Genomic DNA, 283767 nt, shown 5'->3' on the forward strand with positions numbered 1-283767 from the left:
CGTTGGCCTCTCTTCGCCTCATTTTCCTCATCCAGAAAACGGGGATAAGCACAGGACCACCCCGACGGTAGTCCGTGTAAGAGCTCAGGGCGCCGTCAGACTTGGGGGCCACTGCCGTCACCACCATCATCACCGTCATGGTCATCATCAGTCTTTCTGTTTGCATCTGTGGACCAGGCCAGGGGCTTACAGGACCAAGGTCACGCGAGGTGCCGTCTCAGGGTGACTCAGGTTCCCGGCTGCGTCGTGGAGGGTCCACAGGAAGGGTCATGGTGAAATGGCAAGGACATTTGTTCTGGGAGCGGGAGGGGAAGTGAGTGAATGCCGGTGACCATGCTGGAAAATGCACACTCACCTGAGTTGCTCAATCCGTGACGGCAAGGCCCTCTGTCACCCCGGGGGAGCCACGTACGGGTCCCGGTGCGAGGAGGCGCTCGGGGCACAGTGTGGAGGTGCTGGGGAGTCTGGCTGGGTAAGGAAGGAAGCCCAAGCCTGAACGCTGGAGGCTCTGGAGGGTGTCAGGGGAAGGTCCCCAAGCTGTCGTGACACTGCGGGGTCTGTGGAAGAAGGAGTGAGCGCCGTCTCCGCTGTTCATAGCTTAATGCCACGGTGTTTCTCAGCCTCCCCTCCCCCTGGAGCCCCTCTCCTCTCACTTTCATGGAGAAAGGCACTTTCCTGTCCACATGGGGACCATGGCGTCTCCCACACCTCAGGAGCGGAAGTGGCTGGTGTTTTCCCTTGCAGCTCCCTAGGTTGAACCTTTTATTTCCACCTCAGTCTCCCCCCCGAGGCTGCCAGTCTTGTCCTGCTCCTCCCACCCACACCGGGGCAGCCAGAGTCCCTCCGTCCTTTCCCCAAGTAATAATAGCACACGTTTCTTGAGCACTTACCATGCACCTGCCAGGGTGTCTGTTACTTTACAGGAAATAATTCATTTGACCGTCCTAACACCCTGTGAAAGAGGTGGTCCCATGACTGCGCCCCCAGTTCACAGATGGGGAAACTGAGGCCCAGAGAGGCAACGTTTGAGGGTTATGGAGGAACTGGCAGGTGGTCTCCTGGGAGTTCTCCTGCCTGAACACTGAGTACATTGCCGGGCCACAGAATATGTCTGACAGATGGATGAGGACCTGTGTATCCGACCTGCCTGGCAGTGAAGGTGAGTCCCTCTGCATTATTCAGGAAGCAGGTGGGAAATGTCAAGGGCAATTTGGAAGCAACAACTTATCTGTAGGATCTGGGACGTTGTTGCAGTGCTCTCGGCCGTAAGGAATAAAAACCCAACCTAAAGAGGCTTCAAGAATAAGAAAACTTATTATCTCAAACACCCTTGGAAGTGATGGGGAGCAGGGGATTGGTTAATTCAGCAGCTTAGCGATATCAGCAAAGACCCAGGTCCTGGGACTTAGGCCTTGCCCCCCAACCGGATTTCTTCATTCACTCAAGATGGCTGCCACTGCTCCAAACATCATACCATCTCTCCACCCCGCCCCAACACTAGAGAGGGAAGAGCCTGTTTCTATTTTCCCCTTTTATCTAAGAACTTTCATATGTAAACGATTGTTTAAATGTTGGTATCATTGGAAACTCCACGTAATGTTTTATAAATCTTCTTTCTTTTTATTGTTGTGGTGAGAGCGTTTAAGACCTATCTTTTCCACAGATTTTTAAGTGTACAATACAATATTGTTAACTATAGACATGATGTACAGCAGATGTCTAGAACTTAATTCACCCTGCATAACCAAAACTTTCTACTTGATAAATAGCAACTCCTGTTAGCCTCCCTCCCCGCCAGCGCCTGTGAACCAGCATTCCACTCTCTGCTTCTGGGAGTTTCGCTATTTTAGATACTTCATACAAGTGGAATCTACGGTGTCTGTCCTTCTGCGACTGGCTTATCTCCCTTAGCAAAGGATCCAGCAATCCCACTCCTGGGTATTTATCCAAAGGAACTGAAATCAGGATCTGGAAGAGGTGTTGGCACCCCCATGGTCACGGCAGTCAGGCACAACGGCCAAGATGTGGAAACAACCTGTCCGCCGGCAGAGGAATGGATAGAGAACATGCGGTCTCTGCATACACTGGAATATTTTCCAACCTTAAAACGGAAGGGAGGTTCGAGAGCGCAAGGAAACCTTTCCCAGAATCCCCCAGCAGATTTCCCAGCTGGCATCACTGGCCAGAATTTCCTTCTCTGTGCAGCCTATTCTCTGAGTCTATGGGCTGGTGCGCGGGGAGGGCCTGAGCAAGGTGGGTCCGTCAGAAGGAGGAGGTGAGAGGAACTGCGGGAAGGAGGACAGCCCAGTCCCGTATCAGCACATCCACCTCGCACTACCTGGGCCTCTACCCTGCCTTTGCTTCTGTGCTTGTTTTCTTACCCCGTTCTCCCCCTCCCGCATAAATTCTGTAAGCTCCCCTGTTCCTCCAATAAATTCCCCTCCCCGTTAACTTGGCCAGATCCGATTCTCACCGATCAGCTGCGATGACCTCAGCCCGTTATCACCGTCTTCCGATTGCCGGTATTTATGGAGCGCTTGCCACGTGCTAGGCCTGTTGCAGAGTGCTTTCCTTAAGCCAGAGGGATCTCCACCAGCGGTGACTTTGCTCCACAGGGGACATTTGTCCGAAGCCTTGTGTGCTTGTCACAGCCTGGGGCAGGGAGGGGTACTCGCATCCAGTAGGAAAAGAGACGAGGATTCTGCTCAACTCTCCCGCACTGCACAGGATGGTCCCACAGCCAAGAGTGACCCGGCCCCGAATGCCAGTAGTGCGGAGGTTGAGAAACCCGCTCCTAACGAATTCTGGAGGAGAGACTTCTGATTAAGGTACTTCACAGAGATGGTCTGGTCCAGAATGCCCTTTGTGTCCAGGTTGAAAAAACCTTGCCTTATGTTATCAAGCAAAGAATGGTCGAGAAGCATCCTCTGTGCGCCAAGGCCCATGCTGAGCAGCCACAGGGCTGAAGGCCCAGCCTTAGCCCTCAGGAGCTTAAGCCCATTTTACTTCTTTAGGTTATTCTGCTTGCCCCTCCCCCTGCCTTGTTTCAAAAGTTGCTCAAGGCAGCTATAGAACCGGTGATCATTACTCATATCATCCAAGAGCGAGGAAAGAAACAAGCACATCAGCTCCACGGATCGATATTCAAAGCAGTTCCTTGAGAGGGAACTTCACGCGGGGCCACGCATGGACGGACGAGCAGCGAGATGGCAAGAGGTATATCCACGAGGAAGCTCACGTACCGTTCAGGAATTCTGCAAGTTAAGCAGTGGAAACCCAACCCAAAGTGGGTTTTAAAGGAAAGAATGGCGAGAGAAAAATATATTGGCTTATGTAACTGAGAAGTTCAGGGTGAGGCCTGCTTCAGATACAGCTGGATCCAGGAGCACCAATGATGTTTTTGGGGCTTGGGCTGTCTCCATCTCTCAGCTCTGGTTTGTCTTATGTTGACTGTATTTTCAGACACTCTTTGCTGTCATGGTGGCACCGTGGCCACAGCAGCTCCAGGCTGATAACGCACTAGCTCAGCCACTTGGAGGCAACAACCTCTTCTATCCCAGAGATCTTTTGTTCTGTTGGCTTTGATTGGATCATGTGTCCATTCCTGAACCAATCACTGTGGCCCAGGGGCCTAAGAAGTTCTGACTGGCCAGGCCTGGGCCACCAGTCTATGCCTGGGGATGGGGTCAGCTCACCTGAGGCAAGCCAAGAGGGTGGTGATGCCCCAGGGAAACTCACAGCATATTCTCCAGCAGAGGGGAAATGGGTGCTGGGTGGGCCCAGAGCACTGCAAATGCAGCCTCTAACAGCTCACTCCCCGAATCTAACAAGGATCTGCTCCGAGCCTGGCGACAAGCCCAGAAATGAATCTGGCACCTCTCTGCCCTCTGGGAGGAGGGGAAGCTATAAATAAGTGTAATTCAAAGCGTTGTGCGACATGTCCTCGGAGAAAGAAACAAACAAAAGGCTATAGACATCGGAGGCACGGCCTTTAAACTCATCCCGGAGGTGGGGTGAGAAAGGCACCAGCTGGCAGGACTGGCTTTGGCAAGGCTGAGGAGGTGGGAAGGGACAGGGCTCGTTAGAAGAAACAAGGGTCGTCTGCTTGGTTGGCCATGTGGGGGGTGAGGCTGCAGAGGTCAGGGTGGATCGTTCAGGGCCAGGCTAACCCAGCCAAGGGGTTTGGACTTTATCCAGGTGGCAGCAGGGAGCCATGGACGGTTCTAGAGCCGAGCAGAGACAGGAGCTAGAGTTGTGCCTTCTGAAAATGAACTTGACGGATGTGGAAGAGGAAGGGCTGGACTGGGGAGAGACTGGGAGGACAAGTGAGCAGCGGCTGCAGTTTTCCTGGGACAGGTGCTGGGCATCTGGACCAGGACAAAAACGGGGGAGGGCCGTGCAGGCAGTAGCTTTCCTCTTCCCCCTTCAAAACACGTCCACACCCTGCACTGAGTACAGCATCTGCTCCCCAGGTCTGCACCTTCCTCCACATCCCCGTTACAGAAAATGGTCCCACAGGCCTCCCGGTCACTCAATGAAAAACCCTGGAGTTGTCGTAGGCTCCTCTCTTTCCCCTGTGACCCCACAGTCCCCTCCCCCCCCCCCCCCCCCCGCCGGATGTCACTGTGGCTCCAATTTTCAAAATACACCCAGGATGCCATTTCTCAGCACTTCTGTGCCACCGCTGTCGCTCCTCCCTGGTCCCCATTCCCCCCCTCACCGTCCCCCCCCACCACTGTATTCTCCCCAGAGCAGCCAGAAGGAGCTTCCAAACGAACAATGCTTCTTTTGTGACATGCATTGAAAAGGCAGTTCCTGCACATCCTGCTCAGAGCCCCCAGGTGGGTCTTCATTGCATTTAAAAGGAAGTCCAAGATTCCCTGGCCTGGAGGTCCTGCACAATCTGGACCCGTGGCCCCTTGGACCTCACCCTTCCCCTCCCCTACTCACCCTGCTCCAGCCACACAGGCCTCCACACCCTCTGCCAATGGGCCAAGCCATTCCCTACCGAGAGGCCTTTTCATTTTCACCCCCGGGGCAGGGCACACAGTAGGTGCTCCATAAATGTGGGGAGAACGGAGGACCCGGAGACAGAGGCCTGAACCCTGGCCGCGGCGTGAGGACAGAGTGGGGGTCTGTGGACGGCTGCCAAGGTTGCCCAGTTGTGCTAAACAAGGCCCCAGAGCCCCGCGGGTCCCTGAGGGAGGAATCACAGCCACCCCAGCCCCGCCTCCCGCATTCACAGAGCAGTCCTAGCCATGCTGTTCATCCCCAGCGAGGGCAGGGACTCAGGGACACAGGGAGCAGGGGCGAGCCCAGAGCGATGACCAGGTGGCAGGAAGCTGGATGCGAGGAGCTTTGGCGGGGGGGGGGGGGGGGGGGGGTGAGGGGGGGGGGGCGGGGGGGGGCACCACCCCACCCCATTGGTCTCTAAGCCTCTGCTTTCATTCTTTCTTAGAAAGATGGGAAGATCACAGAGCTGCCTCCTAGAACAAAAATGCTGGGGTTGACAGATACCTGCCCAAATGGCCCCTGGTGCCATCGGCAGCACATTTTAGCTAAACTTGTCGGCTGGATTTGCCCCCCTGCCCAGAGCGTTTGCTATTGGTGACAGGCGGGCCGGGCTCCTGGGCCGTGGGAGTGGTCAGGCCCCAACGCTGGGGAATGCCCTGAGAGAGCAGAGACCATTAAAGCCTCTGGATAAGCCACGGCCAGTCGGGGAAAATGAGTCACGGATGCCTTAGAGAGGCATGACACCCCCAGCTCGCTGCACCAGCCAGAGCCAACCTATCTTCCAGCCATGGAGACTAGAGACAGGAGACATCTGGCCCAGGGAGGGCTCAGCAGATCCAGAGGGGAAGGAGGCTCTCGTGCTTCCAAATTCCCCACTCCTGGACCATTCCCCAGCGAACAATAATTATACTCAGGTTCCACTTATTATGCCTCAGGCTCTGTTCCAGTATTTCACATGTATTGCCTGGTTTCATTCAGTCAATAAAAGTTCACTGAGCACCCACCATGTGCAGAACACCAGTCTAGACATTAGTTGTGAGCAAAACACCCAAACTTCCTGCTTTCATGGAAATGACACTTGAGTGCCCCAGCCAATGAAGAGAACACGTAGTGCGTTAGCAGGTGTAAGTGTTTTGGAGAAAGAGGGAGCACATACGGATAGGTTATCAGTGGCACACTTTGGAGGTCAGTGTGAACACTATCCCCATTTTGCAGGATGAGGAAACTGGGGCACAGAGGGACTATGCGACTTGCCCAAGATCACACAGCATTTAAATTTGGACCCGAGCCCTCTTCGCGACAGGAAGGGACTTGGCGGTGGGGGGGGGGGGGGGGGGGGGGGGCAGGGAGGCCAGGTGGGGGAGAACGAGAGCTGGCTCTGGCCTTGGACGGGCTCCCAAACTTTCAGCCTTGGAAGGCATTTCTCCTCCCTGGGTCTCAGTGTCCCACCTCTGCAAAATGGGGAGCTGCCACTCCTGCCGGGGTGGGGCCACCTGAGGTCACAGCCGTGGAACTGCTTCGTGAAACGCGACACAGTGACCACCCCCCCCTCCTGCCCACCTCACACACGGCTTTGGGACTTGTTGGGCGACCCGCTCTCCACCCACAGCCAGAGGCACCTCCACAAACCCCACAAGTCCATCTCACTGAGAATGACCGGTGGCCCTGAGGCGTCCTCCTCCCCTCACTCCTCCTCAGCGGCTGCCCCGGTGCCCTGGCAGCTCCCGATCACCCCCCCCACCCCCAGCCCGCTCCTGCCTCCTGGCTTTTGTGTAGGGGCGGGGGGGGGGGGGGCGTCCCCTCTGCCCACAAGCCCGTCCTCGCTTGGCCCCCACCCGAAGCCAAAGTTCTGCCGTCCCCTCGGTGTCCAGACCCTCCAGACCCAGGTGGAGACGGAGACCCAGACGGGCCCCTCAACACACGGATGCGCGCAACTAAAGGTCCATGGAGACCCGGAGAGCCCGGAGGCCGATATGCACACAGCCAGGTACGCCCGGGGAGACCTATCCTGGCACGCACCACAGACGCCGAAAGCCACAGCCCTGCTCGGACGCACCACCAGCGTGCAAGACTTGTGTGGGCACATTCGGAGACAGTGTGAGACACCCCCCCCCCCCCGGTAATGCACACACACACACACACACACACACACACACACCTCCCTCGGGCGCCCGGAACAGCACCATGCCAAATGTCCTGGGACAGGGACAGCCTGCAGCCAGCCATGGCGGGAAGGTGTCCTAGGGAACAATGCTTCCCTCCCCCCCACCTGCGCAGACACAAGGAGCCATTGTGAGCCTGGTGCACACCACTCGGCCGCCTCTCCGTAGGCCCTCCCGGCAGCTGTGCCTCCGTGCGGGGCCGAAGGCTGGAGGCTCCCCAGGCCCACCTGCTACCCTGTGCCCACCCGGGCACCCCACCTCCTCCAGAGCCTCCTGCCTGGTCCTGCAGACCTCGAGGAGCCTAACCAGCCCCCTGGCCCTCCTCCCTTCCCTTGGGGATGGATTAACTCTCCTCAAGGTGCAGGACTGCAAGGGGCAAGGTCCGGAATGTAGACCCAAACACACGCGCTGCATGACCTTGGGCAAGTTACTTTGCCTCTCTCAGCCTCAGTTTCCTCGACTGTAAGATGAGACAGTGCCACCAGCTCCTTCACAGGGTTGGTGGGTTGAGAAACTGCCCGAGCATACAAAATGCCAAGGCAGCGGGTCCAGCCGGGGTCTGGGAGGCCTGGGCTCCCGTGACACCCCTGCTGCCTTCTGGCCACAAGGCCTTGAGCAGGTGACATCCCTTCCCTGAACTGTGGTCTTCTCGTCGTGGAAGGGGGGATGATCACTGTCCCTCCCTCCGAGGACGTCCCGTCTGTGAAAGCCTCGCACATGTGGCTCACGATGGGTCTGGCACTCAGACAGCACTGGCCGTGGTAATTATCTTACAGGGACTTCCTTGTTTGCTCATTTATGCCTTCTTTTCACTACGATGTACCTACTATGTGCGCGGCTGGTGCTAAGTATCTTAGCCAGAAGTTGCTCGGTTCCACTAGGCCACACTGGGCCCCCACACGTGTTCGTCGGCCGAATGAATGAGACAAGGCAATTCAGTAGCCATAAACACCTCCACGCACCCCACCCGAGGACAACGGCTAAGAGCGGCAGGTCAGGTGGGCTGGGTCCGGCTCTCAGGGGCTGGGGACCTCCGCCCACAGCTCTTCATCTGTAAAATGGGAACAGGACCGCTGATCCCTGCTCCACACGCAAGGCTGTGCCGAGGTCAGAGCCAGGCAGAAAGAGGGAAAGCGCCACTCAGTGAGCACTGATGATGCCGGAGCCACCCCGCTGAACCTCCCCGATCTTTTCGATCTTTTCGGTACCTTCCTCCTCGCCCTCGGGTCGCTGCTCGGACGGAACCTCCCCGGGCAGCTGCCGCACCTCCCCATTCAGTTTCATCAGGACACTCTCAGCACCACCCGGCTTCGGATGATGCGTTTACTGGCGTGTCCGCTTTACTCTCTCCCCCTAAACCGGGGCTTCCTGACCCCAGATGTTGGGGCGCAATCGTTCCTTGTTGCGAACGGCTGTCCCTTGCTCCTCAGGGTTAGTCTAGCAGCACCCCGGGCCTCTGCCACCTAGACGCCCTCCCCGACCCACCTATGACACAGCAGGTGCCTCCAAATGCGGCCAATGCCCCCCGGGAACGAAAGAGTGCCCAGCTAACAACGGCTGGCTGGGATGAAGGTCTCCAGGAGGTCAGGGATTTTTATCCGTTCGGTGTCCTGCTGTATGCTCCAACGCATACAGTAGGCGTTCAACACACACTCGTCAAGTGAGCCTTGAACAGATGAATCCCATGGATCGGTGCTGTTTCCCTTTCCTAGAAATGTTTTTCCACTCACTCCTTTGTCTGGTGAACTCCTATTCATGCTTCAAGGTCCTAGTAGGCAGCATACACGAGGAAAGTGGGCTGGCAGAGGCGGGGGGGTGAGGAGGACAGCACCCACCCTGCACCACCCTGCACCACCCCGCCAGGGGCGCCCATGACCCACCCCAGCCTTCCTACGCCCTGCAGGAATGTGGCCCCAGTCTAGCTACCTCTGCCCACTTTTCAAGAGAAGCCAGAGAAATGGATTTTACGTGAAATTTCCTACTCTTTCAAAGGCTGGCAACTGATTCCCATTTTTAATACTACTTCAATGGCCAAAACAAACACATCCTTGGACTGGATCTGGCCTGCGGGCCGCCGGTCAGCAAGGTCTGCTCTAGGTGGTTTAAGGGGTACGGTCGCCTTCGAGTATGATAAAGACTGCTCTTCCTAAGGTCTCCCTCACGTCCCCTTTGCCGCAGCAGTTATGGGAGGGGGGCCTTGAACAGCTGAGGCGACTCTGACGGGCAGAAAGGCAACACCACCAGCTCCAGGTAAGCCCCGCAGGCACGTGCCCAGCCCTGCCCCAGACCAGGTTTTGTGGCCCCCAAAGACCTCCCTGGCAGGCCCAGGGGAGACCACACCCGTGTCGGCCTGTTCATCCCCAGACTACTTGGACTCTCTCAGAAGTAGAAACAGGGAAACCAAGGCAGGGCTGGGTTTCATGGGGACCCTGGCTGATAGTCTCTTGGGCAGGCTCAGAGGCAGCCAGTAGACAGACTTCTCTGGAAAGTCCCTCTTCTTCAGGAACTGGCTGAGTGCCGGGGAGAGAGGACACCCGAGGCTCCCGGTCTCTGAGGCTCCAGCCCCATCCAACAGCTCCTTAAGTGTCTGTCCTTCCTGGGACAGAACTTTCCAGAAACAGAAAATTGAAAAAGCCCCTCTCTGGGAACCCTGGGCCCCCTTGGACAGAAAGCGTGAGACTGCAGAGCAGGGGCATGAACCCGGTCCCGAGGATCGATGTTGCCTGGAGACCCTCGAAGCCAGAGCCTGCTCCCCACCACCCACAGCCCTCTCGAGGGTCTAAAGGGCACTAGCGGCCATCTCCCTCAGCCAGACTCCAAACCGGCCGGGCCCAGGTCACATCAGACACCGCAACCATCATTCAGGAGGCCAAGAGCCCCACACACAAGACTTCAAAGCCTCACCCTGCTGTGTGAGCTGAGGCAGGTCACTTGGGCTCTCTGACCTCGGTTCTGTATCTGTGGAAGGCATCCCTCTATGGCAGGAAGTCAATGGCAGGAAGCACATGGCATATGGGTGGCGCCAGGAGGGAGAGAAGGAAGTGACGTTTAATGAGCAAATACTCTGTGCTGGGACTGAACCATCTACACACATCTCTCTTCATCCTCCCCATATAACCCTGTGCTTGTTCAGCCGACAAGCTGAACCTAGCACCTGCTGTGTGTCAGGCTCCGAAGATTAAACGGAGAACAACACAGCGCTGAACTCTGCCCCTTTGGAGCTTAGAGTCTGGAGGGTCGGGAGTAACAAACTTCCAAAATTATAATGTTAAGCAGTGGGGGGAAATTGTTGCAGAGTAAAAGGATAAAGGGTAATGGGGAGAAGTTTAAAAGGGGAGGTCAGAGCAGGCCTCCTGGGGGCATTTAAACAGAGACCTGAATAGGGTAAAGGAGGGGCATCTGGAGGCGAGGGTGTTACAGAAAGAGGAAACAGCAAGTGCAAAGGCCCTGAGGCAGGGTTGTATTTAGCGTATTTGGTGGGACAACAGCCTCAGCGTGGCTGGAGGGGTGGGAAAGAAACAAGGAATAGAAGGAGATGAGGTTGTAAGGGGGAGCAGAAAGCAGATCACGTAGGGCCCGTCGAGGCCACAGGGAAGACCGGCTTTCTGCCAAGTGAGGTGAGACAATGTGAGGATTCTGAGTAAAGGAGTCGTGACCTGACTTCCCACTATTATCCCCATCCTAGAGATGAGGAAACCGAGGCTCAGAGAGGTGAAATTACTCGCCCAAGGTCACATAGCCAGGGAATGGCGAAGGTGGAATTTAAGCCCATATCTGTGTGGCACCCAGTCTTTCCATTTCCTTGACTGGTTCTGGCTCTGGCATGAAATCAGGAGGCCAGATCAGGTGAGGAAGGAGAGGCCCTCTTAGAGCCACTCTTTGGAGCCTCCTGCTTCTGCCTGACCCACCACATGGCTTCCCCACTTGTCCCTCTGCCCTCACCCACAGCCATCCGATAGCCGTCCAGGGCCTGGGTGAGCTCCTGACTTTTAGGACCATCCCCTCCCATGTGCACGTTGGATCTTCAGTGTGGGACAAAAGGGCTATTCAAAGGATCCCAGGGTTGACTGACGGGTGGCGGGCAAGGGCCTGGGGACTTTGGGGCAGTTGTGGCCCCGCCTCTGATTTGCAGAGTGGCCAGGGCAAGTCCCTGGCCCCCAGAGTCACACTTGCTTAAAGGACAATCACTTTCTTTTTCTTGTAAAAGGAAGAGAAATTGTCAGCTCTTGGGTTTCACTCTGAGCTTTGCTGATGTCTTTCCAGTAACTGAGGAGCAAGGGGCTGGGCCACCGCCTAGAGGCTGCCTGTGGAGGCCTTGGGGGCTGTGGTCGATGCCACCTGGCTCCCCGCTGCCTGCCCCCCCGCCCCCCGCCCTCTGCACCCCTCCTGCCTCCTCCAATAATTGTGGTATTTGGTTTCCCTTCAACACCAAATGCGAAACTCTCCTGGAGGTAACACAGAAGGGAATCTGTGTGAATCTCTGAACTGTGGTTGAACGAAGGTATTCTTAGGCGCCTGCCTGTGAGGGTGATGAACTTCTGGTGCTAAAAGCAGAATTGCTTTTCAGTAAATGTTATTACTCAAAAGGAAGTTGTTACCGCCACGGCCGCCTCGAGCTGCTTCCAACTGCCACGGTGGCTGTCACTGTGAGGGGTCTCTAGTGGCTCTCGCTGACCCCACCCAGCCCCCAGCCACGCTCTGGCTGCGTCTGCTGACTCCGGGCAGCTGCAGATGAAGTTCAAGTGCCCACAGGCTGTCTAGGCATCATAGCTAGGGGCCAACTGTTTTTTGACTCAGCATTTAAGTTTCCAGGCTCGTGTGGTCTCGACCGGGCTGAACAGAAACTGAGGGTGGGGCTGGGGGCCCAAGGAAGAGCTGCCAGTTGACTGTTTTTTTCTTTTCTTTTCTTTTCTTTCTTTTGTCTTTAGATCTTTTGTCCATCATGGCAACTCACCTCTCTTAGTCCCTGTTTCCTCTTCTCCAGAATGGGTGGGGGGTGATGCCACCCTATGTAAAGAGTCAAACATAGTAACTGACCCTAGCAGAGGTAAGGTTGTCATTAATGGCGAAAGTGACTCTGGATTCAAATCAGACACGCCAGGGCTCAGATCTCAGCTCTGCCACCTGCGAGTTGCATGACCTTGGACAGGTCCATCCGCCTCTGAGTCTCGGCTTCCTCCTGTAAAAGCAGGGATAACAGGAACGCCTACTGCACGAGATTGTAAACCATTAGGCACCGCGTGGGCATGCAGCAAACATGGGTCCCATTCCTTCTCTTGATCGCCTTAAAGAGGCTGGCCGCTGGGCTATTTGAGCAGCCGGGCCCACAGAAACCAGCTGCGTCCTTCCTTCATGGAGAACGGTCCGTGAAAGCAGGCCCCCGAGTCCGGAGGGCACACGAGGACCAACCAGGCCAACCTCAGTGCAGCCTGCTCAGTACCTGCTCTGCAGGACGGTGGGCCACCGTCCCAACCGAGAGCTCTCAGAGGATGCCTTGAGATCTGTCCCTCCACCCATCGCAGCCCTGAGAGGTAGCAATTACATTTGCTGAGCAGTCCCTGTGAGTGAGCACCGCGCTCCGCGTGCCCCATGTCCCCGAGCCCCCGCGGCAAACCCCCAAGGTAGGGCCTCTCACTGCTCAGCCCCTTGCAGGTGTGGAACCAGAGGCTCGGGGAGGTGAGAGGTCTACCGGGCTGAGATTTGAACCCGGGCTGCCCCCCCCTGCAAAGCCACACACTTAACCACCGCACCGCGTCCGATGTTTGAGACTCTGATGGTGCCTCCAAGTCACCACAGATATGGTTATATTCAGAAGTGCATGGATATAAAAATATCACATTTGTGTTCTGTATTAAATTTCTTATTTTGAGATTATCGTCGACTCACAGGAAGTTGTAAGAAATAAACAGAGAGCCCATGACCTCTCCTGGTTTCCTCCAATGGTAACATTCTTTCGAAACCACAGCCCAGTGTCATCAGGGTGAGGGCACTGATACAGCCGAGATGCAGAACATTCCCATCACACAAGGATCCACCGTGCCGCACTTTTTTTTAACGTTTACTTGTTTATTTTTAAAGTGTATTTATTTATTTAGAGAGGGAGCGAGACAGTGAATGAGCAGGAGAGGGGCAGAGAGAGGGAGAGAGAGAATCCCAAGCAGCCACCACGCTGTCCGCACAGAGCCTGACGCAGGGCTCGAACCCACGAACCGTGAGATCGTGACCTGAGCCGAAGTCGGACGCTCAGCCGACCGAGCCCCCCAGGCGCCCCCATCAGGGGCACTTTCACAGCCAAACCCAGATCCCACCTCCACCTCTGCCCCGACCACTGGCAGGCAACCACTCGTCTGTTCTCCGTTTCTAGGACGGTGTGAGTTCAAGAATGCCATATGAGTGGAACCATGCCGTGTGTCACCCTTTGGGATTGACTTTTTGTACCCAGTATAATTCTCTAGAGATTGACCCAAACTGTCGTGTGATCAATATTTCGCTTTCGTGTTGCTGTGTAGAATTCCGCGGTACGGGAGCACCGCCGTTTCCTTAACTAACCGCTAGCGACAGGTGTCTGGGCGGCTTCCAGTGTTTGTCCATTAGGAACCAAACTGCTACGAACATTCGTGCACGTACCTTCGCATTTCTTGTTTCTTTTTCTTTTTCTTTTTTACATGAGACAGAGAGAGAGCACGGGCAGGGGAGGAGCAGAGGGAGAAAGAGAACCTTAAGCAGCCTCCACACTCAGTGCAGGGTACGACCGAGGCTCAATCCCATGACTCTGGGATCGTGACCTGAGCCGAAATCGAGAGTCAGATGCTCAACGGACTGAGCCGCACGGGCGCCCGCCTAAGTTTTCGTTTCTGTGTCCAGGACTGCACTTGCTGAGTCGCACAGTAGTTTTGAAGAAACTGCCTGTTCTCCAGGACACTGTGCCATTTGACATTCCCACTAGTGACACAGACATGACCCAGTTTCTCCAACCCTCAACAGCATTTCGTGTTGCCATCATTTTTGTTTTCATCATTTGAATAGGTATGTAGTAATATCTTGTTGTGGCCTTAAGCTGCATTCCCCTTATGGCGAATGACGTTGGACACCTTTGCGTGTGCTCATATGCACCTGTGTGCTCGTCAGGGAAACGCTGCTCCTGCCTTGTGCTCATTTTCTTTCTTTCTTTCTTTTTAATGTTTATATCTTTATTTTGAGACGGAGAGCGATAGCACATGTGAGTGGGGGAGGGGAAGAGAGGGGTGGGAGGAGAGAGGGAGGGAGAGAGAGAGAGAGAGAGAGAGAGAGAACCCCAAGCAGTCTCCACACCCCTCACAGAGCCCGACCATGACCTGAGCTCAAATCCAGAGTCGGATGCTTCACTGACTGAGCCACCCAGGTGCCCCGCCTTTTGCTCCTTTCCCAACTGGAGTTTTTTAATTGCTGAGTTTCGAGAGTTCTTGATATATTCTAGATACCAGTCCTCGGTCAGGTATGTGGCTTGAAAGTATTGTCCCCCCCGGGCTGCAGCCTGTCTTTTCATCCTCTTAACAGGGTCTTTGGGGGAGCAGAAGGTTTTGATTTTGATGAGGTACAATGTATCAGTTTCTTCCTTTTATGAATCGCGCTTTTGGCATTCAAATCTGGTAATTCTTTGCCTAGTCTTAGGTCCCAAAGATTGATTTTCTCCTACTTAACAAAAAATAGTTAACGTTCTATAGTTTTATGGGGTTTTATTCTAACAGTTTTATGTTTTACATTTAAGTCCATGATGCGCTTTGTGGATTTTTGTATAAGGCGTGAGGTTTGGGCCAAGGTTCTTGTTTCTTTGCCGACGGAAGGCCAGTTCGCCCCAGCACTGCTTACTGAAAACGTGCTCCTTCCTCCAGTGAATGGCTGTCGCACCTCTGTCGAAAATCATCCCGGCATATTTGTGTGGGTCTATCTGCATTCTCTACTGATTCCATTGATCGTATATCCACCCTCCTGCCAGTGCTACACTGTCTTGATTGCTGTAGCTGTGTGGTAAACCTTGATATTGGGTAAAAGGAGTCCTCCCACGTTGTAGAAAATCGGAAGTCATACTTTAATTCACTGATAAGTGGTGTGGCGAAGCTTTGTTTCCTCAACGTAGGCATTTAAAAAGGGAATATTGGGGCGCCTGGGTGGCTCAGTCGGTTAAGCGGCCGACTTCGGCTCAGGTCACGATCTCACGGTCTGTGAGTTCGAGCCCCGCGTCGGTCTCTGTGCTGACAGCTCAGAGCCTGGAGCCTGTTTCAGATTCTGTGTCTCCCTCTCTCTCTGCCCCTCCCCTGTTCATGCTCTGTCTCTCTCTGTCTCAAAAATAAATAAACGTTAAAAAATAAATAAATAAAAAGGGAATATTGAAGCAGAGATGGCCAAGGTTCGCCAAAGATTCATGCTACTTCTCTAAAGTGTAGAAAGCACTGGGTGTTGTATGGAAACCAATTTGACAATAAATTTCATATATTAAAAAAAAATAAATAAAATAAATAAAGTGTAGAAGTGTAGGAAGGGAGCTACCCAGCCAGGGGACTACATTTCCCAGTTGTCTTTGCACCTGGGTAGAACCATGTGACTAGTTCTGGCCAATGGAATGTGAAGGGAAAGGTTAGGTAGGTGCCTTCTCTCTCCTCTCTCCGGCTGGATGTTGATCCCCGAGGTGACCTTGGGAGCTACCAGATGAAGAACGAGGCATAGCCCTACACCCCCACCCCCCCCCCCCACATCAGTCAAGATACCTGAGTAACTATTCGAATCAGGGCCCCTCCTCCCTGTGGCCATCCTGATGAACAAAAATGTCTGCATTTATAAATGAAATGTTATAACACTATTAAATTTTAAAAGTTAAACAGTACAACTTATAAAATGTCCATCCCTATACAACTGAAAACCATTTCCTGTATTGGGAAACATGTATTCTAACACTGTGTTAGATTTTAGTTCACAATCCTTCTACAACTAAAAAAAAAAGAGGCCCAGACAGGGAAGGGATGCACCCAAGGTCACACAGCAAATCCAGGGCTGAGTCCTAGTGATTTTCCACTAGTAAGGTATAACTGATTTCCATGAAACTTCGATTCCTTCTTTTGAAGGACAGACAAGTCTGAGCATGTGTCAACCCAGACTCCAAGTGGACGGTTATAAAAACAAATATAATTAATAATTCCTTATGAGGCAGGTCAGAGAGCTCCCGGGGCAGGCTGGCGCCTCCAAGCACTCTTTCTGGGCAGAAATAATTTTAAGACTTCCCGCCTTTCAGAGAGGTGGGGGAACAATTTAAAATAAGCCTAATAAACGTGGCTCAGGCAGCTATGATCCATGAAACGAGGCTCTCACATTCAGAAGCCGCTCAGGCTTTATGATGTGTGGTTTGTCTGTGTGCTGAGGTTACAGGGGGGAAAAGACCACGAGGGATTTACGGGGAGAGACAACATCAACAACAATAATTCCTTGAGGAGCTGAGTGGGTCAATTCTTGGCAGTTGTTGGACTGAGTGGGTCAAAAGGCATCAGAAGGAGTAATTTTGGAGAAGGCAGGAGCGGGGGTAGCCAAGGGCTCTGGTGTCAGACTCACAGACCCCGCTATAAGCCTGTTCTGCCGTTGAACAGCTGTGAGTCTTCAGACATTGACTTTGCCACTCTGTGCCTCAATTTTCCCATCTGTGAAATGGAGATTATAAAAGTACCTACCACCTAGGGGCTATCTGAAACTAAAGTGAGGTAACGCATGTAAAGCTCTTAGCACAGCATCTGGCACACAGTAGGCCCTCAATACATGCTTGCCCTTGTAACATCATTACTGGAAAAATAACCCTTTGAGGATAAAGAACTGAGATAATCATACTCCTGTGTTCTGTGGTCGGCAGCCCCCGCTTCATGTTTTAAAAAATACTGGTTTCCGGGGTGCCTGGGTGGCTCAGTGGGTTAAGGGTCCAACTCTTTTTTTTTTTTTTTTTTTTTTTTTTTTTTTAACGTTTATTTATTTTTGAGACAGAGAGAGACAGAGCATGAATGGGGGAGGGTCAGAGAGAGAGAGGGAGACACAGAATCCGAAACAGGCTCCAGGCTCTGAGCAGTCAGCACAGAGCCCGACGCGGGGCTCGAACTCACGGACCTTGAGATCATGACCTGAGCCGAAGTCGGACGCTCAGCCGACTGAGCCACCCAGGCGCCCCAAGGGTCCAACTCTTAATCTCAGATCAGGACTTGATCTCAGGCCTCAAGTTGGTCTCTGCACTGGGAGTGAAGCCTACTTTAAAAAATAAAATAAAAAGTAAAAAATACTGGTTCCCAGGTATCCACCCCAGCAACCCTGCCGCAGTGGCCTTGGGGGGCGCGGGTGGGCACGAGGGTAACAGGTGATGCTGGCTGGCAGGTGTGGGAACCCCCGCCCTAGGCACAGCGCAGTCTCATGGTGGGGCTCAACACATTTACATCACAGGGTGACAAAACATGTGTCTGCTTTTTACCATTTGTTCTTAAGCTCTCACTTTGGGTGATGGCTAGTTCATTGCCTCCCGTTTCTACATTTTTTGCATCCTCCACGTCTCCCTCAGCCCCTCCCCCAGCGCAGACCCTAGGCCGCCCTCCAACCCCCACCTTCCACAGACGACACGACCCGTGACACATTCTCTCCTTGAATGCCCTGCCTGACCCGGAGGGAATTTCTCTGAGACCTGATACTATCAGTAAGGTTTCACCCGGCTCCAGTGACTGAAGCTGAATCTCAGGGGTGGGGCCCCAGCCTCTGAAGCTTTCAAAACGCTCTGCAAGTGATTCTGAGGAGGAGTCATAAGGATTGAGACCCACTGGCTTAACCAAAATCTCCATGACGGAGATAGCAAGAAGCTTCAGGAGACAGAAGAAATGCCAGGGAGCTGAAAATGTAACCCTGGGCCTGTAGGCTCACCGAGGGCCTGAGAGCAGCCTGGCCCAGAGGCCAAGAGAACGGAACTCAGGACTCTGTGACCCCAACCTGTAATGTTCTTAACCCCCACGATGTAGCCTCTGCCTTCAAGGTGTTCCGTTCCCAGCGGGGCAGGCAGGGGTGTTAAAGGGTCATGACAATCCCCTGTGATAAAGGCAAATATGGAGTGAAGTGCTTGGCTGAGTTAGGAGGGTCAAAGGAGTCTTCCCAGGCTGGGGGGCGGGGTGGAGGGTGAAGGACAGGTTTTGAAGGCTGAATAGGAGTTTGCTAGGAAAAGATCAGTTGCTAGTAAACATGGGTAGCAGATGCTGTCCGTGCCTGCCCACATTCCCTCGATGCTCACTCCAGCTTGCTGCAAACGTCTATGACTCTGCTTGGGAGATGTGATCTGGCTGTGGGCATGTGCATGGCCAGAAGTTCCAGAAAATTGATGCCCTTGGAACTGGCCGTTAGTTGATGATTAATGGGGAGTTGGAGGACACATAGCCAGTGTTCTCATCGCTTGTTTGAAATAACTGTGGAGTGAATGTTCTACACCGGCTCCCAGGGTTCCCCAGTGGGTTTGAGGTCCGGTTGCCCACGATGGTGCCTGGTTCGATAACATATGTTCTATTTGCTTCTTCCCTGTCTTGCTTACCCATGTCACTAGGGGTGCTTCCCGGGATCACTTCCCAAACACGCTCCTTGCCCTTGAATCCTGTCTCTGGGTCTGTTTGGGGGAGAACTCAGACGCAGACATCATCCCTGGTGGAAAAGACAGCATGTGCAAAGGCAGAGGCAGGAAACCACATGATATGTGCAGAAAATTACCAATAGCTCAGTGCAGGGGGTGAAATTAGGAGAAGAGGCTGAAGAAGCCAGAGACCCAGGCAGGAAGCAGCCGCGTGGGCCTCAGCTGCCACACCCAGGTCCCAGACTTCTTCCACGTTCTCTGCCCAGGCCGCAGGAACTGGGCTCCAGGGCAGGCGGGAGAGACAAGCTGATGGCTGAGACTTCTCAAGGATGTTCTGGTGAGGTTGGCAGGCTTGAGTACCAAATTCTTCAATCGGTGCTTCGGCAAGCCACCGGCCTTTGAGTTATTTGAATAAGGCCCAATTCTGACCTGGACAAAGGCAGCAGGGAAACTGACAAAAGGCCACTGTCTTTGACTGGCAGAGACAGTCCAGCTGGATAATAGCTGCCCATCCAGTTTGGTTTCCAACTGTGAGTGCTAAATAGTCTGTTTCCTCCTCTGCGCAAGGGGGGTTGTGATGGCACCACCCTCACGGACCGCTGCAGCGCTAAGCGAGGGCCCCTCCTCTCGCCTCCTGCCCCGTGGGGACAATCTGGGGGACAAGAAGAAACACTGTCCCTGGTCGTCTGTAGAAAACCCAGAGCCAACTCCATCTTGTAGCTACCCACCACCTCCAAAACCGCCATCTTTCCAGGAGACTGGGGTTTGCCCAGGGAGGAATCATCTCTGTGCCTTGGCCATAATGCTCCCACCACACCCCCATCGTGCCCAGCTCCACTGTGGACCCCAGGAGCCCCAGGGCCCAACTTGACAGCTTAAGCCTCAAAGTTAAGTTGCAGTGACTCCCTTGCCAGCTGACTTGCCAGCAACTTCCTGCCCTGGGCTGTAGAGGAACTAGGCAGGAGAGGAAGAACAAAGGCTTTTGTTTACCCAGCCTCAGAGGAAGGCAAGAAACTGAGACTCCTGCCCGATCCTGTGGGAGCCCCCAGAGCTGCCTTCTTAGGATAAGAGCCAGAGGAGGGCAAGTCACAACAGCCAAGTGGGAGACCCAGAGCCCAAGGGTGAGAACTAATGCTGGAAGAAATGGCCACCCATCCATCCATCCATCCATCCATCCATCCATTATCCATCTATCCATCCATCACCTATCTATCCACCTGTCACCCATCCATCCATCCACCCATCCATCCATCCATCCATCCATCCATTATCCATCCATCCATTATCCATCTATCCATCCATCACCTATCTATCCACCTGTCACCCATCCATCCATCCATCCATCCATCTATTATCCATCTATCCATCCATCACCTATCTATCCACCTGTCACCCATCCATCCACCCATCCATCCATCCATCCATCCATCTATCCATCCATCACCTATCTATCCACCTGTCACCCATCCATCCATCCATCCATCCATCCATCCATCACCCATCCATCCATATTGAGCATTATGGGGGGACCAGGCCATGGGTTTGGCACTGGGGAAACAGCTGCAAATAAAGTTCCTGCCCTCGAGGGGCTGATATTCTAGGCAGGGAGATGGACAACAAACATTGTATATTTAATATGATGACAGAGAAGGTGAGAAGCACTAGGCAGAAAATAAATCAAGATAGGAAGAGTTAATGCAGGGCTACTGTCAATGGAGTTGTCAAGGAAGGCAAGAAAGATGTGATGAGCCAGATCTGGTGGGGGAAGAGCAAGTGCAAAGGCCCTGAGGCAGGAATTGGGATTGACACAGTGGCGCAACAGCCTAGAAGCCAGTTAAGGCTTCATGAAGGAGGGAAGTGGATGGAGGGAAATAGAGGGATAAATCTGGAAAGGTACTGGGAGCAGGGAGACCTAGCTTCCACTCTGGCTCTGTATAGTCAGGGAATGGTTCCTTTCCCTCTCTAGACCTTAGAGTTCCCATCAATATAATGAAGGCTTAGGTAGGATCATCTTTTCCCATCTGGGGCTCTGTCATTTAAAAAAGATGGCTTTGCTCTTGCCTTGAGAGCTAGAGGAGCAGGATGTAGACTCCTCACCAAGGGTGAAGAATGCAGGCTCTGGAGTCAGGTATTTAATCTCTTGGAGCCTCCGTGTTCCCAGGCATAAAATGGGAATAATAATCTCTTACAGGCTCTTACCAGGAACTGATAGGAGGGTGCAGGAAAAGTGTCGATTCTGGGCACCTTCCCTAGCTGTTATTATAATTTGGTAAGACAGTTGTGGTACGTTTTGCTGACCCTCCAACTCAGAGATACAGAGTATGAGGCCCTCAGATGGCCCTCTGCAGTGCCGCTGGCCTTACTCACAGGGCGAGGCTGACACAAGCTTAGGGGCTGGGTCTCCAATGCTGAGTTCAAATCACAGGGAGACTTCTGGAGAGGAGGATAGAGAAAGCCCTTTGAGCAGTTCAGAGACTTCCATCCTAGACAGGTAGCTCAGCAGTACAAAGCTCTTCTTGCGGCAGGAGCAGACGTTTCCAGCTGGCTCCACCATGTCTGTGCTGAGGCCTTGGGCTGTCTTTTTCCCTCTCTAGGCCTCAGTTGCCACGTCAGAAGCATTGCTCAGGTTCTCATCCTACCTCATTTGATCTGCTCCAACCCCAGGGCCTTTGCACTTGCTGAGTTTCCAAAGCCAGCTCCTTTTCCTCCTTCCTGACTCAGCTCAAATGTCACCTCAGAGAGGGCTTCTCTGACCACTCGATCCAACATAAACCCACCTCCCCATTCATTCTTGGTTTACTTATTTTCAGAATACTCCTTAAAACTCTGCCATTTTTTGCTCATTTCTTTATTTCTTTTTTGCCTGACTCCTCCCACTATAATGTCAGCTCCACAAGGATAGAGACTGGCCACCTTATCCACTGAATCTCCAGCAACTAGCACATGGCCAGTGCCCAGGAAATATGTGGGGAATGAATAATGGAGATCTAATGATTCCTTTGTTTTTCTTTAAAAGTTTTCCCCACTTAAAATTTAATTTTTTAATTATGTGATTAACACATTAATTACACTCTTTAAATTTTTCTTGACTGTTATAACTCCTGGTTAAAGTTCCCTTTGGCTTCCATGCTGGACACTCCCTGGACCAGCCATGTAAAAGGTTTGGTCTGCATCCTTCCACACTTATTTCTGTGCATTTACACACCTAGAAATACATCACACTGTTATTGACATTGGCTGTGTGTATGTGCGTGTGTGTGTGCGTGCATGTGGATAAATGGCGGATCAGACAGGGCTCAGAGTAGGACTCAAAATAAACAACTCTGAGTAACTGGGATGGTTAAATTTTATGTGTCAACTTAGCGAGGCTATGGTTGTTTGGTCATAGTTTAGGCTCGTGTTCAAACGCTAGCCTGAACGTTGTTGTGAAGGTGTTCTGTAGACGTAATTAACATCTGCACTCAGCTAACTTTAAGTAAATTATCAACAATAATGTGGGCGAGCCTCATGCAATCATTTGACAGCCTTGAAAGCAAAAACTGAGGCTTCCGGGAGAAGGAATTCTGCCTCTCGAATCCAGCCTAGAAATCCTGTCCGAGTTTGCAGCCCGCTGGCCTGACCTACAAATTTCAGACCTGCCAGTTTCCACAACTGCATCAGCCACTTCCTTAATTCCTTCCTTGATTTTGTCTCCCTAGAGAACCCTGGCTGATAGAGTCATTTAAACAGGAAGAGAATCTATTAAAAGCAGTTTGGGGGGAAAAGGACGATGGACACAATAGACAAAAAGGGCAGAGATTTTAACATTCCACAAAAAAAATACAACAAACGACCAATAAACAGGCGAAGGTGCTTGACATCATTAACCAGCAAAGAAATGCAAATCACAGCCACAGTGGGATACACTACGCACTCACTGGGATGGTTAAAATGAAAAAGGTGCAAAATACCAAGAGCTGATGAGGAGCTGGGGCATCCAGAAGGACCTCGCATACCTGAGGGGTAGGAATGCAAGATTGTACAGGCATTTCGGAAAACAGGCAGCTGCTAATAAAGTGAGGCATGCATTTACCACGTGACCCAGCAATAGGTCTATACACTGAACAGTGATGCAGACACATGTTTACCAAAAGGCATTCACAAGAATGTTCATAGCGGCCACATTCATAAATAGCTCCTCGCTAGAAAATACCCGCTTGCCCCTCAGTAGGAGCACGAACAGATGAACTGAGTCACATTCGGACGATGGAATACTTCCCGGCAATGGGAATAAATGGCCCACCGCTGTATACAACAACATGAATGGATCTCCAAGACATTAACGTTAAGAGATAGGGGCCAGACACAAACCCATACCCCTGGATTCCATTTATGTTAAGTACTAGAATTAGACTCACTACCCTCGGCTACCCTCGGGGAAGTCACGACTGGAAGAAGGCACAAGGGGACTAGAACGTTCTGTTTCTTGATGTGGGGTTGGTTACACAAGTGTGCTCACTCACGAAGATTCGTCAAGTTATGACCTGTGACCTGTGCCCCTTTCTGTTATGTATGCTATACTTGAATGAAAGTTCACATTAAAATAGATTTGCAGAGGCCAGGAGGGTTGGAGGACCAGGTTTCAAGGTCAGTAGGAACAGCCCCCCAAATCACACCACCGGGTGTGTCAGGTCAGGGTCGGGTAAGACATCTCTGCTCCCGCTGGACCGTCCCTGCTTCCGCGTCGGGGTAGGCGTGCCTGGTGGGTGGAGCCGAGGTCACGTGACCACCCCCTAGCTACAAGGGAGGCTGGGAAGAGTGAACATCCAGCAGGTTTAGCATCAAGAGTGGGGGGGGGGGGGCAGGCTCTGCCTCAGAAGACAGGGAGTCCTGAGACCACCGCAAGGTGCTTAACCCTTCCCCAATCAGTGGATATTTAGGTTGTTTCCAGCAACCATCTTGGCACATACTCCTTGTGCCTGATGTTTCTCTAAGGGAGATGCCAAACAGGGCAATTGGTGAGTTCTAGAAAATATGACTTTACGATTTTACTGGACGTTGTAGAATCATCTTCTTGAGAGGCAATTCCACTTTATACCAGTCCCACCAGCAGCATATGAGCATGGCCATTTCCCCCAAGTCCCCTGAACACTTTACATCACCAATCTTTTATGTTTGTCAGCACGACGAGTGGAAAAATGTTATCTAATAATTCTTTTTCATTGCATTTGTCTGACTACCAGCAAGGTTGAACATCTTGCATGTTTATTTGCCATGTGCATTTCATTTTCTGTAAATTGCCTGTTCCCATCCACTACCCCATTATTCCAGTAGGTTGGGTGGTTTCTTTTTCTTATTGTTCTGCAGAGATTCTGTATATATTATGGAAATAAACCACGTATCTACATTTACGTTGCAAATATTTTTACCCAGGTTGTCATCTGTCTTTTAACTTTGGAGTCACCATGCTGTTCCCCCAGGCTGACGACTTTTCTGAAGCTGGGAAACAGACGTTGAGGGGAAGGAGGCGGGGATAAAGAGGAAAGGGGATGTTTCTGACCTTACCCCATTTTGTTCCTACTAGCCCTGAGTACATTTTGTAATATCTTCGCCAGTCACCCTTTCATTTCCTTGTTCTTGTCACCAATAGGAAATGGTAGTGGAGCCCCAGCCATCAGACTTCCTAACTTTCACTTTATGATTTTTTTTTTCAAGCAAGAAGTTTACAGAACTTGGTCTAAAGAAGATCCAGTCCCAGGGCTCTTAGCATTCTTAGGGTCCCTGGTGGGAAGTCAGCTAGGCTGAGCACCACTCGCAGGTGTCATTCATTTATTGACCTTACGAACAAAGGAATTAGATTAATCTCAGGAATTTGCAAACTCCAGAAGCTGCCAATAGTGGGCAAATGGGTAAATGGTGTAGAGGGCATGTGGTGAGCAAACGGCCTGGAGGTAAAACTTGGCAATGATTGAAATTATCCTTGAAAATCCTTTATGTTGCTCATATAAGGGCAAGAGAACATGGTTTGGTGAATGGAAATACATGTCTAATGCACAAAGTCAGGGGTCGGTAAACTACAGCCCTCGGGCCAAATCTCGCCCTCCCTCCACCTGTTTTTGTATATAAAGTTTTATTGGCACACGGCCACACCATTAGTTTCATATTATCTGTGGCTGCTTTCCAGCTACCACAGCCGAGTTGAACAGTTGCAACAGAGACCACATGGCCCACAAAGCCTAAAACATGTATTATCTGGTCCTTAACAGAAAAAGTTTACCAACTCCTCAACTAAGTAACAAAACAGACATAATCAAGTTAAAATTTTATAGTATGTTTAGACCCATAGATTTAAAAAGACGATTAAAATAATATTTGGCCGGGGCGCCTGGGTGGCTCAGTTGGTTAAGCGGCCAACTTCGGCTCAGGTCACGATCTCACGGTCCGTGAGTTCGAGCCCCGCGTCGGGCTCTGTGCTGACCGCTCAGAGCCTGGAGCCTGTTTCAGATTCTGTGTCTCCCTCTCTCTGCCCCTCCCCTGTTCATGCTCTGTCTCTGTCTCAAAAATAAATAAACGTTAAAAAATTTAAAAAAATAAAATAAAATAAAATAAAATAAAATAAAAAAATATTTGGCCGACCATGTATGGCTGAGTCTTCCTAAGTTAAATGCTGCTGCCTGGCTCAGTGATCTTAGCAGGTTACTTTATGCCTATCGACCTCAATGTTCTCATCTGTAAAATGGGGGTAACGACAGTGCCAACCTCACAGGGTTGTACGGGTATTAAATGAGTCAAGATGCTTACAACAGTGCCTGGCACATCGTGAGTGCCACATAATTATTTGCTATTATTATCATCATTGTGGTACACAGGCAATCTAGATCGGCATGGTGACACTGGTACCTCCCAGCTGTGTGACCAAGGGCACATGGCTTCCTCTCCCTGAGCCTTAGTCTCCCCATCCATAATGGGGTCGTAATGGTTCCCATCGCCCGGAATCACCGTAAGGGCTTAGCAGAGCATCTGACACACAGTAGGCATTCAACGCATATTAGCTGTTATTGCCACTGTTCCCATTATTCTGACTTCCTCTCTGACCCCAGAGTCTCTACACTGTCTGGAACTCAGCCCTCTTCCCACTGTGAAAGGCAGGTCATGACTCCAGACCCACTTTGTACCAACACTGACTGTTCCACCCAGAGGTTGTTTATTTAACTGTCCTCTTAAGTAACTCCCCAGCCATCAAAGGGCTGTTTACAAGCCCCACAATTAGCCTTCCTGGAACAACAAATAAATAGAAACCTAATTAGGCGTGTTTCTCCTGGCTCGAGAGACAGTGATCTGAAGGCTCGGGCACAGCAGCCATCAGTTAAATAAACTTTTGTGGGATGTATGGATGAACGGATGTGTGGAGGGATAGACGGATGTGTGGACGAATGTATGGGTGGATGGGTGAGTAGTAGATGGATGGGTGGATGGATGGATGAACAGGTAAAAGGATCGAAGGTGGAGGGATAGGAAAATGGGTAGGCAGAGGAATAGAAGGATGGGTGGATGGGAGTGGGGTAGATGGATGGAGGGGTGAATGAAAGAGCTGGACAGAATGACAGAAGGAAGGGTGGATAGATGTCTGGATGGTGGATGAGTGGGTGGACGGATGCAAGAGCAGACAGATGGATACATGAATGGAAGGGTGGGTGGCGGGTGGACGGATAGATACATGAATGGGTGGATGGGTGGAGGTTAGTGGGATGCTGGAGAGAGGAGGCAATGAGAACTGAAGTTCCAGGCTGTTTCTGACATCTGGGTCCTGTCCTGTTCGTCAGTGAGAGGTGGTGTCACCTCCCAGTAGAAGGGACTCTGGCCTTGTGGTGGCAGAACAATCCTGGGTTTGAACTCAGCCTCTGCCACAGCCTGGCTCTGCGAACTTGACCAACTCCTGCTACCCTCTGGGCCATAGTCTCCTCCATCTGTAAAACGGGTGTCAGTAACTGTCCTTACTGCGCAGGGTTGCTCCGCGGGTTCGTGGCTTCAGTGCCCAGACCACGGCCCCTGCTCCGTATGTGTAAATTCCCTTTCAGAGGCTGTTGGTGGCTTGCCCGGAACCTGTGTTCTGAGGGTTCACCTCGACAGAGGGACCGAGGACCAGTCTGCACGGGTGGCAGGAGGGGCCCCTGACACAGAACCTCCATCCCTAGCTCCTTGGGTGCCAGCCTCAGGGCCACCCCCCACTCTGTTCTTCGGCTCTGCTGTGTGTCTGATATCCGGGCTGCCTAGATTCAAATCCTCCTTCTGCTCACCAGCCGGGGACCTTGGGCTGGTTACCTACCACTCTGTGCCTTGGGAAAACGAAAGTCTCTACCGTGTAAGATTATTGTGATGGTCGATTGAGTTAACACAATAAAGCGTGTGGGACTATGCCTGATGCATGGTGCGCATGGCTAGTTACCACTATTGCCGCGTAATAGCTACTATTAGTAGGGTAAGAGTATTATTAGCGTATTAGTATCAGCTCTCCCACCACCCCTCTACCCTTCGGGCCAGAGGCGTCTCTAACGTTGCCCGGCGGGAGATGGCCCCCAGGCTGGGCTTGAAGGAACAGAAGGGCTCCAGGCAGAAGAAGAGCACTGCCGGCCAAGGCACAGTCTGGGCAAAGGCGCAGAGTGGGAACTCTCCCCTGGGAGCAAAGGGCTGGAGCGTCTCTGGCCAGAGGGAGGTGTGATTTCCAGTGGCAGAGGCTGGGCGGGGTGAGGTGAGTCAGTGTTTGGCCCAGCCGGGCCCTGGCAGCGCTGTTTCCCATCAAGGGGGCGGGTGGGGCAGCTGCGGCTCCCTCTGGCCAGGGGTGAGGGTCTGAGTCAGCCCCAGCCAGGTAAGTGGAGGAGGACGTGGGGCTTTCCCATCTGTACCCTGGAAGCCCGTGTGAGCAGGCCAGGGCCCCTCCCATGGCAAGTGAGCAGAGGCCTCTGCGCCAGATCGAGCCTGGGTGCCACCGGCCTCCACAGCCGACCCCAGGCCCCAAGTCCAGAAAGAGGCCCGGGAGCCTCCCCTCTGCCCGAAATGGGGACGGGGCCCAGGACCCCGGCCACGGTCCTTTCCTGAGGGAAGAAGTGAGTTCTGGAGCCCAGTAAGATCTGGAAAGCCAGGGAAAGCTTTCCCTGAAAGCCCCTGAACAGGGGACGTTAGAGCCAAGGATGAAAGGAGGTAAGGAAGTGAGCAGTGAATGACATCTGGGGAAGAGAGTCCCCAGCAAAGGGAATATCAGGCACAAAGGCCTGGAGTTTTAGAGCCGCAGCAAGGAGACTGTCACGGCCAGAGCCAAGAAGAGGGAGACTTGGGGGGGGGGGGGTGAGGAGTTAAGGGGGGGTGGGCTACAAGGGATGTGGGCAGGCAAAACAGAGCCTTATGGGCCACGGGGAGAACTTCAGTTTTTCCTCTGCACAAGGTGGGGCCGTGGCAACGTTCTGAGCAGGGGAGACACAGGATCTGACTTCAGCTCTAATGAGATCCCTCTGGCTGTACATGGAGAATGGATTGGGGGTGGAGGGTGCAGGACAGAAGCCAGGAGACCAGGAAGGAGGTGACTGCAATAGTCCAGGCAAGCAATGAAGGGGGTAGACCAGGGTAAGGGCAGTGGAACTGGGGAGAACAGACGGGATTCTAGGAATTCCTCTGGGCATCAGTCAACATGCCTTTCTTGGGCACCTACTGTTTGTGAGCCCTGTGTGGGAACTATGCATACAGAGATGCTGAAGGTTGAGCCCTTGCTCACAGTTCAGGAAACAGGAGGCAAAGAAACTCAATTACGGTGTGATTAGCACTTGACCTACTCAGCCCCAGGCCCTGCCCACAGGATTTCTTTCTTTCTTTTTTTTCCCAAGGTTATTTATTTATTTTGACAAAGAGAGAGAGAGCGCGCGCGTGCAAGAACGGGGAGGGGCAGAGAGAGAGAGAGAGAGAGAGAATCCCAAGCAGGTTCCACACGGTTAGTGCAGAGCTCAACGTGGGGCTCGCACTCACGAGCTGCGAGATCATGACCTGAGCCAAAATCGAGAGTCACCGCTTAACCTACTGAGCCACCCAGCCGTGCCCTGTCCACAGACTTTCTATGTAGTAACTCAGTCTTATGAAACAAGAATTATCATGAACCTCATTTTATTTCTTTACATGTTCTTTAGTTTATTTTTTTATTTGAGAGAGAGAGAGCATGAGTGGGGGAGGCAGGTGGAGGAGGAGGAGGAGGAGGAGGAGAGAGAGAGAGAGAGAGAGAGAAAGAATATCTTAAGAAGGTTCCATGCCCAGCACAGATCCTGGGATCCATGACCCTGGGATCATGACCTGAGCTGAAATCAAGAGTCGGACACTCAACCAACTGAGCCACCCAAGTGCCCCATGAGACCCATTTTAAAGATGAGGAAACTGAGGCCCTCTTGGGGATGTTAAGCAATGTGCAAAGTTAAGAGACTCCACCTTGCTAGTAAGCAGCTGGTTTGGGTTTCACACCTGGGTCTAAAGGGCTGTAGGACTGGGCCCACCTGACCGCTCCAGTCACCGATGGGCCTACGTAATCAGGAGGGCTTCCCGCAGAGGTGAGGCTTGGCCTGAACTCCCAGGGATGGGCAGGATTCTGTCAGTGAGCAGAGAGGGCATTCCAGGCCTGGGCACGGCATGGGCCGAGGCCAGGAGCTGAGACCAATCGTCTTAGCCAGTGACTCCTACACCGCACTTAAAAGACATCTTTAAAGACATTAGGACTTTCTGTGAAGTAAACTGCTTTTTTTTTCCTTTTGGCTTGGTTGGTTTTTAAAAAATAATTCACTTAGGTAAAATTCACGTAACATCAAATCAACCATTTCAAAGTGAACAATTCAGTGGCATTCGGTACATTCACAACGTTGTGCAACCACCACCTCTAGCTAATTGCAAAACATTTTCGTCACCCGAGAAGGAGACCCCGCACCCATCACGCACTTGCTCCCAGTTCTCCAGTCCCCCCACAACCCCCATCTGCTTCCTGTCTCCATAGATTCTTCTACTGTGGATATTTCACAGAAATGGCATCATATAACAGGAGACCTTCTCTGGGGCGCCTGGGTAGCTCTGTCGGTTGACGGTCCAACTTCAGCTCAGGTCATGATCTTGCAGCTCGTGAGTTCGAGCCCCGCGTCGGGCTCTGTGCTGACAGCTCGGAGCCTGGAGCCTGCTTCGGACTCTGTGTCTCCCCCTCTCTCTGCCCCAACCCACTCGCGTTCTGTCTCTGTCTCTCTCAGAAAATAAAAATTAATAAAAATTAAAAAATAAAATAAAAAAATAGGAGACCTTCTAAGTCTGAATTCTTTCACTTAGCATCACGTTTTGGAGGTTCATCCTTCTGTAGCATGTGTCAGTGAAATGATTTTTTTTTAATGTTTATTTATTTTTGAGAGAGAGAGAGAGAGAGAGAGAGCACAAGCAGGGCAGGGGCAGAGAGAGGGAAATGGAGCAGGCTCCGCACTGACAGCAGAGAACCCAATGTGGGGCTTGAACCCACAAACCATGAAATCATGACCCCAGCCAAGATCGGACACTCAACTGACTGAGCCACCCAGGCGCCACAGTGAAATGATTTTTTTTTAATATTTATTTACTTTTGAGAGAGAGAGAGACAGAGAGACAGAGAGAGAGTGCGTGCTAGCAGGGGAGGGGCAGGCAGAGAGGGAGACACAGAATCCGAAGCAGGATCCAGGCTCTGAGCTATCGGCACAGAGCCCGACCTGAGCCAAAGTTGACTGCTTAACCGACTGAGCTGCCCAGGAGCCCCTGAAATGATTTTGAGAGGGAAATTTGCATTGTAACTAGAAAGGGAAAGCAACCTTAAAAGCAATGATGGAAAACTGCACGACTAAGTTCTAGCTGGATTCTGCGGCCTGCCTAGGGCTCTGGGTCCAGGCCTGCTTGCCTCGTAAAGGGAGCTGAGCGAGACCTGCAGAGGTGTTAAGGTTCCACCAGCAGCCACATGAGGCTCTCTCCACGGGTTAATCGGAAGAACCAAAGAGAACTCCAAAGGGAGGAATCCTCCTCGGGGCCACCTGTTATTTAAGTCATCTTGAACTGGGGGCCTCTGACATTTCCCGGGGAGACACGGGATCTCTGGGGCCCATGAGGGTGACTCTCCCCAGTACCCCTGCAGGTGGATCCGAGAGCAGGGCCAAGGACGGGGAGCCTATTGGGAAGCCACTGCCCCAGCCCAGACGTAATCCACAGCATTCCATGCTAATTGATGGCTTCCCTTTTCCAAAGCCTTTTGCATCCATTAGGAGCTAATTTCCAGTCTATTCCCTTGATGTGCTTGCATGCTGCTGTGCCTGTGCCTCCGTCATATATTCTAATGTCTGGATGAACAAGTCCTTCTCTTAGCTTTTCTTCTTCAGAAGTGTCTTGCCCATTTTTGCAAATTCACTCTCTCCTGGGACTTTAGAACACACCCTTTGAACAGACAGGCCCAGAGATGACAGACCTGTGCCACAAAGGGCTTCAAACCTCCTACCCCATTTCCAAGACTCCCAGGAGCACCGGGCAATGCCGTAGGGTGTGGAGCAGCTACACTGGGGGGAGCTGGGGGGGGGGGTCTCTTCACCACCCCGCACACACCCATTTTGGTGGGTCACAAAGGAGACGGAGCCCTCGAAAATAGCGCTTGCCAAATCCAGCGTTTCCCCTGTGCACTACATACATACTTTTTCTAAAAAGTGCTTTTATGTTTCTTCATTTATTTTGAGAGAGAGAGAGAGAGAGAGAGAGAGAGAGAGAGAGAACAAGCAGGGGAGGGCCGGAGAGGGAAGGAGAGAGAGAGGATCCCAAGCAGGCTCCGCGTTGGCAATGCAGAGCCCGATGTGGGGCCCGAACCCACAAACCGTGAGATCGTGACCTGAGCGGAAACCAAGAGTCGGATGCTTAACCGGCTGAGCCCCCAGGCACCCCACATGCTTTTTTCCTTTAAGTCAATGTGCTTTAAAAATTTTTTAAATCTAGTTTTAAAGGACACTTTTAAATCTCTGCTTTAAATGAGAAACCGGTATTAAGGGTGAGGTGTTTGCTGTCGGTGCTCTGCCCACCTCCCCTCCCACGGACCAAATTCCAGCAGCCAGCACCTGCCCTTTACCTGCGGGCTCTGCCCACCTGGGCAGGCGGGAGGTGCTGGGAACGGGCGCTCCAGGGAGGCGCCCTCGACCATGAACTGGCAGGAGAGGACGTTGACATTCCTCACCAACATCTCCACCCTGACCCCAACCCCCCCCGCCCCCCCGGTGGGATAACTCAGAGGCACACGGTCTACACCAGGCCCCGCAGCAGGTGCCCGAAGAGGTCACCTGCTCGATTACACGCTGCACCGGCTGCCCTTCCTCACGTCCCCCCACTTCCCTGCCAGTGTTTCTGGGAGTCCCCTCCCAAATAAACTATTTGCCTTCAAAGTATTTTCTTAGGGATCCACTTCTAGAGGAGCCCAGCCTAAGTCACTTGCCGTGAATCAAAGGTATTTAGCAGATTACACAAAGTGAAACAAAGCCAGACACCGTAGCTGCTCCCCGCGTGACGCTGGGGTCTGCTGTGTTTCTTAAAAAGAAAGAGCAGGTGGTAGAAAAAGGCAGTAGAGACACACGGGCCCCAAGTGGAGCCTCTCCTTCCCGTGGCAGAATCAGGAGGACAGAAAGGAGGTGAGACGACTCTCAGAGTGAGATCGCTCAGGGTGCCCGCCTGACACACAGCTATCTCCAGGCCCTTCGGTGGCCCACAGCTCGTGAGGTCCTGGGAACAACAGGCCAGCTCCGGGGATGCTGGGACAGCCACCTAGGCTGGGCAGCTGGCAGAACACAAGCCTGGGTGGGTCCAGTGAGCAGCACCCAGTGTTGGGCTGGGCACGGGGGCCGGATGGGGACCAGGAGGAGGACACGTGGTCCCAGTCTGAAAGCGCCCAGGGGGCCCTTCGCCAGACACATGAGCTGATGAGCTCAACTTTGCTTGGAGTGCATCTTGAGGAGGGCGAGCTCACGCACTCATTCACTCACTGTGCCAAGTACTGGGGACGCAAATGGCCGGCCAAAATCCTTTATGATACTGACACTCCAGTGGGGGACACAGACAAAAATACAAGTGAACACAGAACCAAACTCCAACGTGAGAGTCTTCGGTGCTACAAAGAAAATAGAGGGGAGAAAGGGGGGAAGGCTTTGGATGGTATGGCCTGGGAGGGTCTCTACCCTAGGACCCAGCAGTAGCACTGCTAGGAATTTACCCAAGGGATACAGGAGTGCTGATGCACAGGGGCACTTGTACCCCAATGTTTATAGCAGCACTCTCAACAATCGCCAAACTATGGAAAGAGCCTAAATGCCCATCGACTGATGAATGGATAAAGAAAGTGTGGTTTATATACACAGTGCAATACTACTTGGCAATGAGAAAGTATGGAACCCTGCCATTTGCCGCAACGTGGATGGAACTGGAAGGTGTTAGGCTAAATGAAATAAGTCGGTCAGAGAAGGATAGATATCCTATGTTTTCCCTCATATGTGGAACTTGAGAAACTTAATAGAAGACCACGGGGGAAGGGAAGGGGAAAAAACCAGTTACACACAGAGAGGGAGAGAGGCAACCCATCAGAGACTCTTAAATACAGAGGACAAACTGAGGGTGGATGGGGGGTGGGGTGGGGGAGAGGGGAGAGTGGGTGAGGGGCATTGAGGAGGGCGCTTGTTGGGATGAGCACTGGGTGTTGTATGTAAGCAATGAACCACGGGAATCTTCCGCCAAAACCAAGAGCACACTGGATACACTATATGTTAGCCAACTTGATAATACATTGTATTTTAAAAAAGGAAGTCGGGGGGGCGCCCGGTTGGCTCAGTCGGTTGGGCGACTGACTTCGGCTCAGGTCATGATCTCACAGTTCATGAGTTCGAGCCCCGTGTCGGGCTCTGCGCTGACAGCTGAGAGCCTGGAGCCTGCCTCCCCTGCTCACGCTCTGTGTCTCTCTGTCTCTCAATAATAAATAAACGTTAAAAAAAAAAAAAGAAAAGAAAAGAAAAGAAGAGAGTTCCTGAGAGAGGGAACAGCAAGTGCAAAGGCCCGGAGGTGGGAACGAGTCTGCTGTGTTGGAGGAACAGAAGCAGGCTGAGGTGCTAGAGTGGAGGAAAAGGAGGAAGGGTAGCAGGAGGCCAGGTGAAGTGGTCACCGGGGCCAGGTCAGAGCGAAGAGTTGCCTGGCAAGTATTTGTGGGATCAATGAGTCACTCAAAGATGGCATCCATGGACCCTGGATGGGAAGCAAAGAGAGGAGATGACGACATTGGGCTTGTGAAGTATTTTCTCTTGATGTCTTTGTCAGTGGGAGACACGGCCAAGGAGGATGACCTTGATGTGCATGGGGCCAGCCCAGAATGCAGCAGAGAGGGGCTTCAGGCTAGCTCACCAGGGCGGACTTGGCTGATCTCAACCAATGAAAGCAGCAAACTCCTCTCTGGCATCTCATAATAGCGTCTACTTTACGAGGCACTATTTATTGGGAATCTGTGCACCGGGCTCTATGCAACCCAATCAGAAGCTGTCAGACATACTCTTTCCCAGGAAGACACCCACACAAACGGAAAGTTTCAATACAGTGTGGTAAGTATTCCAGGGAAGGGCCGGACAGAGGAAGGGCTATCCAAGTTGGGTCTTGAAGGATAAAGAGGAGGCTCGCTGGAGAGCAATCATCACCAAAGGGCAGGAACCATTCTTCTTGCTTTCTCTTCGCTGTGTCCCAGTCCCTAAGATACAGCCTGGCACACGGTGGGTGCTCAACCGATATTTGCTGATGGAATTAAATGGAGCTGCCCACACTTGGTTATTCAAGTAACTGCCTTCATGATTTTTGTGCAGTCTGCTTTCTAATTCTATTACTTAATATTTTTCTTAACATTGACTTACCTTAAAAAACATTTTTTTAAATGTTTATTTATTTTTGAGAGAGACAGAGTGCGAGCAAAAGAGGGGCAGAGAGAGAGAGGGAGACACAGAATCCGAAGCAGGCTGCAGGCTCTGAGCTGTCAGCACAAAGCCTAACACCAGGCTCGAGCCCACAAACAGTGAGATCATGACCTGAGCCAAAGTCGGATGCTTAACGGATTGAGACACCCTGGTGCCCCACACTGACTTACTTTTTAATTTAAATACACTTATTTTAAAAGGAAACACCTGGGGTGCCTGGGTGGCTCAGTCAGTTAGGCACCCAACTTCAGCTCCGGTCACGATCTGACAGTTTGTGAGTTCGAGCCGTGCGTGGGGCTCTGGGCTGACAGCTCGGAGCCTGGAGCCTGCTTTGGATTCTGTGTCTCCCTCTCTCTCTGCCCCTCCCTCGCTCAGGCTCTCTCTCTCTCTCTCTCTCTCTCTCTCTCTCTCTCAAAAAAAATAAATAAACATTTAAAAAAATTTTTAAAGGAAACACTTTATATTATCCCTACATTTGAAAAACAAAACAAAACAAAGAACACTTGGCACAAATCAAAGATAACCAGAAAAATCATCACAACGAAAACAAGACAATGTTATTCCTCTATCTGTTAAGAGAACAAAAGGACAAGCCCACAGACTGGGAGGAAATATTTGCAAATCACATATCTGACAAAGGACTGACTTGCATCCAGAATGTATAAAGAACTCTCCAAATTCATTAATAGGAAAACAATCCAATTTTTCAAATGGACAAAAAAGTTTGAACAGACACAACACCAAAGAAAATAAACAGACGACAAATAGGCACATAAAAGACGCTTGCCATCATTCATCGTTAGGGAAATTCAAGTTAATGCCATAATGACATATACCATTGTACTCCTACTAGGAATGGCTAAAATTGTTAAAAAAAGAAAAAGAAAAAGAAAAAAAAACCCAAACCTGACCGCACCAGGTGCTGGTGAAGTTGGGAAAGCAGCTGAGGCTTTCATACAATTGCCGGTGGGAATGTGATCTGTCGCTCCGTGCGCGCACACAATGTCGCGTGGGCAGACGGTGCCCCTCGCCAGTTAGTGGAACACCCGACTGTCGGAGGCAGCGTGCCAGCAGGGCACAGCAGAGACAAGAGCGAGGGCGTGTGGAGGCTCAGCTCCGAAAGCACAAGGGCCCACGTTCAGCTGGAGCAGTCGGGGCATAGCTGGGTGCAATTTCGCCTTCTTCATCCCTGTGTCCCTTGGCCCCCAACACAAACCCGGCACATCGTTAGCCCCCACTAATGAGTCACCCCTCTGGGATTCTGCACCGGTGGTTCCCTCTGCTGGGGATACACCCTTCTCCCACCCTGACCACCGGCCAACTCCTAAACTCATGTCAGGGGTGCCTCCTCCTTCTCCTCCCTGTCTCTTGAATGATACCTAGAATCTTTTCCCCACCTGCCCCCCACCCGTCCTTTGGGTCAGTCAGGACCTTTTGTGTGCAAGTGACAGAAAACAAGCTCTACTGTTTTCAGCCAAAAATGGGAAATGTATAAAGCCCAAGGGTGTCTGCTTTCAGGTACAGCTGGCTCCAGGCGTTCAAACCCTATCCAGCTCCATGTTCTCTCTCGGGCAGCCTCTTCCTTGTAATGTCTTCTGACGCCTCAGGCTCTCTCTCCCTGACCCTCAATCCAATGGGACAATTGCACCTTCACAAATAATTGCCAGCAACCAAAGTCCCAGGATTGAGCTTCACAGGCCAGGCTCAGGTACATGCCCACCCCTGGGCTAATCACTGGAGCCAGACCTGGTCGTGCACCCCTTCCTAGAAACAGGGTTGTGGGGCATCCCACCCAAACCTCAGGGACTGTCATGGGGGAAGAGGAGTTTCTCCAGCAGGAAACTGGGATGCTACTACCTGAAAATGAGAAAGGGCTACTCACCTGTTCATAAACTTCCCACCTTCTCCTGGCAAACCCTCGCTCATCCCAGCATGCTGTGTGACCTCAGGCCAACCCCTTCCCCTCTCTGGCCCTCACGTTCCTCCTCTGGAAAATGGGCAGGAGGCCGTATGAATTCCAACATTCCAGAATTCTGGGACAGCTTCCAGAACCGGCGGCTGCTCCCTAAATCCCAGGAACCTTCCGGTACTTCTGAGGACGGAAGTGGAGCGTCAGCCAGAGCCGCCCCTGGCCCCCTAGCCTGGGAACATGCTTAGAAGATGACAATTGGGCTCCCTTCGGCCGAAATTCCACTCCTGTGGGGGTTCTGCCAAGGAAAACAAGCCCAAGAACCAGGCATTAAAGGTGAGCATATTTGATGAGTTTTAAGATGACAAATTATTTACACAGGTGTGGGAACCATCCCCTTGCACCCTTGGTTTCTTTTCTCTCTCTTCCTCCCCTTTCCAAATTCTTTCCCCCAAGGGTGCTAACAGACATGCCAAGGGAGGGGTGGCTGGTCGTGGGGATCTGCCCAAAGAGAGCCCAGCAACCCGAGGCAACAGGGGAGGGGGCAGAGAGGCAGCCGAGAGAGCTCTGTTCTCCCTCGCCCTCCTTGCTCTCAAACCCCATCACCTGGGGAGATGCGAAGTGAGGTCCTGGGAATGTCAAAGCTACCTGAGTCCTTCTAGAGAATGATGCCTAGTCTATCCTTAGTTAACAAGGGGGGTGGGGGGAGAAGTTCACAGGGTCACACAGCCAATAGCTGCCCTTGCAGTTAGCAAGGAGGGAGGTGGAGGAAGTGATTGTTTTGTAAGCACCTACTGTGTGCCTGACAGTGAGCTGAGCGCTGGGAATACCTGGTTAATGAAGCAGACAGAATCCCTGCCCTGGTGGAGCTGAGAAGGAAACAAACAAGGTAAATAATGAGTTGCATTCATAGATGCTTTAAGAAAATAACACAGGGTGGGGTGCCTGGGTGGCTCAATCAGTTAAGCAGCCGACTTCGGCTCAGGTCATGATCTTGCAGTCTGTGAGTTCAAGCCCCATGCCGGGCTCCGTGCTGGCAGCTCGGAGCCTGGAGCCTGCTTCTGATTCTGCGTCTCCCTCTCTCTCTGCCCCTCCTCTCCTCTCTCTCTCTCTCTCTCTCTCTCTCTCTCTCTCTCTGTGTGTCTCTCTCAAAAATAAACATTAAAAGAAAAACAGGGTGAGGGGTTGGGGGGAATCTCTAGGTTGAGGAGATGACATTTGACCAGAGAAAGATGAGAAGGAGTCAGTCATTAAGGAAGGACATTCCAGGCAGATGGCATTGCACATGCAAAGGCCCTGAGGTTGGAAGTGCCTTGAGTGCTCAAGGAACAGTGAGGCCAGTGTGGCCAGTGCAAGGAGAGGGAGGGGAGATGGCTTAGAGGTGGGCTCCATGCTTTTTGCCTCAGAAAAACCCTCAAAGTGGCTTTGATCACTCTCTTTTTACCGAGGAGGTAACTGGGATCCAGAGGAAGGCAGTAACTTGCCCAGGGTCACAGAGCAGAGCCAGATCTCTCAGCTCCTTCCATCTGGCCCCAAGCCCATGCTCCTGTGCTTCTGAGAGGTGAGAGGGCAGGAATAAGGAGCGTCCAGGACTTACAAGCTTCTCACCTACAGCCTGGCCCTTGGGGGCCTGGGGGTAGGCCCTGTGCTTCCTGGGAAGAAAAGTGGAGGCTGATTAGGGCTGCTGAGTAATGAGGGTACAACAGGCTCCCAGGCCACAATGAGTTCTGCCTCAGTTTACCCACCTGTAAAGAAAATGGGTTTAATAACATGTCTGCCTCCAGTGCCAACTTCAGAGAGGTGCTCTGAGGGTTAATTACTGCCTGGCAACCCCGGAGCCTTGATGAAAGGCGGCAGGAAGTGGGCACTATTAACCTGGGCAGGTAATTACTCCCAGCCTGGGGGAGGACGGAGAGGGGTCGCACCTGGTGCTGATTCAACCCCAGGCTCCTTTCCAGATGTGTAGGGCCCAACATGCCATCCCCTGCACCGGAGGTGGGGCATTAGGGGGCTGTTGGGGCTGAGCGGTCACAAGCCACACGGGCTGGGGTTCAATCACATCTCTGCCGATCCCCTGGAGGGGAGACGTGGGCAATGCTCCTCCCCACTCGGGGCCTCAGTCTCTTCATCTGTACGATGGGGATAAGAACCTGGCCTATCCCACAGGGACTGTGTTATTTCTCACACGCACACAGACGCTATGAAATCTGCCCATTTCATCCCCCCACCCCCACCCCCGCTGCCTCAGTTGGAGAGAAAAAGTGACAAATCAGGCCACGGCTACCCATGCATGCTGTCAGTCATCCTGGCCTCCATGACCTGAGCGAAATGGTGAAGGACTTTTCTAGGGAGAAATGATTTTTAAAACACGCTCGGCTCATGTTGCCCCACCCCCACGTGGGCCCCATTATCAGGCTCCGACCGCCCCCTGCCCTGGAAGCCCACCCCTTCTCTCCTCCCTCTCTTGTGGCTCCCGGTCTTGATCTAGCCCCCACCCCCACCCCACCACCAACACACACATACACACACGCACGTCCTTCTCTTGGTCCAGCTGTAAACACAGAGCCTAGTCCCTGGGGACCCCTAGAAGTTTCTTTCCGTACAGGGCTCAGCCCTGGGCTAGGGAGGGCGAGCGAGGACAGATACTGAAGCTGGAGCCCCTCCTCCTTCTTTTAATCCCTCCAGGAGGCAGCATCATGCCCATCTCACAGGTGGGGACACTGAGGCCCTGAGATGCAAATGCCAAAGCCCTGAGCTAGCAGGAGGCAGGGAGGCTCACACTCAGGTCTGACCCAGGTCCTCGGCTTCCCCGTGGCCACCTGACCCAAGCCCTCTGGGCTTCGCCCCCACCTAAGGGAGGGAGTCAGAGTCCCAGCGGCCCTGGCCCTCCATGGCGATCCTGGGATGGAAAGAGGCCAGGTCCTTGTTAGAGGCTGGGACTGTCGCTGCCCCCGCGGGTATGGGTCGGGGCCCAGGCGGCACCACGCTTAGGAAGAGCTGTGGGTTCCGAGAGCTGCTCCAGGGCTCAGGGCGCGTGGCCACCTTACCAAGCTCCCTTTGTACCCCTCCCCCCACCCCCCTCCTCCAGCCACACCGGCCTAGCTGATCCCCAAACACGTCCTGATTCCCATCGCCTAGCCTTCGGGCCTGGAACGCTGTCCCCTCAGACCTTCCCACACTGGCTTCTTCCCTTTGTTCCGGTCTCTGGTCCAATGTCCCCTCCTCAGAGGGGACTTCCCAGTCTCTGTCCTTCACACCCTGCGTTATTTCCTCCAGAGCCCTGACCACTCTGAGAGAATTTCAAACTCCTGATTCCCTCAATGACAATACAGGCTCCGTGAGAACAGAGGGGTTTTTGTCCGTTTGGCTCACTGTCGGATCTCCAGGACCCGGCAGGGCACCCGGAACACGGTGGTGTTCAGCAAACGAAGAAGTGTTTAAAAGAGAAGTGTAATTCACTTCACGGGGCGGGGGGAGGGGGGAGTTCCGGGGGAGATGTCACCCGAAGGACTGGATCATCATCCCTCCAGGGTCTTGAAGACTGTCACCAAGAACAGCATCATAAAAACGATCCTGTTTTTATCAGGCGCTGTGCACAGACCTCACCCAGCCCTCTCGGCCACCCCATGAGGCCAGTCCTGTGATCATCCCGTTCTCCAGAATGCAGCTCAGGGAGGTAAGGGACTCGCTCCAGGCCACCATGACCACCCCCCCCCCCCCCGGCCCTCCCCACCCCACGATTCCTGGCATAGCCCAGAGAGGTTGAGTGTCCTGTCTGACGCCCCCCAGCTGGGCAGCAGCCTGGAGGGGTGGCCCCTGGCCCCCTCGCAGCCACTGGCCCTGCCCGCAGGGAGAGGGAGCCGGCAGGTTGGCGGCTGTCCTGTCCCAGGGACGCTGGGCAGCCAGGAGTTTCTCTCTCCGGACTTACTGTACATGATTCAGCGCCAGCCCCAGTTGTGAAATCTGGGAATCTTGTGGGCAAGGCCAGGCCCGGGGGATGGCTGTCTGGGAAAAAGAGGCCGGGAAGGGGTTAAGGGGGGCGGCGGGCCCTTCCCCGGGGAGGCACTAGGCCAGGCCAGCAGAGAGCCATTAGCACTGGGCTGGCCACCTCCTGCGGCCAGTCTCTGACATCACAGCTGCGTCAGCACAGCCTGCCCCAGCCCCCCACTTCCTTCCCTCCCTCAGCCCGCATCCCCAGCCTCCCCGGCCTCACTGTTCTCTCTGGAAAAAAGGGCAGCACCCAACCCTGCCTCCTGGGAGGGAAGGCTGGACCGGGAGAGGGAGGTGACGAATCTGGCTTTGCATGCAGGAGGCGCTTAATAAATGATAGGTGGGATGAGCTAGACCTGAGCTAGACAGAGCAGGCGGGAAGCTGTGACACCCACTGTAAAGAAGAGAGGGAGGGTTCAAGAAGGGCGGGGGCTGCCCAAGTTCACCCAGCCCCACGGTCACAGTCACTTGCCATGTTAACATGACTGTGTGAATCTCCCTCCGCTTCCCCCCCCACTGCTTCTCATTGAAAGCACGCGTACCCCTCGTCACCCCACTGGGTAGCAGCGAATGTCCGGAGGCTGGGATTCTCTTCCTCCTCTCATTTATTTTGTTAAGTTTGATTACACCAAATGGATATTTGTTTGACTAGAGGGACAACACAAAGATTTCCGAGGGACTATTCATAGATCAGTGGTGACTTACGGTACTGAATTAAATAAATCCTGCATTTGAAATCTTTGAAAAAGTCACCGAGCGCATTCCCTGCCCCAGGCACCGTTTACACACATTAGACTCACTTAACCCTCAAGAAAAGTCTGTGAGGGCAGCTGTGCTATTTAGTCCACCTCACAGAGGGGGAAACTGAGGCACAGGGAGGCAAGTGACAGGCTTGAGGCCAAGAGCTGGCAAATAGCAGTGATAATAATAATTAAAACAAACAAAATAATAATAATAATAATAATAGCTGGCACTGATAAGGTGCTTAATCCACATGCTAGGTATATTATTTACATCATCTCCCTGGCTTCTCTTACCACCCGAGGAGGTGAATACTCTTATTCTCCCCTTTCATAGAAGAGGAAACCGAGGGGTCGACTTGCCCAGATAGCACAGCTACCCAGAGCCAGGATTTGAACCCAAGCCCTCTGGCCTCTGTCCCTACCCAGGCACAGAGCTGGACACACGGTGAGTGCTCAGGTAACTCAAGGACATCCAGGTTGGAGATGCCCAGGGCTGCCTAAGGCATCCCTCCCCCAAGATATCCCTGGCATCAGCTCAGACCCATCCTGCGTGGGCCTGCGTAGCTGGGAAGAAATGTGACCTTACACCTTTTCCAGGATGCCACGACTCCCACTGCAACAGCCCCCGAATTCACAGACACCATCGTTTGAACCACCTCTGAGAAGGTTCATTATCCTCCCCATTTTATAGGGCAGGAATACCAAGGCCCAGAGAGGGCATGTGACTTGCCCCGAGTCACGCAGCAGACATATGGAACACAGCCTGGCTTTCACCTCCCGCACCTGCCCTTATCTGGCAGAGGCCCTGGAGGGTGCTGAGGAGGAACGAGATGAAAGCTGGCCCTCTCCTGCCCGTCTTTGGGAACCTCTCTCATTTTCCTAATGAGGCTCAGCTGCACACGAGCTAGGTCGCCAAGAGGGGCAGGAAGGGAACTGCGTCTTGTGCTTCAAGTGGGAACAGCAAGGGAAAGGAGAGACAGCTCCGGGAGCAGCGGAGGAAGAATACATACCTAGTTAGGTTGGGGTGGAAAGGTTGGGGGGCTAGGGAAGGGGAGCGTTGAGGTCCGGGTCAAGTAATAGGGGCCTTGAATGTCATGCTAAGGAGCTTTGGGCTTTATCCAGGGGCAATGGGAAGCCATGAAGGCATTGGGAGGAACATGATCACTAAACAGAGGGCCGACCACTACAGTCACTTCCCCTCTGTTTTTCCTGCGTCCACCCTGGCCTCTGCTGGCCATTCTCTACTTGCAGCCAGAAGAATCCTGTGAAAACCCAAGTCAGGCATGTCCCCCCTCTGCTCAGAACCCTCTATGGCTCCCACCTCATGCAGAGAAAAAGCCAAAGTCCTTACAATGACCCACAAGGCCCTACGCGTTCTGCCCCCATCCCCTCACTGCCCTCACCTCCTCCCACTCTCCCTCCCTCCCTGTGCTCCAGCCATACCAGCCTCCTCCTTGCTGCACCCCACCTCAGAGCCTTTGCACTGGCTGTCCCCTCTGCCTGGAAAACCCTTTCCCTAGCGGCACCCTCCCTCACCTCCTACAGATTGTTGCCCCGATGTCACCTGCTCAGCGAGGCTGTCCCTGACCCACCTATTTAAATCCCCAGAATGCCCCGCCTCCTTTTCTGGCTTTATTTCTTTCTGTAGCACTGCTTATTTCAAATATAACACAGTTTATTTATCTCGTGTACTGTTTGCTAACCCCACAGAAGTGCGAACTCCATGGGGACAGCGACATTGACGGTCTTGTGTCTTGCTGTGTCCCAGTGCCTGACATCAGGAAGTGCTCAGTGAATAGTCATGGACTGAATGAATTCTTTTTGTCCCTCAGAATAATTTGGTGAGGACAACCTTCACTGCGGGGTCCGGCTAGAGAAGTGACTTACCCAAGGCCATCCAACTCATAAGTGGCAGGTTGATATGACCCCAAAGTCTTTGATTTTTCCCCTCTATTCTCGGCCGCCCCTCTGGCATTGAGGCCCCGCATCAGCCACATTACCGCTACTGGGCGTGTCCTTGGCTCCCCCTTAATCGGGAGGCTCAGAGAGGTAAAGTGACTTGCCCAAGGTCACACAGCAACTAAGGGTGTGAATTCAGGTTTTTCCACGTCTGTGTTTTAGGTACTTTCTGCTACAGCAGCTCTGTGTCTCTCCCCTCCTCCTTGCCTCTTTTCGGCCAATGCAGTCGCAGCTGAAATATGAGGCCGCGTGCAGCCTTCACATCCCCAGGCTTGGCCCCCGCCGCCACCCTGGCTGGGTCGAAAGCACAGCGCCTGGTCCCACATGCCTCAGGGATGAGCTACGGGGAGTGTGACCAGGCCCAGCTGACACATCTCAGAGCAGATGTGGGTCGGCCTCCCACGGGTCCAGCTGGCCCCAGCCAAGTCTCAGCCCATCCCCCACCCCCTACCCCCAGGGCGTGGTGCCGGGCCTTGTGGGGCAAAGGGGGGAAGAGAACAGTGGCTCCGAGAAGTCCACGTGAGGCACAGAATAGGCAGCTCAGAGCTGGAACCAGGCCAGGGTCCTGGTGGTATGGGAGAACACGAGACTGGCTCGCGTTGAGAATGCACTGCCACCAGGGGCCAGCGGGGATTTTAAATCAAGAAGGCAGGTCAGGGTCCGACAACCAATAGTTACGCTTCCTTGACCTCAGTTTTGGAGAGACGAGAAGGAGCGGTGGGGACTGGGGCACACGCCCTAAGCTGAGTTTGGCCCCTTGGGAATGAGGACCCCAGGCAATCAGATCTTTAGACCCTCTGATTTTCCAAGGGGAGCTGGAAACAGATTCTTAGAACACATCTACACATTTTTTAATGACTCCGTTCATTAAAAAATTCTCTGTGGGCCAAACAAAGCCCACCCGAGGGCCAGGTTCAGCCCCCTGGGCCTGCAGTCTGCACCCCGGGCCCAGCTTAATAGGGCGGCCGGGGAAGCTCCTAATCACAGCCCAATCGTGAGTCAGGATCTGGGGCCCGGACCGAGGCCAGGACCTCGAGCCAGCTGCTCTGAGGTACTTCGGAGAAGGTTCCTGTCATCTGGCCCCCTCCTCCACCCCGTGGGGGGATGAGCCTCCCCCTCCCGCCCACCCCGCTCCAGCTGGCTGTGGGGGGAAGGAGCCTGGGCGGGACTAAGGTCTCCTTTCCCACGTGGGACACAGCTGTGGATGTGTCTGCCAGGCAGATCCTAATTTCCCTCTCCCGTCCCCCATGTCCCTGCAGCACCAGGAAGGAGGCGACTCCTTCTTGTGCACTGAACCGTCCCCCACAGCCCTGCCTTCACAGCAGTTCGTGTCCCTGCCCCACCCCTTGTGCTCCAAAAGTTACAGGCCTCCACAGGCATCACTGAGTCTTTACCACGTCCCTTCGTGACCAATTTCCAGATGAGGAAACTGAGACTCGGCGGGAGAATGTCTGGACCAGGGCCCTCCAGCAAGCACACAGAGGACCTGCTCTCAAACACAGGCCTCACACACTTGACCATGGGAACCTCACCCCGTCTCTTGCTGCTAGAACCCAGCCCAGGCTCGTGGCTCGGCCCCAGTGCATTTTTCTGGTTTATCTGACAAGCACCCAGGCCCTAGGCCCGGTGCCGGATATTTAGAAATGAACAAGTATCGGGGTGCCTGGGTGGCTCAGTCGGTTAAGCACCAGACTCCATTTCGGCTCAGGTCACGATCTCACGATTTGTGAGTTTGAGCCCTGCATCGGGCTCTGTGCCGACAGTGCAGAGCCTGCTTGGGATTCTCTCTCTCCTCTCTCTCTGCCCCTCTCCTGATGATGCTCGCTCTCTCTCGCTCTCTCTCTCTCTCTCTCTCAAAATAAATAAATAAACCTAAAAACAAAAAAGAAATGAACAAATAGGATTTGTCTCAGGATCCCCCCACCATGTTTGTTGAATGAATATTTCATTCACTCCCTGGGAATCTCGTTTTCCCAAAAGCCATGGCCCCTGTCTACATCGCATGTCTCTGACCCAGGCCTGCATGTTTCCCAGATGCCTGCTCCTGGATGGCCTCCAGGCAACCTCCAAATCACCCAGAGTGAACTCAGCAGCTTCCCCCAACAGCTCCTCTGCCCCCGTTTCCCTTCTCATAGGAGCCCCCCACCATCTGCCCGAGGGCCAAAGCCAGAAGCCCAAGCATCACCCAAAATGCCTCCCCTCCACGCTCCCAGCTCCATTGGTCACCAAGGCCAGGGAGTCTCACCCTCAACGTCCTTCAACACTTGCCTCCTCACTGGCTGCCCCGTGTTGGCACTCTCTCATCCCCAAATCCGGCTTCCCACAGAGGGCACATTCTCCATTTCCTGCAGCTGTCAGATGTAGCTCCCATCACCTTCAGGAGGAAGCCCAAACACCATGGCCGGCCTTACAACCCCTGCTTGGTCCGGCGACCTCTCCCCTGTGGCCCCTCCATTCCAGCCGGCCTCAACTGCTCTCACTTCTGCAGCACGCTGTGTATGCTCTCGTGGAGCCTTTGCACAGCTGGCCCGTCTGCTTGGGGTGTTCTTCCCTCCCCCACCCCCATCTCTTGTCTGACAATCCCACAAACGCCCTTCAGGATTCCGCTGAGGTGTCGTGGCCTTCCTAAGCCTCCCTGATCCCCTAAGTCCGGTTTAGGTACCCGCTGGGGTCTGACAGCGCCCTGTGTGCGAGCCAGACCCTGTGTGCTGGAACCAGAAACCCCTCCAGGTATTTTGCACAGTAAGGATCGGGCGCCCACCAAATCCGCAGTAGGGCTGGAGGGGCTCCAGAACAACACAGCAGAACTGGCTCCTCAGGGGAGCTCCACCTCAGCCGCTCAGGGTGGTGGGGAATCAGGAGGCAAAGAAGGGAACCGCTGGTCTTGAGAATATACCTCCGAGCAGCGATTCAGAGATCAGGAGGCCACCAATACCATTTGTAGACACCCCTCCCCCAAACTGGTAACCAGGAATGTTATGTTGCTGCAAGAAAATGCAGCCCATGACTGTGCTTGCTAGCAGAAAGAGAGAGAGGGAGCACCAAGGCAAAACAGGGATGGCCTCCATTTCCTGAATCTCATAGGAGAGCATCTGGCTGGGGGGACCCAAGGAGCCTACAGAACTGAGCTACAAAGGAGGCTGCGAGATGAAGCCTGTAGCCTTCCAGCCTCCACAGACTCTAGCCAGAAGGCCAGGCTAATGTAAATGGAGGCTAAGAGCCAACGGACCCTAAGCATGATGTCTCAGGATTTCTCCACGGCCTGTGTTGAATCCCCTGTTCACTCGTCTACCTTTCCTACCAAACTGTGAGCACTTTGAGGGACAGGATGGTGCCCCAGATACCGCTGGCTCACCAGCAAGTTTTGAGCATTGAGTAGACACCGAACACTGTGCTTGTTTACGTTTTACAACCCAGTAGGGTTGGGATTATTGCCGTCCCTATTTTATACAAGAAAAGGAGGCCCAAAGACGTGAAATGATTTTCCTAAGATCACTCAGTAGCTATTAGAGATGAAATTAAAAATGAAACCCGTCTGACTTGAAGGGGCTCCAAACACTTGCCAAAGGAGAGGCAGCTTTGGCTTCTCACGGGCACCCAGAAAAGTCACCAAAATGCTGTGCAATGAACAAATGAATACACAAGAGCCCCGTCTACTGGGACACCTGCTGTCCCCATCCCAGCCGGCCTCATCCCTCTGGGCCTGGGTTCCTCTCCAAGGTCAGAGCTCAAGAAATGGAAAGAAACTAATTACACTGCACTGAGACACCTCACCTAGGGTCTATAGGTGGCTGCTAGGCTGAATGACTGCTGCCCTCTTCAAATTGCCAACAACATTTTGTGTCCGGGTGCAATTTTCTGGAGATAGGGTTTGTTGCTTTCGTTAAACTTTCAAACTCCAAAATCTTGATAAATTGTTGTATCAGGGAGGGATGCGGGGATCTTTCTGTCATTCTGACCTCAGTTCAGACCTTATGACGTGGCATACATTTGCTCATGCGTGCATCCACTCTCTCGTCCACCCATTCACCCCTTTTTCCATCCACTCACTCATCTACCCATCCATCCATCCATCCATCCATCCCATCCATCCATCCATCCATCCCATCCATCCATCCATCCATCCCATCCATCCATCCATCCATCCATTCCATCCATCCATCCATCCATCCATCCATTCCATCCATCCATCCATCCATTCCATCCATCCATCCATCCCATCCATCCATCCATCCATCCATCCATCCATTCCATCCATCCATCCCATCCATCCATCCATCCTTCGACCCACTAATCTATCCAACCATCCATCAATCTGCCCATCCATTCACTCATGGAATCACCAGTCTGTCTATTCATTTATCCCTTTATGTGTTTACTCACCTAGCCATCTGTTAACTATTTATTAATTTATTTACTCATTTAATTATATGTTTATTCATTCACCATCAGTAATGCACAGTATTCAACCATAAAATCTTCCACACCATCCATCTCATAATTTATCGTCCATCAACCATTCATCCATCATCCATCTATCCATTTATCCACTAATTTCTTTATTCATCTATCCCTCCATCCATCCACCCCTCCATTACTTCGACTGTTCATCGTTTCATTCATTGATTCATCTTTCATTGATTACCTATCTCTTCATCCATTTCACCCACCAATAAATAGCTCCCTGACCCATCCACCCATCTACCCATCCATCAAATCATCACCCATTCTTCCACCCATTAAATTCCCCATCCACTCATTCCATTTCCTGTCCCAGAACCAAGAGATGAATCACAGCTGGTCTCTCCCTTGAAAAGCTCCCAGTCTACTGATGGGAACAGACTCAAGGTGGAAAATCTTAAGAGGTCAAAGGGAGCCCTAGGTAGGTGCCCTCATGAGGAGGAACTCAGGTCCATTTGGGATTCAAAAGTCTCCTTGGAGGAGGTGGCATCCAAACAAAGATTCATAAAGACAGGAAAACAGTGGACAGGAAAACAGTGAGATATGTCTTAGATATCTCAAAGGGTGACTCAGAACACCTATCTACGTAGATGTTCACTGAGCTTAACACATTACATTAAAGACTCTGATAAGTCCTGTAGCAAACATTAACATTGTTAAACTCCATAATTCTTAAACTCATTGGACCGTGGAACCCTTTCCCCACATCACTCCAATTAATTTCTCAGAGAATCTGTGTCGTTCAGAACCCCAGGTGAGAACTCCTTGTTTTCACAAACAAGAAAACAAAATTCCACAGAACAGTCTCTGCCTTCAAAAATTGTTTCATCTGTGTGTAAGATGCAACACACAATATGTGCCCAGGACTCTTTTTTAAATTTGATTTTATTTATTTTTTTAAGTTTATTTATTTATTTTTGAGAGAGAGAGAGCGAGAGAGAGAGAGAGAGCGAGTGAGTGTGGAGGAAAGGGGCAGAGAGAAAGGAAGAGAGAGAGAATCCCAAGCAGGCTCTGTGTGTCAGTGCAGAGCCCAACATGGGTCTTGATATCACGACCCTGGGATCTTGACCTGAGCTGGAATCAGGAGTCGGACACTTAACCAACTAAGCCACCCAGGCACCCCCTCAGGACTCCTTTTTTAATCCCCAGAGCTGAGCACGGCGTCTGGCACACAGTAGGTGTTCAATAAGCATTTGTCAAAAGAATGTTGTTGTTGAAGCAGTCGCTCCAAAATGACCGCTGGTTAAAATAAATAAACTAATTTAATTTAAAAATTTTTGAAAATAATTTAAACATAAAATTAATTAAATTAATCAATTTTTAACCAAAACATAAATTAAATTTAAAAATTTTTTAAATGACCCCTGGTTCTTAAGCTCTTCCTATTCCCCAGTGAGCCCCCTGTAACCTCAGCCAACTCCACAGCCCCCAGCCTCAGTTTTTCAGTCCCAGAATGGGCACTAAGGTCACGCTGGCAGGCCTGATGCGGGAAGCACATGCATACACTGGGCTTGTGCCGCAGGCTCTGTCCCTGGTGTAGCTCTGTCCAGCCTGCCACTCTCTCGCCCCGGCTGGTTGAGTTTCCACCCAACGATGGAGGAGACTGGGGGCCTCTGGGTCTCGAGGAGCCTTTGCGGCCCAGGCTGGTACCTGGAAACCGCCTGAGTAATTCCATGGCGTCCCTGCCCAGCCTGATGGGGCATGAACTGGAAATTCCCTATAATATTCGCTAATTAAATGATTCCTCCCTCCTCCTCCTCCTTTGGCCACGGCCTCCCGCTCTCCCTTACTCAGCTCTCCAAGCACCTCCAGAAACCTCTGCAAAGGAGTCCAACTGGTTTGGGGAGGACTGGGTGGCACTTCCCCCTTCCCGTCACCCACTTGCCCGCCCACTGCCACTGCCCCAGCCCAAGACGTGCGGCCTGCTGGGAGGTGTGGGCTGTGCAGTTCTAGAACACCGGGCCGGATGCCCGCACCAGATAAAGGGGCCACTAAGTGCCTCCTCAGCCCAAGCCCAGCCCTTGTGCAATCCACATCTTTGTTCCACAGAGACAGCCACAGGGATGAGCGGATGTGCTTATCTGATGGGGCCACGAAGCCTCCAGCTCATTCCAGGGGCTGTTTTGATAGTCTCCGGGCTCCTCTCTGCCGTGCAACCACGCATGCCCTTTCCTCACGTGGGCACATCCTCACCCTCCTTCCAGCTCGTCATCAGCATTTAGTAGGCATTTCCTCTGTGCCCAGCCCTGTGCTAGGTGCTGGGGACGTAGACATAAGCTAGAGCGAGTCCTCGCCCAGTGGATCTCACAGCCTGATGGAGAGTGGGGCAGACACCTAAAAAAATGATGGTCGCAACAACATGGATGAATCTCATCATCATTACGCTGAGGGAAAGAAGCCCAACAAAGGTTAAATATGCTACCTGATTCCATTTACAGAAAATTCTAGAGAACACAGCAACAGAAAAAAACCCACTGCAGTTGCCTGGCGATGGGAGAGGGGAGGTGGGGGGGGGGGGGGGCGGGAGGAATGAATGACAAAAGGACACAAGGAAGCCTGTGGAGGTGATGCGTCTGCTCACCAGTGGCTTCATGAGTACAAATGTGTGTCCAAACACGTCAAAGTGCACACTAAGATATGTGCCAATTACTGTATGTCTGTTATACCTCAGTAACGCTGTGAAGAAAAAAGAAAGATAATTCTGAGGCGGAGTGATCAGTGAAGCAATGGGGAAACTCAGGAAAGGCATGGGAGAAGGACTAGGAAGGGAATCAGGGAAGACTTCCCGGAGAAGGAGACTATTGAGCAAAATTCTGAAGATGAAAATGAGTTACAGGGAAAGAAGAAAAGAGAACGGTGTTAACTTCCAGATGGCCTGAGTTCAAGTCCTGACTCCTCTGCTTTCAGGCTGTGTGGCTTTGGGCAAGACCCTGCACCTCTCTGAGACTCAGCTTCCTCATCTGTAAAATGGACCCCACAATGGTATTTATCTCATAGCGCTGATGGGGGCCCTAAATGATCGAAAGCACTCGGCCTGGTATCCAATTGTCACAGCATCTACACTTCAAGAAGGGGCAGTGATCTGAACAACATTCAGGGAGTCAGAGTGGCTTCATCAGAGAGAGGGAGAGAGAGGCTTCAGGGGCCAGGGTTGCAGGATGTCTGGGCCATGGTGAGGGCTGGAGCGGTCTCCAGAGGTCTGGGATGTCAAGGAAGAACTGGAAGCAGGGGAGTTTCGTCATCAAGGCTGTTCTTTTATCAAGGTCCCTGTAATTATTTGTATGAATGAATGAATGAAACCGAGACTTCAATGAATGGGGAACCGAGACTTCAACAGAGAAGGATTGGGCCAAGATCCTGTGGAATCACAGAGCTTGAGTGGAAGTGATCTCTCATTCATCCAAACCTGTCTTCAACCCCGTAAGCAGATCAAGGACTGCTCTCTGGGTTTGCTTGCATGCCTCCAGTGACAGGAGACTCACTATCTAAACTGTCGGGCACTTCTGTCTGTAAGGCCCAATTAAGAGGCCTCTTGAATTGGCCCCAGCTCTTCCCTGTGGCCCTGCCCAGACACCCTGGCCAGCGTCACACTGAGAGGAGCCCAGTGGACAGGGGAGGAAGTGGAGGGAGATAGGAGCTAGGACAGAGGCGTCCTGGGTGCCTTCAGCAGCTCCCTGCCACGAGACCCTGGGCCATACCCTCTCCTTCTCTGGGCTTCAGTTTCCCCATCTGGAGATTCTCACTGCTCCACAGTCTCCTTCCAGCTCTTAGAAGTAGATTTGGCCCTGCCGAAGCACCTGGTGGGGGCTGGGGCGGGCACAGGGGTTCGTGAGTCCTGCCCATCCACTCCCATCTGGGGGCCGGGGTCGACCTCAGGGCAGGCGGGCCAGGCTCTGTCTGGGGATAAAGGCAGGCGCCTCAGGGCACAGCCAGCTTAATAACAGGCTGCTGGAGCCAGGGGGTTTGAACCCGGGAGAAGAGGTTCAAACACAAATTGAACAGCCCACGTTCCCGTCTGTGGGTCTGAAAGCTGATAGTTCCCACACCGAGCAGGCCTGGCTCCTACTCTCTTCAAACCCATTCGCCCCGGGGGTGCCCCATTTGTGTGTTTGCCATGTGCCAGGCTTCTCGTACCCAGAATAAGATCGACACTCCTGACACTGGTCCATGAGTTCTGGCTCTGCCCACACTTGACCCTGCCTCCTGCCCCCTCTCTCATTCACTCCTCTCCCTAGGGCCCCCCTAATGCTCTGCAGACATGCCAAGCTGGTGCTGCCTCAGGGCCTTTGCACTTGCTGTTCCTCCTGCCCAGAACTCTCTTCCTCCAGATCTTGCCATGGCTGCTCATCCTTTAGGCCTCAGCTCTAAGGTTACCTTCTCAGAGGGGTCCTTCCTGCGCCCGCCCCCCCCCCCCCCATCCCGCTGCTCTCTCTAGCCTCATCCTGCCTTATTTTCCTCCACAAAAGGCTTCACTGGGATGTCTCGCCCTCTGGTCTGGCATCTGTCTCTCTCTGGATTTGGAGCTTTACGTGGCAGAGCCTACGACTGGCCCAGCACTGGGTCTGATGTCACCCGGAACAGCTTGGCGTTCGCCTACCTGTGTCAGCGTTGGAGATTTTGACCCACTCTGGGGCCGTTAATGCTTCATCTACACAGACCCTCTCACCTCCACGTAGAAGGGCTGGAGGGACGCCTAGACCAATTCACTGTGCCCCTGTTCGCACCTGCGTGCACACACACACACACACACACACACACACACACACACACACACACCATTACCCAGCACCCTCTACCCCGTCCTCCACATCAGCCCTTGGCACCCAAAGTTCTCAACTCTCCCTCCTTTCACCGGGCGCCAGCTGGCCCTATGCCAGCTCCTCTCCCCCAACCCGCCTGCCTGCCCTGGGCACCAGACTCATAAAGGATGAGGAAGGGCCTGGGGTGGGCTGGCTGGCTGCCATGTGAACGCAGCCCCTGGGGCCCTCGCCTCCCCCTGTGCAGACCAGCCACACACCTGTGTAATGAGTGTCACGACTGGGGACCTGCCAGGCAGGCCCCGGCTGGCCCAGCCACCCAGGCTGCGAACGTGGCTGAGGATGGGGTGCAGGGAGCACGGGGGGCAGAGGGGTGGCGGGGACGTCTCTGCCCTTCCTGGCCCCAAGGCTCAGCCCTGGCTTTCTGGACCCGCACAGGTGGCCTCCCGCCTTCTCCACGGACTCCCACGCCTCAGGTCCCTGTCATAGTCCAAGCCGGCTCACAAGGGGACGAGGGAGGAGGAACGCTTCAGCACCTCCTATGTGCCCACTCGGCACTGACAGCTGGCACTGTCCCTTCCCACATCAGACACCGTGTCGTCCACTCGCCTGCCGCCTGAGTATCGTCTGTCTCCCCCATTTGGGTACAAACACAGAGGACACTTACCGACTGGCCACCGTGCACCAGACTCCACGCTAAACACAACACAGGGATCGACTCTGACGTCCTTGCGGCAACCCGACCGGGCGGGTACCATAATGATTCCCTTTGACAGGTTAGGCTCAGAGAGGTAAAGCAACTCGCCCCAAGTCACACAGCGGGTAAGTGGTGGGCCAGGAGGCCCCTAGGCCCTCTGGCTCCAGGGTCACGCTCTTGACTGCTTGTTCCTCCACACCACTTCTTCCCTCAGAGCCAGCAAGGGCTTTCGTCACTGCTTGTCCCCAGGACCGAGTCCACGGCCTGGCACATAGCCGGTGCTCCAAAAAGAGCGAGTGAACGAACGAGTGAGTGAAAGCACGAGCTCCCGGAGTTCTGACAATGCCTGTCCAGGAGTATTTACCCACGAGGAAACCAAGGCTCGGAGAGGTGAGGTGGCTTGCCCTGGGTCACAGTGAAGACGTCACAGGACTGAGATTTGAAGCTCGGGTGTCTTTTGTAAAACGCAAAGTGGGAGCTCGGTCGCCTCTGCCCTCCTGCCCCCTCCTGCCCCCTCGTGGCCCTGACCCCTCTCTAGGCTGCCCCCACCTCTGGACCACGGGGCCCAGGAGGGTGAACACGTGCCTGCCCGTCTCGGTGTCCGTAGGGTCCAGCCCGGGCCTGGCACACAGTAGGCCTTCGGAACGAAATTCCGGCTCCTCCCTCCTGGCTCCGACACCTCCCAGGATCGAGATCCTCAGAACATCACCCCCATCGCCTTTCTCCTCTCCTTACATGCTGTTCCCTCTACCAGGAACACTCTTCCAGCACTTCCGCCCCACCCGCAGCTTAGAGGCCACCTCCTCTGCCAGGAAGCTCGAGGCACTTGGGGCTGCGGGGCCCCACTCTGCTGGCCCGCGGGCCCTCCACTCCAGCCCGCGTCCTTACTTCCCTCTCCTTAGGGGCAGTTGGCCTGCACTGGCTGTCCAGCCACCCCAGTTTCATCCCCACCCTGCCGCTGACCTCCCGGGTGAACTCGGCCTGGGCCATCGCTAGCTCATCTGTCAGATGGGTAGAAAATTTGACTGTCACAGTCAGTGAAGGCTTGCTGTCCATCAACCGGGTCACATCAGTTCCCTTCCTACTCAGATCCTGCCAGTGGCATTCGGCCCACAAATCCCTACATGATCTCAGCCCTGCTGACCTCTCCAGCATCATCTCCTGTCACCTGCCCCTCCCTCTGTCCTGTCCAGCCACCTGGCCTCCTGCGTTTCCTGGAGCATTCCAAGCCCACCCCAGGGCCCTTGCCCTCGCTGTTTCCCCTGCTGAAAATCCCTTCCCTTGGGATTCATTCCCCCCACTCCTTCAGATGTCTCTCCATGCTCCCTCCTCAGAGAAGCCCTCTCTGCCAGCGAGCAGACAGCAAAAGCCTTCACAGCTCACGGCTTCACAGCTTCACGCAGCTCCAAGGCAACCCCTGTTTATCTCCGTCTTGGCCTTCTCCCCGGTGCAAACTGTCTTATCTATTTGTGGGTTTGCTTGCTGATCTCCTGTGTCCTCCACCAGAATTGAGGCAGAGACCCCTTGTTCGCTGCGGTGTTCCCTGGAGTCTTGTATACAGTAGGTGCTCAAGCAACGGTTGTGACACGAAGGGAAGATCATCAAAGCGCTTCCCCTTCCCTGCCCACCCCACCCCTAGCCGGAAGTTCAGGGCTGGGAACCAGGTGGCTCCCTCCGAGCCCCAGATCCCGTCTGGTTCCCAGCCTCATAAAAACCATCACTCTCACTTTGCCCCTGGGCAGCAGAGGGTGAAGGAGGCAGGCGTGGGGCCCAGAGGCTGACCCCAACGTGGCTTCAGAGACCGGGGCCAGGAGAAGGGGCAGACCGTGGCAGTGAGTGTTCATGGAGCGCTTCGTGTGGGTCTGGCAGCTGTTTGCACCCCGCACGCAGCGCTCACGGCCAACTGTACGAGGTCAGGATCACCACCCCGATGCTCTGCCAGCGAGGAAACTGAGGCATCACGGGGCGCAGCAGCATGCCCCAGAGCCGGCAGCCAGAGAAAGCCACAGTCAGGATCCGAACCCAGCTCTGCCGGCCACCAAAGCCCGCGCGTGCCCACCCACCCTGGTCAGCCCACGGATTCCGTGTGAGCTCCAACTATGTGCCAGGCGCTGGTTCTGAGCACTGGGCCTCGAGGCCGACCAGCACTGAGGCCGCAGGCAGGGTACTCAGCCCCTCTGGGCCTCGGTTTCCCCACCCGGCATTTGCGGTTTCATAGGGTTACCCTAAGACCAGGATAAGATATGTGCCCAGTGCCTTGAACGCAGTAAGTGCTTAATAAGCGCTCACAGTTATTTACTCCAGTCGTCTGGGCCTTGCTTTCCCCATCTGTAACCGGGAGGGCAGCCCTAATCACCCAGGACCTCTTCTAGGTCACTGGAGCAAAACCCGGGGGTCCTGGGGTGGCCCTGCCAGGCTGAGAAGGTCTGGGGGATGGGAGAGGGCGGCAGAGTGGCTGGGATCAGGAAGCTGCAGGAGGCTGGGCTGACTCACCAGTCAGCCGGGCTTGGGGGCTGGGCTGCGGGCCCCCCACGCGCCCCTCTGGGCCCTGCCTTGCGCCCAAAAATGCTGTGTCATGCTCTGTCATGTGGCTCCGGGTCATTAATACCCGAGTTCTGGGAAGCTTGGGCCGAGTTCCCGGAAGGGGTCAGTCAGTTCAGTAAACAGATTGGCTGGTTGGTCGTCACAGCTGAGCCGGGCGGGCCTGCAGCTCAGGAGGCAGGAGGTGGGGTCCGGTGGCCACAGGGGACACAGGAACTGCCCCCATCCCTATGCAGGGCTAGCACCTCCCAGGGCAGCCTGGCCCAGGCTCCGCAGATGAGAGGGGAAACTGAGGCTCAGAGAGGGCAAGGCACTTGCCAGAGGCCACACAGCGAGTCCAGGGTTCAAACCCAGAATTCTGGACTCATCATCCAGTGCTCTCAGCATCTGTCTGACTGAAGGGTGGGAGGCTCTGTATCCTCCCTACCCCCCCAAATCCTGACCTAGACCCCAAAGCCAGTTTGTTGGATGAAGGGAAAAACACACGGAAGGCAATTTGGGCAGGAAGTGGGTTTGGAAGGATATCAGGCTGTCCCCAGTGGTAGGTCCTAGAATAATAAGACTTCACCTTTCTTGAGCGCCTACTATGCGTCCTTAGGCACATGAGGGCCACTTAGGCTCTGCTCTAAGTATCTTACATTAAGTCACGCATTTAATACGCAGCCACCTTCACACAGATAACCACAGCCCTCATTTTTTAAGCATCTACTAAGTGCCAAGCACTGAGCTGGGTGATTGATAGGCACCACCTCTGATCTTCACATGGACCCTGTTGGGTGCCCACTGTCCTCACCCCCATTTATCAGATGAGGAAGTAGAGGCCCAGGAAGGCGAGCGGCTGTGTCATTTGGTGGCAGGAGAGTAGGCCCCGGAGTCACCTGGACCTGGGGATTCAAACCTTGGCTTCACCCCTTCCATCGGTATAATGTCACGAAAGCGACCCCACCGCTCGGAGCCTGGGTTCACCCCTCGGGTAAGTAGGGATGTTTATGGTACTCGGGACCCAGGGAGCTAGACCTGGGGTGAGCACATACGGGTCGCTACAGAGCAGCGGTTGGAACGCAGACTTCGGGCTCCAGTCCTACTGGGTGACCTCAGGTACACAGCTTGACTTCTCTGGGCCTCTGTGTCCTCTGTAAGACGGGCATCATACACCTCCCTCATGCCGCCAGCGGGAGGAAGAGCTGGGCACTGCACAGGCAGTCAGCACGGTGACCTCTTCTTCTGTCCCACATATGATGACTCCGCTGGGGTGAGGGGAAGGGGCCCTAGGCCGTGGACGAAGGACAAGGCATCCATGCTCTCTGCCACCCTTCTGGTCCCACAAGCAATTTAAACAGAGGACCTCACCCCTCATTCTTCTCCACATTCTCGGCCCCCCGGGCCCGGCTGTGCTCCTGACAGGCCTCATCTCTGCTCTTTGGTTTTTGCAGCGCCTCTGACCATCGGTAGCTCCAGCCCCGACCCCCTTGGTCCAGACCCTCACCTCGCTATCCCCACCTTCATACTTGCACTCACGGGGTCCTCCACCTCGCATGCTCTCACCTACCCTAGCCCATCTGCCTGCTCTATATTTCACCCATCCTTTGCCACTCGGATCCAAAACCGCCTCCTCCAGGGAGCCTGCCCGGATCCTCCCCCTAAAAGCAAACTCTCCTGGATTCTCTCTAAACCTCACTTACCCCTTCCTATCATTACACATCAGCTATTTTTGCACACGTCACCTCAAATTTTGGCTGCCGTGGGGTGGAAAGTTTGCAAGGGAGCTTTGGAAAAGAAATTTTATTGCCTCTAAAATACTTAAAGAAACCTGCTAAATCGAAATTAATCAATCTTTCATTAAGCCACTCAAACTTCACAATTCAGCATTCAATTCCTAATTTAGTATTTACGAAAATTTTTGTGCTGTTTGAAAACAATCTGCAGGCGAGAATGTTCCTTGTTGGGCAAACACTCCCTGGTGTACGTGGGGATTGCCAAGAACCCAAAGTCAGTGGTAAAATAAATGAGCAGCCTGTTGCCAAACAATTTCGGAAGTGAAATTATTAATATTATTAAAGTTCTTTTGTGATTTTCCCAGCCCTGCTTTTGGTCTGGCCTCTTCATTTATTTCCTGGCACCTCTTACCCCCTCCACCCCCCCCCCCCCCCCGCCAGCCCCCCATTATCTCCTTCTCTTCCCTCCTGGTTCCATCTCTTATCTCCGTCCTCCTCCAAAACAGTCTCCACGTCTCCCATATTCCCACCTCCACACCCTCGCTCACACTCCCCCACCTCCTGGAATGCCCTCGCCTCTTTTTTTTTTTTTTTTTTTTTGCCGCATCTGACCCTTCTTCGAGCAGAGTCCAAGCCCCACCTCCCTGATAACGCCCAGCCCCGCCCCCAGCCCCGCCCCGCCCCAGGATAAGCTGCCCTCCCTCTGCAACAGCTGTCCCTCCCCACTCCTCTGGCTGGAGTGGGACAGGGGTGTCAAACTCATGGCCTTCGGGACAAATGTGGCCTGTATATTAGTAGCTTTGCCCCAGCATTTAAAACTCCAGAAAAATCAATCCAGATTTACAGCTTCTCAGGAAAAACTGGAAGTCCTGGCCTTCCCCCTAGGCGACATTGGACCCACACTTGAGACAGGCCTGCCCTCCTGCCAGCCACTTCAGCATCTAGGCTGTTTGCCTGGCCCTGGAGGCACCTGCATTTGCAATCCTTGGACTCCAGCGGGGGTCCCAAGGCTTCCTTTAGTCTCAGGATCCCTTCCTGAAACATCCTAGGTTGATTGATCTCTCTCAATCTCCCTCTCTCTCTCTCTCCCCGCCCCCCCCCCCATCTCTCCAAGTGCAATCCAACAAATCTTGCTAACTTTTCCTTCAAAATGGGCCCAGAATCCACGGGCTTTCTCCTCCCTCCACTCCCTCACCCTCCCTGGAATGTCTACAACCCAGCTCTCCTCCCTCCGCAGCCAGAGGTATCCTGTTAGACCAGTAGTTCCCAACTGGGGGCGATTTCGTATCCCAGGACACATCTGACAATGTCTGGAGGTATTTTCAGTTGTCACAACTGGGTGGGGGGAGGAGTGCTATTGGCATCCGGTGGGGACAGGCCAGGGATGTTGTTCAGCCTCCTGCAGTGCAGAGGCCGGCCCCCCACAACAAAGCACCAGCAGGCCCGAAAGCCTAGAGCACCCAGGTTGAGAAAATCCACGTCGGAACCTGAGTCAGACCCTGTCCTTCCTGCGTCAGAACCCTCCAGGGGCTCCCACTTGCAATAAAATCCAAACCCCTCCTCCTGGGGCCCAACAGCCCTGAGTGATCTGAGCTCTGCTGGCCTCCCCCCTGCTCACTCATCCAGATTGCTCTCCTTATCTTTCCCCAACAACGCAAGATTTTTCCCACCTCAGGGCGTTTGCATCTGAGGTTCCCACCATCTGGAACACTCTGCCCCAGATGTCTGCAGGGCCGGTCCCCTCACCTTCCTCCAGCCTCCCGTTCCTTCTGCAATGGCCCATGTTACACTGCAGCCCCAAAATTCCTCAGTCCCCTTTGCCATTTATTTCACTATCTGACATACTCCATCTTTTACTTTTATTTCTTCATGGTCTCTCCTGCTAAAACATAAGTGCCATGAAGACAGGGACTTGGCCCATTTTGTTCACTGCTGTGCTTGGCACATAATAGATGCTCAATAAAATATCTACTGAGTAAGTGCATGGCTTGGTCTACCAGACCTCCCATGCATTCGAATTTTAGAATGACAGGGGCTTGGTCCACTGAAAGCCAGGATTTCTTTGTCCTGGAGGGAAGAATTCTGTTTCCAGGAGTCAATGATCTTGAGTATCGACTGAGCTCCCATTCCAGGCTGGAGCACTACTAAGGATTACTCAGATCCTGGCTTGGAGAGAGAAAGGGCAGAGGGCAAGAGAGAAGGGGAGGCAGGGGCTGGACCAGAAGGTCAGTAGGCTGAGGTCACAGCCAGGGGTGATGGATGACAGGTCCCTGCTTGGGAGGCATCCCAGGGCCGCCCACCATTGGAGACCTTGGGACCCCTCACAGAACAAGAACTGTGCCTGGCAGTGCAGGGGAGGGAATTTCTGGAGAACTCACATGGAAGCTCAGAAAATAAAGGTAGACAATTTGGCCCAGGAAAAAGCCACATAAAGTGAATTTATTGAGAATCGGGGCCAACATATCCAAATAAAGATCCACCTTAAAGAAATCTGACTAGGCCCCTGTTTTGCAATGTTTAAAAAAAAAAAACAAAAACTGAAAATAAATTGATTTTCCCATCTCTTCATATAATTATGCAAATTCTTAGGAGGAACAAAGCGAATCGGGTGCTGCTATATTTAAATATATTTAAACAAAATTGCATGACAGCGCGGTGAAATGTCCTTTCCATTGCATCTGATCACCCCTAAATAATCACGGAGAGAGTTGTTTCTGCAAAATTATTCAGTCGACACTGTGGCTACCACTGGACCCTGGTCACTGCCCCTAGAACTCGCCTGCCTACTGCAGCCTGTGGGGAAATAGGGGAGGCTGTGGCCCCACCCACCGCAGAAAGGGCTCCGTGAGCGCCACCCCCATTATTGCCAACTTCTGATTCATAAACCGGCAAGGATGCACCTGATTGGTGCACACTGGTCACATGGCCTTGCTGGAGCAGTCCTCAACCCCTCCTTCCCCGGGCTGGGGTCCTGCCTTCCCCCTGAGCCCCCACACCGCAGCCCCTTGCCACAGCCCTTTCCGTGCCCCAGGAGGGGCCAGCCCAGCACCTCCCGTTTTTAAAGGGCTGAAGACTTACTATTTCCCATTTTAGAAACAAACCAGAAAACATATTTTTTATGTTTTTAAAAATTAAGGGGGAATTCTCCCATTATGAAGGTGGTCTCAAACAAGACAAACTCTCCTTGGGAAAATGACGTACAAACAGAAATAGATTAGGTACCTCCTAGGCGCCAGAAACTGGGAATACAAAAGTGGACAAAGCTAACGTCATCCTCCTGACCTCATTGTCAATGGGAGAAATGACTGAAAGGGTGATCCCCTGCCCATGGTGACCGGGGGCACCCAGCGGACTGTGGGAGAAAGGGACACAGTCACCATCAAGAACGATGAGGTGAGGAAGAGGAGAGAGTGTTCCAGGCAGAGGGAACTGCTTGGCAAAGGTGTGGAGCGAGAAAGAACTCCAGCCACAGCTGGAGTGTGGGCAGGGCTGACGCTTCTAGAACCTTCTAAACCAGACGTGTCCACAGAGTTGGGTTGTTTGTTGTTTTTAATTTGATTCGTTGGCCAGCATTTAAAAATCAGGACTTTTCACATGCGACCTCAGATTTCTGGCTTCTCTTAATAAATGGAAAGATCTGGGCTGCATGCCGACTAAGAGGCAGCTGTCCCCTGAGAAGGGCCTATTCTCTCCAGTTTACGGCAGTCACCACCCAGCCCACCTCACTCACCATATCACCTCCTGACCCCGAGATGTCTGAGTTTTTGACTCCCTGTTCTTTTTTATTTATTTATTTATTTATTTATTTATTTATTTATTTATTTTTAATGTTTATTTATTTTTGAGAGAGAGAGAGAGAGAGACAGAATGCGAGCAGGGGAGGGGCAGAGAGAGGGGGAGACACAGAATCTGAAGCAGGCTCCAGGCTCTGAGCTGTCCTCATACAGCCCGACGCAGGGCTTGAACTCACGAACCGCGAGATCATGACCTGAGTTGAAGTGGGACACTTAACCGGCCGAGCCACCCAGGCGCCCCTGACTCCCTGTTCTAAAGCCAGCCAAAGAGGATGCTGGGGAACTGGGCCCAGAGAGCTTAAACAACCCTTCCAGGGTCCCACAGCACACAGAAGAGGGCTACCACCTGGGACTCGGGACACCCAGTTCTGCTTAGCACACTAAGCACCTACCCCCAGAAGGCCCACGGGCCCCACCTCCGTTCTCCAGGAGCTGCTGACCCTGCCCCCCCCCCTCCCCGGAGCCCCAGAGGACTAGGAGGCCATGCCGGGGCGGGGGGGGGGGGGGGGTGCTGGGCAGTGAGCTGGGGAAGGCCCCGTCCTGTTTAGGTTTTGTGGTCTCGTGAGTAACTGAGTGGAAAAAAACAAGCTTGAAAAGATAACAATTACAACGAAATTAAATCAAATCAGGCTCGTGACTCATTTATGGAGCCGTAAAAACAGAAAACAAAAACAAGCTGGTTCTGGAGAAAGGAGGCCAGGATGAGGAGGGGAGAAGTCAGGGAAGGGAAAAAAATAAAGCAGCAGCAGCAGCAGCCTCTGGGACTGTCGCTACCCCAACAGTGAGGCACAGGGCCAGGCCCCAGAGCGGCCACGGCCCAGGGGGCTCGAGAGCCAGGACACCTGAGGCCCAGGGGAGGGGCCAAAGACCCTAGATGCCGGCCAGATGGCTGGTCCTGTCCTCCCAAACACCCCCGACACCCCCGTGAGCTGGGAATCATTAGCGTGCCATTCTCCAGACAAGGAAACTGTCACTCAGAGGGACCGAGGGACAAGCCTCAGATCACACGGCCAGGAAGTGGGAGGATGCGATTCAAACCTGGTCCCGGAGCCTGTATGAGAATCGAGAACCGCTCTTGCCATCTGGAGAACAGGCGCCTGAGCCCCAGCCCTGCTCTGGGAGCGACAGAGAAGCCGGCCTCGCAGAGCTGCTCTGACCGCCTCAGGAGCCCCCGAAGGCCAGACACCCACACAGCCGCCCCTCGCTAGTCTCACTGTCCCATTTGCTAACAACAGGGTCACGTCAGGCAACGTTGAAGGAAGGCCCAGGAGCTCGGTGGGTCTGACCCAGGGGAGCTTCAAAGCCTCGCTCTGCCCATTTCCCAGAAGCCTCTGCCCCCCCGGGGATGTAAGAGGAGGCCAGAGGCAGAGCCTGAGGGAGCCCGCCCCGCAGCCCTGCGACTCCCCAGAGGTCGCTCTGACCCAGGGACGAGACTGTGCCGGCAGCGGGGAGCTGGGCCGGGCAGACAAAGCAGGAGCGCAGGGCTGGTGAGAGCGGGATTCAGGGGGGCTGGGAGGGAAACCACTGCCAAGAATAACACCGTTCACCATGTTGGGCACTGAGGGCTTGGTATGGGCAGGGCATGGTGCTGAGTGCTTTCCATTTGTTCGTTCATTCATTGATTCGTTCAGCCATTCTGCAAGTCTTTCTTGAGCAGCTTCTTGTGTCAGGTGCCAGGCCGGGGGATGGGGACATAACAATGATCATGAGCTGCTGTCTCTGAGGGGTAGACAAATAAGCAAGGTCACGACGCATCAGGTAGAAGAACTACAGAGGGGAAGGGCGTGCAGGGGCCAGAGAAAGACTCACTGCACTGTGATGTGGGAGCAGAGACTTGCAGAAGGAGTGAGAGCAAGCCGTCTTTGGGAAAGGTGTAACAGGCCGTGAGCTGCAAAGGCCCTGAGGCGCGAGCGTGCCTGGCCCGTCTGAGGAACAGCAAGCGGGTCAGTCCCAACGGCCAGCAGGGCTGGTACTGCCGTTACCTCCCGTTACAGAAGAGGAAATTGAGGCTCAGAGGGGGGAAGTGACTTGCCCAGAGTCACACAGTCAGGAAACGGCAGCCCAGGGAACAGAGTACAGGTCAGACTGTGCGTGGAGGGGAAGTGTATGTGACAAGCTGCATGGCCCAGGGGCGACTCCCAGACAGCATGTGTCACTTGCCTGTGTCACAGCCACAGATGTGTGACTGTATCCCAGCCCCCTCAGATCCTATCGTCACCATCGTGGCACTCCTGCTTTCTCCGCCCAGCCCAGGGAGTCTCAGCCCTGCGCCCCCACCCCCTCCCACCTCCTAGGCCCCCTGAGGTCTAGAGGTCACTGGATAGCCAAGAACCCAGAGAACTCATTCAAGCTAAATTGTGAGTGACTGCTAGCAATCCTTGGCTTATCCCGATCCCTGGGGTGACCTTTCAGCAGGTCACAGAAGAAGTTCTGCGGCCTCAGTTTCCCCACCTGTCAAATAACAGATTCACTTAGGTGGTCTCCAATGGGAGCTGAGGATTCTTGGGTCCAGAGAGAGGCATGGCTTCTCGAAGTCACACAGCCAGGGAGTAACAGAGCCAGAGAAACCCTGGCCTGCTGACTGTTGGCCCAGCCCTCTTCCTCCTGCCTGGACGCTGCTTTATCCTGGAGCTCAGCCTGCCCTACTGTCTTCACCAATCGCCCCTCGGCCACCACCCCGCACTCCCCCACCGCTCACAGTCCCATGCCTGTGTGCACGCTGTCCCCTTCGCGGGAGTGCCTTTCCCCTGTGCAATCTCCTCCACTCATAAAGGACAAATAAAGCCAGATCAGGATACAGACAGGGCAGTATAAAGGAGGTGGAATATCTGTCTTTTTTAATGTTTATTCACTTTTAAGGGGGGGGGGGGCGGGGCGGGGGACAGAGGATCTGAAGCAGGCTCTGTGCTAACAGCAGTGAGCCCTATGCGAGACTCAAACTCACCCATGAGATCATGACCTGAGCCGAAGTTGGATGCTCAACCAACTGAGCCACCCAGGCACCCCAAGGAGGTGGATAATACTTACGCTGGCAAGGGAGGGGGGCTCAGAGAAGGCTGCTCTGAGGGGTGGCGTCCAAACTAAGACCTGAAGGGGGTGAAGGAGTGAGTCATGTGAATACACAGTGGGCGAGGTTTCCAAGCACAGGGACTGGCACGTGCAAAGGCCCTCAGGTAGAAAGGTCTGAGGCTTATTAGAGGAACAGCAAGGAGCCCGTTGGGTTGGGAAGGAGTGGCAAGGGGGAAAGTGAGAGGATGTGAAGTCATCAGAGAGGCATAGGGTTTCCTGGGGGTGGGTGTTACACAGGGCCTTGAGGGCCATGGGGACGACTCTGGCTTTTACTCTGAGCAGGGTGGGAGCCCTGGGAGACCCCGGAGCACAGGAGGGACAGGATCTAACTTAGGTCTAAGGGGATCCCTCTGGCTGTGTGCAGAGAACAAACTGTAGGTGCGAGTCCCCCGGGTGGGTGAGGCTGGTGGCACGGGCCAGCGTGGGGCAGTGGAGGTGGGGGGCCAGTAGGATATGGTGAGAAATCAGATGTGGGGGCGAGTGAGAACAAAGGGTTGAAGGGGACTCCCAGCTTTGGGGGCACCCTGGAGGAGGTGCCAGGAACTGAGACAGGGATAGTTTGGGGGCAGGATCACGGGTTGGATAACGGCTAGGCTGAATGTTTGGCTGTCAGTCACCCCAGCAGCAATGGGGCAGGTGAGACTCGAGTCGGGAGGCAGCGGAGGTGTCCAAGTTGCAGAGATGCATGTGAAAGTCCCCAGCATTTAGATGAGGGCAAGGACTATGTCTTTGGCACCTGTGTCCCCCACTGCCCCTCACCCCAGCCCCAGGCATGTCTTGGGGAGGCCTCAGGGAGCGACCAGGGGGCCCTCAAACGAACCCATGAGCATGTGTATTGAGTACTTGCCATGCTCAGGGCCAAGCCAAGCGCCTCCTCTCACTGACCTCTTCCTCACAACATCCCGAAGGAGTAGGTACCACCAGAGCCCCGGGTACAGAGCTGAGAGTGAAGGAATTGTCCCAAGGTCTCACCAGCACTGGGGAAATAAACTACCAAGTTAATGAATTTGGGAAGGCCACCCTCAAAGAAGTACAGCACGCAGTGGGCGAGGCTGTTAGGGGAGAACCCCCTCCATTCTTACAGCCCCTGATGCTGGGGCTGGGGCTGGACGAAGCCAGAGGTTCCCGAGTCACCGACATCGCCTCCTCCAGGCAGCAGGAAGGATTGCCTGTTGGGGGTTCTGGGACCCTGGAAAAGGGCTGGATGCAAAACCGGAGCTCCCCAGGATCAGCAGGAGAGAGGCTGGGAGGGATCTTGGGAGACAAGCAGAGGAGGAGGGGGGACTGTGGTTAAGGACAAGGCTGAGGCCTGAAGCCAAGGGACAGAGACTAAGACTCTGGGGTGGGCCGGGGACTGTGAGATCCCCCCACCACGCATATGGAGCTCTGGAAAGCCCTTTGGTCACCCAAAGTGCTCTCCCACCGATGCCTCCCACTCGCCCAGCCAGCCAATGGCTGTGACTTGTAAAATGGACTCCCCGAAATGGACCATAACCTGGATGGAGCCTGAGAGAAAGCTAAGGCTCACAGCCTGGGTGTGCATTGATTAAGCACCTACTGTGTGTCAGACCTCTCACCCAAGGTCACCAGCAAGAGAGGGGCCGAGGCGAGATTCAAGCTCAGATCAACCTGATCCTCAAACCGGATTCCTTCCACTGTAGGGATCCCCTCGCCCACTTGGCAGCCATGCAGGATGAGGACAAGAGTTGGGAGGGACCCTCAGGGGCAGGGGAGGAGGAACGAGACCGGAATCTGTTTGCTGAGGCCTAACCCTGCAAGACTCACTGAGCGAAGACTTTAGTTTCTCGTCCGTAAAATCCATCAAATGAGCCCCTCCGTGGCTGTGATGGATTTCTTGGGGCATTAGCAACCTTTTTCTGTAAAAAGCCAGATGGGAAATAAATATCTTCACCTTGGGGGAGGCTTTTCACTTTTTTAATGTTTATTTATCTGTGAAACAGAGGGACACAGAGCATGAGCAGGGGACGGGGAGAGAGACAGAGAGAAAGAATGAGCAGGGGAGAGGCGGAGAGAGAGGGAGACACAGAATCCAAAGTGGGCTCCAGGCTCCGAGCTGTCAGCACAGAGCCCGATGCAGGGCTCGAACCCACAAACCGTGAGATCTTGACCTGAGCCAAAGTCGGAGGCTTAACCGACTGAGCCACCCGGGCACCCCACACCTTAGGGGAGTCTTACGGTCTCTTTCACAACTACCCAACATGGCAGTTGTAGGATGAAGACAATTATAGGTAAATAAATGAACGGGCATGCTGAGTGCCAATAAAACTTTATTTACAAAAGCAGGCTATGGGGCCAGATTGGGTCTGAGGGCCACAGCTTACCAACCCCTAGGTTAATGAATGCAAAACAGAGCACCTAGCACATGTCCGATAAGGTTTGATGCACGAGTAAAATGGGTCTCAGTCTTACTTTCCCCACCTGTTACAAAGAAATCATTACATGTAGCTACTTATCAAATGCTTTCCTTATTACTTAGAGATTCAGGGAGCCAAGCGTGGCCCTCACATCATTCCTCCTTATAAAAGCCTATGAGACAGAGCTATTGATGGTCCCATTTTACAGAAACTGGAGGTTAAGTGCCCCAGGTCATGGAGCTGGAATATGACAGATTGGGGATTTGAACCCAGGTCTTCTGGGTCTGGGGCTCTCAAGTGCCTGGGGTTCCAAGTTACCCCTGAAGTGTGGAGGCAGGCAGACCGGGTCCCTAGGGCCCCTTCTGGGCCTTGTGCAGGGTCTGGCTCCAGACCCTCTGCTCAATCCCAAATGTCAATCCTCCCCCAGCTCAGCCCCAGCTCCAACCCCCAAGCCAGGGGTCTGCTGCCTGTACCCCCTCCTGGGCAGTGGGTCAAATACATAAGAGGGAGAGAGAGATCCAAAGTCAAGGAGAGACAGAGCAAAGACAGGGACAGAGGGATCCAGGGAGACATAAAGAGAGAGAGAACTTGGAAGGGGCTGCCTCATCTCCCGTCCCTCCCTCCTCCAGGACCTCCTCACTGGCCCCGCCCTGCTCTCCATCATCACCAACTCCCTCCAGGGAAAGAATGAGCCATCCGTCCCCCCAACCCCCACCCCAAGTCCTGTGCTAGAATCCTGGCTCAGGTGCCGACCACCGTATGACATTAGACAGGTGACTCCCTCTCGCCTCATCCTCCCCATCTGTGAAACAAGGAGGATGCTACCCGGACAGCGTCGCTGGCTGACAGATGAGCGGAGCAGGGGGTCTGGTGCCCACTACCAACAAGCACCCCTAAGAACGCTAGGCGCCACCCCACCAGGCTACGGAAGGGAGTGAGGACACATCTTCTGAGGTCAGGGCCTGTGTGGCCCAAGGGCTCATTATTCATCTCTCGGTGCTTTTGCCAAATATTTACTGAGCACCTACTGTGTGCCAGGTGCTATGATGGGCCCAGGGGACACAGCAGTGAAAAAGGCAGACAAAAGTCCCTCGCCTGGTAGAACTGACATTTTAGAGGGGGAGACAGACAAGCCACCAACAATGAATGCAAATGCACCCGGTGGCGGGAAGGGCGGTGGGGGGACAAACTCAGGGCACAAGGGGAAGAAACGCCCCCCGGAAGGGGGCTCATTGTCACGTACTCCCTGAGTGCTGGGTGCTTTCACCAGTTGTATTTCACGGAGTCTCCTCCTCAATCCAGGAGACAGGTGCTCTTACTGTCCCTGCTTCCCAGTTGAGGAGATAGGCTCAGACAGGCGAAGTGACTTGCCCAAGGTCACTTCTGGAAAGGGGCAGAGCCAGAATTCGAGGGGGTCCCAAAGTCCTGGGGACAAACCGGGGTGTGTAATCCAGGGTGGAATGAGTCAATATCAGTCCTGCAAGATACCAGGCCTTGAATGCGGGACAGTGAGGCAGAGAACAAGGCTTGTGCCAGGGGCACAGAGGTTAAGGACTGGGGGATCTGGGTCCTTGGGCTCCCTGGCAGGGCCCCAGCTCCAGCACTCTCCCTCCCCTCCCACCAGGCCCCGATTAGGGTGACAGCCACACCCAGGCTCAGCCTCTGGCCCACGCCGCCTGCTGGGAACACACAGTCCTCGGGACTAGAAGGCTCAAAATAGAAAGCTCGGAACCTGGGTCAGAGCCTGGAATGCCTGGGCAGGCAGGCCGGGACTCCTGGATCAGCCCGAGTACTGCGCGGCCTGGGACTGGCAGGGCCACAGAATCACCAGCATCTACTGCTGGGGCCTCCGTCCCATCTGTATTCTCCCGAAACGGTTTCCAAGATGCCAGCTCCAGGATCTCATGAAACTGGGCTCATCTCCTCTCCTGGCTCAGTCTCAGACTAGCTGTGTGGCCTTGGGCTGGTCACCTACCCCCAGGAAGCTCAGGGTCCTTATTTGTCAAGAACTCATAGAATTGTTTGTTCAACAAATGTCATTCAATTTGTTGTTCAACAAATTGTCATTCAACAAATGTTTGTTGAGCGCCTATTATGTTCTGGGCCCCGTGCTGGGCACTGGAGACACAACAGAGAAGAGAGCAGACAAAAATCTTGTGCCCTTGTGGATAAGTAAAATCTACAGTGTGTCAGATGGTGATGAGCACCCCAGGGGGACATAAAGCAGAAAAGGGAATGGAGAATAGTGGGCGGGGCATGGAAGCGGGGGCTCAGAAGAGGCGTCACATGCAGATGACACGTGAGCAGAAACCTGAAGAAAGGGAGGGAGGAGGCTCTGTGGACACTGGAGTGAAGAGTATTCTAGACAGAAGGAACAGCCAGTGCAAAGGCCCTGAGGCGGCACGAGTTTGTGCTGGTTTCTTTTTAAATATTTATTTTTGAGAGAGACAAAGACAGAGCACAAATAAGAGGGGGACAAAGAGAGGGGGAGACACTGAATCCGAAGCAGGCTCCAGGTTCTGAGCTGTCAGCACAGAGCCCGACGTGGGCATCGAACCCACAAACCGTGAGATCATGACCTGAGCTGAAGTCGGCCACTTAACCGACCGAGCCACCCAGGCACCCCGAGCTTGTGCTGTTTCAGAGACACAGAGGAGGTCAGATGATGCGCGGCCTTGTGTGCCGAGGGAAGAGCTTGAAGGCCGATTCTCGAAGCAATTGGACTACAACTCAGCAGGGGAGTAACATGGGCTGAGCCACAGCTTTAAAGGACCCCTCTGGCTGGATGTGAAGAGGGAGTTTCTGGGGTCTGGATGGAAGCTTCTGTGCCCGTGTGGATGAGCAGCGATGGTGGCAGTGGAGGCAGAAGGAAAGACTTGGAGGCCCCCCTGGGCCTCCAGAGGCCCAGCAGGAAGTTGGTGGTCAGGCAGCCCAGCCCGGGAGGCTGACTGGTTTGTCCAGCCTGAAGCCTACGACCCCCACCCCCACCCTGTGTGGCCTGTGGCAGCCCCAGGGCTGGGAAACGTGCCTGGAATGTCAGCCATGAGGCCCAGGGTCAGAGAGTGCCCATGGGACCCGCCAGTGGCTGGGCGAGCACCCCAGCCACAGCCCTGCCCACACATGGAATCTCTCGGGCCCACTGGCCAGGGTAAGCGGTAATTATAGGCCCCGGAGCAGAGGGGGAGGGGACCACAAGCCAGAGCCTCCCCCACGGCCACTCCCATTTACTGAGCACCTATTTCGTGCTGAACCCTCACCACACACCGGCCCCTCCCAACCCCGTGCCGCCGGGACCCCCATGTGACCCATCTTGCAGATGAGGAAGCTGACAGTCCCCCTGGCACACCTTCGTGTCTGCACGGGCGATGCACGGCTCCAGAGACCAGGGTGAGTCAGGAGAAAGTTCTGGAACGTGAGTCCCCTGGGGCTTCCTCTGAGCCTCAGCCCCCTCATCCGTCAAAGCATTCATTCATTCATTCGCTCATCACTCACTCTTTCATTCACGAGTGTTTGGGAGCTGGGACGACAGCAGTGAACACAGACAAAGCTTCCCACCTGAGTGAGGCTGACATTCCAGTGGAAGAAACAGTCAAGAAGTCAGACAAACAGGGGCACCTGGGTGCCTCAGTCCCTTAAGTGTCTGACTCTTGATCTTGGCTCAGGTCATGATCGCACGGTTCACGAGTTCAAGCCCCGCGATGGGCTCCAGCTGACAGCGTGAAGCTTGTTGGGATCCCCTCCCCCCCTCTCTGCCCCTCCCCCCCCCAAATAAAAATAAACTTAAAAAAATGTCAGATGAATAAGCAGAGTAATTTTCTACAGAAAGCTATAAGTCCTAGAAAGAAAATGAAATCGCACGGGCTGATAAAAATGCAGGAGGGCTGATAAAAATAGCCAGGGAGGGCCTCTCTGAGGGGTGACTTTGGAGCTGAGGCCTGACTCACCTCATGGCGAGAGCTGAGCAGAGAGAATTCTCCAGTCCAGTGGGGAAAGCAAGTGCAAAGGCCCTGAGACAGCAGCATAACTGGCGTGTTTGGGCCACGAGCAGGAGGCCAGTGTGGCTGCGGCCGAGCAGAATAGGGGAGAGAATGGGTGGGTGGGAGGGAGGGAGCCAAATTACAAAGGGCTTCCGGGAAGAGAAGGCTGCCATAAGGACTCTGGCTTCCCATCTGAGTGCAGTGGGAACCATGGAGGGTTCTGAGCAGAGGAGGGACAGGATCTGTCTTGGGTTCTGGGTTCTGAGGGAATGCCTCTGGCTTAGGAAGGCAGGACTGGAGGCAGGGAGATGAAGAACGGCTGTGGCTGCAGAGGTCGCAGTGGGAGAAGTCAGTGCTGGACCAGGGCAGGGCAGTGGACGTGAACCCCCGGACGCCTGAATGAGCTCACGGACGACTGGTCATGGGGAAGCGGAGGGAAACCCCGGGTTTGGAGCCTGGACAGCCAAGAGGTTAAAGCTCCCATCACTGCAATGGGGAAAACCCCAGGCTTGTTTGGGGCTGGGGGGAGCAGGGGGCCCCTTCTGGGCATGAGGCCCCACTCAGGGTAAACGTGGGGCACCGAGTCCCCCACGCACCTGCCTCAAGCACAGCATCGGTGAAGGGGTCCCATGGCCAGACGGCCCCGGAATCTGTGACCCCAGAAATGAGGTGTATTCCACCTGATGAGAGCCCTGCAGACACAGCTCCCTTGACCAGCCCAACCTCACCCCACGGTGAACAAACTCACTGTTCTTTGCTCTGCCCTGAGCATGCCTCCAGGCTCCCTGGAATCCTAGAGGCTGGGGCCGGGGGTGGGTGGACGGCTCAAGGTTGTATGTGCTTCTCACCCACCTGCCTCCCCTGCCGGCCAAACAGGGCCGAGGAAGCTTCATGGCCGGTTCTTCCTCCACACCTTTGTCCGGCCCGTTCCCTTTTGGCCTCTTCCCCTGCCTAGCCCACCACCTGACTCTTGCTCCCCCCACGACCCCCCGCCGACCTGGCAGAAGCCTTCAGAGAAAGCACCCAGCATCCCTCGTGGGACTCACAGCTGGGAACTCTGCTCCGGTCACTGTGATGCCAAACTCCCCGTCAATCTCATCATCACTTGGTTCTCTGAGTCTAAGTTCCCGTTTCATAGATGGAGGAACTGAGGTTCAGAGAGAGGCAGCAGGTTCCCAAGGTCACAGGCAAGGTCAGTGGCAGCACCAGGATTCAAACTCAGGTCTGACACCAAGGCTCTCAGCCTCCACACGGTACGGCGGCTGGCTCAGGTGGGCATAGGCAAGGCTTTGAGAGCAAGCGATTTATTTGGGAGGTGATGCCAGAAACACCAGGAGGGAGTGAGGAAGTGAGACAAGGGAGGGAGGTGAACAGGCCACCTCTGTGGGCTCAGCGCCCAGGAACCTCTGGGGGAAGAAGGAGAATATGGCCCAGCACTGCCCCCCACAAGGCGAGGAAGTCAAGGTATTCCCGTGCCCTTCCCCACCTCTGCTGACAAGGGTCTCTCACTTCTGCCCCACATCCTGCAGCCAGAGTACCTCCCGGGTGGACCCTGAGAGCACCTGGCACCCCGGCCATCCCAGAGGTGGCTTCCGTCCCTGTCGCTTCCCCCCACGCCGCCTGCCCTGCACTGGCCCAGACCTTCAGACCCCAAAACAGAAGCCTGAGACAGCAGAGCTGGTACAGATGGGAAAACTGAGGACCACACGCCAGGAGCAGCTCAGCGGGAGGGTGGCTGAACGAACTTCCCTTCCGGGCCACCGGGCTTCCAGAACAGTGCTGGCCCTGGGTCACAGACAACGACCAGCAGGAAGCGGCTGAGCTGTGTGACTATGTGCTGGTCCCTCCGCGTCTCAGGGCCTCAGTTTCCTCATCTGAAGAAAGGGATCATTAAAAAAACAAAAAACAAAAAAGCACGACATCGTGAGATTTTTGTGGGATTCAATGGGACACTAGATATAAAGGCCTTAGAACAGCACATGGCAAATAGTAGGTGCTTAGGTAAATATGTGTGTTTAAAGGAGATCATGCCTGGCGCATAGGGGCCATGCAGCAAATGGGAGAATTATCATGACAGCCGTCACTGCTGTTTAGGGCCCTGTCCATAATGGCCCGAGCCCAGGCCCACTCCGCTGGGACAAGATGTTGGCTGAGCGGCCTCCCCAGCTTCCTGGGTCCCCCGGCCTCTTGCTTGAGGCTGCCTGAAGTTTGGAGAAGCGGAGGGGGAGGAGGAAGAGGAGGAGGAGGAGGAGGAAGGGGCCGGGGCCTAGGCCAGGCCTGCTCGTGGTAACTGCGGGCAGTGACCCCACCTGACAGGCCCCTACTCACCCGTCCACCCATCCGCCAAAGCCGCCTGCCCATTCCACGCAGGGGACGCCTCGTCTTGCACAAGACAGGAAGGGGGAGGCCCCGGCGGTGGTGGGTGACGCCAGGACCCCGTGTCCACCCGCTGCAGACAGGATGGGCAAGGGAGGCCCCAGCCAGCTTCCTGTGTGCTGACTACACTGGGCAGAAAGGAGAAGTGGAGCCCGGGGTCACAGGGCGATCCAGGCAGCACCTTCCGCACCCCGGCCCAACTCTTCCACCCCCTGTCCCTGATTCAGGGGCCCTGCGTTCAAATCCCACCTCTGCGCGACTTGGGACGACGCATCTCAGGACCTCCGTTTCCAGTTTCTGCTGGAGAACAGGGAACCCTCTCCTCCAAGCCTCCCTGCCCCCACATGTCACCATCACGCCCATGTCGCTGATGAAGAAACCAAAGCCATAGGGTGTTTTCAAACAGCATCTATTACACTTAAAGGCTTAGGGACACGATGAGGGAGCACAGCCCTGAGGACCTACTGCACGTTGGAGACCACGGAGGTGAGGCCAGTGGGACTCTGGGCCGATCACTTACGATTCTCCCTCGGAGGAGCCAGGGCGGCCTCTGCTCAGCACAGCTCTCCAGCCGCCGTCGAAGCGAGCACCTGAGACCCCAGGAAGTAAGCAGGGAATGTCCCCCAGCTCCATCCCAGCAAGAGGCTGGATGGGAGGAACACCGCCCCAAGAAAGAGGCCGCCCTCCAGCAAGCTACCCCTGGATAGTTCCCTATAATCAGGGACCCCGAAATAAATCTGCCCCTGCTGGCCCAGACTCTCAGGGCCCCCTCCTTGGGGACACGCCTGATCCGAAGAAGGCATCTGCAGAATAAGCATCTCCCCAGAGGGGTTGCCGAGTGGTTTATGGACGGCCCGCAGGGCAGGAGCAGCATACTGGGGGGACCACAGGCAAAGCCTGGGCTTGGTTGGGGGGTGAGGGGGACAGTCACAGAGTAACTAAGAAGGTGCCGGGTCCAGGGCCGGGAGGAGGAAAGGCCAGATACAGGCCTTTCTCCAGGAGACAGGCCGCGGTCTCCGTCCGCAGTGCCAGGGAAACTCCAGTGACCCAGAGCCCCACGGGTGGACCGTGTAAAAGGAAAAATGAAACCAAATGCAGAGCCCTGGGCCCCCCGCCAGCCCTGGCCATCCATCTCTGTATTCACTGCCCCCACCCTGGTCCAAGCCACCATCGCCGCTCGCCTGGACACCCACAGCTCTTTCCAGCCTGGTCCTCCTGCTTCACCCTTGTCCCCTACACAACCTTTCCACGCAGCAGTTGGAGGGGCCGAAAATGTAACCCCAACCAAGTCACTGATTCAACGCCCCAGTGACTGCCCATCACATTCAGGATAAAATCCGCACGCCTGTCCCTGACCTCCAGCCCTGGCCGTCTGGCACCTGTCCCCTCCAATGCCCTCTCTTTCTTCGCTGTCACTCACCTCCCCAGAAACACAAGCATCTTCCTGCTCCTAAAGTAAGTCAACCTGATGCCCACCTCCAGACCTCTGCTGTTGCAAAGGTTCCCCCATATTTTCCCTTGGTCGCCGGGTCTCGTTAGTCTCAACAGATGCCCCCTCCTCCCAGAGCCGCCCCCCCCCCCAGCCCCTGCCAGGGGGTTTCTCCCATCACGCCCCACTGCCCCCCTCTGCCGATGTCTTCATAGCCTATATCCGTGTCTGGAATGTGTATGTGTACGTTTGTCTGTCTCTCTCTCGCCAGAATGGCAGCTTTACAAGGGCAGGCATCCTATCCACCCTGGTCACTGCCATGCCCCTGGCACTCGGCACACAGCAGGCGCTCAATAGATATTTGTTGAAAAATCGGGGCACCTGGGTGGCTCAGTCGGCTGAGCGTCTGACTTCGGCTCAGGTCGTGGTCTCGCCGTTCATGGGTTCGAGCCCCGTGTCGGGCTCTGTGCTGACAGCACATGGAGCCTGCTTTGGAACTTCTGTCCCCCTCTTGTTCTGTCCCTGCCCTGCTTGTGCTCTCTTTTTTTTTTTTATAATTTTTTTTTTAACATTTATTTATTTTTGACACAGGGAGAGACAGAGCATGAACAGGGAAGGGTCAGAGAGAGAGGGAGACACAGAATCTGAAACAGGCTCCAGGCTCTGAGCTGTCAGCACAGAGCCCGACGCGGGGCTCGAACTCACGGACCTCGAGATCGTGACCCCAGCCGAAGTCGGCCGCTTAACCGACTGAGCCACCCAGGCGCCCCTCTCTCTCTCTCTCTTAAAAATAAACAAACATTAAAAAAATTTTTAAAACAATAGATATTTGTTGAAAGAGACTGAGGGGAGGCAGTTTAATCGCCTAGGGGCTCTCACTGGAATCTTCTGGGTCCACACTCGCAGCCTCACCCTGGGAAGACAGGTGGGGCCCTCCTGAGACAGGCCAGACCCCAGCTGGTGCCCAGTGCTGAGGAGAATTCCGGTTTCAGTGGGAAAGAGGATCGGTTTGCGATGTCTGCCACAGAGCGGGCAGGGTGGTGGGCACCTGCAGGCATCCATGTCTGGTTTGTTCATTGCCGTCTCCACAACACCCAGGACAACGCCTGGAACACACTGGATGCTCAATAAACATTTGTCCAATGTCAAATACATGAGTTCTTTATCCAACTGCCTGCTCCTTTCAGGAAAAGAAACACCTTTAGCTCATTCATCCAACAACCAGCGGCCAGCCGTTCAGTGAGGCCCACTGTGGGCTAATCCTGAGAACAGCCAAGCTAGAGGTTCTGACCCTCTACTTAGAGGAGGAAGCCAAGATAATGAGGCTCCATCACAAGGTCACCCAGCTGGGTTCAGCTGACCCCAGAGTTCAAGATCCAAGTCTGCCCTGCCCTGCACTAGGGCATCCCTAGCCCCCTCCCTGGGGTACAGGGCATGAGGACAGGCGGCCTCTGCTTCCCTTTTGGGGCATGTCACAGGGATGTGGTTAAACGGAAGCAGGACCCTGCCCATCCCGGGTGCGGGCCTCTGAGGGCCCCACCCTCCCCATTCCCAGCCCAGGCTCTTCCCAGCTGACCGTGGGGCGTCAGTTCTCCGTTCCTCTTTTCTCTGGGCAGGAGGAAGCGGGTGGGGCCATGGGAAGATCCAGAGACTCAGTTTCCTCATCTGACAAGTGGGTTCAACTCCTGGCACCTTCAGAAGCTGGTCTTCAGAAGTGGTAGAGATTCAAAGAGAACATTCATGAAAGATGCTGAGCCAGGGCATGCCAAGTAGTCAGGTGGGAAGGCAGAGGCGGGCAGAGGTGCCTCGTGACTTTCCTCCCTGCTCAGCCTTCCCCGAGGTCCTCCACTGCTCTCAGCATAAGACCAGGCTGCTCTCGCTGTGGAGCCTCAGCCTTCCCTACTCCCCACTCACCCCTCACCTCTCAGCTCCAGGTACAAGGTCTTTTAGATTCACCAACTCCCTCTGTTCTGTTCTGTCCCACCACAGGACCTTTGCACGTGCTGTGGCCACTTGCTGGAACATTTGTTCCTCCATCTCTCATCCACTTGGCCTCTACTCATCCTTCAGTTCTCAGCTCAGCATCTTCTAGAAAGTCTTTCTGACCTCCCCAACCACATGCACCCTCCTGCCCATCAAAGATCCTCATCACTTCATACTTGTCCGTCACAAATTGACGTTTCTGGGAGTGAGTTGGCTAATGTCCATCGCCCACACTGGGCTATGAGCTCCTTGTAGGCAGGGATCATTGTCTCCTCAGCACCTGGCACAGAGTACATGCTTCATTAACATTTGTTGAACGAACGAACGCTAAGCACGGAATGAATAGAGCAACAGGCAAGCCATGCCCCCAGACGCCCTCCCTCAGATTCTGGTCTGGCCTTGGACCCTGCACCACCCCTGCCCTGCCCGGGCTGCAGCCACTCTGCTCCTTGTCCCCAAAGCTCTACCTCCCTCACCTGTCACATCCTTATTTTCCTGCATGGAAACCAGACGGATGGACCTTGATCGTGGGCTTTCAGACTGGGATCCCCTGAGCCTAGTATTCAAAGGATGGGCCTTGGGGTCACTCCGGAGAAGAGGTCAAGGCCAGGAGGCCCCCAAGATGAACCGGAAGAGCACACACACACACACACACACACTCTTGTCTCTGTCACACTCAGGACAGTCACAGTTTAGGTACTTTGACAGGAATTCAACTGCATGTGCTCAGCAAAAAATAAAAAGTCTCAGAGAAAAGAGCCACCGGATGGTGGATACGCCAGGAGGGGGAGATATGGGTTAGCGCTTCCCCCAGTCTGGGTCTGCTCAGACGCAGCCACACCGTGGCCCCCAAACATAAGCCAAGCCTCCCCTGGGCAGGGTCCCCACGCTGGGGTGGGGGTGGGGGGCTGGTGGGCTGAATTTATGGAAACCGTACATCCGCCTCGGGTGGGGAGGGCCGTGTCCTTCCTGTGGAATCCCCAAGGGGAACTTGGCCGCGGTTGATTTCCACCTTACAAACCAGCTTTAGAGCTGGCACTTGGGACACGTGGGCCACCGCACTGGGATCTTCTGTTGAACAGTGGGCAACACCTCTCCATAAAAAAGAAAACAAATTAAGCCATCAGACAGGATGAAGGACAGCACGAGGGTGGACTGAAAATTCCTACAGTCCGTTCCCGTCCAGCGTTACCTCCGGACCCCCGAAGGCTCTGTGACACCATGAAAGTCCTGGCTCCATTCAGAGATCCTCCCCCCACTGCCTGGGACCCTCCCCTGCCCTGAGTCCCAGGCAGCACCCCTGGGGCGGGAGGGGGCCCACTAGACCTCAGCCGGGAGCCACCTCCGGCCAAACGGTGTCTCCACGGCCACATCCGCGGGAGGTCATCTTGCCCAGACCGCTGCCAGGCACGGGGGTTTAGGGCACCACCCGTGTGCCAGGCCCTGTGCCAAATGAGACACAGTTCCCGCTTGCTAGAGCTCACCTTCGGGGCGGGCACGAGACACTGAGCAGACAGACACGTAAATACAGAAAGAGGATGACGAGTGTGTGGCAGAAAAATGAATCAGGGTCGGATCCGAGAAAGAGGGAGGGCTGCAGTAGGGGGTGGGCTGGGAGGTCTCACTGAGGAGCACGGGCCCAAGTGAGGGGAGGGGGCAGGACGCGGGAAAAATCCAGAAGAACGGTAGAGGGACCGATAAGGGCAAAAGTGGGGGAAAGGGCGGGGAAACGCTTGGGGTGTTGTTTAAGAAGGAGCCAAAGGCAGCATGGCCAGAAGGGAGGGTGGAGGCGTGGGGAGGGGAGGGGCCCATCCTTCAGGATCTCCGGGGCTGGGGAGGACTCAGCATTCCTGGAAGCAGGTGGGAGCCACGGGAGGGGTCTGGGCAGGGCAGCGGTGTGAACGACCGAGGCTCCAACAGGACCTCTGGGAGGCGGCCACCGGTGAAGAAGACGTGCCAGGTGGTGGCAGCGGAGGGGAGGCCGGTCGGCTCTGGCCGCAGGTGGAAGGTCAGGCCAGTGGGATTTGCCGACGGACGGACTGGACGTGGGGTAGGAGAGAGTGGGGCGGAAAGCAACTCCAGGGTCTGAGACCTGATCGCTGGGGGCGGCAGTGCCTTCCTCCGAGCCGGGGAGTGTGTGCTGGGGGAGGGGAGGTGGATGTGGCAGGTTAAGTGACACCCACACCTCTGATTAGAAACCCGAGCAAGACAGAGACGTAGGAGGAGGAAGAGGCTGGGCTCAGGCAGTCCGTGTGTCCAGTGGGGCACCGAGGCCGACACTGACAGGGACTGGGAATGCGGGACCAACTCCATGCTGCCCGGCTCGCCGGGCATGGGCATGTGAAGGCAGGAGAGGGCTCCGCCTCAGCCCAAGGGCCATTTGTGAGGCCTGAGGAGGACCGGGCAGGGAGGAAGAGGAGAACCAGAGCATCTTCCCCAGCATCTGGAGGCCTGGGAAGACGCTGCTCACCACCAAGAGAACCAGCCAGAGAAAGGCCAGCACCCCCAGGCCCACCGGTGCAGTCTAGAGGGGGAATGAACGTCAGCGAAGCTGGCACCAGATGGCTGGCCTGGCTGTGGCCCCGTTGCCCTCAGAGCCACATTTCTTTGGGACAGCCTGAGAGGCGGAATCCTCAGATTCATCTAAGTCAGCCCCGGGAATTCTTTCCTGGTTTAAAGGTGGACACGTGACTCCATCCATGGTTACATAGTCACAGGGGGAAGTCTACTGGGACATTTAGGAAATATTTTCCTGCTTGATGAAAGAGTGAGATTCTGGATGAAAAAAAAAAACCTCCTTTTTGGCCCACCCCTTTCCCTTCCTAGTTAAGATGTGGTTATATGGGATGTGATGTCTGGTGCCACAGCAGCCACTGGAACCCATGAAGACAGGAGACGTGAAGAACCCAGATAACCGATCCAGGAACAGCCCCACATCCAGACTTCCTGTTCTAAGATTTAATTAAATGCCTTCACCGTTCCAGGTACGGAAGATGGCCTAATTGGGACAAGAGGCAAATGGGAATGAACCCCGAGGCAGGGGAGGAAATAGAGAGGTGGTGGGATGCAGAGGCTGAAAAGGAGTCTTTTAGAGAGGATTTCACTTGGGGCAGCAAGGTCCTGGGGGGAAGACAGTGTAGCCTCGCAGACACTCAAATCTTCACCTAGAAGTCTAGGATGCCATGGATAGCCCAACCTAATGTACAGATAGGGAAACTGAGGCCCAAGGAAGTTAGTAGCTGCCCGAGGCCACACAGCAGAGGCAGACTGGTTCACGCATCCAGCCATGCCGATTACCTCCCCTGCATGTCCCTGGGCCTCTCTGAGCCTCGGCTCCCTCATCTGCCGGTGTGAATGAGGGATGTGAATGAGGTGGCTCTCCTGAGGTATCACGAGTCTCAAGGATCCCCGAAGCACTCAGCGAGCCGACTGAGAAACAGTGAGCACTCAAAACCATCGAGGCACAGGGCCTGGGTGCATGGCAGCCTCCAGAAGTGTGAGCCACTGTTTCTGCAAACAGTGGACGCCCCACGAAGGGCGTGCCTACTCCATGGCAGCCACATTTCTAACCCTGGGCATCCAGTCACTCTTTTAATCCCTCCACAGCCCAAGAGGCCTCATCCGCTCCCCAACTCCCGGCTGCCCAGGCCCCGAGTTCAGTGAGCCACCACTGGTGAGCACTAATGCCTCACTGCGACCCCGGTGAGGTCCCTCGTCCTCTGCTTGCATGCCTCTTGGGACAGGCAGCTCACTCTCTGAGGGCCCCACTTTCCAAAGCTCTTTGTCCCTCTGTGGCCCTGGGCAAGTGCCAAGGGCCTCTCTGGGCCTCCCTTTCCACATCCGTAAAAGGGCATTCCTAACAGTCCCCCCTCCTACGCTGCTTGTGAGGATCCAGGAGGGCCCCTGATGCAGTGCCTGGCCTACAGGTAGTTCTAGATTAGCATGAGGTATGGTGACTTAGCCATTATCGTTGCCAGGGGCTGCTGGCCCAGCCCCCCGCCTCTTGCACGAGCCCTGGACCTGTTGGGTTTGGGAGCTGAGGTGCCAGGGGGGTGTCCCCAGGTCCCGACTCAGGAGCTGGAGGGGAGGGAAGCTGTGCTGAGCCTGCCGGCCCACAGCCCAGCCCTGCGGCCCCTGGCCACGGCTCACGCCCCGCCCGGGGCCACCACCATCTCTGAGGACCCATTGTTGCTGTCTGGCTCCACTCCAGGGTCCCGGCCCAGCCCAGGCTCCCACTTCCCTCCCGTGCCCCCCACCCTGCCGTCAACGGGGCTCAGGCCTCCCTACAAGAAGGCACCAGGTGTGGCAGCAACAGAACCATAGGAACACAAGTTCAAATCTCCGCCCTGGCACTTTCCGTCACTATGACCTTGGGCACTTCATTTCTCTGTGCCTCAGTTTTCTCATCTGTTAAATGGGGTGACAGGACCTCACAGAGCTGTGCTGAGGATCCTATGAATTTGGGGATGGTAGAGTGCCCCGCATGTAATAAGCCTCAGGGAACATTGGCCCCACTTCCTCTGCTCCCCCCACCCCCCAGGCCTAGAGGACAGAGCCAAGAGGAGCAAATGCAGGGGTGGGGAGGGCACAACCGGCCTTGAAGCCGGGGGTGCCATGAGCAGAGCACTGGATGAGGAGTCCAAGGCCAACCCTGCTGTGTGACCTTGGGCTGGCTGCAGACATCTCTGGGCCCCAGAATGAGGGAAAAAAGAGGCTAGGATCTTCCTTTCTCTCTAGGAAGTGGGGGAAGGGACAGGGGGGCCTAGAGCCAAGTTTTCTTTTCATTTTTTTCTTTTTAGCACAAAGGGCTTGAATGAAAATCAGCCGCAGGGACAGAGAATCCTATTGTGAAGGCACCTGAGATTCCTGGGCAGGCGGAAGGAGCGGCATTCTAGGTGTTGGGCTTGGTAAACAGAGGCCAGGGTATCGGCCAGAGACGCTAACAGGCAGGGGACAGCTTGCTTGGGGCCTCCGACCCCTCCCTCGGGGCGCTAGCCTGGGTATCCAGGGCCCTCCCTCGGGCATCTCCTGCTCAACCACAGTTTCTGTGTGCAGACACGCGCAGGCCATCTGGCCTCTGTTTCCGCATCTGCACAATGGGTACGGTAAGAGTGCTTTCCCCCTAGGTGGGAGTAGGTATGCTGTTACAGTCTCAGGGCAAGCACCTCACTCAGCAGGCTTGGGTATGATACTGGCTCTGCCACTCACTCGTTGTGTGACGTGGGGTCAGCTATGTTGACCTCTCTGTGCCTCGGTTTCCCCAACTGGGAGGTGGAAACAATAACAGCGCTAGCCTGCCGGGCAGATGAACTGAGATGACTCAGCACGGAGCCTGGAGCACAGTCCCATGATCTCGGCCCGCTGAGGCCCCCAGTCTCAGACACCTCCTTCCCTCCGAGGACACGTTTATCTCAACAATCCCGTCATGTATTTCTTGGGCACCTACTATGCATCAGTCTTGGGGAAGCCGACATCCCAGGAGGAGAAAGCCGTTAAACTCAAGACTTGTGTGTGAAGGGCTCGACCCAGGACGTAGGTGCTCAGTGATGCCGTTCACCCAACACCTGGCCTCCCGCGGCTGTTCCATGCTGGGTTCTTGCTGGGCTCTGGGATGCAGCCCTCGTGGCGGTCCCGTCTGAGCATCTGGGTGGGGGCGGGAGACTGGCATGTGGGAGAGGCAACATCCCATGAGGGAGGGTGCCCAGGCGGCCTCCGGAGCCAGAGGAAGTCAGGGTGGGCTTCCTGCGGGAAGCGGTTACGAATAACAACACACATTGAGTATTATTATGTGCCAGGCAGTGTTCTCTTCACAACAGCGCTTTGCAGAAGGTTTTCCACACTCGTTCTGTGGGTAATAGTCTGAGACCAGAGAGCTCGAGTAGCCTGCCTGAAGTCACACGGCAAAGACACGATGGGGCTGAGATTCAAACCCCGTGGTCTAACTGAAGCATTGCACTGCTCCGCAGACAGTGCTCTCCAGCGCCTATAGCCACTGAACCCACTTGTCCCCTCTGCCCAGACTACACTCCCCACATCAGAAATCATCTGAAGCCTCCCCCACCTACACGCCAGCACCCCTGAAGGCCTGAGCCCCTCACTCACGGAGGAAGAGGTGGGGGCAGACATGTGGCCGGCACAAAGTCCTCAGGGGCCGAGCCTGGTGGAAGGAAGGAGGGGACAGACATTTTCTGAGGCCTCACTGTACACCCACTCAGTCGTCACTCACAGCTCAGCAAGGCCAGCCCCGGGGCTAGCCTCATTTTCCAGAGGAGAAGACCGAGGCAGGGGGGCTCAGAGGCCCGTGTGAGTCCAGACCCTGCACCACCTCCCCCCACCCCTGCTGAAGAAATGAAGGAAACCGCCTCCAAAGCGACTCTGAGCCTCTGTTTGCCCCTTTATGAAATGGGGATCTGACCCAGGATCCTCCGCTTCGGGCAGGAGCCAGGTGGTGCAGGGGACCCGTTCGCCTGGGGCCTGGGGCCTGGCCCAGGGGAGACCCTCCCGAGACCCTCCCGCAGCCTCTGGCTGTTATTACCGCTGCCATTATTACCGTGCTGGTGACACGTCAGGCCCCGTCAGCCCTCTGAACCCCCGTACGTGCAATTCTTCCTGTAACGAAACCCGCCTGCGAGGCCTTAGCGAGGGGCCCTGATCGCTCACTTAATTATAATCTTTGGGGAAAGAAAAACACTCCCCCCCCCCGAGCTGCCAGGGAAGCCGCCAGTGTGGCTGCAGCCTGTGGGGGGTAACCTGACGCCCCTCAGCCAACCTGGCCCCCCGGCCTTTGTGTCAGTCCTGCCCAGATTACTCTATTTTTCCAACCCCAAACCAGGGCTGGCATGAACTCAATGCTCGGCATTGTCCTGGGACCGGGCCTCCCCCAGGGCCCCCAGGGCCAGGCCTCATCCTTCCTCCAGCTGGGGATCCGGCCCCCAGGAGGCGTCTCAGAAATCAGAAACCCAGCAGGGCCAGCTGGGGTGGCCTCCCGTGTGCGGGGGTCCTCAGGGGTCCTAGGCTTCTTGCTTTGTCACCTCACCAAAGCTTCAAACTTCACTGCCGGAAGGGGCTCATATGTGCCCATTTTCCAGATGGACAGACTGAGGCCTAGATAGAACTGGCAGAGCCCGGGTCAGACTGAATCAGGATGCTTTCCCAAGAGGGGGCCTGGGTACCCTGGACCTGCCACCAAGCGTGAGAGGGAATTTGGGAGGCAGTCCTCCTGGGGACTTCACAGAGCACAAACGGAGGACACCTGGGCCGCGGGGCAGAGGGCATCACGGCCAAGGGCTCCGATTTCCACAACAGCAGCTCCGGGTTCGGGTCCAGCTCTGGGCCCTGCTTGCACAAAGCTTGCTCCTCTCTGCACCTTGCTTCCCTAAGCTATGAAACTAGGGAGGGAGGCGATCAGGCTACCAGCTGGGGTGCAACACTGAGCTGGTAGTAAGTGCTTCATTAGCAGAGCTTCAAAACCCTGACAATGGCAAAGGTTCCAAGTCAGCACGAGAGCCCCCCACGTCACCCACACCGGGGGCCAGAGCTAAAGACTGAGCCACATCGGGGGCGAACGTGGATTCTCACCTGCCACTCCAGGGGGACAAACTGGTGAGCGCCCTCCTTTGCTCCCTCCAGATCACCACCTTCCCCACCCTAATCTGTGCCTAGGAGGCTGACCTGAAGGGGCGCCATCACCCCTGCTCCGGCTTCCTATGGGGCTCCCTGAATGGAGGAGATGGGAGGGCTGGACGGGCATAACAGCCCCCTCCCTGCTGCGTCCTGTCCCCCAGGCCAGAGCCGTCCTTCCCGAGGTTCCCAGCTCCCGCCAGGTGGCCTCTCCATGCACCCCTCCCTGCAGACATCTGTTCTCCACCGATGCCGGCCCCACTCTGCACCTTTCTATGGTTGGTTCCCTTACCCCTGCCCACACCTGTGAAGAGTCACTTCATTCCGTTTTCCCCAAAGTATCAGGTTTGAGCCGTCTGTTTCCCGCCACACCCTGACTACTGCAGATCTGAAATCAATATGCTAAAACGTTAAGATTTGACAAAGTCAGGTCATGGGGAGCTGGGGCTCCTTATGACCATCTCCTGCGATGTTCCAGGTGGTTGCAAGATTTCCCAAAGGAAGAAAGAGACAGCAGAGACAAAGCAGGTTCAGCAGTCGGGAGGCCAGGCCTCCTGGGTGAGGGCCCTGAGGTCAGTGGAGGCCAATGGGTCCATCCCCCAGTCTGGCCACACTCACCCACTTCTCCCTCCTCCTGCGTCCCTTCCTACCTTTCCCCTTGACTCGGAACCTCCCTACAGGAAATGGGAACCACATGCAGGGGATCACTGCAGAGGGGCCCCAAGCAGGACCACTGCACCCCCACAAGGAAGGTTCTGGCTCCTATTCACAGGTCCCAGCCAGAAATCAGCAACGCTTGGGCAATTTGGTTCCAGGGGACCTCACAATCCGCGGGGGCGGGGGGTGGGTGGGGGGACACCCTGGAGAATATGCACTCCCCACATCCCTTCTATCCCGACCTCATTTTCCCCATCGGATCAGCCTCCTGCCCAGCCCTTCTTGCAGAGAATAGTTTGGGGGGTTTTGTTGTTTTTCGGGTTTTTTTTTTTTTTAGATCGACGTACACAATTTCTCAATCTGTAACTTGTCACACATGCCTAAATGGAATCATTTTGTGTGCACTGTTTTCATTTGGCATCTGGCCTCCTTTTTTCTCTTTTCCTTTTCTGCAAAAGCCTTCTCTCTCCCCCGTGTTGACAGTTGAGAATGGGTTTTTACATATTTTTCTGTAAGCATGAAAATCCTATACAGACCATGCCTGGACAAGGGATTTCTTTATCTGTCATTTCTTTTACAAATCAGGATCACATTGTTCACCCTTTCTAGCATCTCGCTTTTTCGCATTTAAGAAATCTCTACGCAAACAAGAATTCTACTCGACTGGTCACAACACCACTATTCACAATGGCCACACGGTGAAAACAACCTAAAGGCCCATCAACAGGTGAGTGGATAAACATAATGTGGTCTGTCCACACAATAGAACGTTATTTGCCCATAAAAAGGAATGAATTACTGGCACACACTACTCACTACTCGAAAAAATCATGATGCTAATTGAAAGAAGCCAGACGCAATAGGTCATCTGTTACAGGATTCCATTTATAAGAAATACCCAAAATAGATAAACCCAATAGACACAGGAAGCAAATTAGCGATCGCCAGGCGCTGGGGGTGGGCAGGGTGAGGAGTGACGTGTCTGATGGGTACAGGGTCTATTTAGGGGGTGATGAAATGTTTTGGAACTAAATAGAGGTCATGGTTGCACAACGTTGCAAATGGACTAAATGCCGCCGAACTGCAGGCTTTAAAATGGTTAATTATGTAACGATTAATTAAAATGGCTACTTTGTTATGTGAATTCCACTTCATTTTTAAAACTAAAAATATATATATATAAACGTATATATCCCTCCTCCTTTTTAAAACAAAGGTAGACTGCTACGCACATTGTATTCCACTTGGAACTTATTTCGGTTAAAAATAAGTCCTAGAGAAAAAAATACCTATGCGCTAGAGAACAAACAAACAAACAAACAAGAGTGGCCACACAAGTCACCTGGGAACACTGGGAACCATTCTTTTTAATAGCTGCATACTAGTTCATGGTGTGGACAGACCAGAATGGTGTCACCCGTTTCCCCAAAATGATGAATGATGAGTTTTGATTTTGGCCGGTTTGGGGGAGGGGGTGGTCTCTTGACACATGTAGGCACCAGGCACTTTATAAACAGGGTTTTATTTTGCCCTTACTCCAATCCCACATCTTCTCCCATTTTTCAGGTGGGAAAACTGAGGTCCAGAAAGGAAAAGGCCAGGAAGTGACTGAGCCAGAACTTCAAGCCAGGCCGGTCTGATCCCTGGGCTCACTCCTTGCTGGGGATACAGCAGGGAACAGCACTGACCCAGGCACCTGCCCTGGAGGAGCTGACATTTTAGTGGGAGAGACACACAGGAAACAAGATGAATCAGTAACCTATGTGGACTATTCCCAGCTGTCAAGATTATAGGGAGAAATAAAGGAGGGAAAGGGGAGAAGGGACGGCAGGGAGATTACATTTTTAAATAGGGCAGTCAAGGAGGGCCTCACCGGGAAAGGGATGTTTGGGCAAAGACCCAAAGGAGGTGAGGGAGAGAGTCCTGTGGCTTTTCATCCATTCGGGGGAACAGTGTTTAGCTCAGAGGGAACAGCGAGTGCAAAGGGCCGCAGGCAGGGAGCTGCAAGGAGCCAGGTGCTGCTGGGGCTAAGGGAGAGAGGTAGGATCAGAACAGAGGGCTTGTGGCCCAGCTATCTCTGAGTAACAGGGAGCCAGGGAAGGGTTCGGAGCGAGGCAGATTGGGGATTAGGTTGGGATTTGAAAAGCCCACTCTGCCTCTCCAGGAAGGGTGGGGGAAAGAGGAGAGCAGTGTTGGTGGCTCAGGCAGGGAGGCCACCGTCATGGAGGTGGGAGAAGCTGTCTGAGAGTAGATGGCTGGTCTGCGGGATGGGAAGAGGCCCTGCCCACCTCCCCTCCATCGATGCACCCCTTGAATCTAGTCCCCCTTGGAGTAAGCCAACTCTCAGCCTCCACAGAGAAAGTGCCAAGAGGGGAAGGAGAACTTTGCTGATTCATAGGCCCGGGCCTCCCAACTTCCCTCCAGGGGAAGCCTGAGCTCAGATAATGGGGTAGGGAGCCCTATGGGGGCTGAGAGCAAGTAAATAAAGTGATAAATGATAAAACGTGGTTAACAGAGTGACCTGACTCGTGGGGTGTCATCAGGGAGGGCTTCCTGAAAGAGGTGGTGTTGGGGCCAGAATCAGAATCAGAGCTAGGAATTTAACCAGGCCAAGGATAGAAGGAAGAACATCTCCAGCAGAAGGAAAAGCAGCTGCCAAACCCCTGAGACTAAAGGCAGAGCCTAGTGAGTTCCAGTCTCTGAAAGGAGGCAGAAGGAGCCCTGTGTGCCAAGCCCAGGGCAGACGGTGGCCTGAGCCGGGAACACGCCCATTCCAGGCCCACACATGGTCAGCTCCTGGCAAGAAGCGCTTCTGTTGCCAGGGCGGTTGCGGTGGTGAAGGTCCCCCACCCGTGAACTTCTCAGAGAGCTTCCCCATAAGCCAACAAGATACTAAGCATATTTGGAAGAGAAATAAAGGAAGTCGCAGAAATTGTTAATTTTCTTTGTAAAGACGAGGACATCGGGTCACGGAGGGCAGAGAGCTTATCGACTTCAAGGAGTCATGCCGCGAGAAGGTTGCGAGAGCTCCTACCCTCCTCGGCTCGCTCCCTGCTCCTCGCGGGACCGCTTTGTCACATCTGGAGGGGCCCTCGTGGGGCACATGGCAGCTCGAGTGGCAGAAACGTGTCCAGCAGCAGGCGCTGGCCCAGGGCCCACGGAGGAGGCCAGGGCAGGGGATGACAGAGAGACACAAAGAAAGACAAACAGCGGGAGCTGGTGGGGCCACAGCCCCTGAGTCTTGAACGGCCCTTGGCTAGAATTTCAAGAACTGTGCCAAGACTCCAAGGCCTGACTCTAAAACACGAGTGCTCACCCATTCACCAAGCATGCATTGAGCACCCACTGCATACCGCATGCCCGACACTGTTCCCAGGCCCTGGGGCAAGGTCCCCAGACCCAGCGCGCCCTCCTGAGGCTGGCACCCTGTGGGGACAGGGGTGGCTGCCCAGTGAGCAGACCCAGGGACGTGTTTCTTCACGCGGTGATAAAGGGCTTGGCTGGTGGAGACAGGGAGCTATAAGCAGGTGTGGCTAGAGGCCCTACTCCCCCGGGGGGTGGGGGGCAGGCAGGTTGCTGGGGGCCAGGCTGACCCCATGATGGTAGGGGAGAAACTGCCTGCATAGGGGGAGGTACAGCAATCAAAGAGCAGGAGCCCCTCATGGGGCAGCAAGGAGGCCAGTGCGCTGGGGACAAGGCAAGGGGCAGGTGAGCTCAGAGAGGTGATGGGGTCGGACATGCCGGGCCTCCAGGGCCTGGTAGGGCGTCTGAGTAGGGGGCACGGTCTGACTTCGTCCTAAGGGCTCCTCTGGCTGTGTGTGGCGAACCAACAGAGGGGCCTTGGGAGGAAGCAGGGAGCCCAGGGAGGAGGTGAGCCAGCGGGGAGGGCAGGAGACAGTGAGGCTGGCCCAGGGGCGGTGGGGGATGGGAAGGAGCCCGGAAGCTCTGCTCTGGAGACAGTGAGGGGCCTTCAGGTAGGACCAGAGCCCCTTTGAAGACCTTCATTTTCTCAAGCACATCCTCCTTCTGACACGATGATCTGTGCCCCAGCCCCTGGCCCCGCATGGCACGGACTCCAGAGACCCCACACATTCTCAGTGGTTCTGAAACAAGACTTCCCAAATCTGGGTGCTTCCTTCCGCTGAAGAGTTTGCAGGTAGGAAAAAAGAGGGGGGAAAAAAAGAGGAGGGGAGGGCAGGGGAGGGGAAAGAAGGAGGGGGAAGAGGTACCTTCCCCAGCCACAGACCCTTGTGCCCACCCCGCACTCACCTGCCCCAAACCACAGAATGATGGGGCAGAAGAAAGAAGAAAGGCACTCTGCTGGGGGTGGTAGCTAACACCAGGGTGATGCCGCTGCGATATGAAGTGTATCAACTCGGACCCAAGGGCTTCCCAGATGTTATTGCTATTTTTATAAATTGTCATTGTGCGTTCGCATTACAAACTTAAGAGACCCGTTGTAAGAAAGAGATTGAGAGAGACAGGAGGGGAGATGGATGTAGAAAAGGGAAAGAGGAATTCCAACATTACGGAAACATGTAACTCAGCCCCCATCAGTCACACTGGCCTTTCCTTAAGCCTCAAACACTCCACACCACGCCTGCCTCAGGGCCTTTGCACTTGCTGTTCCCTCTGCCGGGAATGCTCTTACCTCCGACAGCCAGCCACATGGCTCCCTCCCTCTCGCCCTCTGCTCGCAGAGACCCCTTCTCTGACCAAGCAGCAGCCCCTCTATCACGCCCATGATTCTTCTTCACAGAACTTCGTGCTACCCGACACTATGTTGGTTTACTGTCTAACAGGCACCACTAGATTGTCAGCCCCGTGATGGCAGGGATTTTTGTCCGTCTTGTTCACTGCTGGATCCTCAGTGTTCCGAACGACTCCTGGCACACAGCGGGTAATCGGTAGTGAACGGACAAGTGCAAGCATGGATAAAATGCCTCCTCAGCTGGACCAGCAAGGCAGCAACCGAGGTCTTACATGCGTCTGGCACACAGCAGGCATCTGGGGCACGAGCGGATGGATAGTGACGCCACCAGGAACTGAGAGAGACCAAAGCAAAGCAAACAAGAAAGAGAAGAAACTATGTATCCGGGTTCCCTGAGTGCCTGTCCCATCCTAAGCCCACCCCTGACATTAGCTCACATCATCCTCATGACAACACCATGAGCTAGGTCTTAAGCCCATTTTCCAAACGAGGAAACTGAGGCTGAGTGAAGAGAAGAGTTTTTTCCCCGGGCCCCATAGCCAGGGAGGGGCAGGGCATTGAAAATCAGTCCTGTCCGCCTCCAAAGGCAGGCCCCCAAGCTGAGTGCACCGGCCCGTTCACGCTGTCCACGGTGGCAGAGCCCCTACTATGCGCAGGGCTGAGCCAGCCGATGGGAATGTGAGCTCAGGGCGGCCAGGCTTTCAACGCTTGTAAGCTGGGCCGAGTGTCCACATTTTTGCAGGAAACCGCTCGCTTTTCAATGCTAGAACCAAATCAAAATGCTAGAAAACACTGTGCATGTTAAAGGAAGAATTTCCGAGGGCTCCTACTTCGAGACCCTTGGTCTACGCCTGGGATTTCAGAGAACATGGACGTCATTGAGGGTGGGGCAGGCAAAGAAGGCTTCCTGGAGGAGGTGGAACCAGGCTGCTAATGGGCCTGAGGAGGGTGGGGCCAGCCTGAGAAGAGGGGGCCTTGGGCTGCCTCTGGCCATGCTGGGGGTCAAGTAGGCTCCGTCCAGGATTCCCGGAAGAGGCCCAGCAGGTCAGACCAGCCTGACGTGAACACCTGGGAGTCAGCTCCGAGGCTGCCTGCCCCCTCCCTTCACCCATGCTTCCTTTCCATCCTCCTCTGGGATCTGAGCTGCCTAGGATTTGTTTCCCAGAAGACTCTGTCCCTGAGAATTTCCCATGGGGCCGGCTGGAGGGAGGTCCTGAGGATGGCCCAGCACGGTGGCAAACTGGCAATGCCTGAATTCTTTCGTCTGTCGTCATTAGAGACAATAGACGCTGAAGCAGAAAGCGTCTGAGAGCCAAAACATAAATGTATGTTATGGGTTACATATGGGAAATCGTGACATTTAAGTGAGATGTCCTGAAATGTAAGACTGTATCAGCCAGTCAGCTGCAAGGTAACATTTGGGTTTCTTTCTTTCTTCCCTCCCTCCCTCCCTCCCTTCCTTTTCTTTCTTTCTTTCTTTCTTTCTTTCTTTCTTTCTTTCTTTCTTTCTTTCTTTCTTTCTTTCTTTCTTTCTTCTTCTTCTTGTTTCCCATCGTATATAAGTTCTATTAATGCAAGATGTGGGTGTATTTCAATGATTGATGATAGGCTCTATGATTGATATGATAGGTTGAGATGATTGAGGCTGACGTTGAAACCTACTTCACCACTTACCGGCTGGGAGACTTCGGGAAAGATACTTGCCTTCCCTGTGTCCTCACTTCCTCATTGGTAAAACGGGGTTGAGGGGAGTCACCAGAACCCGGGACCATCATGCAGTGTAAAGATGATGCACATTAAACACCTAGAAAGAACTTTAACCCTTGTGAACATTCAGTAAGCACCAGCTATGATTATGGTCATCGACAGGGCAACACATCGCTATTTCAAACCACGTTATAAAATATCATGGATTCTGGAGACATTGGCATAAACTCAGATTTGCCTAATACAGATACAGATGGTCACATATAAAAATATCTGCAGAGGTGTGCGTATACATGGGTTGAATACACAACAACCCGTTTCTTTGCTCCGTCAGCCAGGAAGGCCTACAAGAAATGCTACCCCCCCAGCCACGGGTACACCCGGTATCCAGAGCTTGGGTTCTAATGCCATTGTCTGATAGGAGGAACCACGGCTCCACACCGAGAAACGGCTGATGCTAAGACTGGGGCAGGAAATGTTCGCGATGAGCCTGAAGCAGCTTGTGGTACCAGAGGTAAGAAAGGGCTCAAGATGAAAACCAACCAACCAAACAAAAAACCCCCGATGTTGATGGGGCCACGCCAAAGGGCAAAGAAGCCACCTTCAAGAGCTCCCCGAGGTCCAGGTTGGGACAACCTGAGCAACGAAATGCAGTAGTGTTGAATTGTAACCCAAAGTATAAATAAAATCAGTATCCTTGAGTCCGTACCGATACGAGCGAAGCTGAATACGTACGTAGGGGAGAAGACAATCATCCCCGCTGTGGAGTACAGTCCCTGCTCCATAGGTGGGGCCACGCAGAATGACTGCCTTCCAAAGAGGATGCTATGGAAAGGGGAAAAGAGAGCGACTTCACAGTGGAGAAAACTGACGAAAACTACCTGAGCCAGGTGGTCAAGGTCAACACCCACAGTGATAAATCACGTTCATAGGATCTACCCTTGACGTGATATGATAAAAATGTCACTTTCCGGGGCGCCCGGGTGGCTCAGTTAGTTACACATCCACCTTCGGCTCAGGTCACGATCTCACGGTTCGGGGGTTCGAGCCCCACATAGGGCTCTATGCCAACAGCTCAGAGCCTGGAGCCTGTTTCAGATTCTGTGTCTCCCCCTCTCTGTCCCTCCCCCGCTCATTCTCTCTCTCTCTCTCTCTCTCTCTCTCTCTCTCTCTCTGTCAAAAATAAATAAAAAACATTAAAACAAATTTATAATGTCACTTTCCTTCTGAGAAGTTCCTTCCCCTGACCATAAGAAAGACATCAAATTATCCCAAGAGAGGATACCTATTATCCCAATAGAGCCTGCCAAAAACCTGACCAGCACTCCACAAAACTGTCAAGGTCACCAAAAACTAGGAAAGTCTGAGAAACCGTCACAGCCAAGAGGAGAAAAGAGACCTGACAACTAAATGTGATATGGAATCTTGAGTGGGATTCTGAACCAGAAAGAGGACGTTAGCGAAAACTGAGGAAATCCCAATAAACTATGGACTTGGTTCCCAGCAATGCACCAACACGGTGGGTGGAGGGTTAACAAGCACACCTGTGAACTAACATTGAGGCGTGAATTGGAGGAGAGACCTGTTTCATTTTTCTGCAAATCTAACACCGTTCTAAAACATAAAGTCTACTCTTAAAAACTCGTTTCCATTTCCAGTTGGCTTTTTTTCCGTTCTCTTATAGTCCGTGGAACGACCCTTTCTGAACCTCGCTGGTTCATGCCCCTTCGGCCTCAGAGTCGACACTGGCCTGCCGTCTGTTCCGCGAGTTCCCCGCCTCAGGTTTCCGCGTCGCCTGCTCATCTCTGGGTCGATGGCAAGTGGCACTTTGTGCAAATCTTTCTGTGTGGAAATCGCGTCTTGAGCCAGAGGACCTAGTCTCCTGGCATGGGAGCACTCCTTCGGTTATTCTGCCGTGTAGATGCCTGCTGTTTACATCAGCAATCAGCAATGCCATTGGCGGGTGCGGGGTGTGGGTTCAAACCCTCAGGGTTCCTCGGGGTCATTACGAGTTCTAGGTGAACTTCTTCCCTCCCTTCGATTTTATGATCTCGAGAGACACCCCTGTGCCCGTTTCTAGGCAGGGGTCCGTCTGAGAGAGGGGGGGGGTAAGGCTCTGCCAGACAGCCTCCATCCACAGCAGAGAGTTATCTGGGTCAAAATGCCAACAGGGCCGTGAAGAAATTCTTCAGTAGAGCAAGGGTGGGCCCCAAATCTCGGGACCCGTGCCCCAGACCTCCTCCCCGGCCCTGAGGGCAGCTGACTCTGTCTGGGAGGAAAGAACAAAGGGAAAGCACGTGGCAAGACACCCATTTCTCAGAAAGTCTGGGTTGGAGGTCGGGGGCCTGGGTTCAAGTCCTGAATCTGCCTCTGACTCATAGTGTCACCTTTCACCACTCACTTCCCCACGTCTGGACCTCAGGTTCCTCATCTGGGAGTCAGGGGGTTGGACCAGCTGAGCTCAAGCCTTCCCCAGTTGACACGGTGCTGATGAAATCAGGGCTGGTGATATTATGCCCCCCTCCCCGCGCCCCCTGTCCCCCTCACTCTCCCAGACACTGTGGCCACATTCACCAAGGGCCAAACTCACATTCACATCCAACACGCTGCGTCTGCATCTAACAAGTTGCAATGACCTGTTCCCTTTGTATTTCTTTGTAAAAGAAAGGCCGCAGGGGAGGGGCGTGCAGGTGCTTTTCTTTAAGGTGCCTGATGCAAAGTGCCGGACCTCTGGGCTGGAAGTGAATCACCATGAGTTTGCACTTTGTATATTGTAGTCCTTCACAGCTTTGGTCTTTGTTTATAATAATCAACCGTTGGAATGAAATTCAAATTCCTCATGCCTGCCTCCCTCTCTTTCCAACCCTCTCCCTCTCCCTCACTCTGTGCCCCCCACACTGGCGACACTGTGGTTCTGTGAACCCACCTAACTTGTTCCCACCACAGGGCCTTTGCATCTGCTATTCCCTGCACCTTCAACACCCTTCCTTCAGGCCACAACTTCTTCTCAGCAAGGCCCTCTCCAATCACCCTACTTAAAGAAGCCCCTGGTCACTTCCCATCACACCTCCCTGCTTTATTTTCTTCTAAGCCTTTACCACCATCTGAAATGATGCCGTTTGCTTACTTATTCACTTGACCGCTGTCTGCCTATCCAAAGGCAGGGATTTTGTCTGCTTTGTTCTGTCATGTCACCCTAACACTCTACCCAGGGCCTGACACATAATAGGGTCTCAGGAAATACGGTGACATGAATGAGTGAAAAAAGACTCAGAAATCCCCAGCAATGGCCCTAAGCTACATACAACAGCTAGCGTTTATTGAGCATCTACTCTGTGCCAGTCACTGTGCTAATGTCTCATCTCAGGGGTGAACAGTTTCATGGTCTCCATTTTGCAGATAAGACCAAGTTTTCAGGCCTCAGAGCCTCAAAGGATAGAGCAGCTCTGAACCCCATCTTAGAACTTCAGTGTTTGGGCTCCTTCCACCCTGCCAGGTTCCTCAGTGACAGAGACGTGGTGAGAGGGCCCTGCCCGCATGTACATGCACCCCTCATCTAAGGTAGAGCCTTCTGAACACCTCCCTGTCCCCACCGCCTGGTGGAGCCCCTGGGGCCAGGATGGGAGCTGGGTGTGCCGGCAGCCGGACCTCGTGCCGATCAGTGCCAGGAACTGGCTTGGGGAGCAGAGTCTGGACCAGTCCCATGTGGGGGTGATGTGGGCCACTTGTCCCAAGTGGGCTCTTAATGTTCACTAGGGCATAGAGGGTGGCAGCGGGCACAGGGTCCCTAGATGCCCAGGGGCTCAGATCCCCACCAGCCTTCCCCCTGGCGGTAAAGCCGATCCCCAAGGCCCTGGCCTTGCTAGCCCTTGCTCAGTTTCATGCTCCCAGCCTGGCAAAGGTCAAATCATTCTGCAGCCCTCTCCGAGCAGCCCAGACCCAGAGCGAGGGGATGCCAGGCACAGAGCTAACTCTGGCTCCCAGCACCTGCCTTCCAGCAGCCCCCAGCCAGGGTAGGCAGGGAGGTGGCAAGTAAATAATAACCCAAAGGCGGGCTGTAAGCCTTGAGTGCAGACCCCTCCTTAAATACTTGCTAGCTGTGTGTCCTTGGGCAAGTCTCTTAACTTCTCTGGACCTTCACTTCCTTCCTAGGAGAAAATCCTGCCTCCCACTCCAGGAGAGACCCCAGAATAGTGGCTGGCATTGCTGCTATGGAGGCCCCCCACACTCAGGGCCTGCCCCCAGGAACAGAGAGGAGAAAGAGGACACAGGAGGACATGTCCCCCCCTGGCTGGGGAAGCCCCCAGTCCACCTCCCACCACAGAGGAGGTGCCCGCCCAGCAGGGCCTGGATCAGTGAGTGGGAGTTTGGCACAGACATACAGAGGGAAGCGTGATCCCGGCAGAAGGCACAGCCAGGGCAAAGGGAGGGCGTTCTGCCCAGTGAGCCACCTTCTCTCCCTGAGGCCTCAGCTCAAAACCACCTCCTGAGATGGGCCCTCCTGCTCACTGGATCTGAGGATGCCTGCACCCCTGCCCCACATCAAAGCAGCGGGCTCACTGCCCTCCTTAAACTTACGATAATCTTACTCGTTTGTTTATTCTATGTGTCCCCTGCCAAGTCCCCCAAGGGCAGGGACAGTGTCTGTCCTGGGCACTGCTCTATCCCGGAGTCTGGCACAGTACCTGGCAGGCAGCAAGCACCTGAGCATGAGTTGAATAAGTTACTCCCCCTCCCTGTGCCTCAGTTTCCTCATCTGTGGACCGAGCATCATAATAACACTCACCTCATAGGGCTGTTGTAAGAATTAAATAAATTAACATTTGCAGAACGTTTAGGACAGGCCCTGAACACCACGTAGATAAAAAACACGATGGATGAATCGAGAGAATTACAGGGGCAGAGATTGCAAAGTCGCACCGCCGAGTTGTATCATCTGTTGTTCTTCACTCCACGTTTGCATTTCTTTCCCTATTTCACTTTCTCCCAGGTTTTCATTTTGACAAACTTCAACTGAAGAAAGTCGGAAGAGACTTCCAGCACCACGAACGTCTCAATTCACCAGTTGTTGGCTTTTAGTTTCGTGGGCTTTCCTTCTCGCTAGATAGAACAAGATGAATATTTATACTTCGGTTTCCTTTTCTTATTTCTTCTTTCCAACCAATGTGGGAGCAAGCTGGAGACGCCAAGATAATTTATGCCTAAGTTCTTCAGGGGCTGTGATTTTTCTTTTAAATCTCTCCCTCAATGGATGTATGAATTCTCTGGAACCAATCGTAACTCATCTCCTGATTTTATAAATCTGTAATTCTACAAACCTGCTAATCCATGCAGCTGTGAACCTGGAAATATTGGTTCTAGAAACCATCACCTGCTGGTTCCTGGAGTCCACACATGTCTGAGGTCCTACGTCTCACTCGTCTGGGATTCCCGGCACCCTGCCCCTGAGGTTCAGTAAATCCGCAAGGCCACGAGCCCGCTGCTCTCAGTCGGATCCCACTGTTTGGCACCTCTGAGCCCTGATTCCCACTTCCCAGAAGCCCAGGCCTGAGACGGAGCAAGGGGAAAGCCCAGCCGCCCCCAATCCCGACACAAAACCAAGCTCCAAGGATGCCAAGAGGCACAGGGACCCAGTCACAGGCCCAGGGGTGAGCCCCCCGCCTGGTCGCACCCAGTGGAGCCACTGGGCCTCCTGGGCGCCCAGGCCCTCCTCAGGCCAGCTGGGCGAGGGGCAGACGGGCGGCCCCACCCCCCCCCACCCCCCCCCCCCCCCGGCTCATGGAGCAATCCGCTGAGTCACCCCCACCTCATGACTCGCCTCCCGCCACCGCTGAGGCCTGTAATTATGGCCTCTGCCTCCTCCAAGCTGGGCCTTATCAGTCCATCAGGGCAGGCCAAGGAGGGGGACGCCCGGAGGTCCCCCCCGGACGCAGCGGTCCTGGAGCTCAGTGGCACGCGATCTGGGCATGCCTCTGCCGTCGGTGGTAGCTAGCCGCAAGCCCGGAGGTTGGCTTTGGCTCCCAGAATCCCCAGCGTCCTTTCCCTGAACAGCCTCGGCTTCCGCCATTCAAGCATTTTGCTTCTAGAGTGTGCACTGATCACCCTGGGACATTTCGGACTGTGTCATCCCAAGCCCAGCTAGGGAACCCACTCTGTGGGTGCCTGAGGGGCCAAGGAAGACCCAGTGCACAGCTGCCTGTGGTCATGGCTACGAGGCAGAGCTTGCGGTGGGTGCCGGAGAAAGGGGGAAGGAAGGGACAAGAGTGGGGGCACAGTCCCCAGGGACTGGCTCTGGAGGGCAACAGATGGTGGGCAGGCCATAAACCTGCCCTTCACTGCCTTCCTTCCGCCCCTTGTCAGCAAGCTCTGACTCTGGAGGAAGGGACTCTGGTTCCCCATTCTACAGATGAGGAGACTAAGGTTCAGAGAAGCCTGGGACCAACTCCCACCCTCCGGGGATGGTGCTGATGCTGGGGGCAGGGGGGAGCTTGTCCAGGGAACGGGGATCCCTCCACCCCAAGTAGAGTGTGGAAATGCCAGCAAGGGCAGTCTAACTGCAATCAAACATCCTGAGTTCAAATCTGGACTGAACCCCTCTGTGCCTGCTTCCCCCACTGCCAATCGGAGATAATAACAATGCCAACCTCATCTGGGTGTGGGGAGAATTATACCCAGCATGTAGTGAGACACCTTCTGAAGGCACACAGTAGGCTCTTTCCCTCCTCCTCTTGAGGTTGGTAGAGCCCTCCTCACACGAGTTGATGGGAGGCAGGGAGGCCAAGATGTGTCTCAAATAAGAGAGGCTGCCTCTGTGCTCCCCCCTCCTCTCCCCGCCCCCACACAGGCCCCTGGGAAGCTGCAGGCTGACCCTCACTCCAGGGCAGGGTCCCTACGTTTAGCAGCCCGCAACCCTGCACCTCCAAAGACACACACAGACACATCTCAAGGCCTGCAGCACGGCTGGCTGCTTTGCAATTATTAATAATTTCCGTTCTCTGTCCCTCCCCCAGACCTGCTCAACCAGTCTCCCCAAAGCAGCAGAGCAGGCCTGACATTTGAACCGACTATTATGTTCTCACTTCTGAGGGAAACAAGGAGAGAACATGGGCCCATGTCTTAATGCTGGCAGAGGGCTTAGGGGGGCAGCACAGGCCATCTCCAGCCACCCCCCCCCCCCCAATCCTGAGTCCCTGGGTACAACAGGACAACAGTCAAGCTTCCCAGGGAAATGGGATCATTACTCCTTTCCAGAAGACCGGGTAAGAAAGAGAGAGAGGTGAAGCCCCTGCCCAGGGGCAGACTGGCAAACCCTCCTGAACGGAAGCAGGAGCGTGGGGTGGTCAAGAGTCAAACTCGGCGTCTGGATTCACGTCCCGGCTCTGCTCTTTATTCACTGTGTGGCCTTAGACAAGTCACTTCACCTCTCTGAACCTCCACTTTCTCATCTTGCGACACAGGGTGATGAATTCGCACGCTGCAGAGTCAGTGGGACTTCAAAAGCCCCAGGCCCAGGGCCCACTAGGGCGCATGGGACGCAGACCTATGGGGCCAGGATCTGGGCATACCCTTTGCTCCCCAGAGCCCAGAGGGGCCGGGCCAGAGGGCTAACCAGAGCTGCACCCGAGACCTTGAAGCCCAGTCCGATATCGAGCCATGTCTGAAACCCACCAGTGGGGACAGGCCGGGCTATGTGTCCCTTGCTCCACAGCTGCCGTTCGTGACTCCTCCCGGACAGTTACTGACCAGCACACCAGAAAGGTCTCATGCTGCCCGATGCACCCATGCTGAGCCTCTGAGCAGGGGCAGGACCTGAGCTGGGAAGGTCCAAAGTTGAGGTCTAACATTCAGGGCCTCACCAGCTACCCCCTTGCCTTTGTGAAATATTAGAATGGCCAAGAGCTCAAGCTGCCTGGTTCAAATCCAGGCTCCAGTACTATGAGCACGTGACTAGGTTTTTCTGCGCCTCGATTTTCATCTGTAACATGGGAGCAATAATAGCCTAGAATTGAGGGGGAGGTTAAATGCAGCAGTGACTTTTAAAGCACTGAGCACAGTACTTGGCACATAGTAGGTGCCCAATAAATTGAAGCTGGTAGTCTGTTCTGCACCCACCAAGTAGTTCCTTTTTTTTTTTTAATTGATATAACACTTCATGAAATGGACAGTCTCAGAGAACTCCAAAATGAGGCAGACGGAAGGAAGCTTCTACAGGATAAAGAATCAAGAGAAAAAAGAAAAAATGTCTGAATAGCTCGGGTTACACAGTCAACCTTGTTAGAGGTTGAGTTTTGTTCTTCATGCTGTTCCCTCTGCCTGGTAGGACCATCTCCACATTTCTCATATGAATTCCTATGCATCCCTGAAAGCCCCACCTAAATCGTCTCTCCACTGAGGAGCCATCTCTGACCCCTTACACATGTGCACACACACACACACACACGGGTACCTCCCCACAGCCTGGCCACACTACAGGTAGATGAGCTGGTGCCCAGGGGGTTTACCATTGGATCACGAGTGCCCAGCATGGAGGTGTGTGGGTGAAAGGTTTTCTCTCGCTCTTTCTGTCTTTTACCTCTTATATAATCTCAACCAAAAACAGACACACACACCCCCCCCCCCGCCGCCCCACCGTCCTCACAAATCCCAACAGATGTGGGAAGAGCTTATAGTTTCCAGTCAAACTTTGAAAATTTCCTCAGGCCACCACCAGAGTGAAGGACAGTGCGGATCCCAAAATGTAGAATTCAGGATTAAAAACCCTTTAATTAAATGTGTCATATAGATTATTTAGGCAGGTGAGGAGAAATACCATTGGCACAGTAAGAAGGATGGAACGGCCCTGCGTGTGCTGGAACAGCCTTCAATATAAGTTGTCAAGTCAAACAAAAATAAAATGAGGGGCAGGATGGGATATAAACTACACCGGCTGTCATTTTTGTACAAAGGAGGGCAGGAGGAAAGGACAATTTATGTATTTGTTCGTATGTATGTAAATTAGCTCTGGGGGGAAAATCAGTTAATGGCGGCTGCTTCTGGAGAGGAAAGGTTGGAGGCTGGGAGTCAGGGAGGATGGACACTTACTCGTCACTCCATATCCTTCTGTACTTTTTGGATTTTCGTACCATTGGCTCACGTTAGCTACTCAAAAATAAGTACCTGAACGAAGTGTAGGGCTCGGGAAGTCACATACTCCCACACCAGACCCAATCGGATACAACAACCCTCTTCAGCACCCTGACAGGCTATCCTTCCTTGAATGCTCCTGGTGACAGGGAGCTCAGTAACTACCCAGCCAGCTAATCCATCTTGGGATGGCCTGCAAGGGTGAGCTTGAGCTCAATGAGACAAGGAAAGAAATACGCTTCTGGGGCGCAAGTGGGTGCACCTCTCGTGCCCCCGACAGTGGGCACAAATGTGAGTTCCTGCCGCTTCCAGGACCTGCCTGTCCCCAGGCCCGGGCGGGAGATGGGCTGGGTGGCAGGGTGCGCTCTGCCGTGACTCAGGCCCCACGGGTGCCCGAGGCGCAGCCAGCTTCCCAGGACACAGGGCTGTGACTCAGGGCCACACAGCAGGGCCAACCCAGGTGGCAGCTGGCGGGCCACGGGCACACCCGCGCCCCTCCCAGCTCGAACCCCAGCAGGGCCTCTGCCCCCGGCACACACCGCCTGGCCCACCGCTGCCCCCCTTGGCAGACGGTGGGAAGAGGAGATGAAGGCTCTGGCGCCAGACAGCCGGGTTAAGCCCTGCCTCTCCCATTCACTGACTCGAGCCTCAGTTTCCCCATCTGTACGGAGCGTAACCATACGGCCCTGCCTCCTCTTAGGGCTGTTACGGAGATGCTCCGAGGTAGCTGGGAAGAGCGTCCGGATCGGCCCCGGCACGGGGTCGGTAAATGTCGGTCGTTACTCCCGTGGGGGCCCAGCCTGACGCGAGGTCACGGAGACCAAAGCCTCGACGGGAAGCTGGGGTGCCCAGCCCACCCTCCTCGGCCCGGCCAGCAGGCCCCGGAGGAGCAGGCCTCCAGGGGCACCTGGCTTCAGAAAGATCTATCAGACAGCCCCCGAGGATGCCCCGGGTCCCTGTGACAGACTGTCAGCTCCACGAGAACGCAAGCCTTCTCCTGTTTATTGGCCGTGTCCCCTCTGCCTGGAACGGGGTCTGACGCGATACGTGTCGTCGCACACAGTCCCACGCTTAGAGGCTCCCGCACTCGGTGCGATGCCAAGTGCCATCTTGAAACCCCTGTTTTGAACGAGGGGCACTGCGCTTCCTTTTGCCCCGGGCCCCCGAATCCTAGAGTCAGTCCTGCACATGGTTGACAGCTAGGCTGCGTTTCTGAATTTTACCCTGACGGTCACAGATTGCGAGTCTCCATTTACAGATGAGGAAACTTAAGGTTCATGGAAGCGAACAGACTCGCCGACGTCACCCAGAACGTGAAGCCAGGCCTGTGGGGCCCTGAAGGCCCGGTGCCTCAGTTCCCCCATCAGTTTCCCCATCCTCGGGCACAGCCGGAGCAGCCTCTCTGTGCCAGGTGAAGCCGCGGCCCCGCGGGTATGGACCTCAGGGCAGCGAGGTCAGAGAGCAAGCAAGCTCTGCTGGCCCCACCAGAGCCATTCTGCTACCCCTTTCTCAGCTGGGGAAACTGAGGCCCAGCTCGGAGCAGGAGCTGCCAGCTTGGCGAGGGCGCCTGCCCGGGAGGCGGCCTGGCCCGGGGCCCGGTCAGGGGGCGGGGGCCTCTGTGAATGGCTCCTCAGTCCCCGCCGACCACAAGCGGGTTGGGTGAAAGGCGGCTGCTCCCCGCCCGCTTCCCCGCCAACGTGGGCCCAAACAATGGGCCTTTGTGCCCGGCGTGGGCGGGTTGTCAAGGTGCGCGGCCCTGGCCCTGAGCCCTGGCCTCAGCCTCCTCGCGGGCAAGGGGGCCGGGCCAGGGGGTCTGCGGGGGCCGGGAAATCCAGCAGACAAGGCAGTGAGGCCTACCTGAGCCACTCACAGCAAAGGAAACTGAGGCACAGAGAAGGTACACCAGGTACCCGGGACCACCCAGCACGTGGACCTCAGAGATAGGTCGGGAGTTGGGACACCGGCCCCCCTCTCCCTGTGGCCTGAGTGTCCCCACCCTGCATCAAGGGGCTCGGACGTCCCTGCTGCTAAAACCTCCAGGGGGTCAGCAGAACCACAAACCCCTTCCTCTTGCTTCTCCCTGCCACCATGGCTCCTTTCCAAAGGGGTTCAGCCAGAAGCACCCCCACCTGCCTCACCTCTAGGAGGTCCCCCAAGACTGCATCCACAGCATTGCTAGGAAGGTGTCGCCCCCGCACAAGACCCCACCTACCCACTTTACGTCCCTTTCCACTTTCTAGATCATAGGCCCAGCAGGAAACCAACTAGCTGGAGACCTTGCCACGGGCCTCACGTTACAGGGAAAAACCAAGGCTCTGACAGGGGCTGGGCTCAACCAGGTCACCCACCTGGGATACAGCAATGGTACATAGTTAGACCCCACAGATTTCCAGTGACCCCCAGGAGGAAGAAGGAGGCAAAAGGCCAGGCTGTGCCCTCCAGGCACCCACCTTCTGGCTGGAAAGAAAGAGAAGGCAGCAGCAACAGTAATAATAACACGAGGCTATCAGTTATCGAGCATTTAATCAGTGCTTTACGTACAGGATCTCATTTCATTGTCACAAAACCACTAGGAGGCAGGTATTATTATTATCCCCATTTTACAGATAAGGAAACTGAGGCTCAGCTAAGACAACTAAAGTCAGCCGGCTAATAAACGGATTCAAACCCTGCCGAGTCCGCTGAACGGCTCTGCTCACTCTGCTTACCAGGTGTGGTGAATGATCCCCTGTTACAGATGAGGAAACTGAGGCTATAGGCCAGCAAAGTCACATGCCCAAGGTCACACAACCAGAAAGTGGGAGGAAGGATTCAACCCTGGGCTTCTGCCCCCACCCAGTCCCAGTCTTGTTTCCTTCCTCCTCCCCCACAATCAAGTTCCCTAAATGTCCCTCCATCTGCCCCAGCCCCTCTACCTCGTCTCCTGCCGGGATGGGCCGGGAGAGCTCCCCCACACCCGTGTTCACTGGCCTTACCCGACACACAACAGATGATCGTGAAAATCCAGAAAGAGAATCCCAGGGGAATAAGCTAAGCATCCAGGCACCGGAGCTGGGAGGAGAGCACTGCTGTTTGTTTACACGACAGATCCTACGTTGAGAATAGAGGCACTCAAGCTGTGTGTTACACCAATGGGCGCAGATCTCCAAAACAGAGCTTTGAGTGGAAAAAAAGCCAGCTGCAGAAGCGAATGTGCCCGTGACACCCTCTGTATAATCACACGCACCACCACAGCAGGGCACCAAAACCCTCAGGGGTGTGTGTGTGTGTGTGTGTGTGTGTGTGTGTGTGTGTGTGTGTGTAAAAGTATAAAGATGTGGCACAGCCACTTTGGGAAACTGGCCACAGCTGTAAAAACTAACACATGTCCCACATCACCTTGCAGTTCCTTCCAGAGCATCTACTAAAAGAATTGTGTTCTTATGTCCAGCAAAAGGTATGTACTAGAATGTCCACAGCAGCACCGTCCAAAGTACTGGAAACGGGAAGTGGTGACCAGCTCCACATGAAGGGGACGGTGGTCTGTTTAGACAGTAGACTAAGACGCAGCAGTGAAAGGAAAGGAACCACCGGCCCGAAACACGGAGGGATCTCACGGGCCTAACACTGAGTGAAAGAAAGTGCCAGAGACAAAACAGCACCTACGGAATGGTCCCATATATATGACGTTCAAGAACAGCACAACCAAATGCCACAACTGGTCTGTGATTGCAAGTAGGTGGTGATCCCAGAGCTGTCAAATCGTATAAGTGAGATTCGTGTGTTCGACTGTCCTCCATCGAACAGACAACAGAAGGACAAAGACATGCATGGAATCCTGAACGCCAAATCCGGGCCTGCAGCGACTTTTAGGAGAGATACAACTGGGGAGGGGCTTCCGGTCTTGTAAGCAGTATTGGGGCATTTTCTTCTTAAGCTGAATGATGGCTGCATGGAAGCCTATTTTATTATCCTTCAAACGTTTTTGAAAGTCTGAACTATTTCGCTGAAGGGGCGCCTGGGAGGCTCAGTCGGTTAAGTGACTGACTTCGGCTCAGGTCATGATCTCGCGGTCGGTGGGTTCGAGCCCAGGCTCGCGTCAGGCTCCGTGCTGACAGCTCAGAGCCTGGAGCCTGCTTTGGATTCTGTGTCTCCCTCTCTCTCTCTGCCTCTCTCCTGCTCTCACTCCGTCTCTCTCTCTCTCTCTCTCTCTCTCTCTCAAACAAATAAACATTAAAAAATGTTTAATAATAAATATAATAAAATATTTCACTGAAAACCAAACGAAAACTGAAAACCATTTCTGTGGCTTCTCCTGCTCTAGAACATACAATGGCTCCCCACTGCCTACAGGCCAAGGCCCACCCTCCGTTTTGCATGCCATTCAAGGTCTCAACCTGGGCCTCAACCTGTCTTTCCAGCCTCCTCTCTCACCCCTCCCCACCAGCCAAGCTGGTCTCCTCACTCTTCCCCTAACACGCCTTAAACATTCCCATCTCCACGCCTTTCCTCCCACCTGGAATGCCCTCCCCATTCCTGTCTACTTGCTCTGCACCAGGCATTATGCCGAGTGCTTCAGGCTATTAACTCCTGAAATCAGGGGCTGAGCCATGAGGAGGCTGGGGCATTGCTTTCAGCCTAAATCTCCACTGTCACCCCCCAAAAGCCACCCCAAATAATCCAAGAATAAAAAGCGGTCCTGCTGTGCCCAGTTTCCAGACACATCCTCCCAAACCGCAACCATTCCCTGAGCCCCTCCAATAAAGAGGTTCTCGCCTACTACTGGCTTTAATCATTTCACACAGAGGGGAAACCGAGTCTCTGGGAGGGCAAGTGACTTGTTCAAAACACTCAGCAAAGGCTGTCCTGCTCCTGAGATCTTTTCCTCCTCTGAAAGCTTACGATCATGACTGGCCCCCAAGCTTGTTCCTGCCTCAGGGCCTTTGCCCTTGCTGTTCCCTCTTCTGGAATGCCCTTTTCCCAGAGCTTTCTATGCCCAGATCCTTTTCATCATTCTGGTCCCTGAATTCAGGTCAGAGCAACCTTCCAGACCCTTTGCCCCAGGGTAAAGTAACTCCACCCCTATCTCTGTTATTATATAACCATATTTTATTTTAGGCAGATAACTTAGCACTATCTAAGATTCACTTCTACATTATCTGCCACAGGTAAACCGTCGTAGGTACAAACACCACAAAGCAGGCCTTCTGTGCATCTTGTCCACGGTTGCGTCCCAGGACCTGACGTAGCAGGTGCTCAGTCAATGAGCTGGAAAAACATAAATCGCCAACTGATTGTGCCTACCCACGGTCACACAGAGAAGATGTGACAGAGAAGGAGAAACTTAGTGGCCATCTGGGGCAAGACTCTTTGTTCTTCATCATTTAGCTCTACCCAGGTCCAAGCCTGCACTGGGCCCAGAGAAATAGGAAAGGGACACAACCGTGGGCCAGGCTGTATGTCCTGGCAGGCCCCCACCACATCCCCCCGAAAACGTGCATGTTTTGCTGGTAATATTTCCAAGTTTGTGTAATGGTATGATTTTGCCCTCACGATACTGTGAGTTTTCAGCTTGCGTTTTCCTCTTTGCATTCTAGCTTTATTTGTCCAGGCTTTTAGCATTTACACAGATGCTTACACAGCACGTACGGCCCCACAAGAGAGAGAAGAACAGAGAGTCAGAGACACTGAGAGACGGGGAGATAAAACAGAAGGAGAGACAGATGGGGACAGAGACAGAGTGAGGGACGACGATGGAGACAGAGAGATCTGACCCCCACACGTTACCTAATGTGTGCAGAACAATGACGGTATTTATTGAGCACTTACTACACTGAACACTTCCACGTGAGTGAGTGTGTGTGGTTCTCACAACTGCCCCGTGAGGTGAGGGCTGCTTTCATTCCCGCTTAACGATGAGGAAATGGAGGCACCAAGAAGTGATCCGGCTCGCCCCCCTCACACAGCCAGTAGGTGGGGAAGCCACGTTGGGCCCCAGAGCTGCCCCGGAGCCAAGGCTAAACCCTATCTTCCAGGAACAGGGAGGAAATGGGGTCTCTGGGTGTGTTTTAGGGCAATGCTTCTCAAAATTGTCTGCCGGCCAAACGGAGGTCCCGATTCAACAGGGCTAGGGTGGGGGCCCAGGACTCCGCATTTCCAACAGCCTCCAAGCTGTGGACCCTCGCCCACACCCCACTCACAGGGTTCAGAGGAGTCTGTGGTGGTGAGGATCCCATCAGCAGCTACTCTGACCACCAGCCATACCCACGGGCCCCTTTGGTTCCATTCTCCCTTCTCAGTACTTCCTGTTGATCCGTCCTCGGATTCCTGGGAAATCCCCACAAGCCGGCTGCTTCTGCACACAAAGACAGCTGCACAAAGATGTTCATTGTGGCGTTGTTTATAGGAAAGACAGACTGGAACCACCTAAATGTCCGCCAGGAGGGGACTGTTAAATACATGGGGATCCGTGCGGCCATTAGCTACGATGGCAGAGCAAAGCTCAACATACACACGACGTCTGACCCAGCAGCTCCACTCCTAGGAATATACGCTACAGACTTGCACACGGACACAAGACATTTGCACAAGACTATCTGTTGCAATTTTTAGTGGCGAAAGCCTGCAGGTACCTCAATGGCCATCGGTAAGGAACTGGTTCATTAAACCGTGGTCCATTTCCACAAGGGACCGCTTGGGAAAAAAAGAAAAAAAGGAAGGGCATTCCTTATGCACTGATGTGGACCACCTCCTAGATCTACTGTTAAGGGGAAAAAAAACAAGGCACAGGAACAGTGTGTATTGTCTTCCGACAGCTGTAGGAATAGAAGAAGAAAGAAAATCGATGTTTTCGTTTGGATACGTGTAGAACCCTTCTGGAAAGCCAAACCAAATGTCCCGCGAGGAACTGAGGGAACGGGGGCAGGAGGAACACAGACTTTTAATTGTACGCCTTCCTGCAGCCATGTGTTTGGTACCACACGACGGTATTATCTGTTGGCAACATTAGTAAAAGTTAAAAGTTGCTACACGATGGAAGAGTGCTGGGAAAATGCTTCTAATAAACTACTGAGGGGAAAAAGGAGGTGACCCAACTTACATACTACAATATTCACATATTTCCATGCGTGTAGGTAGATAGACAGAGAATTGTCTGGAAAGACTGTCACCAAATTGTCAAAAATCAGAGTCATCGCTATTTATACGCTGCATGAGTTCATTTGTTTAATCCTCAAGACGGCTGGGGGAGGTGGACAGACTGATACTGTCCTCATTTCACAAATGGGGAAACTGAGTCCCGAGAGGTGACGTCTTCTGCCCAAGGTCTCACAGCCCGGGGAGGGGGGCTGGGCAGAGCTGAGGCGTGACCCACAACCACGGGACTACAGACTCCTCTCTATCCAAATTGTTTTATGCTTTTTGCTTTGAATTTTTCAGCATTATTGGAAGTTGAAACAACGAACCCAAGTCTGTCTCTCTCTCCTTCTCTCTCCCACCCGGCCTCCCTCCTGCCTGCCCCCTCCTTCCAAACAAAGCTTTTAAGAAAGGACCCTCAGGACACCCCATGTGCCCAAGTCAGCAGCCCCTTCCCTGGCACTCTGCCCCCCCCCCCCAGTACTTGCCCTTGAGTTCTAGGTGTGGAGGACCACGAGGGCAGCTTTAAAAAAAAAAGAATGCATTACATATCAAGCAAGGGCAGGGGGAATGTTCCAGACAAAAGGACACCAAAGACACTTGCCACCAAATGCAGAGCCTGATCCTTGATCGGAATCTGGACCAGAAAACAATGAGAACAACAAAACCCCCAGCTACTGGGGACACTTGGGAGCAATCTCAGTAGTCTGGACACAGGCTGGATATTAGGTGATAGGACCGGGTCGATGCTAGATGACTGAGGTGTGATAATGGCATTGCAGCTGTCTGCTATGCTGGAACATGCTCTTTCTTGATCTTCAGAGATGCTCCCTGAAGTGTTTAGGGTAAAGCGTCAGGACGTCTGCAACTTACAAACAGTTCAGCAAAACTCACGCAGACCGAGAGAGAGAGAGACCAAGAACACACATGGGGCCAAGTGCCGACAGCTGGGGAATCTGGGTGAAGGGACTGCTGAGGTTCCTTGTGAAGTTTTTACACTTTTCTGTAAGTTCAAAAATTTCTAAAATAACAAATTGGAGGAGATCAGGGGTTGTCGGTGGCTGGTGGTAGGGAAAGGGACTGATGACAAAGGGAAACAGAGAACTTTCTGGAAGGAGGGAAGCAACGCTATACCTTCTTCGTAGTAATGGTTATGTAACTATATGCGACACCAAAAAAGGGCGAGTTTTATTGCATGTAAATTATACCTCCAAAATGTGATTTAATTTAAAAACAAAAAAAAAAACCGTCGTGGGACACAAAGAGCCAGGAGGGCCCCACACCCAGACGGGCTCTGGGAGCACAGTGGGTTCTGCCTTGAGCCAGCCTTGCTTCAGCCCGTCCCACTGCGGACCCTGGGGGCTTCAGCAGAGGGGCTGGCCCTCTCCATCCTGGGATCCACAGCCCAGCCCCAGGGAGTGTGTCCAAGCACCAGATGGGAGCTTCCTCCCAAGCCTCCTTGGCCCAAGTCCAGGGCCTCAGGTTCCCCGGGGCCAAGAGAGGCATACTGAATAACCTCTTTGTGCAGCCTGGAGAAAGCGGGTCTGGGTGCCCCTCAGGAGGTGTTCTCAGCCTCACCAGAGACAGAGGGTCAGCAGGAATGACCACTTGTCATCACTCTGTCCACCCCACCACCACCAGTACAGCCAGAACTACGGGGGCCCAGAGGAGGAAAGCACCTTGTGCAAAGTCACACAGCAAGTTAGGCTGCTCTGTCCGGGACGGATCCTTCCTGAACTAAAGCTGCGAGACCGACATTGTCACATCCAACCACCCACCCCCATTTCCCGGGTAGGAAGACCAGCGCCCAAGTCTGTATCAGACTACAGGTTAGCAATGTCTCAGGACCCCCAGGCCCTGTTGCTGTGGGCCTATTCGGTATGGCTCCCACGGGCTTGTGGGAAGAGGGGGTCATGGGAGTCCTGACGACCATCCTCTGTCATCCTCACTGTCCCCTCCCAAGCTTCCTCTGCGCCTGCCCCACGGGGCAGAGGGAGGGCAGGGAGGAGGCAGGGGTCCCACGCCTGCCCCCCACCGCCCCAGGGAGCGCCCACATGGCAAAGAGCCACAGATTCTGCCCAGCCCACGAAACTCACCTCACCCAGAACCTGTTTCAACTCCTCCAGCTCTCCTTGGCAGCCGTGGAGGCCTCATTAAGTGATGCCAGCACCTCCCACACACCACCCGAAGAAGGGGAGGGGGCACCCACCAACAATGGAGTCCTGTGGCACCTTCCCCAGAGACCCCCAGGCCCCGCGGAGGGCAGAGGCGGCACGGTGCCCTGCCAGGCCTGGGGAGCAGGGGCCTCGCTGTGAGACAGACCTGCCACCTTCTCCCTGGGCAGGCCCGCATGGGCCCCACAGAGTTGTTTAACCTCCTTAATTAACCGGCAGTGATTAAGAGGCCACCTTGGAAGGCCCCCGGGGCTTCGAGGCAGGCTGGGGGCTGGGAACTGGGGGCAGGGCCCCCCAGCCATGGCAGGCTCAGAAGCTCCCCCTAAGTGGAATGGGGAAGGAACCCCCCCTCCCACCCCAGAGAGTTGGGGGCAAAACAGCCTCTCCTCCTCGAATTGGCTGTGTGATGCTGGGAAAGTAGCCTCATCTCTCTGTGCCTCGGTTTCCACCAGGAGGGAGGGCAGGGTGGCAGTGAGACTTGATTAATGACTGTTTGTGTAAAGGTCCGGGAGATGCTGCTGATAACAGGCCCGGCTATTATTCCGAGAAGGCATCGAGGAGTGTCTGAGCCCATAATTACCAAGAGGATGAAAACAGTAAGGAGCGAGGAGGCCTCGCCCAGCCCTGCCCGCTGCCCCCACGCCCACCCTCCTATCCTGGCAGGGGCGCCTCCCCGGGGACAGGAGACCCAGGGAAAGGAGGTCCCAGACCCCAGCCTAGGCCCCAAGGCTTCTACTCCTCCTCTCAGCACCCAGATTCTTAGAGGATTCCATCCATCCTTCACTCATTCATTTATTCCATGCGTGTTTATAGAGCACCCACCATACACCAGGCAGTTCGGCAGTGAACAAAATAAACATGGTCCCTGCCCATGAGGGCTCAGCCCACTACAGGAGGTAGATGATAAACAAATAAAATTCCAGCAAGGCAGCAGGATACGAAAAGAGAGAAAAGAAGAGGCAATGTGATGGGTAACAATGAGGGGGACTTGAGCTCAAATGATCAAGAAGGCTTCTCTGAGGAGGCGACATTAGAGCTGAGAACCGAAGGGTGAGATAGAGTAGCCATGGAAAGAGAGTTCCAGGCAGGAGAGCTGTGTGTGCAAAGGCCCTGGGGTGGGAAACGTGTGTTGGAGGAGACTGGAATGGAGAGGGAAAAGGGGAGATTGGGGGGGGGGGGTGTCAGAGAGTTGGGCAGGGTGGGGACCAGATCAGCCATGGCCTTTAGGCAGCAGGGAGCCTGGATTGCATCCTCAGGGCAGTGGGCAGCCATGGGAGAATTGTGAGCAGGAAAGGGACAAGGGCAGGATCTCCCCCACCACCCCCCTCCCCGTGCAGGACGCAGGGCCCGCTCAAGGCATACATGAAGGTGAATTACAATTCAAATGGCTGAAGATCCTAATGATGACCACCCTGCCTGTTTGTAGAACACTTTCCTACCGGAGGTTCAAATCCTGGCCTCACCACTTCCTGCCTCTGTGACCTGGGGCCTCAATTTCCTCTCCTGTGACACGACAATGATAACAGACTCTTCCTTTGAAAGGGAGTCAGGCATTCCCAAATCAAATGACAGTGATGATATAAATCCCCATAAGCTCACGGAACAAGGATTTCCTGAGCACCTACTACATGAAGTGGAGACCTGCAGGCAACCATGGGAATGTGGACGAGAACACTCAGCTGCTCCCGAGGGCTCTGGAGCCTTGATGCCTGAGGTCAGGTCTGAGCTCTGCCCCTTAGGAGCTGTGTGCCTTGGGCAAACGTCTTGGCCTCTCGGAGCCCGTTTCCTCATCTACAAAACAGGGATGGTAGTAATAGCTACCTCATGAGGTTGTTGGGAAGATTAAATTAGTTAATACTTTTAAGGCAAGTAGACAGGGCCCACTCCAGAGGCAGCTCAATTCTTGGTCATTTTTTTATGACTCATTTCCTGAATTCCTTCTTTAAGCTCCCCACCTGCCTGCCCCCCACCAACACCCAGTGCCGGATTTCCCAGCTGGGGCACTGCCCAGTACGTTCAGCCCCACCTCTCAGCTCTGTTTCTTCCCAGCAACCAGAGGGATCCCCTCCACCACATTTCTCCGTGCTCAACCCTGGGACGGCTGCCCACTGTCCCCAGGCCAGCATCCCCACAAGGGGCCGGCACTTGTCCCAAGCCACCTCTTGTACTGCCCTCTTCCTCCCACTCTGCCCTCCAGCCGGAGCCACCCCCAGCCCTCTGAATGTTCAGCCCAGCCTGCCTCCGGCCCTTTGAACGTGCTGTTCCCTCTGCCTGAACTAGATCTCCCTCCTGTGGGAAGTCGTCTGGGGCTCCCTGGGGCTGCCACATGCTGCTGACTTAGGGCGCCGTGCTTCCCTCATCGCAGCACCTGTTGAAAGGAGGGATGTGTCAGAGTCCCCAGCTAGACTGGGAACACGTCGGAGGCAGAAACGAAGTCTGAGGCATCCCTCTTCCGCAAGACCAGCGTGGGGCCGGGAGGGGGGAAGGAGGGGAGGGGCGGGAAGCTGGGGAGGGGAGGTGGCAAACAGAATGAGTGTTCAAGGTGAGTCGAGGTGGCAAACTGGAGGCAAGTCAAGCTGAGGGGAGTTAAATCGAGGTGAGATGGGGTGAGTCGAGGACAGGAGGTGAGCTGAGCTGAGTTGAGCATGAAACTGAGTGGGACTGACTCGAGCTGAACCGAAGGGGGCTGAGGTGAGTCGAGGTGAAGGGAGCCGAGCTGAGGTGAACAAACTAGTTGACGTAAGGTGAGCTGAGTTGGGTTGACTGGGTTCAGCCGAGCTGCGTTTTAAACTGAACCGAGTTATCCTGCATCGAGCCGCACGGAGCTGTTGTAAACCGAGTGGAAATGGGCTGAGAGGGGTTAGGTGGGGAACTTAACCGAGCTGAGGCTACTCCCAACTGAGTGAGATGAGTTTTGTTGAGTTGGCTTGACTTGAGGAGTTGAGTCAAATCAAGTTCTGGTGAGTTTAAACTGAGTTGGGTTCAACTAATGTTTCTCAGCTTTTGGTTGCTGCTGCTGTTGCCCCCAAGGAGCATGTTTTTAATGTTTGTTTGTTTGTTTGTTTGTTTGTTTTGAGAGGTGGGGGGGACGGAGAGAGCAAGGAGAGAGAGAGAATCCCAAGCAGGATCCTCACTGTCAGTGTGGAAACCCGATGCAGGGCTCAAACTCACGAACTGCGAGAATCAAAGAAATCAAGAATTGGGTGCTTAACTGACCGAGCCACCCAGGAGCCCCAGGAGCATTTTTAGACACCTCTTTCCCAGCTGCCCCCCCCCCCAAGAAATTATAATTCCACAGATACACTGAGCAGCTGTTTACGGCTTATGGATGTGTCTGTGCTTTATACATAAACGAGTATTTTTCCCTCCACAAGAATCAGTGTCCACTCTCTTGGGGGCAATATCACCCCCACCCCGTGCCCACCCCACTGCCCCTGAGGACATGTCAGTTAGGCTGAGCTGAGGTGAGCAGAGGGACGCCTCCTCAAAGGGGAGCAGTCGGGGCTTCCTGGAGGAAGGGGCCTCTGACTGGGTGCAGGCAGCGGTGAGGCAGAGGCCAGGCCAACCTCAGCTCCAAAGCCCCTTGCACCCTGCACGGTTCCCTACAGCCCCTATTTCCTCGCCTGTGCAATGGAGATATAATAACAGAAGGAACAACAAACACACAGGCCCTGAAGCAGGTATGAGCTCAGCATGTTGAGTTGAGCTGAGGGAGGCCCATGTGGCTGGAGGAGTGAGGAAGAGATAGATAGAAGGAGGTGAGGTCCTTATGGGACCCGAGGAGGAGTTTGGGTTTTATCTTAAGGGCAATGGGGAGCCATGGAGGATTCATGACCTGCATGGAACTAAAAGCCTCTGGATGGAGCCACAACGGACTCCCCACAGGACAGTGCCTGTGATTGGCTGGGCCGAGTCATGTGTCCCTCTCTAGCTGCAAGGGAGGCTGGAAAATGAGTCTCATATTCTCAGCATCCTTTGTGGCAGGTGGAATCTGCTTATAGAGCAGGGAATTCTCCAAACATCAGAAGGAGATTCGGATTCAGGACACATAAAAAAGGGGGCCCAAACTGCCCAACAGTAACAAAAAAAGAAGTAAGGCAGAGTGCTATGGGGCTGGTCGGGTGGAAAGAGAAAGGCTGGGCCTGATAGAGGCTGCCCCCTGCCCCAAGAGCCCAGGCCGGCCCCACCATGTGCAAAGCCACCCCCCATTCCCCAGCCTAGGACAGGGGCCCTGGGAACACACTGCTGGATCCCAGGACATCGTGCCAAGAGTCACTGCCTTCGCTGCTTGCGTTAATCATTAAAAAGCTGTTCTGTCAGCATCCATGGCAGACCGAAGGGGCCATGGGTGGGACAGCCCCTAAGCAACGCACACACCGAAAGACCCACCCCTCTTTAACAAAAGACAGCCTTTAGAGCCAAGCCGACCAAGGGTCCCACCACGGGCCAGTGACTGCACCTCTCTGCACCTCAGTTTCCTCACCGTGAACGTGGCAGAACCACACCTACTGTGAGCCAGCTGCCAGAGTGGGTGCATTATCCCTACAGTCCCAATCCCCACAGCAAGCCAGGGCGGCAGAGCTAGAACTCAGACCCAGCCAAGCCTCCAACCCTGCTGTCGGCCACGAGGCCATAAGGCCAGAGAAGGCTGATCACTGCGTTTTGAGCACCTACTCTGTGCCGGCCACTGTGCTAAGCACTCACGTGGATTCATGTACTTCATCCTCATGATGAACTCCATGAGGTCGAAGCATCTCCACCTCTGGGGCGCCCAGGTGGCTCAGTCCGTTGAGCAACCGACTTCAGCTCAGGTCATGATGTCACAGCTTGTGAGTTCGAGCTCCTTATCGGGCTCTGCGCTCACAGAGCAGAGCCTACTTGGGATTCCCCATCTCCCTCTCTCTCTGCCCCTTCCCCACTCGCCCCTCATTTTTCACCGTTGGCAACTCATTTGACTCTCTGTCTCTCTCTCAAAATAAATAAACGAACTTAAACGAAAAGACATACCTCCTCCATGAAGCCTTCTCCAAGACCCGCCCACCTCTGCCACCCCTGCCCCATCAGCACACACCCCCTTAGCACTCAGGTGGGCTTTCCCACGTACGTGCTCACCATGGGCTGTGAGCCCGTTGCTCGCAGCCTTTTTCCCTTGATACTCCCTCTCCCATCCCCCCACCCGCCGGGCCCTCCCACGGGGGATCCTGGACCAGCCAGAGCCCCACCTGCCCCGTGATGATTAATTAAGCCCCCAACAGTGACCTGCGTCCCTGGTCCAGGGCTCGCGCCTGGTGACCTCAGCTGGGTGCGGCGAGGGTGGGAGGGATGGGGAAGCAGCAGAGACGTTCTGTGGGATGGTGGGATCCCCCCCACCATCTGCCTGCCCCCTGAGAGAAGCTTTGGCAACCACAGAAGGCAGTGGGTTTACCAACAAAAGGAGGAAGAAAGCACAGGCAACGGGCAAGAAGCTCATGGTGTGAGTGAATCAACAACTCCCAGTGGGCGGGTGGAGGCTGGAGAATGGGCTTCCAGAGAGTCGCTGGCCTAGAAGGGGATCGACAGCCCAGGAGCGGGGTCAAAGGCAGAAGGACCTCAGCAGAGAGGAGAGGGGTGCACCAGTTTTGAGCACACATGTGCCCGCTGTTGTCCACTCAGCTCCATTTAGTGTAGGTACCCACAACCCCATTTAGTGCAGCAAAACACTGAAGATCAGAAAAGCAGAGTGACTTTCCCCAAGTCACACACCATCCCAGGCGGAGCAGGGATTCAAATCAAAGTCTACGGCTCAGAAAAGGAGTCAAAAGTACAGTCTTTACGGTCAGATCTGGGCTTCCCCACTTGTAACCTTGGGCATATCACAACTCCTCTCTGGGCCTCAGTTTCTCTGTAGGCACAACGGACATAACAATATGACAACCTCATAGATTGTCAGGGGGCATCTATGAGCCAGCACAGAGTGTGTCTTCAATCGGAAAGGGGTACTGTAAGGCTGGTAGTGTGGGCTCTAGTTGAATGCCCCCATTACTGGAGAGCTCAGTCCCTCACAAAATAGATTTTTTTTTTCAGCCATAAAACTTCTCCTTATTCTGAACTAAATAAAACCTGCCTTCTCCTGGGACCATCCCAGGCTGGCCATGGAGACCCATGTCCTCTACTCCTCCTCTATAAAATGGAATGAGGCCACTGACCTTGCAGAGACGGTTCAGTCACTTGACATTTACTGGACTCCTACTGTGTGCCAAGTAGTGGTCTCGAACCGGGGACACAGAAGTAAATAAGACCAACAAAGTCTCTGATATCATGGGGCCGATGCTCTACAGAGAGGAGACAGACCTTAAGCACATAAACCCTTAAGAAACAGGACCACTAGATAATCATTTGGGAAATCTAAATACCAGAAGCATCTAAACAACAGAGGACATTTAGAGTTTATTTTTCTGATCATCCATTTTGAAAATGACATCATTACATAAATCAGATGATGTTCCTTCTCAGCTCAAAACACTTCCATGGCTCCCACTGCTTTCAGGATCACATCTAGATGCCCTAATGTAGCCAGTGGGGCTCTGTGTGATCCGGCCCCTACAGACCTCTCTGGCCTCACCCCCGTCTACTCTACTTGAGCCACACGGGCCTCCTCACTGTTCCTCTAACATGACAAACTCCTTTGGTTCTCAGGGCGGCCATGCATGCCATTCCCTTCACCTGAGGCTCTTCCGCTCTCTCTCCAACTGGCCAACTGGCCAGACAGTCGCCACCCTCAACCCCAGGTAGGCACATCTGGGCTCTGTCTTGCCCATCAGCTTGGCTCACTTGGCCTCCTTCCCCCGGCCCCTGCAAAGATCCACGCAAAACGGAAAGAAAAATAGCCAAGAAGGAGTGTGAGTCATTTGTTTACAGGCTAATTAATTACTAAGCTCGAAAACTTGATTCCCATTCTTCCTTTTTTCCCCTCTCTGCCCTTTGAGAATGTTTGGAATCTACATTGTTTCCCAACGCAAAAGTATGTCAAGTTTATTTTTAGCAAACGCACATGATGGCTGGGACTGTTATTCATCCCCCCCCCCCCCCCCGCCCCCCGCGTCAGTGGGGAGCTGGCCACAGAGACTGCGGGCTGCTTAATGCTCTTCAGATGTGGCTCCTGGGAGACCAGCAGGTCTATAACGGCTCTGTGGGCCTGGGGTCAGTGAGACCCAAGCTGGGTCCAATGCAAAGGGACTGGAGGTAGAGGTTCCAGGTTGCAGTTTCTCCTCCTGACCAGAGGAGGTGCTGTGGGGGGTGTATTTTGTCCCAAGCTGGCTGAGCAAATCTGGACTAGCAAGTGGGGAATTGGGGTATTTCGGCCACTTGTCCCTCCACTTCCTGCCTTTACAGGGGCAGTGGGAGAAGAGCTCACGCTCTGTCAGGCTGACACTGTGCCTTCTCTGCTCACTCCCCACCCCACCTCCCTGCCAGCCAGCTCTGCCCACCCCTCCTGCTCCCAGAGAGCCCCAGATGGCAGCCGGTCCGGGGAGCCCCTTGCCAGGGGCTTCCTTCCAAGACAGCCGCCTCCAGTCCCTGTCCCGGGATGGGGGCCAGCAGGACCCCAAGGGGATAAGAAAGGACCTGCCTCCAGCAGACACATTTTCCCAGCAATAAAGGTGACGATATGGCTGTGCAGTGGAAGACGGTCATCCCCAGAAGGCAGGACTCTATCTCTCATGGTCTCCCTGTGCCCCAGTAGCTGGTATACAGTGGGTGCTCAGTAAAGACTTGTTAAATGATTGTGACCTGAGTTTCAGATTCACCGTGCAGTATCGACTAAGCCACTTGCCTTTCCTGAGCCTCAGTTTCCCATCTTGCAAATAGGTAACTGACCTCTAACCCTGGAGCGGGGTTTGCAAACTCAGCTGCCGCCAGGAGCCAGGCAGGGGCACAAAAGTGAAGGAGGCGGGGGGACAAACATGGCCGTGTCTTGCCTGTGGAGACAACCTCTCTGCTCTAGTGCACAGCACTCGTGACCCCAGGATTCCTGGATCTCCCCATCTCTCAAGGGAAGCCAGAAATCTGGACGTTTGTATACAACGTCCTCATTTTTCGCCATTGGCAACTCATTTGACTTTCAGCAAAAGCACCACACAGGCCAAACCCAATGCACCTCAAGGCCGACCCAGCCCATGGGCCACCAGTTTGAGTCCTTGGTGGTGAGGATTCTGTGGCTCAGTAGGCCTTGAGTGGGCCTGTCACGCCCCAGCCCGGGACAGGGGGTTGGGATGGAGAAGGCAGCACAAGCCTCACCCCATGTGGGAGTAGCTATTATCCCGGCTTATGGGAGGGCCAGGCCGGACTCGTCGGTGCTGGGGCTGTGGGCATCGCCTGCGGACCTTTGCCCTCCACTTAATTAAGGAAGCTGATAATAATCTAGGTGGAGCGTGGAGATAGGTTGAGAATGAGTTAGCAAACTGCGGCCGGCTGATTGTATCTATTGTAAAAAGCCTAGATATAATATCAGATTAGTACACTTTGTGTGCCTATTATAACACCGTGTCATTATGGGACGTGTTATAATTAAGGCCCGAGTGGGCCCCCTTCTCTCTCTGACTTTGCAGGTCTAGGCACCGAGGCTCCTCTTAACTCCCTCCTGGCCGTGACTGGCCCCGAAAATGGGGCAGGTGAGGCAAGCCCTGATCAGCCAGCCACTGACACACCCCACAGGGATCCAGGCCCGGTGCTGGGCACTGGGGACAGAAGTGTGACCAAGGCAGACCAGGTCCTGTCCTCAGAGAGCTCAGCGTCTGGGCAGAGGAAGGCTGATAATTAGGGAAGCAACACAAAACAGCACTCGCGGCCAGTGCCATCACGGAGCTGGGTAGAGGGTTTGGGTGAGAGCTGGGCCGTCGGGGAGCCTCTTGACAGGGTGGAAAGGGAAGCCCCTCCAGCTGCATCCTGAGGGTGGGGGGAGCATGCTCTGGGCACCAACCTCAAGCCACCGGCCGGAGGAAGGGGGGCTCGTGAGGTTTGCTGAGGCATGATCTGGGCTGATACGGCCCCTCCCGCCCACCCATTCACTGACTGAGCAAATCTCTGTGGAGCACCTACTATGTGCCACGCCTGGGCCGAGTGCCAAGGGAGCATGGTGAACAAAGCAGACATTAGTCCCTGCCCTGAGGAAGGGGACAATCTAAGGAAGAAGACAGACATTAAACAAATAAACAAATGTATAATGATGGCAAGTCAGGAAGAAGGATTAAAGGGCTGAAGGTGACTGTGGAGGTGACACTTTGACAGGGTGACCATGGAAGGCTTCCCTGAGGAAGTGACATTGAGATGAGATCTGAATAAAGTGAGAGATCCAGCTGTGTGAAAGAGATGGGGAAAAGCATTCCAGGCAGAGAGAACAGCAAGTACAAAGGCCCTGGGGCTAGATCAGACTTGGTGTGTTAGAGGAATAGCACGAAGGCCAGTGGAACTGAAGCAAAGTGAGCAAGGGAGAGAGAATGGTGGGGGTGAGGTCAGAAAGGCAATGGGGCCAGATGAGGCAGGGTCCCGTGGCCCTTGTAAGGACTTCAGCTTGTGCTCTGAGACGGGAGCCATGGAGGGTTCTAGGCAGAGGCAAGATCTTACTTAGGATCCACCCGGATTGAACAGCATCCCTTGGGCTGCGGATGGAGAACGGACTGAGTTAAGGCAGGAGCAGCGAGACCAGAGGGGAGGTGCTTTGAATCCCATGTGTAAGTGCAAGGAGGGAATCTGGTTGGATTCTGGATGTATTTTAAAGGTAGAGCTGACAAGGGGGCACCTGGGTGGCTCAGTCAGTTGGGCGTCCGGCTTTGGCTCAGGTCATGTTCTCACGGTTCGTGGTTCGAGCCCCGCGTCGGGTTCTGTGCTGACAGCTCGGAGCCTGGAGGCTGCTTCAGATTCTGCGTCTCCCTCTCTCTCTGCCCCTCCCCTGCTCACGCCCTGTGTCTGTCTCTCCATAATGAATAAACATTAAAAATATATACACACACACACACACACACATATATATACACATATATATATATATGTATATATATATATATGTGTGTATATATATATATATATATATATATATATATATATATATATAAATAAAGGTAGAGCTGACAAGATTTCCTGACCAATTATTGGATGTGGGGCAAGACATGAATCAGGTCACCCCAAGGCTTGGGCCCGAGCACCCGAAAGGATGAAGCTGCTGAGAGTAGGGGGCTGGAGTCGGTGGCCGGGTCTGTCCTCTGTCCACTCCCCGAAAGCCCCTCGCCGACCCCCACCCCAGCCTCTTTCAGGTCAGCGCCGTGAAGGGAGAGAGTGAGGAGCTGGCCCCACCCAGGCCTCTGGGCAGGAAAGGGGCACCCAGGGCCTGGCCGCAGGATGACACAACACTTAATAATTTCTCCGCTGAGTTTTGCAATGAGCACCCTTTATCGGCTAGTGAAGAGAGGGAGGTTTTGCAATAGCCCCAGTGGGTGATCACGGCTGGTGCCAGGCCAGAGGGATATCAAGCCGGGCCACCGGCATCTCCTTGACCCGCAAGGATTGAGCCCCAAATGGGCCATCCAGGGCTGAGCCATCACGGCGGCATGGAGGGCTGGGAGTGAACCCCCGCCTCAGACCCACCAGGTTCCAATCTAGCACCTCCACTTGGCTGGTGACATTGGGCAAGTCACTTCCCCCTCTGAACCTCAGCTCTTCCTCTAAAGAAGAGGGGGCAATTAAAGGAATTATTTTTAAATTACTCTAATACTGTTATCCAGCATACCTTTCAACAAGTACTGAGCATTGACCGGTGTCCCTGGCCCGCTGCCGAGTCCTCTCTGTGCATCATCTCATTTGATCCTTATATCAACCTTTCAGCTGTTCTTATCCTATTTTACAATGTGAAAACTGAGGCCCAGAGAGGGAGTGACTGCCCCCAGGTCACCTCACCTGTCGGGTGTGGAGCAGGGACTCTGACCCAGGCCTGTCTGACTTCAAACCTGGTTCTATTATTCGGGAAGTCACTACAGCTCTCTGAGGCTGTTTCCTCATCTGTGAAATGGGCATCACAAACTAAATGGAGTTAAGCAGTGCCTCCCACACGGGGCTGCTGTCTAGCACCTGCAAGGCACTCAGAACACGGCGGCCGCCGCAATTATGACCGAAACTGCTGTTCCTGACCAGCACTGCCCCTAGGGGCGTCTGAGCCGGGATACCGCCCTCCCTCTCCTCACTGCCCAACCTGGCTATGTTGTGCAGGGACAGGACAGGGGCTTTGGAAGTACACCCATGGCCCAGATCCCTCCTGCCTTGCCGCTGTGTCCCTGGGCCCATCACCGGAGTGACAATTCCCACCATCCCAGGCCATTTACAGGACAAAGAAGGCCACTGGGTCAAGGATAATCCCGGTACGTTGGGCACCTCAGGACAGTCCTGTGAAAGAGGGTCATTTAGCCCATCTGGCAGAAGAGGACAGCGAGGCTCAGGCTGGACATCAAGCCAAAGAGAAGGGGACAGGGATGTTGCTTCCACTGTGACATGCCCTCCAACCACTCAAGGCACTGATGGCAAAAGCTCTCCTGGCAATGTCTCTCTCTCTGTGTGTCTCTCCCCTCTTTATCTCCCTGTCTCTTCTTCTCCCTGTGTCTCTCAGACCGACTCTCAAAGTGTGGCTCCCTGTGTCTCTCCTCTGTGTCTCTGTCTCTCCCCCGATATCTCAAGCCCAAGCCGCCTCTGCCCTACGCGCTCACCCTCCGGGCCCACCCACCTCCTCTCCACGACCGGCCATAAACATTTACTGACGGAAGGCGGCTTGAAGCAGCCACCCAGGCCCACCTCCCCCCTAACACCACCCCCCGAGGGCTCCCCAGAGAGAGACGGCAGGTAAGGGATCCACATGGAAAACGTCCCCAGTTCAGGGTCCACGGCTCACGGCCAGCCTTGGCCGGGCGCCACATGGAGTCCCTCTTTCCCGGCAAGGGCAAACTCCGCCCACCACCCTGGGGGGGGAATGCTGATTGGCTCAGGTCAAACATGGCCCCCCTCTCTCCCCTTGCAGTGATTGGCTGCGGCGAGATCTGGAATGCATCTGCGGCCAGTGAGATGGGGAAGTCTGCCAAGGGACTTCTGGGAATCGTTTCTTCATTCTTAAGAGGACATGTGAGGGCCTTTTCCTGTCTTGGCCATGGCTGTGCCACAAAGAGATGGCAGGAGCTTTGGCACTACAATGGAGCCGTGAGGAGCTGGGCCGGGAGGAGATGGCAGGACCAGGAGACAGGAAGAACGTGGGGCCTCGATGATGCCCAGCCCCCCAGCCTCCAGCTCACTCAGCCATTACTCATTCAATCATTCAACAAATATTTATTGAGCACCTACTGTGTGGCAAGTCCCGTGATGGGCACTGGGGATGCGGCAGGGAACAGGGTCAACATAATCTCTGTCTCGCATTCTGGGGTAAGGGACAGACCTCAACTGAGTAAACATCTGGGAAAATGTAAAACTATGGCCATAGTGAGGGCCGCAAAGAGAGATCTATGGAGGTGAGACCAGAAAAGGGGATCAAGAAGGCTTCCCTGAGGAGGTGTCTTGGGTGGGGTTACCCAGAAGCAGAGCCCAAAACAGAGACTGGAATGCATGTGATTCATTAAGGAATGCTTTGGGGAGAAAAGGAGGAAGCGAAACAGGACATGTGGGAAGAGCTAAGCTAGGATGTGGTCTCAACCGATGTCTAGCTTCAGCCTAATCCCATGGGGAGCTCTGGAGCATGAACTGTGCCTCAGAGTGGATCCCACCTTGAACTAAGGGGGCTTTGTTCTTCTAATTTAATCAGTCATTGGTTGTGTCTGCCTTTGTTTGAGGGTGAGAGGACCACACAGACAGGGCAGCTCCTGTTCAGTGAGAGCTCCAGAAAGAAGCTCTAGCTAGGAGCCCATAGCTGCCAACATTGCACGGCAGCTGAGAGGTGAGCGCAGGGTCCAGTGTAAGGGTATCTGGGTGGGTCACCACAGTACCTGCTTCAGGAGGTCCCCCTGATCTGAGAGCTGGGCACTAACTAGGTGAGGAGCAGAGAGGAAAGCATTTCAGCAGCGGAGGCAACGTGTGCAAAGGCCCTGAGGCAGGCAGGAGCCACATTTACTGAAAGAAAACCAAGGCAGCTCTAGAAGGGTGAATGAGAGCAAGAGTAGCAGGAGATTAGGAGACACGGGCTGGCTATCATGCAGCACCTGCAGGTCGTGATTGGGAAGTCAATCCTGATTCTGAGGGCAGCAGGAGTCACGGGAGACTGTTGAGCAAGGGAGGATGGTGACCCAGCTTACGTTTTTTAAGGCTCCATCTGGCAGCACTCAAAGAATAGACCTAGGACTGAGACTGGGAGCAGAGATCATTTGGAGGCTATTGTAATCACTCGGGTGAATCACCCAAGCTTGAATGGTCGTGGGGGTAGAAAGCACAGAGAGGTGGGAACAGGATGATGCAAGACTTTAGGAGGTGACAGTAATGGTGGTTATCGATGGCTTCCCACAAGTCAGGTGCTGTTCCAGGCACTTTGCAGAGAGTATCTCATTTAAGCACATCCCTGTGAAGTAGAAACTCTTGTTTTCTCTGCTTCACGAGGAGGAAACTGAAACATGGTGGGATCGATGCCCTAGAAATGGCTCAAACCCTCACATGCCAATACTTTCTGCCCCACCTGGATGGGCCTCAGGCATCCGGGGTACCTTGGGGCAGGGCTCCCCCCGCCCCACAACCTCCAGGTGGGAACACATGGGAATCCAGCCATGTGTCACCGATCACTTTCTCATGTCAGCCTCCTTGCAAAGTCAGTGTGGTCACGTCCATGGACTCCCAGCCACAGACCCCATTTCCACCGAGTTCCTCACTCTCTCTCACGGGGCAAAACACCGCCTTGTGTGAGCCAGGGGCCCAGAGAGAGGCAGGGACTTGCCCGAGGCCACTCAGCACGTCCCTGGTGCAGGTGCCTGCAGCTGAGGTGAGGCCACCAGGCCCTGTGCTGTTATCTGTGGCCAGAGGCAAGAGGCCCAGTGGGACACCTGGGGCCCCTGATACAGTGGCCCGTGGCCCCAGCCTCCCTGAGGACAGGCAGGCCATGCCCAGCCTAGAGATAATCAAGACCAGATTCTGGCCAGTGATTCATTACAACACCATGTCCAGGGCTGCCCCCATGGAGTCTGAAGACTCAGAGGCAGGATCGGCTGGGGCTGGGGGAAGGGACGCGGATGGGGAAGGGAGACACAGGGGTCAGCAGAGTCCCTTTCTAGAAGGAATCCCACAGCACAAAAAATGTCCAGGCCACTTCTTGTCCTGGCTTGCTTCAGGAGCACCTGCTGTGTGTCAAGTCCTGTGGGACACAGTGGTGACCAAGCAGACCTGGCACCTGTCCTCAGGAAGCCACACTTGCATGGAGGAAGCAGGCATCAAATAAGGAAACCCATTAAGAGAATGGTAGTGCTGAGTGCTGGAAGGAGAGGTGCAGGGACTGCACAGGAATGTACCAGGGAGGCCTCCCCCGTGAGGTGACTTTGAGCTGAGGCCTGAAGGATGTGTAGGGAGAGCTCTGGGAGAAGGTGGAAGAAGAGGAGGCTAGAAAGGGATACAGCATATGCAAAGGTCCTGAGGTGGGCCAAGTGTGCAGTTTAAGGGTAAGAAGACGGAAAGGGAAGGCCACGGTGATGAGGCAAGAGCATGAACAGATGAGCAGGTGGGTCGTGAGGAGATGAGGCCAAGGTGAGGAGTTCAGATTATAGCTTACGGGCCACGGGAGCCATGGAATGCTTTAGGCAGCAGATGTGACCAGACTGGAGTCCAGTGGATCGGCTGTACAGGATGGCATGGAGGGACCTGAGGAACTGCAGATCCTAAATCCTGAGGGCCCAGGTCTCCTCACTTCCAATATACAGGCTCTAACAGCCAGCAGGCAGAGGCCCGGCTGGCCAACCCCAGGCACCCTGTGGCCCCTGGCTGTCTGCCCCCACCTGGACCTCCTAGGGAACATTCCAGACAGCGATTATCTCAGTTCTGAGCACTAATTAGCCTGGTTTCACCTCAGGCCTTCCCAGGGCTGCTCTGAGAGGGCCCCCTGGGGAGGCAGCCTCCAGGTACGAGGTCCCAAAGGAGGACTGGAGGGATGAGAAGTAAGGGACCCTGAGCTGCTTCCTAGGACTACTCGGGCCTGCAGCTATAGCCCCAGAGGTGTGGACAGTGCCCAGCTGCGGATGGCTCCAGCACCCTCGGCCCCTGCCCCCCACCCTCCTTCCCTCATACTCCGGCGCCTTGACCAGCCCCAGGCACCTGGCCAGTGAGCCCAGCCCCCAGCCCAATCCAGACCCGGACCCAGACCCAGACCCAGACCCAGAGAGCTCCACCATTTCCTTCCGTCTCACCGATTTCTCTGCTCTCCCAGCCTGAAGCTGGCTCTGTGCATGTGTGCGTATGTATATGTGTGTGTGTCTTCCTCTTCCCCTGTCTCTTCTCTTTCACCATGTCTCCCTCCTGCCCTCTTTCTCTCCCTGTCTCCCTGCCTTTCCTTCTTTTCTCTTTCTCCTTCTCTCTCTCTGTGTCTCTGTTTCTCTGTGTCCTCGTCCCCCGACCCTAGCTCAATGCGGTCATTCTCCCCTTTCCCTTGGTCTCCAGCCCGAAGCTGGCGGGGCAGGGGGGGGGGGGATGCTCTTCTGGTCCCGGCCCCTCAGGGGCACCAGGTAGGGGTGAGTGTCCCTGAGCAGCCTCCAGGCAGAGGAGTGAAGACTCTGACTGCACAGACTGCTCCAACCATGCCGGTTTTTCCAGCTCAGCCCCACCCTGGACCAGGCTGCCCCCTCCCCGGGACCCACCCTCTCTGGGTCGAGTGGGGCTACTGGAAGGTGAGGCCCAGCCAGGAATGCCCCGGGAAATGGAAGCCGAAGCAGGATCAAGTTGCCTGGGCCGTCCATGCTGACCAGGCCCAGGCTAGAAGCTGTACAGCCCCATTGACACAAGGGGAAACTGAGGCTCAGAGAGGGCATAGGGTCACACAGCTAGTTAGGGTCAGAATTCCAAACCTGGACTCAAGAAGGGATTCGGACATAACCAAGGGTATTCTTCCTGCTCCTCCCCGGAGGCCACCCTGGCCCATTTCTTGTGTGTCCTTCCAGAAGTGTCCGTACGTATCCCTGTATCTCTTCTTTTATGAATGTTTTAACACACGCAGAGAAATGGCAAAAGCTCTAATCTGCACCTGCTTGTTCACTCAACCATATCTGGAGATCTTGTCTTATCAGGACCTTCTTCCTTATTTCTGGGTCCTCCAGGGAGTGGACCAGCCCCAACATACTCAACCAGCTCCACCAATGCACACCCCGGTTGTTTCTAGTCTGTGTTTTAGAGAAACTGTCACAGCAGCCCCCATCCCCCACAGCACACACATGCATGCACGTGCACACATCGGGCTGCTGAGCCATGGGACCCAGTCATCCTGGAAGGTGGCACTGAGTCTCACCCGGAAATGAGGTCAAAATCCTGGAGAGGAGCTTGTTCAAACTGCAGATTTCTGGGCCTGCTCCAAAGCACCTGATGTGGGAGCTTATGTGGAGGGACCCTGGAATCTGCATTTTCTGCAAAGTCCTCTGGAGAAGAGGGACTCAGAGAACCAGGGGATGTGGCAAAATAGTGGACCGTCCAGCTGGGTTTTCATGCTCCGTTCTTGGCTCCTAGGGAATGCCCTGCCCCCCCCCCCCCCCCGCCACTCTCAGCTGCTCCCTTTTTTTCTGTTCATGTGGTGAGGCTCCAGAAAAATTGGGAGGGAACGGAGAGGGTTCAATGCAGTGAAATAAAAGCAACAACGAAGCTGAAAAACTAATAGATGGAGAAACAGAGGCAAAGAGAGGCAACAGGATACACCCATGACTCCACTGGCCTTGGTGTTAATGGGACGCAAGGCTAAACCTGAACCCAGGTCTCTCAACGCTTAGGGCAGGAGCTTTCTGTTCCATTCCACCCACCTCAGTTCTGTCTCCTGTCAGCTAACCATTGCTTACCCACGCACCCACCGTCCCTCCTCCATCTGTCCCTGCTTATGCCATCACCCAGCCCACCCCACCTGCCCGAGTCCGTCCACCCGTGTGTCCGTTCGTCTGTCCATACCACCAACCACCTCCTCCGCCCTCCGTCCCAGTATGTGCTGTCCCAAGTGCTGGGAACACAGCAGCCAGCCGGCAGACTATTCCTGCCCCAGGAGCTCCGCACCTATGAGAGAGACTGACCACAGACAGATAATCACACACATATAGACCCCGAACGGGCGTCCTGGCTGAGAACACCGTGCATGGGAATGGAGGGGAGCCGTGGGGAGGCGGGGGTCAGGGGAGGCCTCCCTGGGTGAGGACATTCTCCCCTGAGGATTGAGTGACGGGTAGGCATGAACCTGGTAAGAAGGGGAAGGAAAGACAGAAGGAGCACTGACAAGCTGGAGGGATGGGGGAGGCCCAGGAAAGGTGCAGGTGCGAACAGGGCACCCTGGACACAGTGAGGACGTCTGACTGGCGCCCCAGCTACGGAGGGGAGGGAGGGGGTGAGAGGATCAGAGGGGCCAGGATAGAGCAGAAACCACCGAGGCAGGAATCGGGCTTCTGGGAAGTCCATACGGGGGGCGGGAGGGGGGTGCTGGGGAGTGGGGAAGCTCCACTCAGGGCCAGGTCTGCCTCCTGCCTCTCCCCCCCAGGACAACCAGCCCCAGCCTGCCCTCCCAGCCAGAACACTGTTTCCCTGGGCCCCTGCCAGCTCCCAGCTCCCTGCCAGCCCCGGCCTGGCCTCCTCCTCCCACTCACCTGCTGATCCTGCCCCACTGCAGGGGGCGGGGGGGGGGGGGCCCTGCCTCCTCACCCCCAGCTCATCCAGGGGAACCAAGCCCTCCATGGGGGGAGGCGGCAGTAGATGGGTCCCCTCAGGCATCACCCAGCTTGCCAGGAGCCCTTTAAAGCTGAGCAGGTCACTCCATCTAAAGCCTCCACATACTCTCGGCGGTAACTCAATGTGTTTATCGAGTGCCTGCTGGATACCAGACCCCAGGCTCAGCACTTCCCACCAGTTATTCCCCTGTGTGCTCTCCTCTCCCTGGCCGCCACCACCCCCGAACCCTGAGAGGAAGTCGAATCATATCCCTCCTCTGCTCAGAACCCCACCTCCCCACTAACCACATACACACATCGGCACACCACCCTGTCCCCCTCACTCACAACCACTGCCCCACATGGCCTCCCTGCTGCTCCTTGAACAGAGAAGCACGGTCCCACCTCAGGGCCTTTGCACTTGCCGGTCCCTCTTTCACCACGTATCCCCACGGCTCTCTCCCTTAGCTCTTTCAGGTCTTTGCTTCCATATCACCGTCTCTCAGCAAGGCCTTCCCTGACCACTTTCTTCAAATGCAACATCACACACACACACACACACACACACACACACACACACACACACACACACTCCACTTCTCTCCCTCCTCTTCTTTACTTTACAACACTGCCCATCCGACCGACTGTATCCCCTACCCTGCAGATGTAAGCTCCATGAACACAAGACAAGGTTCTGGGGCTGCCTCATTTTGTGCTAGATTCCCGGGCTTAGCATGGTGCCTGCATGTGATAGGTGCTCCATGAAGTCACTCCTGGAGCACATCTCTGAGAGTCTTCTGTGGGCCGGGCTCATTGGGCATCCCAGAGAGGGCAGAGAACAAACTGAAAACCTTGTCGAATGAGGCTTCAGGGACCCCAGGTCCTCATGCAGCCACTTTCCAGTTATTGGGCCTCAGAAAAATACCAGAGGCTGAAGGGCAGCTGACCCCACAGAGCAGAGCTTCCCTGGTGCCATCCCCCTGGCCCCTTGCAAGGACCCTGTGACATCCAGTGTGATTATTCTTCTCCGGAAATGCTGGGCTCGCTTCCTGTCAATGCCATATAGTCTGTGCTTTTACAGCTTTTACAAGAAACTCCAACCAACCCAAACCCACCTTGACAGACTTCTCATTATGCAGAATTGGGTTTGTGGTTATTTTTCCTCTTGCCCCCATCGTTTCATTTACCAGCCATTTATTTACTGGGCACCAAGCGTGTGGCCATCGTGTGCAGACGGGACTGACGCACCGAGACTCAGAAACGAGGAGCAAGATGGGCGGGGAAACAGGGAGCAGTGTCAGGCCACAAGGTGTACCCCACAAGCGGGCACTGAGTGGGCTGGGTTGCTGAAAGTGTATCAACTCCTCTGGACCCAGGGTATGCTCCCAGGAAAAGTTTACTTTTTCAAAAGTATAACAGAGGGGCGCCTGGCTGGCTCAGTTGCGGTAGGACGTGTAACTCTTGATCTCAGGGTTGTGAGTTCGAGCCCCACGATGGGTGTAGAGATTACTTTAAAAATAACAATAAAATAATAGAAAAGTGTAACAGAAAAAAAGAAAGGGAGGACAACATTAATGCATAAGGCAGCTACTGCACATGTTTGCACCCTCAAATCATACAATCGTGAGGAGAGGGCTGGCCGCGAGGTGAGTGGTTCAAGACTGACTTCAGCCTTATCAGAAATATTTTCATGTTTTAAGAAAATGGATGTGTGTATTATTAGCATCATTTTATATCAAAATTTAATTGTGAAAGAGGTGAGAAGACAGGCCAGCCGGGGCATCAAAGAGCGGCTTGCACATACTGAGCACCTACTATGTCCTCGAGGGGAACACACTTAGGCCCACCAAGTCCTTAGGTCCCCCAGGTTTCACCTTCACTCAGCCACCGATGGAAGCTGGGAGCCAGGAGACCTGGGTTCTTTTCATCTCCCTATGGCCCTGCACAAAGCACTTCTTCCCACTTCCCAGATGAGAAAACTGAGGTCAGCAAGGTTAGTGATGGGGACACCTACACTTAAAGAATGTTCCTGAACGTCCAAGGAGACAACCCAGGTGAAAGTGCTGAGTGACCTCGCCAGATGCCACAGCCCTGCCCAGGACCAGTTTCATGAAAAGCCGAGGCCCTCATTCCGAAATCATGAAGAATTTCGAGATGCAACCACAGAGCGTTAGGCCAAGGGGAGGGCCTTTGTGAGCACCGAGCCCTGCGTGACCATCCAGGAAGCCCACCCCCAGGCCTGCCTTAGCTTACCAACAACTTTTTCAAAAGCCAGAATGGAAATTAAGAGAGTTTTCTGAGTAACCTCCAGGCAGTCTGAAAGCTCCTTTCTCCAGAACTTTCCATTCCATGCCAGCTGTCTTAACATGCAGGTGTTTGTGAGGCCTAAGGGCAACAGAGGCTCCCCCTTTCCACACACAGCAATAATAAACAACAATAGCGGGCACCCTTTTTGAGTCCTTAGCAAGTGAAGGCATCGTGTCGAGTTTTGTGCACGCTGTTCACCAGTGCTCTCAGGCACGTGCTCTCGTGGGCCGGTTCTGGAAGTGGAAACTGAGGCACACAGTGGGGAGCCACTCACCCCAGGTCGCATAGCCAGATGGGGGAAAGAGCTTGGATTCACACACAGGCCCGTGGAGCTCCAAAGCCCACACACTGGCCCAGGAAGGAAGGCAAAGGACAGCAGGAGGCGGGCAAGGTTGGCAGGGCTTCCCCAGACCAGGGAGCAAGGCTTCGGGGACGGGAGCTGCTGGCCGGGCCGCCCTCTGTCCTACTGCTTCCTCACCCCACTTGGAGTCTTGAGCTCCGGGCTGGAATGGTCTTTGCCAGGCAGTGGTTTCACCATCTCTGCCAGGCCCCGGGAAGCCTCGGGGACCCAAACAGGCCTGTCCAGCCCAGTGAGTCCAGACCAGAGCACTGGGTAAGGAGCACAGGCCAGGGTCACCCAGGCCCAAGTTCAAGTCCTGCCTGTGCTACCCACCAGCTGTGTGACCTCAGGCAAGGTAATCCCCCTCTCTGAGCCCTTTTGTCCTTTCTGGTTTCTCCTTTTGAACCTCAGGTACCAAGGGCCAAGTTATCCAACTCCTCAATTCATGACACATTGTCCTCATTGTCATGCGAGGCTCCTCCCTGGTTTTATTTATTCCCTTCAATCCCACCCCCTTCCCTGCCCACCTCGTTCCCCAGTGTTTGATGTGTATCTTTAATTTCTTTTTCTTTTTTTACTTTGAGTCTAACTTATGCAAAATACAGAAAGGGAATCTGTCTTGGTGAGTTTTTATCTCAATGAATATTTATTTACATATGTATAAATTCATGTCACCACCACCCAGGTCAAGACAGAACTTCGGCAGCAGCCCAGAAGGCTCCCCCATCCCCCTTCCCAGGCAATAACTCCTCCACCCACAAAAGGAACCACTGTTCGGACTTCTAGATTCGTCTGACCTGTTCTCGGACTTCCTATCAGAGCAATCACGCAGTACCTGGTCCTTTGCGTGTGACTTCTTTTCCTAGTGCTGTCAAGATTCACCCATTGTGTGCGTGAATCAATAGCTCCCTCCATGGCGTCCTGAGTAGTAGTCCATTCACGGAGCCACTGCAATTTGTTGATCTCCCGTGCTGAAAGACATCTGGGTTGTTTCCGGCTTGGGGCTATTATAAATAAAACTGCCACGAACATGCTTATAGGTCTTTTTTTGTGGACATACGTTTTCGTGTCTCTTGGGTTTACTGGAGGTCAGGTGTTTTGGTTTGCTTTTTAACTCACTGTGGCATAACTTCTGAACTTACAGAAGAATTACTGGGGTTATGAGGAATGCCAGGATATCCTTTGCCCAGAATATTTACATTCTGTCCCCGTTCATCATTTCTCCTCTATTTATTTTCCTCTCTTGTCCTGAATTATTCAGAGTCTGTTGTAAACGTGCTGTCCTTTGATCTCCAAGCCCTCCAGCATGTATCTCCTGACCCCCCACTACACACACACACACACACACACACACACACACACACACACACAGCACACAAACTCAGGGCACTTCTCATCAATTCAGCACCTCCATCAGATCCACATGCCATGTCCAACGTTCCATAATTGGCCCCAAAAAGGTCTACGGTTTCTTTTCGGTCTAGGATCACACCTCACTTCCTTCGGTTGTATTTAGGTCTTTCAACAGCTCCTAGTCTCTCCTTGACTTTCCTGTCCTTGACGCTTTTGAGGATGACAGGCCAGATACTTTGTGGCACGTCCTGATGTCTCCTCACTGCCAGATTCAGGTCCTGTGTCTCTGCGTGGCTGTAACAGAAGCGATGCTGTGTTCCTGCACACCCGGTCCAATGGCACACACTCCCACCTCGTAGAGCTGTTACAAGGATTAAATAAGACACAGCCCAGGGCCCGTTTTTGTGCTTATTATCTCTCCTGCACTTGGAGGGAGGGCCAGACATGGGGTAAAGAACAAGCACAGGGCTGGCCCCGCCCAGACCTATCTCCTGTGCCCCAATCCTCACCCTGCGTCCTAACCCTTGCAACCAGGATGCAAAGAGAGACAAGAATGCGTAGGAACTAGAATTCCAGCCAGACCAGGCTGGAGGCCCCTTGATGCTGGCTCAGCCTGGCCCCCTAACTAAGTGACGGGGACCTGAGGCACTGAACGTGCAGAGGGCTTCTGCCATGGCACACAGCGAGCCACTCTGTTCCGCCCGGCTGTTGGATCTTCCACAGCAGGGATTTTCGACTGAGGGGGACTTTGCACCCCCAGGGGACACTTGACAACGTCTGTAGACAGTTTTGTTTGTCACAACTTGGGGGGGGGGGGGCGCTGCTACTGACATCTGGTGCACAGAGGCAGGGATCCTGTTATGCACAAGAAAGTGCCCCTAAACAAAGAATGATCCTGTCCCAAATGCCAATGGTGCCCAGGCTGAGAGGCCCTGGTTCACACCAAACTAACAACAGCTGGCAGCTGTGAGCCCCTGGCCAACTCACACTGGCAGCTTTCTCCCAGGGTCCAACCGGCCGCAAAGAAAAGGCAGTTCGGACCTTTGGCAGCACCTGGGGCTTAAGAAGGAGAGTCCCTCTTGCACAAAAAGGGTTTTGCTGCCCCAATCTGTTTTTGTTCTGAGTCCGCAAGGGTTCCAATCAGAACTGCTGGAGAAGGACTGAGGCTGTCACAACCTCTGGGGAGCTGGGGGTGGTATTTACAGGGGTGTTAGGATCCCTGGCCTGAAAATGCAAGGAGTAGGGGATCTTAAGCCACCCCCACAGCCAGATTGCTGGGTGGGGGTGGTTACACCCTGAGATCCTGTCATCTTTTCTGGGCTCTGACTTTACAGAATCTGAGGCTCCGCGTGGTTCTAGTTCTAGGTAGAGAGAGACAACAAAGCCTGGTATGTAGCAGACTATCAGCAAATGATTTGTTGGAAAAAAGTTAACGGCGACAATAACTGATATTTATGGAGCATTCACTATGTGCTAGGCACTGTTTAAGCCCTATGCATGCATCATCTCATTTAACGTCACCACACCCTGTGAGGTAGATTCTATCATCGCCATCCCCATGTTGCAGAAGAGGAAACTCAGGCACAGAAAAGTTAGGTTACTTGCTTAAAGTCACAAGCTGTTCAGAGGAACATGAATGAATGAACGAAGGAAGGAAGGATGAAGGAATGAATAAATACCAGATCCCATCTGCATTAGCATTTTTCCTTCAAATATTACTGAACCAAAAGCCTGGTTACAACTCTTCTTGGGGCCTGCCAACCCCAGCCCAAGCCCCCTGACTCCCTGGTCCTCTCCAGGTCAGCCCCCTCCCTCTCACTTAGGGGGACTGTGTCCCTAAAGCCTGGGGTAGAAACTTATGCCACAAAGGCCTGGAGACCCTAACGCAATGGGACCCTTTGTTTATCAAGGGCTTACTTTCCACCAAGCCCCACCCTGTACACCCGTCAGGGGTGTGACAAGAACCACTGTACAGATGAGGAAACTGAGGCTCGGATGGGAGAGGTCACTTTCTCCAGATCAAACACCTAAGTGGCAAAGCTGAGATATGAGCACTCGCCCGTCTGACTCGGGAGCCTGACAGGGAGGCAGGGAAGGAGCCAAAGGCAATAAGGAAAGCCGTCTGATGCTGGCAGGGTGACCGTGGAGGGTCAACTTCGGTTCATCTCCAGATCACCCCACCCTCCCCAAACTCTAACTCAGTATGTACACAACTGGCAACAGAGGCAACATCAGTGTTCATCTCAAGGAGGATAGTTCATTACAATGTGGCAGCTGCATCCAGAGGCACCTTGTGCATCAGAGCAAAAAGCAATGAGTTAGAGGGCCACAGAGCAACACAAAGACATCTCCAAAACAGTCTTCTGGGAATCGATCTTGTCTTCTTGGAGAATGTGGCCTATTTGATCTGGTTGTCCAAGGGGGCGCTGTGTGAGCTGGAAAAGGGTTGGAAACAACCTAAATATCCATCGAAAGGGGCCTGGTTAAATAATCGTGGTATCTCCGTGCAATGGAATATTGTGTGCTCATTGAAAAGAATGAGGCAGAAAAACTTAAAATAAAAACAAAAAAGAATGAGGCAGCTCTACGGGACTGGTGTGAACAACCTCCAAGATACATTGTTATAGATGAAAAAAGCAAAGGAGACAGCAGTGTGGACAGTGTCACAATGTGCGATGTGTGTGAATATCACGTGTGTGATAGGCTGGCTTACACAAACTACCCAAAACCAGAAAAACTGCTGAGAACGGGGGTGAGCTTGAAGAGAAGGGAAGGGGAATGTGAGGGCCGTGGGGGGAGGGAGACCAACTTTTCACTTAAGCCCTTTTATACCTTTTGAATTCTGGACAAAGCATATGTATTATATATTCAAATTAAATAAAAATGTGTAAATTCCATGAGCAGTTGAACGGAGATCATCCACAAGGAAGGTGGTGCAGTTTGGGGGCCAGAGTATAGTGAGGGCATCCAAGTGGGAGGGGGGAGGGGAAGGTGATCCAGAAACAGGAAATTGGTGACATCCAGGGGATTTGGTGAGATAGGTATATACATTAAGAATAATGAAGGCCTGGGTGGCTCAGGGGGTTAAGCGTCTGACTCTTCGTTTCAGCTCAGGTCATGATCTCAAGGTTCATGAGTTCGAGCCCCATGTCGGTTTACATGCTGACAGTGTGGATCCTGCTTGGGATTCTCTCTCTCCCTCTCTCTCTCTCTCTCCCCCCACTGTGTCTGTGTCTCTCAGACAAATAAATAAAATTTTTAAAAAAACAACAGAATAATGAAAGCCAATATTCTTCTAACTGTCGGGAAAGATAGTTCCAAACATGGAACTGGATTGGAAATAGAGTTTAATACTGTAATCGTTTTCTCAAAGATGATACACAGAAGACAGGTAATCAGATACAGAAATGATACAGATATAAGTATGTGTCCATGTATATACACACAAGCAGTCTTAGAGAGGGTCTGGGGGCAGCGATACTCCAAGCAGCAATGAGCACACTTGTGCTGAGACCTTTCTAAATACCATTCTCCACCCAGAGGAGCTAGGGCTCCTTGGGGAAATGCCTGACTCCAGGGCTAGGGCAGGGAAAGTAAGGAGGTGCTCAAAGAACAATGGCGGCATGTCAGAAGGGCACAGAAGCCAGCTAGAAGGGGCTCCCAGCAGCCATGTATGGGAAAATTCAAGCACATAAATAACAACAATAACAATAATAATAATAATAATAATAATAATAATGTACTACAACCCATTAAATAAAATAAAAAACCATGAGTCCATACTGATAAAAGTAAACGAACCATTGCAAGTTTGATGAGGAGCAGGATATTTACATAGTTTCAAAGTACCTCCCCTCAAACACTTATTTACTACAAAGGGGAGAAAAGTGACTTCACAGAGGTGAAGTCTGACAGATATCCCTTCAATTGAGTAATCACAGTGAACACCATTAGTCTCATCACAAGGCAAAAAACTGTAACCACGTGAGGTGACAGATGTTAACTAAACTTATTGTGGTGATCGTTTCACAGTATATGCATCTATCAAATCATTACGTTGTCCTTAAAGTCATATGATGTTGTATGTCAATTATATCTCGATAAACAGCGGGGGTCAAGTGAACACTGTCAATAATGGGACAAAGAGAAGGACAGAGCACCCCTTCTGTGATTCACCTGCCAAGGATACAAAACCTGAGTCTAATCACCAGGAAACAGCAAACAAACCCAAAGCGAAGGATGGGCCACAAAATAGCTGGCCTGTCATGCTCAAAAATGTCAAGGTCATGAACATCAAGGAAAGACTGAGGAGCTGTTCTAGATCAAAGGAGACTAAGGAGCCATAGCAACTAAACGCGACACGTGATTCTGAATTGGATCCTCTTACTGGACATGGTTAGGGCAGCTGGCGAAAGTTGAATAGGCCTGGGGCACCCGGGTGGCTCAGTTAAGTGTCAGACTTCGGTTCAGGTCATGATCTCGCGGTTTGTGAGTTCAAGCCCCACATCGGGCTCAGTGCTGACAGCTCGGAGCCTGGAGCCTGCTTCGGATTCTGCGTCTTCCTCTCTCTCTCCCTCTCCCCTGCTCATGCTCTGTCTCTCCCTGTCTCTCAATAATAAATAAATGTTAAAAAAAATTTTTTTTAAATAAAAAAAAGCTGAATGGGTCTAAAGAAATGGCTGTGCCATGTTAATGTCCTGATTTTGACGGTTATATTATGCATATAGAAAATGTCCCTGTTTGGGGCGCCTGGGTGGCTCGGTCGGTTAAGCATCCGACTTCGGCTCAGGTCATGATCTCGCGGTCCATGAGTTTGAGCCCCGCGTCGGGCTCTGGGCTGATGGCTCAGAGCCCGGAGCCTGCTTTGGATTCTGTGTCTCCCTCTCTCTCTGCCCCTCCCCTGTTCATGCTCTGTCTCTCTCTGTCTCAAAAATAAATAAACGTTAAAAAAATTTTTTTAACAAAAACAAGAAAATATCCCTGTTTGTAGGAAATACGTATCAAAGTATTACGGGGGGATAAGACAACAGGTGAGCAATTTATTCTTAAATAATTCGGGGGCAGGGGAGTCTGGGTGGCTCAGTTGGTTAAGCCTCCGACTTCAGCTCAGGTCATGATTTCATGGTTCATGGGTTTGAGCCCCGCATCTGGCTCTGAGCTGACAGCTTGGAGCCTGGAATCCACATTGGATTCTGTGTCTCCCTCTCTCTCTATCTGCCCCTCCCCCACTTGTGTGCACACTCTGTCTCTCTGTCTCTCTCTCAAAAATAATAAGTAGGGGCACCCGGGTGGCTCAGTCAGTTGAGCATCTGACTTCAGCTCAGGTCATGATCTCACAGTTCATGAGTTCGAGCCCTGCATCAGGCTCTGTGCTGACAGCTCAGAGTTTGGAGCCTGCTTCAGATTCTGTGCCTCCCCCACTGGCGCTGCCCCCCCCTCAAGTAAATAAACATTTAAAACTTAAAAATATATAATAAACATTTTTAAAATAATAATAATCATGGGGGAAATGTTCTTTGTACTGTTTTTGTCACATGTCTATACATTTGAGATCTTTTTTCAAAAAAAAAGTGCTATAGACTACATGTTCGTGTCCTCCAAATTCACATGTTGGAATGACCCAATGTGAGGGTTATTTCACAAATGGATTAGTGCCCTTATAAATGAGGCCCCAGAAGGCTCCCTTACCCCTTCCACCATGTGAAGACACAGCGTCTACGAATCAGAAGGCGGGTCCTCAGCAGACACCAAGTCTATCACCAATTGGTATTGGGCTTCTCAGGATTGGCAACTGCAGGAGATAAATTTCTGTTGTGTATAAGCCACTCAGCTTACGGTATTGTGTTAGAGCAGCCCAGACTGAGTAAGACAGAAATTTTTTTAAATAGAATAAGATCTAGGGTTGAATACCATTAACAGGAATTAAAACACTACTCGCATTTCAGATGACTCAGCAAGCATTTCTAGGTCTATGCCCAACTGAAATGTGTAAGCATGCTCGCCAAAAAACATGCATTCTAGAACGTTCATCACAGCCCAGTTCTGAAGAGCTAAAAGCTAGAAACAATCTAAATGTCCCTCAGCAATAAAATGGGTCAATATATTGTGTGATACCCATGTAGTAGGATTCTGTTCGGTAACAAAAAGGAACAAATCTTGATACATAGCACTTGGATGAATGTTACAGTTACAATACTGAGTAGAAAAAAAAAAAAATCGGCCATAAATGAATGCATAGTGTGTGATTCCTTCTAGACAAAGTGTTGAAACAGGCAAAACTAATCAGGACAATGATTAATTACCTTTAGGTGGTGATGTAGGGGGAGGCGGAGGGGGGCTTATAGCTAGAAGAGGCTCAAGGGGTTTCTGGGGTGCTAGAATGGTCTGTTTCTTGAGGTGGCTGCTGGTTCCAGCCAGGGGTCTGCACAGGGAAAACCCACCAAGCTGGAGGCCGATGTTGTGTGCACTTGCCTGTGTGTACTTCACTGAGAAGAAAGTACATCAAACAAGACGCACGTCTATAAGCACAGATATCAGCCACAGTGGGGGTGGGGGCTATGAGAAGTGGGTGGCGTGGGTGTGGGGAGCTAGAACAAAGCGGGGAACAAAGTGCAAGGCAGGCTTTGCAAGGACTTCCAGCAATGGCATCCTCAGAACTGGCAGCCAGGACGGGCTGATGCTCTGCACCTGAGTTTCAAGACTAAAGGAAGGAAAGGGCCCCCACTATCTGTATGTCCCTCGCCAACCCCCCCAAGAGCGTCAGCGAGGCACGCTTGATGACCAGCCCCGTTTGATGTGCGGACTGACTCGAGTCAGGCGGTCCAGGCAGCCCCAACTTCTGCCCCAGTTCTCTCTCCTCCAGGGCCCACTGATCCCCACCCACCAGTTTCCCTGAGGAGCCTTTCCTCCTCCCTGACTGCCTCTGTCCTCACCAGGGCTCCAGGGCTAGGGCCTGTGAGGCAGGATCTGGTGACAGCTATAAAAATAAAAGCTCACCCAGCCTGGCTCCCTGGCCTACAGACTCACCCCACAGCGATCCCAGCTGGGCTGGCCCCAGGCCGTCCGGCAAAGGTATCTCCCAGGCCTGGCAGGCTAAGGTCTCGCTGGGGCAGGTGCTGGCAGGGGCAGCACGAGGCAGAGAGGGGTTATTCAGGGTGGTGTGGGGTGTCGGGTCCCAGCATAGTTGCCAACATGCTCTGTGAGGTCTGCAGCGGGGACTGACCCTCTCTATTTCCAAACTGAGGACCTCCCTGGTGGTTTGCAGAGGGAGGGTGGGGACCCAGGATTTGACCTTGCTGGGGTTAGCAGAAGAGAGTCTGTCCAATCCATATAGGTTGATTCCATTTGGGCAAATGCATCAGTTAGAAATAGATTCAGCTACCAGAAACAGGAAGTCAAAATGACAGAGACCTCCATAAGGTGTGTGTGTGTGTGTGTGTGTGTGTGTATTCACACACACACACACACACACACACACACATGCCAGAGAAAGGCGGGCAAACACTGGTGTGGTGTGGCTATTGCACTACCATCGAGAGCCCAAGTGCCTCTTCTCTCCCAGGTTTATCACCCTCAGAATGTGGCTTCCAGGCTGCCATGTTCGCCACATGGTTCAAGATGGCCCCTGAAGCTCCAGCCATCATAGCTGAGTTCCGGGCAGAAAGCAGGAAGAAGGTGGAAGAGGGGGGCTGCAAAAGAAGGAGGCAAAAGGAAATGTACCTCATAACTGAATCAGCCCCCTCTAAAGAGTTTTCCTGGAAACCTCACCTACGATTTCTACTTATATTTGTTAGTCATCTCTAGCTGCAAGAGAATCTGGGAAATGTAGTCTCTTCGTAGGGCGCTTGCCCCCCACAATAGAGGGCCCTATTGCTAAGGAAGAAGGAGGGGAGTGAATATCAAATAGATGATGTTAGCTACAATGAAGAGAAAATGCACATGAAGTGAAAATTCTGGAAGGAAAGAACAATTACCACATACAGAGCTCTCTCTCCAATCACCCTACATGAATTTACCCGGCAAATCTTTACAAAACACCACAAAGAACTTTATTATCGTATTACAGATGGGGGAACTGAGGGACACCACGATGCAGCCACTTGCCCCAAATCACACGGCCAGGAAATGGGGGGTCCAGAACTAGAATGCAGGTAAATTCCAGCACCAGAGCTCTTACCCCACCAAAATGGGAACGCTGTTAACGATGATGATGACGGCTAATACTTACCATGTGCTGGCATGGCCCTAAATATGTTGCATGAATTAACTCATTTAATCCTCACAAAAACCTTATGGGACAAGCATTATTAGTTTTCCGTTTTATGAACACAGAAACCGAGGCGCAGAGAGGTAAAGGGACTTGCCCGAGGCCACACAGCAAGTGTCAACGGGGTTTGTTTCTGGGTAATGGAACTATAGGTGCTTTTTATTTCCTTCTTCTATTGATGCTCTGCAATCTTCAACCTCGCCACCAGGCTCGTGCGTTGCTTGGGAAATCAAATAAAAAAGAAAACATCTCTCCTGGGGCCCAGCCTCCTGCCTACCCCCTGACACCCCAACACGCCCACCCTGGAGGCCTCAGGGCAGCCTGGCCCCACTTGTCTCTCCAGCCTGGCCCTTCTCCCTCCCTCGTGCCCTCTCCTCTGCAGTCACGGCTTCCCAAGGAACTCTCCCCCTCTTGGCTCCCGGCCTCCGCTCCTCCGGTACCCCCCTCCTGGCAGGCCCTTCCCCTCATTCCTGCCTGGTGAACAGCTCCCTGTGGCCCCAGGCCCTGGGTCAGAGGCTTCTCACCCACGAGGTCTCCTGGGCACAGGCAGGCGGCCTCCCTGTGCCCTCTACCTACTGCACTTTGCCTCCTCCTGAGGCTGAGGGCCCTGTTCCTTCCCATCAACAAACTTGTCAAGGGCCTTCCAGGTGCCAGGCCCTGCCAGGGACACCCACTCATTCATCCTCAAAACAGCCTCCCTCAGCCTCACCCTAGCCTCCACAAAGGCTCTGCACAAAGGACCCTGCCACCCCTCTGCTCTCCTCTCCCCATGCCACCCCTGGCGGCCTCTATACTAGCCATCTCAGTTCCTCACTCTTTCCCTAGCACACAGAGCTTTGTCCTGCCTCAGGGCCTTTGTACGTGCTGCTACTTCTGCCTGGAATGCTGTCTAAACACTCCTCCTCCTGTCACCCTCTACCACTTCCCCCTTCATTTTCTTCAAGGTCTTCAGCATAATCTGAAATTAGCTTGCAGTTTTCCAGCTGTTCAGTCGCCCATTTCCCGTGCCTCAATGTCACTTCTGGGAGCCCAGAGACCATCCAGGGCCCACGGTAGCTGCTCACTTGATCCTGATTGAATATGCAAATGTACACCCAGGCCCAAAGAGACTAAGCATCTTGCCCAAAGTCATCCAGCAAGTAAGGGACAAAGCTCAGAGCATTTTTATTTTTTGGCCGGAGCATTCTACCCCTCAAGGGCTAGAAAATCAAGGTTTGCCCATCTGTACCCGCCCCCCCTCCCCCACCAGTAGACAGTGACAAGCAGACAAGACACCCAAACTTGGGGCTCAGGCAGATACGGATTTTAATACCCATTCTCCTTTCTGAACAAGTAATGCCCTCTCTCAAAGCCTCAGGTCCCCACTTTGTCAAATGGGACTCCTACCTCTTGGTCTCAGAGGACCAGGAGGGACTCAAACTCTAACAGGTAGGGACCCCGGAAGCTCCAGTCTCCCTAGCCCCACCCCCACCCACCCCCAGCCTCCTTCACGCACCTGCCTGCACATGCCCAATAAGAGGCTGAAAACCTCCAAGGAGGCACAGACAGACAGGCGGCTGGGGCTGCTGGGACTCCATCCGGGCTCACCCAGCAGGTCCGCCAGACCGGGAAAAGCTGGGGGAAGGGGAGCAGGACAGGAAAACCGAGCAAATAGGAAATCTGGGGTATGGGCAGAGGCAGGTAGAGAAGGCTTCCCAGGTTCAAATGGAAGGCATGAATTCAAATCTCACACAAGTCACTCATCAGCCGTTGGGCCAGTGACTTCGCCTCTCTGTGCCTCGGTTTCCCCAACTGGGGAAGGGGGATGATACATGGCACTCAAGTCATTGGGTCACTGTGAGGATAAAGGGCACGTGAAAAAAAAACGATGGCACCCAGCACAGCACATGTGCCCCATAAACCAAGGCCCTTCCCCTCACACCTCACCTGGCTCAGGTGTCTGCTCGGATGCTGCCTCCTAGGAGAGGCTTTCCTAGACCTCTCAGCCCCTCCCTGCCCCACTTTCCTTCCTTCAGAGCCCTTGTCCCCACCTGTCATTATCTTGCTCTAGTTACGGGAACTTAGTGTCTGCCTCTCCCCATAAATTGTCACTGCCAGCTTGGTCACCACACGTCCCCAGCACACAGCATAGGGCCTGGCACACAGCAGGTGCTCAATAAATGCTTGCCGAAGAAATGAGAAAAGTAACTGGACAAATAAATGTCTCAGGCACACGGACAAAACAGTCCCAGGGAGGCCTAGATGGGACCCTGGGGGAGAAGGACACATTCTTTAGGTGTTTCCATGGGGAAGCGTCCCTTCTCTTTCCTACCCCAACTCCCACCATTCTTAGCTGTGCCACCTCGGATAGGCCTCTTCCCCTCTCTGAGCCTGTCTGCTTGGCGGGAAAATGCCCATAACCAAAGCCGCGGCCTCAAAGAGGCTGATCCCCGGTGGTGTCTCCCGCCTTCACCCTGGACACCCACTTTTCTCCTTGGTGAAATCACCAGGCCGTGAGACAGCTGCCCAAGATTATGAGGTAGGACTGTGTTTTGTCAACTCTCCTGTCCTGAGCAAACACTGGGGTTCCCAGCTGGCCTCAGTGGTCAGCCCCATTAAATGGGTCTGTGGTTAACATGACCGGCCTCCTCGGGCAGACAGAGGGATCCTTGCTGGTCCATAGGAGCCCGGGCCTTGGAGTGGTGCTTTACACATTGTAATCCCTGAACTCACACCCGCTGTTACTGTACCTCAAGACTCCTCTCTGGCCTCCTGGGTGCCACACACACCCCCCACCAGTGCCCCCTCCCCCAACCTACTCTGTTTCCTGACTTGCGGATGGCCTCCTCCCTCCTCCCTGCAAGCCTTTAGCCTTCCTAGCCTAGATCCACGGGGTGAGTGTCCCCCCACCTAAGAAGTCTCCCGGTCTTTTGGGCACAGGTCTGTCCACAGTGCTCCCACACCAGGCCACCCAGGCCACCAGCAGAGCCCTCAACCCGTTAACTTTTCCCCAACCTTCTTCAGGGGCAGTCAGATGGGCTCGGGGTCAAACCCCCTTTCTTTCGCTTCCAAATTGTGAAACTGTGTGCAAGTCACTTAATTCCAGCATGTGGGGTACCTGAACTTGGGACTGGGCAAGGAGTCATCCAGGCAGGGCCCAGCATTGGGGGCAGGCGCTGGGATTACAAAACAGGCTCTTGACCCCAGGCTTTTCTGCAGAGACTTGAGGGTCAAAACCTAACTTTGGAACTGGCTTCGCCCCGTTCCACCTTAAGCACTAACCCCACTTCTGTGGGCCTCAGTTTACTTTTATAAAATGGGCATAACAGCTTCCATGGAGTGCTCATGTAGATTAAATCCGGATGGGAGTATGTAAAGGTCTGTGCTCAGTGCTGGCTCCAAGACGGCGCTCAGGAAAGGGGAGCTTGGGGGGATCACTGTGTGGCTAAGCTGCTCCCCTCTCACCTCCTCTGGGTGAGCAGCGGCCACCAGCCAACTCTCAGTGACAAAGAGGAGAGCAGGGATTGGGAAAATTCCTTCTTAAATCGTGACCTCCTCACCCACAGAAGGACTGAGCCACCTCCTTCCCTGGAGTCCAGCCCCCAGCCTTCACCCTTTAGCGGATAAATCTCAAAGGCAGCTGAACCAATGTGCTGTTGCTGGTACCTGACTGACTGCGAGGCTCCAGGGTCCCAACCAGCCATCTACCCACCCAGGACACCCAGGACAGGGAGACCTGCTAGGGGGTGGGGGGTGGGGCGAACTGATGGAGGCCCGGGACCAAAGTGAGATTATCTGTGCCCAGTGCCCCATACGGCCCTACTGCCAAAAACAGAAGAGGCCGGGATGGGGTAGCCTGCCTTGACCCTCAGCTCCATGATGGTGGGAGCTGCTTGCCTCTGTCCCCCATCCCCAGGGTTCCCAGTGAGAAAGCACATCCAGGCCCCCAGAGGAAAAGGGAGGGGAAAAAGCATTTCCTCTTCTAAAACCGCCATACCAGCAGCTGCTCCCAGGCTGCCCCAGGCCCTTGGCAAACTAATCTATGAAGCTCCATTCTACCCCACCACTGAATTCCTAGCAGACGGGGTCCCCAAACCACTTTCTTACCCATAGGGATGAGACAAGAGGCTGCCCCACGGCTCTAAAAACAGGCTTTGTAGCAGTACCCACCTGTGCAAAGGTTGTTGGGAGGTTTACATGACGTGGGTCAGGTCCAGGATTTACTGGACACCCGACCCCTGGCAGGCATTCGCCACACTCTCGCTGTGCTGAAGACTGGCTGCCAAATGCCAGGAACCTCCCAGCAAAAAATAATAACGAGAGCAAACGCTTATATAACACCTCCTGCGTGCCAGGCACTGCGGGACGCTGAATGTGAATCCACACCAACCCCTCCGTGTCCAGCCTCTGCTCTCAGGAACGCTGTCCAGGGCTGGAAGGGCCATGGGGGTGCAGTGCAGAGGGGTGGGAGGATGGCAGGGGGCAGGGAAGCAGAAGCCTTGCCAGGGGTCCCTTAGGTCTCTGGAAATCAGGGACGGCGGTCCCAGGTTCAAACCGGGCGAGGCCACCGCGAGCAAGCAGGTGAAGCGGGGCCGTGGCGTCCACAGCTGGGCAGAGAACAAGCGGTAGACCCCCCCACCCCGAGGAAGGGGAATGGAAACGTGGGAACCCTTCCCCCACCTTCCTCCACCTGGCCCAGCTTCTCCCCTCCGGCTGGCCAGGGACACACAAACACAAGCTCGCCCACACACCCAGGCTCCTCTTAAAATAAATATATACACACGCAAAGTATTTTTTAAACAGCCCGCCCATCTACACTTAGCGAAAGAATCTGCCCCAACTTGGGCTTAGCAGGACCAAGATCTGTACCCCCCTCCTCCTATGTAATCTGGCCTGCTGGCCTGATGCCCCAAACACTGTGCAGAGGTCACAGACCTGCAGGGCCTCTAAACCCAAGCCTGGCACTCAGGACCAGCCAGAGGCCCTAGCCGTCTCCCCAAGGAGGGTTCCCAGTCACCCCTCCCCAGCACCCAGGGGCGCTGAGTCACCCTGAAAGCCTGACCCAGCACTCTGCCTCCCCCACCATCTCCAAGCACAGACCCTGAAGGTTGTAGCAGAGGAGGAAAAAAAAAAAAAAAACAAACAGCTGTAACACCCCCACCCAACCACCATAGAAGCCAAAAATAACAGCAGCCCCCCAACACACAAGCCCCCACACCAGGAAAGCAAATATAATATCATATACACCAAAAATAAAGAAAAAATCAAAAGCCAACTACTGCCCCCAAAAGGCTTTTAACCATTCTCCAAAAAAAAAAAAAAGTTTATTAAAAGTGTTCTTAATGCTTGAAACGGAAAAGATTCCCAAATATACAGACTCCTCTTTTCTCATAGAAATAGATTATTTTTTATAATACAAAAAAAAAAAAAAAAAAAAAAGACCAAAAAACAACAACAACAACACAACATCAACAACCCCGTAGGAACATCTTTAAGCGATTACTCAGGGCCCGGCTGACAGTTACACGTGGGTTGCGTCAGTCCCGTGTACACACGCGTTCAGCCATGTTTAAACCGATTGCATCAACTTCGAAACCGGCCCGCCCGCCGGCGCCTGGAGAGGAGGCAGAGGGAGAGGCAGAGAGTTTATCATTCATCTGTACACATAGACATTTCTTCTTTAAATAACACCACGGGCGGGCGCCCCATCTGCATGTGCGGTTGGTTTGGACAAAAATATATATATATAATAAAATATTAAAATTACCGACGAGCTCCCCGCGCTGCCAAGTGCCCCAGTGCCAAAGTTTTGCCGGCGCCACCAGGGGCGGGGGCGGGAGCGCGGGCGCTTCCCGGAGTCTCGGCGGCCGCGGCGCGCCCAGCAGCGCGGAGGCCGGCCGGCAGGGGGCCGCGCGCGGGGGCCGCGCTAGCAGTGGCCGGAGGAGGCGAGCAGAGGCTCGGGCAGCTGCTTGAACAAGTTCCGCAGGGTGCTGAGCTCGCGCGACAGCTGTTCCACCTTCTTCTGAAGCCGCTCGTTCTCGGCCGTGAGCTCCAGGACCTTGTGCTGCGTCTCCAGGTTGCGCATCTTGGCCTTGTCGCGGCTCTTGCGCACCGCGATGTTGTTGCGCTCGCGCCGGATCTTGTACTCGTCGCTGTGCTTGTCCACGGTCTTCTTGGCCTTGCTCTTGACCTGCGAGGGCGCCGGCGCCGCCCCCGCATAGCAGGCGGCCGGGGGCGCCTTGGCGTCGGCGGGGCTCGGCGTGCCGGGCGGGCTGGACGAAGAGGACGTGGACAGGCTCCCGCTGCTGCCGCTCGGCACCGCCTGGTAGCCGAGGTAGGCGCGCAGCGCGTACGGGAAGCCAGCCGCCATGCCTGCGGTACCTCCGCCCGGCGCTCCGGCCTCCTCCTTCCGCTTGCAGTCCGCGGGCTCGAAGCCCGGCTCCGCCTTGAGCTCGGCGGGCTGCGGTGGCGGCGGCGGGGGCGGCGGGTGCAGGGGCGCGAAGCAGCCGGGGTGCAGCGCGCCCTTGGCGGCCCCCAGGCGCCCCAGGCTCACGTAGCCGTACTCGGACGCCTTCTTGCAGTTCTTGCCCCCGTAGTCGTCGGAGAAGAGGTCGGAGAGGAAGTCGTGGTGCTGCCCGGAGGAGGCGGGCGCGGGGGCGGGCGCGGGCGGAGCCGCCTCGAAGGTGTCCGTGGCTGTGGCCGGCGCCGGGGCCTGCGGCGCGCCCAGCGGCTCCAGGTACGGACTGAAGTCGATGGCGCGCTCGTGGTCGCCGATGCTACCCAGCTCGCCGGCGGGGGGGCGCGGCCCGGGTCTGGCCGCGGGGGGCGCCGCGGGGGCCGCCTTGCCGCCGTACGCAGCAGCCAAGCAGTCCGCCTCGTAGTAGAAGTTGGCCACTTCCATGGATTTAAAGGCAGGCGGCGGCGGCAGGGGCAGACATGCTGGGTCCCAGGCCACCAGGCGTTGCATGAACGCGGGTGCCCGGGGAGGGGGCCTGGGGCTGCCCGCTCCGGCCGGCCCGCAGGTGGCGCGGCCTCCCGGCTCCGAACTGTCGCCGCTGTGTCGCTGCTGCTGCTGCTGCTGCCGCCGCCGCCGGGGTGGCCGCTACTAGTGCGGGGGCTGGCAGCTGGACCCTCGCGTGGGTCCTGTTCCCGGTCCCGTGCGCGGCTCTGACTCGCTAAAGTTTCTCCTGAGCCCGGTTATTTATAAGGCGGCCCATGGCAACGGCTGCGTCACGCTGGCAGCCGCCCCGGCCCCTCCCGCCGCCGCCGGGACGCGGTGTAGCTGCCCGAGACCCCCGGGAGGGCGCCGGCGGGGCACGACGGCCAGACCCAAGACCAGGAGTGCGCCCTCCGGGGTCCACCGGATCGGTGGGGGGGCGGCCTTACGCCCCCTGCCCACCCCCACCCGGAGGCCCCGGGATTGGGAGCGAGAAGGGGAGGCGCGACCCCGCCCCCGGACCGCCCCCTCCGGGCTGGAGGCTGTACTGGAAGCGGGGGGGGGGGGGGGGGGGGGAATCCGGGGAGGGGGCAACGCGCTCGCCTTCCCCCACCCAAAACACGGCCGCCGCCCGCCCCCTGCTGGAAGAGGCGGTGGCTTCAGGATCCGCGGCGCCCAGCCGGAACGCCTCAGAGGGGGCGCTCCCCAGGCCGGATCCTGGAGACCCCAACCCCCGGCTCTGGCTCCTGAGGAGGTGACCCATCTCCACCTCGGGTGCGGCCCCGCCCTAAACTTGCCCCCATCCATGGCTCTTGGAAGGAGGGGATTCCACGCTGGTGGAGACAAGCCTCCTAAAGCCACCTCCAATACAAGGACCCTGGTCGGGGGAATGAGGGTCAGTTCTGCGGAGCACTCCACTGGGGCCTCTGCCGCGGTGGCCGCGCCCCTCCCCTAGCCCCGCCCACTGGACCTGCCGCCCCGTTAGAAGGCACCTGGGTCTTCTCTGGCCCCACCTGACCCTGACATGGGCCCAGGGAAGTGGAAGGGGGCAGGGGTGCTAGACTCTAACACACTTATGTGACCTTGGGCAAGTCACTTCACTTCAAGCTCCATCCATGAAGGTGTCGTTACAGTTATTATTATTAGTTGTATTGCTGTCTCCACCAGTCTCCCAAACCTAAGGCTTACTTTCGAAGTCCACTCTGGGAGGCGCATGAGAAATAAGCCGCCCCCCTCCCAGGGTGCAAAGAAGGCAGAGGGGCCGGCATAGGACACCCAAGGTCACATGGCCTCATGTCCCCCACTAGTCTCAAAAATTTTGTCAGGGTGCCCTAAGACCTCTTTGCCAACCTGAGGCCAAAAAACATATTTCTGAGGCTGGGGGAGGTGGTTGGGGACGGAGGAGGTGTCAGGCCAAACCCCACGGGGAGCCACGGAGAGGGAAGGGACTTCCCCTATTGTCACCAAGTCCCTACTTTGTATTGAGGGTGGGCCTGGACCCGGGGTTCATTTTTCTCACCCTGGCATGAGGACGCTTTTGCTACTCCTGGTACACAGATGGGAAAACAGGCCGTGGCCCATCCTGGATTTGAACAGTGGGCGGAGTGGGCTCAAGGGGCCCCTTGCCCTCTCCAGCCCCATTCCTAGGCCACTTGGGCGGCTCCTTGGGCTTACCCCTCTGCCACTCCTGGCCCAGGCCGCTCGGGCCACAGCTCCCAGCTTGCCTGGGGATAACCCCCGGCCCACTGACCCCAGCCCTGGCCCTGGCGGGGAAGGCAGGCGTTGCTCAACCTTCAGTGTTATCTGCTGAGCTGGGGTGACCTCCGCCCCAGAGAGCTGCAGAAATGACATCTCCAAGTGCCCTTGGGGGATGGGGGGCAGGGAAGAACAGGATGAAACACTGACCGGGCCTGCTGGCTTTCTGGGCCTTCCCAGCAGCCTCTGGGCCAGGGAGGGATCGAGGCCCCAGGGCCACTCAGTCAGGCCTTCCAAGCTGCAAAGTGGGATGCTCACACCACCTCCAAGAGGCCCTCCTGGCCCTGCCTGCTAGTGAATTGCCTTCCCAGCCTATCACCAGCTACCATTAACTACCCTCGGTGTCTAGTCCACCTCAGTCTCCCCTCTCCCCAGAAGACTGCCCACTCCATGAGGGCTGGCCCTTGAATACTGGAACTCCTGAGCCCAGCGTGATCAAAATCTACCAGTGGTGAATGCATTTGCCCTTCCCACTGGACCAAGAACACTGTTCCCCTAGCTCTGCCCAAGTCAATTCCTCAGGGCTCAGCCCAAAGGTTACCTCCAAGAAGTCCTCCCTAACCTCCCCATCAAAAGTCCCAAGCCCCCAGTCACTTCTTTTGCATCCCCCATATTCTCATTATAGTCAAAATGATCTCTTCTATGCAGCTGGGTTTCTGTCCCCACTGCCCCCTCCCCATGTCATCCCAACCAGGGTAGGGAATTGTGTTTCATTCACTGCTGGGCCCCCAGTGCCTAGAACAGTGCCTGACACACAGAAGATGCTCAATGAATGGAGGAAGCTGAGAAAGTGAGGTCACCCATTAGCTGGGCTATGTAACCTTAGGCAAGATGGCTTCCCTCTCTGAGCCTCAGCTCATCTCTGAGCCCACTTAGTTGCAGTGGGACCCGGGGTGGGGGTGGGGGGGGGGTGGTCTGAAGCTAATTAGAGGATTTCCTATGTGTCTTCGAGCCAATTTTGCACTCTCTCTGGACCACATTTATAGCTCTCTGCATGTAATAACTCATTTAATCCTGTTGATAATTTGTAGGAAGCAGATCCTTTTATTATCATCTTCAGTTTGCAAATGAGGAAACTGAGGCCAGGGTCACATCTAAGGGGTGGGAAGGACTAAAGTCTTTCCAGGCTCACCTTCCCCCTTGGGTTCGTCATAAATCGTGACAGGTCTGGTGATGTGAACGCCACTTTCCGAATGGGAAAACTGAGACCCAGAGAAGGGTGCCTTTTGCTTCCTGTGCTTCCCTGCCCCAGATTCCCCACTCCCGTCTGACGGCGAAACGAGTGGCAGTGTCCATCCCAGAGCCACTTCAGGTGTGTGCATGGAGGCTGCATGCTCGGGTGACGTGAGTCCTTGTTTTTACAAGCCTCATTGCTCAACAGGCCCTGCTGGCTGCTGCAGGGACTCTCAGCCTTCCCTCCAAGGAAGGGCTGATGGGCACAGAACTACTATGGCCCAGAGGCCAGGAGCACACACAGTGGCACTGTGGCAGGGAGAGCCCAGGAGCCAGGTTCCGGCCAACGCCACCCACACTACCCTTTCTCCAGTTTACCGGCCCACCTAGATGTTTGCAGAAACCTGGGGTGGGGAAGGGTCTCAAACTGGCAGCAAAGAGCCAAAGGCAACCCACAGATGCGTTCAGTTTGACCCCCCGGCGTTCTGGCTTCGTTTGTTTGCTTCTTTTAATGACTCTATTGCCAACATTTAGAAACCAGGAGACCTCACATCAAAATTCCAATTTCCAGCTTCTCTTTTAAAACCAGAATCTGTGGGCTGGGCCTCTGTGTGGCTGCAAGTGTTGGGCAGGAGCCAGGCGGGGGCCGTGGAGGAACAGGATCTTTCCTCCCCGGGTACACACCCTCCTCTGCCCCCAAACTGCTTTCGAAATCCCTTCCCCCAGCCTGCAGCTTTTCCTCAGCCCCATTTTCAGGAGGAGAAAACCGAGGCAACTCACCCAAAGGGAGTCCCAGGCTCGCCCCTTTGAGAGAGCACGAAGGCAGGTGTGTGCAGAGGGTAGAGATCAGCCAGCAGGCAGAAACATAAGGCTGAAAGAGGGACCATCAGAGATGGTCCATGGAGCCGGTCTCTGGTGGATCTGGAGTGGGGGCCTGGGGGGGGGGGGGGCTCAGGTTCCTGTTCTGTGCCCTCCTGGCCATGACACGGGTGTGTCCTCTCAGCCCCAGTCCCAGGCCTGCACCATGGGGTAATAATATCCCCCCTGTCCTGGGCGTGCTGGGCCAGCAGCTCCCCCTCCTACTAGCCCACCATGACACATGAGAGTGCATCAGCCCTCCCCCGGCCCCCCAGAGGGCCTGACCCTGGTAAGCCACGGAAACTTCACACGCGGTGATCCCCACCCACACCACAGTGAACTGGTAAAACAGCCAAACTTAAAAGCCAGATTCCGGATTCCCGCGTCCGAGATTTTCTCCACTATGCCTCCTCTTGGAAGCTTCATTTTCCCCATCTCCCAAGTGGGACCCAAGTTAGATCCCTGAAGACTTCAAAGCCAAATATCCTGGGATCCAGAGCTTTTGGAGTCCCGGGAGGCGCTCAGGCCTGGCTTGGGAAACTTGCCTGTGCACATGCTGCCACCATGTGGCAGGCTCTGGGGATGCAGGAGTGGTTTATGTGAATCCTCTTGTTTTGGGATCCAGAAGTGGGCACTACGGATATGATAGGTACTCACAGGACACGGGAAGGCTACTGAAAGAAATAAAAATGTCCCACGAACCAATGTCTACCTACAAAAGGTGCTCACTTTCACTTGATTTTCATCCAAACAATTTTTGGCACCGACTGTGGTTCAGGCCCTAGAAACATTCATGAACAAGACAGAGTGATTCCTGTTTTCATGGAGTTAACATTCCCCTTGGAAGATAACAAGATAAATGAGTAAAGCATACAGTGTGCTAGATCCTGGTAAGCACCCTGGAGAAAAATACAACAGAGGAGGGGAATGAGGAGAGCTGGGGAGTTTGGGTTTTAACTTTTTTTTTTTTATTTTAGATTTTTTTTTAATATTTATTTATTTTGAAGGGGGGGAGGGGCAGAGGGAGAGAGAGTCCCAAGCAGCCTCCATGCTGTCAGTGCAGAGCCCAACACAGTGCTTGATCTCACCAACCGCAAGATCGTGGCCCAAACTGAAATCCAGAGTTGGACGCTCACCTGAGTGAGCCACCCCAGTGCCCCTGGATTTTCACTGTAGGTTAGAGTGGGCAGGGGGGGACACGCAGAGATGACACCCGATCAAAAACACGAATGCAGATAGCTGTGGAGACACCGGACCAGGCAAGGGGAACAGTAAGGCATATGTTACCGTAGGAGCATGCCCGGCCCAGGGGGTTGCTGTGGGTAGAGCAGACGGACAATAGCAGGAAATTACCTCGGAAACAGTGGGGACCATTTCACGCGGGGCTTTATGGGGCACTGAATAGACGCTGGCTTTTACTCCGGGTCAGCGGGAGCCATGTAGAGTTCTGAGCAGAAGAGGGACAGGATCTGACTTTGGGTCTAACGGAATCCCTCTGGCTGCAAGCGGGGGGTGGACAGTTTAGCAGTGAAGGCAGAAGCGGGGAGCCCAGTGAGAAGCTGGCAGTTGATGGTAGACGCCACCAGGGTGGGGGCTGTGGACGTGGTGAGAAGGGGACAGATTCCGAATCTGTTCTGAGATAGAACATTCAGGGGACATCTGGGTGGATCGGTCGGTTGAGCATCGTATTTCAGCTCAGGTCATGATCTCACGGTTCATGAGTTCAAGCCCCACATCAGGCTCGCTGCTGTCAGAGCAGAGCCTGCTTCGGATCCTCTTCCCCCCCCACCCACCATCTCTCACTGCTCCTCCCCTACTCGCACTCTCGCTCTCTCTCAAAAATAAATAAACATTAAAAACAAATTTTTAAAAAGAAAGTAGCACCTTCAAGATTTGCTGATAGATCCAATTATAAAACAGCCACACTCCATATGGACCACTCCATAGCCTTTTAAAGGGATAAAGCGTATGATGCCCACAGCACTGCCAACCAAAAGAAAGAAGTAGATGAATCGGACAATGTCCAAACTAGAAGCTTCCATGCAGCCCAGGACAAAATCACGAGAATGGCAAGTCAGCCCAAGCAATGGGAGAAAATATTTGCAAACCATGTAGCTGACAGGTGAACATCCAGAATACACAAGGAATGCATTCCAGCCCCCGCAGCCACCTTCAACTCAACAACAGAATAACAACCCAATTAAAAGTGGGGAAAGGACTTGAAATAGACATACCTCCCAAGAAGAAACATGAATGGCTAACAAGAACATGAAAAGATGCTCAACATCCCTCACCATTAGGAAGACGCAAATCAACACCACAAGAGAACGCCTCGTGGCCAGTTGCACGGCTACTGTCAAGAAAAACAGAAATAACAAGTGTTGGTGAAGGTGTGGAAAAATTGTACTGTTGGTGGGAATGTCAAATGGCACAGCCACTGTTGGAGAGCATGGTGGGTTCCCCAAAAAATGAAAAACAGAGCTACTGTATGATCCAGGACTCCCATGTCTAGCACTATTAGGTACGTACCCGAAAGAAGTGAAAGCAAGGTTCTGATGATATATTTGCACACCCATGTTCATACCAGCATTTTTCACAACCGCCAAAGGGTGGAAGCCATCCCAGTATCCATCGATGTGCAAATGGACAAACAAAACGTGGTCTATACATACAACAATTATTTAGCCTGTAAAGGGAAGGAAAGTCTGGGGCGCCTGGGTGGCTCAGTGGGTTGAGCGTCCGACTTCGGCTCAGGTCACGATCTCGCAGTCTGTGAGTTCGAGCCCCACGTCGGGCTCTGGGCTGACGGCTCAGAGCCTGGAGCCTGCTTCAGATTCTGTGTCTCCCTCTCTCTCTGCCCCTCCCCTGCTCATGCTCTGTCTCTCAATAATAAAAAAAATAAACGTAAAAAAAAAATTTAAAGGGAAGGAAAGTCTGATATGCTACAACGTGGGTGAACCTTGAGGACGTTATGCTAAGTGAAATAAACCAGTCACAAAAGGACAAATACTGGATGATTCCACTTAGAGAAGGTCCGTAGGGCAGTCAAAGTCATAGAGACGGAAAGTGGAGTGGTGACTGCCAGGGCCTGGGGGAGAGAGGGGTGAGATGTTGTTTAATGGGGTCAGAGTTTCAGTCTAAGATGATGAAAAGCTACTGGGAGCACCTGGGGGCTCAGTTGGTTAAGCATCCGACTCCGTTTCGGCTCAGGTCATGATCTCACAGCTTGTGAGTTCGAGCCCAAATGCGGAGCCTGCTTGGGATTCTCTGTCTCTTCCTCTCTCTCTGCCCCTCCCCCGCTCGTGCTCTCTCTGAATAAATAAACAAACAAACCTTAAAAAAAGAAAAAGAAGAGCTTCTGGAGATGGATGGTATTGATGGCTGTCCCATGATATGAATATACTTAGTGGCCCTGAACTGTACCCTGAAAAATAATTAAGATGGGAGCACTGGGTGTTGTATGGAAACCAATTTGCCAATAAATTTCACATAAAAAATAATTAAGATGGGAAAAAATAAGATGGTAAATTTTATGTTATCTGAATTTTACCACAATTTTTTTTTTAAGAAAAGGACAAGGTAACCCTTCATATGTCAACACGGAAAGGTGCCCAGGGGCACTCTGAGGTGGAAGGAGGATGTGCAGGGCAGGATCCCGGTAGGGTTGTGTGTGTCTTGAAAACATTTGCCACTAGATAAAACTTTTTTAAATTACACATAGTGTAGATGGTGTGGGAAAACAAACCTTCTTACACATTTTTAGTGGCTGTGCAAAGTGGTAGAACCTCTCGTTGTAATTTGGTCCAGAAATGTCCTTGGGCCCAGAAATGCTGGGCATTTACACCACAGAGATACACCTGCACAGAGAAGGATAGACATGGGAACACCAAGCCCTTGTGAGACAGCGTCAGTGGCCACCATTACCAGGAAATGCTATGCAGCTGCTAAAAAGGACGAGGGAGGGGGCGCCTGGGTGGCTCAGTCGGTTGAGCCTCCGACTTCGGCTCAGGTCCTGATCTCACGGTTGGTGACTTTGAGCCCCGCGTCGGGCTCTGTGCTGACAGCTCAGAGCCTGGAGTCTGCTTCGGACTCTGTGTCTCCCTCTCTCTCTGCCCCTCCCCCACTTGCACTCTGTGTGTGTGTGCCTCTCTCTCAAAAAATAAACATTAAAAAAATAAAAAAGGATGAGGGAGAGGCTCCAGACCAGCGCTCTCCCATAGAACTTTCTGGGATGATGGCAATGTTCTACATCTATACCGTGCTATATGGGAGCTACAAGCCACATATGGCCAGTGAGCACCTGAGGCTAACGTGATCGAGGATGGATGTTTTATTTTATTCAATTTTAATTAAGTTCAAATAGCCTCCTGCAGATAGTGACTACTGCGCTGAACCACACGCATCCAGAAACAAGATCCGTCACTGAGAGGAGAAAAGCCAAGTGCAGGCCAGGCTGTGCAGTGTGTAAACCCCCCCATAAATGAGAGGCCATGTGGGGATTCACTCCGCCGTCTGTTTGAGGAGGTGGCCTCCCAGTGGAAGGGACGTAAGAAACAGGCAACCGTGGCAGCCTGGGGTCCGGGCTGCTCTGAATATTGTTGTAGAATAACACACCCCAAAACTCAGTGGCTTACGGCAACCACCATTTGTGGGCTCACGGTCCCGTGGGTCAGAAATCCAGGCTGCTGGTCTCTTGCTACAGTGCCGGCTGCTGGCTGGAGTGTCCACACCCTCCCGTGGGTGACCCCTCGGCTAAGGGGGCCCCGGGGGGGCTGACGGTTGGCCGGAGCACGTGTCTGCCAGCTCTGTGCTTGGTCCTCGGTTCCCCGTGAGGTCGTCTCTCCCTCCCCACGTGATCTCCCCTGCACAGTAGCCACAACTTCTTGCACAGCAGCTGGCTTCCCCCAGAGCACAGAACTGGGAGCTGTGAGGCCTCCTTAGGCTTCAGTCCATCATTCCCGGCACCTTCCAGGGGTAGGACTGCACAGAGGCACGCACAGCAGGAGGCGGGTTCCCTGGGAGCCTCAAAGGAAGTCTCCACAGGAAGAGGGGTGGGGGCTGAGGGGGGAGGTGGGGTGAAGACCTAACTTTAAATGTTTTTTTTTTTTCTCCTAACTTTAAAATGTTCACCATGGTGGGGGGCTGGGGGGGAGATGCCAGTGCAGCTCAGTAGGTTGAGCATCTGACTCTTGATTTCGGCTTAGGTCATAATCCCAGGGTTGTGGGATCAAGCCCCACGTTGGGCCCTGTGCGAGTGTGGAGCCTGCTTAGGATTCTCTCTCTCACCCTGCCCCTTTCCCCCACTCACGCACTCTCTCCCTCTCAAATAAAAGTTTTTTTAATTTTTAAAAATTTAATTAAAAAAATAAAATGCTCATGGATAACGTGTTGCCTTATTGAGTTTACAAAGCCATACAATTGCATGGGTCTGCCTCCATACCTCTGCCAATGCTGTTCCCTCTGCCTCGACACCCTTCCCTTCCACCTACAGATGAGCTATGCCTGGAGAAACTTTCCCTGAATGCCCAAGTCAAATGACTCCCTGCTTCGTCTGCACTCCTCCCACCTGGTGCCTCTAGGATCTTATTCTGCCCCTACTGGACTTAATCCCCCTCTCCTGGCAGCCTAAGGTCAGCCCAATCTAGGTCATGTCTGCGCACACATACACACACACACACACACACTCCGAAATCATGCTGATGCTAAGTTGCTCTAAAGTGATTTGGGGACCCAACCCAGGAAAATACACACTTACCTGGTCCACAATCTCCCCACCCCACGGGGCCTTTGCTGACCTCTGTGATTGCACTGTCCAGAATGGCCACCAGGTGGCAGTGGAGCCCAGCCTCCAACCTCCCCAGGCAGCTGTCGGAGCTGAAAAAGCACCTGTCGGTTGGGAAGGCCAGGACAGGGGGCCCCAAGCCCAGCTTTGAAGAGAAATTTCCCATCCTTATCTCCCACTCCCCTCCTCCTCAGCTTCAAAATTTGCTTCCCCCCAAGCAAAATGACTCTAATTAGAGGCGTGCCAACCACCCATAGAGGCAGCAAGCTGGGCGAATCTACATCTTGCACCGAGGAAAGATACCAGACATTAAAGAAAACACCCTGCACGGTTCCTTTTCTATGAAGCTCTAGAATAAGCAACATTAATCTACGGCGGAAAACATCAGGATGGCGGTTGCCTCAAACGGGGGAGCGGGCAGGCTTGAGTGGGGAAGTATGAGTGAGAGTACTTCTTGGGGTGATGGTAAGCACTCTGTGTTAGTTTCCTGGGCCACCATAACAGAGTTCCACCAGGAACGAGGTGGGTTAAAACAACATACATATGCAACATGCATGTTGGAGGCTGGAAACATTCTGGAGGTTGGAAATCTGACATCGAGGCCACACTCCTTCTGAAGGCTCTCGGGAAGAATCCTTCCTTGCCTCTTCTAGCCGATTGTGGTTACCAGTCCTGGCATTCCTGGGCGTAGAGCCGCATCCCTCCGTCTCTGCCTCTGTCCTCGCGTGGCCTTCTTCCCCCTATGTGTGTCTGTATCCAAATCTCCTTCTCCTTTCTCTATAAAGACACCAGTCATTGGATTTAGGATCCACCCTAGTCCCAGATGATTTCATCTTAACTCCGTCACATCTGCAAGACCCTATTTCCAAATCGGGTTGCATATCCACAAGCACCAAGAGTCAGGACCTGGGGCGCCCGGGGGGCTCAGCCAGTTAAGCTTTCAACTCTGGATTTCAGCTCAGGTCATGATCTTGCAGTTCGTGAGTTCGAGCTCCACATCGGGCTCCGCTCTGGCAGTGTGGAGCCTGCTTGGGACCCTCTCTCTCTCTCTCTCTCTCCCTCTCTCTCTCTCTCAAAGTAAATAAACTTAAAAAAAAAAAAAAAAAACAAGAGTCAGGACTTGAACATATCTTTTTGAGGGACTCGATTCAGCCCAGTTCATGTTCTTTATCTTGGAAAGAGTTTGGACAACACAGGCAGCTGCACGTATCAAAAATGATCAAAAGTCCACTGAGATTTGTGCATCTCACTGGATACAAGTTTTACAGACAGAAACAGATACTCACCTCCAACTAGTGATACGCACCCTGCAGTGCTTGGGGGTGAGACATACTCGGGGTCTGCAACTCACTGCACTGAGTCGCCCTGGCTCTCTTAATTGCGAACAATTCCTCAGCCCCTCTCCTGCATGATCTTGACACTTCCAAAGAGGACACACCAGTTATTTTGTGAGACTGTCCCTCGTGTGGCTCTCTCTGAAGTTTCCTCGCTGTCAGACTCAAGCTCTGCACTCGTCAGGACCCCCGCTGCTGGTGGCGTGTCTGTCCTCCTCGGTGCTTTGCCATCACGGACACCTGAGAGCCACTTGTCCCCTTACTGGTCATGTCAATAGTGGTCCCTTGGTCAAGTGGCTGTCTGCCAGTTTTCACCACTAGCAAGTTACCGTATTTTCTCTTTATAAGGAGAAGTATCTTGTGGGAAGATGTTTTTAAACCGTCTAAATATCCTTTTAATCTTCCAACGTTCACTAATTTTAACGTCACGTATGATGCTTGCCTCAATCAATCTATTGCTACGTAATAAATGATCCCAAAACATAGCAGCTGAAGACAAAAATCATTCATTTTCTCACTGTTTTGGGGAGCTGAGAATTCAGGAGGAGTCTGACTGGAAGGTTCTGGCTCAGAGTCTCTCAGAAGGTTGCAGTCAAGATGTCAACTGGGTCTGGGGCTCTTGGGCGGCTCAGTCTGTTAAGCGTCCAACTTCGGCTCAGGTCATGATCTCATGGTTTGTGAGTTCGAGCCTCTCATCAGGCTCCGTGATGACAGCTCGGAGCCTGGAGCCTGCTTCAGATTCTGTGTCTCCCTCTCTCTGCCCCTCTTCCTGCTCATGACCTGTCTCTCTCTGTCTCTCAAAAATAAAATAAACATTAAAAAAAAAAAAAAAAAAGATGTCAGCTGGGGCTGCAATTATCTGAAAGCTCAGCTGGGGCTGCGGCATTGGTGGCCAGTGGGAATATAACATGTGAGCCAGACATGAGAACCACACACTTAACTTTTAGTTTTCCAGCAGCCATGGTTTTAAAAGTAGAAAAAGATACAGGTGAAATTCATTTTTGTAAATATATTTTATTTAACTCAATGTAACTAAAGTCACACTTCAACATGTTCTCAACTTGAAAAATTATTAACAACATATTTGACATCTCTTTTTTCATGATGTCTTTGAAATTCAGTGTGTATTTCACACAGCATATTCCAGTTTGGACCCGGCCATAGCAAGTGCTTAACAGCCACTGGCGGCTAGTGACTCGTGTGGGACAGTCAGTGCGGAGGCCCCTGCTTCCAAGATGACTCACATACAGGACTGTCAGGGGAAGCCTCAGTCCCCGCCACATGGGACTGTTCCTAAGGCTGCCTGAGTGTCCCCACGATATGGAAGCTGTCTTCACGTAGACAGAGTGATGGCGGAGAAAGGGCAAAGAGAAAGCACCCGCTTATCAATGACCTTGTTCTCCAACCCAGTATCACTTCTGCCATATTCTAGCCATCAGAATCGAATCACTGAGGGGCGCCTGGGTGGCTCAGTTGGCTAAGCATCTGACTTCAGCTCAGGTCATAATCTCACAGTTCATAGGTTCAAGCCCCACATCGGGCTCTGTGCTGACAGCTCAGAGCCTGGAGCCTACTTCGGATTCTGTGTCTCCCTCGGTCTCTGCCCCTCGCCCACTCATGTTCTGTGTCTTTCTCAAAAATAAATAAACATTAAAAAAAAAAAAAAGAATCATTGAATCCAGCCCCCACTCAAAGGGAAGTGAATTAGATTTCACCTCTTGAGGAGAAGAATGTCAAAGACTTGGTGGTCGTATCTTAAAATCACCATATTCCCATTTATTTGCTTATTCATTTATATCAAGATGGACCCATGGGTTTTATTTTATTTTATTTCAGGGGTTAAAAATCCATCACCACCATTACTTATGTCAGTGCTCAAAGTGACCCAGATTCGGCCACAGCCCAAGTCACTTTCTGCTGGCTCCTGTGTCTTGTCACCACGTCCCAGTCATTCTCTGGGCATTTACTTATTTCTGGCACAACATGTTCAGGCTCACTTTCTACTTTTCTTACCCCCGCCCTGGTTCCTTTTACTGGAGAATGAGATTTTAAAACCAAACTCTGGGCGCTTTTTCATTTTTGCCAATCTCTCAGGCGTAAAGTGATATTTCCTGGTTGTTTTCATTCTCATTTCCTACTACTAACTAGTTTGAGCCTGATTCATTTGCTGGTGTTTTTCCTCTTCTGTAAATTCCTGTTCACATCCATTGTCCCTTATCCTTTGGGGCCACTGTCTCTTCTGCTGTTGTGTATGTGCAAGCTTCCTGTATATTCTAAGCACTGCAATTTTATTTTATTTTATTTATTTTATTATTTTATTTTATTTTACTTTACTATTTTATTTTTTATTTTATTTTACTTTATCTTATTTTATTTTATTTTATTTTACTTTATCTTATTTTATCTTATTTTATCTTATTTTATTTTATTTTATTTTATTTTATTTTTAGAGAGAGCACAAGCAAGGGAGTGGAAGGAGGAAGGAAGAGAGAGAATCTCAAGCAGGCTCCACATTGAGTGTGGAGCCCGATGCAGGGCTCGATCCCACAACACTGGGATCATGACCTGAGCTGAAATCAAGAGTCAGATGCTCAACTCACTGAACCACCCAGTCCTAAGCACTGCACTGAAATTTTTTTAAGTAGTTTTTTTTTTTTTTTAAGTTTATTCATTTACTTTAAGAGAGACAGAGACAGCGCGAGCAGAGGAGGGGCAGAGAGAGGGACACAGACATAATCCCAAGCAGGCTGTGCACTGTCAGCGCAGAGCCTGATGCAGGGCTCAAACTCACGGACTGCGAGACCATGACCTGAAGCATAACCAAGGGTCGGACCATTAAGCAACTGCACCACCCAGGTGCCCCTAAGCACTGCCATTTTAGACACTGCTGTGTGTTCACTCTCTGACCCCTGCCTGTTTACTCTGTCCATGGTACCCTTGGGCCAGAATTCCTCAATTTTGATGTAATCAGAGTAATTAAAATATATATATATATATTTTGCCTTTTATACACTTGTGGGGGCTTTGGTTGTGGTAAAATACAGATAACATAAAAAGTTACCATTTTAGTGGTTTTTAAGGGTACAATTCAGTGGCATTAACAACAATCACTGGGTTGGACAACCATCATCACCGTCTATCTCAGGAACCTTTTCATCCTCCCAGACGGAAACTCTGTCCTCCTCCCCAAGCCTCTGGAAACCTCTATTCCACTTTCCGTCTCTTTGAGTGTGGCTGCTCCAGGCACCTCAAATCGTGGAACCACAATACTTGTCCTTTTGTGCCTGGCTTATTTCCCTTTGCATAGTGTCTTCAAGGTTCATCCATGTTGGTGCCTGTGTCGGAAGTTCATTTCTTTTTAAGGCTGAATAATATTCCCTCCTTTGAATACAACACGTCTGGTGCATCCATTCACCTGTGACTGGATATTTGCATTGTTTTCCCCTTTGGGCTGTTGTGAATAACGCTGCTATGAATGGAGATACGAGCATCTGTTTGAGTTCATTTTTCAACTCGGGATTGGGGATCATATGGCAATTCTGTTTCACTTTTTGAGAAGCCGCCAAACTGTTTTCCACACCAGCTGCCCTGTTTTGCATTCCCACCAGGCACTACAACAGGGTTCCGATTCCTGTACATCCTCACCAAGACGTAGTTTCGACATTTTTTTTCTTTTTTACGAGAGCCATCCTAATGGGTGTGAAGTGTTATCCCACTGTGGCTTTGATTTGCATCTCCCTAATGATAATGAGCATCCTCTCGTGTGTACTCTGGCCATCTGAGTGTCTTTTTTGGTGAGAAGTCTAATTAAGTTGTGTGGCCATTCCTGAATCAGATTCTTTATGCTTGTGCTTTTGAAATTAGCTTAATTTAAGAGGTCTTTTCTCACCTCTAGGCACAAAGTGATTTCTGACTATTCTTCTACTAATGAGAGGGCATTTTGGGGGTGAAATATATATCACATGCATCATCATTTCAATCATTTGTAAATGTACAATACAGTGCATCGATTACATTCACAAGTCCTGTATCCATCACCCTATCAACACCCAAAACTTTTTCATCGTCCCCAACATAAACTCTGTCGCCATTAAACAATAACTCCCTGGGGCACCTGTGTGGCTCAGTGGGTTGAGCGTCTCACTTCAGCTCAGGTCATGATCTCATGGTTCGTGAGTTCGAGCCCCACATCAAGCTCCCTGCTGTCAGCACAGAGCCTACTTCAGATCCTCTGTCCCCCTCTCTCTGCTCCTCCCCCACTTAAGCTCTCCACAAAATAAATAAATGTTAAATAATAATAATAATAATAATAAATAAAACAAACAATAGCTCCCCACCCTCCTTCCCCCCTCCTGCTTCTGGCAGCTACCATTCCATTTTCTATCTGTATGAACCTATCTATTATTGTTCTTCTGAGTCTGGCTTGTTCCCCTTAGCATTACACTTTCAAGAACATTCCATGCTGTAGCATGTGTCCAAATCTCATTCCTTTTTATGGCTAAATGATATTCCACTATGTGCTGATTACTGCTAATTTTATGATTTTCCCCTTCATGTTAAGACTTTATTTTTTTAAGTTTATTTTTTTAATGTTTATTTTTATTTCTGAGAGAGAGAGAGAGAGACAGAGCATGAATGGGGGAGGGTCAGAGAGAGGGAGACACAGAATCTGAAACAGGCTCCAGGCTCTGAGCTGTCAGCACAGAGCCCGACGCGGGGCTCGAACTCACGGACCGCGAGATCATGACCTGAGCCGAAGTCGGCCGCTTAACCGACTAAGCCACCCACGCGCCCCTAAGTTTATTTATTTTTTGAGAAAGAGAGCACGAGTTGGGGAAGGGCAGAGAGAGGGAGGGACAGAGGATCCAAAGCGGGCTCCATACTGACAGCACAGAGCCCAACGCGGGGCTTGAACTCACGAGCCGTGACGTCATGACCTGAGCCAAAGTCGGACGCTGAGCCACTCAGGTGCCCCACCTTCACATTAAGACTTTAATCCATGTTAAGAGTCTGCCTGCGTTTGCAACTGGGGGCCAGTTTCCCAACACCATCTTCTGAACCCTGTCTCCTTTCCTGGGCGGGCTGTGGGGTCACCTTTACCCACACACTTGGCTCTCACGCAACCTCCGTCTGCTCCAGCCCACCGTGTTCCCTCGTTGGTCTGTTTCTCTGTGCGACAGCACCCCACTGCTTTTATTATAATGGCGTGTGCCTTTTTCGACTGGCAGGGGAAGGCTCCTCCTTACTATTCTTTCTTAAGGTTGTGGCATCCAAGCCACATCTCATCAAATCCCCAGAACATCCCCGTGTCAACAGGTACAACCCTTTTTCCCACAAGACAGTGAGGAACCAGGCTTCAGGGAGGGGAAGTGACCTGATGAGATTTACAGGGCCGACAAATGGCAGAGCTAGGACAAAACAAGGCGGGTCTGAGTCTCCAGCTGCCCCCTGGTCCCTGGCCGCCAGCTGCCTCTCCTATCTGTAGCCCACTGGGGTTTTATCCGCAAGAAGGAGGAAGGGGCTAAAAAAGAAACCCCTGTGCATTTAAACAGAGAAACTTTCCAACAGGAAATTGCTTACGGAGGTGATGGAGGAGCCCAAAAGTCAAAAAAGAGACTGCAGAAAAGCTCAGAGATTCCTCACAGAAGCCGGTGCCACCTCTAAGCTGGAGGGAGCAGGGGAGGAGGAAATGTTACGGCAGGACAGGACCTTTGGCCCCTCAGAAAATTGGAAATGCATCCATATGATAGGACTATGATCCACCATTAGTTGAGCATTTACTATGTGCCAGGGTTTTCCACTAGTATTTTACATGTACTCTATATACACAAGGTGTGGCTCCTTCTGGCCTCCGCTCAAACCTCCTCAGAGATGCCCTATAATGCTGCCACCAACAAAGATCCATCTCCTGCTTTATTGTCTTTTATGGCATTATCAGTTTATCAGTAACTGAAATTATCCCGTACGAGTGTTCGTCTATTATCTCCCCTGCCACCTGCCCCGTCTCAAGACTGTAAGCCCCACGAGGGCAGGACTTGAGTCTTGGTGCATCTTAGCGCCCGGATGAGAGTCTCAATCAATCACCCAGATCATAGGTACTCTTATGTTGCTTCGATAACTAACCTAAAGGACGCTCTCATGAAATCCTCACCAGACACCCATAAGGTGGGCACGAGGGTCCTCATTTTATAGAAGAAGAAACTGAGCCTCAGAGAAAGTCCCAAATTCGCCCAAGCTCACCTAGCTAGTAAGTAGCGAAGCTGAATTCGAAGCCAGGTCTGTTGCTCTCAACCTGAACACCTGCGCCCCCTTCTTGCCTTGGTGCCTTCCTTCCAAATCTCTCCTTGCTCTGTGGTTTCCCACACTACCCTCACCGCTACCCCCCCAAGCCTCTCTTGTCCTGGAAATTCCCAGGGCCTTGCTGAGCTGGGCTGCAGTAACACTTTGTGCCAGGAGGTGTCACCAGGGAAGTCTCGTGGCCACGGTCTGGGGTCCGCACCCCAGCGATGAACGTGCCATGGTTTAATCACTTTTAAGGATATTCCCAAGTTTTTCCTCCACAAACCAAGCGGCAGCTATATCCTAGCACCTGTGGTCACAGGCTATGAGGGAGGATTTCTCTGGGAATGGGTTTCTCGAAATGGAGTTGCAAAGATCAATGAACATCTTTAAACTGCACAGATTCCGTGAACGTGCGAAGCCTGGTTTTACAGCTGAAGAGTGTGGGGCCCAGAGAGGGCACACGGTTTACCCGAGGGCGTACAGCAAGTTGCTCAAGTGCAGTCTTTGTGTACTTGTACATGCGTGTGGACCTGTATCTGACTCTTCCTTCTGTCGTCCAAGCCTCCATTCACTCCCTTAACAAATACATTGGTGAGATACAGGATCAACACTGCCCACTCAAATAACAAATGTCTCCCACACCAGCAAATAATTTATTTTCCTCTCTGATATTAATCTGAATGAAAGCAGTCCAGGGTTGGATGATGGCTTTATGGTGTCAGGGACCCAGACTCTTTCCGCCTTATAGCTCTTCCGTCTTAGACTGGCAGTTTCCATCTCATGGCCCAACGTGGCAGCTGTAGCGTTGCCATCACATCTACATTCCTGCCAGTGGGGAGTGGAGAAAAGGAAGTAGAAGCCAACATCTTTAAGGGCACAAACCAGAATGTTTTGTGCCATTTCCACTCTCATTCAATTGGCCAGATTGAGTCACATGTCCTACACTGCTGCAGAGGAGGCTGGAACACATTAGCTGGGCGGCTATGCTTTCTGCTAAAACTCGGGGTTCTACAACCAATGAATACATTGGCCACTCCCTGCCACCCATACATTTTCTGAGCACCTACCATGTGTGAGAGAAGGTGCAGCAACGTAGAAAGAGTGCAGACCTGGGAATTTGATTCATCTTGGGTTGAACCCCAATTCTGCCTTTCCCAGCTGTGTGTCATGACCTCGCTGAGCCTTAGTTCGCTCGTTTAGAAAGTGGAGACAAGACAGTGCGTGTGCTCGTGCACCATGCGGACTCAGCGTTGGGTCCAGGGTACAGTTGGCATCAAAGAAATGGCACATGTTTTTACAAGAGTTAGACGCTGAGCCGGGTTCCCGGGCTGGGGGGGAGGGGGGTGGCGGGCAGAGGTGACTCAGCAGAGGCCCTGCCCTCGATTCCTATGGGGAGACATTCCAATGCAGCCTCCTGTAAATAAAAGCTCAGAGACTGCTCAGCACATAATCCCAATGCGTCCGTCACGCATGAGTCAGAAGCAGTTATGCCCTTAAGTCATAAAGTCGCAGCTGGACCCGAGATAACTGGCACCCTTCCAATCCCACCCCGGCCCCATTTTACAGAGGAGCAAACAGAGCTGACAGAAGAGCCGTGACCACAGCGTGACTACAGTTTCATTTTATCAGCCTCCCCCTGCTGGCATGTGCGGGTCAGTTCCAGCTTGGAGCGATCGGAAACAGACTCGGCTGGACCTCCTAAGCCCACAGGAGCGGGGTTTTCCAGACTGGCTGGGGAGAAGCAGGACTGCTGGGGCGAAGCGTCGTCCCACCGGGTGCTCTGACCGCAAGAAAGGGAGGTGTCTCTCTCCAATTTACTTACAGATCAGTTTCTCAAACTCAGCACTACGGACATTTGGGGCCAGAGAATTCTCTGTCCCGTGCGTGGCAAGAACATTAGCCGTGTCCCTGGCCTCTCTACTCATGAGACGGCAACAGCATATCACCACCCCCAGCTGTGACAATCACAAATGTCTCAAGATGTTGCCAAACGTCCCGTAGGGGTCAAAAGCGTCCCCAGTTGAAAACCACTGCTTGAGATAGACAGAGCCTGAAGTAGGATGTTTAAGCACAGATTCTTTACTCAGATTTATGGATGTTAGTGATTTTCTTCGCTGTGGGCAGGTGTATGTTTTTTCTCTTAGGAAGGGGCACAATGGCCTTCGTACTTATTAATGATTTCAGGCCATTATTGGTACAATTCGTGGCATTTGAATGTGGACAATAGAAATTATATTATAGGGGCGCCTGGGTGGCTCAGTCAGTTAAGCGTCCAACTTCGGCTCAGGTCGTGGTCTCACAGTTTGTGAGTTCAAGCCCCGCGTCAGGCTGTGTGCTGACAGCTCAGAGCCTGGAGCCTGTTTCGGATTCTGTGTCTCCCCCTCTCTCTCTTTCTGCCCCTCCCTGGCTCTCACTGTCTCTCTCAAAAATAAATAAACATTAAAAAAATTTTTTTGAGAAATTATATGACAATGTTGTGTGAGCGTTAAATTTCCTGACTTTGAAACCTATTTCAAACCTGTGGCCGTGTATGAGAATGTCCTTGTTCTTCAGAAATGCACTAGGGGTAAAAAGTCATCAGGTCTGTATCTGACTCTCAGATGGTTCAGAAAAATTACACACACAGAGAAAATGATAAATCAAGTGTGGCAAAATGTTGAAAAATGGGGGATCTGAGTGAAGGAGATATGGAAGCTCATCGAGCTATTCTTTTTATATATATATATATATTTATTTTTGAGAGAGAGAGAGAGGGAGGGAGGGAGGGAGCACGACCGGGAGAGGGGCAGAGAGAGAGGGAGACACAGAATCGGAAGCAGGCTCCAGGCTCCGAGCCGCCAGCACAGGACCCGACACGGGGCTCGAACCCACGAACTGCGAGATCATGACCTGAGCCGAAGTCAGACTCTTCACTGACCCAGCCACCCAGATGCCCCTTATTGCACTATTCTTGCAACTTCTCAGTAAAATTGAACTCATCTTAGAAATTATTTTGGAGGGATTTTGTAACAGTCACCTATGTCTTATTCTAGTTTTCAAAACACGGTTTTTTAATCTGTTACTCCCTGGACTCCAAATTACCCCTGTTCTGCAAACATTACACCAAGCACATTCCTACCTCAGGACCCTTGATCTTTCCAGGCCTGCTGCCCAGCATACACTCCCTCGCCCTTTCTCCCTGGCGAAATCTTACTCGTCTTTGGGCAAGTTAACTGTTCTGAGCCTCAGTTTTCTTTTCTATAAAATTGGGCCAAAGAGCAAGGGTATCTAAAATACCCAGCACACAGGGACAGCCACCTGCGAACACCAGTCCCCCACACCTTTCTCCCCAATCCCCCCCGATCTTGATCCCCCCCCCACACTCTGCAAGTAAGAAAGAGGTTGTAAAATAGAAACAGAGGATGTCTTGGTGTCCTATAACTGCAAAGTCCAGAAGATGATCACACGCAGTTCAGGTAAGGTTTGCTCTAGGCGGTTAATGCTAATAACGGCTAAAACTTAGTGAGTGCTTACAATGTGCCACTCTTCTAACCACAATATATTTAGTAGCTTATCTTCACAACAACCCCATGAGGTAGCCATACTCTTATTAGCCCTGTTTTCCACATGAGGGAACGACATCCCAAAAGAATAAAAACTTGCCCGTGGTCACACAGCACACAAGTGGGGGGGGGGGGGCTCCGACTAGTCTGACTGACTAGAAAGGGAGACCACTTTCAAGTAAGGCTTGATCCAGTCGCTCGAGGATCTCACCAAGGACCTGGTTTCTCTTGGTCTCTCCTCTTCGCCTTCTCCAGGGAACTCACCCCCTCATGGCTGCCAGCAGATTCTGATGAGACTTTTTTCCCTCGGGGGAAAAAAGCACCCGTGTCTCAATTCCATGCCAAGATCCTCAAATTCACTCTAATTGGGCCATCTGAAGTCACACACCTACTTCTGAACCAATCGCCATGTTCCAGGTGGCTGGACAATGTTGCTTGGCTTTTATATTAAAGAGGTGGAGTCTGCTGAGAAAGCAGGCAAGAGAGATTCCTCCAAAAATTCAAGGTATTATTTCCATGAAGGAGGGGGAATGGATGTGGGCAACCAGAAACAGATGTCTGCATCCCCATGACTCACACATACAATAAAACGCTGTAAAATGTAGAGGAGGAGGAGGAGGAGGAGGAGGAGGAGGAGGAGGAGGAAGGAAGGAACAGGAGGAGGAAGAAGAGGAGGAGGAGGAGGAGGAGGAGGAGGAAGGATAATGGAGAAGGGAGAAAGGAGGAGAGGAGGAGGCCTGGTTTGGGGACGGCTATGCTGTAGCCCAGGCATGCACCATCTGGCCAGCCTGGCCTGGCCGTGACCCTCCAGGGAAGGAGGCCTTCCTGTCCACACCCACACCCCGAAGTGGTGGCAGGGTCACAGGGCAGGCACACTCAGGGTTTTGGAAGACAGCCTGCAGCACGGCCAGGTCACTTCTGGGCTACTTCCTTCTGGGCAGGGGGCCCTGCTGGGAACAGGGAACATGTGAAGACGTTCCCACAGACTGACCTGGGGAACGAGCAGCCCCGGCTGGGCACACGTAGCCTCTAGGGATAGTGGGCAGGGATACCTGACATCCTGAGAACACAGTGGCCCCTCTTGTCTCACAGCCAGGAAACGCTGAGGCCCTTGGTCCTTCCACCAGGCTATAACCGGGAGCTTCTAAAGTCCCTGTGGGCCCCAAGCCCACTTTTTCCTTTTTTTTTTTTTTAATGTTTATTCATTTTTTGAGAGACAGAGAGAGACAGAGTGTGAGTGGGGGAGGGGTAGAGAGCGAGGGAGACATAGAATCCGAGGGATGCAAGCTCCAGGCTCCGAGCTGTCAGCACAAAGCTGACGTGGGGTTGGAACTCACGGACCGTGAGATCATGACCCGAGCCGAAGCCGGACGCCCAACCGACCGAGCCACCCAGGTGCCCTGAAGCCCACTTTTTCTTAACAGCCCACACATTCAATCATTAAAAAGCCAGTAATGCTTCTTCCCGCCTCAGGGCTTTTGCACTGGCTTTTTGCTCTGTCTGGAACACCGTTCCCCTACAGTCTCACATGGCTCCTTCCATCCCCTCCCGTAAGTCTGCTCACGTATCACCTTCTCAGTGAGGCAGTCCCTGGCCACCTTCATCAACAACTCAACCTGCCCTCCAGCCTCCCAGCTTCAGATCCTCCTTACCCTGCTTTGTGTTGTGTTTGTTTGTTTGTTTGTCTTCCAAAGCAGCCATCACTTTCTGGCATGTCAACAAGTTCATTACCTATTGATTATTATCCATCACCCCCCACCACCACCGCCCCAGGTGTCGGCTCCAGGAGGCAGAGATTTTTGTCTTCTTTTATTCCTGCTGTTTCCCGTACCTAGAACAGGCCCTGCCTTGTAATATCTGCTCAATAAATATTTGCTGAGTGAATAAATACATGAATAGCAAAAATTATAGTGAAGCTCATTTTTGCAGTCAATTTGTGTTGTTTGGAACCTATGTAAATGTGCATGAGGAACCTTAAACGTTCTCCTCAACATCGGGCGCTGTGCGTCACTGAGGAACGTCCCTTAGGAATGAGACTCCATTCCCCACGGGGCCACCAGCCCCCAGGACAGGGCTGGCTTGGAGCAGATGCTGAAAATGTTTAACCGGCAAATGTACCGCCAGGCAGATGACCAGGTGGGAGAAGGAAGTCAGTTGGCACGAGCCCCCATTACAGCCTCCCTGCCTCCAGCCCCCTCACCCCTCACCCCTGTGCACCCTTCTTACTCACTGCCCTTCCCTCTCGGGGCACCCTCACTCTAACCTGCCTCCTCTCAACAGCTAGATGGATCCTCTCAAAGCACAAATTGGATCTTCAATTCTGCGGGGCTCCCTGCTGCCCTCGGAACAGCCTAGATTCCTCTGTAGGGCACCAAGCATGCCCAAGCCCCCATGGAACTTCCATTTTTCTACGACTTTCTTCTCATGTTCACTCCAGGCTCGCAGATTGTTTTTTCTTCAGTGAGTAAAACAACCTCTCGCCACCAGGGTGAGAGCACATGGCACGTGCTATTCCCTCTGTGTGGAGGACTCTCCTACCTCACCTGATTCCCTTTCCCCCATCGGGTTCTTACTTAACTTCAGATTTCAGCTGATTCCCCCTCCTGCAGGAAGCCCTCCCTGATTTCTCCTCCTGAGGTAGATCACGATTACGTACGCATTCCCATAGTTCTCTCTTTGCCCCAGTCTTTCATTCGTGCATTAATTCAACACTTATTTGGCCTCAATGGTGCATAATGATCTGGCTCTTTAATATCTCTCTGATCCCACCTTCCCCCTTTTTCCCTCTCGCCCTCCGCTCCAGCTACATAAGCCTCCTTGCTCTTGCTTGAGCACACCAAGCATGCTCCTGCCCCAGGGCCTCTGCACTTCTTTGGGTATCTTCATGCCAGTTCCTTCACTTCCTGCAGGTCTCTGCTTAACTGCTGCCTCCTCGGAAAGGCTCTCCCGACACCTTCCCCTCCCCATCTGCTGAAGCACTCCTCCTCATTCTCCGTCCATCCCTGTAGCCTGCGTCATTTCTCCACATCATTTGTCCCTACTGGAAATTGGATTACCTTTTTACCTGTTTGTTGTCTGTCCCTCTTGCAACTCTGAGGGCAGGGGCCTCCCGTGCCTTGTCTGCTGCTGAATTATCAGCATTTTACACAGTACCTGGCCCACAGCAATTCTTGGTAAAGATTTGGTGAGTGAATGAATGTGGCAATCCAGATCAATACGACTCGGCACCAGCCATGGGGGGCTCCGTCCCCCAACACCGTGACACCTCGGGGGTGTCCATCTCGGGCAGCTTTGCAGCCTGAGTCTCAGAGCTAGGAGGAAGCGGGGAACATAGACCTAAAGGAAGAGAAGGGGCCAGCCACATCCCTCTGCAGGGAGATCATTCACTTGGAAGTAGGTACAGTGAGTGCAAAGGCCCCGTGGCAGGATGACAGTAGGAGACATCAGGAGACAAGGTTGGAGAGTCAGCAGGGCCTTGAATGTCAGGTGAGGGTGTGGACCTCATCCCAACACTTTCATAGTCAAGTATAACACACAGGGGAAGTAATAAACATTTCTTCAGTGTCTCCTGCCTGTCAGTACCCTACCTCTCATTGTGTTCACTGTGAACCTTTCCAAAGCCTATGAAGCATTAGATTTCCATTTAATGAAGGAAAATGGACCTGCATAGGCTCAGAAACACAGCTATGAGACTCCAAGTTTCTAAGGCTAGGCTCCTCCCATTGCCTTTGACCTTTGCCCCACCCACTCATCCCCATTGTAGGCCTGTGATTCCACCTCTTCCCTCCTTTCTGGCTTTGCTCTAATTGGTGACCAAAGGCACATGTCATTCTCCAGGCCAGAAAAACAACTTGACGCCCACTCAACCTCTCCCCCCAGAACACCCAACACCCATCGCACGTAATATATGCAAAACAGAACTCCCAGTTTCCCCACCCCCAGAGCTGATCTCCCCCAGCTCAGCCAGTGGCACCTCCGTCTCCCAAAGGCTCAGGCCAGGAACCTGAGCGTCATCCCTGACATCTCATCAACCAGCAAATGCTGGCCGCTCCACCTTCAAAATACATCCAGAATCAGCCACTTCTCCCAAGTCCATGATCACCCTGGTCTGACCATCCATCCATCCACTCCTACCTGGGCTATTTCAGCACCTGTCCCTGGTGTCCTGCCTCTGCACGGTCGCTGGGTCCATTCCTTGCGTGGAGCCAGAGAGACCCTGTTAAAAATATAAAGTCAAAGTCACCATGCAATTCTTTACCAGAGCTTCCCGACAGAACTTTCTATGATGGACATGTCCCACATCTGTACTGCCCAATACGTTTCCCACCTGCCACATGGGACTATTGAAATGGGCTCAGTCTAACTGAAGGGCTGAATTTTTTTTTAAATTTTTTTTTTAACATTTATTTATTTTTGAGACAGAGAGAGACACAGCATGAACGGGGGAGGGGCAGAGAGAGAGGGAGACACAGAATGGGAAGCAGGCTCCAGGCTCTGAGCCGTCAGCCCAGAGCCCGACGCGGGGCTCGAACTCACGGACCGCGAGATCGTGACCTGAGCTGAAGTCGGACGCTCAACCGACTGAGCCACCCAGGCGCCCCAGGGCTGAATTTTTAATTTTACTTACTTTAATAGTTGGCAAGGCTGTGGGAAAACAAGCATTCTTGAACACAGCTGTGAGAGTATAAATTAGGACGTGATTCTAATCCCAGTATCCACCTACCTAAGAATGGTTTGTCTCTATCTACCAAAATGACAAGGGCATGTAACAGTTATCACGGCAATCCCACTTCAAGAGTGTGTCTTTCCCATGCAAAAGTGACATTACATTAAAAAAAATTTACAACAACCAACGACAGGAAACAACCCAAGTGCCTATGCAACAGACAACTAGTTACATGAATTATGTGGTCCAGCCACATAATGGAATACGATGATGTAAAAAAAAAAAAAAAAAAAAAAAAAAAAAAGGAGAAAACAGGACACCTAGAGCAAAAACAAAGAAAAAATCCAGAAACCGGACTTCATCAAAAGCAAAAACAGTTTTGTGCACCAAAGGACACTATCCAAAAAGTGAAAACACAGCCAACAAAATGAAAAAATAGATTTGCAAATCATGTATCTGGTAAGAGGCTAGCGTCCAGAATGCATGAAGAACTCTTACAACTCAACCACAAAAAGACAAACCATCCCATTTTGAAACAGGCAAAGGTTTGAATAAATGCACTGGGCTGAGCCTTAATTCACTCGGCAAGTGTTTACTGAGCCTCTACCACGTGCCCTATGCTGATCCCGACAAGGGGATTCAGCTGTGAGCAAAGCAAGTCCGGGCCCTCAGGAACTGGTTTTCTGGTGAGTGACACATGCTATGGCCCATGACAAGCGCTGTGAAGACGAAACATGATGATGTCACAGTGACTGGAGGAGGGGGCAACTTTGAGTAGGGAGGGCAAGAGGGCCCCCCCCCCCCAGGAGGCAACATCCTTGGGAATTAAGAGTAAATGAAAGGCTGTGGACTCGCTCCTGGGCCTGCGCCTAACAGATATTAAGCGCTCACCAAATCTTACAGTGACGCTTAGGGTCATTCTCCTCAGTTTACTGTCTTCTCCCTCGGGAGAACAAGAGGTCCTGGGGATCGGGCTCGACGTTTCTCCTCCCCGGGACGCTCAACAGCAGCTGGCACACAGTAGGTGTACGCAGGGCCCTCCTGACCTCCGCACGAGGTAGGGCTCGAGAAGCTAGCCCAGTGGGAATGGGCCTCAGCCCAGGAGTACGGTTCAAAGCGTCCACCAAGTGCTGGCTTTCTAGCCCCGGGCCGGCGCCCTCCACTCGCGCTCCCTGCACGCAGGAGGCGCTTGACAGTGCGTGCTGAAGAAACGCCCTTTTCTGGGTCCGGTGGCGCACGGCCTCGACCCATTGCACAGGCCGGCAAACCGAGCGAGAGATGGGCGGTGCCACGGCCGGCATTTCCGCGGGGGCAGGAACCGAGGCCCCCGCCGGGGGCGAACCGCGACGAGCTGGGACTCGCCGCCGCCCCACGCTTCCGTGCCCAGCTGCGCCCAGCTGCGCTCCTGCCCCCGGAGCGCCGCGGTTGGCTGCGGCTCGGAGGCCGCTGATTGGCCATCGCGGCCCCGGCGCGGTCCCCGATTGGCTGTGACGCGCGGCCGGGCGAGGCCCCCGCCGGCGCCGCCGCCGCGCCCGGCGCTGGGCGGTCATTGGGCGGCGTGATCTCGCCGCGGTTCCGCGGCCCTGCCGCCGCCGCCGCCGCTAGCTGAGCGCACCGGGCGGGCCGGGCGAGTGGCCATGGCGGGCGCCGAGGACGGGCCCGGTCAGCAGCCGGAGCTCGATGAGGACGAGGCGGCGTATTGCCGGCGCTGGGGCGCGCAGCACGCCGGGGCCCGCGAACTGGCCGCGCTCTACTCTCCAGGTAGGACCTCCGGGCCCCCCTCCGGGCCTGCAGTCACTAGCCCGGGCTACGGACAGCGATCCCGGGTTCCCTAGATGGGAACCCCAGCCTCAGGCCCCGATGCAGAACTCCAGCCTCTGCTTCTAAACTTGCAAATAGCGCCCCCAAGTCCGGGGACCCCACCCCAGCGCCCCTTCCAAGATCAAGCCACAGCCCCAGCCACGGGGCTTTCTAGATGAACGTACAGTGCCTATATCAAGGAACTGCCACATCAGCTCCCCGGGCCGCATACAGAGCTCCCATCGCACCCCTCGATCCGGATCCTAGCCTCAGAGCACCCGAGGCTGCAAAGAGCGCCCCAAGACTCAGTAAGGACCCCCATTCCAGGACCCTGTCCAAGCCGGACGCAGCCCTTCAGCTGCATGCACTGCCCCCGGCCTCCTAAAAGTCACATCCCATTACACGTTCCCTAGATCCGGAATGCACACACTAGGGCCCTAGTTGTGCCCCAGCCAGGGCCCTGGGCTGCAAACAGTGACCTCACCCCCCCCCCCCCCCCCCAAAATCTGGGCACATCAGCCTCTCTGCTCTGAAACCTCAGCGCATGGGGTCCAGGCTTCCTAGCATCCCCTAGCCGCCCTTCCCCCAATCTCTGTTCTAGTTATAGCTTCTGTGGCCACAGACCACCCCGCTCCCCCCCCCCCCCACCTCCCGCAGAGAGGGGCCTCAGCCCTCGCCTGTATTCCAGAATCCCAGGTGGTGAGGGCATGGCAAATCTTCCAGTTTCAGCCCCTCCCCTACGCAAGCCCCAAGTCCAGCCCTTGCTCCTTTTCCATTGCATATATTAGCCCCTTCCCTTTAGGCCTTGGGGCTGGAGCCCTCCCTTTCCCCAAACCAGACCACAGTTTCCAGACCCTTGCCCCCGTTCAGCCCTCAGACCAAGGTCCCTGGCTCCTTCCTACTGTGCCTGCCACTTAAATGCTCCAGTGAGCACCAGCTCCCCCACCCTTCTCGGACTTCCAGAAGAGCCCGGGGAATCTCATTGCCTGGGCACTCTGTCCCCAGGGGTTAAGGAAGTGCCATCAACTCCAGAGTCAGGTGACCAGGAGCCTCAGGAGGCCCCTCCGCCTGAATGTCGCCATCACACCAAGCTTTGTTTGTCAAACATTCTGACATCTTTCCTTTTGCCAGGGGACAGCCACCACGCACAGCCCTTGCCTGGCGTGGGCACGGGTCCACTGCCACCTTTGGCTTCCTCCCCTGACTGGCCTGGGTTTGCATACCAGCTCTGCCATCACTGGCTGTGTGACCTTGGGCCGTTGGCTTTCTTGTTGAGTCCTAGGTCACAGAGGCCTCTCTAGACTTGCAGTTACATGCTCTGGGAGTGATTTTGTGGAACCTGACTTGGGCACCTGGTCCATGATGCCGCGGTTTCTTTAGCCTGTTCCCAGAGCACCTGGCCGATGGACTTGAGACCGCCTGTACGTCCTGGGACAGACCGGACGTGGCATCCTGGCTGCTTCTTTAGCTGTGTGACCTGGACCAAGCCACTTTCTCTCTCTGAGCCTCAGTTTCCTCACCTCTAAAAAACAGATACAAAGTAAAATTTATCTGCCCCTTGGTGTTTGGGGGAAGACAAAATGAGATCATCCACCTGCTGTTTGGGTTTTTTTAAGTTTATTTATTTATTTTGAGAGAGAGAGAACAGGTTGGGGAGAGGGAGAGAGAGAGAAGCCCAGACAGGCTCTGCACTGTCAGCACAGAGCCCGACGCAGGGCTCAAACGCAGGAACTGTGAGATCATGACCCGAGCTGAAGTCAGACGCTCAACCGACTGAGCCACCCAGGCTCCCTGAGATCAAACTTTGAGCAGCACCTGGCTTGCAGTGGGCACTCCCTATTGCTAACCCAGTAGTCTGGCCTTTCCTGTGAGTCTCGGACTCAGCTGTCTCTCCTCTCTGGCCCTCAGACTCACCACGTGAGAATCGAGGGTAAGGATTTAAAGGCCTCCTCCTTTGGTGTCCAGCTCTCCCCACCTGAGGAAACCCTACCCACTTTCAACCAAATCATACCCAGGCATCCTGAGCTTCCCCAAGGGACTGCCGTTTCTCCATTCCACCATGATTGCATCTTTGTCTGGGTCTGATTTCCCCAAATGCCCTTCACCCTCTGAAGAACAGCCCCGGAGGGATCTGACGTTGCAGGCAGCCTCCTGGTGCCCCAAACCTTTCAGTCAAGGCCTTATCTCCTCCTGACCTGGAGCGGGGAGGAAGCCAGGCAGTGAGGAGCAGAGGAGTGAGAGACTGATCAGACTGGTTTCTCCAAATTTCGTAGGCCTCCACCTCCCTGTCCCTTTCCTGCGTGGCTTGGGGGAAGTACCTTGACGTCTCTGGACCTGACTTACAAAATGAGGGACCAGCCTCAACACATAGGGAGCGTCTTTGTCCCAGTCCCTGTTCTAGGCCCCAGGGGCAAAGCAGTGAACAAGACCGGGAAAAAAAAGGTGGCATTTTACTAAACCCAGTAAATAAGGAAAATAGCCCACTTGCCCAGTGGTGGCAAACATTATGGAGCAAATATAGAGCAGGAAAGGGGGAAGTGAAATATTGGGGGCAATAACATTTCAGAGAGGGAGCAGTTAAGACTTCACCTGAGTGAGTAATACTTGAACAGAGACCTGAAGATATTTGAGGAAGGATGGTCCAGATCAGGGACACAGCAAGTGCAAAGGCCCTGAGGTGGGAGCACTCCTGGCGTGTTTGTGGGACTGCATGGTAGGAGTCCCATGGGCTGGAGCAAAATGAGCAAGGGGAGTGTAGGAGAAGCTTCTGGGTTCCAGGACTGAATTCTTGAGATTCCTGGGGCCAGAAGTGGATTGGTACTGTGACAGTCGGCAGCCATGGGAAGGCAGTTGACATAGCTGACATTCTTGAGCACTGGCTGTGCTGGACATTTTCTTCACATGCTCATTTCACACTTACTACAACCGTCTGGGGCACACCCTCAGTACTGACCCCATTTTTCAGGGGAGGAAACCGAGGACCCCATCACCTCCTCATCGCCCACCCCCTAAAGGTGTTCTTCCTAATGCTTGTCCTGCTTGGGATTAGGCTTGCATTTGCCCCTAGCAGAGGGCCAGGTCAGCAAGCCCGGGGACGGCTTGTTTGATTTGCCTGAAGTGCTGTCACTTCAGGGATACCCTGTCCCACTTGAAGACATTTCCGGAGGCTTAGCAAAGAGTAGGGACTTGCCCGGAGTCCCATAGCCCGTTAGCAGCAGAACCAGAACACTGGTGGAAGAAGGGGGGTGTTCTAGGTTCCGTGTTCTTAATCTTCACTGTGGGAGTGAGCCAGCCCCGGGGTGGGTGTGCAGGAGGGGGACCAATGTTCCAGGTCAGTGGAACAGCATGCGTGCGGGGCCGCTGGCAGAGAGAGTGGGCCTAGTGTCCGCGGGGAGCTGTGAGTAGTCTAATCGAGGCGGCATTGGGTGGTGGGAGCAGCAGGGGCCAAGGAGGGAGGCAGCCTCAGCCGTACCCCGTGGGCCCCGAGGGTCTGGCCAGGGAGCTGAGGCCCGGGCCTGCGTTTCCCAGGAGCCCCCAGCACTCCGGGTTTGGGTTTTACGGCAGCAGCCTGCCCTGTGCTGGGATTTGTGAAGGACCTGGTGGGCTCGCAGGCCTCGTGGGCAAGCCCGCAGGTAAGGCAGGTGTCCAGCTTCCCGGCAGGTGCCAGCTGAAACCTGCCTATATGTGTGCCACTTCTCAGGTGCCCCGGGCTCCAGAGGTTGATCCTGAGGGGTCACTGGAGCCAGCCGTTCAAGCCACCCTGGCTAAGTACAGGTGCCTCTGGCCCTGGGGGACACAAGGGTCTCTTAGCTTAGGGTCGGGGGAAAGAGTCAGTCCCCCCACGTGGGCCTGACTGAAGCCAGAGACCTGGGGCCCTTTCCCTGGCCAGGCCTGGTCCCTGCCACCCTGGGCTGAGCTTTGTCTCTGTTTTCCTCTGTCTTGTTCTTTTTCTATTTGTTTGTCTCTCCCCTCTGGCCATGTTCTTTCTCTTTTTTTCTCTTTGTCTTCCCATAATCTCTCCGTGACTCTGTTTCTCTCTGTCATTTCTCTGTGTCTCTGATTCGTCTTCGGTCTCGTCTCTGTCTCTCTGTCCCTCTTCCTCTGCCTCTCTCTGGTCCCTCCCTGCCTTCTATCTCCTGTGAGGTCCAACCTCACCTCCCTGAGGCCAAGGGGCATCAGAAGTGCAGATTATTCAGGGCTTCTCTGACTGAAACTACAAGAGTCGGGCCCGATGCCAAGCCCGTAGCTGCCGTGGCCTGCCCCCAGGAAAGCAAAGATGGCCGAGGCCTGGCGCCTGGCCTCCCCTGCCCCTCCAAGCCCTACAGCCACCACACATAGGCCCAGTCTCCTCCCCAGGCCAACAAGCATTCACTGCCGTAACTCAGCCCAGATCATGGACCCTGGCCAGGCCAGAGGCTGGCCCAGGAAAACAAGGCCCAGCTCTCTGCCAGAGGTGGCCCAAGCTCTCATGTCCTGAGCAGAGCCCTTCTCTCCCTGGGCCTCAGTCTGCCCATCTGTAAAGTGACACCACTTAGACCACCTGACCCTATAGGCCCTGCCAGGCTGACGGTCCATGCTGTGACTTTGGAAAAGTCGTTTCATCACTCAGGCCTAGTTTCTCCCTGTGAAAGACAGGGCAAGTGGTCCCCAGCCCACAGTGTATGGGAAGGGCTGGCTGAGCTCATGCTGACATTGTACCTGGCACATAGTAGGTGCTCAGTGAAGACTGCTTTTATGATAGATGTACTTCTTATGAATCAAAGTTGAAGCACTTGGTCTGCGAAGGATCCAGATCCCAGAAGCCAAAGATAGATGGGGTCTAGAAGGGAAAATATTCAGACTTCAGGGACGTTCTCGAAGGCATGGGAAGAGAGCTGGGCTGTCTTTAGAACATCCAAGCTAACATGTCCCGTTGACAAGCTCAGGATCCAAACCCAGCTCCTCATTTTCACCCACTGAGCCTCAGTTTCCTCGTCTGGGAACTGAAATCACATAGTTCCTTCCTGGAAGGACTGAGACTTGAACGAGAGAGAGACTGTCTCAGGCTCGATGCAGGTGACTGCAGGAAGCCACCCAATGTGAGGCCACAGGGAGGGAAGGAGACTGGGCTGAACCAGGAACCCCTGCCCCATCTGACGGGAGCAGCCGCTGCTGCTCAGGCCTGTGGCTCCCAGAGCCTTGTGTTCTCAAGGGAAGCAGGAAATTAGGAGTTTCATATGATTTATTTTTTTAATGTAGCTAATTTTTTTTTTCTGAACTGAGAGCTGAGTATGCTGGAGGGAGCTGCTCCCTGCAACATCCCTGATGTGGGCCACACCTGACCACCCCAGCTGTGCTAGGCCTCAGTGCGTATCAGCCACCGTTACTGTTATTTGATCATGTTGCTGTCCCTGCAGGCTGGGGGTCAGGCAGGTGGGTCGGCATTGAAGAATCATCTTCTCCTTACCCCTTCCACATGCCCCTCCGGACTTCTGCTTCTGAGTCCCAGGCCCTGGCCGCAAACAGGAACCAGAAAGGGGAAGGGCCAGCTGGGCCAGATGACAGTGACCCCAGGTAGGGGCTGCTGGGGCAACAGGGTCATGGGGCCCACGGGGAACAGTCCCTGACGAAGAAGTGGAATGCGAGGGGTTCTGGGCCCACTTCTGCTGCTGTGTGACTACCACTGGGGTCCTGCCCTCTCTGGACTTGAGTGTCCTCATCTGTACAAGTGGGGGCCGAGAGGATGCAACCCTGGGCGTGTTCCTTCTCCCCTCTGACCCTCGGTCTTTTCACGGGGCAAGGGGAGGGCAGCTGTTCTGATTTTGGCCCAGGGCACAGTGTGCTGTGTGTGGTACATCCTGGGTAAGGCCCCTCTCTCTCTCTGAGGGAGAATGGAATGCCTAACAGGAGCAGTGGAAGGTGCTTTGGTGACGAGCACCCAGAGACAAAGTCTGGCAGTTGTCCTCTAAGATGACGTATAGGAATTTGTTTATTTCACGGGCATTTATTGAGTGCCAACTGTGTGCCAGGGCCCTGGTGAGCAAGCCAGACATGGCCCTGGGCCTCCTGAATTCACACGTGGGTAGGGGAAGAGGGACGTCATTCGGGCAGTGACAGCCCCTCAGGATGGGCCCCATGTTGGAGGAGTCCGAGAGTCAGAGGAAGCATCATGGATAGCCTCCTGGAGGTGGAGGTTCTAGGTTGAGATCTGCAGGAGCATTGCCAGAGTCGCTCCAGGTGAGGAGAGCAGACACAGGAGGAAGCCTCTCTATCTGCCATGGCCCCCTTCAGTTGTTGACCACTCACAGGGGCCTGCCTGGCCATAGGATCCGAGTCTGTAACTGACTAGCTTTGTGGCCTCTGCTACTTCTCGGGGCCACTCTGACCCTCAGATCTCTCATCTGCAAAACGGCATCACCTCAGCAGGTACCTGGCATATAGCAACTGCTCGGTAGATGTTAAACACTAATGATAAGAAAATTATTGTCGTTAAGGAGCTTCCATGCCCTTGGGACCAGCTGCCTGGGAAAATAATATCCCCAGGGGACCTGCAACACATTCTGTGTCACCCACGCGATGTTTTCGTTTCCTTTTATTCATTTATTTTTTACTTTAATTTACAATTACAAGAAAAGATTTTTGGTGGAGGAGCACATTCACGAATGTTAAGTTCCGAGAGGAATAAGTGGAAGCCAGTCTTGACTAGACAGTTTTTTTCTTTTCTTTTCACACATAAATGGCTGCTTTTTTGCGCTTACCAGTAGGCCCTGGACATCTTCCCTGTCCACATGTAGACAGCCGCCCAGACTTATTTTCTGGCTGCAGAGATGCCGTGGACCAAGTTAATTTGGCTGATCCCTCCGGTGTTGGACTGTTCAGACACCTCAGACGGAGCTGCAGTGAGTGAATCAGCTTGCCTGAGCTCACGTGCCTTTTAAAAACACGCGGCAGGAAGTTTAAAAAGAGTTCACGCACCGCTTCTGATTCCTGGCGTCCCTTGGGTGTTAGAAGTTCAGGCGTCCTGGGCCCACACTCCCACCTGGCAGTGGTCAGGCCGTTAGCGACCACCCCCCACGCCCACACTTGACAGAGGATCCATGGGCAGCCAGTATCGCACGGCCCCCACCCAGCCCACCTTACTGCTCCGCGTCACCTGCCTGGTGGCTGGAGGGCTTGGGAGCACCTCCTCTTTCCTGTGTTGTGCTCCCAGACCCCCTGCTCCTGGCAGGAGCCCTGCACGTGGTAACCAAGGCCCATTTCTCCTAAATTCCTGACTCATTGGAGCCTTGCTGGATGGCAGTCGGGCAGGATCTGATCCTCTGGGATTAAAAGCCGCTGGTTATTACCTGTAAAAGGGGATAGGTGATGCCATGATGTCAGTTTGAAAAAGCTCATTAAAGCTCCCTCTGGGGCCTCCGGGGAGAGCCCACCAGGGCCCGGAGACAAGTTCTGGTCCTGTCTGCCAAAGAATTGGCCCTTCAAGGCAGGCTTCACAGGCCTGTACCTTGGGCAGACTCTCCCCCTACTCTGGCCTTCAGTGACATCATCTGTGAAATGGATGGGCTGGGGCCCGTTCTTCGGGGCAGTCCCTAAGTTCAGCCTGTGGTTGGCACCGTAGACTCCCTGAGCTCTGAAGAGCTCCTACAGGGTTCAGCTCTGCCTGGCTTTGGTCCTCGATCCCTCGGCCTCCCCCACCCGCCCCACACTCACCTCTGGCCTCCTCTCCCTGCAGGCAAGCGCTTCCAGGAGTGGTGCTGTGTGATCTTGTGCTTCAGCCTCATTGCCCACAACTTGGTCCACCTTCTGCTGCTGGCCCGCTGGGAGCACACGCCCCTCGTCATGCTGGGTGTCAGTGAGTACCGATTGCCCCGCCGCCGGCCTCAGTTTCCCCAGGAGTCAGGGACCCACTCTGATGGCAGCTCGCATACATGTGTAATCGTGTGTGGCTGTGTGTGCTTGGGTGTGCACGTGCACTGTTGGACACACTCGTACCTCAGGGCCTTTGCACATGCTGTTCCTCTGCCTGGAACTCTCTTCCTACAGACACCTACCTGGTTCACTTCCTCGTCCAGGTCTCACAGGTCACCTCCTCGGGGAGGCTCTCCCTGATTATCCCTCAAAAGTAACAGCCCTGCCATACACCGTCACCTCAGCACACTGTGTTGTCCAATACATTTATTTGTTTAGTATCTGTCTCCCTTCATTCAAATCTCGCTCCCTGAAAGTAGCGATTCTTGTGTGCTCACTGTTGGGTCCCCAGCCCCAAGTGCGAGGCCTGGCACATGGTAGGTAACTTGATAAATATTTATGGCATCAGGAGATGAATGAATGGGCAGGCTGTAACTTATAGCACATGCTGAGTGTTTCCCATTGGTCAGTCCTGCCCCATCCACAGCCTGGGAGGTGGATGCTACACTTGTTGTCATTTTCCACATGAGCAAACTGAGGCTCAGAGAAGGGCCCGTCCGGCATCACACCTCAAGCCAGAAGCACAATAGAGCTCTCCGTTCACCGTCTCCACTCCCAGGTCCTGAGCTGACTCCCTTCCTTCCTGCCTGCGCACCGGCCTCCCCTCTGCCCTTGAACTCAGGCGCTCATCCCCTCCCCTGCCCCGGGCTCCCAGGCTGAGGGGGGCGGCCGTGCCCTTGGTCCGTCCGCCCAGCCCTCCCTGCGTGTTCAGCTCCCACAATCTCATTAAAAGCACTCTGGCCGCCTAAGCCAATAGTGCTCAGGCTGGCTAATTGGGCCATCTGGGTCTGCGTTGGGGTGGGCACGTGGCGGGGGCGGGCCAGCTGGGGGAGAGGGAGTTAACCCTTCCGGTGCTGGGGAGCCTGGGCCCCGCCTCAGGAGCCACACCCGCCCCCCCTTACCCAGGGGTGAGAGGGACCGTGCACCTGCAGCCTCTCTGCCTCAGAGCCCTACATTCAGGGGCAGGAATGTGGCCGGCGTGAGCCCTGATGCCCCCTCTGGGGGTGGCTGCATGCAGGCTCTGGGTTCAAGTCCCAGCTCTACGGCCTTGTGGCTGTGTTGCCTTGGGGCTAGGGTTGTTGCACCTCCGAGCCTTGTTCCCACACCCGTAAGTCGAGGCTGCTTGTGGCACCTGCCTCCTCGGGCTGTTGTGAGGGCCTCACACAGGTGTGTAGCTGCTGAGGGGCCAGCGACTGAACAGAGGTGGGAAGGAGACCCCACCCGACATAACCACTCGCGAGGGCTCAGACCACCGTGGTCTCTTTAGCCACGGATTCCTTCCCAAGTGTCCACTATGCACCACGCTGCACGTGGAGTACTTTCGACTCTCGGTGTCAAGCCAGTGCGGAGGTTGGGACCGCCGTCCCCTGAGAGGCCGGGCCACTTGCCGGCTGGCCCAGCAGAGTCCGGGATCACACATCCAGACGTGCCCAGCTCTAGAGCCACAGACTCCCCCAGCAGGGCCCGTAGGGCCTCCGGTTAGCACTGGGAGGAGAGTGTGTCTGAGCCCACGTCTGTGTTGTGTGAGGCAGGAGGATGGGCGTCCCAGGCCGTCACCACCTTCCTCCCCTGGTTGGGATCAGAGCCTCCAGGCCCTGGCTCGGGAGCGCTCTGGCCGTCCGGTCACCGAATGTGACACCAGCTCCCCCATCCCACGCCTTGGCCTCTGAGCTGATGAGAACAGACCATCTCCTGATAGCGGTGTTTGCACAGTCCCTAATTGATTTAAGTAGCCACCCTGATTTGTGTGTTAACGTGCAGGAGGCGAGGCACCGTGCCAGTCCGCAGAGCCCGCCTCTAGCCCAGCACTATCTCTCCAGAAGCCTGGTGCCCCTGGCAGGCCCTGGAAACCAGGGAAGGCGGAAACATGAAAAGGTGCCCAGTTGATAAACACAGACAGGTGATGCAATGCTGGGAAGCAAAACCGAGATAAGAGAATAGCCAGGGAAGAGTTGAGAGGTCAGGGAAGGCCTTTCTGGAAAAATGACATCCGCATGCAGACCTGAAGGAGATGAGGGAGGAGGCCAGGCAGATATCTTGGGGAGGGGCGGCAGGGAACAGCAGGTGCAAAGTCCCAGAGGCTGGGATGCGCCCAGGGAACAGGCGGGAGGCCAGCGTGGCTCGGGAAAATTGGTCAAAGGAAAGGTGGTTGCTGGCTGCTGAGAGAGGCAGGGTGCAGATTGCGCAGTGCCTTGGTCTGGACTTGGGGTTTAATTCTGCAGGCCTTGCGGAGCCGCTGGGGAGTGTCCCGTAGGGAGCTGACATCAGCTGGGGCTGCAGGCAGGATGGATGGGGGCGGGGACGCTGGCCCACACCCGGTGAGGGCAGCGGCGGTGGTGCAAGATCCTCAAGTTCCGAGTGAGCTGCGCGAGGCGAGCGGCCAGAGCATCCTGTCACGCTGGCCGTGAGTGGCGACCCACGGGCTTTGATGGAAGGGATGGGGCTTCCATTGGCAGAGGCCCGAAGAGGCGGCTTGAGACGAGATGCTCGAGCCGTCTGCCTGAGAGCCAGGGCAAGGTGCCGAGCAGGAAGTTGGAAATCCGAGTCTGGAGTCCAGGAAGGCGGCTACAGATAGAAATCTGGGAGACCTCGCGGTAGAAGAGGTGTGTGAAGCCCAGAGGCTGGCGGAGAGCCCCCAGTGCTTCCATGCCGGGGGGAGGAGGAAGAGCCAGCCGGGGCGGCCAGAGGGGCTGCAGAGGCCGGGAGGGGAGAGTGTCTCCAGAAGACTTGAGGCTCAACTGAGAGCAGCCGCTGAGCAGAGCCAGCAGGACGGGGCAGCGAGGGGACCACCGGATCTGGCCACATGGAGGTCGTTAGTGACCTTGACAGGGACAGCGTTGTCGTGAATGAAAGAGCGAACAAACGAACGGCCCTGGGAGCCTTGAGCTGTTAGTGGCACCCGGGGAAAATGGAGGAAAAGTGTGGGCGCCCATGAGTTGGCCCTTGAGGAGCTGAGTAAGAGTTTTCTGGCAGACAGAGCGGGGAGGGTGTTCCGGGCAAGGGAGCCCGGGAAGTGCAAAGACTGGTGATGAGGTCGGAGGGCCCACGGCCTCAGGTCAGGTGAGGAGTCTGTGCCGAACCATGGTAGAGCCGGGATTTCAGCAGGATCGCTTTGGTCCACCCTCGCGGTCTCCACACCAGGCCTTGAGGTGGGCAGCAGCTAAGAAGTCACAGCTGGGTAATCTGTGGCGAGGTGAAGGCCCCAAGGGACCCAAGGACTATCCCAAGGTCACCCGGTGAGTCAGGGTAGCCTGGGATGACTCATCGCCTGTCCTGTACCCTGTGGTACCATGGGGTGCTAACCAGGCCAAAGCTACCCTCACGATGAGCCAGCTGTAGCCACTGCCCCTGCGCCAGGACAGAGAAGCTCTGTGTGCTTGCCTCTCCTGTCTCCACTAAAGCCCCCTGAGGCAGCAGGCCTGGAGGCCCAGAGTCACTGCTCTAGAAACCCCCACTCGCAGAGGCCTGGGGGTCACAGAGCCCAAGGAGCAAGTTGTTTCTTCTCGCCAAGAAATCGTTCCTGACATCTGTCCAAAGCACACATCCCTCCCTGCTCTGCAGCCTGAAAAGGCCAGGTCATTTGACAGATGATAAGACTGAGGCCTGGAGAGGGTGGTAACACCTAAACTACTAACTATAGCTACGTTTGGGAGCGCCTACCATGTCCCAGGGCCTCACTTGACACGTATTAGCCCAGCTTATTAATCGATTGCACTTAAGTAAAGTTAAGTGCTGTTATTAATGTTCCCATTTCCCAGACCTGGACGTGAACACAGCATCATTGTGAATGGCCCTCACAGTAGTCCCTGGCCGCCGGTCAGCAGCCCTGACTGTCGTTACCCTCTGAGTCTCATTCCTCCTCTGGACTCTCCTCTGGAGAGTCGGGATGTGTTGGGGCCCAAAACTATGGACGTGAAATAAGATGATGCAGTTTTTCAGAAATAGACTTTATTTACTAGAACAAAAAAGAGTATAGAGAGTTCCGGTAGGCTCCATGCACCCAGTTCCCCCTGTTGTTAACATCTTATATTTTACATTAGTGTCATACATTTGTTACAATCAACATACCAATATGGATACATTATTACAAATTAAAGACCATGGTTTATTCAGATTTCCTTAGTTTCTACCTAATGTCCTTCTCCTGTGCCAGGGTCCTTTCGAGGATACCACTCACATTAGTTATCGGGTTCCTTTAGGCTCCCTGTGGCTATGACAGTGTCTCAGACTTTCCTTGTTTTGGGGGACCTTGACAGTTTTGAGGAGCCCTGATATTTCTTTTTAAAATTTTTTTTTTAATGTTTATTTTTGAGAGAGAGACAGAAAGAGTGTGAGCAGGGGAGGGGCAGAGAGAGAGGGAGACAGAATCCGAAGCAGGCTCCAGGCTCTGAGCTGCCAGCACAGAGCCCGACGCGGGGCTCGAACTCACGAACCGCAAGATCATGACCTGAGCCGAAGTCGGACGCTCAGCCGACGGAGCCCCCCAGGCGCCCCGAGCCCTGATGTTTCACAGGATGCCTCGCTACGGGAATTTGTCTCATGCTTTTCTTAGACCACGTTGTATGTTTCTGGGAGGAGGAGCTGAGAGGCAAAGCACCATTTCCATCACATAGCCAGGGCATGTACTTGACCTTGACCACCTGGCCCGCGGAGTGTCAGGTTTCCCCACTCTGAAGTTACTCTCCTCCCGCTTCCCCACCGTATCCTCCCTGGAAGAAAGTCCCTGGGCACAGCCCATACTTAAAGTATGAAGAGTTCTATGTTCCAATAATGCATGTCTAACACCTTTGACATAGTGCCTGGCATAAAGGATGCACTCCATAAATGTTAACCACTGTCACAAACATTGTTTTTCTAATATTGTTTTTATTATTATCATTCTTTTCATCTGTAAGGATTAAATGCTTAGGATGATTGAGGAGGTAAGATGTGTAACCGGCTTAGAACCGGCCTTGGTACAGTTTAGGGATTAAAAGAGATAAAACATTTAAGGTGCTGGCACAGGGCCTGGTACCTATAAGTGCTCAGTAAGTGTTGAGTAAAAATAAATAAATAAATAGCTGGCATTTTCGTGAAGAAATGATGGCATATGTCCGCCTCCAGGTTTGGGTATGAATGTTCACAGCAGCCTGACTCCTAACAGCTTTATACTGATTAACTCAGGGAGTATTTACTGAACCCCTAATAAGTGCCAGGGACTGGGAAGGAGACGGGAAATAGGAAATGCTGGAAGATGGGGGTGGTTATAATGTCAAACACTCAACGGATGTTTGAACAAAGACCTGGAGGGAGTGAAGGAGGGAACTGTGTTATGCCCTGGGAAAGAATGTTCCAGGCGGAGGGAACAGTAAATGCAGAGAGAGACCCAGAGGCGTGTGAGGGGTGCAAGGGAAAGGGCGTAAGTACGCCAGTAGGGTTGAGATGCAGCGAGCAGGGAGAGTGATGGGGGGCAGCACTGGGATGTTACCTCGCCCAAGCAGTCAGCCACTCTGCCTCAGTTTCCCTGTGTGCAGGAGTGGTTGTGCATCCTGCTGTGTTAGATTGGGACCTCAAGGCAGGTTAAGAGCCCAGCTCTGCCACTTGCCCTCTTTGTGACCTCGGTCCAGTTAAACTTCTGTTCTCCAGGACTCTGTTTCCACCGCTGCAAAGGGGGAATAGGGAGGGTACCAGCTTCAGCCGGATTGTGAGAATCCACTGAGATCAAACACGTAAAGCGCTTGTCTGGCACTGAGGGTGCTCAATAAATGGCAGCCACTGTTTTTTGTAATCGTCATTCCCATCTATCTAAAGGAAACTGGGGCACAGAGAGGTTGAGTATCATGCCCAACGTCACACAGCTAGTGAGAGACAGCTGGGATTTCCTGATCTAACAGCTCTTAACCCCTATGTTATACCGAACCTTCAAGCAAGTGGATGGTGTTGGGGTCTTTGCAGGAACCCAGTCCAGTTCTGAACACATTGAGAACAAGGAAAAGGCTGCCAGAGGCCAAATTATCACATTTATTGTGATACAAGCTAGGTTGGGGAGGAAGGCATGGCTACTGCCTGCACCTGAGGGGATTCTGACGACAGACCCCAAAAGCACATTTCCATCTATTCACTGGCAGCACTGGAGCAGAGTGGGGCTCCCTCTGTGGTGTGATTGGGGGTCAGAGAGAAGGGCCCAGTCAGCTCCTGATAGGGAAAAGTCTAGCTGATCTGTGCCTGCCCCCTTGATTCCCTCCAGACTCCCCAAACATATGAGCCCCCACATATCCCTGGGCAGAGCAAGTAAAGGGACAGGAGTGCTCTACCTGAGACTCCATTCACAGGGAGGAAAACATCCCAAGTAGAGAAGAGATACCACCCCCCGTAACGAGTGAGTGAGCAAGCAAGCAAGTGAATGAATGCGGGACTCCCTGATTTGGGGCAAAGGGTGGGCAGGACTGTCGCCTGTCTGGTCCCCTACCTCACCCACCTCTTGTCCACAGTTGCAGGCGCTCTCATTGCTGACTTCTTGTCTGGCTTGGTGCACTGGGGAGCTGACACTTGGGGCTCCGTGGAGCTGCCCATCGTGGGGAAGGTGAGTATCTTGACCCAGCCCGTCTCCTGCAGAAGCAGGTTGGGCTGTCTGATGCGGGGTGAGCCCCCTTCCTCTCCGAGCTTCCCGTTTCCCTGTTGGAAAGGCAGAAGCCATCATTCCAGCCTGACCCCCTGCGTCTCCTCGAGGACCAGAACAGACTAGAAATCCTGGGATTTCTGGAATTTTCTGGAAGCAAAAGCATCAAGCATGGGATAGAGAGCTTTGAACCCCTTGAATTTGGGGACCACGGCTCATTCTCCTTTGCCAGCCCTGTTGCACCTCACCATTCGTTGTAGTTGAACTTCTACCTTGTGCCACACTGTTTGGGGTGTCCAATACACACAGCCTTAACCACACAAAGGTACTGGTTCGCATACCCGAAAATTTCAAGAGTAGATTTCAAGATTTCAAGAGTAGACCCAAGACAGACCATGCTCTAATGACTCCGTCTCTCTCTGTGTCTGTCCCTACTTTCCTCTCTGTTGGCTTCCCTGTCACATAGGCTTTCCCTACATCCTTCCAGCTCGGCCCCCTCAGTGGAAAGAGAACTCTCCTTTCCCACAGTTGCAACCAAAGTCCCATAGCACGCTCCCATTGGCCCAGCTCAGGTCATGTGCCCATCCCTGTCACCGTGGCAGACAAGCCGGGATGCTCTGATTGGCCAGGCCAGGGTCACGTGCTCACCTTTAACTAGTTCGGCCCCATCGGAACAGTATGTACCGACAGAAGAGGAAGAAGGGGAGGCTGTTACCAGAAAGAGGGGCTTGGACACTGGGAAGAAACAGAGGGGTCTGCCTGCCACTGTGAGGGGTGTCCTCAACTGTATTAGAGTGGGGAAGAAGGGTGGAGGTGGTCTCCAACTCCCCTCACACCCCTGCTGGGGAGACTGAGGCCCAGAGTGGGGCAGTACCGTGCCGCGGTCCCCACCTAGTCATTTTGACTGCCTTCTGCTAGAGCAGCTTAGAGCAGGACCCTGAAGGTTGGGGGGGCTCTGTAGCAGTATGGTGGGGGAGCGTTCTGGCATCCTGAAGGCAAGGAGGTAAGCCCGAGGCCAGCATGCGCAGCAAGTGGTGGAGAGAGGCCGGCCACCACAGGCTGACCGGTCGGACGTATCCCCTCTCCCACCCTCACCTCCACCCCAGGCTTTTATCCGACCCTTCCGCGAGCATCACATCGACCCCACAGCCATCACGCGACACGACTTCATCGAGACCAATGGGGACAACTGCCTGGTGACACTGCTGCCTCTGCTGAACATGGCCTACAAGTTCCGCACCCAGAGCCCGGGTGAGTGTGCCTGCCAGCTGCCAGGGGGCTGTGGGGACACGGTCCCCTCACTACCTTAAAAAACTTGCAGTTATCATCCTGTAAAATTGGCACATTTGACATAAAAATCTGTGCTTCCAGCTTCTCTTGAACAATCCAGTCCGGCCATCCTGGGCCCTCGTTCCCCTCTGGCTTCACTGGGAAGGAGCTGAGCTGCGGCCGCCCCCTTTACACAGTCCACACTCCTCCCTGCTGTCCTACACCTGGACCAGCTTGCTCACCTGCATTACCTGCCTGGCCCTCAGGGCTTCTGGCTTGGCTGCCCTGGCTGAGTAGGGCCAACATGGGCAGTGAACTCAGGAAGTTCTGAGTTCTGATCTTTGCCGTATTTTAAGGAGGGAACCTGTCCCAAAGCAAGTCATTTCACCTGTCAGAGCCTCAGTTACATCATCTGCCAGGTGGGCAGAAGGCGGGGGAGGGGAGGTTGAATACTCCCGCCAGGCCGCATCTTGTCCTAACAACTTGATACGTCGCTGGTCCTTGGAGCAGCCCCTTGGTGGGTAGAGGTGTGGGTGTCTGTGGTGTGGTGCCATGGTGCCCGCTCAGATCCTCCCCACGTGTGCACCCATCCCCCAGTTGCCACGAGCGGCGGCTGCTAACGGCTCCCAGCTGTCCCTTCTGGGAACCGCCAGGGCGGGTCCTACGTCTCCTCTTGGGATAAGCCTAAAGCCAAACGTAAAGTGACGGGAAAAGCCGACAGAAGACCAGCCCTCCCACCTCTGGGTGGGACCAACTCTGTGGAGCCATTAACCCTCCAGAGCTGCCCCCAGGATCAGGCTGAGACAAGACTCCCCCAAACCCATCATTGTGTAGCTCACCCCCTGCTTTCCCCACTCCCTCAGATGATTTTCCGAACAGAAGATACCCTCCTCCCCCCCCGCCCCGTGAACCCTTGTCTCAGGCTCTGCCTTTGGGAACCTGGACAAAGACTTATTGCCGTGTTAGTGACGATGAAGTTGAGACTCAAAGAGGCAGAATCGCTGGCCCAAGCTCATGTAGCCAAGAAATGTCAGAGCACGGACCTGAACCCAGCTCTGCCTGACTCCGGAGCCCACACCCGTAACTATTTCTTGTGCTTCCTGCACGATCTGCCCACTGAGCAGAAGAGAAGCCTGAGGCCCAGAGGGGAGTCTGAACTTGCCTGAGACCATGGGGGAGGGTGGAAGGAGGCCAGGGAGCTGCCCAGGGGCGAGGAGCCAGGGCCAGGCTGGTGGTGGCCCTGCCCCCGTGACAGCCTCGACACCCTGTCCCCCCCCCCCCGCAGAAGCGCTGGAGCACCTGTACCCCTGGGAGTGCTTCGTCTTCTGCCTGACCATCTTCGGCACGTTCACCAACCAGATCCACAAGTGGTCGCACACGTACTTCGGGCTGCCACGCTGGGTCACCCTCCTGCAGGACTGGCACGTGATCCTGCCACGCAAACACCATCGCATCCACCACGTGTCACCCCACGAGACCTACTTCTGCATCACCACAGGTGCGGCTCCAGCGTGGCGTGCAAGAGGCTGCCCTGCCCCCACCCCAGCTCTGCCTCTATCCTCAGGGTTAGGAGGGCAGAGGTCACAGGAGGAGGTCATATCATCCTTGCCCTGCAGGAACATGCTCTTAGATTCATGTGCCAAGCGTAGGTGCTGAGGACGCAGCAGCACGAGAGAGACCGCCTCCCCCACTCCCACCTCCTAGAGTCGTGATTTCAGCCGTCCATCCATCCAGCAGATATTTGTTGAGCACCTACTATGTGCCAAGCGCCGTGCTGGGCTGAGGCTCCAGCACTGAAACAAACAGGCAAAAATCCCTGTCTCTATGGTATTCACGTTCTAGTCGGGGACATTCCATTTAACCATGCTCACTGCTGGTAGGTGAGGAGAAGGAAATGGGGGACTTTACCCTTTAAATAAGGTGGTCAGTGCACCGAGGAGACAGTTGAGCTGAGGGAGAAAATAACGCAGATCTGGAGGAAGAACAGAGGGTGTGAAGTCCCCGAAGGAGGAACACACAGGCCTGCTTGGTTTGAGGAACAGCGAGGAGGTCAGTGTGGCTGGAGCAAAGGGCACTGGGGGCACGGGGCAGGGGAGATGACAAATGCCCGGTCGTGAGGCGTGCCCTGGCGAAAACGAAGCAGGGTGAAGGGCAGAGAGGGAGTAGGGAGGCCGGAGTGTAGCTGTTCATAGTAGGCGGTCAGAAATCTGGAAGAAGAAAAAAAAAGAAAAAAAACAAAAAAAAGCGTGGGAGGGCCCTGCAGCTAAATAATGACAGAACAGTTCAGGCAAAGGGAGTAGGAAGTACAAAGACCCTGAGGCGGGAACACGCCTGGTGAGACCAAGGAACAGGAAGGAAACCCACCTGCCATCAGTAGTTACAGGACCAGTACCAAAGAAGTGAGGTGAGTTGAGCAGGTTTTCTGGGGTCAGCGGGCATCTTTCAAGATTAAGGGTGTCTGAGGTGCTGTCAGCACCTTGAAGGCGAGTCAGGCTACAGCTTACGATCAGCTCTCCACTCTTCCGTGTGAATCTTTAGGAAGCAAGCCTCCCTGGATGTGCTTTGTTCTCACGCACAGCATGGGGCTGCAGCCGCCACCTTACATAGGACTGTCACGGGGCCAGGGCGTGAAGGGCGCTGTGGCAGATGTGAAGTGCTTGGCACATAATAAGTACTCGATAAGTCACAGCTACTGGTCTCTGCGGGGAGAGCGGTGCGTTGTCTTTCTGGAGACAGAACTGAGAACCACAGAAAATATTCTTCGTACGTCTTAAGGTCATGTTCTTTGAGAGCAGGGGGAGGGGGTGGAATTGAGGCTGCCGAGGTCAGTGAACTGCTCAGCCAAGCCTAGGATCGGGCCTGGTTTGGCCACTCGCTAACGGGGAGACTCCTCTCTGAGCCCGTCTTCTCATGTGGAAAATGGGAGTATCTACTGTTTGGGTAGGAGGCTATCATACAGATGAAATAAGATGGGAAGTAATATTTACTGAACACCTTTGTGCCAGTCACCATCCGAGACACTCAGGATCAACAGAGGGAGAACAGAGTTCTGCTCTTTGGAGCAGATGCTGTGGTCGGGAGTTGGGGAGAAAAACCAACACAAGACAGGGAAGTGGCTACAGGTTATCATAAAGGATATAAAGAAACAGAAGAGGGTGATGTGGTCAAGGAAGGCTTCCTGGAAGAAGTGGCAGTGGAGCCCAGTGATAAGAAATGCTGCCACTGTGCCTGGCATATAGTAAGCACTCGGTAAGAGAGTGAACGAGTGAGGGGACAAAGGCATGTCTGAGCAGCCCTAAGCCCACTGGTGGGAGGTCCCCATCCCCTTGGTCAGCCCTTGTCCCCTGCCCTCTACAGACTCACTCCCTGTTGCTCCTGCCCCAGGCAAAGCCAACTTTGCTCCGTCTCCTCAACTGCTGCTCTCCCATTCAACGCCCTGGTGCCCTGTTTCCCCCCTGCAGGCTGGCTCAACTACCCTCTGGAGAAGATAGGCTTCTGGAGACGCCTAGAAGACCTCATCCAGGGCCTGACCGGCGAGAAGCCTCGGGCCGATGACATGAAATGGGCCCAGAAGATCAAATAACTACTCCGAGCCTGCCACCTTGTTGCCAACCCTCCCTAGCCCCCTAAACCGAAGCCATCTGCCAAATTCCAGCCTCCTCGTGCTGGCCCCTCCAGATGGAGAGGACGCCTCCTGGGCTGGGCCCGGGCACCCCCAGCCCACCCCTCGTGACACAGAATACTTGAGCCACTGATTTTTCATTTCCTTTTTTTCATTTTCTCTCCTTGGCCCCTCCCCAGCCACCTGAGCTGCTGTCTCCAAGCCTGACTCTGCAGAAAAAGGAGCCCCGCCCTGCCAGCCATTCCTTGGGTAGAGGAGAAGCTCACCCACTCCCTGCGCTCCTACAGCACCCCCCCCCCCCCCCACTGGGCAGCCCTTCAGCGTGGCTGGCGTTGGGGCCACTGAGTCGTCTTATCTGTCTCTCGTTTGTCCCCAGTGGTCTAGGAGCCCCCAGGCACACCTAAGTGTCCCCGGAGCATTTGCCCTGCCATGGCCCTGTGGACTGACCCCGAAGACCTGGGTGGGTGGACAGCCCCAGGCACCACCTTCAGCCTAGCCTGTCCACCCAAGAATGGCAAAGTGCAGCAAGGGTCTGAGGGCAGCCGGCCAGAAGAGGCAGGAATCCCCTGCCCAAGTCTGGAACCCCTTCTCCCCTGCCCGTCCCCCACCTGCCCACGTGATTCCAGCCAGAGCTGATACTTCTAATCAGAGGATGTCTTCACAGAGTGCAGCCCCTGCAACGGGTCTTGGTCATTTGGAAGGGGACACGGTGTCCCCTCTGGCTAGGGGAATGTCAGAGAAGGAAGAATTGGGCTGTTTTGTTTTGGTTTTTTTTTTTTTTTTTAAAGGTGCTTGCTTGTTTAATGTAAATAATAGAAAGCCTTAATATCTTTTCTGTAACACGGAGTAATATTTTAATGTCACGTTTTGGATGTACATAATATATTTATAACAAAGCAGCAAGAGTCTACTTAACCTCGGCTGCCTCGTATTTCCTGGTTGGCTGGTGGGGGGGTGGTTAAGGATCCTGGAGAGTAAGACCCCACCTCTACCCCATTCCCAGCTCCCTTCCCCCAACCTTGGGCTCAGAATGGGAGTTTTTTCACCTGACACAGTGAATTAATGTTGCCATGTGCTCCAAACACGTTTGGAGGGACCCATGATTGGGTGAGGATGGCCTTGCAGGAAGTCATGATGATCGAGTAATGAAGGCTGAGCCCTATTAGTGAATTCCTTCAGCAAATGTTATTGGCCTGGTGTGTGCCAGGCTCTGACCTGGACCCTGGGACACAGCACTGAACAAACAGACAAGGACTTACCCTGGTGGAGTTGACCTCCTGAGAGACAATAAACATAAATAAATGCGTATGTACATTCAGATGGTGATTTGTAAAGAAAATCAAACAATACTGAATCACATTGGAAAAGCAGGGTGGGGCTGCTTCGGCAGCATTGGTCAGGGAGGGTCTGAGGAAGTGACATCTGGCCTGAAACCTGTAGAAGATTGAGCCAACTAGGGGAAGAGGTGGCAGACTGGACAGAAAGTGCAAAGGCCCCGAGGCAGGAACAAGTTTGAGGTTTTTAGGAAACAGTGGGACTGGACTGGAGTGAACAAGGGGAAAGTGGAAGATAGGGTTGGAAAAATCAGGACTTGTTATATGGAGCCTCACAAGCTGAGGAAGTTGGGAGACACCGGACGTTTCAGATAAATATCTTGTTCAGTTACTCATTGAACAAGGAATTACAAGGCACCTCCCATGTGCTAGGCACTGAGACTCAGTAGTGAACATTACAATCAATATGTAGCCTGAGCTTCATAGTTTCTGCAATATTAGCAGAAAAAAAGATGTTAGGGACACAGAAATTGTAAAATAGTCTTCAGAGTGGTCACAGATAAAGCTTTTTTTTAATGTTTATTTATGAGAGAGAGAGAGCATGTGTAGGAGAGGGGCAGAGAGAGACAGAGACACAGAATCTGAAGCGGGCTCCAGGCTCCGAGCCGTCAGCACAGAGCCCAACGCGGGGCTCGAAACCCCGCCGTGAGATCATGACCTGAGCCGAAGTTGGACGCTTGACCAGCTGAGCCACCCAGGCGCCCCAGATAAAGCTTTGCCCTGAAAGTATGCCCACCACTAGACTTGATTTGTGACTGTCCGAGGGGATCCCAAAAGGAAGGGGAATTAGAGTTCAATTCATTAATGACAAAATAGCTTAAGTAAAAATAGCTAAAATCATTTTTATTAACTCCTATAATAACTGAAAAGTTGAGTTAATAACTGACTTAAGGTTTGGCAGGACCCAAGGCTTCACATGATTCACCAGACCTTGGTCAATCTACTTCCGTTTTTCTCTTGAGTTGAGACTTGAGATTGGACCAGCTCTGCAATCTCAGTGGAAAAGTTTCCCCGCCCAGTGGCCGCAGCAGAAGCCCAGGCCAGGCTCCCACTGGGACAGATTGTGTCTTGTGGTTGTTCGTGGTTCTGATTGGCCAGGTTTGAAACAGGTTCACCGGGAATTGCAGGGATGGGAACAACACTTCCCAAGCCACAGGATGAGAGGAGGGAGATGGTTCCCAAAAGAAAAGGGAAGGTGTCATCAAAGGAGGTCTACAGTGGATGGGGCAGCCAGCCAAACTCTGGAGGGGTCAGATAAGCAGCCTTGGGGCTGCAAGAGTTGGTTTCCTGTTCACAAGCCCCGGTGGGGAGACTGTCCAGGCCTACCAACCTGTGTTAATTACCCTGGCGCAGCAAAAGTACAGCCGAAGTCCAGAGAGGTGAACTGGCTTGCCCAAGACGGCACAGGTGCCAAGGCAGAGCCAGGCCTCACACACAGACTTGTCTTGCTGCTCCTGAATCCCAGGGACTGGGAAAACACCTTCAGAACCAGAAGGAGTGTCCGGTCTGATTGTGTTGGGTCATTTGTGAGATATGGGTGTTGCAAACAAGTACCTGTGAGGGCTGGGCAGGGGGAAATGCTCATATCTGCTGAACACTTAACCACATGCCAGACCGCAGAGAGCTCCATACATCGGATCTGAGAGGTGAAGACACTTAGCCCCATTTGCAGATAAGGAAACTGAGGCCCTGGGGTCATGTAACAGGCCCACGGTCACATAGCTAGCAGGTGGCAGGGCTGGAATCCGAGCCCTGATCTGACCCAGAGCCCCTGTGCTTTCACACCTGCCTGTAGCCCCAGTGGAGGGATGGAAGTGAGGAGGCAGGTGGCAAGTGAGAAATGCGTTGAGAAAATAGCAACAGAGCAGGATAAGAAAGAGCAGCTGACACAGAGGGCTGGGATGCCCTGGAGACATCAGGCCCAGAGAGCAGCTGCTGCTCACATCAGCCGCTTAAAGAGGAGCCAGAAATCCAGATTTGTAAAGATGTTGGCTCCATTTTTTAAACATACAGTAGACAAGGGCGCCAGGGTGGCTCAGCTGGTTAAGCCCTCAACCTCAGCTCAGGTCACGATCTCATGGCTGGTGAGTTCAAGCCCCGCATCAGGCTCTGTACTGACATCTCAGAGCCTGGAGCCTGCTTCTGATTCTGGGTCTCCCTCTCCCTCTGCCCCTCGCCCACTTGCACTCTGTCTCTGTCTCTCTCAAAAATACATATTAAAAAAATATATACAGTAGGCAAAATAAAACAGGTGTATGGGCTGACTTCTGCCCTCAGCTTCCCAGCTGGTGCGGGATGGCCTGCCTTTAGGTGGATTTGTGCTGCTATCTGGTGGCGGAGTGGGGCAGGTAGCAACGCAGGGCGAACGGATCCCCCTCTCTGCTGGCTGCTTCTTCCAGGGGATCTTCGAGGGGCACCTGTCCCCAACTTTACCCCGGCCCCCTTTTGATAAACCTAAAAAATTTCAAGCTACCCTTTAAACTATTTTTTAATAGGTAATGCATGCATAAGGTAAAGACTAAGAATCAAACAGAAGGATCTAGAGCAGGGGTCCACTGATGGCCACCTGTGAGCCAAAGCTGGCCCACTTGTTATTCTATGGCCCCAGGAGCATTTTTTTTAAGTGGCTGGGGGGCAAAAAAGAATATTTCCTAACACATCAAGTTCAAATTTCAGTGTGGCTGTAAAGTTTTACTGGCACGCAGCCACACCCATTCATTTGCACATTGCCTAATACAGCAGCAAAGTTGAGAGCCAAATGGCCCTCAAAACCTAAAATATTTACTTATGTGGCCCCTTACCAAAAAAAAAAAAAAAAAAAAAAATCTACCAACTCCTGGCCTAGAGTGAAGAGTAACGTGTTCCCACTCATGTTTTTCCAAGCCCTCAGTTTCCCTCCCCAGAAGCCATACTTCAACAAGTCCCTCGCAAATCCCTTGAACAGGCAGAGAGGCGTGCCCGGCCCCTGCTTTCACACGATCAGTAGAATATTATACACACAGTTCGGCACCTTACCTTTTTTCACTTAGCGTATTTGGGAGACAATGTTAGATCAATACTTCCTTCCTCTTTTTGACAGCTGTGTAGCATTCCAACTTCATATTGGACTTTCATGTTTTAACTCACCTTTTGTTGCACGTTGAGGTTGTTTCCAGTCTTGGGTAATACATGACTGCTGTTATGTGCAGGGGAGAACCTGAGTCTTTGCTCATCGGGGCCAGCAGACCCCTGAGGGGTTAATTCCTAGGAACCGAATGGTTGGGCCCCAGGTGTCTGTGTTACATTTGGATAGTTCAGGCCAAATTGCTTTCCAATTGCCCATCTAAACTCACAACTTTTGAGAGTGCCAGTTTCCCCACACCCTTGCCAACACAGTGTGTTATCAAGTGTTTTGTTCTTTGCCAATCTGATAGGTGGTTTTAATTTGCATTTCTCTTACTCTCTTTCATTGAATCCAAGAGATCATTGATTGTAAGATGCATCCTGATTCCACAGACGTGTGAATGTAATAATGTGCATCTCAGAATCATTGAAATATAGTATGTTGAATGACCGCGGGTATCTTACCTCATTTCCTTACTCTGTACATGTCCTTTTCCTATTTTTCTTGGGAGGCAGGGCAGTAGTGGTTAAGAGCTTGGGGTTCAAATCCAAGCTCTGCCACTTACAAGCTTGTAACTTTGGCCAAGTTACTAAACCTCTCTGTGCCTGTTTCCTCATCTGTAAGAAGAGATAACAACGGTACCTACCTTATAAGGTAGCTGTGAAGCTTAGATGAATTAATATATGCAAAATACTATGTTCCTGGAACGTAGTAAATGCTGCATAAATGTTGGCGATGATTAACATCTTTTCTTTTGGACTGTTTATCTTTTTCTTTCCACAATGAGTTGCAAGGGCTCTTTATAATGTAGGGAAACTCACCCATTGGTCCTACCCACCCCACCGCCCCAGACCTCTGGTTCTTGTTTATTTTTCCCTGACCACAAAAGTAACATGATACAAAATTCAGACATTACAGAAATGAACTGTATAAGAAGCAGCCAATGCAAACAACTCAGATGTCCATGGAGAGGAGTGAGTAGATAAATTGTAACATCCCCCATCCACCCACTCCCATCCCTTTTGGGTTTTACATACTTCAGCAACTTCATCAAATGTTAAATAAAACATTTTCATGTTATGCTTCAGACACACCCCAGAGGGACATCATTCCATGTATGTGCCATGAAATGTCATTGGCAAGTGTGTTTCCCGCACCCACTCAATCTCAGACCCCCTCCCCAGGCATTCTACTCTCTGTCTTCTGGGTGCCCACGATCCTTCCTGTAACAATTTGTCAGCTTTACATTCTGTAGCTTGTATTATAAAAGCTGTAGCGGGAGGTTGGGGAGTTTTTTCTTAACTATAAATTGGAAATAGGATCATAAAATTATATAATGTTATCTATAAGCTGGCTACTCCAAGTGCCGTCTGCGCATCCCCTAGGGGCTTGTTAGAAATGCAGCATTTCAGCACAACCCCCACCCCCAAACACACATACAGAATCAGAATCTGCATTTTAACAAGACTCCTAGTGATTTGTGTGCACATTAGCGTTTTGAAAAGTATTGCTCGGGGGGGCACCTGGGTGGTGCAGTCAGTTAGGCATCTGACTTCGGCTCAGGTCGTGATCTCACAGTTTGTGTGTTTCTGTGCTGCCTGCTCAGAGCCTGGAGCCTGTTTGGGATCCTGTGTGTGTTCTCTCTCTCTGCTCCTCCCCTGCTTGTGCGCACTCTCTCTCTCAAAAATAAATAGACATTTTAAAAATATATTGTTCTAGGGGCGCCTGGGTGGCTCAGTCGGTTAAGTGGCCAACTTCGGCTCAGGTCATGGTCTCATGGTCCATGAGTTCGAGCCCCGTGTCGGGCTCTGTGCTGACGGCTCAGAGCCTGGAGCCTGTTTCAGATTCTGTGTCTCCCTCTCTCTGACCCTCCCCTGTTCATGCTGTCTCTCCCTGTCTCAAAAATAAACAAAACGTTAAAAAAATTAAAAAATAAAAAATATATTGTTCTAAAAAATAATACTGTAGGCTTCAGCAAGTATGCTGCATTTTTTACATTTTGAATATACTACTCATGCCTTTCACATCACACAGATTCCCAAACTGCCCAGATGTTTTCCCACCTTGTTGAGAATAGTGTTTGACCGAACACTGGGGAACAGGCCACATGTGTCTCTTCACTGGAGCACTGTGCAGCCTCCTGTACCTACCAGGTATGCTTTTGACTGTAAATAGCGAAAACCTACCTCTAAGAGCAGCTTCAGCAATAAAGACACTGATCTCACATCTTACGAAATCTTAAGAAACCTGTAGGTAGACAGCCCCGGGATTCCTTCAGCAGCCCAACCACATCATCCGAGGTCCTAGCTCTTGCCATCTTCCTGTGCCAGCACCTTCTTTCTCTGTACACCTGTAATGTACCACAGACTTTGTGGCCTCTTGATTGCCACAGCCCCAACCATCAAAAAAACCTCCTTTTATAGGAAGGAGGAAAAGGGACAAAAAGAAGCTTTCTCCTCAGTTATTCTTAAGGGAGGGAAACTTTGCAAACACGTCCCCTCCTCAACTCATTGGTGGGAAAGAACTAGGTGACCCGCGCACCCTGGGACCAATCACTGGCAAAAGGAAATGGCTGTGCCAGTGATTAGCTTGGATTCACACCTGGAACCGGACCTTCAGCCTCCTAAACAAAACCAGCTATGTGGGCACGGAAGGACATGGTGACTGAACGCAGTCAACGGTGTCCAACACACCCCCTCTCTGGCTCCCCGCCTCCAACCTTGCTGCCGCCCCATTCAATCTCCTCAAGGCCGCCAGGCTGCAACTGGTAAAAAATGCAACCCCGCCCACGCTTTCCCCCAAATCTCCCAAGCTCCCCGGAGGAAACGGCAGGTGCCCCAGGGTTCAGAGAACTGAATTCCAAACCTGATTTTATTCCTTCCTTGTTGTGGGGTCCTGGGAAAGCATTCCTACGCTTCTGAGCCTGTTTCCCTATCTGACAAATAGAGATGATAAAAGCTTCTTTGCAAGGGTCATTGAGGATTAATAAGAAAAATAATAGCTAATACTTATACGGCACTCGCTCTGTGTCAAGGCCTTCTCTAAATTCTTTAACCATTTTAATCTTCCCAACAATCCGATAAACAGGACTCTTGTCCTGTAAACAGCTACCAGCTCCAGCGCAAGGCGGAGATGAGGCGCAGGCACCCGCCGAATCCGGATCGGGGGACTGGCTGTGACTTCCGAGAGAGGGGATGGAGCTTCTCGGAGGGAGCTTCAGCGCCGAGGACCACAACTCCCGGCAGGCTCCGCGACGCCGCTGAACTACAATACCCAGCATGCTCCGGGCCGTCAGGTTTAACCTATTCCTCCTGCAAGGTGTTCCGCACCGGAATTTGCTCTACTGTGAATTTTGCTTGCCAGAAATTCCCCTAGAGAACCAAGGAATCTATGCGAGTAAACGTTTGGGAGCATCGTGGATAAATGGCTTGCGTTTTCATCCTCACTCCTTCACCTGTCAGCTCTGAGTCTGTTTTCTCATCTCTAAAATGGGGATGTCCCTAGAATTTGCCGCATCCAGTTGCTGAAAGGATTAAAAACTGGAAATGACGGCTTGGTAAATATCAGCTAGCGTCCCCTCCTCCCTCTGTGCTAAAGAGTTTTATCAAAGCATTTCATCTCTACAGCAACCCTATGAGGTTGATACTATCAACCCCGCCCCCCCTTTTCAGAAGGGTGAACTGATGCCAAAAGAGATTCAAGTCTCTTGCCTAAAGTCACAAAGCAAAGGGAGTGGTGAAGGAAGACAGAAACCCAGAAAATTTCACTCCGGAGGTGAGTCCACTTTAGGAGCCCAAATGCTTCCCACTTGCTACTGAGGCTTTCCAATGACCCAGAGTCCAAGGCAAATATTTTCTGTGCTCTTCAAGATAAACTTGAATCACGTGATAAACGGGACACTCTCAAGGTGATTACCTGTTGCCAGTGCTGGCAAGGAGACGCACGTGGCACTTTGAGACTCAATTATAGCTGAATCCGACCAGGTTGGAGAAATCAAGGAAAGTTTCCCTGAGGGGGTGATGCTGGATCTGAGAACTGAAGAGCGGGAGAGCGCAGGCAAAAGCCCTAAGGGTAGAGGGCACGTGTTGCAGAGGGCTTGAAAAAGGCCAGTGTTGCTGGAGAGGTACCGGCAAGTCTCAGAGGTACAGGCTGTGTTAAGGAGGGGGGAAAGAGGCACCCAGGGTGCAAATTTTAGGGAAGTATTCACTTGCAGGATAGTGCAGGGGCAGAACTGAGACCGAAGACTAAAAGTCTCCTTAAATGAGGCTTAAGTGAAAGCTCTAGACATCTCACAGGTGTCTTACTGATCCCGCCCTAGGCCTTTGGTTAGGGTGGCCATCCATCGTGGTTTGCCCAGAAGAGTCCTGTTGTCCTGGCACGATTATCCCGGGCCTTCTTTGAATCCGACGCTCCTCTTAGTCGGAGGAGCATTCTATGGTCACGTGACTTGTAGAGCCTATCTTATCACAAGGAAATGGGGAGCCACTGAAAGATTTAACTGATGGGTGTTTTGAGCAAATTCTGCCTGCCACACAGAGACTGGACCATGGGGGCAAGAATAAAGGGTGCTGAGGTCACCCAAGGGGGAGACAAGGACAGCCTACCCTAAGTAAGAGAAATAAATGGAGCCGAGAAATGCTTAGGAGGCACTGCTGTCAGAACCAGGTGATGCAATGGATGTACTGGATGAGAGCTTCCCATTTCCTTGTTCCCTGTACTGAAAGTCCCCGTCCTTCCTCTGCCAGGGTTAGCTGTGTTACCTTGAGGCAGTCCCTTTACCTCGCAGCTTGTTTGTACATCCGTTTCAGGGCTTCTAAGACTATTTACAATAAAGGAGCAGTCCCTTCTTGGATTTAATATATATTTGCAAACATGTGTCTGTAGGACCTTTGCACATGCTGCTCCCTCTACCTCCTAATCATTCAGTTTCAGTTTCAATGTGACCACTTTAGGAGGCCCCTGCTGCCTCGTCCCTGCTTTACTCTCCATCCTATCATAGTTATATATTCTTTCCTATTTCTTTGTTAACTGGATATCTCCGATTAAAATGTAAGCCCGTAAGAGCAGACTTCAGGGATATGTATCAGTTCCCACAACCTAGCACAGCGCCTAGCACATAGTTGTTCTTAGTAAATACTTCTTTGGATGAATAAATGGATTGATAAGTGAATGAATGAATGAGTGAATGCTTTCTCTGACAACTTAATGCCCCCAAACATTCTCTGGCCAGGGAGCATGGATCCTGGAAGCAAGACATTTCTGGCCTGGGTTCAAATTCAGACTTAGTCACTTAACTGCTAAATTGTGATAAATCGCTTAACCCTCCTCAGCTTCATTTTTCACATTAATCCCGACCTGGTAGAAATATTGTGAGGCTCCAGCTAGATAGGAAAACGCTCGCAGCGAAATAGATAACTTTTTTTAAGCTTTCTTTTCTTCTGTATCTTTCATAATCGAGTCCTCCCAAGTCCGATCACCCCCGCCCTTCTCACCAAGCACCTCAATAACTCCCTCGCACCCGAGCCTGGAGGGACATGCAGGTTGCTGGGCCCTCCCGCACACAAATCGTGTTTCCTCCCTCTGAAAAGGCAGGGAAAAAAACCTTCCCGGCAACGGGTCGCGCGGTCGGCGTAGCGGGCGTCAGCGGTGTCGTCTGCGCAGGCGCGGACGCCTGCGCAGAAGGGCCCGGGGAAACGGGTGGGGGGTGAAGAAGGGGCCGGCCTTCGAGCGACAGCGACGCAAGATGGCAGCCACCACGGGCTCGGGTGAGCTGGGGCGCCGGACCCGGCCTGCCCAGGGGGCGCGGGCTTGGGCCAGGGACTGGGGACCCGCAAAGGCCCTAGCAGCGGGACCAGGGCCTCTGCGCTGCCTCTGTCCGCTGGGCTCCGCGGCGGCGACCCTGGCGGCCAGAGTGGGGAGGAGGAGCAGGCGGTGGCCGGAAGCACGGGCGGGGGCCTGAGGGGCCTGTGGGCGGCGCGGCGGGGCTCACAGGCTTCCCCGGGCGGCGTGAGGGCCCTGTTGGGAGGAAGGACCCGGCCCCAAGGCAAAGCTGAGCGGCCGGAGCTATCGAGGGGCGAGCCCAGAGGCGCTCCTGAGGAGACGAGGCTGGCGGCTCTGGGGGAGATCCAGGGGTCCCCTAGAGGATAAGGAAGCGCCCCTAAATGGATGAGAGTCCTTTACCGGGTGATGGAGGTCCGAGTGAGGGGGTGGCCATCCTTGGGATGTCCGTTTGGCGGGGACTTCAGAGAACCCCTTAGGACGGATGGAAGGAGAAAGCGATCTCAAGGGGGTGACCGAGGATCCTCCATTGGTTAAGGGACGGCTCCAGCGTTAGTTTGGGGGATGGGGTTAGCCGAGGAAATCTCTATGTCGCTTGGAAAGGGGGCGTCTTGGCGTGGCTGGTTTTGGCGGAGCGGGGGGGATTAAGGGCATCAGGACTGGCGAAGTGAGAAGGGAAAACGATCTCTCAGATTCCAAAGGGGAACGACCCCATCGTTATCGGGCTTTTCTTTCAGGAGACATGTTAGGTTTTAGGAGCCAAGCTCTGAGTGGGGCAGCGGTGGAAACTTTCGACATTGGGTGAATTGGACGCCCTGGGGGTACCTGTTCGGTGCGGGAGGTCCACCGAGGGAAGCCACATGCGATGGTTGAGAGTGGGGGAAAGTTCAGAGATGTTTCTCTCCGAAAAGAAAAATCTCCTCTCTTGGGTGAGGGAAGCATGCCCTAGCAGTGCCTGTTTTACGGAGACGGTCACTCCGTTCCACTCCTTTGGGCGTTGGGAAAAGATAAGTGGGTTCCGCTCAGCACTTCCCTGTTGAGTGGATGGGTATGGGGAGAGGGACAAGCGAAATGAGAAGTCTGGGTGACCGGGGCAGGCAAGCTGAGCAAATCCCCATCTCCAGGATGCAGCAGAGGGAATAAGGGGGCTGTACTTTGGAGGAGGGGGGGTGCTCCCAGTCTCGTGTAGGTAGAGGGAAGCAGCATTTCTTTTGAGACCGGATTCGCTGTTCTACACTCTTTAGATGGGCCAGAGGATCAGATCACGAAGAGTCCGTTTCCGAGTTAACGTTCCGCAAATGGGCATCAGGGGATGGACTCAGATGGCCTTCTTGAGGAGGTAGGGTGAGGATTAGCTGGGGGAGGTCCCCCAGAGACGCTGATAAGGTAAGAGAGAATCCAGAAGTGCAGGACTTGGGGGAAGACTCAGTGTCCCCCTTATGGAGAGGCGGCTGTACCTGTCGGCCAAGGAGGTCCTCTCAAGTGCGGGGACGACGGGTGACCTCTGATGAAGCAGGCAGGGCCGCCAGCCCGGCTACTGAAATCCTCTGGCTAGCTAAGGCCACAGCATCAGCACTGTCAGGGGAGGTGACCTAAAGGGAAGGGGGTGACGGGAGTCCCGTCTTTCCGGGGCGACGCGCCTCCAGTGTCCCAGGGAGCCATCCTTGTCTGTTGCAGTGGCCGTGGAGGGGACCGAAGTGACCTGTCACAAGCTGCCTTTTAAACTTAAAGCAGTGGGGTCCTTTTAAGCAGTGGGGTCCTCCGGGGGGGAGGGAGGAGACCACACATCCTTTTCCTGGAGTTTGGTTTCAGCTGGAATAGTGCTGAGTCAACTCGTCTTGCACGATCCTGCCACAGAAGAGAGAGGCTGAGTCAGGCCAGCCTGCTGTGGGAACCTTCGCACCAGAATAGCACCCCTGTCAGGTTGCTAGGAAGTGGGGGGCCCCGCGTGCCCGTGGCAGCCAGCGTTATGGTTGCCTTGCAGCTCGGCCCTGTGTGCAGGCACTTGAGATTGGCCACCTACAGTCCGGCTTAGCAGCTACTTGAGTCTAACTTCTTGAGGCCCTGCCAGTGGATGATCGCTTCACGAATGCTACCGCAGTCACATCAGACCTCGTCGGCTGCTGTCCTCATGTCAAGAGCACTTGGCATGGTTTGCGTGACAAGGAGCAGGCTCCCAGGTGCTCCAACACGGGCTTCCCGAAAGTCCTTTGTCTGTTTATTCAACAGATGTTTATCGAGGGCCTGTTGTGTCCCCTTGTGAGCGGTGGGTGAGAGGCACACAGCCCCTGGCCTTCAGGGGCTTCCACTCTAGTCGGGAAGAAAGCCGCCAAAGGAGTAAATAATGATTAAGGCAGTTTCAGATAGCAGCTGGCGCTACGAAGGAAATTGTGCGACGTGATAAAGAGCAGGTGGGGAGGTGATCTGGGAAGATGGCATTTGAACGGGTAGAAGGGATGGCAGGAGCCAGCCCGACGGCGTGCATCGTAGGCGGGGGAGGCGGGGACAGTGAGTGCAAAGGCCTCGTGGCAGGACCAAGCTCAGTGTCCTGAAAGAACAGCTTAAAGGCCTTCCTGTGCAAGAGAGGCTTGCTAAGGAGATGAGTTGAAGAGCTCTAGCTTTGGATTTTATTAAGTGTGAAGGAAAGCCATCGAGTGAGCGAGTGGTGTGCATTAGGCCCTCAGTAACTCTTTGCTGAATGAATGAATGAATGAATGAATGAACGAACGAGTCTTAAAAGGAGGGGAACGACACAATCTGGCCTGTGCAGTGAAGGAGTGCAGAGTGCCGAGGGTAGAGGCAGAAGGGCCTTAGTTGGGTTAAACCAAAACGAATGTTCAGGCTTCTGCTCTCTAACCCTGACAAGTCACTCAGGTTGGTCAGGGGCCCCGAGGCCTTCCTTAGGTTTAGAACCAGCCACCTGATGAACCTGTGCCCTCGTTGCCAGGAAACAGCTGGGAAGCCTGTGAGTTCCTGTAAAGGGCTGCCCTTCGTTTTCTTTTGGTCCAGCACCTTGGCATCTCCCTTGGTTCTGCGCTGCGTGAGTTCTGCACAGACCCTAGAGGGTGATACTGTGAAAAGCCCCCGAGACTCCTTCAGGATGCCCGTGCTGTGGCGGGTGACTGTCTCCGCCGTGGCCAGGATTGCGGGGCCTCAGGCCCTTGGCTGCCAGGCCCTTCGTCTCACCCAGCATCCCACGGGCTTCCCTGACAGTTGCCCAGCAAACCTGAGTGCCCCAAGAGTAACCCCTGATGGGGTGTGATTTTAAGTTTGCATTCGCTGGAGTGGCCTCCTCTACACATTCAGCATATGTGCAGACTTGACCGTGTGGGCAGTGGGGGCTCAGGAGCCCTCCGTTCCATTCAGGGGTGTTCCCAGAGAGCTGGAGGTGGGAGATGAGAGCCTGTAGTCCGGGAAGTTGGGCTTGGTCCCTTGTGTCTCGCTGTGTGAACGTCTTGTGCCGCTTGTGGCCGCCTGCCTCTTGTACAGTGTGGGCCCCGCGTTCGGGAGAACCGCTCACCTGCCTCGCGCTCCGCTGGTGGGGGGGAAGCGCTGTGTTGGGCCAGTACGACCTGTTGCTCTCTTCAGGGATTCCCAAGGTTCATTGTGACGATTGTGATGTTCCCCTTCGTGGGAACTTTCGAACCGTGCTTTTCACTCCACCACACGCTCTCTCTCCTGCCCCTTCCCTCTCACCTGAACTGTAGCTACAGTACTTTGATGAAGGTGGAATACAAAAGGTGAAGTCGGGAATCCTCTGTTTAATTCCGAAAGGCCCCAGTTGAAGGACAGAGCAGTGTCTTTGGTGGAGTAAACGTTTAACACTAAGATACTTCAGAGTTTTCCGGGTAATTTGACTTCCCTGTTATGTCATCTCATGCAATGCTCCACAGCCTAATGGGCTAAGCAGGGAAAGCACTGTCCCCACGTCATTGCTGGGGGAGATGGGTGGCTGAGCGGTGGCACTGAGACCAGAGCCCCGGGGTTTTGCTCCACCGCCCTCCCCAACCCTCTCCAGTACCTTAGCAAAGAAACGGAAAGGCGTGGAGTTGGGCGTATGCCCTTCCTCGGTCTTGGGGTGTTTCATTGATCTTGGTAAGAGGAAGGGCTTTAAGGAGGAGGATCTGCCAGCTGTAGTAGCAGGGTCCCTGGCCACTGTTTGTCCCCTTCTGGGTAACGTGCTGTCCTGTGAGCGTGGAGTCCACTTTTAAGGACGTTCTTTCTTGTGCCTTATACTCAGTACCTCATACTCACTGGGCTTGGGGCCCCTCGTGTCACGTACGAAGCAGGACTTTGTCTTCCATCACGTGCAGGCCCTTCAGACTTCTTTTGAAAGAGCACTTCTGGGGCTGACTGTGTGCTAGACGCGGGTTTCAGTTCAGTCAAATTAAATGATCTCAGTCCTCCCGGCGGAAATTTGAGACCCGTGTCTGTCCTGAAGGTGAGAAAATCGGCCCAGAGAGGGGAAGGGACTTGCCTGGGGCGCAGAGCCAGTGATGCGTAGAGCTAGGGTGCAGGGCCTGGGGCAGTTCTGCTCCAGGGCACGTGCTCTCGGCCACATTCTCATTCTTCCAGCCCCCTTTGCCTCCTCTCCAGCCAGGCGTCTCACATTCCTTCAGCCCCTCACAGGTCTGTTGACATTTCCGACTCGGCCCAGTGTCTTTCACGGGTGGGTAGTCGCGGCCCTCAGGTAGGATTCTTTCCTCACCCTTCCACCCACCCATCAAAGTCCAGGAGGTATAACCCAACAAGAGATGCCCGATCCTCCTCTCCGTCTCTACTGTTGCCGTTCTTGCCCAACCAGAACCATCTGTCTCTCCCCTGGAAGACTGCAGAAGCCAGCTTCCGGTCTTGCCCTTTTCCAGTCCATTCTCCAGAGGAGGCGCGTGAACTCTTGCAGACCAAAAGCGGAAACCGCCACTCCCCTGCAGAAAGCCCTCAGAATCAAATCACCCTGCGCTTAGAATCACGTCATTCTCTTTTCCGAGGCGCAGACGGCCCTCTGTGATCTGGGTCTGGCCCACCCCCTGACCTCATGCGGTATCACGCACACCTCTGCTCTTGGTCCGACCCCTTTGGGAATGCTCTGCCCCCACATCTTCACGTGATTGGCTGCCTCTTGTTCTTCAGGTCTCCTCTCTCCAGAAAGACCATCCCTAACGACCCCCATTCAGTGTAGTCTTTTGAGTCATTATCACATGTCTCCTCTGTCCTTCTAAAGCACTCACCTTGGGGCACCTGGGTGGCTCAGTGGGTGAAACATCCGACTTCGACTTAGGTCATGATCTTGTGGTTCGTGATTTCAAGCCTCACGTCGGGCTCTGTGCCGACAGCTCAGGGCCTGGAGCCTGCTTCGGATTCTGTGTCGCCCTCTCTGCCCCTCCCCTGCTCGTGCTCCCATGTCCTCGGCACCCAGCATAGTCCCTTTCCCTAACATAGTAGGTGCTCGGTAAATACTTGTTGACTGTTGCAGTGAATTAATCAAAGGTCTCACCTTGATGTGGCCAATATGTAAATTTGACAGATTTTGGAGGAACAGTGTGTCTGGTAAGACAGAAGCAAAAGTGACTGACTCTTCAGCTTTTCAAAAAGAAAAGCCCTTGTCCTGATTAGTTGCTATTTCTAAAGGGACTTTAGCATAGGCTTAACTCTGTCCTCTCCTTCCCTAACTGTCCCGACACACTTCCCACATCTTATTCTTTGTCTCCACCCCTGTCAGAAAATCTGGTCCTTGTCCCTGGCCACCCTAGTGTCAGAGAAACACAAGGTCTCGTAATTTGTCACCAGCTGTCGGTTGTCCCATTGTGTGGACTGTAAAGATAGATCGCCACTGTTTCTTCCCCTGGATTGGCAGTTCTTAAACTAGTGTGCATCCGCATCACCAGGATGGCTTGTTCAGTTGCTGGGCTCCACCCTTAGAGTCCCAGATCCAGGAGTTCTGTAGTGTGTTGTAGTGTTCTGGGACGGGGCCTGCGAATTTACATTTCTAGTGGGTTTCCAGATGATGTATAGGCTGCAGGGCTGGGGACCATACTCGGAGGACCATTGCTGTAGAGGAGAGAAAACACCTCCTCTGGGCAGGCACTAACTAGGGAGCCAGACTGCACTGGCCAGTTGCTCAGGAATAAAAGTTACCCGCTGCCAACTTTCTGTCTACTTTTCAGGAACATTGAAGCTGGTGCATCACCTTACAGGCCTCCTTATTTTCCAAGACAGAAGCAGCACCAGACTCCTAGCTCAGTTCACTATCTTCTTAAAATAGGCAACCAAACCAGTTTTAACTGGCAACTTTCAGGAGAAACCTGTGAGGCTTGGTCAGGCCAGGGTTTTCCAAGATTGCATGTTGTATAATAGCAGCTGCTTGGTGGCCGTGATTTTCCCAAAAGATGTTTTAAAGGGCTTCAAATCCATTTCGTACCACAAATATTTTAATAGGTGGCTGTGTTTCATATTACTGCATTAAATGTTTTACTATGACATGGTATAAAACCCTATCAAATATTCATGCTTTTTCAACCTGGTTGTCATATTTTCTTTGTAATATCCTGCAGCTGCTGACTTTTCAGTTTATATTTAGCTGGGAGAATAACTGGCTGACTTTCGATACTGACACAGATCCAGGAAAAATCCTTCTGGAAAGAATTCTGAAGTAACAGGAACAAATATTTTCTTTTTAAAAATCTTGGATTACTGTGGCATTTTAGCACCTTGGTGAAGTTATCTTAACATCTTCATGTTAACTTTTTCATAGTTAAGATTAGTTAAGAGTTCATTTTTACATCCTCTGTATTGCCCCTTGAAGCTGTTTCTCCAGCTGTCTTTTGGTGTCAGATTCACACAGATATTAGGAATCTTAAGATTTAGGTTGATTCCGTAGATTCAAAAGCCATGGCAATTAAACATATATTAGAGCATTCTTAAGTTTTTCTGATCTGTTATGCTTCAGTTCTTTGGCATGTGTGGATTTAATTTTTAAATATATTCACTGAAGAAGCACCTGGGTGGCTCAGTCAGTTAAGTGTCCATTGTTGGTTTTGGCTCAGGTGATGATCTCACAGTTCATGAGTTCAAGCCCTGCATCGGGCTTTGAGCTGACAGCACAGAGCCTGCTTGGGATCCTCTGTCTTCCTCTTTCTGGGCCCCTTCCCTGTTCGTGCTGTCTCTCAAACATAAATAAACATTTAAATATATTCAGTGAAATCCTATGTTAAAATTAGTGTATCACAATTTTAAGCTTATACTCTCCATTTGGGATGGGATGAAGTCCTAACTTATGACTGGTGCACTCACAAGGTCTGTAGGGTCCATCCATCCATCCATCCATTTATTTATTTATTTATTTAATATTTTATTTTTAAATAATTTCTACCCAACATGGGGCTCAAACTCACAGCCCCAGGATCAAGAGTCACATGGTTTACCGACTGAGCCAGTCAGGCACCCCTGAACTCCACCAATATTTGGATTTATATCCCTGGATGGGCCCTGAAGTTCTAGCACTAGGGCATAGTCAGGCCATTTGGAGTTGAGTGTGCTTGCTTTGTAGAAAATACTGGTGTAATAACTTCATACACAGTTTCTATGGTTTAGAATATCAGTAACATGCTTTCATATATGTTTTCTGAAACAAAGTTCATTTTGTAGTGAAGAATCCTTTGACTTGTGTGGTTTGGGTAAAAAACCAGTTTTCCTTCATTTAAAAAAATGTAGGTTTCCCTGAAAGTATCTATTATACTTGATTTAAAAAAGCTAGTTATCAATTTTTAATGATCTCAAAGACGTTAGGTATCTCTGTTACATGGTAGCAGTGTTCAGTGTCTTGGCCACGTAGACCATGTTAGAGTTTACGGTGGGAAAGGAAGAGTTGGGTTGCCTGGGGGCTCAGTTGGTTGAGCGTCCACCTCTTGATTTTGGCTCAGGTCATGAACTCCCAGTTTGGGATCGAGGCCCACATCGGACTTGCGTTGACAGTGCAGAGCCTGCTTGGGATTCCCTCTCCCTCTCCCTCTCTCTCTCCCTCTCCCTCTCCCTCCCTCCCTCTCTCTCTCCCTCTCTCTCTCTCTCTGCGCCCCTCCCCTGCTGACACTCTTCTTTCTCATAATAAATAAATAAACAAACAAAAAGGGGAAGGAAGAGTTGGTGCTGTTTCTCCGATCAGGAAACGTTTATTAAGTACCATTATAGGACAGGTAACATAACAGATTCAGGGGAGGCAGGGTTGAATGAGTCACAGCTCTAACTCAAGAAGCTCCAAGAGTGAGTCAGACAATAAAAAGGAAATAAAATAAAATGTAAAGAAAAAGGAAAGGCCCGGCACAGACATTGTGTGAGGGTAAAGGTATGTGAGAGAGGGGTGCTTGACAAGACCTCTGTAGACTGCCTGGTTTTCTGATTTAAGATTCCGATTTCTTCTCAAGATCATTCAGAATTCAATGTGTAACTTGCCTTGGGCTACTGAAAATCCATACTCAGCCCCTTTGATAATCTTTATGATGTCAAGAATTTCTTTTAATAGTGCTATGAGTGTTTCTGTGCTGTATTTTCAGAAATAAACAGAGTTGCAGAGTTAGGATTTTGTGACATCGAACATCATTCATTCTGAAATAAGATCCCTTGCTAGCACTCAGCCACCCATTCATTCGTTCACCAAGCATTTGAGTGCATACTCTGGCAAGGCACTCCTTGAGGGGTTGGAGATTTGGCGTGAACCAAAGAGATGAAGCTGTGCTCTCATGAAGCTTATTTTTGTTCAGATGGGGAGAGACAGTAAACCACTAATGAAGTAGAAATGAATATATTTAAAATGTCAAGTGGTAACAAGTGCTGTGAAGAAAAAAAAAGCAAGATGGGGCACCTGGGTAGCTCAGTCTGTTAAGTGTCCCACTTTGGCGCAGGTCATGGTCTCACAGCTCGTGAGTTCGAGCCCCACGTCAGGCTCTGTGCTGACAGCTCGGAGCCTGGAGCCTGCTCCGGATTCTGTGTCTCCCTCTCTCTCTGCCCCTCCCCCACTCACGCTCTGTCTCTCAAAAAATAAATAAACGTTAAAAATAATTTTTTTAAATAAGAGGCAAAATAAGGCAATGGGAAACTCAACCTTTGTGAGGAATAAGCCAGCCAGCCCACTGGCCATTCAGAGAATTCTAGGGTGAGGGAACAGCATGTGCGAAAGCAGAAAGTAAGGTTGCCCATTTGTTCAGGAACCGAAAGAGGGGTGGTATGGCTGAAGGAGGACGAGGGGCCAGGGAGGGGGTGGCAGGAAACGATGCAGGAGGTGCAGGTGGTGCTCTGGAGGGTGTGTGCTGGGCCAGTTGGAGGGGTGGCTGAGTGATGGAAGTGAACTTACTTTAGAAAGCTAACTGTGGAGACTAGACTGCAGGTACAGGCCAGGTAGGCTGAGCAACCAGTTGGGAAGCGGAGAGGGCATGGACTGCAGGGATCATAGTGGAGATGGTGAAAATGGGCCACGTTTGGAATACATCTGGAAATGGGTTGGGTATAGGGTGTAAGGCAAAGAGTTCTCATCTCGACTTCCAAGATCTTTGGCCAGAGCAATCTGGTAAATGTTTGTGCCACATACTGGGATTGAGGAGTGGGTCGTTTTTGTGTTTTTCGAGGAGTACAAGGCAAGTTCTGTTTGGAAGTGTTTTTAGAGTCTTAGTAGCCATCTAAACGGAGATGTCAGGGAGGCTGTTATTGGAAATGTAAATTGGAAAGTCTCCAGCCTCTTTGGTGTGGGTAAAATCGCTTGGGGATGGCTACGTAGAGTAGACGGAAAGGCAGAGGGCTACGGGCTCTGCCCTGAGGTCAGGCAGGCAGTATTCGGAGGTCAGGGAGGTGCAGCCAAGCAGCCAGTGAGGTAGGACGAGAACCTGAGGCCCAGGGAAGCCCAGGAGTTGCCACTGGAGCTCCAGGAAGTGGGGGTGGGAGCTGAAAATTTGGCCAGAGGGTGCTCCTGGTGCCCCTGACCAGAGTGGTTTCGGTGGGTGACTAGGTGGAAAGGGCTGATTGGAGTGGGTGCAAGTAAGGTGAAGAATGGCAGACAGGGAATCAGGACAGCCTTTTTGAGGTTTTTTGCTAAGAAGGAACAAAGAAGTGTGATGGTAGCTAGAAGGGATATGGAGTCAAGTGAGGGGGTTTGTTTTGTATTTTATGATCTGTGATACAATGTGCCAATGACGGTGACTCGATAAAAAAATTACTCCGCCAGATATTACACACACTGCTTTACAGGTTTTATCTCACTGATTCTTCCTTGCCACCCATAGAGGCAGAGAGTGACGGCATCCCCGTTTTGCTAAGGCTCAAGGTAACTGGTAAAGTCGCACAGCTAAGGTTACGAGGAAGCTGTGGACTTGATCTGCACTTGGTCCCAGATCTGCGCTCTTAATCCTGTGTGGAAAGATCGTAGAATTTTCTCTAGAGTACACTCTGATTCTTTTTTGTGGGAAATAACTTAGCCATTGCTCTGACGAGCATTTAGAAAACAGAATGTGGGGCGCCTGGATGGCTAAGTGGGTTAAGCATTTGACTTCAACTCAGGTCCTGATTATCTCATGGTTCCTGAGTTCAGGCCCCACATCAGGCTGTCTGCTATCAGCACAGAGTCTGCTTTGGGTCCAGTGTCCCCCTCTCAGTGCCCCTCCCCAGCTTGTGTGTGCTTTCTCTCTCAAAAATAAATAAAACATTAAAAAAAAAAAAAAAAAGAATGGTATGGGGTGCCTAACTGATTCAGTCATTAGAGGATGCGACTCTTGATCTTGGGGTTGTAAATTTGAGCCCCATGTTGGGTGTAGAGATTGCTTAAAAACAAAATCTTTTTAAAAATAATAACAAATAGAATGATAGACCAGGTATTCTCATGATTGTATGCTTGTGACATCTAAAAATAATTTATGTCATTTATACCATGCAAGGAAGCATGGATGACTTAGTGCTTTTTTTTTTTTAAGTTTATTTATTTATTAGAGAGAGAGAGCACAGAAGTGGGGGGGGGGGCGGACAGAAGGATAGACAGAGGATCCAAAGTGGGCTCCGTACTGGTTGCAGAGAACCCAGTGTGGGGCTCGAACCCACAAACTGCAAGATCATGACCTGAGCCAAAGTCGACTCTTAACCAACTGAGCCACCCAGGCACCCTGTATTTATTTTTTATAAAATGGGGTTTGCATACCTTTTTATTCTCTCCCCCACCCCAATTTTGGATTTATCAACAAATTCTTATGCAAAGCCTGTTTTTATGTCACGTTGTAAAAATGGGAACTATGGCCATACTCATGCAAATTTATATGCACTGCCTTAAATCTCTTAACATTCCTCTGTTTCCCACCCTCTGGGCCTATAAGAAGTTGACTAGATGTTCTGTCCCAATATTTGCTCCAAGCAAATGCTTCTGGCTCTGCATCCTGAGGTTAATGGTTGCACAGCCCTCACCTGGCCTCTGATCCTTCCCAGCCCACCCTGAACATTACCCGGGAGATTCGCTTTATCTCTAGTCCTACTCAGAGTCTTGTAGCTCCCGCCGGTGCTCCTGAGGATAAAGTCCAGTCCCTCTCCGTCCCACCTCTTTAGCTTTCATCAAATTCAGAGGGGCCTAGGACCCCTCAGAGGTAAAACAGAACAAAACCATTGTTCTGTGATAGGTTATATTTCTGTCATCCAAAGTTTTGATGCTGTTCTGTTTCATTGAACTTTGTGTATATCTTGTTTCCATAGTGAGACTTTATACTCCAGTTGGGAGACTTCTGTTTTTCTTTCATAGTCGCTATAAAGGTCTAGCGTGGGATTGGATAAGTGTTGGGTGTTATTGCGCACAAAGAAAGTTGTGTACATATATGTTACTGACATTCATATATAAGGAAATTCTGACAACCAGGTAAAAAGCCTAGAAGAGAGAGAGAGAATCCCAAGCAGGCTCTGCACCCTCCACGGCGCACAAACCGTGAGATCAGGACCTGAACCCAAGAGTCGGATGAGTAACTAACTGACTGAACCACCCAGACTCCCCCTAGCAAACTTTTAATTACACTCCTGAGACGTGTGGATATTTTGCCTGAAGTGTGGAGTGAGCTCAGTTTTACGCATGTTAAACATGGTGAACCCCAAATGGTGCCTTACCGAGTAGAGTTTAGTAAACCAGCTAACCGGGTGCTAATCAGCCCCTGCTGTTTAAATATCAGAAAAACTAAATGAACCACTCCATAGTTTTATAATTTCTGATTTCTGCTAGCTGTCGTTATTCCCCAAACTCTGCTTTTAGTCAGCTCTTGAGTGAAAATAAAAGTTTATGTCTTAGTAAAATAAATTCAAGGTAACAGTTTGTGGACTTAAACTCTTCGATATTTAGCTAAATAAAGGTCAACAGAGCACTGCACCCACCGGTGCCAGATTCGCCCAGTGTTGATCAATCTCACCCTTCTGACAAAAGAAAGGGTTTAAAGTATTCTCTCAGCTAAGTCCAGGATGTTAAAGATCAGAGAGACTTTTTTTAAGTTACGTATTATTTATTTTTGAGAAAGAGAGAGTGGGAGCAGGGAAGGGGCAGAGAGCAGGCTCCGTGCTGTCAGTTTAAGAGCCCAAGCATCGCAGAGCCTGACGTGGGGCTCGAACTCATGAAACTGTGAGATCGTGACCTAAGCCGAAATCAAGAGTCGGACGGATGTTCAACTGATGGAGCCACCCAGGCGCCCCAGGATCAAAGAGATTCTTGAGAACAATTAGGTGACCCCCAGATGTTGTAAAATGGTGGTCCATAAGCTGAATCGGACCGACAGATACTTGGCCAGAGCAAAGGAGTGACTGCGCCCTTTAGACAGACATGTATTTTCCAGCTCACCTGAGTTCTTAATACTCCCGTTTTAAGCCAGCCATTAAAGAGAATTCGTAAAGCCATACCACTCTTCTCACTAATTTTCTTTTGTTCTTTGGAAAGTGTAGTTCTTTCATAAGATATGTTATTTATCTCAACACATGATGGTTTGTTGTGCTTAGTTGTAAATGAGTTTTTAAAAAATTTTTCAGTTTTATTTTTTTATAAGTTTGTTTATTTTGAGAGAGAGAATGTGTGTAACTGGGGGAGGGGCAGAGAGAGACAATCCCCAGCAGGCTTGGCGCTCGCTGTCAGAGCAATCCCAGCAACCTGAGCAGAAATCAGGAGTCGGATGCTTAACTGACCTGAGCCACCAGGCACCCCTCTCAGTTGTAATTTCTAATTTGGCAAATAATCAGTAGCTATAACCCACGTAAACAGAGGCTCTTTGAAGTCTTCAGTGATTTTTAAGAGAGTATATAAAGGGGTCTTGAGACCAGAAAAGTTTGTGAACTACTGTTCAGATGGAATGAATGCTTATTGTCATTAATCAGCACGTAGGGCAGTTTTCCCATGTTTCTATGTATATTCCAGCTCCCACTTGGAATGTTTTTTGACTACCTAAAAGATACTGGCCAATATAAAGTTTTGGTTTTTTAAACTGTTTCTGATGCCTGATTTATAACTTGAAGCAAGTTGAATGATCCTATAATATCAGTACTGCAATACCCACAAATTGCACCGTCCTATGTGGAACTCCATCACTGCTCCAAATGCTAACCTGATTCCTTATTTGTTTGGTTCAGTTGTGTATGCGGGCTTTAACTGAATTGTCTGATCCAGTAGAAAACGGCTGTTGGAAGTATAGGATTAACCAATATGATAGTTTTCCCTATTTCACAAGTAGATATCAAACATGTGAAAAATATAACTCGAATTCACTATCTGTTTGAAACTAATGTAATGAGCTTGCAACGTTTAGGAGTCCCTAGTCAGACCTAGTTGTTAATGAAGGGGTGACGTTTCCAGCCATAAAGTTTTGCTAACATTTACAAGAGAAATAGTCATACCAGAAATAGTTAATCCAGCCTGATTTATTTATTTATTTTTTAACCTTTATTTTTTTTGAGACAGAGAGAGACAGAGCATGAACGGGGGTGGGTCAGAGAGAGGGAGACACAGAACCTGAAACAGGCTCCAGGCTCTGAGCTGTCAGCACAGAGCCCGACGCGGGGTTCGAACTCGCGGACCGCGAGATCACGCCCTGAGCCGAAGTCGGCCGCATAACCGACTGAGCCACCCAGGCGCCCCTAACCCAGCCTGATTTAAATAACCGGACACAAGAAGGCACATTTTTCATCTTGCCAAAAAGAGCAACTTAAAATAGAGGTCACACGTGTAGCTTCCCTTCATTAATAGCTATGGAAGCTGGAGTATAGCTTCCTTAAATGTTTTATTTTGTAAATATCAAGATCATGGTAGAAGAAATGGGGATGGGGATTAAAGAATACAGTCATCATGATGAATAAAGTAAAATGATTTAAAAACAGAAAATCTAGAAAAGGAGGGGAGTCGCCCATAATCCTTTGCACCTAAAGATAACCACTGTTACCATCTTGGTCTCTAACCTTTCCAACTTTCTTAAGCTTCTTAAAACGTCAGCGAGCATCCGTATTAGTTTACTGGGGTTGCCATAACAAAGTGCCACACACTGGATGGCTTACACAACAGGATTTAGCCCAGGAGGCTAGAAGTCCAAGATCAAGGTGTCAACTGGTCTCGTTCTTCCGAGACCTCTCCCCTTGGCTTGCAGATGGCTGCCCTCCCGCCGTGTCCTCACAAGGTCTCTTCTCCATGCACTCGAGCATCCCTGTTTTCCTTTGTGTGTCTCAATTTCCTCCTCTTATAAGGATACCAGTCCAAGGGCTCATCCTAATGGACTTGTTTTAGTTTATATATATATATATATATATATATATATATATATATATATATATATATATATATAATATATAAATAAATATAAATATATATAAAAAATATATATTTTTTAAGAGTTTTTTGGGTTTGTTTTTGGGGGTTTTGGGTTGTTTTTAGGAACTCCATACGCAGCAAGGGGCTCGAACTCACAACCCTAAGATCAGGAGTTACATGCTCTACCTTCTGGGCCAGCCAGGTGCCCCAGTGGACCCATTTTAACTTAATCACCTCTTTGAAGGCCGTGTAACCAAATACTGTCACACTCTGAGGTACTAGCGATCAGGGCTTCGACATACAAATTTGCAGGGACACAGTTCAGCCTACTAGGCCATCTTTGATATTCACCGATCTCCCTGACATGATTGTGTGTTCTTTTGGGATAGTCATCTTCATTAGTGCAGGCTTGTAAATTAAACAGTAGTAATAGCTGTAGTTCTACACAATGATTCCCCCTCCCCCCTCCGCTGCCCAGCCAAAATAGTTAGTGAGGATTATTAAAGATTTAGATTTAGGGGCGCCTGGGTGGCTCAGTCGGTTAAGCGGCTGACTTCGGCTCAGGGCGTGATCTCACGGTCCATGAGTTCAAGCCCCGAGTCGGGCTCTGTGCTGACAGCTCAGAGCCTGGAGCCTGTTTCAGATTCTGTGTCCCTCTCTCTGACCCTCCCCCATGCATGCTCTGTCTCAAAAATAAATAAACGTTAAAAAAAAAATTAAAAAAAAAAGATTTAGATTTAACTGTCTCTGGATGAAAGACATTGCATTGTCTGGCTTTTTGCTTATAATGTCACAAACATCCTTTAATTTTGTGTTTGCTAGGGAACACAATCCAGTATAGCTGAATAATCCAGTTGACTATGTGGATGGAAAACGCCAGTATTTTCCAAATGAGCCATTCAGCTATGCTTTCAGGTTTATTCTGTTTCTTCTCAAATACTATCTGTATTACTTAATATTACCTTCAGTCAGCTGAGTCTTCTGCTTACATTTATGTTAAAAGGAAATTGTTTTCACCATCATTGTACCTGGGAAGTAAGTATAACATGACTTGCCTTAAAGTATTCCTAAAAATCAACACGTGACAGGGCGCCTGGGTGGCTCAGTCAGTTGTCTCCCAAGTCCTGATTTCAGCTCAGGTCATGAGATCAAGCCCCTCACAGGGCTCTGTGCTGACAGCCTGCTTTGGATTCTCTCCCTCCCTTGCGCTCTCTCTCTCTCTCTCTCTCTCTCTCTCTCAAAATAAACATTTAAAAAAGAGAGGTGGCCTGACTGCAAAGTGAGTGCTCACGTCTGTACCACCTAAAATCCTCTACCGCCCCTGGCAAGTCCCTCCCACTTGCTCAGACAAAAGCCTGGGAGCCACCATCATCGGCTGCTCTTTCGTGCTTCTCAGGCAATCTGGCAGCAAATCTTACCAGCTTAGACCCCCCCCCCCCCATATCTGGAATTGTGCTACTTCTCACTACCTTCACTGGCTCAAGCCGGTATTTTCCTTTGCCAGGATAATTGCAGTAGGGCCCAGCTCCCTTCACTGTCTTCTGCACACGGCAGTCAGAGGAAGCCTATTTGAAAAAGCAAGTCAGATCCTGTGCCCCCTCTGTTCAGAGTTCCAGTGGCTTCTCAGGCCAGCAATAGTTGGAACCCTTAACCGCCTACTGCTTTTCCAAGTCACTGACTCAGATTTAGCTGAGTTGGAATCTTGCTGCTCTTTGGCATTGCAGGCAAGATCCCACCTAAGGGTCTTAGCACTTGGCTGTTCCCTCTACTTGGGAGACTCTCCTCGGCTGTGCAGAAGTCCTGCTCCTTCCCCTCGGCTCTTTAGCCATGACACCTGGTCGCAGTGAGGCTTTCCTTGATCCCCCCATTAAAAATCCTAGCTCCTCCCCCATTACTCCTGCCCCACAACACCACAGGCTGTCACGCTACGTGATTTGTATTTTTGTTTTGTCATTATGTGGTTCCCACTAGAATGTAAGCTCCGTGGGGGCAGGCGTTTTTGTTTTGTTTACTGCTTGTTCCCCCCATTGCCTAGAAAAGTGCCTGGCCTCTAGCAGATGCTCAAGTATTTATTCCAGTTGAACCAATAGTAGCGGGAGTCCCACCTTGGGAAACACTGAGATATACTGGGAACACCTCCCAGGCTGGAGTCCCTCCAGTGGGCTTTTCTCCAGAGTTACGTGGTAAGTGCTGCTCAGTTGCCTCTGGGAGTCTGGCCGGTTGGGGGCTCAGCATTTAAGGCAAATTTAAGGCAAGCTTGGAACTTGCCTGAATTTGAAGCTTTTTCCAGAGGTAATAGTTCAGATGCCAGGGAGAGAGGTAGGAGGAGAGAGAAGCCGGCAGGATCGGTTGGGAAGGCATCCCTGGGAGAGTTGCTTAGTGCCCAGGCACAGGAAGAAAATCGGTGTCCCTGCCCTCCCCCGACCTCGTCCCCCACCTGGCCCCAGTGCTTCGGCTCTGTTCCGGAAAACACCCAGAAATGGCCGAAGCCTCAGCCTGAACTCAGGTATAGTGGCTTGAAACTTATGGGATGGGTTTGTGTGGTTTCCTCCCTGAGCTACTTACCAGGCTTTGGGATTTTTGGAAACGAATCAGAGAACTAGCCACCCTCTTTGGGCTTTTTCACAAGAGAGAAACCATGGCTTCAGTAATTGAAAATTTTATCCTTGGCGCCTTCAGGTGACTCTTAGCTGATCAAGAGGACACCGTTTTGATTTCATGCGGCCACGGCGGCTGTTCCTCCTGAGGTAGTTTGAGAGTCTGTTCCAGCAAATGAGCACACCCTTAGCCTCAGAAATGCATGATAAGAGCAAAATGAAAGGAATAACCTCTTCCCTTCCAAGGCACTTCGTATTCATGATACTGATACTGATGGTTTTCAACTATCGTGGAGCCAAATTGATCAACATTTAGACACGTAAACTCTCGATGAAGTTTATCAAAGCTACGGAGGTGGGGGGTGGGGTGTCTCTCCAGGCTGGGTTCAGTCGTCGCTTCACCTGTAACAAAACCACGTGCCCCTTCCTGTGGTTACCCTGGTCGGTACCGGAAGCCCTGGGAACAAGTTTAAGGGACGACGACTTTCGGCCTTTTTTGCATGTTAGCATCTGTATTTCCACGGAGTAATAACGAGCAGCTAGATCTAGGCTTACAGGTTCCCCTGGAGTTGCTAGTATCTTGAATTTCTTTCCATTTATTTTAGGAGTAAAAGTCCCTCGCAATTTTCGACTGTTGGAAGAACTGGAAGAAGGCCAGAAAGGAGTAGGAGATGGCACAGTTAGCTGGGGTCTAGAAGATGACGAAGACATGACACTTACAAGATGGACAGGGATGATAATTGGGCCTCCAAGAGTAAGCGTCGAGCTACGGCTATAAATGTCAATGTCTTAAATTCACTGTGCCTCCTTTTAAGAAATATTAGCCTTATCACGGAAAAAGCTCACCAATGGTATATTTTCTGAAATGTGGCTATTCTTTTTTGACCAGTTTCAGTTTATATATTTGAACCTCCTCTGATGCTGTTTAATCCCTCCACATGGTAAGCAAAAACCTGTTTAGACTCCTAGTGTGAATTTACATGACACTGTAGACAGTGAGGTTTGAGGTAATTGCACCCTCAGATGTAGTTTAGAACAAACTCTGGGGCTTATCAGATAACAAGGCTCCAGATACAGCCAGGGTTCTGAGAAGACCCGGTCGAAACGAACTTTGGCCTTCACAGTTGTGGTTTTCATTCACTGTGTCCCAGGTCGGGACCCATGCACCCATATCTTAATTCATCGGGCTGTTCAGCAAAGGCTTCTTGCCTGCCTGGTTGGCTCTGGTCTGTTCCAGGCACTTGGAGACCCAGAGGCCTTTGGGAAGAAGACAGTGACAACGGGGATGAGAAAACTGACCTCTCCTTTAGAGTTTCGTGATTTGTGAGAGTTTCCAGGCTTCATAGTGCCAGCTGACTTTGTTTTAGCATACATAGTGAAACCCCCAAGAAATGTCATCTAGCTCTCATGAGAACCTGTTGTTAGGTTCTCCTGTAGTTAGGTTCAGCCTCTGGTTGCATTTGTTTTACAGGTGAGGAAATAGAGAAATGAAGTTCCTCGCCCAGAGTCCCGTAGCTGCTAATGCCCATAGGGGTCCTGGCTCCAGACTCTGTGTTCCTAACCACTGTGCTACATTGTCTCCCCGCTGCTTAGATTGTGAGTTTTCCTCTGTTCCCATTTGAGAATTACCTGGAGTGTTAAGCAGTCAGTTAACGTAGGAGCGAAGAAACAGATTCCTGCAATGTGACACTTGTTGCAGACAATAGGAGGTTCTGCCTGAATGGAGCAAGACCTTTCCTCCTTCTGCTTGTGCTTCAAGATGCTGGTGCTCTCCTTCTTCTCACTGCCTGCCCAGGCCCTCCGCCAGCTCTGTGGGGAGTAGGAAGACCCGTGGGATGTGGTCCCGGCTGGAACAAGGAAGAGGGCCATGCTCACTAAGTGTTAGGACCATCTGATGTTCATCTTGGACCGTCGTAAACACGGATGGTGAATGGCTAGCTTTGCCGTTCAACGTTACTTGTTGAGTCATTTTTGACCCTGTACTTTTGGTTTTTTGGGTTTTGAAAACCTATCCAATTTACTATTTTTACTCCTTTGTTTATCTTTTTTTTTTTAATCTCTGAAAACCAGGATTTATGGATCTATAAAATACTGGGGGAAACCTGATCTAGAAAGCTAGTTTCTTCATGGAAATCATTTCTCATTGTCTCTGAGAGTCCACTGCGTGGTTGACAGCTTCCTTCACTACATCTCTTCTCTTCCTGAGAATGGGTTAGGTTTCTCGAGGACGAGAATATTCTTCCCTCCCCCTTACTCTCCAGAGCACCTGGAGATGACCCAGAATCAGGTAGTTCAATAGATTTATTAATCAACCGACTGATTTTTAGGTTCTAACAAATTAAGAACGAACCAATGTACAACATTGAGAATCTACTAAATACTGCTGAGTTACAATGAATGAACAGAACGAACCACCAAATCCCATTGAAAATATTCTGTTCTACCTACAACACCTTGGATGACCCTGAGTTTCACTTTAGTGATTTCCGTAGGGAGCTAACTTGCAGTGAGTGGCTGCGGGACGCACAGTGCCTGCCTTCCACACATTCGTTTTTCGTTTTTCGTTTTTCGTTTTTCTTTTTTTTTTAATAACAGCTTTACTAAGGTAAAAATTCCTATGTCCTAAGATTTGAAAACTGTAGAATACACCTTTAAAGTGTACAGTTCAGTGGTTTTTATTATAGTCAGAATTGTGCACCTGTCAGTAATTTCAGAACATTTCGTTACCCCGGAGAGAAACCTCCCCCATCAGCAGTCACTCCCATTCTGTCTCCCGTCCCCATCCCTCCCCTTTGACAGCCTTTCATTTACTTTTTGTCTCTGTGAATTTGTCTCTTCTGAACATTTCATATAAATGGAATTACACAACATGTGGCCTTTTGTGACGAGCTTTTATTTAGCATGTTTTCAAGGTTCATACATGTTACAGCACTTACCAGTAGCTCATTCCTTCCTATGGCTGAATGACGTTCCATTTTGTGGATAGACCACGTTTTCTTCACTCATTAATTGATTGACAGACATTTGGGTTTTTTCCATATTTTGCCAATTATGAGCAATGCTGCTATGAATTTTGTGTATAGGTTTTTGTGGGGGCATATGTTTTCATTTCTCTTGGGCATATACCTAGGAGTGGAAGTGCCTGGATCATATGGTAACTTTATGTGTAACATTTTAAATAACTGTCAGACTGTTTTCCAAAGCGGCTGCACCATTTTATGTTCCCACCCAACAGTACATGAGGGTGTTGGTTTCTCCACACCCTCACCAGCGCTTGTTATTGACTTTTTTTTTTTTCTTTTTTTTATCCCTGTCGTTATGCTTGCCCTGGATCCCCAAGGTTAAAAGCAAAGTTGTAAAGGGAACTGGCTGCTTCTGGGTGCTTCCTGTGACCAGTCTATTTTATGACTAGCATCCCTTATACAAGGGACAAACTGTGACTTTGCAATATCAACATAGTTATTAGTATCTAAATAGAGCACTTGAGTAACTTATCTCCCTATTGTATTTTTGCTGCTGTATGACTCAACAAGAAAATCTTCCATCAAAAGTGGTCCAGCAAAAAAAAAAAAAAAGGTGATCCAGCAACTCTAGGAATTTACTCCGCTCTTTTTAATGTGTTGCCCAAAGGCCCCTGTGTACAAAATTATTGAATGCAGCATTTTCAGTAGTAGCAAAATATTGGAAACCACCTCAGTGTCTTTCAGCAGACCATAGTATGTACTGTTTAGCTGTTGAAAAACAGGAGCCAGATTTATGTGTGCTCAACTGGAATGCTTTCCATGATATTTAAGGGCGAAAAGGAAGGTACAAGGCAGTATAGAATATGCTGCCACTGAGGAGGTGGGGGAGAGCAGGAGGTCGTGCATATACTGTGTTTACAGTACTTTTGGAAGAACATAAAAGAAATTGGTGACAGTGGTTGCCTTCTTCAAAAGAGATCTAGCTGGCTGGGGCCAGCGTGGAAAGGAGGCTTATTTTTTTGCCATTTTCCTTTTTGTACTTTGAGTTGCTTTAAAGTTTCTCATCCAAGTGCCATTTGCAAAATTCTGACATAATGTCCAACTGTCTCCAACAGAGAACAGGTTACAGAGTAGCCAGGTTACAGAGCAGTTTCTCAGCCCGAGCGCCATTCACATCTTGAGCTGGATCCTTCTTTGTTGCGGGGCTGTCTTGTGCATTGTAGGGTCAGCAGCACCCCAGGTCTCTGCTCACTAGATGCCAGTGGCGCCTCTCTCCTCCAGTTGTGACAACCATTAATGTCTCCAGATGTTGGGGTGGGGGCTGGGCAGAAATTGCCTGGGTTGAGAAACACTGTTATGCCTCTGGAGTTCTCCAAGATAATGTTTTTGTGCGTGGGTTAGAGTCTGGGTGTGTGTTCATACACGTACTTCTCTAAAAGTCCCTACACATGCTTAAGAACGAAACATAATTACACAAGTGTGTGAACTAAAAGAAGACCGATCCTTTCCCCCATTGCATTATACTCCCCACAGACTGTGTGTGTTCCTACTGGCTTTTGCTTTTGGGTACACAAACATAAATGCATATCCTTTTTAATAAAAATGAGATCTTGCTCTACACAATGTTTTGCAGCTTTGTGTTTTTCGCATAACAGATGGTGGAAGTCTTTCCATATCAGTGCATGTTGATCTGTCTCTTTTTAAAAAGCTTTATGTGACATGTATGATACGTGAATATATCCTCATAAAAATTCTCAAACAATACAGAATATGTAAAGGAAGAAGTTTACTTTGTTCCCCTTAACTCTTTGTGTCAAGAAAAGAGAAAACCATGCTAGGTATTTCAAAAAAGCTAATTTAATAAAAGAAGGTGATCAAATTGGTGTTGGACTGCACAAGCAGAAAAGGCACAGTGTGGGAGCACAGAGCTAATGCAGCAGGAAACAATAACTTAGCCCTGGGGCCAGGAAGACTTGGGGGGCACGGGCCGTCAGAACCAAGCACCTGGAGGAGTGGTCCCAGGAGGCAGTGAAAATGCTTGGGGACGTTGAAAGACGCTAGAAGTCAGAGCAGCTCTCAATGCCACAATGAGGGGCTCATGTAGACTGACATGGAAGGAAGAGAAGTCTAATGGACAGGAACAAGTGCCTCCTTTCTCCTTTGTATTTTACATTAGATGATTGTGTGGTTAACTTGACAGTTTAGTCTTTAGGTTGAAGAATATTCAGGTGGTGCCGGCATTAAGTCAGAGAAATGAATAATTAATGTCACCTGAAGATGGGTCCAGTGGCTTGCTCAGAAGGATACCCTGGTGGCCGGTGGGAAGAGGGAGAGGCTTGGTACGAAGGAAGGTTGTGTCTCATCACTGTCTGGAGGGGTGTTTTGCAGGTGCCGGTTTAAGCTCTAAGCCCACCTTTCTCAGCTCTGCTTTGAATACTGGGGCCAGGACTCTGCAAACTACATTTTTCCTTTGTCAGCTGGTGCTCTATTGGGTTCCTCCAATCAGGGACACAGGAGAGCGCCTGAAAGGCAAGAAGAAGGGCCTGTTCTGTCAACGCCACTCTGGTAATGGCCCTTCATCCCAGCATCAGCAATGGGTCTCCATCCAACTCGAGGGGGCGCTCCCAGAGCTGGCCCACAGTGCCTCCTCAGAGGTCTGAGTTCAGCTCTGGAGACCTGTAACCCTGAGCCTCTAGGTCTGAAAAACTGGCTTATTCCCTCTGTTCCCCCAGCCAAGGGACACCACTGCTTTCTGCCGGTTCCCTCTGTGTTAGCTCGGATCCCTTTCTGCCTTTTCAGTCCAGTGACACCTGTTTAACCACTTCCCTATATTAAATTCTCTGTTAAAGTACCTAGTGCGGTATCTCCCTTCCTGGGCTGTCCCTACCTGCCATATCCCCGCTCTCCAGATTAACTGGGAGCAGCATTCAGTACCTCCCCTCTCACCTCTTCCTGTGCATTTTCCTTCCCATCTTCAGAGCCACTCCATTAAGGATTTCTCACCTTTTAAAGGGCCCACCGCTCGTTCTCACGTAGCATGTGCCCACCTTGTGCATCACACATAACTTGTGTATACCTGCGTCAGATTTCAACTGAGGAGCAGTTGTCTGGTTGACCTGAATCACCTTTTTATATACTGAGATTTCGTCATTTTGCTTGTTTTTGCAATCAGTACCTTTTCCTTTTCTCATGTATCATACAGTTTAAAGATAAATTTTATTTCATAATACTTCTAAGCTTAAAGAAAAGGTGCAAAGGTAGTATGGAATGTTCCCATGTGTTCCCCTCCCCCCCCCCCCCCCCCCCACCTTTCCCTGTTGTTAGCATCTTATGTTGGGATAGTACATTTGTTACCACCAGTGATCCAGATACGGATGGATTACTGTTAACCAAAGTCCATATTTTATTCAGGTGTTCTTAATTTTTACCTCGTGTCTATTTTCTGTTCCAGAATCCTATCCAAGATACCACATTATAGTTTGTCATCCTGTCCCACAAGGGTGGCTGTGGCTGTGACAATTTCAGGTTTTTCTTGTTTCTGTTGCCCTTGACAGTTTTGGAGAATACTGGTCAGGTGTTTTGTAGAATGTCTGTATTGGAATTTATCTGATGTTTTTCATCATGATTAGGCTGGGATTATCTCCTGTATATAGTTTAGGCCCAGGAGAAGTTTGTAATCTCTAGGCTCTGGGCTCGTAGTGTCTGATGCCTGAAACAACCCGTGTGCACATTCACATAGCCACACTTGGAGGGAGGTGTCTGCCTGCTTTTATAGGATGTGCCTATTCTGCACCTTGATCTGTACCAAGAGCCACGTCTTGGCAGTCTTTGTCTGGGCCTCGGTCTTTGAAAAGACGACAAGGTACCCGATTTTATGACTATGCCGAATTTGTTGAGTCAGTCCCTTGCTGGTGGACACTTTGATTGTTTACAGTTATTTTTGCTGTTGCGGACAGAGTTCCACATTTTTGTGCATCAGTATGAGTCTGCCTGTAGGAAATACCTAGAAGTGGCTTTGCTGGTTTGAGCTTGTGTGTTTCTCATTCTGATATAGGCACTACCAGATGGCCCCATGAAGCTCAAGCCATGTCAACAAGGTGGAAAGCGTTTCATGATCAAACGACAAATCTGGAACAGTGTTCCTCACAGAGGTGCCATGTTCTAGCAGCTCTTGGGGCGCATTTCCTTTCTTCAGCGAAACCTTTTAACAGGTCCCTGGGGCACTGGTAAACAGAGCAAAAGAAGAAAACCAGAACCCTGTTTTCTACAAAAGTCTTGCTTTGGGCTTTTTAATGACCCTTGCGGTGTCTCTGTGTTCACTTGACTTGAGGCATTTTTTTCGTGGGTTTCGGTGAAATTGCCAGTTGAATGTCAATGGTCAGAAATTTAGTATTTCTTTTTTGCTTTCTAGGAAGTTCGTCACAGAATGCCTATTTTTAAATTAGACTTCATAGTGTCAAGAGTTACGAGATTTAATGTATGGAATAATCAGAAACCTGTTACCAAGCTGTCCACCTTCTTAACCATTTTGATGCCGTTGTTAATAGAATGATTAGTAAAAGTTTATCGAGGCTGATAAGCCGTAAAACGTTCTCACAGGTGAATAAATTGATGCATCAGAAACTCCAAAATGTAGATCCAATATTTTAAAAAGACTTACTTTGATAATTACCACAAGCCCATGCCCCCAGGGACTATTCTGTATAAGAGATTCTGTCTTTCAATTGTGTGACAAACCATTGAGCATGAATGTGGGACACATCCAGAGATGAACTTGGGCTCATACAGTTAACAGATATTGCTGAGTGAGTAGTTGCTGATGGAGACCATGCTAGATGCTAAGGATAGACCTTTTATCGTATTTTCCATAAGTCCCTTTGGCTTCCTTCTTGTGTTTACTGATTTTTTTTTTTTTTTTTTTAACTTGTAAAGAGCAATATTCAAGTCCAGGAACATTTGAGTACCAATTCGGTTGAGGCCCCTGCCCTTCTTGTTCTGAGTTTATCGAAGAAGGTCTGACATGAGACTTCAGATGGGGAGTCAGGAAGACTTCTGAGAGGAGGGTGCCCTTGAGCCAAAGAGCTGGGATGGACGCAGAGGCGCGACCGGTATCGGGGCCCCGAGGTGGAGAGACGTTGGGGCTAGATGGGGCGAAGAATAAAAAGAGAGGAAGGCAGGGGTGCACAGCAGGCTCTGACCCAGGAACATGGGCTTCCTTCTCGGGTCACTGGCAGCCACTGGAGGGGTTAGGCCAGCCGGGCCACTTCTTGCTTTTGGAAGGTCAGTCAGGCTGCTATGTGGAGAGCAGATTGTAGGGGGAGCAAGAGAGCAGAGACCAGGGGTGCTTGAGAGGAGGTGCGTGGTGGAGGGAAGCAGGTGGGTGTGGAATCTCTCTTGGAGGCGGAAGCTGAGACTTTCTTGTGATTGGAAGGTAAGGGGTAAGAGAAAAGGGAATTCTAGGTGGCTGCCAGGTTTTGCTTTATCTAATGGCTAGATGGTGGTGCCACGTACAGGGGAAGAAGAGGGGAAGAGCAGGTTGAGTGAGGGTAGGTGGAAATGCAGAATTGAGTTTAGGTTTGTCACAGTTTGGAGTCCCTGTTACATGGATGTGTAAGGTTCCTGTGGGGATATTATGAATGCCTTCTTTTTTTTTTTTTTTTTTTTTTTTAATGTTTATTTTTGAGACAGAGACAGAGCACAAGCAGGGGAGGGAGAGAGAGAGGAGACACAGAATCTGAAGCAGGCTCCAGGCTCTGAGCTGTCAGCACAGAGCCCGACGTGGGGCTCCATCCCATGGACCACAAGATCATGACCTGAGCCAAAGTCAGAGGCTTAACCGACTGAGCCACCCAGGCGCCCCACATGAATGCCTTCTGAATTTTAAAACATGTTTGAGTTTTTTGTCAGGGATTGATTACTGCTTAGACATAATGTTTTCAAGGATTTAAATCACATCTTCTGTAATTTGTTTCCCCCAAAGACAGCTAGATGTCGCTGTTTACACAGGAGCCTTCACTGGTGCCTGCGAGGGGGACCTATTGGAGGGTGGATGGCCTCTGCCTTCAAGGGGGCCAATATTATGGAGAGGCATCACCTTTCACGGTGGTGTTCAGACAAGTAAATGATAACACTGGGACTTCATAAAAGAACAGAAAGCTGGGACTAGCTTGTCCTGGGTGACATTTGACCAGGTGATGTTTGAACTGGGTCTCAGTGGAGGTGTGGCAGCTCAGGTGGGGGCAGGGCGCTCTAGGCAGACGGAACAGCCTGCCAGCAGCAGCGCATCGAGGAGTCCATCGGCCTTGGGGGTCGGACTTTGCCATGTTTTTCTACAGAGCCCCCGCTGGCATTTGAAGGACAGGTTTTTCCTCCGCGGGCCTGGTATCTTTAGCCTCCCACCTCACCCACTAAATGCCTGTAATCTCTCAGGTCAGTGTCAGGCCTGCAGGGAGAGGCGGCACCTAGCAGTTGAGCTCCCTCGTGTGGCGCCCAACCCCAGACAGATGATGGAGTGGCGAAGCAGCTCTCGCGTCTGCATCCGCGCCCCCTGACTTTGCTTTAATGTTGAAGCGAAGAGCTGCCTCTTCTCTGCTCTGCACATAGTGGCATCTGATGCATTGGCTGATGTCCCTGGCGTGAGCAGACGTTTAGTGTTGCTTCCCGGAGTAAAGAATACTCCTTACACACCATTCCCAGAGCATGGGACAGATGTGCAAGGTAGAGAAATTAATAGAAAAACCAGTCCATCTGATTGGACTTAATACTAACTCAAAATTTCAATGATACTGTTTTAAATTGTCTGTCTTTTTATTCCCCCCCGAGACCAGAGTTCATGTACACTAGTGTGGAGACTAGTTACTACTAACTTAACAAATAACAAGTAGCCTGTGTATAAAGAAAGCAGATGCACCAGTTCTGCAGGCAGGAATAAATGGGGTTTCAAAAGATCTGCCTTTTTGAATTCATGGTTTGTCATTGCCTGATGTCTCTGTACCTTTTTTTTTTCCAGACAATTTATGAAAACCGAATATACAGCCTTAAAATAGAATGTGGACCTAAATACCCAGAAGCACCCCCCTTTGTAAGATTTGTAACAAAAATTAATATGAATGGAGTTAATAGTTCTAATGGAGTGGTAAGTTGTTTTTCCTGCCCATACTTGTTTGGGTTGAGAAATGCTTCGTGTTTAACATCAGGGGCACTTTGGCCCTAATTCCGTGTATTCCTTGGTTCTTTGATGATGAAATGCGTTGCAGTATGAACATATGCGGACTTGGGGCGAAGGCCTGTTCCCCAGCTGTATTTAACTCATCACTCATACGACACTTACTCTGGGCCAGCACCGTGCAGGTCACTTGGAGATATCGGCTCATTCCATTCATGAGGTAGAAATGAGGAAACCAAGGCCCAGAGATGCAAAATCTTATCCAGGATCATACTTTTACTTCCTGAGCCTTATTTGTGGTACATAGCATTTTTTTCTGTTTAACGGCCTCATTTTATACTTATTTTTACTACCATATATGGAAAGCCAGTGTCACTTGTCGTAAGAAGGCAGTAACAGCAACAGTACAGTAAATGCTGCAAAAGCAAAGTGATGTTAATACGTTCTTCCTCCGTGTGTTTCTTGCCAAAGGCTTTGCACCTTTGAGACCTGCTCTCGTTCAAAGGGAAAATCAGCAAGGGTTGAAGGGTTTTACACGTTAACATCATGTGAACTAAGCCTTTGTTTTGAGGTACGCAGAAGACTTGAAAGCAGACTGGGAAGAGACGAGCCTTGTTGCTGTGTGTTCAGGGTTTAAGGTCCTATCTGAGTTCCACCTGAAGTCCAGAACCCGGAACTCCACCCACACTTTGGAAAATTTCCTCTGGGAATTGCGAGCATAACTTGAGAGTGCGACTCTGGGGCAGTCCTTGTCACGAGAGCGTGGACCTGGGCCACCGCCTGCCTTGGCTGTCCTACTGCCCTGTGCGTCGTTATCGTCCACCAGGGTGTAGACTTGGGAAAGGACAGGCTCTGAGCAGTGGCAGCAGCCAAGCCAGCCCAAGAGAAGAGGCCACCGTTCTAAGAGCCAGTTGGGTTGAGTCTTGCCAAGTGTGTGAGCCATTTCTCTAAAGGTGGCTTTACTTATCCAAGACTTCCTTCTCCCAAACAGGGACACAAACAGAAAAACAGACTGACTGGAGGGAGGGGATCATGCAGGGGTTCTGCGTGCCGGGTCTCATTGCGTGACTGGCATGTTCAGCTTGAAAAGCGCGTTTCGCTCGTGTCGGTAGCTTAACTCCAGCATGTAGCGATTCATTTGTTTGAGAGCTTGACGGTAGTTTCTTCGTTTGCCTTTTTGTAGGTGGACCCAAGAGCCATATCAGTGCTAGCGAAGTGGCAGAATTCATATAGCATCAAAGTCGTCCTGCAAGAGCTCCGGCGCCTAATGATGTCTAAAGAAAACATGAAACTCCCTCAGCCGCCCGAAGGACAGTGTTACAGCAATTAATCAAAAAGAAAAACCACAGGCCCTCCCCCTCCCCCCCCTCCCATTCGATTGAAGCAGTCTTCATTTTCCACAGTAGTAAATTTTCTAGATACGTCTTGTAGACCTCAAAGTACTGGAAAGGAAGCTCCCATTCAAAGGCAATTTATCTTAAGATACTGTAAACGATACTAATTTTTTTGTCCATTTAAAATATATAAGTTGTGCTATAACAAATCATCCTGTCAAGTGTAACCACTGTCCACATAGTTGAACTTCTGGGATCAAGAAAGTATATTTAAATTGGTTCCCATCATAACTGGTGGGGCACATCTAACTCAACTGTGAAAAGACACATCACACAATCACCTTGCTGCTGATTACATGGCCTGGGGTCTCTGCCTCCTCCCCTTCTCCTCCCCCTGCCTCCCTCCCTCCGTCCCTCCCTGCAACAGCCCTCCAGCTTGGGGTGGCTTGCTAGCTAGAGTAGGTGTGAAGGTTTCGGGTCACAGCCTGTGGGACTACTGCTGGGTGTGTGGGGGTGCTCCAGCGGCACCCCTGCTTTTTTTAAGTCTTAAATGATGCCCCCCACCACCACACCCCCCCCCCAAGCCATTGTCCCTTCTTCACTTTCCACCACCACCCTTGGCCGAAGCATAGATTGTAACCCCCTCTGCTCCCCTCTGAAATTGGCCTTTGGTGAGGAATTCAGGGCTCTCCCCATATCTTCTCCCCCACCTTCATCGAGGGGTGCTGCTTTTTCCTTCCTCCTCCTCAACTCCCTTTTTGTACCATCACCACCCAACGCTTTCCACAATACTTCCTTGCTTTGGCCAGAAGCCATCAGGTAAGGTTGGAAAGAGTCTCTGACTTCCCTCGTTTAGTTTTGGAACCACATTTACTCACTCTCCACCAGCCTGGGAATGAATATTGGGTCCTCAGCCCTGCCACCCTCTGCTGTCATCGTCAGCTGATGCGGTTTTTTAGCTCAGGTTTTGATAAAGTGAAAAGAACAGTCACCAGGGGTACTCACACCTGCCAGCTCTCAAAGTTCTTGGTGGTTAAACTTGGAGAAAGGCCACAGAAGACACTCGTAAGCACACACGATCCCTCTGAATGAATTTTCTTTTCCTGTAATTGCTTTTGCTTTTAAAAATTGAAGAAGTTTTACACAGGGTTCTCATGTGGTCATCTTGCAATCCGTTTGGGTCTAGTTTGGAATGTGGCAACTGGAACAAAAAGAACCTTGAATTCGGTGCATACTTTGGTTTTGGTGCTGCTGTTTCTCACGGTCCTCAGCAGGGATTGAAAAAGAACTCGGTGTGCACAGCAGATCCCCGAAATTGGCGGGCTTGACTTCCTGGCAAATTGCTGCGTTTTTCCACTTTTCTGTTCAGGACCACTAAATGCTGAGATGTGGATGCATACCGAAATAAAAGCGATTCGTTGTGTTCTAAAGTTTTTTTTTTTTTTTTTTAATTTAGTGTTTGTGTAAAACCACCTTTTGAAGCAGCAACTATCAAGTCTGAAAAGCAATCGATGTTTCCATTAATCTTTTTCTGGGGGAAACCTTAGTTCTAAGGATTTAACATCCTGTAAGTAAAGTTTAACATAACAGTATTCCATAAGCAGCCTTTTTATTGTCAGACCATTGCCTGATTTTAATATAATAAAAAAAAAGTGTGCGTTAATATTTAAGAAGCTGTGCCCTTCTTCCTCTTGGCTTGTCATTTAGGAACGATTTCATGTCTTGGGTGCTTTGGGATTCAAATTGATGTTCCCAAAGCGGGGGTCGGCAAACCTTCTCCCACCGAGGGCCTAAGTCAGTAAATCCTTGGGCGGCTTTGTGGGCCAAGAGGCAAAATGGAAGGAAGACCCTATGTAAGTGTTTTATTCGTATAGTGAGAGAAAACAGATTCCCACAAAATTTTTTTATTGATGAAATTCAATATCTAATAATTGAGTACAATCCTTTTTGTAATGTTACAAGTCTGATGGAAAAAATGGAATTCTTTTTTGGGGGGGTAACATTTTGCTTCATCAGAATTCAAAGGTAGTATTCCTGATTATCAGGTAAGTTGTGAATGTTCGTCTGTGAAAATCCTCCTTCACCCAGGGGCTGTACGGAAACAGGCAGTGGGCCGGATTTGGCCCTTGGTCCACGGTTTGCCAACCCCTGTCCTAGAAGATTGTAGTGAAAAAGGGGGGGGGGGGTGCTCTCCTTCAAGTAGCTTTAAGCCCCTTGTAGTGCGTACTTCCTGGCTGGATTTAGTCTATCGGGAAGGGGAAAATGGGACTTTCACATGGATTTCTGGTGCGTGAGACCAGAAATTTGTTTGACAGTTTGTCTGCTCTCTACCGTGTAAGGAGTGGAAACGTGTCTGCGGCTGTTTTTATCCAGGATTTGAACTTCCTGCCGTGGTCCCAACCGCCAGCAGGCACGACTTGAGCGTCCTGTGGCAGGGGCCGGGCCGGGCCGTTCTTTTGTGGCTGCTGGGGCCGGCTCAGATGTCAGAGCCTCATCCTCCAGAAAGCACAGCCCGAATGAATTCCTGCCAGATGGTCCCTGGGAGTCCCGTGGAGTGAACCACTGCCTCTCAGCTCCCCTGAAGGGAGTTGGCCGGGACCCATGTGGGTCCTTGGCCCTCCGTCCTCAGTTCCCCTGAGGGAGGACAAGGACGGGAGGTTCTAAACTTGCTTCACAACGCTGCTGGGAAACCCCAAGGCAGATTCGGGGCTGAATCTAAAGGTGACAGCTCCCAGGTGCTGTGTGACCTCCAGAAGGAGGAGCCATCGGAGACGCCGGAGCCTGCACCTTTTACCTTCTTAGCGGGCTAACAAAACTGACCTCAGAGCTTTGGAAGTTCAGCTCGAGTCTCGTGATCACTGTTTGAGTCTGATCTGCGGTTATGTGCCACGGTCATGTGCTCTGCTCTTCCTTGTTGCCGGCGGCTTTACAGGTGGTCCGCAGGTCGGGCCTGGATTTAGGGCAGGGAAGACGCGCTTGTCTGGGGGCCTAGTGTGCCGCTTCACCAGGTGGCCTGCTCGGACCTGCCGGGTCTTTGCTCTCGAAAGAAAGAACATACATCTATTATTTTTCACTGGGTAGAACCGCGGGGTCCGGGGGTGCACGGAGGTCTGCACAGCGACCTGACAGAGTGGGTGAGAAAGCACACCCTCTGACGCACCCAGAGCAGACCCGCGGTGGGTCTCCAGGACCCCGGGACCTTTGACCACGATCTTGGAGTGAGGGCAGGGCCCTTGTGTGTCTTTGTCCTGTTGAGGAAGTTCTGGAGCCCTTCAGGGGGGTGGGGGTGGGCAGGTCAACGGCACCGACAGGCTCCGCGGTCTGCCGTTGTGTCCACCCCGGCTGTCGGGGCTCCCGGCTCCGCCTCTCGCCCTTCCGTACTCTTCCCCTGTGCCCCAGGAGCCCGTGGACGCTGAGCCACAGACCCCTTCCTTGCTTGTGTCTGCTCCACACTCCTCATCAGAACCCCGGGAGCGGTGGCATGCCATCAGGGCTGTCCCCTTCCTTCCTCAGCCGACGAGGAAATTCTAAGGAAGGGCAGCTTGTGAAAGCGTGTCTTTCCAGGGTGAGTCCCAGTCCACCGGGGCGGGGGCTGGACGGGCCACAGAGCTCTGAGCCGTGCGCGGGATAACTGAACGTACCCCGAAGGCTTTCTTGTGGGGATCGCAGGAGGCTACCTGCCCTTGCTTGTAGTCCGAGCCTCCACTGGCTGGCGGGAGGTGACCTTGGAAGAGGGGAGGCCTAGTGCCGGCCTCACTGCTGCTGCCGGACTTCCCACCGTGAACAAGAAGGCACGGGCCGCACGTCGGAGTTCGGGGGTGGGTGAGTATGGAGATGCTGCCCGGTGCTCGGGACGTGGGCTCGGCGAACGCCAGCTCTTTGATTTGCAAGAGAAGCCGTGAATGCCGATTTTTAGGTGGAATCCACTTCACTCCCCGCGTAGAACAGAGACCTGCCCGGCTTGTGGGCCACAGCAGAGAGCTCCGTGGACAGACGGCTCTGCCACCAGCTGCACCTTGGCCCTCCCGTGGTTGTTATCACGGTGGCCTTTGGCCCCTGGGAGGCTTGTGGTCCTGGAAGCCCCGCCCACGGGCATACCGTGGGTCCTCAGAGCATGGGCAGCACCACCTGTAGCACAGGTGGAAGCTTCTAAGAAGCCAAGAGTTGCTGCAGAATTCACGAAAAACAGACCCGTGTTTCACGGAGTCCAATGCAGTCCCACTGTGAGACGTGCCATCGTTTTTATGTACCACCAAGACAAAAATGCTGTCGCTGTTAAATGTAAGACGCTACTGATTACAAGGAACGTCCCAATTCCACAAATGTTAAGATGTGAAGGTGTCCGGCTGGCACAAGCCAGGTGTATGGTCACTTGCGGCAAAGGACAGAGGCGGTGGCCTCACTGGTGGTGACGGACAGTCGCCACATCGCATCGCCCGCTGAAAACACTGATGGGCAAACCTACGACGGGCCAACCCGAGCCGGAGACCCCATCTTTGCCTTTACTAAATACAGAACACACGGACCTAGGAAGCACTTCCAACAGCAGAAAGGGAGTAGAGCGGAAGGTGAAGTTCTCTCTGGCCTCCGAGCCATCGTCTCCGGGCCAGCACCTGCGTCGTGGGCCCTTCAGATCCGGTGGAAACCAGGCCTCCCTCCGCTCCCCTACCTCCTTCCCACCATTTGTTTTTAACACGACCGGGAACGTGGCCTCCACTCTGCTCTCCCCCTGCAGGTTTTTCTTCCTAAACGGGACCTGCCGAGGTCCCTGGGGAGGAGCCGTGTGCTTCTGAACAGCCGCTGAGCACCCAGTAGGCGGTGGACCCCCACCCCGCTCCCCCGGCCCTGGGTCTCTGACATTTTGCAGCCCTCACCAGCCTTAGGGTGCGTGTGGGTGTGCGTGTGGGCGTGCGTGCACACATCTGGAGAGTCAAGTCCCGGGAGTGGGCTTCTCCATCCAAGGACGTGGGCACTTAGTGTCATTTTCAAGTTGCCTGCCAAGGGGATAGCATCTCACCCTCCCGTCAGCAACGTAGGACGGGTCTCCTCCCCTCCCCGTCCCTCTGATCTTACCTCTCTGCCCGCCCATCTTTGAGCTGAGTTGGCTATGTGAGTCTCCTGCGCATTTTCTTAGGTGAGAGGCTGGGTCCTCTCAAATTGAAAAGTCGTGTTTTTCCCTCCCAACCGTGACCTCTTTGTTAGTTTTTCCTACCAGTTTGTAAGAGTGCCTTACATAAAAGAGTTCTCGCTGTCTGAGACGGACATTTGACGCATACACGGACGGGTCTGGTGTTCTTGGCAGGGTTAGCTGATGGGAGGCCACCTCCACCAGCCATCGAGGGCCCTGCGGTACAAGCAGCTCAAATTGGAAACCTTCGCTTGTGGTCAGCCGGGGACGTTTTCAGTCCCTCCTCAAGGCCCGTCCGCCTCAGGGTCCTGTAAATGAATAGGGGTGAAGACAGGCATGCGGCCCACAGAGCGGCTTTCTGACACCACCCATCGTTGGCTGCGTGACACGGGTGTGTGTCCTGATGTGTCCTGATGTGTCCTGCCCCCCGCAGTGCTTGGAAGGGCACAGACTCCGTGCCGATGGGTGGGTGCACTAAGAAACTTCTTGCTTCCGGAAGCCGGTTCTCACATCCACCAGTACCTTCCCAGCCCAAGCCGCCATCACCTCCCTGGCCGCCCCCCCTCCCGCCCCGCAGCCCCCACAGGCCATTCCCCACACAGAAACTCAGCCTAGAGTGCTCGTCACGCTCTTCTCTGTGTGCCTGGCTCTCCATCGCCAGGATAACAGCTCGTTTATATCCTCCCAAGAGAGGCTTTCCCACGCCCTCTCCTCCTTCGGGCACAGCACCCGCCTGTGTTTTGTTCTGGGCAGTTACTAACATCTAACAATATCTTCAGTTATTCTTCTTTCCCTCCTTGGAGCGGACCTCGTGCAGGTGAGGGCCTCATCCGGTTTATCCCATGCTGTGCCCCCCATACCAAAAAGCAACGCCAAAGCTGAAACGCATTAAAAGAGCACGTGAATTACTCCCCAGAGCTGGGCCTGGGCCTTCCTCTCCCGGCCATGGACAGTGATAAGGGAAGGGCCTCGATGATCCGTGAGGCCTTGGGCTGCCCCTTCATGAACTCACGGAGTGATGTTTGGACAGCAGGGTGGATGGGTGAGTTGGTGGAGGGACTGGCTGAGTTTGGTTCTGAGGGAAGCTTGTAAGTGGTTGTGTGGATGCAAGGACAAGCATAGGAGTGAGGAGAGGTGAGATCTTCACGTAATGTATCCCACGACCCCAGCGACGAACCCCCGGGGTCAGGAGTCAGGTGGGCCAACCCCAGCTCATCCGTCTACCTGCTGTGTGGCCCTGGGCAGCCTCCTTAACCTCTCTCTGTCTACTTCACAGGGTTATTCTAAGGATTACTGGAGGTTTTACGTGTTGTGGGATTCTCACAGTCCTCAACACACAGCAAACCCTCAGGAAACGTTAGCTCCTGAACGCTGAGCAGAACAGGAAAGAAACTTCCCAGGTCTGCGGACATTTGGAACGAGTTCCGGCTCAGAGCTACGCACCCGGCATCGGCCAGCAGAGGGCGCCCGCGCGCTGCAGACTGAGGCGCGGGCTCTGGGGCCACACCTCCGGTCCCAGCCAGGCTCCCACCTTGACAGATGTGGCCTCTGGGCAGGGAGGGACCACTTCAGAGCAGGGCTCTCAGGAGCCTGCGTGCATTTGGCGAAGGGGAACTTGCAGGAAACACGGGGGGGAGGGGGGGTGCAACCTCCCCGCCCCCCCATACCCGGAGGAGCTCTACCCCAGCTACACCCTTGCTGCCTCTGGCTTCAGGGGTCGCAAACCCAAAAGCTTCAAAGGCTTGATGGGGGCCACTGCGAACTGGAAAACTGACCTATTCAGCTCTGGAATATGGACTCAGGGTGGCCACATCTTTTGATTTTTCAAAAGAGAAGCCAGACATCAGTATTTAGTAAAGAACCTCAATTTTTATGGTGGCAAATGGATTAAAGGCTTTTTTTTTTTTTTTTTTTTTTTTTTACTTTTAACGCCAGTTGCCACCTCTGAGCCACCTTGTATCTTTTTTAAGTTTATTTTTGAGAGAGAGAGAAAGCTTGAGTGTGAGTGGGGGTGGGGCAGAGAGAGAGGGAGAGAGACCGAATTCCAAGCAGGTTCCTCACTGTCAGCACAGAGCCTGATGCGGGGCTCGATCTCGAGAACCATGAGCTCATGACCTGAGCCGAAATCAAGAGTCTGACGCTTAACCGACTGAGCCCCCAGGCGCCCCCGAGCTACCTTTTAATGCTGCCTTGAGATAAAACCACGTCCCTCCGTTTCCTCACCTGCCCACCAGCCGCCCTCCTTCTGGCTTCAGTTTGCTGGTCACCCCCTCCTCTGGGTTCGGTTAGGAGCCGCACCCCATCCCCGAGCTTTCCCAGTAGAGCTTTCATTCACTGGTTCATTCCTTCCTTCGTTCCTTCCACAAGGACAAGCATTAACTGCATACTTTCTACCTGCTGACTGCTGTGCTGGGGACACAGCAGGGAACAAAACAAGTCCTGCCTTCGTGGAGCTGCGGATTGAATAGGGGAGATGGAGCACAGATAAGGTCATTTTCGAAACATTAAGCACAAGTAAAGGAACGGGATGGGAGGGCAGCACTGAGCAGGGAGGGCCTCTCTGAGGAGGTGATTGTGTGGACGAACCGCTGTGCCCAGAGCCTGGCAGGGTGGACAGTTCCAGGTAAAAGAAACAGCAAGAGCAAAGGCCCTGGGGTGGGAAGATGCAAACGTCCACGGTGCCTGGCCCATCGCAGGCATTCTGTGAACAGATGAACAAGGAGACACAGGGATGTGCTGTGCCGGGTCCCGTGCTGGGCACAGGGGAGGGCGATGACTGATGAAGAATGAGTGAATGAATGAATGAACAAACGAACAGACCCAGGGCTTGCTGGGGTCCTGCTGCTCCTGCCCTGGATTCATTAGCTCTGTCCCAGGCCTTTCCCTCACATGCGCTGGCCTCATATGCAGCCCGGCTGGGAAGGATTTTCCATTTCTAAGGGCCCTTGCACAGCCCCACGACATCCCCCACATCTGCCCTGAGCCCCCTTTTCTATGTTCTAGAAACAGGCTCAGAGTCCGCATGGGCTTGTCAAAGGGTATGGGGGTGCCAGTAGTGGGCAGGAGGTTCCGAGAGCATCAGGCCATTCCTCAGAGAAAGGCGGTGATCTGGGGCCACAGAAGCCGTCACCCCCACCCTCGTCCTGTGTTGAAGTCCAGCCTGGATGAAATGAGATCTTTCCTAAAAGGTAACATGTTGGTGCATCCACTCGTGAGTGAGGCCTCGAGAGAGGACAGGTCTGTCTGACACTGGTTCATTCAACAGATATTGGGGGGGCTTCTGCGCCAGGCCTTGGGGTTGCAGGACAGGCAGGATAGGGCAGAGAAGCCCCTTGCCCTCACCCAGCTGTCGTTCCAGGCACGGGAGATGTGGGAAATAATGAGTATGTAAGACAATTTAACTACTGGATCGGGGCGGTAAAAAACAGCACAGTGAGCTGATGTGAGACGAGAAAGGGTGTGGGGAGAAGATCTCTAAGGAGGTGACATCTGAGCCGAGTGCAGGTTAGGGAAGGAATTGGCAGAGGGAGCTGAGGGTGCCAATGTCCTGAGGCTGGCATGAGTTTGGTGGGATGACAGACAGGCAAGGAAGCCAGTGCCCCTGGAACAGAGCGTGAGAGGCTGTGGGTGGTGGGAGCAGGGTTGAGGCAGACCCCGCGGGCCCTCAAGGACCTGTGAGAGCAAGAACGGGGCGACCTCGCCAGGTGACGTGAGGATGAATGAGACAGTAGAGAGAAGGGTCTGGAACACAATACCTCAATCATCCTCCCCAGGTCTGGGCCTCGGGACCATTCTAGGAAAGGCCATGAGGTCTTTCGGGCCCTATCTGTGGCTTATAGGGTCAGTAACCCCCTCTGTGCGCCCAGGTGCCCCCACCAAGGCCTGGGGGATGAGAGTGAACACCGCCTGTCGTGAGGTGGTCCCCGAGCTGCGCCCCAGTCTATAGCAGTGGCCTCCCCTCCCCAGGACCTGCCCCTTGGTGGCCACACCCCAGCCATTCACAACTCGGGGGCACCTCCCCCGGCCTGGTCCAAGTGCCAGCCATCCTGTGTCACCCCGACCTGACCATTTGACCTCGCTGAGCCTCAGGCAGGGCCGCCACCTGCCCAAGCCAGGCCTGCCTCTCGCCTCCTCACCCCACCCCCACAGCGGTTCTGGCGCCCAAGCCATGGGTTCCTTGGAATGTGATTATTTTTCTTCCCAGATAATTCAGGCCAGAAGACTGGGCCGGCCACTTCCGGCCACACTGACCCCACTGCCTTCCTGATCTTTCTTTCCACTAACTTGACACTGTGGTCAGAGGCCTAAAGCCAGACCCAGAAGCCCCCTTGCCTCCCCTTCTTGCCTGGCCCCTGATCAGCACCCAGCTCTGGGAATCTGACTAAACACCAGGACCCTCAGCTGCCCCTTTCCCACAAACCCCAACTGAGAACATGCTGACCCAGCTGTGGCGTCCAGAAAGTATTACACTCTATAGTTTATAGAGTGATTCCAAATCATAGAGCTCCCCAGGGCTCCCCAGATAACCCACAGATGTGTCAGCATCCACACCTCCAGATTCATTCACTTAACAAGTATTTAATGAGCACCTACTGTGTGCCAGGCTCTGCCCCAGGCCCGGGGGATATAGCAGAGAACGAAACAGGCAGAAACACTTGTCTTCATAAAACTGACATTCTGGGGGGTGGGGGGTGACCACGGGGGGGGGGGGGGTACAGGAAGAAAAAATAAGTAAAAACTCAATTAGGTAGCATATTGGTTGGCAATAGATGCTATGGCGGAAAATAAAGCAGGGTAGGCAGACGGGGGGGATTGGCGTGGGGCAGGAAAGGCCTGCTATTTGAGAAGGTGGCATTTGGACAAAGACCCGAATAAGACGAGGGAGTGAGTCATGTGGATCCTGGGGGGTTGGGGGGGGGCGGAGAGGAATGTTCTAGGTAGGGGAAACAGCCAGTGCAAAGGCCCGGAGGCAGGAGCATGTCTGATTTGTTGCAGGAACAGCCAGGAGGCCGGTGTGGCTGAAGCAGAGTGAACAAGGAAGATAAGGGAGAAGATGAGGCCCGAGTGACAAGGGACACATCATGCAGGGCCTTGTAAAGATTTGCCTTTTTTCTCTGAGGGAGACAGAGACTGTGCCAAGGAGGAACAGGATGTGACTCGGGTGTTCTCAGTCCTAGCTGCATGCGGAGGACAGACCATGGGGGTGAGGGTGGCAGCAGGAGACGCGGAGGTGACAGAGACGGACCAGGGTGCGGAGGGAGGAGAGGACGGGGCTGCCGCGGGTGTTCCCAGGACACCGGGTAAGAAGTGACTGGACGGCAGACGCCATGCTTCACTGGTTCAAGGTGGACATTATTCCACACTGTGCACCTGTCCAGTCGATTTCCATGGCCTCTCGGATTCACGGAAAGCAGAATGTTGGGGTAGTGGAGCACCCGGGGTGGGTGCGGGGGTCGGGAGGGAGGAGCAGAGACACCCCCCCACCCCCAGCTCTGGACCCAGCCCAGGGAGGCCGGAGTTGACTTCTCCTGCCCTGGGGGAGGCTCGGAGGAGCCAGTTTGTGGGCGGCCATTCAGCACTGGGTATATTCCACTGCGTGCGATGCCAGACGGAGGGGTCAAGGAGGCTGGTGGGTCCAGAGCTGAGGGAAGAGCTGGGACTGGGGACAGATGCCGGGGCTGGGGGACAGACGGCTGCAGTGGCCCGTGTCTGAGCTTCCCAGAGGCAGCATGGATGAAAAGAAACAGGGAGGCCCGTATAGCCCTCTGCTACTCATGCTTTCAAATTAGGGAAAGGTCTCCTTCCTATAGGCACAGCCACCTGGGCCGGTGGTCTGGGAATCATCGACAGCCTCTGCCTCTCCCTGTGGGTGCAGCCCTGCACTGGTCGCTGAGCACAGATGTGACCGCACCCCAGGCCCCACTCAGCCCTCTGCTCCATGACCTTGGTTGGGGTCTTCCTGTGTTAACAGGATAAAACTGAGGCCCAGAGAGGCTGAGTGACTGGCCCGAGATCACACAGCTCTGAGCCACAGTGAGATTCACTCTGACCAGTGTGGCCTTGAACCAGTCATGCTGCCATAATTACCTTTCCCCCCCGCCCCCCCATGACTGTCAGCTCCTTGACCAGCCTGGTGAGGTCAGTTTATTCAGCGCTGACTGAATAAATCCTGGTGCCTGAAATACATCACACCCCCCATATCACTTTTCTTCCCCAGCATCCTGTGATGTTGTCGGTGCCCCCATTCTACAGATGAGGAAACTGAGACTCCGAGAAGTTAAGTCACTAGTGTAGTGTGGCCCACGAGACATGGGAACCCAAACTGTCTTCGTCCAGAGCTTTCCCTCTATGCCCCCCAGCGGGGCGGGGGAGCCAGGTGACCCAGGGATTAAGAATAACAATCAAATCTTAAGAGCCATCTTCTACAAGCTGGGCACGTTACAAAACTCTCTTCCCCCAGCCCTAAGAGGCAGGGACTGCTTATCAATCCCATTTTATGGAAGGAGAAATGGAGCCCTAAAGGGAGTCCATTGGCCCCTAGAGCTCCTGCTGCCCCCTCTGACCCCAACTTTCCCAAAGGCCCGGAGGTGGTGAGAGGCCAGCCATGCTGGGTGACCTCGAGCAGTTTGCTGGCCCCTGAGCCTTGGTCCCCTCAGCCTGACCACAGACTGTGACTCAGAGCCCTGAGTCCCCCCACACACACACCCACCACCGCCGAGAATTCAGCCCTAGGAGGGATACTCCAAACCCCCGCTCACCCCCAGCCCGGGACCAGATCCCCTGGGCCGGTGCCCCGTGACACGGTCACCCGAGGCCAGCACTTCCTACGAAATCACAGATACGTGACCCTCAGGCTGCCAGAAGAGGGACCCCCGCCTCGGGGCCCTGAACCACGCCCGGGGAGCCCGACCCCGGCCAACCAGCCAGGGCTGAACCTGCACGCGCCGTGCAAGCTCTGCTCAGCTAAATCACAGAACTGGGCACCGGGCACTTGGTTCAGTGAAGCACCTCCGGGTTCCTGGAAACAGCACAGCCCCATGCTGGTGGGGGCAGGGGGAGGGGCCGGGGCCCCTGAGGCTCAGAGAGGAGCACCAGTGGCCCAAAGACGCCCAGCTGGCAAGTGGCTGATGAGTGCCCTTGGAGGGCCCGGGAGACGGGTACGGGGGGTCCTTGAATCTGGGGAGCACCTGAGACTGTGCACATGTCCACAAGCCGTACAACGTCGCGAGTGGGTAAACGTGGGCTCCGAAGCAGTTAGCCGGGGTTCTAACCCCAGGCCCCTGACATCCTTCTCTGTGAGTTTGGGCAAGCCACCCACCCTCTGGGCCTTGAGTGTCCTGGTCTGTGAAATGGGCATGATGACGGACCCTTAGTGCGGGTCTCGCAGCGTGAGGAAGCCATCAGTCCCGGGCCTCCCTCGGCACTCGGCTCAGGGGCGTTCGCGCTGCAGAAGTTCAGGTGGCCACTGACAGGGACAGTGGGTACAGGGCCACTTCCTCAGGGCCCCAGGGCACCTCCGCCCTCCCTCCCTCATTTCCTTCTTGGTTCAGCACATCTTAATTTCTTCTCCCCACTCTGGGGCCCTGGGATCGATCAGAGGGGGTCCAGACAAGGGGACGCCCGAAGGAGCAGCAAGGGCCTGACCCAGAGCTCATGGAGGGACACTCACACCCCAGATGTGGAGCCACACCTGGGTTCCAGAGGTTCGGGCCTGGGATTCTGCAGCCCTGGTCCCTCCCTGAGCCTCAGTTTCCCCATCTCTGCAATAGCAAGAACGGTGCGTCCTTGTCGACCGTGAATTGGCCTGGAGAGTGAGATTAGGCTGGGGTCCTGTGGCAGAGAAAGGGGGGACCTCTGGATGTCCAGAGTGGCCAGGAGAGACCCAAGCCCCCTGTCGCACACCACATGGGGTGTGGGGCCAGCGAGGCAGGCGCCCCACCCCCACCCCCACCCCAGGCATAGTCATCGTGGCTCCTAAGAGAACTCCCAGTGAAAGGCCAAACACCCCCAAAAACCCACCCCCCCACCATCCCTCCACCCCAGAATCCGGGCGGCTCTTTGCTGCACCTCACAGAGGCTCTAGGAGTGTGTGGGTTGAAAACCTAGATTTTGAACTTTTGGTTTGCTCAGCACAGCAAGATGCCCACGGCCAAGGCCAGCGGGCAGGCCCAGCCCCCAACTCAAGCTCACGGGTGCCAGAGCACCCCACTATTCATACGCCATCCCACTCTCTCGCCTCAGCCCCCGCCCCAAGAAGATGGATTTGCCAAAGCCAAGTGCACGTGTGATTGCCACCCAGCTGTATTTTTATGGGCAAATGTAGGACTCACCTAAAATGTCCTTCTACTTTTTTAAGTGTGTCTGTGCACGTGTATGTGTAGACAGGGAGGAAGTCCAGAAGGAAGCCCTCCAACATTTCACACCCTTACTCCAGCCCTTGTCAGCCAGGGGCTGCCCCTTCCCTGGGACACTTGGCCATGCCTGGAGACATTTTCAGTTGTCACAACTCAGGGGTGCTACTGGCAGCTGGTGGGTAGGGCCCTGGGGGCCAGCTAACGACCCTGCACCGGGCAGCCCCCACCACAGAGGATGGTCCAGCTAGGAATGTTGAAGGTACAAGGTGGAGAAGCCACGCCCTGGCCTGCGGGAACGTGGGCAGCTTTTCTGTCCCCCACTGGGGACCTCAGATTCCCTGAAGAGAAGTGATCAGGAGGACAGACGGACGATGCAGCCAGACCGCTGGGCTTTTACATTGTGGCCCGGGGCCCCCCCACAGCTGTGCACCCCCCGGACAAGAGTCCTTCCTCTCTGGTCACCAGCTGTGGCCTGGGGCTGTGCACGATGCCCCCCCTCCCCGTCGTGGGGGGAGGATTCGGTGGGATGATGTCTGTGGAGGTCTTGAAGCATAGTAGGCCCTGGCTAGATTCAGGAGAAGTTCACATCTGTGTCGTTAGGAATAATGACAGCAACAATGTTGGTGCCCGAGAGCCAACCATGCCCAGGGACTGGGCTAACGCATCACACAAAGTCACTCAGGTTACCCTCAGTGCAACCCTTTGAGGGAGAGATTATTATTATCTCCTATTTGGCGGGTGAGGAAATTGAGGCACAGAAAGGTTGGGCAGATCGCCTGACGTCACACAGCAAGTAAGTGGCAGAGGAGGGATTACAATTCAGGGCGGTTGTCAGTTGAGTCTCCCCAACTGTCTCCTCTAAAACTTGGTACCATTAAGTCTTTGTTGGAATCCAGATCATTGCTAAAACGACAGATGTCCCCTGGTACCTGGCCACTATCCTCCTGCCAGGAGCCCCTGTTTACATGGTTCCCGGAGAGAGGCCAAGACCGCTGGGGATTTCACAGCCCCTCCTGCCCCAAGCCAACTTCAAAACCCTCGGTGTCTTCAGCTCTGCTTTGATTTCAGGCATTTTATGGGCAAGAAATCCAAGCCTTGGTCCTTCTAAAGATATTGGGCTCCTTGGGGGTGGAGGTGGCTTTGTGGGGCCCCTGGACAGGCCACAGGCCAGTGACTGAGGCTTTGAAAGGATCTGAGGCCGGGAAGGTCTAACGCCCTTTAGGATCCAGGACTATGTCCCGGGAGAGCAGGACCCCAAGCCCACTCTCGTAGAAACACCTACCGGCCAGGTGCTCCGCCAGCCCAGGACCAGCTGCTTCTCATCCACTCTCCACCACGGCTTTCTCGAAGCCGGGCGACATTCTTCCCGTTACAAATGGGGAAACTGAGACTCAGAGAGGAGCGACCCTCCCCCCATGGCTCAGCACAGAGCCCGGATTCAGGCTTTTCCCCCTGCATCCCGCTGCCTCCTGACCTTCAGAGTGACCGGCAGGAGAACTAAGGGAGGACAGGTGGAGAAAACCCCCCCGGCGGCCTGGCCCTGGGCTCTGACTGAAGATGAGGAGGGTCACTTGGGGGGACACTTCGAGGAGCATTCATATTTGAGGATGAGCACTCGCTGCAGTGTACCTGAAGGGCATCAGGAGGGGCGAGGTCCCCAGAAGCTGGGCGTCCACGCTGGGTGTGGACACGGGCTTCTGGGGGCGGGGGAGGGCGGGCGATGTCTACACAACCCGATTTCCCAGTCACCTCGGCAGCTCCTTACACCCACCCCCCGACACACACACACTGGACGGCCCCCAGCCTCCCCAGCCCCACAGCCCGAGCAGGCACCCCAGAATACAAGCCCAGTCACAGGGGACGAGGGCAGTCGCCTCGCCACACCCAAGTGGCCCTGGACGGCCACCAGAGCCGCTTTCGGTTTATTCCTTCACTCACCTGTTCGCCCACACGAGCAAAACTTACGAGCGTCTGGCGGCTGCTGGAACAAAGTGCCACGGATTTGGTGGCTGAACACAAGAGAAGCGTATTCGCCCACAGTTCTGGACAATTGGGAAACCAAGGTCAGCAGAGCCAGAACCCCTCCAAGGCTCCGGGACGCAGAACCCGTGCCTGTCCGGGCACCGGTGGGCTCCCAGAGTTTCCTGGCTGATCGACACATCACTCCAGTCTCTGCCTTCGTCCCCACGTGACCTTTATCCGTGTGTCTGTGTGTCCTCTCCTGTCCTCACACGGACGCCGGTCATTGAGGTCGGGCCCACCCCTCATCCAGCAGGGTCTCATCTCAAGGTCTTTAATGACATCTGCAAAGACCGATGTCCAGATAAAACCACATTCTGGACTCCTGGAAAGACAGGAGTTTTGGTGACTGCTGTGAGCTCTGGGCCCTGGGGACAGACAGGTGGATGAGACAGAGTGGCTGTGACCTCGCAGAGTTCCAGCGCAAGAGTGCGCCGGGGAGACCGAAAGAGACAATCACAGGGACGAGGGCTGCAGGAAGCTCCCCCCAGAAACGCTGGCTCGGGGACATGCTGCAAAGGCTGGGCCTGGGGGTACGACATCAGCACCCCAGCCTCCGGCCGGCTGCCCCCCACAGGGCCCTTCCTGCCCGCGCATCCTGGGGCCTCAGCTCAGAGCTCGTTTCCTCTAGGAAGCCTCTCCCCAGGTGCCCCCTCTGGGCTCCGAGGCCTCCTGAACTTCCTCCCAGCATCGGTAGGTGGTAGGGTTGTATTTTTTTCTTACTTGGGAATGCTTTACTTCTTTCCAAAAGGATTGCCTTCTGTTAAAGAAAATGAATTAAAAGCCTCAACAGAAAAGTGCACTGTCTTCCTCCCTAAATCCGCCGTGTGGAATGTTTCCCTCTTGGCAGGTAGGCAGGTACCTTCAGTTTAGTCACCGGTACCCAGTAGATGCTCTGTAAATTTTGTAGAGCTAGGGCCTCAGGACAGGGAGATGGTTGAGTCACCACCCCCGGCCCCCGGGAAGTCACTGAGGTACGATCTCTGTGCTGCCCAGTCCAAGGCAGGGCATACAGTTGGTGCTCCATAAATGTTTGGAGATGACTCAGGAGTTGCCCTTGGAGTCCCCTCCATCTTTGCCGCTGCCGTCTCTGGTGAGAGAAGCCCTTGGTCAACTCAGGGTGGGACCTGGTGAGGTGGCCCCGGGGGGCCAGAGGCACAGCTGCTGGGAGGGGCCTCCGGGAGGCTGCCAAGGTGTAGGAATTCCAGCCTGGTGGCCTTGGGGACCTGCTCTTCCCTCTGGGCCTCCACTCCAGGGGCCAACTTTCAGCATCTGGATCTTCCGTCCCCAACCGCTGCCCAGACATCAGGACTCCGTTAGCACTTACAGAGTACCTACTGTGTGCCGGGGGCTGCTTTGCGTAAGACCAGCCGTCTCCCTCCCTCATGGAGCTGGTGTCCTGGACGGGGAGAGGGGCAGACGAGTCAGTAAGACTTCAGGGCCGAGCGTCAGGGAGAAAGAGGGCAGAAAGGTTGAGGGAGTGGCAGATATTAAATTATATTAAATATTAAACAGGTCAGGGAGGCCTCCCAGAGGAAGTGACACTTGACAGGGACAGTGATGGACGGCAGGAGGCTCTGAAGGAGGAGCCCATGTGCCGGAGCCCAGGGAGGGCGGGCGGGGAGGCAATGGGGCACATCCTGCAGGGCACTGTGGCCACTGCGAGACTTGGCTGTCTCCTGTGTGAGGTGGGAGCCGTGGAAGGTCTGAGCACCGGACAGACAGGACGTGACTCGGTTACATAGGGTTCTCAGCCTCGGTGCTATTGACCTTGGAGCGGGATCATTCTCTGGGCGCTGCAGGATGTTTAGCAGGGGCCTCCACCCACCAGATGCCAGTAGCACACCCCTCTGCCAGTTGTCACAACCTAAAACGTCCCCAGAATTGCCACATGGCCCCGGCGGTGGGGCTTTGCAAAATGGCCCTGTTAACCTGTAAGGGACTGTCGGGGAGCTAGTCTGGAGGCAGGGAGACCAGTGAGGAGGGGACTGCGAGTCCAGCCAGAGAGGCTGGTGGTGGGCGGTGGGGAGGGTGAAGGCCTTATTTTCTAACTTTGTGATCTGTATTTTCTCAAGTTTCTGCCACGGACACGTTTCTCTTTTGCAATCAGGAAGAAACGAAAGCAAGAAAGAAGTGTTTTGGCTTTTTGCGTTTTGTTTTTTTTAGGAGAGACTCAGGTGAAACATTTCTGCTCACCCTTAAGAACAGCTGACTGTGTCTGTGCCTCAGTTTCCTCGTGGGTGGAGGCACGGCTGGTGGGACGCTACAGGACACAGGCCTCCCACAGGGCACCGCCGCGATGGCTCTCAGAAGAGTAAATGCACTCACCTGCAGTTCTAAGAGCTGATCGTCCAGAAAATACTCCCGAGCCCCCAAACACAAGCACAGGGGGTGTCCCCGCAGCGGGATCTGTGGGAGTGAAGACGGGCCACAACCCGATGGAATACTACACAGCCGTGAAAAAGCACAAGGCTGCAGGAAGCCTCGCCGCCTACTGTTAAGAGAAAACCCCCGGGCACCCAGCAGTGTATATTTCAATGCTATTTGTAAAACAAAAACAAAAACAGGAAAGAGAATGTGTGTGGACCTTCGCGTGGGTTCTGGGGCACCCCCTGGAAAGTATGGAAGACAGCTCTGAGCAGGGGTAGGGCTGAGGGGTGGGAGCAGGAGGAAGTCTCCGTTTGCTCCCTTTTCCTCCACTTATTATTAGGTACTGAGACAAATCAGTTCCGGCCAACAAAGAAAATATGAAGAATGACGCCCCCGTCTCCAACCCAAGAGAGGAAAACCCCCGTGGAGAGAACGGAGCCCCCCCCCCCCCCCGTCACTCACCCCCACCCCCACCCCCCAAGGAATCGCCATTCCCGAATCCGCGGCGTATCCTTCCCACACGTGGCTTCTCTCTGGTCGCTCGCTGAGCACCCCGAGTCTTCCCGAGTTTTGCCCTTTTTTTTTATGCTGGGTGGGTCATCTTTGCCCCCATCAGGGATGCGGAAGCTTCCCCGAAAAAGAAGTCTTCTTGGATCGTCGCCCCTCCGGGTGGCTCCTGGAGCTTCGGTTTCCCGGAAGGGGGGGGGGGGGGCCTGCACCCCTCGCCCGGCTCCCCCCTCCCCCCCCCCCCCCCCCCCGGGGTCCGGGTGGCCGGGCGGCGGCGGAGCGGAGCGAGACCCGGGCGCAAAAGCCCGCGTGCGGCTCTCCTGGCTTCTGCAGGCCCGGGGCTCGGAGCCAGCAGGCTGGAGCCAGGCGGCCTCCCGGGCCCTCCTCGCAGCCGCTTTTGATAAAGCCCCTCTGTGCGTGGGGTGGGGGGGCCCGGCCGGCTGGAGCCAGCGCACATCTGGAGGCCAGCACAGGCCCGGGGCGGCCGGCGCGGCTGACAGCGGCGCCACCCTGAGCCACACGCCCGGCCCTGGGTAAACACGCCCGCGCCCACCCAGCGGCTCACCTTTCGCCCACAAGGCTGCCTTTCTTCTCGGACCCGGGCCGAGGCGGCCGCGAACATTCCTCCCGGCTCAGGGCAGAACGGGCTGCTGACCTCGCGGCTGGGCCGAGATCCGAATCCCGGCGCTGGGCGTCGCCGGGCTGGGGGAGGGGGTGCGCGGCGGGGGGCGGGGGGGGGGGGCGAGGAGAAGCACCTACTACCTGCCAGGGGGCCCGACTCGCTCCGGCGCCCCCCCCCCCCGCTGTCTGGGAGTGGGGACATGGGGTTAAGAGTGTGTGCTCTGGGGCTCAACGTCTGGGGTTCGCAGCCCAACTCAGCTGTGTGACCTTGAGCGAGGCTCTCAACCTCTCTGAGCCTCTTTTCCTCATCTGTAAAATGGGAATGATAGCGCCCCCCGCAGCTGATGTGAATATTAAAGTTACCGCAAGTTCATTGCTCCAAAGAGTGCCTGGCCTGTAAGTGCTGGATAGCCTGGCGACTGGGTCCCTCGTTCAACAAAGCCGCATTGGGGGAGTCCTGTGCCCGGCACAAGGGGAGGATCGGGAGAGACAGGGGCTCAGCTGTCGGGGCTCTTGCTCAGCTGAGCAGGGAGGGATGACCACCAGGAGAACACCCCCCCCACACACACACACCGGCTTGTCCTGCAGCCTCCTCCCCTGGGACGAGGCTACTGCCCAGCCCGGGCTCCAGGCGGGTGTGGGAGCAGGTGGTCAGGCCAGGGCTCCACACCCCTTTTCTGGGGAATCACAACCCAGAACCAACCCGGGGCAACAGCCGGCCTGGGTCCTCACCGCCTGTCCACGATGTGGGCTCTCGGGAGCAGCCACCAGGTCTCCTGACTTCGGGCCACGTGCCGTGTGACCGGGAGAAGCAGGCCCTGTGCGCGCCGGGCTCTACCCTCCCCTGGCGGTGAGGCCCCCCCACATGTCCTGCCGCCTCCGTGACTTCCGTGTCTTCATTTACAGGGGGAGAAGGTGGAGGCAACAGCACGGGTTCCAGTGGAGCCACGGTGTTGGGAGAGACTCTGCGAGAGGCCATGGGAAGGGCACGGTGCTTGGCACAAGAGAGAGGCCTGAGTGGAAGTCACGGCAGCTTCCTGGAGGAGGCTGTGCTCTCAGGTGGGAGGAGAAGCAGGGACCAAAGGCGTATCGGGGAGAGAGGAAAGGAGACTGAGCACCTGCTACGTATACAGCCAGCACACCACCCGGCAGTTCGCGTGAGCCATGTCGCTGACTCTTCCGGCCACCTGCTGAAGGCTGTACTACAGCCATACCCATTTTACAGATGAAGAAACTAAGGCCCAGAGAGCCAAAATAGTTCACTTGTTCGGGGAGTAAACTCCAGAGCCGGAACTCGAACGCAGGAGGCAATCATGCCTTCTTGTCTCCTTCTTCCCACCCTCTCTCCTTCCATCTCTCGTGCCCTCTCTTCCTTCCTTGGGTTTTTACTGTGTCCCCTTTGTGTGCTGGGTTCACAGAGACCGAGCAAACCCAGCGCCAACCCTCAGGAGCCCCTTCCTCTGTCTGCCACCAACCTTGTACCGTCCTTGACCCTTCTGGGCTTCCGTTTCTCTCCTCTGGGCAATGGGCTCCATCTTTGCAGCCCCTTCTGGCCCTTGTGTCCCCGACTCAGATGAGCGGCAGCCGAGGCCGGCTGGTTGGGGCCTCTCTGCCCCAACAAGACGGGGTGGGGGTCCTCCACCTGCTGCCACCCCCCCCCCCCAAGTCCCCCGTGAACCTGCTCGCCAGGCTGGAGCCAGCCACCATCTGGAGCAACGGGCTGTTTATGGAGCCAGGCGGCGGCGGCCCTGGCCCTGACCCGGCCAATCTGGAAGCGATTAGCAGCCTGGGCTGGGGAGCATTTGGAGTTCTCATCAGTCGGTCGGGACCCCCCCTCAGCCCCCACACCCCGCACCACCCGGAGCCGAAGCCGCTCTGGGGGTCTCCAAGGAGCCCCTTTTCTTGCAGGGCACTGCAGCTCGGACCTGCTCCAAGGCCTACAGCTCTGAAACCCAGCAGCGGAGGCGGCGAGACTGGGCCACACACAGGCCAGGATGTGGGGGCGGGCTGGGGAGGGTGGGGGTGGGGGATCCGGGGCCTTCCCGGAGGAAACCTCTTGCAGAATTGCTTTTTGGTATTTGGTTTTGAATGTACATACGAGGACATAGGGGAAACACACACACACACACACACCTCTCAGAGAGCACAGAGGGTGGAAAAGGTGTGGAGTGAAAAGTCCGGGTCCCTATCCCCCCCTCCTCTCCGGGGCCTCCACTCCCTCCGACCGGAGAATTCAACGATGCCAGTATCTTGGTTCCCCCACAATGGTGCAAGCGTCTGTACACAGTGTCTACTCATTCCTCTTGACCATTTTTTTTTTACAGGCAGCAGCCCACTTTGCATTCTGTCCCATCCCTTCTTTTCCCTCCCTTGGATTAATCCACATTTCTAGCACGACCACTGCTAAGCGTCATAATGTTAATAATGCCACTAGAGGCTGCAAACGTTTCTGAAGTACTTACTTACTATGTGGTGGACACAGTTTCTGGATGCTGTGCATGGATTAGTTAACCAGTCATAAGGTTGAAGTGGTCCTACTGGGAGGCCGTATTATTCTCAGCATCTCTATGTTGTAGATGGGGAAACTGAGGCACAGAGCAACAAGGCACCTGCCTCGCTCCACAGCAGTGGCTGGCAGAGCTGGGATTTGGGCCCAGGCTGACAGGCTCCCGAGTCTGTGCTCCAAACCTCTGTACCATTTTGCCTCTCCCAAGCCTCCAGAATATTCTGTCTGGTGAATTTGATGAGGCTTCGGGTGATGCATCACTGGGTTGTTTCCGTCTTGGGCTGGTGCCAGCTGTTCCGTGAACACTGTGGCAGGACGTCATGCTGCACGGGGTTGCGGGGGGGTCCTTTCCCTAAAGGGCCCGGCCAGTCACAGGGGGTAGCAGTCAGAGGGCCGAGGGCCATTGCCCAACTGTCTTCGTGGTGGAGGTGTGCTGACGCCTGATCCGGTCCCCTGGGAGGACGCAGAAAGCCTCGGCAGCAGCCGCGTCCCGGGCCTCTTTCCAGGGAGACTCAGGTCCAGGCCAGCACATCCAGGGTTTCCAGCTCCTTGGTCTGTCCTAAGCCTGCCTGTCTGCTCTCCTCTGATGGGCAGACGGGACTCCAGTCTCCCTTCTGCTCTTCCCTCCTCCAGCCTCACCCCTCCGGTTTGGGCTCCGTGCTGCAGCCAGAGCAAACCTTGTAAAACCTAAATCAAGCCAGGCCTCTCCCAGCTCACCACCCACCTCTCAGGATAAGGTCCAACCCCCTCCATCCAGGCCAAGCCACAGACAGGTCCCCAAATTGCCGTGCCCACCTCACCCTTTGCACGGTCCATCCGCCGGAACACCCTCCACACCCTGCATCTGGCTTCTTCTCACCCTTCCGGTCTGAGCCCACGGCCTCCCCCAAACCCCCAGACTGGGTTAAGCAGTTGTCTCCCCCGGTTCCCCCGGAACCGGCCCCAGTGAATCTTCGCTTGGATCACACTGTTGTCTGATGACTGTGTCCCATGACAGAACGGCAGCTCCAGGAAGATAAAGACTTTTGCCTGTCTTACACGTTTCCGTATCCCCAGATCCTAGAGCAGAGCCTGGAACACAGTAGGTGCACAAAAAGAAATTGTTGAGTGCATGAATGAAGAAATGAGTGAATGAGTCGTTGGAAAGCCTGGATCTGCTGGCATAATGGCTGCCCTGGGGGCAGTGGGGTCCTGCACTAGCCCTGGGGCAGGAGGAAAAGAGGGTACAGCCGGGAGAGGAGGAAACAAAGAGTCTATAAAGCACCCACTGCGCACCAGGCACTTTCTCATTCCTGCCCATCCACAAACCTATCCTGGGGGTCTCCAGACGCCGGGCTGGGAGCTAGGGTGACAGCAAAGAACAAGGCAGGCGGGAACCCCGGGCTTTCCCAGCTGGTGGGGGAGGCACAGCCAACAGGAAGGGGAGCGGAATGAACCCGAATCCGTGCCTCAGCACCGCACGACCCCACTCTGCAGCCGGGAGTCAGCTTGTTTGAAAGCTGCATCCTCGGGGGGGGGCGTCTGACTCTCGATTTCGGCTCACGTCGCGATCTCGCAGTTTGGTTCGTGACCTCCAGCCCCACAGTCTCTGAGCTGACAGCCCAGAGCCGGCTTGGGATTCTCTCTCCCTCTCTCTGCCCCGCCTCTGCTTGCACGTGCACGCACGCTCGCTCTGCCCAAAATAAATAAACTTAAAAAAAAAAAAAGGTTCCATTCTTGACACACCTGATGTCTCCTTGCCCGTGTTCTGGGTGTTCAAGCACAGTAACCGGCCTACTATGCACCGGGCCTTGTCCACGCAGTTTACACAGCTCTGAGGGAGGAATATTATTGCTCCCAAGACACAGATGAGGCACCCGGGGCCCAGAGAGGCCAAGTGCCTTGCCCAGGGACACACAGAGCAAACCCAGGGAAGTAACATGAAATCACACGGAAGGTCATGGACCCCAGACTCAGGACACCAAATTCCTTCCTCTGGAAGGAGGGCAGGGCACGCATAGGGTCTTCCACAGTCTCTGCCACGTTTTCTTCCTCTCTTGCAGTGGGAACGTGGACGCTCGGTCCGTCACAGCAAGTAGCCAGGTAGCCGCGACGTACGGAGTGACTAACAGTGGACGCCAGGCAGGCTTTGACCCAGCTCTGCGTGACTCGGTGAGGCCCGCCTGGGCGTGGAGGCCCCGCCCCCCACGCCCCGCCCTCCCGGCTCTCAGTGACGCGGCTGTGGTGACATTTGGCAACCCTGGCTGCCCACAGTTACGACAGCCCCACATCTGCCCGCTGGGGGCAGGGACTCAGGGCCCGCCTCTGCCTCTGCCTCTGCCGGCTGCCGCCTCCTCCGGGCAGCCCGCGGAGTAGCCCAGACACCCTCCCTGCTGCCCCTCTGGCTTTCCCTTTGCCCATAGCGCTTTTCACCACCCGACATCACAACTGTTTGCAGTGACCAGAAAGTCAGCGCCTCGAGGGCAGGAATCGTGTCTGTGTTGGTCATGCTCTGTCCCCAGACTAGTGAGCAGGTGGCACTCAATGAGCATTTGCTGAATGAACAAATGAAAAGCTAGATACGTGAATCCTCCCTCCTTCCCTCCCTCCCTCCTTTCCTCCCTCTCTCTCTCCCTCCCTTCCTTCCTTCTTTCCTTCCTTCCTTCCTCCTTCCCTCCCTCCCTGGCTTCCCTCCCTCCCTCCTTTCCTCCCTCTCTCTCTTCCTTCCTTCCTTCTTTCCTTCCTTCCTTCCTCCTTCCCTCCCTCCCTCCTTTCCTCCCTCTCTCTCTCCCTTCCTTCCTTTCTTCTGCAGATACTAATTAAGCACCTGCTATGGGCCAGGCCCTGCAGGGGACACAACAGTGCAGGGAACAGGCAGAGATCCCCGTCCTCAGGCTGTGGATGTTCTAGAGGACGCAGCTTGTCAGTGACGCAGTCATCCTGCACATGAAACGCGTGGAGAAGGAGGAGACAGGTTCCTGGGGCCACGGGCACCTGCAGTGGGGAGGCAGGTGTCTCCCTGATGCGGGGCCCCTGCAGGGCTCGTTCACACATAGACAGTGCACCTACTCAGCGCCAGGTAAAGCCGGGAGAACAATGGGAGTGAGTAGGGAACAGGTTACAGGAGAGGAAGCCCTCAGGCGCTGAGCAAGAGTGTCGGGGCCTGACCTTGCCCTCCCAGCCCGGAAGGGTCCGGAGGAAGTGACGCTGAGGAGGAATCTTCCCTCAGGGGCAGGAGCTGGTGCGGAGGCAGGAAGGCCACCACACCCCTGGGAAGCTGGCAGCTCGGCCCAGCAGTACCCCCCGCTGGCCTCACTTTCTCCTTTGTGCAAATGAAGCGGTGCCCCCACCCCCACCGGCCCCAGCAGGGATGCTGGAAGGTTCTCTGGGAGACTTTTAGGGGCAGAGCAAGGCACTTGGTTATTTTTTTTTAATGTTTATTTATTCTTGAGAGAGAGAGAGACAGAATCAGAAGCAGGCTCCAGGCTCCGAGCCATCAGCACAGAGCCCGACGCGGGGCTTGAACCCACGAACTGTGAGATCGTGACCTGAGCCGAAGTCGGTCGTTTGACCGACTGAGCCGCCCAGGCGCCCCTGCAAGTCACTCGATTTAAATCCTGCGAGTGGGTTGCTTTTTCCGTCCTCCCCTCTAGGCTGTGAGCCCAATGGGAGAGGGCCGAGCCCAGCCTGCACATAGTAGGTGCTCAGGGCGTGTCTGTGGATTAAACGAGCCCGCAAGTCTCAGTTTCCTCATCCGTGTGATGGGGATAACGTTGGTGTGGCCGCGGGGTAGGAGCAAACCGCTCATCACACTTGGGGGTTGTCTCCTCTCCCTGCCTCCCGGTGGTAAGTCAGGCCTCTGTGGACCCCTAGAGTCCTGGTGAAAGACCCTCTCTGGGGCTGGGGCAGAAGGACCGGAGAGGGTGCACTGCACAGTCCTCTAGCTCCAGACTTTGAGGCGGGACCCTGAGGTGCCTAGAAGGAAATGACAAGCAGCCTCATTTACAATGGAAGGAAACTGAGGTACGGGAACCACAATAATAAACTCTGATGCTTACGGAGTCCCCACTCCAAGCCAGGTGCTCTGTGCAAAGCCCTCTGCTCCCAGTTTTGTCACCCAGTCCTTTCAACGACCTCGTTGTAGGAAGTGAATACTATGACCAATATTTTACCCATGGGGAAATGAAGCCTTGGGGAGGTAAGTCAAGACCACACCACCAGATAACAGGGCACCTGGGGTGGGACTGCAGATCTGGCTCCAGAACCCAGAGTCATAAACCTGGCACTTCCTGTGGGGAAGCGGGGGTGGGAGGGAAGGGATGAGGGGCTCTGAGAGAGACGAAAATCAGCCCTTATCTGGGGACACCGAGGGTCATGGAATAAATACTTGCAAGAATGTGGGGTCCTGGGGCGTCTGGCAGCTCGGTTGGTACAGCATGTGACTCTTGATCTCAGGGTTGTGAGTTTGAGCCCCACGTTAGGTATAGAGTTTACTTTTAAAAAAAATGTTTTTTTTAAAGAAATAAAAAAGAATGAGTTGTTGGAGGAACCCCAGTCTCCAGCTCACCCCAGGACCAGAATGTACTCTGCCTCACCTCACTCATTCATTCATTCATTCATTCATAGTCAGTCAACAGAAAACAGAAGAGAGGAAGAAATGAGACCAAACGTATCCATGTAAACAATAAACATAAATGGGTTGAATGGGTCTATTAAAAAGCAAAGACTCTTGGGCACCTGGGTGGCTCAGTCATTAAGCATCTGACTTCCACTCAGGTCATGATCTCAGGGTTTGTGAGTTCAAGTTCCACACCCTGCTTCGGGTGAACACAAGCCCGGCTTCTCTCTCTCTCTCTCTCTCTCTCTCTCTCTCTCTCTTTCTTTCCCCCCATCCCTCCCCCCACTTCCCCCCACTCTCTCCCCCTTCTGGGATTCTCTCCTCTCTACCTCTCACTCACTTGCACCCTCTCTGTCAAAAAAAAAAAAAAAAAAAAAAAACACAAAACAAAGACTCTCATATTATGCTAAGTGAAATAAGTCAGTCAGAGGAAGACAAATATCATAAGAATTCACTCATGTGGAATTTAAGAACCAAAACAGATGAACATAGGGGAAAGGAAGGAAAAATAAGGTAAAAACAGAGGGAGGCAAACCATAAGAGACTCTTCAATACAGAGAACAAACTGAGGGTCGCTGGAGGGGAGGTGGGTGGGGGGATGGGCTAAATGGGTGATGCGCATTAAGGAGGGCGCTTGTTGGGACGGGAGCACTGAGTGTTATATGTAAGTGAGGAATCACTGGGTTCTACTCCTGAATCCAATACTACACTGTATGCCAACGAACTTGAATTCAAATACAAACAAACAAACAAACAAACAAACAAGGACTCTTACATTAGATCAGAAATCAAAATTCATTCATTTATTTATGGGACAAATATTTATTAAACGCCTAAACTATTCTAGGTCTTGTTTTAGATTCTAATGATAGAATCCAAAAATAAAATTTCTGTTAAAGAAGGGAAAACATGGGGAAAGGGAATCCGGGAAGAGAGACCTGTAGGTGCAAAGGCCCTGAGGCAGGAGTGACCTTGGAGCAATAGAGGAGGTTGGAGAACAGCACTCGCAAGCGAGCAAGGCTGGGGTGCGGCAGGAAGGGCCCCGGGGCCCGGTACCCGAGAGCGTAAGAAAGGGCAGAGGCTGCGGCCAGCGGGCCAGCACCAGGGAGGGTTGAGATGCACAACAGCCGGGTCCTGTTTACATAGAGCAGAGGGTCAGCGACCAGCAACACTAGCTGGACTCTTGACCCTTTCCAGCCAGGGGCCCTTCCTGCCCTGAATGGAGCCACGATGGTCCAGCACAGCCTCTGCTCGGGGAAGAAAACTTACCACCTATTGGGTGCCGGGCTCGGCCATTGGTGGTTTACATGCTTAATTCGCTCCTAAGTCCTGCCATCAGGTCAGTTTTCTCCCCATCTTGCAGAAGAGAAAACTGAGCCTCAGAGAGGTAGAGTGACCTGCCTGAGGCCACACAGTGAGTGGCAGGGCCAGGGTGTGAACTCGGGGGGTCTGACATGATCACATGCTGTCTTGACATTGCGTAGCTGCTTCCCAGGAAACGGCAGCGGGGAGCCCTCCACTGGCTGTGTCCTTGTGTGGGTCCCCTGACCTTTACTGCCTCAGTTCCCCATCTGGGAAACTACGTCAGGTCCGTGTCAGGACTTTGATGACTCCCTCCCTCAGGGCAGTGGAGTTTCCAAAGTGCTGAGCTGGCATCCCCCCGATGACTCCACTTGACAGAAGAGGAAACTGAGGCTCAGAGGGGGAAGTGACTCTCCAAGGTCATGACCTCGTGCTTCCCTGAGGGTCTGGGACTTTGTCTGAGTCCACTCACTGGATGGTAAGAAGGGGCCACCCAAGGCTGCAGAGACTTTGGGGTGGGGGGGTGGGGGTGGGCGGGGACAAAGATACACAGTCAGTGAGGGAGAGGAGGCCCGGAAGCCAGGACACGAACTCCCAGCCTCTGCCCCCCACCGCATCCTTGGCCCCTCAGTCCCAGTTATCGCCTGAGAGCAGAGAGGGGCCACGGGAAGTCTCCCCACATCTTCTCACTCAGGTCATGCCCTAAGTCCTGCCCAAAGAAACAGGAAATGCCAGGCAGTCCCCCACCCCCACCAGGGCTGTGGCAAGGCTCTGCCTGGGATTCTGGTGCTCTAGCACTAGCCCAGCCTTGGTGGGGTTCTAGGCCCTATCAGGGCCTGCATGACCTTGGACAAGACCCTTCCCCTCTTGGGGCCTCAGTTTTCCCCTCTGTAGTCACAGGTTCTGAGTCAGAATTCTGCTGTCATCTGGCTGTGTGACCTCGGGCAGGTGGCTGTCCTCCTCTGAAGTCCAGCTCCGTCTTCTGGGGGCCATGCTCCCCCAACAGAACCCTTATTACCCAGGCAGGGGCGTGCTGGGGAAGGCTGGCCTTCGGAAAGATTCCTGGGGCCCTCTGGGAAGGATGTCCCGGCTTCCATGGACTCAGGACCGGTCCGGGCACCTCTCTGCACCTCACTTTCCCATCTGTAAAAGAGGCAGAGCTGGGACACCGGCTGAGTTGCAAGGATTGAATGACAGAGGGATCGGGAGGCAGGCAGCGGCGGGAGAAGGGGGAGTGTGGAGTGGATTCAAGAGAGGTACCGATAAGGGCTTCTGGGGGCCTGGAGAAGGTGGCCTCCTCGTTGCTCACTCTTCTTTCCTGGTGATAGAAGGCAGCCAGGATAGGCCAGGTGGGACGAGGGGGCAGGACTGGGCCCCATCTCTTGGGGGCTTGCAGACCACTCCCAGGGGACAGAGTGGGGAGAAGAAATCGGTCTGGGGCAGGGGTGCAGGTGGCTCTGTGCCTCGCCCTGGTCCTTCCAGGCAGAAAGAGGGTGCTTTCAGGTGCCAGGCCTTCTGTGAGTAGTCCCAGAGCCTGGCTCCAGATCCCAGCCCAGGGCCTTCGCAGCAAGCTGTGATTCCATGGAGTCAGGAGAGGCTGGCAGCTCAGAGAGGCACAGCAGCATGCCTGACGTCACACAGCCGAGTTGCCACTACCTCTCTCCGGCCTCCTTCCCCCACCCCACGCCCGCCCCGAGACAGTGACAGTCCCAAGTGTGAATGGGAAGGAAGCCACCTGCCAGTTCCATGCTGGGGGATGAGGGGGTGGAGAGGAGGGACAGCATGAGCCCCAGACCCTTCAGAGACTTGGGGAAACCAAGGTTCCAGGGAGGGTCATCTGGCCTTGAGGCACCAAACGTGCAATGGGCTTCTGTAGGTGGGCCTGTCCACCTCCCAGTGCCAGGCAGGTCCTGGGACAGAAGAACTTGGGAAATGAGTTCAAGCTGCCTCATTCCATCTTACTACAGACACTAAGCTGCTTCTCGGAAGCTTGGTTTCTTTGCTGTAAAGTATAATAGAAGAAGGTAACGGTGAGAGATCCTGGATGTAAAGCCAGTATCTGGAACACAGCTCAGTAAGCCAGGCTTGTTCTTATAGCTGATATTATTAGAGACCTGTTATTTAATCCCTCTGAGCCTCGGTTTCCTCATCTGTGAAATGGGTACAACAGTCCCCTCTACAGAGAGTCCCCCTGAGGATTCCAAGAGTATCCATATAAAGCACTTACTATGTGCCTGGCTTTTTTCTTCCATTTCCATTCCAACACCCACCACGGTGCCTGGCACATAGTAGGTACTCGATATGTCTTAGCTGCGGTTATTACTGTTATCATGGCCCTGATCTCCCCCCTCTCCAGCCGTCTGAGTTCTTGGGCAACTCACCAACTCACCACCTTGCTCAATTTCACTTTCCTGCTTCATATATTGTAATAACAATAGCACCTACTTCTGGGTGAGGATCCATTCATGCATTCCACAAATGCTTATTAAGCACCTACTGTTTTAGGGTACAACTAGGAACAAAGCAGAAAACAAAAACCAAAAACGGCCCTGTCCTTAGGAAGCTGATGTCTGTGGAGGGGAGACAGGGTGCATCTGTATTTATAAAGCATGTGAGAACTGCAAAGAGCAGGGAAAGGCAGTCCTATCAAGGGGTTTTTGGTGGAAGGGAGAGTGTGTCGTAGCTTTACGTGGTGTGGCTGGGTCTGAGAGCGTGATGGGGAGCGGTGGAGAGCGGGGTGGGGGGTGGCCGTACTGGGCCTGCGGTCCTGGAGCCCCAGTACCCCGGGGCCCCAAGGAAGGCCTGGGAAGCACCGTGTGATTCATCAAGGGCCTTGGGCTTTGGGTTTTGGCCTAGACAAGCCTCCGCTTGGCCTGGAAATCCTCACCTCTGGGGCCTCTCAGAAGGAACAGTTGAGGTGCCTGGACCCTGGCCGGCTCTATAACCCTCTGCCAATCCTGCTGTCTGGGACATGACTGCTCCACCAGGATGCCTGAGGATTTTTACCATTATTTTAGCTATAATTATAAATTATATAATAAAACTCCACAGTCTAAGGATTTTGCATTAGATACTATCATTAGCTACATCTGAGAGCTGAGGACTGGCGGGGAGTGGGGGGGTGGGGAGGGGGGGTAACTGCCTGAGGTCACCCAGTGGCAGAATTGGGATTTGAACTCCCAGACCTGCGGTTCCAGAGGCCAAGCTCTTGTCAAAGCTGGAGAATGAACCAGGCTGTCCAGAGGTTCCACTCAGCCCCATTGTGAGGTAAGTGGGGAAACTGAGGCTCGGGCAGGCTCAGGGAACTGCCCCCAGCCACACAGAGACCCACAAAGCAAGTCCAAGAGGCCCCTTCCCAGGAGCTAGGGGGCTCTGGGCCCTGCAGGAAGTGGCCAGGGCTAGGACAGGCTGCTTTGATCTGCTTTATGAGCCGTGGCTGTTTATGGAGGCCCAGGCCCCCGCCCCCCTGCCACCCGGGACTGGGTCTCGTCACCAGCACTCGGGATATTAGCAGTCCTGGGAGAGTCTGCTGGCCAGGGTCTTGGCCCCATTTCCTCCAGCCTGGCCCTTGCCCTGCCCCCTGGCCTCAGCCCTTGGGAACAGGGCAGAGGGTCCCCCCCGGGCCAGATGCCCTCACAGAGGGGCCTCCTTGTACCTCCTCTGCAAATGCGGAGCCAGCTTGGGCCCACCTCAGGGCCTTTGCTCTTGCTATGCCAGCTGCCTGGAGCCCGCTCCCCAGCTCTGCCAGTGCTACACTGTGGCTCCTTCTCAGGTCGCTCTGTGTCGCCTCCTCAAACAGGCCTCCCTGACCTTCCCGGCGAAAGCAGCTCCCACCCTTGTCGCCCTCCCGCACCTCAACTCGATTCTTCATCACCTGTATCACTGTCTGGAATGTTGTTGCTCATTCTTTTTCCTGTGGATTTTCTGCCTTCTTCCTGGGACATCCCTCACTCGTCCTACTCGCTCCTGTGTCCCCAGTGCCTAGCATGGTTCTAGCACACAGCAGGTGCCCAATCAATGTTTCTTGAGTGAAAGAAGATTTCAAAGAAATCTTCGAAAGAAATTTTATCATTTCTAAGAATCTTTGTTGGAGGGGTGAACCGTGGGCAGCTGGAGCCCCCAAAGCATTTCTCAGGGCCCCCAACCCCCATGCCTCACATGTGCTTGGGAAATTCACAGAGGGGAGTTTCAGCCCCATTTTGTGGATGGGGAAACTGAGGCTCGAAGAAATGATGCGACTGGCCCAGTGTCCCCAGCCTGAAGGAATAGGGCTGGGATTCTATCCCAGGCCCCTCTACCCCAGACCCCATGGTCTCCGCTCCCCCTCCCCCTCCCCACCACAACCCCCATGCCCCCTCCCACCTTTCACCTCCCCGCCCTCCCAGCCCTCTCCACCCCCCACCCCCCCTCACCCAGGGCTTGGCGCATGCCTGTGATGGTTCCTGACAAGAAGCAGCTGGGGACAGGTGTCTGACCAGCCAGGCCGGTTCCAGGGCATGTTTGGGGGGGCACTCCCCGCCCCACCCCTCCCTCCCACCGGGTAATGCTGAAGGATGACAGTGGACACCTGCTCCCACACCTGCCCCTGCCCCCTCACCCTCATTCAGACCCTGCGAGTCCCCACCCACCACCCACAAGGCCACAATGGATGGCTTGTCCTCAGAGACCCTCAGAATGCCTCCTCCCCACCCCCTCAGCTCCCCGCCTGTGTTCTGTGACCTGGGGCAGGTGCACCCTGCTTTGGCCCGGGGAGGCAGCAGGCAGGAGTTTTCATCCTTCTCCATAGACACCATTGGCTGCTGCCTCCCCACTCACCCTGGCCAGCTGGGGAACCTCGGGGCACAGGGGCGGGGGGAGGGGAGAGCATGCGGGCACCTGCTGGGGGCAGGCTGGTTCTGGTTTTTACAGAATTCACTAGGCTTCTCAGCAACCCTGGAGGCAGTCCCTGTGGTCATTACCTTATCCTAGCTGAGGCAATGGAGGCCCAGGGACAGAGAGGGCAGGGCATTTGCCCAAGGTCACAGAGCAGGCAGAACCAGAATCCACGTGTGTTTTTTCCCCCCTATTCCTTCAACTTGTCCTGCCTTGAGCCATCAATGTCACCGTAGCCTTTGCTAAAACCTAGCATGCACCAGGCATTTAGCCAGGCCCAAATTCATTGAAAATACTTGTACAGTAGCTAGGGATTTACCAAGCAAATCATTTCATTGTCAAATCAACCCATGAGGTCGTCACCCAGAGTATGCCCCTTGCACAGACGAGGAAACAGGTGCAGAGAGAAGTGACTTGTCTGAGGACTCAGAGACAGGTCAGGGCTTTTGTAATTTATTCAACAAATATTTATTGAGCACCTACTGTGTGCAGGCCAAAATAGATGGGCAGGGATCGAAACAGACACACTCAGCTTTTATGGTCTTTACAGCCCCGTGGGAGAGACAGACATGGAACCATTCAAGAAGTGATAGACACTAAGCTTTGCAGACGGGCCTGGGTCTGGGTTGTCTCTTGCTAGCTGCGTGACTTTGGGCAAATTACTTAACCTCTCTCTGCCTGTTTCTTCGTTGTGTAAAATGGGAGGTGATGGTAACACGTACCTCATAGGGTTGTTTACAGTTCTTAGGGAAATTGCTCTCTAAAGCTATTGTTGTCTGTTCTTTCATTTTACAAAACTTTATTGAGTGCCTACTGTGTGCCAGACTCTAGTCTGGAAGCTTAGGACACAGAGTGACCGAGATGATACAGCTACCGCCCTGTTGGGGACTCTGGGTGGAGCCCAAGTGTCCTGACTCCCAGGCCAGGCAGCCACAGGACTGCATCCAGCCCCATTCCTCCTCCAGGAAGCCTTCCATAATGACCCTGCCCTGCGGGAACTCTGGGACTCTATAGGCTGACTGACACTGACCCTCTCCATCTGGGTGCCCAGAGACACTCGTCCGGAGCTGGCACCCATCACAGGATGGAGGGAAAGTTTAGGCACTGGCAGGATGTTTTATCCATTAAAGTCCTGGCAGACGCCAGGAGACGGGCGGGGTGGAGGTGTGGGTGAGAAATGACTTTTGCAGGCAGGACAGTGCCTCCTTTGCTGTCCAGGTCTGGCTTTTCCCCAGAGTCCCAGCTCCCTACCATGTGTCGTCCCTCAGCCCAGGCCACAGGAAAACTGAATGCAGAGAGGCCTGGGACTTCTCTAGGGCATCCAGTAAGCATCCAGCCTCTAGCCTCCGCCAGCAGGCAGAGACCGCAAACTGGGGGCCCTCAGACCAAGCCAGGCCCACAGAGGGACAGAGGAGTCGTTTTGGCCCCACAGGGTCTAAAACACAGGAATTCCTTGCCCACAGATTTCCATCAGTACCCAGACTTCCTGTTTTCCCACGGAGATGGCCCTTTCCCACACGACAATGAACCCCGTCCACCACAGTCCCCACCAAACCCTACTGCCCCATTCTTTGCTCATTTAAGTACCTGCCTAACATCTGCAGGCAAGTGAAGTCATCTGACCCTTGCTTAAAGCAAGGGAAAGAAGAACAAACAGTGAAATTGTAGGCAGGGGTCAGTGGAAAAAGGATTTGGGCTCCCCAAAGCAGCCCCTGGAGGCACCAGAATTTGCAACCCCTGCTGGGAAGGAGCAGCCCTCTGACCTTTCCTGGAGCTGCTGACCCCCGGGCCTTTCTCTAGCCAGGACCCTACAGGCGAGTACGTGCATGGCCTGAGGCCTCTTCCAAGTGGATTTGTGAGCTCATTCACAAATGTGTTCACCGGCGTGTGTCTGAGGGCACAGAAAACCTTTGGCGGCCTCCAATCTTGGATCTACCATTCCCTGGCTGTGTGGCCCTGGGCAAGGGCCTCACCCTCTCTGGGCCCAGTTTTCTTGTCCGTAAAATGAACCCTCGGCTGGTGCCAGAGAAGAGGGAAGAGGGCTTTACAATTTGATGTAAAGCCAAGTGCCTGGCACGTCCTAAGGGGTGAGGAGTCCGAGGACCAGAGGGGTGGAGCCCATGGCCCAGAGCCACTGGCCAGGAGGGGAAGAAGGATTCGAACCCAGGCCTCCTGGCTCCTGGGGCCACGTGCCGACTCCCCCAGCACACGGAGAATGCTGCTCTCAGCACAGTTACCACTCGTCCCGTTTCATGGTTATCGAGTGTGAGGGGCACACCCCGTCCTTGGGGTTTCCTGAGTTCACCGGGGCTCAGCGTGCGTGTGTGAGTGGCAGACCGGGCCTCGCATGCACATACCAGTGCATGCATGTCCGTGTGTATGTTGTGGCTGTGTGTGTCTGTGACTGCACACACACGTCTCTGTGTGCCTACATACGTCCGCCCCTGAGCGCACGCTTATCCTTCCGGCCAGGCACGTGTTATCTGTGCACGCACACTCCCGTGCTCCCGCGTGACCTAAGTGCCTGTAGGTGCCCCCACCACGTGTGCACGAATCCACGTTTGCCCTGGGGGCTTCTGACCCCCCGGGGACCCTGCAGGGCCTCTAAAGAATAGTGAGCTGAACCCCCACCCTCCTTCCACACCGGACCCTCCTGCTCCCGTGGGCTGCGCTCGTGGCTGGGACCCAGCCCCCGACATGCGTCCAGGCACCTGACAGAAACACCAGGCATAAAACACACAGGTAGCCGCACGTATACGATCACGCAAAACCCAGACATGCTGCATTGCACACGCCCACAAGCACCTACAAACACAGAAGCACAAACAGCCCCACAGCGGACACCCAGCACAGAGCCACAGACGGACGCACACGCACCCCCAGGCCCCCACATCACAGACACACGCTCGCACACGTACCCGCCATTCAAAGCCACCCCGGCCGGCCGGCACCGCGACGTCCACCTCGGATGATGACCGGCCTGCCCGTCTGACATCACCTCCCGTCCCCCCCTGCCCTCCACTCCGCCAGTAGAGGTTCACAGCTAACAACGGCATAAACCTGTCAGCACGCGTGATGACCGGCCCCAGCGGGATGCATTGAGAGGGCCGGTCTAGACCAACAACCAGGAACAAAGCCTGGCTCTGCCCATCCCGCCTCTGACTTCCCCGTGCCTCCCCTTCCCCATCCGTGAAATGGGAGCAGTAACAGATGTAAGAGTCAATGAGCTAGTCCAATAAAGCTCAGGAGGCATTACTAGTAGGAGCAGGTGTGATTTCCCTCCCCAGAGGCAGCCGGTGTTTCCAGTTTTCTCACCCACCTGGGCTTTCTCTGCTGGATTTCTAGCTCCCTGTGGGCAGCGACAGTGTCTGTCTTGTTCCTCACTGTTCCAGCTCCGTAGATGTTGGTGGAATGAATGAACACATGAATGAAAGCATGAAGGAATGAATGGGCCAGTCCCAGGCCCTATTACAGCTGGCCCAGCTCCAGAAGGCAGTGAGAAGACCATTTGGCAAGATCAAGCCCTACCCAGGGAAGGCCTGGACCCAAATGATTGCAGATTCATTTCAGGTGGTGGGGTTTGCTGCTCTATGTGGTGTAAAGGCCACAACATTCTCAGAAATCCTTAAGCTGCTCAAAATACACTAAAGACCAGCCCCTTGTCCCCCTTGGGATCTGCTCTAGCCACACTGGCCTCCTGGCTGTTCTTTGAACACATCAGGCACATTCCTGCCTCAGGGCCTTTGCACTTGCTGTTCCCTGTGCCCGGAATGCTATTCCTGACCCTCAGATAACTGCACGGCCCCATTTCCCCATCTGTGCAATGGGGACCATAATGGCTGTGTCAAGGAGGAATGAGCTAGTTCTGTAAAGGCTCAGGAAAGGGACGGGCTCTCACTGCTTATTGCTAGCATTAGGTCGGTGTTCTTTCCTTCCCCAGAGGGAATAACTCCTGCTTTCTGTCTCTGCTCAAACGTCACTTTCGCAGTGAGGCCACTCCTGACCCCACTCCACCCACCGCTGCAAGCAGCCCACCCCTCCCCTTGCAGCTCTATTCTAGGTCTTTGGCCACTTTTCTTCTCCACAACTCTCACCGCTACCTGGTGTTGTTCTTTTATTTGTTGCTATCTCCCTGTGAATCCCCTGGGGCACGGAAACTGCTTTCTGCCAAGTTGTGACTCTAGCACCTAGAACACTGCCAGGCACATAACAGGTTCTCAATAAATATCTGTTGAATGAATACATAAAGAGACACAATAGAAGAGAAAGGAATGGAAGGCTCTAGAACAGACAGAACACATGACAGAACAGGAACAACGCAGTGGACTGGACATGATACACCATGGCAACCCAACACGACCCAGCAAAGCCAGGATGAGCCTCAAGGCCTCAAAACCTGGTGGAACAGCCAAGAACCCCCTCCTAAGACTATGATCCAGAACCCCAGGTGCACCATCGGGGGCAAGTGGCTGAGAGCTACATTTGGATTTTCTTGGGGGAGGGGGTCTTCCCATGCCACCTCCCTCCAGCTATCCTAGTCTGAGGGCTTTTCCACCCACTTGGTCTCTGTTCCTGTCCAGCCGGACAGGTCAGGGGTGGTTTCTGGTCTGGGCACTGGGGCACTGGCTCCTGTCTGGGGTGATTCCTGCTGAGTCACTGGCTAGGCTCTCAGGATCCCATGGGTCTAATCGTGCAGGGGGTGAGGGACGATGGCCAGAAGGATGAGACACTACGTCTATGTGAGTGGTGGGTGCTGGGCTGGCCACAGCCTGCTTCTCCCCCTCACTGGTGGCTTCTGTTTCACCTCTCCCCGCTGCATGGCCCTGGAAGGACCCAGCCCTCACCCAGGCCTGACCAAGGCCCTGGCTAGCCTGCTGGTTAAGAAAGAGGAGAGAAGACTTATGGAACCCCTCCCCCCACAAGAGGCCCTTCTGACCTTCAGGCCTGACCTTGGAAGCCTTAATTCACTTGTGGGGTGGGGTCCTGGCCCAAGGCTTGGGCCTCATGTCAGGGTGGGGGCAAAGTAGGGGCATCCTGCCTGTCTGCCCGGAGGGCTGGAAGGTCCTGATTCCAATCCGAGCGTTGTCTCTCCCTAGCCCTCACCCCAATCCGTCACTGCGATAGGTCAGCCCCTCCCCCCCCAATCTATCTAGAATCTGACCCTGTCTCACCACCTCCATCGCCCCTCTGCTCAGGACCCTCCAGGGGCTCACACCTCTGAGAACAAAAGCCAAATCCTCACTGTGGCCTGCCCAATCTGCCCACCCCCTTCCCTCAATGACTTTATCTTGTCTCACCCACTCTGCTCCAGCCATACCGGTTTCCTTGTTGTTCCTTGAATATGCCCACCATATTCCTGCCTCAGGACCTTTGCATTTGCTGTTCCCTCTGCCTGAAACTCCTTTTCCCAAATATTCACATGGCCCCCTCCTCACTGCCTTCAAATCTTCACTTGGCATCACTTCCGGAGACGTCTTCCTTCAACCCCTACCCAACATGAAGACCAATCTCTCTGGGGTTCCGACTCCCCCACCGGGGTTTACCACCACACATTGTGCTACAATGTGCTTGTCTAGCTCCCTTGGTACAATGACAGCAACACGAGCGCAGGGAGACTGCTCTGTTCACCGTTTTATCCCATGTGCCCAGAGCAAGGTCTGGCCCACAGTAGGTGCTCAATATATGTGGGGCAGATAAATGAATGAATGGCTGAGCTGGAGAAATCGGGAAGGGGAGTGAGAAGAGCACATTTTAAAGCACAGGAGTTCAGGGAGAGCCACTCTGAGGAGGTGACATTTAAGCTGGAGCCTGAGGCTGAAAAAGAGCTAATCCCTCCAAGTGTTCAAGGAAGAGAAAATAGCAAGTGCAAAGGCCCTGAGGCTGGAACCTAATCAACAAACTCAAGACACAGAAAGAGGATCATGAAGCTGAGTGTAACATGTGTATATACGGAGGGCAGAGGGCAATTAGGAGATTTTGGGGGATTGCTGTTGCTGCCTGAAACCCAGGCGGTGCAAGGATCCCATGCTGACTCCCCAAGACGCCCTTGGTATCTGACTTGCTCCTGACTGATGGTTTTCTGTCTGTCCCACCCAACAACAGCCACAATTGGGATCTCAGCTCTCCACCCACTGCTCCCCCCTCCATTCCTCCCCCCTGTCTCCACCCGCCTCCCCCTTTCCCGCCTGGTGCTTGGCAGAACGGGAAACTGTGACTCAGGAGTCTGGAAGACAAGGGGCCTCCCTCCCCCTCCCTCCCCCTTGCCTCTCTCCACATCCGGGCAGGCGTCTGGGCGGGTGGCCGGGCAGGAGCCAGCCTTGGCTGACACCACCGCGGGCCCTCCCACCTGACGTTTAACTGGGCCCAGGCCAAGCGTGTCCGCCCCTCGGCAGGACAGACTGGCCATGTGAATTTCTACTGGCAGCCGCAGTGGGAATACGCAACCCTCCAGCCGTGTGTGGTGATCGTCCCCACTTTCCAGGGGAGGCAGCTGCGGTTCAGAGAAGCTGTCACACTTGCCCAGGTCACACAGCAGGCCTGGCGCCCTGGAGTTACGGTGCCGGTAGTGGAAATGCCCGGTTGGCAAGTCGAAGGCAGCAGGCTGGGTGGAGCCGAGCCTTCTTCACCAGTGTAGACAGACCACACGCTTCCCAGGTCACCTCCCAGGCTGGAGGGACCCCGTGCTGCTGACCCGGCCTCGAATCCCAACACCCCCCCCACTTCAGAGCTGGGGTCTCCCTTCTCTCGCTTAACCCCCCAACCACACACACACTCACCAAGAAGTAACTTGACTCAAGAGTCCAGGAAGGAAAACACCCAGCAAGTGGGACACAGGACACTTCCTGGGGTGCCTTTACCCCCCTCCCCATTTCCTCCATCAGCAAACCTCCTGCCCATCAGCCAGTGACCTCAGCCAGACAGGGTCACCTGGTTTTGCAGAGCATGAAACAACCTTTTCCTGGCCTTCCCTGAGGAAGGTCCGTGGTGGTTCAGGGTCTGGGCTTCGACTGGGTCCTGACTTGTCTGGGTCCAAATCCCAGCTCAGCCACTTCTTAGGTGTTCAGTCCTGGGCGACTGCCTTCACCTCTCTGGGCCTCAGTTTCTCCATCTGAATAGTGGGGCTTATCACACCTTCCGGTGCTGTCTTGCACGTTGAAGGAGCCGGTGCACACAGCAAGTGAGTGCTCAGTAACTGTCCCCGTGGTTCTCCACAAATGCAGGCCTGAGTCTGTGCCGAGTTGAGCAAAGAGGCTTGGGCACCCCACCCTGTGCCCACATTGAAAGCTCATCTGTGAAACTCCTCAGTCACCCTGTCCCTCCCGTTAGTTACATGTCCAAGTTAGATTTTTATTCTCTGGCGTCCACTTAACAAGCCATAGTTATTATTATTTCTGGCCTAAAATACAGTGTGGTTTGGGGAAATTAATGGACCCAGGCTACTTTCCCTTCTGATGAGGTGGCATCCCTAGCATTTCTGGGAAACTCTGCACTGTTTTCCCATCCAAAGTATTCCAGTGTCATTATGGACATGGGACTTTGAGGTGGATGCCACTTCTACGCCCGGGCTGCCCACCCCTTCCAGGCCCGGGCCCTGTTGCCCCCACAGGCCCTCCTGGAGAGGAGATTCTGGGGGCCCCTGACTCCCTGCTGTCCCCCCAGCCCCACGTAAGCCAAGAGCAAGTGATCTCACTGCTGGAAACACCTCTTCCCCTTGTGTTCAAAAAAGCGTAGTAACAGCAGTTGTAGTGATGACAGGAAAGCAGGCTTCTCGTATCATCCTTAGAACTGCCATCGAAGGATGTGTCTCTCCTTAGCACCATTTAATGGGGAAACGGAGGCTCAGAGAGGTGAAGCGGTTTGCCTATAAGTCACACAGGCAGGAAGGATCGAGGGGGATTGAAACCCAAGCAAGTGTGACAGAGAAACGCTGGCTTTTACCTTTTTCCCCAGCTTCCTCCATACATGGATGGAAGACAGCCTTGTTCTCACTCTTCCTCTCTAGTGGGACCTTGGTTCATGAATTCCACTTTCTGAGCCTCAGTTTCCCTATCTGCAGAATGGGCGCATTGCAGAGCTCCCTCCACGAGCCGGTGGTGAGAATTCGCCAAGGTTGTGGACGCTTTACAAAGTGCTCAGCTGGCGTCTCCTCGATAAATTAAACACAGTCACCACGTGACCCAGCGACTCCACTCTCTGTGCTATACCCAGAAGAACTGAAAACAGGGTTCAAGTAAGAATTTGTTACATACATGTTCACAGCACCATTCGCAATGGGCAAAAAGTGGGAACAAACCTCCATCACCTGATGAATGAATAACAAAAAATGCGGTATATCCATACAATAGGCTATTCTCGGGCAATCGAAGGGACTGGAGCACGGATACACGCCTGCAAAAAAGCCAGACACAAAAAGCCACACGCTGTGTGATTCCACTAACGTGAAACACCCAGAGAAGGCAAATCCGTAGAGACAGAAAGTAGGTTAGTGGTTTCCAGAGGCTCGAGGGAGGGGGGTGGATTGGGGAGTGACGGTCTAATGGGTACAGAGCTTCCTTTAAGAATGATGGAAATGTTCTGGAAACTGGATAGTGGCGGTGGTTGCACAACGTTGTGAATGTACTAAATGCCACTGAATTGCACACTTCAAAACGGCAAATTTTATGTGTATTTTACCATAATTCTAAAAAGTGCTTAGCACAGTGCCTGGCAGACAGCAAGCATCCAAAGAAAGTTAGCCACGATTATTAACATTATTTCAGGACAATTTCGTTGCACTCAGGGCTTGGATTCCAGAGTTGGCTCGCGAGGCCAAAATCGAGTCAAAACCACAATCCACAAAACACAGGACCTATTTTCCCTGCCGTCCATCGACGGCACCCATGCTTGGGTCCCTGTGGCCACATTTTCCGTGCCACATGGCAGCCAGGAGGTGACTCTGGGTACCTCTGGCCAGCTGACGTTGTAATTATGGAGAAAGAAAGACAATACGTCCCATGCACCCAATACACAGAGACTAGGATGCCACATAGCCATGAGCATGAGGAAGAACGGAAAGGGGGCTAGTTCAGTCAGGGTCGTCAGGGAAGCTTCCTTGGAGGAGGTGACTCACAGAACCAAGAGGGTCTCCAGCTGTGACCCGCGCGCACAGACCGCATGATTCGCACACAGCCTCCTCAGCCCCACCGGACTCTCCCTGATTCACCGAATTCCAGCAACACCCTCTCTCACTGTCCTTCAGCTTGCTCTGTCCCCAGGGCCTTTGCACTTGCTGATCCTATGCCTGGAGCACTTTCCCCATATCTGTCCCAGAAGACCAGCTTCTCTCTTGCCTCCATTTGGGTCTGTTCTCACACGACCTTGACCTCTTCAGGGAGGCCTTCCTGGACTGCCCTCTCCTTAGGGGCCCCTGAAGTCACGTTCCATCACCACCCCCTGCTTTATCTCCATCCTGATACTTTTCCCACTTGAAATCATCTTTACATGTCTGTTATCTGTCTCCCCTGCTGAACCGTCAGCTCCATGAGAGCGAGGCTTTTTGTCTGTCTTGTTTTCTGGTGTAACCCCCTGTGCCCCATGCCTAGAATCATGCCTGGCAGATAGTAAGTGCTCAAGAAATACCTATGGGAGTAAAGCACAAAAACATGAATGAGTGAATGTGTGAGGGAGTGAATGAACGAATGCCTCTTTGTAGAGGGGATGGGGCTCAGCCCAGAAGGGGGCCAAGAATTCTCCAAGGGGCGTGCAGCTGGGGAGAGGGCTCACTCCAGGAGCCCAGGGAGGGCTCAACCCAGGCCACACCCAGGACATCTGTGGGGGGCTTGCTGGAAAGGCCAAGCTAGCCCTGGTGACCACAAGCCCATCTGTTTCCCTCCCTCTGGATGTCCCCTCTGCTCACACATCTTGGGGGTCCTGCCCACCCAGCTCCCCAGCCCACATCCTGCTTGTCACAGCCTCCGGCACTGGGTGACCCACAGGGGCTTCCCCAGCAGGTGGCGGCTGGGGCAGCAGGAAAGTGCGAGGGCGCTGCCTGGCTGGCCCTGTACCCTCGAAACTGCCATCTGGGAATTGAGCAGAGGGTGAGAGTCCCCACGTCAGCGGGCCTCTGCCAAAGGCTCTCACTCAGCAAGTGCGGCCCCGCCCTCTGTCCGGACGCCCAGCCGGAGGGACCCTGGGCAGGTGGAGACACCCCTCCGAGTCTCCATTTCCTCAGGGGTAAACACGGGTGATCATTCTCGCCTCAACGAGACAATGGGAGAAAGAAATGGGGCAGCATGAGCAAAACGCCTCCCACGGGCCTGCCGTGGGATATACTTACCACTAATAGATGTTACACAGGACGTGCTTCTACCAAAGGCTTAATTTGTTGCTTATCTCAAATTCAAACTGAACTGGGCATCCTGGGTCTTTTACTGTTGTTGATTTTGCTTTTGTGTTTGCTAAATCTCTCCGTTGTGGTCAAACACCTGGTTCAGAAGTACCTGCCTCCGAGAACATTCGTGCTCCTGTCTCAGGTTCGGGCCGTTCAGGGAAGCCGGGGCTTGCAGAGGGAAGTGACTCACCCAAGGCCCTCCGGGCCTCTTGCCTCTGAGGCCAGGCCCGTCCTCATTCCCAGGAGGCTCCTGCCCTGCATACAATAATAAAACCCGGCCCAGTGGCACGCGTGGCCCCTCAGAATCTCAGAACAGCCCCACCAAGCCAGGGCAGCTGCCCCTCGTGGTGCCAGTGAGGAAACCGAGGCTCAGAAAGGCGATGTGACCAACCCAAGCGGACAGTGACAGTTCCTGGACGCTGCCCCTCAGCCTGGGGCAGAGCCGGAGGCCCGAGGCCTGGAGCTGGCAGAGCTCCAGGCTCGGCAGTGACTGGCGACTCCCACGGCCCGGGGCCGGCCTTCCCAGCCACTGCTGGACAAGGACCCAACGAGGAGTTACTCAGCCCCAGCTTAACTTCGTGAAGGAAATGCCTCCCCCTGGCAGTCTTCCCACGATCCCCAGCTCTACGGCCGGGAACTACCACCCCCAAGGCCTGCTCACCTCCCGGCAGCCGCGGCAGATGTGGAAACCCAGGCTTGGCTCTGAGCTGGCAGACGGTGGGTGGTGGGCGGGGCTTGTGCCAGACACGCTCGGCCGCGGCAGCCAGCTTGCATTTCATTCGGTCATTCAACAAACATCCACGGAGGTCTATTCTGGGCCAGGCACTGGGCCCCTTTCTTGCGCTGGTCGCGGGGAAAAGCGGATCAGGGGATGAGCATTTAAAAAGTCCAACACAGGGGCGCCTGGGTGGCTCAGTCGGTTGAGCGTCCGACTTCGGCTCAGGTCATGATCTTGCGGTCCGTGGGTTCGAGCCCCGCGTGGGGCTCTGTGCTGATGGCTCGGAGCCCGGAGCCTGCTTCGGATTCTGTGTCTCCCTCTCTCTCTGCTCCAGTGGCCCAGGTCGGTTAAGCCCTGGTTTTCTTTTCTAAAACCCCATTGGTTTTCTTTTCTAAAACCCCATTGGTTTTCTTTTCTAAAAAAGTAGTAACAGTACCTGCCTCATGGGGTCCTGAGGATTTACAACGTTTTTCCATGTGAAGTACACACACAGAGCCTGGTACCTACTGACAGCCTAACACATGCTGAGAACTTTGCTTTTGAATCTCCTCTTCTCAGCTGAGCAAACCAAGCCTCGGAGAAATTATGACACCTGCCCAGCATGAAAAACTGCTTAAGGTGGAACTTGGTCCAAATGTCCAATAGACTGAGTGGTCCCCTTCTTCAGGAACCCTGCTCTCACTCAGTCTATTCCAACTCCAAGGGGTCCAGCTCCCCAGCCCCTGCCCTGCTCCTGGCCCAACTTTTAATCTCAGTCTTTAAGGCCCTACAAGGACACCCTCATGCAGCGTCCAACAGATCACCTGTGTCCGAATCTCCTCTGGGTGTTGCCTCCATCGGCCCCATCCCCAGTGTGCAAACACACCTGTGTCCATGCAGGGCCCAGGGGTCTGTATTTTAATAAGTGTTGCTGACGATTGCTGCGCTGGGGCCTAATGCAGCCACTTAGGCCGGGAGCAGGGCTGAGACGGAGGTTGTCCAGGCAAGGTAAGAGTGTGACCCAGGGGTGAGGTGGGCCGGGCAAGCAATATTTTATTTCAAACAGGAGGGAGAGGGGAGGGAGAGGGAAGAAGAAAGAAAGGGGCGTCTGGGTGGCTCAGGTCTGACTTCAGCTCAGGTCATGATCTCATGGTCCATGAGTTTGAGCCCCATGACAGGCTCTGTGCTGACAGCTCAGAGCCTGGAGCCTGCTTCAGATTCTGTGTCTCCTTCTCTCTCTACCCCTCCCCCACTCGCACTCTCTCTGTCTCTCAAAAATACATAAACATTAAAAAAGAAAGAAAGAGATGAAGAAAGTAAAGAAAGGAAAGGAAATGAAAGGAGAAAGAAAGGGAAAGAAAGAAAGAGAGAAGAAAGAAAGAAAAAGAAAGAAAGAAGAGAGAGAAGAAAGAAAGAAAGGAAAGAAAGAAGAAAAAAGAAAGGGAAAGAAAGAGAAGAAAGGAAAAAAGAAAGAAAGGGAAAGAAAGAAGAGAGAGAAGAAAGAAAGAGAAAGGGAAAGAAAGAGAGAGAAGAAAGAAAGAAAAAGAAAGAAAGAAAGAAAGAGAAAGAAAGGAAGAAAGAAAGGAAGAAAGAAAGAAAGAGAAAGGAAGAAAGACAGAAAAAAATTCTCATCTGGCAGAAGCTTGCCCAAACTGATTTTGGGGCCAGACCACAGGGCTCTCATTTCTCCCCTGATTTTTCTGCCCGAGGCAGGAAACATTCTCCCTTGGGATAATCAGAAATAGCGAAGTTCAAACACTAGGCTGGGTGAGAGGACTCTAGGCTGGGGGAGGGATTTACACCAAAGGGCTCTGTGGAATTTAGAGGGTCAGGGCAGAGCCGTTGGAGCCAGTCGGCCTGGGTTCAAATCCCTGCTCTGCCTCTTCCTGGCTGTGTGACCTTGAATTTGGCCTCAGTTTCTCAGCCACAAAGCGGGAACCATAATGGTACCAGGCATGGCTGCACCTAGGTGTTCAGATGCCATCAGGCCTTGGTTCCTGTCCATTTTTGCTGGCTCCTCTCTGTCAAACTCCACACTCATTAAGGCCAGATGAACCCCACACTCCAGGCTTCCACCCGACCAGCAACCCCAGCAGAAAGAAAGTGCTTCATTCCCCCTGGGTCCAGCTAAAATCCCAGGCCAGTCTCTCATTGGCTGAGAAGATGCGGTGCTCTAATTGGTCAGTGCTGGGTCACATCCCCGCCCCCCAGAATGGCATTGGCTCCCCCCAGAAACCCTGGACTGAGGATCAGAGGAGGGGAGTGGGTGCTGATTAGGAACCAACACCAGATTCCCCTACAGGGGCTCATAATGGATACGAATTCTTTTTTTTTTTTTTTTTAACATTTAGTTATTTATTTATTTTCAAGAGACAGAGAGAGACAGAGCACAAGCCAGGGAGGTGCAGAGAGACAGGGAGACACAGAATCCGAAGCAGGCTTCATCCAGGCTCCGAGCTGTCCGCACAGAGCCCAACGTGGGGCTCGAACCCATGAACTGTGAGATCATGACCTGAGCCAAAGTTGGACACCCAACCGACTGAGCCCCTCAGGTGCCCCTGCGTATGAATTCTAACTGGAGAGGAGGAGTGCGTACCTGTGGAGTGCTCAGCCTGTGCCATTTTTTCATGTATGTGCTCCAGGTAAGTTTCCTGACTGGCTGAAGTTCACAACTAGCACTTAATGAAAAGCTGTGCCACGCGGCTCCGGGGCCCCGAGCCCGGCCAGGGCAGCGTGGGGCTGGCTACAGTGGTGAGCACGCTGCCCAGATTTACCCACAATCTTCCAGACCGTATGAAAGGGGATAAGTGCCATTTTGACTACCTCAATTTTACAGAGGAGAGAAACGGACACGCAGAGAGTCTTGACTTGCCTGAGGCCACACAGCCAAGAAGGAGGAGGGCAGGGATCAGAACCCAGGCCAGCCTGGTTGCAAAGCCCACCTCTGAACCCCTCTCTAGTGCCGCGCACGCGGTCAAGGCTAGCTGTCACGACTGTTACTGTCGCCCTTACTGCTGGGATCTGCCCAGCTGTCTGGAGTGAAGGCTCTACCCTGAGTTGGGAAGCAGAGTGGCCCCAACCTTCCCAGGATCCCGTCCCAAATGGTCACCCTTTTGTGACCCTGCTGGGGAAACTGAGGCATATAGGGTATGTGCAGGCCCAAGGCTGCACAGCCCGGGGATCAGCCATGGCTTCTCAGGGGAGCGTCCTCACCCAGCTGGCATCTTCTGGACCACCCCTCAACACACACACACACACACACACACACACACACACACACACACCCCGGGGGGGCGGGGCTGCTCTCCGCAGGCTCCATGCTGGCTGCAGGACATTTGTTACTCTGTCAGTTCCAGCCCCCACCCTGATGGGGGGCCAGCAGGCAGGGGGCTTCCTGGCGGCTCTGGGAGGGAGGAATGCGCCCCCACCCCCAGCCCCATATGGCCTCCATCCCGGCCCATCTGCTTCCCATTGCCTGACGCGGCCACTGCGGGGCCGACGGAGCCCGCCCGCAGGGGTGTGAAGTTTATGTGGCCAGGCCCGGAGCCGGCGGTGACAGGGCCACACACGCTCACACAGACACACATCGGGCACCCCCCACCAGCCCTGGGTGAGTGTGCATACACAAGCCACCCTCCCATCTGCCCCCAGATACACTCATGTCCTCACCTCATGCCAGCACCGAACCCCGACATCGGCATGCCCCCCCAACCAAACTCTGACACACACACACACACACACACACACACACACACACACACTCCAATCCACTCCCAGAACGGACCCCACACACATAAGTACGCCCACGTACAAATATATACACAGACTCACACATCCAATCACGCTGGATTCCTCCACCCACACGCAAACCCCCGGCCCTCCTCAAACGCGCCCCCACAAATACACATTCACACCACACACACGCACACGCACGCACACATGTACGCACCCCTGCCCCCACCCAGATGACACAGTGATTTACACACAGGCCCAGGTCCCAGAGAGGCCATCGCCAGCAGAACGGATGCTCCCCTCTCTCAGCCCCGTTCCCGCCCCCAACCTCTCCCACAGCCCCCAAACCCGGGAGCTGCTCTCCAGGGCCCAGACCCCCGTGCCAGGCATCTGACGCTTGCTTTCTCGCCCCACCCTCCTTCCCCCCTGGAGGCCGAAGCAAAAGGTTGGGGAGCCCTGGGGCCCGGCAGTCACTGCGGAGTTCGGACTCAGACCCAAGGGACTCTGCATCTGGTACCTTCTTTAGGATACCTGAGGTGTCCCCTCCTGAGTCACCTGGGCTCCTGGCCACCTAGACTAGCCTGGAGAGACACTGTCACTCACCACCATGGGGCAATTCAGGGACCCATGAGCTTGGACTGGGGAAGAAAGGTACATGTTGATTTTCGCTAACCTCCAACTGAAATGTGGCATCTCCTTTCCTTATGGGCAGACACGGGAAATGAACCACCACAGCGGTAGCTGGACTGTGGCTTTGTCAGTCGGGAATCACGGGCATTTCCCGACTTTACGGGGTCCCTCTTCCCAGCTTCAAAATGACCGCAGTTAGGCCTGCCACCAGATCTCGTCATTAAATGCATTAACAAAGAAGCATAGCACGCACTGTATGAAGCATTTGGCTATTAAACACCTAAATAACCCTAGTTCGATGTCACTGGTGTTCTTTTAATTCTATACACTTTATAAATTTAAACCTAGATTTATAAACATAAAAGGGGGTCCACAGCACACAAGCAGATAAGAGCCCCTCAACGAAACTCAGGTGCCACATTATTTCGTACTTTTACTATTATGGTGCCTTTTTTCGGACACAGTGAGGTTGGGTAGCTTGCCCGGGGTCACACAGCTCCAAATGGCTGGGCAGGGATTTGAACCCAGGCAGGCTGGCTCACCCTGGCGCTCTATGCTATCCTGTCTGTGGAAACCCAGGGCCCATGCCCCGCCCCATGGGAAAGAGGATCCCAGGGTCTAGGAGGCCCCACCATATACACCACCCAGCAGGGCAACCCCGAGGACCTCCAGACCAGCCCAAGGCGGATCCACCCGGCTGCCCCAGCCAGAAGGGAGCCGGGCTGCATTTACAACGTGTGAGATTTCTCACCAGTGGCAGTGACAGGCAGAGCAGGCCGCTAGCTCCCAGGCTCGCCTGTCCTGCTGGGGCTGCTGCAACATGTTGAAAATGAGCTTCCTTCTGTGGGGCCCCCGGAGGCAGGAACAGCCAGTGGACCCTAGAGCTCTCTGTCCCCTGTCCCTCTATTCACCTGATCTTCTGTCTGCCTGTCCGTAGCTCAGGAAATTGTCCCCTATGAGCCAGAACTGGAATCACCAGAAACAAAGGGGAGCCTCTCTTTGTTCACCATTGCCTGGCTCTGTCCATTCATTCATTCCTCAGTCATTTATTGAGCTCCTACTGTGTGCCAGGCTGGGTGCAGAAGCTACAGCTGTGAACAAAATCCCCATCCTCATCAAGCTCACAGGCAAGTGGAGGATGCAGGTGAAACACGTGAAGCAAAAAGCATATAAATATAATGAAAAGAAATAACTCAGGGCCAGGGGCAAAGAGAGAGGCCTGGGGTGGGCGTGTGTTTAGGCAGTGGTCTGGGAAGGCTGCGCAGAAGCGCGGACCTTTGAGCAGAGGTCTGGAGGAAGTCAGGGAAAGAGCTAAGGTGACACCAGGGGGAGGAACGGTGTTTGGGAGGAGGGAGAAAGAAATGTAAAGCCTGCCTTCTGGCTGCCTCCAGCCTCCCTTTCCGCCTTCTTCCAGTCTGAGTCTGAAGTTGGGCCTCCGGGAATCCTCTCCAATTTCCCCCTCTGCAGTCACCTGCCTTCCGTTCTGCTGTACCTTCCCGTTCCTCCCTCCCTCTCTCTTCTTCCAGCCCCAGGGCTCAGGGTGTTAATTATATCAGCTCCTGTGCACACTTGTTCTCCTCTTTCAAGGGAATCCCTCAGTCACCCCACTGGGGCAAGCCCGGGAGTCCAGGGCGGTCCTGCTCCCCGCTCTCCCCCAGCACAGGGCACGGTGCCCGGCCCATGCCCACCTGACAGAGGAGAAAACAGGTCCGGCGACACCGTGGCTGACCCAGGCCTCGCCACGGCAACGCCGGGGCTGGCCACTCAGCTCGGTCCCTCTCCCGGTCCTGGCCCATAACCTTGACCTCGTGGCCTCGTCTTCAGGGACCGGCCCGATTTCGAGCCTGGCTCAGGCCCCACCAGAGGCGGTGGGGAACAGCCTGGAAATCCGAATGCCCGCCGGCCTGCCTCTCCTGAATAGCTCAGCCTCAACTTGCGGCTTATGAAACCATAACGCCAACAGTATCCACACATGACTCGCTTTGTCCAGGGCTTCCCACGCGCCGGCCACCACCGCGCGGGGCAACTCATTTAATCGTCCCACCCGCCAGGGGCTCGGGCCCCTTTCACGGAGGGGGAGGTGGAGGCACGCAGAGGCCAGGCGCCGCCCTCCCCCCCCCCCAGTCGGGAGCGCGCAGGAACGCGCCGACGCGGGCGCCCCCGCCCCCTCCACCTGCCGGCCACGGGCGCGCGCGCCGTCCCGCGGGGCCCCGGGAATGCGCGGGGCGGGGGCGGGGGGGCGCCGGCTCACGTTTCCGGTCGGGCCCGCGGCCCCCGCCGCACCCCCCCCCCCCCCGCCCCCCCGGCCGCCGCCGCCGCTGGCGGCCCCCTCATTAAGGCGCCCTGCCTTCCACCTCCGAATTTTCCACGCAGGGTTAGCCTGGCGACGCGCTGTCTGCGGGCCCCATAAAGGCCGCCGTGTGCTGCATTCGTCTCGCTGGGGGCCGGCGGGGAGGGGGCCGCGGCCTGGAGGGGCGCCCGCCTGCGAGAGGCGGCGGGCGGGGCGGGGCGGGGCGGCCCGCTCCGCGCAGAGGGGCCCCCTCCCAGGTCGGCCGAGAGGTCCGCGTTGGTAAACAGGCATTTGGAAAAACAAAGCCAAACAGCCTCCGGCCTTCGCCCCCCCCCCCCCGCAAAGTGCCAAGGGAGCCTCAGGACCCGCACGTCCTGAGAGACGCTCCTGGCAAACGCCGGGTGGAAGGGCTGCTCCGAAACCCGCCTGGCCACAGCTCGGGGAGTGGGGATGACTGTCCGCGGTCTCGCAGGGAGGGGGTGGCCCTTCGCTGTGGAGCTCCTACTGTGTGCCAGGCGCCGGTTCTAGAGACTGGGATTCCGCGGTGAGACGCCAAACTCCCTGCCCTCCCGTGGCTGCCGGTCCAGTGGGGGAGCCAGACGTTGGCAAATAAACACCTAACACAGAGTGTCAGATGGTGGTGACTGCTGGGGGCAGGGGGAAGAGGGGGAGGTAAGGCAGGAAAGGGGGTTGGGGAGTGAAGGTGGGGAGGGGGGCACGAAACGGTCATAGGATGGCCAGAAAAGTTCTCTTTGGAGTTTGGAGTCATGTGGGCAGCTAAAGGAAGGGCGGTCCAAGCAGAAGAAACAGCATGTGCAAAGGCCCTGAGGCAGGAGCCTGCTTGGCCCGCATTTCTTAATCCTCTGCTACAGTTACGTCTCATGCGTTATTTTCCCCATTCTTTCCCACCTCTCTGCCAGTCTAGGAATCTGTATAGTTTTCTCTGTCCACCTGCGGAAATCAAGGCTCAGAGAGGTTAAGAGGCCTACCGAGGTCCCTCAGCAGGTGTTAGTCAAGCTGGGATTTGGACCGGTCTCTTGCATTCGTACTGATGGGGTCCACACAGGTGACAAGGGCAAGGCCAGGTCTGATTCCCCATCTTTTAGCACAGGCTCTGGCCAGGGCAGCAGGGGAGGGACCGAAGGGAGGAAGAACTTCCCCCACTGGGTGGTGGTGGGATTCCTCGTGGTGGCCCATCCCTATGTGAAGATGCTCGCAACAAAAATCATGCCTAGGTCCTCTCAGAGGAAGGCAGTGCCTGGAACAGTTTGTGCCACCTGCTCGTGGTGCTCACGGCATCCCGTGACCTAGAAGGGAATCCCTAGGACGGAGGACAAAACACCTGGTAAGCGAGTCTGTCTGTCTGCTTTACTTATTTCTGCGTTGGTTTCCAGGTCACTCTCGCCCCTCGCTCGCAC

General features: G+C 53.5%; 3 protein-coding genes and 4 long non-coding RNA genes across 21 annotated transcripts; 4 read left to right on the forward strand and 3 right to left on the reverse strand.

Moving 5' to 3' along the window:
* Positions 1–78394: 78394 nt before the first annotated feature.
* LOC109272288 (uncharacterized) lies at positions 78395–79517 on the forward strand. The gene is made up of 2 exons (XR_002082390.2): positions 78395–78492; positions 79359–79517. It is a non-coding gene; the product is annotated as an uncharacterized LOC109272288 (long non-coding RNA).
* A 10061-nt stretch (positions 79518–89578) lies between these two features.
* Positions 89579–173488, reverse strand: LOC128773454 (uncharacterized). The gene is made up of 3 exons (XR_008417700.1): positions 172958–173488; positions 171535–171616; positions 89579–89854 (listed from the first exon to the last, which is right to left on the reverse strand). It is a non-coding gene; the product is annotated as an uncharacterized LOC128773454 (long non-coding RNA).
* LOC109272290 (uncharacterized) lies at positions 112252–131181 on the forward strand. Of its 2 annotated transcripts, none has more exons than XR_008417701.1 (3): positions 112252–112597; positions 116313–116404; positions 130825–131181. It is a non-coding gene; the product is annotated as an uncharacterized LOC109272290 (long non-coding RNA). The 2 variants fall into 2 exon arrangements; XR_008417702.1 differs by having other exon boundaries at positions 112256–112328.
* On the reverse strand, positions 145152–147104 carry CEBPB (CCAAT enhancer binding protein beta). The gene has a single exon (XM_019458158.2). It carries the CDS (start codon positions 146702–146704, stop codon positions 145664–145666), a length of 1041 nt encoding a protein of 346 aa, XP_019313703.2. The 5' UTR covers positions 146705–147104; the 3' UTR covers positions 145152–145663.
* Positions 173489–173590: 102 nt separating the features above from the next.
* On the forward strand, positions 173591–194607 carry PEDS1 (plasmanylethanolamine desaturase 1). 3 transcript variants are annotated; one of them, XM_019458160.2, is made up of 6 exons: positions 173598–173827; positions 181578–181697; positions 188284–188375; positions 189518–189662; positions 190966–191178; positions 193142–194607. In XM_019458160.2, exons 1-6 carry the CDS (start codon positions 173704–173706, stop codon positions 193261–193263), a joined length of 816 nt encoding a protein of 271 aa, XP_019313705.1. In that variant the 5' UTR covers positions 173598–173703; the 3' UTR covers positions 193264–194607. The 3 variants fall into 3 exon arrangements, with proteins under 3 accessions (XP_019313707.1, XP_019313705.1, XP_019313706.1); XM_019458161.2 differs by lacking the exon at positions 173598–173827 and adding an exon at positions 179230–179278; XM_019458162.2 differs by lacking the exons at positions 190966–191178; positions 193142–194607 and adding an exon at positions 190544–190904 and having other exon boundaries at positions 173591–173827.
* On the reverse strand, positions 191178–200965 carry LOC109272287 (uncharacterized). The gene is made up of 3 exons (XR_002082386.2): positions 200605–200965; positions 199926–200089; positions 191178–191887 (listed from the first exon to the last, which is right to left on the reverse strand). It is a non-coding gene; the product is annotated as an uncharacterized LOC109272287 (long non-coding RNA).
* A 1959-nt stretch (positions 200966–202924) lies between these two features.
* UBE2V1 (ubiquitin conjugating enzyme E2 V1) lies at positions 202925–232564 on the forward strand. Of its 12 annotated transcripts, none has more exons than XM_019458165.2 (4): positions 203403–203504; positions 221499–221647; positions 230866–230991; positions 232205–232564. In XM_019458165.2, exons 1-4 carry the CDS (start codon positions 203483–203485, stop codon positions 232349–232351), a joined length of 444 nt encoding a protein of 147 aa, XP_019313710.1. In that variant the 5' UTR covers positions 203403–203482; the 3' UTR covers positions 232352–232564. The 12 variants fall into 12 exon arrangements, 11 of the variants coding, with proteins under 11 accessions (XP_019313710.1, XP_019313709.1, XP_019313712.2 ...); XM_019458164.2 differs by lacking the exon at positions 203403–203504 and adding an exon at positions 203739–203931; XM_053890147.1 differs by lacking the exon at positions 203403–203504 and adding an exon at positions 204778–204856.
* The last annotated feature ends 51203 nt before the right edge of the window (positions 232565–283767 follow it).

Source organism: Panthera pardus, unplaced genomic scaffold (genome assembly GCF_024362965.1).
Source record: "Panthera pardus isolate Hobbes unplaced genomic scaffold, ASM2436296v1 HiC_scaffold_25, whole genome shotgun sequence".
Classification (NCBI taxonomy): domain Eukaryota; kingdom Metazoa; phylum Chordata; class Mammalia; order Carnivora; family Felidae; genus Panthera; species Panthera pardus.

Excerpts from the sequence above, each read along its gene's own strand:
- PEDS1 (XM_019458160.2), top strand. The coding sequence starts at position 173,704 with ATGGCGGGCGCCGAGGACGGGCCCGGTCAGCAGCCGGAGCTCGATGAG. Across the intron at positions 189,663-190,965 it reads GTTCCGCACCCAGAGCCCGG|AAGCGCTGGAGCACCTGTAC; the intron begins GTGAGTGTGCCT and ends CCCCCCCCGCAG. Across the intron at positions 191,179-193,141 it reads CTACTTCTGCATCACCACAG|GCTGGCTCAACTACCCTCTG; the intron begins GTGCGGCTCCAG and ends TCCCCCCTGCAG.
- UBE2V1 (XM_053890144.1), top strand. The coding sequence starts at position 220,601 with ATGCCAGGGAGAGAGGTAGGAGGAGAGAGAAGCCGGCAGGATCGGTTG. Across the intron at positions 220,803-221,498 it reads AAGCCTCAGCCTGAACTCAG|GAGTAAAAGTCCCTCGCAAT; the intron begins GTATAGTGGCTT and ends CATTTATTTTAG. Across the intron at positions 221,648-232,204 it reads TGATAATTGGGCCTCCAAGA|GTGGACCCAAGAGCCATATC; the intron begins GTAAGCGTCGAG and ends GCCTTTTTGTAG.
- CEBPB (XM_019458158.2), bottom strand. The coding sequence starts at position 146,704 with ATGCAACGCCTGGTGGCCTGGGACCCAGCATGTCTGCCCCTGCCGCCG.